Raw genomic sequence first — 238543 nt, forward strand, 5'->3', positions numbered from 1 at the left:
ATCATCTGAGATCGTCAGGGAAGATGTTGATTTTTGAGGCACATTATAACCCATTCACAACAGTTAATACATGTAAATCTCTTTACATACTGTGCAAGAGTCTTTAGCTTTGATGTTGTTGCAGGGTTCAATTGAACATACACATTTATTTCTCATCCTCTTTTCTTGAGATACAACAAGAAAATACAGGGAATGTGTGCACAGCCTTAGAAGACACACAAAAAAAAAAAAAACTGAACTAAATGGATCCTAAAGGTTAAAGTCACTATTTATTGTGACTCCTGACCCCATGACAAGAAGGAGTACAATCAATTAGAAACATCTGACGTGTTGAATGAAACCTGGTATAGAACATCAGAAAATGAATGCAGTAAATCTTATATTGTCTGAACAAAAGGTTTAAAGACATGTTCAGAGAGGTCACACTAAATACTACCACTTTGGTTTGATGAATAGCTGTTTTTTTTCCCTGAAACTTTTGTTTAAATGTACATACTTCCCATATATTCAGATTCTATCTTAATACAGATGCTAAAAAAATGCATATGTGTGGTCATTATAACTTTACTAAACCAACAAACCTAATGTTGGCCAAGGACTTTTGCACTTTAAATATATGTATTATGTGTGCAATTATTATAGGCAAGTGAATATTTTGACCATATCATCATATTTTCCAACTCAAAACTACGTAAATTCAATTTATTACTGGAATTAGTCATTCTCAGGTGACATATATTTGTATAATAGGAGAGACTCTGGTCTAAAATGTGAGCACCCTATATTAAGGTGTGCAGAATTATTAGGCAGCTTCTTTACTTCAGGTAAAATTAATCAAAAAAGGGATTTAATTAACAGTGAAAAGTCAAAAATTGTAAAATAAAATAAAATAAAATAAATAAAATGTCCTTCAGACAGATGAAACACTCTTGAAACAGCTAAACTATTGAAGCATGACCACAAGATTATCACATTTCATAGCAAATAGTCAACAGGGTCACAAAATATGCAATGAGAAGAAAATACATAAATTAAAAGCAAAAGATTTAAAATAAGTAGAATCAAGAGGGAAACTACCAGGAATACACTGACCTGCAAAAGCACTATGTTCCTGAACAAAAACCAACCTGCAGTGTCCAGTATAAGTAGAGGATGTTCAGTACTTAGAGACAGAGTCAAGGTGAGAAAGACACATGAGCTGAAACATCAGGACTGGGCCAAAAACTATCTGAAGACGTACTTTTCTTTATAGGTTTTATGGACTGATGAAGTCAGAGTAACTGTTGATGGACCAGACAGTTGGACTCACAACTGCATCAGTAACACCACAGAACTCCACTTCAACTCACACACCAAGGAAGAGGTGGGGTTCTGGTATGGGCTGTTATTATTAAAGATGAGCTAGTTGGACTTTTTTGGCTTGAAGATGTACTCAAAATCAACCCCCAAACCCACTTCCAGTTTTTAGAAGGCACATTCTTCAAGCAGTGGTAAAGGAAAAAGTCTTTTTCATGGTTTTTATGCACAACAATGCATCATTGCATGCATTGAAGTCCTCCATTGTGTGTCTAGTCAGTAAAGTCCTTAAAGATGGGAGAATAATGATGTGGCTGGCTTCCTCACCTGACCTAAACCATATTGAGAACTCGTCCTCCATTCTAAAACAGGACAATTACGGTGAAGAGGAACAGTCCACCATTCTGAACAGTGTCTGAGAGGATGGTGAAAGCTGATTGTCAACAAATGAAGAAACTGACAGACTCTGTGAATGGAAGGCTTATTACTGTTTACTGAAAAGGTTGACTATATTGGTCACAGATTTATTTAAGTTGTCAGGATTTTTTTTTTTTTTTTTTTTGCAAATTTTGAGTTGTTATTCTCATTTTAACAAATGAAAATAAACAAGTGAGATGGGACATTTTATATTTTTCATTTAGTTGCACAATAATTCTGGACACTAATAGTTGCCAAATAATTGTGTGCACATAGATATTCTCTTGAGAAAGCCAAAACCTTACTTTTTTTCTTCTTTATGATCATTTTGAATTGGCCCGAGATCACTGTGTTTGTTCAATAATACAATTAATTCTGAAAAACACAACTTTCCAAATAAATGTGCACACAGTGTATTGCTCAGAGCATTAAAGCTGTGTTATTTGTGTATCATTTGGGATATACATTTTATTGAACCTTAAATTAGATGAGTATGTTTTGTTTTCTGTCAAATCTATTTAAAATCAACGTCTACCTTGAGCCCAAAATAGCGCAAAAATTAACCTCGCTCAGTGATTTTCCTCATTGCCAATCACTGAGCAGGACTACTACTTAAATAGTATAAACAGTGTGTCAGAGCCTCTGAAGGATTAAGTATAGTGTTACTGAACTGGAAAAACCCCCACACTGTGAAAACATCTGACACGTTATGTTGATACGTTTTGAAAAGATAAACCAAAGTCATATGGACCACACTTGGTCTAACGACAGTCAAATTTCTAAAGAAATTTAATTGAATTCTTGCAACATGAGGACATTTTTCTGTCATCACCATATTTTTCCTCCCCATTGCTATTTGTTTTTTTATGGAGCTCAGCACATTTGCAGAAAGTGCATAGATGTCACAACGGAGACACTGACAACCAATCCAGGTCTGTTAAATCAGGTCACAGTTATAAATTATGTGTTCAGCTACATAACAATCTCCAGCTGAAGGTTATTTCATATACAGTAGATGATGAAATTATGAATCATGGGAGCTTTCATTCAAAGATAAATAATCCGAGCCAAGGTTTGGATTGTTGTGTCACTGACGCACATTTAGTCTGTTATTTATTGGAGACACAGACTATTTAATATGACTGAGAAAGAGACTGGATTAAGACCAATTAATGCAGGGACACATATACAAACCCAACAAAAAAGACACAACATGTAATACTGTTTCATCCACGGGTTATATTTACCTTTTCTGCACCATGTCAGCATTTTCCTCCTCTCCTTGATGCAGCTCTAGTTTCAACAACTTGCCACCCTCCTCTTCAATAACACACATGCTCCAATTCTTGTTTCCTTTAATCCACCATCCATCGCAGGATTGCAGCCCCCTCCTTTTTTCCCCCCTCTTCCTCTCTCTGTCCTGCCCCCTCCTTTTCCTTACTCTCTTTGCATGTCTTCCCCTTCCTTCCACAGTTGTCCTCACATATTAGGTTGCCCCGTCCTAAGAAGCAGAATTAGCCTCTGGAATCTTGTGCACTTGTTTCTTTCACTCTCAGGAAGGTGGAGATGACATGAAGGGACATCAGACCGAAAAGAAGAAGACACAAAAATATCTGAAAAGGACTGACAGGAGAGGATTTTAGAGTAGCAGAAAAGATGAAAACGCTGAACATCAAAACCTCCGCTATTTGATGCAGCTGCACTGTGGGCATGTGGCTGCCTGCGCCGAACACTTCCATCTCCACTTCCCAGCTGACTAGTCCGATGTCTGCACTCACGACACTGAGTGCTACTTTATTTATCTCTCCTCAGTAACGTGAGAATACTTTTATTTATTCCACTCAAAGGGGACAACACCTCTATATCCCTTTATGCTGGCTGACACACTGACCACTGGACTCTTTACCCGACACAGGATCACTTCAGCCTCGTGAAGAGCAGAGGTGACCGATGTGGTGCTCAGGTAAGACTATAAGTGGGAACTGGGCTATGCAAAAACCACCCACAACTCCAAGCATTCCTTCTTTGATCATCTTAAAATGAGCTGAGAAGCGGATAAGCCAGGATCCCCTCATTATTGCAATACTCTGAGCAGAAATAAAGAGCAAGTGACAGTTGTACCGGAGCCTCTGAAGGGTTTTGTCTTTGATGAATCTCAGTGCAGTTTCCAGCAAACGTCAGCACTCCATGTCAGACCAGACTTTGCACTCAGACCCGGTCTGACCTCTGACCTTTCCCATACATTTGTCAGTATAATGGGGGAGGGATGATGAAAGAGAGCCTTGGCTCAGATATACAGATGGTGCTGTCTGTACAATATGCTATAAGAAATGTAGTATAAATGTGATGTTTGTTGGCTGCTTATTAAAACGGACAAACTCAAGAATTATGTACAGTTTCCATAGCAGATCCTGTTCTCTGAACAAACCTAAACTGTTGCATGGTTTCAAGATTTTACATCTTTTCTTTGCATAGATAACAACAGCACTACCATGTGACCATAAAATATAAGTCTGTTTATCATGATGAACTTAAGTACAACTCAAGTCAACTGTAAATCAAATGAAAATCACATTAAATCCACTTGCACCAGCTATGATGAAAAGAAAAAAAATTTGGCAGATGTTAAAATCATAACACAAAACATGTCTACTACAGCAGCGATTCAAGGGATTTGACTGTATTGTTGAAAATGTGCTTTTCATTTCACTTTATTTCATGTCATTTCATTTTAGGCAAAGTAGTGTTTAGTTAGATGCACTTGGGCCACTTTTTGTTTGGTAACAAACACTTCTGTTTTTCTTTTTGATAATTTTTTGATGTTGTACAGGCAAAAGAAACAGAAAAAAGGGCAAGTTTGACCTCATAATTTTACAACTTTACTTGTTTGTGTACAATGTTCCTCCATCGTTCTATGTTGCAACATATATTTGGCCAATGTGTGTGTTTATTTATGTACTGCACAAGCCAGTCATTCCCAGTGTCCATTCTAGATGTACCTCCTTTAACCTTTGAGGTGCACTAAACAGCTGCTCGGTGCCAGGACAGTTTCCTTCAGAGATTTATGGTCAAACACAGCAGGCTGCTTCTCATTTAGTGTGTTTAGACCGTAGCTTCAGCCTATGACTGCACAACACAGAGCAGAACCTGTAAAACTAAGAAAAACACTTAATTGTAGTGTTGTTGAAATATCCCACATGCATATGTTAAAATAAACTTATGTAAGTAGGACAGAAAATATGGAAAAGTTGCAAAAGAAAAGTTTGGTGTCTGATTAGTTGCTATAGCGTCTTTACTTTGCACATTTGCATATTTTAGCCTGTCAAGTGTCCGACTATGTTAATGCTGGGGGCTGTTTCACTGGAGTTAAACATCAAATGAAGACTTCATCAAACATTGGCATGACTCCTCCAGATGAACCACTAACGATCACAGCTAAAATTAGAGTTTAACAAGCCTGTCGACACAGTTATGGCCTCCTGGGGTAGTATGAGAGAATGATAGGATGTCGGAGGTCAACTCCACATCATCAAACACACGCGTGCACACACATAAACCGACACTTTGAACCACCTGCACCATGTGGTAGCTGCATTTATTTCTTTTTCCATATTTTATTCAAACATGAACTTTGGGAATGTTTCTGTATGCAGAATAAAAACAGTAAAGCAAGAGTGTAGAAAATACTTCATATTTTTGTGTAACAAAAAAATTATGCTTTCCCTTGTTTGCTTTGTATCAATTTTGTATCTGCAAAGCAAATTTACACTGCTGGTCATTAAACAAACGGCTTCATATTTGTTTTGTAGAGTGTTGGTACCAAGATCAGCCAGTCAGCCAACATGTTAAAAATTGACTCTGTATAGACTAATGCTTTAATCAGAACATGAATTTGAGGTTCAATAGAGTGATACTTTGCTTTGCCCAAAAAATAAACAGACCTTTTTTTGTCAGTTGAAAATTTGTGTGATGGTATGTGATTTTGACTGCACCATATAACTGTAAACCAACCAGGCCGATAGGGTGGCACAGTGTTGCAGTAGTTAGCACTATCACCTCACAGGAAGAAGTGCATGGTGCTTGTACTCTGGCTTCCTCCCGATAACTAATTTGTTAATTGGTCAATTTGAAATCACACATAGGTGTGAATGAGAGGGTGAATGGTTGTTGGTCTGTGTATGTCAGCCCTGCAGTGAACTAATGACACGACCATAGTGTCTGCCTTGCCTTCACCTATACCTAACCTGTGACCCTTATGAGTACAAAGCAGTTCAGAAAATAGATGGCTGAAAACTTGGCAAATAGCATGCAATTATCAGGACAGAAATAAACCTAAAAAGAAAGAGAAGTGACTTGTTTTACCACCATAATGCAACACAATTATGTACAGGTCTACATTTTTTTTCTTAGACATAAATATCAATAACACTGTCATTTATCCATGAATAAAGCAATCTACTGTTTGTCATCATCTAGTGCAAGTTTGATAAGCTTGACAAAAGTGGCATCTCTTAACAGTTTATGTATGAATTTTATATCAGTTTAACTGTAAAATAAATAGAAATTGCAACACAACCAGTAAAACTGTTCTGGTTGCCCTTCTGAACTTTACTGTAAAACTGGGACATGATGCAATAAACTTTAACACTGCTACTGGTTTTATGTGTGAACATAACTTGAAATTAGCTTCTGCATTTATTTCTGTCTGTCAGGAGTGCAGCTCTCATTTGTTTGTCTGTCTGTCAGCAGGAATATACAAAATCTACCACGCTATTTGTCATAAAACATGGTGGAGGGGTTGGGTATGGGCCAAGGTCATCTCCAGAGTGGAGGCTGTAATTGTTTTGTTTTTTTCTTTAATACCACAGACCCCAAAGCTTACATTTAAACTAAACTAAACCAACCAATTGAAAAAAATCAGGCAAACACAGGTCATAAATTGAGGTTTGTTTGTGGTTGAAATAATACTGTGTAAAGAGAAGTGTGGACAATTGACTTTGGTGGAGGTCCACGCGCTCTGAGTACGCTTTTAGTTAAGTATACTGTATCATCTTTTAACCTTAACACAGCTGTTTCTCTCTGAGAACCAGCGAAGTGTTTCCACAAGTGAACAAATTAAAGTCTTAGCATTACCTCTCCCAAGAGAACTCACACACAAACACATACATACACACACACACACACACACACACACACACACACACACACATACATATATATATACACACATGGGCAGTATGTGTGTTATCTGACTCCACTGGTTCAGTTTCAGTTTCTCATGGTGACATCCATTAAAGTCATGCTGTGTCTGCCCCTGCTAACCTTAGACAGCCACATTAGCACCTGGCCCATTGGTCACAACAATACATCTACCTGCATTATTCAACCAGCTCCACTAATGAGGAAACCTGATCACACACATGCAAAACCTGGCCTGAGTTCACACAAGAACAAACACACACACACGCACGCACACACACACACACACACACACACACACACACACACAGGTTCACACATAGAATAATTTGATTTAGACAATGTCTATTTTTGCTTTGTTATAATAATAACTATTCACACACCACTTTTTAAAGATGTTGAAATGCTTTGACAGGCAAAGAAAACAACAGAAAATCAGACGGTAATACAACAGAAAGCCAAACAGCCAGGCCCGACAAAACCAAGAAAAAGTAAAAGCATAATTAAGACAAATAGCTAACAAGATGCCACAAAGCATGAAATGTTAAATGAGAAATAAAACAAAAAAAGAAGAGAGTTGTTGTCAGTTAAAACGACATTGCTCTGAATCAGAAGTGGATTTCGCTTTACTGCCTGAAGTCAAGAGGTCGTGATGTGAAAGTGCTGCCTGATCTTGTGGGAATGATTGTTTTGAATACAAATTGGCCCTGCGTTCCACTTCACATTATCCCTGGTAAATGTAGTTACTGAGACGCCGGCGGTAAGCTAAGTATTTAAGCTCATTCAGCACTCTCTGCCTCTGCCTGTCAAACAGCTGTCAGCATCCTCCTTCATCCTGCTGTTTCACCACATCTTTCACATTTCCTCACCTTACACTTTTATCCTCAGTCAGCCTGCGTTAACCTCAATCTCTCCTCCCCTCCCTCTGAATCTCTCAGGCTGTCAGTTTTCATTGCACCTCTCTGTCTTTCTTTTAGTTATGTTCACACAGTTGGAATGGCAACTACGGTTTGAACTCAGTCAGCATTTTTTAGTGAACACCCTGCGGAAGAGGTGAACCAGAGCACATACCTAAAGGCTGAGGATATTCTGGGGACAATTCATTTTTCAATGTGAGGCAAAGAATACAATGAAACAATGACAGTGACAGGAGAGGGAAAAATGTCAATATAGAGCAGAGAAAGGGACTGAGAGAAGGAGAGCGCTGCATCGACAGGAGCATTATCACTCCTCCTGATTCAAACACCCCAAGAAAAACGTTCAGAAGCAGCTGTTCTGATTGGTCCAGCCCCCAGCCAATCAGAGCAGAGGAATGCAAGGTGCCTTTAGGTTATACCCAACCCCAAAATATGTGAGAGAGAGAGAGAGAAGGAGAAGAGAACGAGTGAGAGGGGTATGCTGTGGTGCAGAGGTTCCTCCTGTGAGGCTCCATCTCTGCTATATTCTCTGGTGTTTCCTGTGCTGGAGTGAATATCTAACAGTGAATAAATTACAGGCTTCCTCGCAGCAGATTGAGTGCATGTTGTGTTGCAGTCAGTGCTGCTGTGCTTCTCCTCTGCCAACCACTGGCTGCAGCCTCAGAGCAGAACAGGAGCTGTGTGTCGAGGTCTGAAGGAGAAGCCGCTCATGTGGACAAGGGGAAAGGAGCAGCAGCAGATATTTACAGCATAGAGGTGCAACATGAAGGTTGAATGCTGGATGTCTTGTCCTCATTTATGCTGACTTTTGAGCCAGAGAGGTCAGTGTGTAAGGTTTGAGTCACCCCAGCAGCTGATCAACGAAGAGAGGAGTTGAGCAGGACAATACGGTGGGAAAGACAAGTTGACAGTGGAAGGATTCAGGATGATCCTGGGTAAGACAATAGCTGCAAGTTTTTTCTTTATTCCCATAATAACATATTTCATTTTACTCTTTTCATATCCATTTCTATCACAAACTTTGACGTCTGTAACTTACCTGAATCTTAAAGGACCTGTTTACTTTATCATTCATTCAGAAGGAGTTTAGAGTGTTCTCTTTATGGGAAATGTCCAGAATTGCGTGAATGAGGCTTTTTTTGGGCCTGATAATGATGCCACTTGACTGTTATTTAGTTGTACATTTGCAAAAACCACTTTGATCAGTATTAGACTTTTCTTTCTTCTTTTAAAAAAAAAACAAAAAACAATCTAATGTAAGAAAAGACTGAGTCCAGGACAAAGAACAAAAAAAAAAAAAAAACATCAAAGACAGCAGTAGTATTAAGGTGTTTTTGCCACTCATTTTAATACATTTTTATCATTATATATTCACATACTGATTTTATTTAGTTGTTTATTTTTATCCAGTGACTTCACTGAGTCTGTTTCTTAAATTTGATTAACTACAGTGACCTTGTGTGACAAATGTTAACTAAATATTTGACTACTTTATTTTTGCTTGCCCACTCTTAGCCCCACTCAAGTCTTCCTGTGATCTGCGCATAGGCTTGAGCCTGTGATAATCCCTCCCCCTGAGTATACTGGTCACTAAACACACTGACACATGATCACAACATCATGGGGTGATGGGGTTTTATATACTATATTTGTTTCACTAAGATAGAGATCCAGAAACCAAAATAGTTCGCATGATGGTGATGACAGTGTTGACAAGAAAAGTGGAGGAATAGTGTCGTGTCCATCACAGACACATTTCTTCTATTTCTCTCCTTCCATCACCATTTAAATACTTAATTTTTTTCTTTTAATGAAAGAAAAATCTTAAACATCAACACAATTAGCAGTGGGGTATGAAAAAAATGAAATGGTGTCAAAGCTGTCTCATCTCAGTCAAACCAGAGCAGCTAGAACATAGTTTAGTAACTCTTGTGTGATTTTTCTGATAAATATTTCAGACCTGGAGGTTTGAGGTCTTTATTTATTTAAAAATAGGCTAAGACTTCCTCTAGTCTGACGCAAAGGCTTCACTCAGCAATATGAAAAGTGGCTTGCATCACCATTCACCTCTGTGAAGTAACCCATAAATTTATGCGTGTGTGTGTGTATATACAGTCAAAACACACAAACAGAAAACCCCTGTACTCATCAATGTCCTCTGAAAGAATCACAGGTGCATGTTTTTCCAGATAAACAACATGACCTTTGAATTGCGGCGGTGCAGTGAAGGATGAAAATTTATTGACATTTAAAGCAGAGAAATCTGCTTGTATGTTTGACAAAATGTCCCACTTCTCAAATGACCAGTGAGCCTTACAATCTACTACATACAGTCAAAGGCCACACAAATCCCATTAAAAATGTATATTTTTTTCCACACATAATTCACAAGAAGATCCATCGTCTGTGTGGACCCCCCCCCCCATATCTGCCAAATATCCTGCTGATATGATGGGATGTTTTGTACCACACACCCATTTACTATTGGATGTCTGCATGGTCACTTTCATATCCCATAATGTCTCTTAAAATCCATTTTAGGCACCAGAGAGCTATTAAATGCCAACTTTCTTTCACAGTGACTGAGATCAAACATTAAAGCTTCAGTAGGCAATGCTTTTTGGCACCATTGTGTGTCTATCAGATATATTGTAATTGAAGTAGTCTGACAGGAAACTGACTTCTGCACCGTTTTTAGGCTTTAGAAAATTTGGCCCAAGCTTTTGGGCAGTTGCAGCAGGGCAGGTACAAAAGATGATTGACAGCCGGTATAGCCAATTGCTGGCAGACACAGCTGCACTGTGCATGCTCTGTTGCTCTCAACACGTCAGATCCACTATCTGTTATGTTTTGGCTTCATTTTGCCAAAGTATCCATCCTCATATTTAGTCTATACTTAGATCAAAGCAGAGGGAGATGTATATTTTCAGTTCTGGTTCTTTTTTTCCAGATTTATGCCTGCTGAAGCTATCAAATAACTATGATCAGTATTTTGGATGTTGTATTTCTTTGGATCGTATGAATGTTTACATTTGATGGAGATACTGTACCTACAGTGAGGACCTATAGAGAGCTATCTTTGAACTCCGTGGTTCCCTCAGTTTAAAGGGGCTATATTTAATACTTGTACTTGATCTTTTTTAAATTATAAAAGTGCTTAGAATGAAGAGTTCTGACATTATATCAGAGATATCAGTGTATTGAATAGCAGAGCTATACCAGTGTGTTACTGTAAATGATGTGGCCACTAGAGGGAGTAGTGAGTCACTTTCTCAATGGTTTTCACCATTGGACACAACTGTAAATTAAAAGAATGGAGTTTGACGTTGAAATGATAACTTTTCTTCCACACAAATTTAATTATGAGGCTTATGAACGTACTAAAGTAACTGTATGATGTTATTATCTTTGATTAGTTCACCATTTGTTGATCCACGGTTCAGACTAAACTGTGACAGTTCTGACCATGTTTAGACGATTCCAAACAGATCTTTAGTGCAGCTACTGACAATACAGACTGTACAGAAAAACTGAGGTCAATCTTTTATGTAACAGATTTGGCACTGAACACCTATGATAAACCCAACTTCATATAAATGTAAAATTAAAGTATAAAAATAGAGTATATATTTAAATTACAATTAGAGAGCACTGGAATCTAAAGCACAAAGCAATGATGTCTGTCATTTACTGGTTTTAAAGATGCCAAAAGGCAAAGGGCCACATAGGCTAAACATAAATATCTTTGTTGTTTATTGTTATGTTGTTTACTGTCCTGAAGTTATGCAGACCACAGCTGAGCCGCCACCCTGACTCTTACCCTGTATAACCTTAGCGTGTTGCTTTAAGCATTCGCTATAGCATAAAACCACAAACTGCCCTTCAGACTTCAATCAACTCCAAAAATACAGCCTATAATTTCTATTTCTGCAGAAAATAGCAACGTGCTATATCTGGTTCTGCTGCATATATTTTCTCATTTCATTCTATGCAGATTTGTTCATGTCTGTCGAAGATCAAGCTACATTCTGCCTTTGTGTGTCTCTATTTTGTAAAATGGTAAGGAGATGCACCTGGCGGATGCTGTTATTGTGTTTGTATGTGTTCAGTCTTTGGCACATGTGCTTTTGTGTGTTTTCGTATTTGCTTGTGTACTTTACATGCTCGGGTTTCTGTATATGCTGTAGTGTGTTCTACCAGCTCGCAGCAGGTGTGTAAATGGTTTGACAAACAGAATAATAACGCCGGGCTGGGCTGCCGGTCATGTTGACATGGTGGATAGTGGGTCCTAATGGCTCTCACTTTGTCTGGCTGTTGTAGTGCACTCTGTTTGCTTCCACCTGTGTTACATCATGACCGCAGTGTAGTGAAAGACTAAGTTGGCAGCCAGGTTCAGGATGTTCCTTCACCTCCCAAAAGAGATGAAACCTGAGAGGAGAAGCAGAAGAGACAGATATTCAGAGGTCTTTTTGAGAAAGAAGACCCTCCAGGATCCAGCATGTTAACATCCACACAACTGCACAGAACAGAGGACACAGATGGAAAATGATTTTAATGAAACAGTTTTTTGTCTCATAAATATACTGCTGACTGTCATTCTTCACTGTCTGCTGTATTCTATGTGGCTTAAGGGGAAACTGAAGTGGTCGTTTTATTCATTATGGCTAATGTTTGTGACTGTTATAGAGATTCTTGAAAGCATTTAAAAGCTTTATTGAACAGAAACAATCTGAGACATTTAAAGCTGCAGTAAACAAAATCAAGGCGGGGAAAAAAAACAGTACAACTTGAAAACACACTTCCTCTTCCTGCAGCTTTCTCGTATCAGCAAATAAAGATGGATGATGTGACACTGGTTCATACCACTGTAAAACTGAAACCACAATATGATGGTTAAAGGAGTTAGACGTAGTTTTGATATTCCACATTATCAACAGCAAGAGAAATCACACACCAAAACACCCAACAGCACCAACCCCAAACCGCCAACAAAATAATGCTTCTTGTGCACAGGCTGTACCACTCGCAGAATAAATTGTGATGCTAATTGTTTACAGTCATCTATATTATGGTATGTATTATGGGGATGCGTTATACTGGTTTGTTATGATGAAGAGGGAGCTGAGATGGAAAGAAAAGCTCTCAGTGTATCAGTTAATCTATCTTCCTACCCTCACCTGTTGTGATGAGCTGTGGGTAGAGGCCAAAAGAATCAGATCACGGGTACAAGTGGTGGAAATGAGTTTCCTCCGCAGAGTGGCTGGGTTCTATCTTAGAGATAGGGTGAGGAGTTCGGACATGCGAGAGGAACTCAGAATAGAGCCACTACTCCTCCACATCGATGGCTGAGATGTTTTTGGCTTTGGTGTGTTGGGTCTTGATGCCTCCTGGACGCCTCCCTGTTTTTTTTTAATATATCCAACTGAGAGGAGACCCTGTGGCAGACCTAGAACATGCTGGAAGGATTATAGCTGGGGAGAGGGAAGCATGGGCTTCTCTGCTTTAACTACTGCTGCCCCCATGACCCAGATCCAGATCAGCAAGAAGAAGATGAATTTATTTTGGTATCGTTATGTTTTCTTCTTCAAAAACTCATCTTATTGTGCTGTGTAGTTTACATTAGAGTTCTGTTAGCTTAGCTGTTTTTTAGACAGAAAACAGATAGATCACCTTTGTTTCCAGTATGGTTTTAGTTTATATTGTCAATAGTTGCATTAGTGATCTGTTTGGAATCACTCAAACAAGGCTAGAGCTGTCACAGCTTAGTCTGAACCATGGATCAACAAATGGGAGCAAACATAAAACATAATGTGACTTTGTCATATTTGCACAAAGGCTGCATGTTACAGACAAGTCTGACAGAATTTTGGCACTGTTTCTTTGAGCTTTAAAGCCAAGTAAAGACCAGTGGCCAAAATCTCTCAAAATCCCTAAAATATTCCAAAGGTAATTGAGAATATTTGCCCACTGGCACCAACAAATATTGTCTACTGACCCTTTAAGTGGATGCACATTTCGAGCATATTTCAATAAATTTTCCATTGCCAAAACATTTTATGCTGGAAATCATCTGAAGCTTGTCTCATATGATTCCCTCATATGGTAAAAGGTGCTGGGCTCTGACTCCAAACATTTTGACATAAACTCCTGTCATGTGGTGCTTGAAACACATCAAATGTGCCACAGTGGACCCGACTTCACATCTCAGGATTCTTCTGTGCTTAAAACAAGACATGACAAGCAGACAGCCCATGAAGAGAGAAGCAAAATAACCTAAAATTGTTCATGCGCATGTGACATTTTGCATGCGACAGCCAAAGGTTAATTCTTACACGCAGCAGTCCTGCCTGGATTTTGACAACATTAGCATGAGAATTTTGAGAGATCTGCGAAGTATTGTGTGGAATACCAATGTCGTCTTGAGTTCACAGATGGCATTTCTTCTTTGGTTCTTGTACATTAACCTGCAGGTTAACATGGCTCTTTACCTCCTCTGGTCACCTTGGACTCACCTCAAAGCATGCGGCTCCCTCCCCCTTCTCCAATACCCTCCTTCTTTCCACCTCATCCCCCCTCGCATCCAAACCCTTTTCTTCACTCCATCAACTCGATCCACTGCCATTATTTCATACCAAACCTGCCTTTGCTTGTCATCTCCAGTTGCCAATCAAGCATTCTTTTCCTTATTATCAGACACTAAAGAAAAACAGACTGAATTTTCCAATAAGAAGTCGCTTCCAGGGAAGTCCAAACAAAGCCAATGTAGCTTTATTACAGTCATAATGATTTTAATTTTTGTTGGATCAATGTAAAATCCATTGAGCAAAAATAAAACTTAATTGAAAATACTGCATGAAATCAGAGAGAGGAGCTGCAGAAGTACTGGCTGATCTCAAAAGCACTGCATGAAAACAGACACACACATTTCCAGTGAAAGAGGACTTCTGAGACTTCTCTGGGAGGCTGCATTTAAGTCTGGCCACTGGGGCGCAGAGCATCTATCATTAAAACAAAGTGCAGGCTGAAATCAACTGTGCTCTCCTTCACCAGTACTGTGCGCTCTCTCGTTGTCCAGATCTCACACAGACCAACATAACATTAATCAGGACTGAGCCCTTATAGAGCATCATTCACTCACACCACAAAGGTTGTGTGTGCATTGTTGTCTGTCCTCGGCTTAGGTTGAAATAGCTGCCTTTGACTTGGGGGTAAGCTGAGCTGCAGTAAATTGGATTTCATGCACAGTCCTTCACAGTGGCAGTATGCGACACTAAGACAGAGCCATCTTCCCTCCGCAATCACGACAAAGTTTTCACTGTTTCTTTACAGGTTACAACCACAAATACAATTTCATTATATTTATTTCATGGATTAAAGCTGATGTAACACAGGAGCCAAAGTATTTGCAGAGAAATGTTAAAATGTTAACGGTGAATAAGTATGGCAGCAAACAGCTCAGCATTCCTGTCAGAGAATCACAAACAGGAGCAGTCGTAAATCACTTTAACAGATGATGATGATGATCGTCAACATTCTAATGGTATCATCTGCCTCCAAATATTCTTGTTACTCTCCACAAACCTGCAGTAAGGACACACAAGAACACCATCGACCCACACTTTTTTTCTTGGAGTTAAGAGACTTGTTTCCACCATAGAGTTGTCCCTCTTTGCTGCAGTGGCAGCAGGAGGGGGGGGTGGGGGGGTTAGTCAGGGGAGGCTGGCTAATCCACAACAGAGGCTCATTTCAGAGTCATCTGTGCACAGCAGCCCATTTAGATGCAGATGTGAGGCGGCTGGCATCGTGTGCTGAGCCAGTCCTCTGAGTATGGAACTGAGGAGCTTGAATCTAAAGGTGGCTCCATTTCTGTCCTTTTTTGGTGAGAGCCTGCAGTGCTTCTACCTCTAATCAGACTTCATTCTGGCAGACAGCATGTCACAAACCCCCCCGCCTATTGTCCCCTTTCTCCTGGTCCCATCATGGAGCACAAAGATGGAGGCGGGCAGGCAGGGAATACTGAGAGGCTCCTGTGACGTCACTGACATTGACATTACCTCTGTGATCATTAAACCTAAATTGGCTAAATGAATTGCCAATTTGGGAGGCCTTAGTCACAGCATATTGGTGTGTGCATGCCTGCAAGTGCACCTCAGGTTTGTGAAACCTGGTGTGGCGATAAGATTCTGTCTCTGGTTGTCTGTTGTTGTTGTGTTTTTCTTGTTTTCTTTTTTTCTGTGTCTTGTGCATCTCTTCATTTCTGTCCAGCTACCTCTCTTTCACAATCTGCACAAAAATTCAATAAGCTATTACACAGGCATTGATCTTTTTCTCGCCTAAACATTTGCATTAGAAAAAAAGGGCAGTAAGATGAGGGGGTTGGGTGAGACACATCGCTGTCTGTTCATTTTAGCGGCAAGAAGGAGCAATAGCTAGCGAGACCTGGATTTATAGAGTTTGGCAGCACTTTAACACTTTAACGCTCCTCAGAATGTGTCCAATCAATGCTCTCCCTCCTGCGTGGCTGCTGTTGAGGAGTCGTGGCTTTCACTTATCTGATGTCATTGTAAATCTCGCAGGAGGAGGGTAGGTCAAAGAAGGCTGGTGCTACTTTCACATTGCTTCAAGCTGCAAAATATGACAGTGAAAACATACCGTGCTAACTATGAAAACGTCACTCTATTGTGATCGTCTGCACTGTAAATGCAGATTTATAAGTAATTGCACACATGCTTTGACCTTTAGAACGTAATGTGGCGTAAAATGAGCTGCAGATTTACCAGAAGCGTGTCTGGAATACGCTCCACTACCCAAAGAGGAAACACAATGATGACACCTCTCCTATGTAACGGCTCTCTGTCACTCTTTACACTATTATTCAGGTGTTCTGTTGCATCCAAACCACTTTACAACTTGCGATTTTTTAAAATAATTTTTGATGCAACAACAAGATTGCAGATAAATCTGTGTGTTATGGTTGACCTTGAATATAAAAGATGATAACTGTGGTTAATCTGGTGAACAGCGGACTGAGCAAAAACATGTATCCTGTTTAGTGAAAACCTCATCTTCTAAAACGATTAAAATCACATAAGCTACATAATTTAAAGAACCAAATCTTTGTGCTGAAAAATACATACATTCAAAATTAGCGGTCAAGTGATTATTGGTTCATTATCATATCCATTATTCAGCATGATTTTCCAATAACCAATTAGGATGAATTTTAAAATGTGCCACTTTGGTTGCAGGAGCCACTCTATCTGTGATCACCCTCAGGTATTGAGTGATGTCCCCCCGACAGCACTATCATCAGGTTATGCCCTGAGTAAGAGCCTAAAATGAGAAAATTACATATATTTATTTTCTGATACTTATTATTCGTAATGCCATCAGTTCATGGAAAACAGAAAATATTGCTAAAATGTTATTGAATTGAAATTTCTTTATGTGATGTGACAGTCATCTAAAAAGAGGCTTTGTGATGAAGTTACTAAAAAGAATTCCATGACTACATTTTCATTTTCCCACAGATACAATCAATTCTGAATATCAGTTAACAGTCTCTTTCATTGCTGATCACATGATATTAGTCCCTAAAACCCTTAACCTGTAATGAGCATCCAAATACATATTTGTGCACATTGAAAAGAGATTTGCATAAAATCCACAGCTGAAGTTTCCCTTTCAAACATACAGTAATATTAACTCAGTGTCTGAAAATGTTCAGTACAACCTCCTTTCCCTAATGTTTAAAAAAAACAACTATAGCCTATAGAGTTGTGTTTTTTTTAATGTATGTCTACAGAAAAAGATATAATATGATTGTTATGTCGACTACTATTTAGATTTTTAAACTCAGGATTATAAATTTTTCATTCATAGAAACGTAAATAGAAACTTTTCTTTGCATTTATTCTCTCTGCCATGGCATCTGGTGTTATGGGTTCACTCATTCCTTCATGTTTAGCTTTTGACCTAAGGTGTGTTATTACCGATGGTTTTTCATTCTGCACAAATCTTTCTGTGGTTGGTTTACAGAGGTGATTATGACCGCCATGTGAGCTGTGGGATTCATGGCATGTCTGAAGGACATTTTAACCGTGACCTCCAGTTTTATATCTTATTTCACTTCCACCTTCCAGACTCCCTCCCTGCTATGCAGCATATGAGAAAGCAGCTGCACGCAAATGACAATAGCTGCAGCTGAGCTTCAGCTGCCACATCTTCCCAAGGATTGTAACAGTCTGAGGAGGAATGCCAGAAGGAAAGGAAAGACTTTCCCCTCCATCTATTTCTGATCCTGACAGCACATCCTTTATGTCTCCCCTGCTGTCAGTGAAAGGAGCCTCCTCTGCTGCTACTAAAATAGCTTTTCTTTGCTGGTTTTGACAAGTGACCAGTTTTCTTTTCAAATGAAACAACATTGTTGAATAGTCATCGCAGAGCAAAAGCTATAATAAAAGGATGACAATTACATATAATCTCAAGTGAAAAGATTATAGAAATTCTCTCTGCATAGGGCCTGAAGCGCCCTGCTGGTTTTACATTGAAGAGAAGAATAAGTAGGCTACAGGAAGTAGAAGTGAAATAGAGAAAGCAAAGCAGATAGAGGATGAGGAGAAGCAGGAACAAAACAGATAGAAGGAGTGGTACTGGGGTGAGGAGAGGAAGTACAGATGGGGGATACAGAGGCAGGCAGACAGAATAAGAAACCATGAAATGGGGACAGAAAACGGCGCTCGGTTAGAGAGAGACAGAGGAGAAACGGAGAAAAGGCGGATATCTGCGGCACCCCAGCTGCGAGGCTTAAGGAGCTTAGCCCTCCTGCCCATCACAGAAGACTCCTCAAGAGCAGGCATTCACCGCTGCTGAGCTACTGGGGAGGGAGACGCAGGCAGGAGATGCAGGAGAGAGGAGAAGAGTGGGAGGAGAAGGAGGCTCAACACCAGAAAATGATGCGGAAGATGAGGGATGAGATTTAGAGGAGGAACCAGATTGGATTTATTTAAGCAGGAAAGATATAAATATAAGGTCAGGTTCAGTTAAAACTTATTTTAGTGAAAGCACTTTTTCTTATACGATGCTCAGCTTTAGGGAAAGTTTGTTTATCTTTTCCTGTGTGTAGCTTCCTTTCCTGTGGTTCCCATTCATTAAAAGTGCAGATACAGACGTCATAAGTGAATCATGAGGTTAGAATTGTAAGAGCTCTGCATATTCTCACTTCTACCACCTCATGTAAGATGCATCTGTTTATAATGTATTTCAAGCTGCTGTTGGCCAATTTTTGAAAGCACTTACTTAAAAAAGGGAGGTTAGATTTATCTGATGACTTGTGTTGACTGATGAAAAACAAGCCATTTGTAGTAATATATAAAAATGAGGAAATGAAACATTAAGATATACTGAGAATTGTACATTGGAATAACTAACAACTGAGTCATAATCAAATCGAATCAAATATTTTTTACTTTACATTAATACATCTGCAACATTCATACTCACAGTAAGATTCAATACATGACATCTACACAACACACATCAGCCTATACATCCACTCAAAGCTCATCTAACACACATCATACTGCCAGTAATTTTAATAATCTCAATAACTATGCAAAGAAATCATATTTATGCACAAATAAATATTCAAGATTAATAAAAGGCAAGTCTCCCAACAATTTCAATGCAAATTTAGAATCACTCACATTGCAGGTATATTGTTTTCTTGATTCTTTAAGCTATACTTAAATCATCCAGAAGTATCCGGTTCTGGCTGTCGGAGGGCCCTGAATACTTCCCATACCTTAATACTGACTAACATAGTAGGTTATATGTGGTCAACAAACCCTAACTGTGCAGTCATTTTCACATTATTTAAAAAAACACAAACCTAAGTTAATCAAATCCAGACGTACTGTGTTGCCTAGTCCTACTCTCTCACATCATTAGTGTTTTAATTTCTAATTTGTGTGTCTTGTACAGGAAGTGTAAACCGAGCAGGGCCGGTCCCTGCCTTCCTCAGGAGCCCGCCTGTCATCCCACCCCCACTGGACATGAAGCCCTTCCTCCAGTTCCCGTTGGAGTCTCCCCATCCAGCCGGCATCAGCCTCTTCCACAACTTTAACACAGTGAGTGCTCACAGATGTACCTGTCTCCACACCGTCACAGTGCTCCCACAGCGTTTGGGGTTTGATATCATCTTGTTTCACTTAACTGCGGACAGTGTTGGTATTCAGCTGTGGTTTGGGAGTGTCGCCTCCTGGGCAAAGACAAGTGATAAAGTGCTGAGAATTTATATGGTATAATCTAAAATGATAAGGTGACAGCTGTTTACTTTTTATTCAGCAGAGTGAGTTTCAGCATAATTGAGAAAATGCCCAGGCGAGTGTTTTACCGCAATAAAATGACTTACAGCTAATCAATTGTATAAGAGGCAGAGGCTGTGTTCTCTACAGTCAGCATTTTCAGTGCCTCCTTCTCATTTCAAGATTGGGTTTCATGTGAAGGTCAGCGTGGCGACAAACACGGATGCACATGCGCCACGGACACACACACACACACACACACACACACACACACACACACACACACACACACACAAACATTACCATTCAACTCATCTGCATGAGCTCAGGCAAAATGACCCTTGTGCAAGTTTATGAGTCATCCTGCTTCATCAAGGGCCTTGTGCGAGGCCACTAATGCCAGGGCACCACAATCCAAATCACTTTTTGTCTGCACAATAAAACCTAAACAACTCTGGATCACAGTTGGGACTAGAAAGCTGTGGCTTGACATGAGTCTGCTGGGGTAGTTTTGGCAGACATAGAAAAAGACAGATTAAATAATTGTTTTATAAAGGCTACTGCATTATACACAGTGAGAGTCATTTTTACTACATTTAAATATTTAATAAAAATATTGTGAGGGATTATCATTCAAGATTTGCACAGTTTTACAGACAACTGAATTTTTCTTCTTTTTTGTGGCTTTTAGGAGATTTATGCTATGCTAAATTAATGAAATAATAAGTGAATTCAACTTAAGATTTGTACGCACAAAATCTTAAGTTAGAGACCACAAATACATAACACCAAAAGGACATTTTACAAACTGGCATCAGCAGGAATTGGCACTGTTGCATTTTCTAAAACCAGGATGGGAAGACTGCCTTCAAGTGAACATAATAGCTAAAAGATAGAAATTACTCCCATAATTAGTTCGATGGTCAGTTCAGCCAAAGATAGTTAATTATCAGACATGCACATTCTGGGTTCAGCATTAAAACATTTGGGGGAGGGTTGATGAGCTCAGGCAGTGAAATGGATATCAGCTTTTTCTTGTTCCAACCTATAGTTATTACTGTCAAAATTAATCAATAACTATAGCTGTTAAAAATCCACTATTAACACAGGTTTTGCAATGTTTAAAAATTATCTGTCACAGAGATTAAATGTGCAAAATCTTACCTAAATAAATAAGATGAATTGAAAAACAAATGACAAAAGTGCCGGTTAGCTGATGTTTTCAATGGTTTATGTACATTTACACAATAGATTTATTTAGATTTTGATTTATCTTCCACTAGAAAGAACCTGAAAAGTGAATGTATTGTCATTTGCAGACATTTTATTGAAGTAGATCTGGGTCTCTGAGACAAACATTCCTTTTAGTAAAACCTATTCTCTTATTCATTCTCAGAATTTCATATTTTGAAGCCAACCAGCATTTTGACTTAATTTTTTTTTTTACTAGTGATTCAAACTTGGTAAGGTTTTGCAATTTTTACTGGACAGAATTTTACTTGTAGACCCAAAAAAAGTCCCAAGCAATAATAAACATGCTCCACAGAACATAATCCACCCTCAGCCTGCTGGTTTTAAAGGTTGTATAGGGACTGAACAGACCAACAACAGTTACAGTACACAGTATATTCCAATTTGTTTCAGCATTACAGACTTATTTAAATAATTCAGCCATTCAGATCTGTCTCATTTGGTTTACAAATGACTTCCAGACACTAGAATTGTCAGGGGAGTGTTGTACTGCAGGTCTTACCTACTTGAACTGAGACATATGCTGCACAGTGAAACATTGTGTGGGCAGAAGGAGAGAATGAGCTCCTGTTGATTTGTGACACACCAGGGGAAAATAATTTCTTTGTGAGGCAGAAGTTTAATGCACATGTTATTAGTCTCTGTGTCAGTCACGCTGTACAGAAAGAAGCAAATACTTTAAAGTTTGAATTTTTCCATTATGTTAAGATGTTTTGATAGTATTTATGGATGGCAATAGTCATTTATTATTTGGTAATCATGCCCCAGAGAGTAATGTTATTCTTTTCATTGCCTCCTGCAAAGAGAAAACAACGTGTGAAGTGGATGATTATATTCATTGAGAACATGTCTGGGATGTCTGTATCAAATATCATTTCCATACTACCAGCAGGTGCACTTGTTGGCAATTCGAAGTGTTTTTCATATTAGTTAAAATATATAAATATATAAATATATTGTTATAATATTGATATCTGTGTAATTTGATATACACCGACCTGTACAGCTGTGTCTTACTTTTTCATGACACAGGAAGAGGATGTCCTCATATTGAATCCTGGTAGATCTGCACAACTACAACCACACAAACAAAAATGAGAAAGAAATGAGAAAGAAATACTAAAATCTGTGTTACAAAGGTGAGCACTTGTCGTTATTTTAATGTCTCAAGACTACTTTGTGAAAGCTATCAGCTGGACATTGGTATGGGTCAACATTTGCTGATATAAGACTTCTTTTCACCAATGGTAGTGGAAGAAATGTAACTTGTTATATTAACCCTTAAAAGAACTAAAGCTCAGAGTAAATTCAGAGGTCATTATATCAAAACAGAGGAAAAACTCACTTCTTTCAGATGAATATATTATTACCTAAAACCATGCATCTATAACTCCTGACATTTGTCGAACTACATGGGTTACACTGGGGAATATGAGCCAGTGGTGTCAGGTCGCAGTGTTCTCCTCCTTTTGGTTCAGCTGAGTGGATTTCTTAGCTGTGATGGGGAAGAATAGTGACATTTTAGGTGAGTTTGGTCATTTTTACCTTTAGTTTCAACAGTACTGAAGAATAAATAATGCATGTGCGTGGCTATGTGACAGACTAGCCTTATCTGTTGCTAAACCTCAATGCTCCGGGACGTCAGATTTGTGAGCTGTAATTTTGAAACTCTGATATGTGTGACATGGCCATCAGCTTTTTAGTTTTATAGAAACAAGTGGATAGAGAACAATGAGGAATGAAACCTAGAGATAACATCCTCCTCATAGACTAACACAGTAATAATAAATGATATCAAGTCATTTCTGCTACTTAATGAATGCTAACATGTACAGTTGTGTTTGATAATGTAATGTTAAAGTCGTGAAATATATAAACACACACTAATTACAGCTTCCTGACCTAATTAGCATGCTAGCTGACAGACCATATAATTCAATATGAATTAATGCTAACATCAGCTAATGCAGCTAAGTCACACTGATTATTGCAATTAAGTACTGGTAAATTTCATGACAAAATATTGTGATGGTCTTGTTAGTGTAATTCCTTTAACACAACTTTGGCAGAGCTCCCTGTCAGGCTGAAAAATACATTTAATTCAATAAACAAAAGCTCTGAATGTCTGACTCAGCAGCCAGACAACATGGCAGTAGCACACACCTGTCAATCACGGCAAACACTCCTTTAATTGCGTATAACTTTTTGATGTCAGATAATCTGAACGGTTGGGTTGTATGAAAATTCCCCCCTTTACAGTCATCACGAAGAGGGAAATAAATGATCACACAGAAAAAAACTGTTTGTGGTACCATTCCAGTTTTAGCTTTCCGGCCGACAGGCCATAAGCTATTGTTGTCATGCGGCGTCTGTCATCCGTTACAAAAATTTCAATCGTCTTCTTCTCCGAAACTACAATTCCGATTAACTTCAATCTTAGTATACAGCTTCTTTATGATGATGTCAACAAAAGTTAGTGAAATTATTTCAATCCGGATCTGAATCTGGATTTGGTGCGACTTTGAAAAATTTTCCCATTATAAGAGATAGGAAGTGGATTGATCCAATAAATCCCTTAGTATCAATGATATCAAGTTAGAATTTGAATTTTTTACAGTTCTGATTGGAATATGACCAAAACATGGCCTATTTCTGTAATATAATAAATACACATAACTGGATGATAATAAATGGCATCTGGATACATTTCGCAAAGCTTTTAATTTGGCCGGTAAGCTACAGGGCCATTGGTCCTATTTTTTCAGTTCCAGTTTGGTCATTTACTGCAGATTTGTACACTTTTGCATTTGGTTTCACTTTTCAGTGCTTGAAGTTGCATAAAATGGTCATTTTGTTAATTGTAGATCTTCTCATGTGGATCCACATCCAATTCCAGCCTCTGCCCTCTTTTATGGATCCACTCCAATATTTAGGGAGCTCATTGATGGCCCATGCCCGACCCTGCTATCAAGTTTCATGAAAACTGTTGCAGTAGTTTTTGTGTAATCCTGCTGACAGAAAGACCACATAACAACATAGATGAGGATCATCTGGCTGAAATGAGACTGAATATTTAAGACAGGAGCTGCAAAAATATTTAAGTCAGTGTACATTACTGGTACAACTGTGAAGTGTCCCATGGTGGGATTCCATCCAAATATATGGCAAATTTTAACAGAATTTATAGAAAATCAGCTGAAGGAAACCTAAGTGTGCACAGTTCCTATTCACTACTCTTTGTTCAATATTAAAAGTAGATTCTTCATTATCATCATCATGGTTTAAGACATTTTATACTATAACATACAACCTAAGCTACCGATTTAGGAGCTGATAGATGTGAGAGGTAAGAAGACGCTGGGTTTAGCTTCTGTCCCCTGAACTGATCCACTGAGCTGGATCATATAACGTTTCAAATTCTTCTACTAACTTCTCAGACTTTGCAACAGGTCAACAAACCTTTTTCTCACCAACATTTGTCTCCATTTCTTTCTTTATGGTGCTGTTTTGTTGCTGTTTCCATGAAATTAGTCATTTATGGTTTTTTTTTTAAATTTTAATTATTTATTTATTGGTTTATTTAACTGGGACATTGTGCATTCATTCACATTGCTGTAAATGCACCAGAGTTAGTATAATGGCTATTTTTCATCTGCAGTCCCTTAATAGATGTTGAATTGTCACCCTAAAAGGTAGCACAAGGTTATAAAAATACAATTTAAAATACCCAAACACAGACAAGTATAATACAAGTTTTGCAATACAAAATTAATAACACATCAGACAAAGTATGTAAAAAAAAAAATATTAAAATACACTTAGAACTTAGACATATTAAAAAATACAACAGAGACAGGACTAAAAAAAATTCTAATGTAGGCAGCTCCAATTATTAATGTACCAGTTTTTTATTTTGAACTCATTATACGATGTCAGTTCTCTGATTGCCACAGGAATAGAGTTCCACTCATGTGCAGCTGTAACTGCAAATGAGGCCTGACCAAATGTACTTTTTCTCAGTGGAGCTATGCAGTCCCCTCTGGCTGCACCTTTTGTAAAATTGTAGAAGGCTGTTCTTATGTTTACAAACTGTCTGAGTGGAGCAGAAAACAAGTAATTAAAAATTTTCAGTGAATGTTGTCTCCTCAGCATATGCCACATTTTGACATCTTTTCAAATCTAATTTCACTCAAGTTTTTTTTTATATGTGTAATGTGAAAATGGGTGTAAAAACAACTGAATGGAAATCACCTATTGTTTAGGTTTGAATGAAGAACCAGAAAAGTCTAATATGTTAATGAAGTTATGAGTCAAAGGAAAAATGTGCAAAACCCAGAGAAAACAGTGGGTGGTTAAAGAGAGACACACAGTGATAGGGAATCATGTTGGTCTGTGATAGCCAACAATTAAAGGTAAACCTAGGGTGAGGGTTTCTTGTTTTTATCTACTTGACTGTACGCACAAAGCCTACATACACGCATATATACACCAAAGCTGTCAAGCCTTCGCCCACATGCAGACAAATGTACTACTGTAAACAAACAAATCTAAAGACATCACAGGTCTCCTCATGGAAAACACAAAAAAGGAGAGAGGCGAGTTAGCGACAGGAGAAAAAAAAAATCAGGCTAAAGTCTATAAATATTCCTAACAATGCATTCAAACAGGGTTTAAGTTTTCAGACCAATTAAACTATTTCCCCTGGTGACTGGAGCTTGAGAGTGTAAACAGCCTCTCATTTGGCAGCATACACTCAGTCTAAGAGAGATGAGAGGCTGAGTAAAACCGCAGTGTACTTTTGGCTTCCTAATGAGGGCAACACCCAGCGCTGTGGTTATTGAACCCTGCCAATGGGTCACGGAGCTCACACGAGTCCATTGAGTCATCCACAAAAGAATGAGTGATTGTATGGCTATGGATATTTCTGTCATTCCCTGTGATTTTTTTTCCCATAACTATTTTACTTCAAAATGTATTGTTTCTCCATTAAATTTAGTCCTTTACTGGTTCAATTTTGTTGCTAAATTTAATATTGTTGCTGTCTGGGGGAAACTTTCTATCTGTAAAACCAAGTTAGGAGGTTTGGTAAATACTTCTCAGTGGTTGAAACCCAGAGGCTGAACGATAAATAATAATGACATGAGGTTTCCGTCTGACAGTGACAATAATGTTTTGTCGTATTTATTCTTCATTTTTATCCTTATACTTGCCAGTAGAATAAAGTCAATGTTGGCAGCGTAGTAATGACAGTAATTAATACTGTGCAATCAAAAATTAAACCATGTTTAATTAATATATTTACCAAGTGTTTAAACAGTTTGAGTTCTATCTCAAATTTGTGGGTTGTATTTCATCTAATCATCATTTTCCAAGTTATTATGTACAAATGAGCCATGGTTCCATCTAAGTTAGTGGTATGTTGTCCAAGAAAAATTAAACGGAAAAAGTCACATATTTTGTAGTCCACAAGCTCAGGTTTTTGGTGATACCAAAGCTGTAATTAGGCCTTTCAACCCCAGCATGAATTAAAGCATTTGAACAGCACCCAAGAATTCAGGCACAGACAGCAGCACCAGCTGCTGCTGAGAAAACACACACCCTCCTGTCCACATCAATCACTACTCGCTCTTCAATTCCTTTTTTTTTCTTCTGGCTTTCTCTTCCCCAGGCATCTCCCCTGTCATTCACCTGCACTTTTTCTCTGACACGTTTCTCTGTCATCCACCAGGACTTTAAGTTCCCATTTAAATGCACTGCAGTTCAGGGAAACATTGTGCTCCTCCTGTGTTTCTGAATCTTTGATGTGACCTCTGGATTCTGTCTCTGCAGATGGATCCTGTCCAGAAAGCTGTGATGACACACACCTTTGGGCCACCCATAGTGAAGACAAAGCGGCCAATCATCTCCTGCAATGTTTGTCAAATACGCTTCAACTCAGAGGTACAAAAAGCAGAAAGAAACAGATTTATATTTTTTTTTTTAAATACAAAATTATTCCAATTAATTAACAAAGGCAAAAATATATTTGTCCTTGTTGTCAATGAGTGAACAGAAACGTAATTTAGGAAAACTTTACTAAACTTGCACTTAGAAAAAAAATGTACATTTTGATCTAAAACAAAGTTGGCTGATGAATGATGTCTAGTTGCAGCAGCTGAGAACAGTATTTTGGCTCCTGTTTTTGCCTGGAGAAAAATAATAATTTACAATACGACTGTCCAGCATAATTTTTGTCACTGGATTAGAAAACACAGGTGATAGCTTTAGGCCCATTACAGTTATTACATAACATATTCCATTCCCTTATCACAATTATTTAAGCTGATGGAGATAATTGTCTCCATTCAGCTGTATTAAAACAGCTGGATAGAATGTACAGACGTGTCATATTTCCATCATTATTTCCACATAATTTACACCCATTTCAGATTTGACTGAAACTCATCTAATAACATCTTTATCTCATATTTTAGTAATATATTTAGTGTACATCGATTATTATTACGGTCTAATCTAGTCTGTGCAATTTCTGTTTACAAAGCATAAATTCAATGCAATTTCTAGTTCCATGTTCCAGTGTTCATTGCCAGTTCGTGCTTGTTCTTTTTTCTTTCATATAGTGTATGAGTATAATTAAATTATTGCCAGGCTTATATCATATTAGTGGTATGAAATGAGCTGAAAAAGACAATTAACCCATCCTAAGAGTAGCCTTGTACTAAAACAAGAAAAGTTTCCTCTTGAGGAGAATGACATGAAGCAGGAGGATAAACAACATAAGCTTGTCCATTTTCTGCATTTCAGTCTTGACAGACGATACAGTACCAACATGAGACAAAGGGACTGAAATAAAAGAGGACACAAGTTAAGAAACACTAGAAGAATGAGCTGCGTGTCCCCGTTTAAGAGGCTGTTCTGTTAAGTCAAAATGAAAAACAAATAACTCATAATGTGGACGCTGAAAACAAGCTACTGGATGGCATGATGGATGTGTTTGGTTTGATGGTCTGAGACGATCTCATTGTGAAATTAAAAAATATATTTAGAGCAAACAAACAACTCATAATCAGCAGCATCTCTGTACATTTACTGTATCAACAAAAAATATGCACGACCTTGCAAATATTCCCCCAGGAAGGCAGCTCACATTCAATTCTTCCACTGTTTAATGAGCCAAATTTGTTTTACAGTGCAATTAAATATCCAGGCGGTGTTACCTCATCAATACTGTATGGATGGAGAAAACCCAGTGTTTATGTTCTACACTGTAACCTCTAACCTAAATATTACGACATGCAGAAATCAAACAAAAAGTCTGGCTAAAAATATAAATACATTTCAACGATGAAGCGCTAAATATTTGTACTCTAAATGCAGTGATGTGTAAAGGACACAGGCAGGGAGTCATCTGAAACTTGTGCAACGCTGCCCTGTTCTCTCTGTGAGGGGCCACTTAATTATATCCACCCTGATATTTCCTCTGCTCAGACCTGCATGTTCTCACATGGTCGACATGAGTGGGGCTTTTATTTACTACGGTGTGTTCACATTTCCATACTGCATGTGTCTACACTGAATGAAAATGTGTGTTTATGTGCACGACTTATGACAAACAGTGAGCAGTGACTTATTTAAGAGCTGGAAGTTTCACTGATTTTCATTTTTGTTAAGTTGTTCAATTAGGTTTTTGTTCTCAGTTAAATTTCAGTTCATTTTACTCTGCAAGTATAATAAATGTTTTAGGTTAATTTTGAGGAACGGACCAGTTATAATTTAGTTTTCATGTAGTTATACTGCAAGTATATTGAGGAAACCCAGATTTAGATGTTGAAAATCAAACAATAGGATGAAAGAAAGCATAGCATAAAATATGATTTACATGTCCTTGTGGAATCCATATAATTTCCATATGCCCATTTTATTTTTACTCATAATAAACCATTAACATTGTGTGGCCCATAAAAGAGCTTGATAATTAAAAAACAAATGACAATGTGTAAGATTAAGGATGTGTAACAGGATATAAAGTTTTTAATTATTTTTATGTTAATGTATAATGTTTGAAAATGAGAGCTGTTGTGTTTTCATTGATGTAAAATGAGCATTTACATTCATGAAGCTCTAGAACAGGCTTCTTCTTCATCTTTTGTTTGATAGCAGGTGGCATCCAGTGTTATGGTACATTACCATAATAACTCATGTAATATAATCCCACATGTGGACCACAATTAAACATATGAGCTCTATGTACAGGCATCAACAGTGTGGTTAGATTTTAGAATATTCTTTCTAGTTTGGGTATTTTGTCCTTGTGCAGTAGTAATGTTTAATTAACCTTTGTGTAAAATGTTTTGATTGTAGCAAAAAAGAAGAAATATGCCTATTGCCTCTATTTTATATAGTTGTATACTGCATGATATTGTGGCAGTTTTACCTTTATATGTTCACAGTGTAGACTGTTTACATTTTGCAACCTTTAAAATGCTTTATTGTGCTTCATTTTTTTTCTTTTGGCAGTGAAAAACATTACTTTCCAGACTCCAGGACAGACAAACCAAACACTCACACACCGAACATTTATGTCTAATATGAAAACAAACCTGACTAGACCTCCAAGGCCATTTCATAGTTTTTGTGTTATTTTTGTGTTTTTGAAACTGATTTATTTAATTTTAATTCATTTTATTTAACTAAATTGTCTTCTGGTTGTTTTAATTGGAGTCTTTTTTGTTAACTTTAATAACCCTGGCAGTGAGATGTCTCACACCCAGCCACCTGTTTGCCCTGCCTGCTGTTTCACTTGTGAGCCGTGGAGTGCATCTGCTCTGCTGCAGCTCTACAGCACTTTCCACAGTAACCTGAGAGACTGGGAGCTCAAAGCACGGTGGACATTCTTTAATAATGAAGGAACACTCTGCTTACAGTACTGCACTTGGCTTACTCCTGCTGTCTGCGCTGCACACAGGTTTACAGGCAGACAAACACTCATTATTTTTCATCAAGTCTTCTTCAGGTCATTAGCTACCAGAGTGTTTATTAAAACCACTTGTTTTGAAGAGTGTTAAATGGAAATCCTAATCTGTGGCGGCATGCACAAAGTGGAGTAGACAGACTGATTGATGGTGGCCTTGCACAAGCAGGTGCTTCTCGCTGCTGCAACAATATAGCTCCACATGTTGTAATTGTAACGATGCAATTCATTTTAGACCAAAGAGGACAGATTAGCCTTCCACTGTTCAGCCCCTCTGCTGCAAGGCTGACGTCACACCATGCTGCATTAGCCATCGTCACCACTGCAGTACCATACTGGACACCTCTCTCTCTCTGCATCTCCACAGGACCAGTCTGAAACCATGGTTCATTTACTGCTCCTGTCTAAGCTTGAAAACTTAGTTTGCCCACCATGTTTTCCTCCAGTTTTCATGTTTCTGCGTCTCCCTCTGTGGGGTATACTGTATCATCTGTTTCTTCTTCTCCTCTCCACCTCTCCAGCTTCTTCCCACCCCCTCTTCCTGTCGCTGCTGCCTTCACTCTGTACAGCAGATTTGGCTGCTAGACCAGCTCTCTCTGCTTTCTGTGCCTTTGTCGCTTTATAGATAAAACATCAAAGCACATCCTGCTTAGAGAGAAAAAGGATTTCAGGGACATTCACTTGCTCTCATTTTCTCTCTCTTAAATCCCATCTCTGCTCCTTCATTCATCTTAATCTGCCTTTCCATAGGTCCTTTCGCAGCCTCTTACACTACAAATCACCTTCCATGCCTTGTATTCTTTAGGTTTTTTTTAATAAATATTTACTTTTTCTCTCAGCTCCAATGATGTGTTGCCTAAATCCCCTTTATATCCTTTTGTCTCTTCCGCTGTACTTTCTTACCTCCACTTTCGAGGATGTCAAGTTGTTTCTGCTTGGATTGATAGCAGACCTTCATTGATTTTTTTAGGGGCTGACACTGAAGGTCACCGGAAAAGCAAAAGTATCACAGCTCAAGCTGTCTGAAAACAATTTGGAGTTGCAGAGAGGGGGAAGCAGTGCAACAGAAGGAGCATTGAGTGTTTCTCTCTTCTGTGCTCTCTGCTGTCAGTTGTTCGAGGACTTGTAGGGATTCAGCTCCTTGTCTAATTGCAGGGCTTTGGGGAGCAGCAGCCAGAGGAGTTGTGTTACACTGGCAGAGCTATATCTGCCTTTCTGTCATCACCAATCAGGATGAGGGTTATATGTGTAACTATCATTGGCAGTTAATACCTGCGGCTTAAAGAGGCATCCCACACGTCCCAGTGGTCTCTTTGGCTCTGGGAAGCATCCCACCCTGCTGTGCCCCTAACATGTACCTGTCTCGCGTCTTACGCAGGTCTCTCAGCCTGGATATTGACTCAAAGAAACCCATTTAATCCCTGCAGGTCGATGCTTGTGCATACACATGCACATACAGTCACACACACTGTCTTGTATTACTGCACAGGAACTATATTTGTGCCTCAACACCTCACTTGGTGCTTTTGATTTCATTTGATATGAGCATGCACATGTGTATCTGGAACAGTTTCCTGGTCCTGTATCTTTTCTGCCAGATCCTCCTGGTACAGAAAGTAGAGTGGATTTCTGTAATAACGTACGGCTGTGCAGATAGAGATGTTAGATGTGGTGTAGCATGACAGACTGGACAGGAGTCCAGAGATTTTAATTGATGAGAATCTTGGTCTAATGCTAATCATATCTTAGTCCCTGTGGACCAACAGACACATCATCGTTCACACCTGTGTCCATCATGTGTCTCCACAGAGTCCATCTCACCACTTGTGTTCAGATTGTATTACTGCCTACGACAGTTCTGTAGAAGTTCAGAAGGTACAGTTATTATGTCTGTCACCAGACACACGCCAGATTTATTTCACACACACTCGAAACAACATGTTCCAAGAACAGATATATATGCAGGTTATTCCAGATGTCAAGATCATACATCAGGTCTCCATTTTTGAGGTTCTGGTGTAGTAACTGAACTAAACACCACAACCTGCAGTGATGGTGTATTTTCCAGTTACAGCCTTACTAGGGCAGTAACTGATGAAATTTTAGTTGACGATTTGATTGTCGGGCCTGTTCTCATTCTGAAGCCATCATATACTGACACTTGAGACCTCAGCATCTGTTTTCAGTACCAGGTAGAAGTCAGTGTTCTTATACATCAGACAGTGATGACATATGGCAGGTGACAGGTAGCCAAAGAGGCAAAAACTTAAGTGGGAGGTTGTTGTGATGGTTATAATGGAACAACAAAGTTTCTTTCCTAACCCTAACTTGACCCTTTTTATAACCTTTTTGAAGTAGTTTTTGAGCCATAATGAAACCAAACCGTAAGCGTGGCATTTGTAGACAAATATTATTTTAGATGAGCTCATGCATGAAAACTGACACTTTATGGGTACACTTTGTGTCGAAATGTGACGCCCTGGCCAAGTGTCAGTATGAGACAAATTTGGATTGAGAATGTGTAGAACTGTCATACCCATCCAAAGCCATTGGACTTCTTCACAGCATGGCCCAACCTTCATTTCATCACCTTCCTATCTTCTCCATCTTTTTTCTACTCACACTGTATGCATGGAGCAGTTTTCCCCCTACTTCTTCCTGACCTGTACAGTGGTTTATCACTAGTCACTTATTTACATAGCATACATCATTTTTATTTTTTTAATCATTCTGTCTTTTGAGAATATTTCTCTTTTGCTCCATCCTAGTACATTTTAGTGTGTCTGTTTGGTTCAGCTATATACTGGTTTTAATGTATTTTTGAAAGTTCTTTTAGCCTTATGTTATCAGGCAAGATATTGAGAATAGTTTTTTCAATTACACTGTCAGCCTGGCATGTGCCATAAAATACTGGTAGGAGAAATGAAGTGTAATAAGTAATAATAATAAGTGTGTTGGTGATTGTTTATACTTGTTTCTATTATGGTCCACTTGTGATCTGATCATACAAAGAATAATTTGTGTATAAACAGGGGTTTTGTCTAATTGTCTGTAACTACAACAGTTCTCATAGCCACACAGTGGTAAACCTCTCATATATGTTAACATCACAACTAGACTTGAAATGGCATTCTGATTTCACTTTCAACACCATTCAATCCATTTTTGTCACTTCAAAGTGACAAAACTGATATAACTAAAATTATGGTAAAGTGCAACCCAAATGGTGAACCTGCTCTCACAGCAGCTTCCATACCTCTTCATATTCAGAGTCTAATGGATCCTCTTAAGCAGGATCTTACACTCATGACATGGATGCAGAGTCTTGTTGATTGGCTCTACTTTCTCTCCCCAATACTGAGCATCAACTGTCACTTGTCACTAAACAGCATGTTTTAGATAATCCCACCACTCAATAATGATCATCAGCTCAGCAGGCCAGTGAAGTGATTACACTGGTACTGAAGGAAGGGGAGAATATTCTGAAGGCTAATCTTCTCTGACAGGCTCATCAGTACATCAGACCCACAAACCGTCAGCTGAGTACTGCATGCTGTACTGCACCAAAAAACAGGAAGCTGGAAGTGTAGTGCATACTATTTACTGGGATTTAGGTATATATGGGGCTTGTAAATGACACATTTACCCCTGATTGACAAGAAAAAAGGGATATAAAATAACTAGCATGTGAACAAAATTCAATATTTTACTTAAAAAATGAAAAAAAAAAAATATTCTTGATATCCAGTGTAAAGCTTTCATATGTTTTATGTTTTTTGTAGAGCCAGGCTGAGGCCCATTACAAGGGGAACCGCCATGCTCGGCGAGTGAAGGGAATCGAGACAACCAAGACTGCTCGTCTCCAAGATGGAGACAAACAGCCCCCTCCCACGACTGCATCACCCTCCCCACCCGGCCCGTCGCCATCCAGCCCAGAGCCTGATCCTAATAAGCAGGGTGAGCATCACCTGTGACATATGATATTACACACTTGTTGTGTGAGGTGATGGGACAGAAATTATGTAGAGAGAGATAGTGCCCTGGTGTCACCTGAGGAATGCAACGCCAGCTTCATGGATTGAGTAATTTCAACTGTAGAAGTTATGTTCTTGACTTATACAATGATTAAAATACTCTTTTTATCCTTCAAGATATCCATCTACATTCCTAACTTTAATTTCTCATGGCTTAAACAGACACTGGTCCATCTTACATCCAGGAATGTCTTAGTAGAAACAGAGGTGAACACCTACCTTCTGAAACAATATGTTCATTTTGACAAGATGATATGACTATTTATGTTCTTTTTTTTGGCATTTAATGTTTAAATTATTTTACCATGTTGCCTTAGTTTCTCAAAATCTGAATTTGTCCATCTCTAAAGCATTTTTTGTATGCATTTCCTCCAGTGTTCTATTATTTGTCTTTATTATACAATTATTACAATAGAATTGTAGAATTGGATTAGATTTGATTAGATTAGGTTAGATTAAATTACACGTTATTGATCCCACAACAGGGAAATGAAATCCTCAAGGCAGCAACAGAATAAAGTGCAAGAAAAAAGTGTACATGCATAAAGGTGCAAAAAACAAGACAAATACAACAAAGCAAACAATAGAAGATAAAAAATAATAATAGTAATAAAAAAATACATAGACTATATACATATTTACAACTGAGAGGAAATTGCAAAAGTCAGACAGTACAGATGGGACACAAACAGGACAGGGTTACACTGTAGTGTTGTATAGTCTGACAGCAGTTTTTATGTTGCTGTTTAAAATGATTATCATCTAAAAGAGTTAAAGTAAAAGTAATACTGTTAAGTTCAGAAATTGTCATCTCCAATTGTGTATGTGATTAATTATCTCGAGTTTACTTCTGTTAGTAGATTAAATAGCCTAATATGCAACTTATTTTTCACATTCAGCATTTTTTTTTTTTTTTTTTTTTTTTTTTACTATTCAGTAAGTTTCATTGAGGTTTTATTGAGGACTGGTTAAATACTGAGAAAAGGCAGGAGTGGTATAAATGTAGGTCCAGTGTTTCCTTAGCCTCGTTTAGCTCACAGGTCACACTATAGGCAGAGCAGATCTGCTGGCAGGTCCAGATGGTCTGTCACAGCTGTGTGTTCGACCTCACCGGGGCAGAAGCTCAAGCACCAGAGCTGGAAAAGCAGCATCATTACTGCCACACTTTCATATCATCATCATCATCATCATCATCATCATCATCATCATCTCTGTTGCTTGTGTCACAAATTATTCACTAACCTGAAAACTTTGCGCTGGTTACAGATGACACCCAATCCTCTCCCAGCTCTAATGAGTCACCTCTGACTCCCACCCGCCTTCCGACACCCACACTGAGCTCAGCGGATGCAGAATGTCCCCTCCTGCCCTCGGTCAGCACACCTCTGCCCTCCTCCCCCTCGCCCTCCGTGGCCCTCAGTACCCCCTCTGCAGATCCAGCGGCGGCTGGGCTACCTGACACCCCATCCCCGGCACCTAGTCCGTCTTCCGGAGAGTCAGAGGAGGAGAAAGCCAAGAAGCTTCTCTACTGCTCCCTGTGCAAAGTAGCAGTTAATTCCCTCTCACAACTGGAGGCCCATAACAAAGGTACAGTTACATCAGAGTCATGTTATTTTTATTTATTTCAGCCAATATCACACATCACAAATTTGCCTCAAGGGGATTTAGAATTTATACAATTTTGGACACTCTTTGCCCTTCAAACCATGGGGTAAAAAAACTCAGAGTTATATATATATATTCAGAAGTACATAAAGCCACAGAGGATGAAATCAGTTGCGCCTTTACAAGCAGCTTTATACAGAGAAGAAGCATCTGACGCATTGCTCTGGTGAGGGAATTCTGCATTTATACTGCATCTCACATGCATTACTGCCACTCAGTGGTGTCTGCATTGGTTTGTCCATGCATCTTTCATTTCTTAAATACATAATTGAACTGTGTTTCAGCATAAATTTCTGACAGTCATTTTATCTTCATTACAAATAAGATAAATACACTGTTGTTATTTTCACAGACACGATCCCCAAATCACCTCTTAATTCCTCAGTAAACCTGACGCATAGCTCTTGAGAGCGATTCCTAAAGTGCATTACTGCCACTTAGTGGTCAGATCTGCAGGTTAATAAAAACTGCCTAGGATGAGTGGGTTGACTCACTCATAACACGTTCTCCCACTAATATGAGATAAGCAACCGTAACCTAGCCTAATCTGAAGTACCCCTCCCCTCAAAAACATGTATATTTGTAATGTTCAGTCACTGTCATCTGTGCAGAATAAGGTCTGTGCAGAGGTTCACACTCAAACTCTGCCTTCACCAGAAATATGAACTTTAACAGGCAAATGGACCAACTAAATTTGTGAAATGGCTAAAATGTAGGAGCCTGTCCTGTCCTACTGTGCAACTTAAGTGTGGTGTGGAAACCTGAAACCACTGGTGCACAAAGTGGATTTTTAGAGGTGTAGAGGGATTAAATATTTTTGTGTCAACTTGATAAACTTTAGAAATTAACAATACTGTATTTGCAGAATTAGAGTCCCCAATTTTCAATGTGGGTGAAAGAGAACACAGGAGTTTAACCACATTTAAGGTCACTGAAGTTTCTAAAGTCAAATTATTACTATTCACTGCTGAGCATTTTATTTATTCTTATAATGTGGCTGAGGATGGTCTTACCTCATTTTGTAGTTTTAGATTTAGTTAGCCCTATAGGATAGGATAGGGATAGGATAGGATAGGATAGGATAGATACTTTATTGATCCTTTACAAGAAAGGACATTGCTTCGTTACAACAACAGCAAGACGTAACAGGCTGCCGCATCACCGGCGCCATAAATCTTGACAGAAGAAGATGATAATGCAAAGCACAAGTATAAGACATCATACACTTTACACACAATACATGTGGACACATGCTGGAATTTTTTCATGGATTTTAAGGGAATTGGGGGACAGTGTGAATAATTAGTATACTTAGTAAGTCTACATCTGTATGTATACAGAATCCATGATCCTACAGTGCAGCAGTTTAACAGTGGTGCACAGTGGTGCATTCAAAGCTGCAGTTCAACATTTCTTCTTAATGTTTGAGATGGAAACATTCCCAGCTTTTTAGATCCAAAAACAGTAACATGCCTTCTACTAATTACCTCCGCCAAGGAGGTTATGTTTTTGCCAGGGTCTGTTTGTCTGTCTGTCTGTCTGTTGGTCTGTCTGTTAGTGTGCAACATAACTCAAAAAGTTATGGACAGATTTTGATGAAATTTTCAGGGTTTGTTGGAAATGGGATAAGGAAGAAATGATTAAATTTTGGTGGTGATCGGGGGTGGGGGGGCCCACGGGGGGGGGCCACTGATCAGCCTTGGCGGAGGTCTGCGCTCTCCGAGTGCTTCTAGTCTCCTCATGAAACTACGCCTTTCCTTTTGACATCCTTAGGTACCAAACACAAAACGATTCTGGAGGCTCGGAGTGGACTGGGACCTATTAAAGCGTACCCACGTCTGGGTCCTAAACCCAGTCCGGACCAGGGAGGGGAGCTGACCTCTGACCCTAACACTCAGGAACGCACCTTCCACTGTGAGATCTGCAACGTCAGAGTCAACTCAGAGCTGCAGCTTAAACAGGTGAGAAACACACAAAAACACCTGGGGTTAATTTATTTCATGTGAAACCCAGTGTGTGCTCATTTTTATTTTATGTTTCAGCATATATCGAGCCGGAGGCATCGGGATGGAGTTGCAGGGAAACCCAATCCTCTTCTCAGTCGGCACAAGAAGCGCACAGACTTTATGGTAGAGCTTCAGATTATCTCATATAGTCAATATTCTCTATAGGTGCTCATAAAGCTTTTACTTCTGTTTTTCTTAATGCAGTGTTGGCAAGGTTGCTTTTGACATGTAATTAAAAGTTATTTTAATATGTCATAGATTGTAATTCATTGTATTGGGTTCCCTTTTTTACTGTACTAACTAATCTTTTAAACTGGGTCCTGTGTTAGTGTTAGTACAGCAGAGTATTAGGGAAACAAAGAAGGGAAATTAAATCCAATATTTTAAGAATAAAGTTGTAATAGTTGAGAAAAAATGATGACATTAGGAGAATGAAATCATTACAGTATATTACACGAATAAAATAAAATTTTTGAGAATAACAGTCATAATATTGTGACAGAAGTCAGAGTATTGTGACTATGAACTTGTAATATTTTTTAACAAAAAACTTAATATGAGAATGTGAGCATAGGTTAGACAAACATATACTTAGTGTAGAGCATAGATAAAGTATATTGTAGACCAGACAGAGAATATATTAAGATGTAACCCCACTGTAATCAAGGATTACCTCTTCTCAGAAACTGTAATGAAGCACATTTGAGTTCATTTTGCAAGTTAATTACCAGAGAAACCAACTAATTACTGTTAATGTGTCAGATTTTCTCACAATGTTTCTTGATTTTCTCAAAGGAACTTCCAAAAACACTTGGAGCTGGACTGCTACCAAACCCTCTGGCCATGGCAGCAGCCATGGCGGCGGCGGCCTCCTCTAATCAGCTGGCACTACGTCCTCCTGGCCCAACCTCCCACCCTCACGCCCATCACCACCTCCTACAGGGAACACCCCTCAGCCTCCTGAGGCCCGCCCCGGGGCCCATCCGCACCACGCACGGCCCGATTCTCTTCACCCCGTACTAATGGTGAAAGAATGAGGATGAATCATGAAGAAGCACACTGTGAAGCGGAGGCCTGCAACCACGTTCCATCAAGAGCCAAAACCACAGACTGGTGTGACTCCAGCTGTTGTTTCACTACAATAAAATGCGCATTTACAACTCTTTATGGTTCATATGGTAGCTGCAGACCAGGGCTGTTATAACAGGGAGAACTGGAGATAATGGAAGAAACTCTGAAGAGACTGTATATGTTTCCATCCTTCTCAGTTTCCCTTCATCACTTCAGTATCTGCCAATCAACAGATGGACTCTGCAGATACTTTGAAGAGTAAAAACAAATCTCTATCCAGCATGGACATCTTTCAGCATCCTTCAAGTGACTAAATATCTTCCTCTAACACATGATCCACTGTATCTGAATCAAAACCCTACCTCTCTTGTGTTTTTTTCATCTCTGCAAGGACTCATTACATATCCAAAGCACCACCGTTATCAAAACATGCCTGCTGGGTTAGATAAAGTAGTTGCCTCTGATGTTAGCTGGTATCATACTGTAGCTGTCACACTATAGTGGACTGTACCACTGTAACGTTTTGTTTTTTGTGGCCTATAAAGAGAATAACGTACTGACCACTGCAGTACTGTTTCTGACATTTCTCTGTACTGTATGTTTAGATTTACATAGGTGGCCAACACGGTCTATATTTACCTCTGTGGGTCAGAAACGGGAACTGAAAGAGGAACAGCAAATGACAGAAATTACATTATGTCTTAACACTTTGACAAAGAGGAAGCTGTAACAAAAGTAATTATGTGTGGAGTGGTATGAAGCCATCAGTGTTTACCTGCAAGGTCGGTGTAAAAAACAGCAAAACGCTGGGCAAAATAAGAAAATAGTGATGGAAGTTTCTTAGTAGTTTTCTAAGTGAAAGTCCTGATGTAATCGTCTGTAGTTGAATTCCCCCCCCCCCCCCAGTGATTCCCAAGATTTGCCCCTGAAAACAACCATGTGAATCTGTGTGTAGAAGAGTGTCTGAAAAAGCACATAGATACAAGTTATGTGGTGAGAAGTCTTCATGTAATTGACTTAAAATACACTCAAAGACTTATTGTTTTGTTTTTTTTGTCTGCACCTTATTGCACAAGACTAAGAGCTTTCAGTGTCTTAATGGAATAACAATAATAACAGTATCACCACTGTGAGCGCAGCAGGAAGATGACTGATTTCTGAGTTTAACAGCAGGTATTTGCATTACGTGCACATTTAATTAAACACGATCCCATACCAGGAGTGTGAACAGTGGGACGACAGACACCAGCATTACTGTATGTTACAGAAGGAAAAGGACCACACACACACAGATGAGTAACTGTATGCAAAATAAACTTAACATTTTTTGTAGTTAGACATTAGATGAGTATGTTCTACCTACATGAAGTATCCTGATAAGACTGTCGTGACGATTTGTGAAAAACATTAGAGGGAAGCTTTAGGAAATGGAAACCGTAGCAATACTTTGAGCACTCCTGCTAACTTTTCTTGTAAACTGCAATAAAGAGAAAATGTCTACAAATATATTCACTGTTATCTAGAAGAAATGTATTCAAACATTACTGTACATGTAGATTATGAAAAATGAGAAATGATAAATGTTGGGGCTTCCTAATTGTTAAATTATAACAAGATTATATATATAAACCATTAAACTAAGTCTCTGGTTGTAAGCCATGTTTGGAAATTGATGAATTCTTTGACTTTTTTTTTTTTTTCATTTTCTTTTTCAGATGTAACAATATATGACATTAACAATAAATCACAAAGGTATTTGGTTGTAAAAGTGGTGCAGTACTGTGATGATGTGATTACACAATGTTAGTGATATGACTCACAAAAAGAATGGATCTACTTTAACATAACCACACCTGGACTTCAGAAATATTTGAGAACAGATGTTGATTTTTGTCGATTTATGTTCATGCTGGGTTTTACTGATGCATTTACAAGTTCTATCCTTCCATTATTTTATATGAATTTCTGTCTATATTTTAGTTACTGGATGACACGGTGGTGAAGTGGATAGCGCTGTCGCCTCACAGCAAGAAGGTCTTGAGTTTGATTCTAACCAGGGACCTTTCTGTAGGGAGTTTACATGTTCTCCTTGTGTTTGTTTGGGTTCTCTCCAGCTTCGTCCCACCATCCAAAGACATGCACTGATAGGTTAATTGGTCAATTGGTTAACTGGCCTATAAAATAATTGCCCATAGGTGTGAATGTGAGAGTGATTGGTTGTTCGTCTCTATATGTCAGCCCTGTGATGAACTGGCGACTCATCCAAGGTATACCACAGGTAGCTGGGATAGGCTCCAGCACCCCCCGCGACCCTGAAGAGGATAAAGTGGGTTCAGAAGATTAATGAATGAGTTTCAGTTATTAACATTGACTTATTTTTCAACCTTAAATAACCCTATCTTTCCTACATATTATCAATACAAGGATTCCTTCTTCTTTAAAAGTTTTTTGATGCTGACACACAATATCGTCATCGTTTCCTATTGAAGAAATCACTGTACATCCTTTTTCAAGTAGTGACAGTAGAGGTTATTGCAGAACAAAGTAAGGTCACTGACTCAACCAACAATCCAACAATTTTGTTGAGTCACAGGTCGACTGGAGATCATTTCAGAAGGGGTGAGTTTGTCCTTCCTTCTTTGATTTCGATCTCATGTACATTTTTTGTACTCCTAAATATCTCAAATGTATACCTTTATGTTTATCTTATTTGCAGTTACTCCATCAATGAGCAGGAGCTTCTCAAATAACAAAAAATAAATAATGAAAAACAACATAATTGACATAACTGATATCTTGTACATCTCCAAGTGTTATATGCATCTTCTTAAACTGTGTATTAATTTTTATTTTGCTCTTATATCCAGTATTTAAATTTTCTTCTTGGTGTCCTTCATTGCCCTTCATCATCCTCATTGTATCTAACAGTGTTACTCCTGTTTGCAAAGAGGATGTTGAGCCAGAAACAACCCCCTGACAATTATTATTAAAGAATTACAAAGCTAAAAGTCTAGAGAAAATAAGAAGAACCAATAAACTTTTCATTAAGGTGTTGCATCAATTAACTGCAAAGATTTATTTGAATATTGAGTTGTATTTTTCAGTACTGACATTATGTTGCTGGTTATGCTACTACATTAAAAAAAATAAAAAATAGAACGAAAGAAAGAAAGAGAAAAAAAAACATTAAGACCTTTCAACATAAAGCTAACCTGACCACAAACATTGCCTTGTTTCCTTTCTACAAGTGTGTCACATACAGCGGCGAAGTGTAGCTGCACTTCAATGTTTGCACTCTAACATACTGATTTTAACAGGTTCACTGTGTTTCTGAACCTTTGACAAGTATTTGGCAAAATATTTGAATGAAAAAAGTCAGTTTAAAGTCTTACGGAATAGTGAGTAAATAATATTTGGCTGATCTGTGGTAACATTGAATCCAGGGCTCGTGACTGCGACCGAATTACGGTCGCATGCGCCTGAGAATTTCGGTAGTGCGACTGTTTTTGAGATTACGATCGCACAGTGCGCCAATATTAAAATGAGCGAAAATTAATACGTGTGCCTAGAATAATGGCTGCAGAAGTAACTCGTCAGCTGAAAATAAACAAGCTCCACGCCCCGCTGACTGAAGCGGAAAATCTAGTCCCCGCCCCCTCGCGTGCGCATCTCTGCGGATGGTCCAACACTGCATGACTTCGATGCACTGCCAGCGGTCAGGAAGTACCTACACTCTGGCACCAGGTCAAGGAGGCCTGACTTCAGGCGTCGTAGTGCAGACCACAGTGACTAAGGGGCACCAGGTCAAGGAGACCTGACTTCAGGCGTGGTGTAGACCACAGTGACTAAGGGCCTTTAGGCCATGAAATAAAAAAGTTGGTTGTTGCAAATAATGGTTGTGATTCGTCTTTCTTCTCCAAGAACCAACTAAAGTATATACCACACATTGACAATTGTTTTGCACCTGTGTCAATGTAAGCTTTTTCTTTCATACTCTATTCAAATACTTTATTCTAGGTTGTTAACATTGCTTAAATACATATAGGAATATTACTTGGTATGGCCAAGAGTTTTGCTTGTTCTCCAAATTTTTTATATAATAGTGGTACGCCTAGATTTTAGCCTGTGCTCCTAACTTTTTAGGGTTAGGAGCACAGTGCTCCTAGGTCAAAAAGTTAATTTTGAGCCCTGGAATCCCAATTTAATTGTTTAAACAGTTAAATTTCATGATAAAAATTTTTTCCAGCAAAGTAATTATTTGAAATATTTTGTCTTTGGACTGTAAGTAATAATATGAGCAACAATAAAAAAAAAAAAAAAAAGTAATAGTTATAGATTATATATAACACAATATTCTGTTTTGGCTGTAAAACATGTGTTTCAAATGATTCCATTACAAAAAAACATAAAAAAGACTATAGTATTTTCTGTTGGAAATATGTGTGGCACAGTGGCGATTTCTCATAGACTGCAAGGGAAGCCCGGCTTCCCCTAAAATTACTCAAATTAAATGGTTAAATATGTTCGGTTGTGTTGACATTTCATTGACTCCAAATGTGTTAGAACACGTTCATCTCACAGACGAGTTCGTTCAGAATCAGCTTTGTCACAAATCAGTGGACTTGATGTTGTTCACTTCTCACACTTTCCTGTTGCGCTGTTTTCTCATACGATCTCTGCTCAGTGCATTTGCCCGTAGACGCTCAGCATCAATGGACTTCAATGGGACTGAGTGGAGCAGGTTTTTTTTCATTGCCTCAAAACGGGACGGTAATTGGATAAATGCCACGATGTTGTCCTGCCCCCGGATGCCAGGTGTCTCTGGGGGTGAATGGAGCTGTGGGCGGAGCTCGGCCGGGCTGGATGCCAGGTTTCTAGGCGCTGATAGGAGGATCAGTTGAAAAGCTGAATCCCGTTTGATTGACAGCTATTTTGAGATCTACTCCTTCACTGGACAGAGTTCTGTTTAAAACCGTCGTGCATTCTGCTGTGAAATCAGAGAGAAACCACTACGACATTACTTGCCACCACACCATAAATTTCACACAAAAAAATCATCACCACTTATTCTACATAAGTATAATATATAATAGAACAGGACAAATGTCCTGCCCACTCAAATGAAAGTTTGTGAAGATTCAGGAGATAGGAAAAAGGGAAATGAGACTCAAGTTTCACTTTTACTACAAGCTGCACGATCGCTCAACCCCCCCCCCACCGAACCACGGACGCTGAACTGCCGAAACCCCACCACCACCACCACCCCTTCCGGACTACCGAATCCCCCCACCTAGGGCTGTGCAATTAATCAAAATTCAATTACGATTTCGATTATTACATGCAACAATTACAAAAATTATGTAATCGAGAAAAAACGATTATTAATTTTGAGTTGTTTAATTCACGTGCACACAAGCTCCCATGAGCTGCTCTGCCCCGCCCCCCTCTAAGCTACAGCTGCCAGCTAGCCGGCAGGTCCACCCCAAGAGGAAAGCTGTACCCAGCGGTCTGGAAAAATAGCAGGAGAATCGCAGCAGAAGTGCTTGGTAAACAAAAAAGGCAAGTCAAATTCAATTGTATGGAATCACTTTGGGTTTGATGAAGAGCAAAAACCCATTACGTGCAAAAAGTGTTTCGTAGTTAGTGTCCGCACCGACCGGTAACACAGCAAACCTTTTTAACCATCTAAAGTTTAACCACCACGACCTTTATCATAATCTTATGAAAAACTAAAACACAAAAAAAACTCCGTCTACAGCTTCGTCCGCAATGCAATCTTCAGTCTCCGAATCTCTTTACGCTGCAACTCCCATATTAACCTAACTGAAACCTCACAGCACGCCACTGAATTTACTATGTTTCATACTACACTGAACATACTTGAATTTATAATTTGCACTTTACGTGAGTTTTTTTTTTTATTGCTACAGTTCTATGGCAAGTCTAGAGCAGTTTAATTCCAGTGCACTATTTGTTTACAAAAGGAAACATACTTGAATTTACAGTATACTTATTTGCATTCAAAGATTTTTTTTGTTTCGTACAAAAGTGAACATACTTTGTTTTAATGGTTAAAAGCTTTATTTATATTTAAAGAGTATATCTTACATTGTTTTGCAAGAAAAAAATAAACAACTTTAAGGTTAACAAATAATCGCTTTTAATAATCGTGATTTCAATTATTGCTAAAATAATCGTGATTTTTTTTTTTCTATAATCGAGCAGCCCTACCCCCACCGCACACACACACACACCGAACCACAGATGCCTAACTACCAAACACCCCCCCCCCCCCCCCCCCCCGACTGAACCACGGATGCCAGACCACTGAACCCCCCCAACCAAACCACAGACGCTGGACCATTGAACCACCGCCACCCCCACCCCACCCCCCCAATGAACCACGGACGTCAAATTACCGAACCCCCCACTTCAGATTACACACCACTAAATGAAGAGGTCACTTCCACAGAAAACACTGAACTTCAAGGAACTACCACGGTAAGAAACAAGTCCTACACCCGTACCTGGTCTGTTCACCAGTCCCAGATCGGTAGTCTCTTCACCAGGGCCAGGAAAAGAGAGTGCTCCTTGGCCCCAGGAGAAGGGACCAGGTGAAGAGGCCGCGACCCCTGCTCTCAGTGGCTCTTACCGGTGGTCAGACTAAGGCAGAGCCAGCATCGGTCTTCAAATCCTTCTCTGCTTTCAGTTGTCTCCATGTTTCTACATCATCTCCTGTACATCTCCTTGTTTTGTTTCTCACTTTGTTACGATGTATTTGGGAATAATAAGAGGCCTTTTAGGTTTATTAACGTCAGACATTTATGATCAGAAATGTTCCAGCTGCAGCTCAGTGGAACTGGCAACCTGGATGCTGAAAGGTTTCTGACTCTGTGATTGGCAGACAGGTGATGGGCGGAGCCTCAGACCAAAACACACAATGTCAACATAAACATCATTTTGGGGCTGACACTGAGCTTTTCAAATGCATTTCAATGCATTTCAAATGCTTTTCAAATTCTGGCTGGACAACTACTGTCAGTGATATCAGTATTTGAAATGAATATGATTCCTTAATGTCTGGTGACAGTCAAGGCCATTTTACAATTACTTAGAACATAATTCCTACATACTGTACCTTTAAGTTTTGTGTGCTTCATTTCTGCTTTATTACTTGCTGTATTATTATTTTTGCTGTGATTATTTTATTTGCTTTGCATGTAATGCATATTTGCTGTGCATGGCTTATGTTTTTGATTTGCATGTTGCCATTTGTTTTGCTGTGTTTTGCATTCTGTTTTGTTTGAATTGAAGCATGAATTGCTCTTCTGTTCCTTTCGCCATTTCAGAGACGATCTCCTGTTTTAATGTGGATTAATGTTTGCTATTGATTTTACCTACAGGCCTTTAGTGTTTTAACGAATTGTGAAAAGGAAAATAAACTTTAATTGCGTAACTGTTTAATCTGGTCTCACGTCTCGCTTTATGTCCATACCAAGCGCGGCCTCGTTTTCAATTGGTTTGGTCCTGGAGCCATCGCTCCAGGTGGCATTGTCAAATTAGTGCCATCTTAACTGTAGCGGCTATTTGTCATCAAAATTAAATCAACTTAAAGGTGACTGTAACATAACTCAAATAACCACTAGATGCACCATGGGTTTGTGGTTTACACGGTTAAAACACAATGTCCATATCATAGATGTAGTTCAAATGGTTTATTTCCAAGATTTCGCAGGCAAACAACAACTAAGGCCTTTTGTGATGTCTGGTAAAAAGCCCATAGGCCCACCCAGGTGCATGCTGGTCTATCTTTGTGCTCCCTATTTATACCCAGGTGCCCACGGTCTAAACCAATAAGAAAACACAAAACAAAAAGGTGCTAAATACCAAAGAATGAAAACAATAACCATAAAAATAAAAAAAAATATTTTCTAAATATTAAACAAACAAAAAATAAACAATTAGCAAAAAATACTAAGTTAGTAAACAAAAAAAGGTAAATTAACTTTAAATAAAAAACGAAACTGACAAATAGCTCCTACATTAACTTTAAGTCAAACACCAAAATCTACCCTCATGCCACATATGCAACATCACTCTTCCTGAATTTAGACATGAGGTGGAAAAACCCTGCTTCACGCCATTTCACTGTGCCGAAGACGCTTACGCAACATTAGGGACAGATATAATGAACTGCCTGCAGGAAGCCTGTCATTCTGCACATCAGACCACTGTCATACAACACAACAGACCAGCAGCATCTGTCAGCTCCAAGGTGAGAAACTGTCACTTATTTGTTCTCTGTTCTGTTTAATTAGAACAAATGTTTGCCTGATTTAAATGAAAAGTGATTTCCTACATTTTATAGGAGTTTAAGGGACAAAAACTGTAAATCTATTCAGAAATGTAAGAACTAATCATTCTTCTCCTGATTAGTTGTTACAGTTATGTTATTTTAGGGTTATTTTTAAAAGCCATTTTTTTCTTATTGTGGAAAAAAAAATCTTGTACGTAGAGCCTTTGGTCAATTATAGCTTTTTCAAAGAACTATAAAGCAGTGTATAAAATGTTTCTGTTTCACAGAGAAGGGTGTAGATACCCTTCAGTTTCTTTTTCACTTGTGGCATTGTGAACACCATGGACAGGAAAGGGTTGAATTTCTGTTTGAATTTATTTCCTGTGATGACATTTTAACTGTTTGACCCACATTGTCATTTGTGCTAGTTTACAAAATGCTGCTGAACCACACCAACCAAACAGAGGAGGACCTGTTCTCGTGCTACAGCCCCTCGGTGGTAGGATACCGGTACTTTGCTGTGGTGTGGGGGTGTCTGGTGACCATCATTGGCACTGTGGGGAACCTGATGACTGTTCTAGCCTTCATCTCAGACACACGACTGAGGACTCGTTTCAATCTGCTGATCGTAAACCTGGCTGTGGCTGATCTCCTGTACTGCACCATCCTTCAGCCCATCTCAGTCGACTCCTACCTGCACCTCCGATGGCGCAGTGGTACACTGTGGTGCAGCACCTTTGGCTTTCTCCTCTTCCTCTCCAACTCAGTCTCCATCATCACCCTGTGCCTGCTGGCGGCAGGCCGATACCTGCTGGTGGCAAAGAGGGCCGTGTTCGACCGGGTCTTCTCTGATCGTGGCATCGTTTTACTCCTGATCTCAGCATGGGTGATAGGTCTGACCAGCTTTGGCCCACTTTGGCCTGTTTTTGTATTTGTGCCACAGGTGTGCACATGTAGCTTCCATCGCACCAGAGGCCGCCCCTACAGCACCATCCTGCTCTTCTTCTACTTTTTTGTTGGACTGGGCTGCGTTGGCGTGTTCTACCTCCTCATTTACAGACGTGTTAGGATCGCATCTCAGGCTCTGCTCCGCTACAGGCTCAGCCGCCGGTCGTCCAGGAAGAAACCAGCTTTGACTCATGGCACAGATGACAGCGGCGTGGAGAGTGGTATGGTCAACACATGCAGCTGTGACATGAGCAGCCAAGTGGGACAGGCTCAAAACAAAGATGAGATCTCCTGTGATAATTCTTCACAGTCAAATCAGGGTGTCTCCAAGTCCATAAATTCATCAACAACCAACAAGCCTCACCCTGACGTTGTCTCTTCAACTCCTACATCTGCACCATCTTCATCCCCCTCTGCAGCTCCAGGAGACACTAGCGAGTTCAAACGTGTCACACGCATGTGTTTCACTGTTTTCCTGTGTTTTGTTTTCTGCTTCATGCCCTTTATTTTCATCAACATAGCTGACAAACAGAACCGTGCCCCACAGGTTCTGCACATGTTCTGTGCAAATCTCACCTGGCTCAACAGCTGCATTAACCCTGTGCTCTACGCTGTAATGAATCGACAGTTTCGACAGGCCTACCATGTGCTGCTCACCAAGGCCGCCACGCCCTTCACCTGCTGGCGGCCACGCTGAGCTCCAAACTTCCTGCTACAGAAATTCACCAGCCATTTCTTCCTATAAACAATGTATGACAATAAAGGACGCAGTACAGCCTTCATTCAGCTACTGTCAACCACTCCGATGGTTTTCTGTGTAAGGACATTGGCCAGAGAAAGACAAGGGAATAAAATAGAATATGTGGCAAAAAAAAATGTTAAGGTATCAATAAAAGTCAGATCTTTTCAGGTGAAGGCTGATTTTAGGCCACAAGTGAAAGTGAAATAAACCAGATGTTTGTCACTTTAAATCACTCACAAAAGATGCAACAAGATGAAAGTAATGCAAGAGACTGTTATTTGCAAAAATCTGAATATTTCACAAAATGTTCAACATGAAAATATACAAGAGTAAATTTAAGTACAAAAAAACACTGAAATATTTGGAAGTGTTTTAAGAAAAATGCACACCACAGCCAATATAATGATTACGATCCAAAAAATATCTTAGTAACAGTAATTCTCATTTTATTGCACAGCCTTAAAATAAAGGTAGAGGTTGATGTTCAGTCTGGTGATAAAAAATGGTCATATTTATTTAGATGATAATATATGTGTATTACATTTCACTTTTAGTGCATTAAACTGCTTCTTTTACACAATGATACATTGCAATATTTATAAGATGTTTTTGTATGTTTAGTTATATATGTTTGTTAAAATTGTGTGTTTTGTTTAATAACTTCATGTGCAATTGTACTGCAATATGTCAATAATATGTATGTATGTACAGAACAAGTAAATAGATTAGTAAATAAATAGCAGATTCTCTTTTATATATCCTGTTTTACTCTCAAATATTTCTACCTGTCTTTCTACCATTGTTTTTGTATTTTGTTGCTGTAAACACTGCAATTTCCCCACGGTTTCCCCATCTTATCTTATCTTTTCTTGTCTTATCTTATAAAAATCTGTTTTCTGGCATTTTTCCACAGTTGTATGACTAACAGCACACTGGTTGTGACCAGTACATTTAGTTTCAATGGTTTCTGTTTCGACATACGACAATCACGTGTTACATAACCAGCTGAGGAGACTTCCGATTAACACAACAGGCCTATTTAAGTAATATAGGAAGTTATGATGATGACTCAGTAAAATATGTGATCAGTAACTGTAAATGCTAAAAACAAAAAAAGTACATTTATGAGTAATGGTAATGTGGGTTTTATTGAGGTATACAGATGTTACTATGTGTTTAAGGAGTGGCAAGATAATGAGTATGAACAAAACTGTTCCAACACAAATTTATACCAATTCATAATTTAACACAAAACACCAGAAAAAAGACACTGGCTGTTTTATGTCCAAAACCCTGATATGTGTTATAACTCTGATGTACATCACCACAGACATGTAATTTAGTGACTGCTCATAATGGCAGAGTATTATGAAGATACTCTGAAGCTGTGGTTGTGTTGTCCTACAGTTTAGACTATAGTGGTGTCAAACATACGGCCCATGGGCCAAAACTGGCCTGCCAGAGTGTCCAATCTGACCTGTAGGATGAATTTGTTGAATATCAATATTATACTGTAGGGCTGCAACTTTAATCGATTAATCTGTAGATTATTTTAATAACTAATCGACTCATCTGATAAACACAAAAGACTCAATTCTCAAAGATAGGTATCTAACCCTAGCCCGCTAGCTAGACTTTTTCTAGCTAGCTTTGTTTATAGACTATCAAATTAGTTATTAGTTATATTATTATAAGTAACGTTAGTCTGATGGCCTGGACATGAAAGATTTTTCAATTTCAATTTCAAAACGGAGATGGATGAAAATGTTATAATTACGACAATAGTGTCTAGCTAGTGGGCTACAGTAATCAAAACATGTAAGCTATTTTAAGCTAGGTTTACATTCTGTTTTTGTTTGTTTGTTTTTTGGTTTACATTATGTTCACAGCAGCCCCGTTGGTTGCCGTGGCCACCATAAACATAATGTAAACCTAGCTTTCAAAATCTGACCTTGCATCCGAACCCTCAGCCACGCTGCTCTGTGTTTCCCTGTTCCACTACACAGCCTGTGGGCATGCAGCATTACCAACCTGCTCAAGACCCAACGAATCGAATGCTGAATTCGTTGCCAGCTCTTTTAAAAATGGATTTGGATCGATTTAATAGATTCATTGTTGCAGCACTATTACACTGAGATCTTAACAATCAGAGGTGTCAAAATCATTTTAGCTCAGGGGTCACATATAACCAGAGCCGTCGGGATGAGGTAGGCAAGGTAGGCAGCTGCCTAGGGCCCCCTCGCTGAAGAGGGCCCCTGATGGCCGCATGGTCACTTATCTGTACAACTTATTAAAAACCATCCATTGTAAACAAACCACCACAGTGAGGCAGCGCTAACCCTCTCCTGTACCGTTTTGTGACTGGGGCCCCCCCAGACTAGAGGGATTCCCCCTATGCAATGACAAACACTATGAGGGTCATGTAGAAGTGACCTCCGCCGTCGCGCACCCCCCATCACACCCCCCACTTGCTGTCAGTGGAGGAACTAACGATCTGTCCACACTGAGCACGGCGGCGGCCATTTTAAAAGAACAGCAATGATGAAGAGCTCCTACCCTTCAGGGTTTGCAAAAAGACAAAAAAAGAAAGAAGAAGAGGAAAAACGCCAACGACACAACGGTAAGTATTAAGTAAACCACTGTTTTCTCCAAATAGGCAACAACTGTGTGATATGTTTGAAAGTGTGCAAACAAAAGCCCTCACATCAGTGACCAAACACACAGATAGATGTTAGCATGAGAGGGAGAGGATTCAGTTCAAGAACTAATCATATACACACAACACAACTGTGTTCTGTTGGAAGAATTTAAGGAGAGAAGAAACACAACTTCTCCATCACCCTTTTCTACTGTTGTATAGTGTTCCAAAATTTCTTTGGAGCTAAATAATTTGGATGTGGAGGACCGAAGTACGACAGCATTAAAGGTCCTGTATTATGCTATTTTTCAGTCACGTCATATAGGTCTCAGAAGCCCAAAAACATAGTATTTAAGTTTGTTCGCCCCAAAATCATCCTTTTTTCAGAGTTTCAGCGGTCGAAAAAGTCACTCTCACCAGCCCTCCTCAGAACAGGCTGTTTCTGGGCCTGCTTCCGGGTATGCAAATGAACGCATCTGTCCACGCCCACTCCCCCTCCCCCTCCCCTCTCTGGGAGAGGACGCGGCTTCCGCTAGCGGTACTACGCGCTAATGTTGACTGTGAAGCCATGGCTCTCTCGTCTACAATACACATGTCTCAGACAGAACGTCTTTCCAAACACTGGCTTTCTTTGCCTTGAGGCGTGATTGAGCCCCGACGGAAAACGGCGGTGTTGTGTCGGGTTCATGGACCTGACACGGAAAGACGCCTGCCGCCACTAATGCAGGCAGCTACAAACAAGCTTGATGCTAACTATACTGATGCCAACCACAAAAGGCCCGTGTTCAAAGTAGTTCTGTTGAATGTCTCTCGATATTGTCAGCTCTTGCATGTTAACGGGGACGCAAACGTTAGCAGCAGTAACCGAGCTATGTTAGCTGCCATGCTAACGTTAGACGTACACATCAACAAACACAAGCTTATCCGTAATGTAGGGTTATGCAGTAAAGATACAAAAAAAAATGATAAGAACTTACATCTCCCACACTTGTACTTGGGTCACGAAGCGATGTTACTGTGTCCTTCTTGATTCGGAGTCTTTGTGCTAAGCCGGAGCTGTATGGGCCCATGTTCGAAAAACACTCGTCCGTGAAATGCCGGGCACACACATACAAGCGTTTGGGAATGTTGTTTGGTACATGACCATCAAAGATAGAATCCAGCCACTTTTTTCGGAGAGGCTCGGAAGTGGGGAGCAAAAATAAACTATCGTGTTGGTGTGTGCCGCCAACAACACCACAACTTGCGTGTCTCGCCTTCCCCTTGTTTGTTGTCCAAGAAGTACTTTGCCAGGGTGGGGGCACAGTCAGGGGGAGGAGTTAAATCCGCTTATGTCGTCATAAGCGGACCCAACTCAAACTCGGCCGTTTGAGCAGGCATTTTCACTAAATGTGGTGCAGCAAGGCAGGGAGGAAACAGACAGTTTTCAAATTCGAACCTCATAATGAGGCTACTGCAACACACGCTACTGTAAGAAAACTTTCACAAAGTGAGATTTGCATAATACGGGACCTTTAAAAGTATTTAGTCATGAAAAGCCAAAGCTAAGCCTACTGAAGTGTTTTCACTTACTCTGGACGGTTGTCTGCCCCTGCTGCGGTCACCCACACAACTTTATTCCAAACAAAATCGTCTGGTCCTATGAATCCCATCCAGTTCAATGGACATTTTCGGTTAGCTAGCAATTTCCGCTGGTGATCTCTCCATCCCATTAGGAGAAAAATGTCCCTTTTCCATTGCGTTTGTCCGTCTCATCAGTACGTCTGTTCCTTGTGTGTCAGCTGGTTTAGGCACAGAAGAGGACTAGAGTAGGCCTGCAGCAAAAGTTTGTATTTTCAGTCCAACATTTGTTCGAGTCCCTCACATCAGCTCTGTGCCCTCACTGCGGAACTTAGTTTTTTCTTCACGTTTAAGGAGGCACACGTAAACAATACATGAGGCGTTCAGGAACAATTAGAATAATTAGGAAATTACAACACTTTTCAAAATCGTCAAATATTCAGAATATTCAAATACAAAAAAATAAAAATAAAAAAAAAATGAATGGCGGTGTCTGTGAACCATGTCTGTGAACCATGTAATCACAATCCTACATTTTAAACTCTGTAACTATCTATATTTACACACTTGCCCATCAACACATCACAATACTTTGCCCCATGTACTCAGGTAGTTTTGCCGATGAGGTCTGATGTTACATTTTGGTGCATTATGGGAAGTGAAGTTCTTCTCCTGCAAAGTTACGATCAAATCCTCCGCACTTTAATCATATACTTCTAGAATAAGGACAAAAGTAAGCCTACTCACCAAATGCCTTTTTTTTTTCTTTTTTAGGTGCTTTGCTTAAATTTCTGTCAGCGCCAATTGGTAGTGACAATTTGTGTCATTCCCATCAACAATGCTTAATTGAAGACACTGTGTCCTTTACTACACTCTAGTGGATACTCTGTGTTGCGTAATACAGAGTAATTCATGACTCATTAAATGCACCAGAAAACAGGAAATCGCATCTGGATTTTATTTTTCTTCTTTGGTGATTTGACCACCACATCTTTGCATATTAGGGGCCTCACTTTACCTTCTTGCCTAGGGCCCCCAGATATCTTGAAACAGCCCTGCATATAACCAAATCAAAGTGTAATTTTTTAAAATATTTTTTTTATTTCTGTTACTAACTGTTGGGTGCCATTGTAGATCCACTATGATCTGTCAGTTGTAATGCACATGCTCATGTGAACTGGGGCATAATACTGTTATAATTAGCCTTTTTTTTTTTTTTTTTTTTTTTTTTTTTTTAGAAATTCCAGGTTGTTCGTGGTTGTTCAGGTTACTCACATTTTTTTAAAGGACTATTTGCAGATGTAAACATTTTCATTTTTCACTCTAAACCACAGAGAAAAGTTTGGAGTAGACATTATTTATAGGTTTTTGTGCCGTTACTTTACTGGTCCAGCCCACTTAAAATCATATTAGGCGGTATTAGGCCCCTGAAACAAAATGAGTTTGATGCCCCTGGTTTAGACTGACCACTGAAGTTCTGATGTCCCCATGTTCTGCTTTTACAGACATTTCCCTTCATTCTCAGTGACTGCAGTTGTAACTAGTAAAAAACTACTGTGAGTACTCTTTTCTCATCATGAAAATAATACTGTGATGACTTTTGCCTAGAAACATGCTGAAATGTATAGTGAAAAGTAGCAAATGTACTTGTCATCATTTTAGTTTAGTTAGGCTTGATTATTTTTGAACAGGTAGTAATTCCCACTCCTCAACAACATATCCAAGCATTCTGGCTCTTCTGTGAACTCCACTAATTCCATTAATTTATCTGGTGATGTCTTGAGTCCTTCTGTTTTGCTTTTCCTTCATCAAGTATGTGAAGACTTCATTACCATCTGTCAGCACATTTACATTAAAATTACTGTACCAATTTGCATGAAACTGATGGAAAGCTAAGGCGTGGTCAGAGAAGAGGCAAATTTTTATTTATTTATTTATTTTTTTACAGCAAGCCATGACAAAGGTATGAGATATATGCCTCTAACAAGTGCTCAAGTAGCCTCCTACTGCAACTGAAAAAAGTGAGCAGCTGAACCAAAAACTTTCAAGTACAATTTTTCATAAATGTTTTTATTTATTTATTTTTTTATTTCAAACAGGATACACAAGGTCAAAACATTTATTAAAAGAATAAATTATGTGCAGTTTTTACTTTTTCCCTACCCATTATATCTGTTCTTGGACATAGCATTCAAAAAATCCAGTGCCTTAAATGAAAATACAATTAACAACTATGATTATTCTTGATTAATGATTATAATTAATAGAAACAGAATGTCACATATTGCCATGTAGCATAGCACATTTACTCTCAATGGCTATTAATATTTCACATTATTAAAGCACTTAAACCAGAGTTGCTATGAAGGCTAAGCTAAAAGTTTATGGTATAAAGAATACTATATACAATTCTGGAAAAGAAATTAGATCACTCTGGATTCTGAGATCTGAACCCCAGAGAACCCGTTGGAGTATGAAGAAGAGGAGGACAGACGCCAAGGAGCCATGAATCAAATGTGAGATGCTTATATTTTTGTACTGGGAGTGACGTGAAATTCCAAATAGTAATAAGAAAGACTCATCTGGAACATGCCACGACATATGAAGCACAATTGATGATCAAAGTTACTCAACCAAAATTCCTCTATGAACTACTCATAAGTTCAAACATTAATACTTTGCTGTTCAAACATGAATGAACACAAAATGTATGTTGTTCAAATGTAATATGTGGAAATATTGCAAATCAGTTAATAATGGTCAACTATTTTCTTTCAGAGCTGTAAAGAACTGTAAGTGGAGCTGACATGGAATTGTTAAAAATAATAATAATGGTAAGTAAAAGTGGTTGCTTATTGAAACGCACTTCCACAAGGCTGTGGGAGCAGGCAATTAAATTCTGGAAGATTGAAATCAGGCAGTGGTGGCGCATCCTCCATGTCACAGAAGAGGTTGGGGTTGTTGAGATACATTTGTAAGTCGTCCATATGATTTTCAACACCTCCAGATAGCATGGGATCAGGAAAAGGTTCCAGAGGCAAATCCACCACAGGAGGACTGTCGTTTTGTTCTAAAGCACAAATGAGATGAGACAAAGATTTAGTTTATGATGCAACAAGCATCTGCTACAGCTTTGGCTGGGAAAATGAAATGAAAAAAGTGATGTTCCTTTAACAGTGGCAGATTTAATGGGACACACTTAACAACTGGGTGCAGTGCTGAAATTTTACTGGAATTCATCACAATAAACCAGTTTTATTTTTTTCTATGTTGTGCTAATGACATTATGCAACATCTTATTGTTGAATTCACTTGGCTCACCATTCACACTAAACAATTCAGTTAGGAAAAACATAAATAAATAAATATTTGAATTACGCCTCAACAAATAACCACAACAAAAAATACTTCTTTGCCCAATTTTCTGCCCATTTTTGCCTTAAATTAATTAATGAAACATCTTCATGTTTTGAACTTTTTTGTGAACAAAGTTCTCTGAGATGGTGTGAATGATTCATAGAGAAATTATTCAGCAGGTAAATCAATTCAATCAAGTGTATTACCTTCACTGTTAATTTAATAAAATCAAACAATAGCACATTGATCTCCATGCTGTACAGCTGGATATAAAGTCAAAATAATTCACCAAAAGTATTTCATTACAAGCCAATTATAATAACAGCCTTGAAACCAAAGTTCAAAACTACTAGCATTCATGTTAGTAGATAAATCAAACCAAGTAAACACATACTGAAGCATCAGAAGAGAATGACAGATGACATAAATGTGTTAGTTCAACCCAATCACCTGGACACCAATTCAATACACCAGTGTGCCCGTACATGCAGTAGAAGCAGCCAACACTGACAACAGATATTAATAAGAAGAGGGGGAATTTCATAGCTGTGACCTGACATCTACTGGATATAGAAAGCATTTCCCCTATTGGTTTAATAAACCACAAGGCCTCAACGGGAACGGCAAGACAGAGCTCTACGATGAGGGGGTAGCCATTTGTTTGACGAGGTTTTGGACGGGACAGCAGGGAGAGCCATGACTCACCAGCTGCCTCTCCACATGGGCCATTGATTGGCTCCAGGCCTTCACCCTGTGCCACGTCAGACATGGGTGACTTAGCCTCCAGTGTTTTCCTACATGACCAACAACAAACAGCCATTACAACCAGTCGCTTGTACATTAGAGTCGGACATGCATTACTCCTTCCATGTGGTAAGCACATCTACTTTGCTGTTAGGTTGTTGCTTTTGTAAAAACACACATCTCAAATACAAAGGAGGTGGAACAATCATGGGATGTGTTTCTCTGGAATAAAAAGCAACATCTTTAAAACCAGCCTGAAGAAACTTAAGAATAAACTTACTCTTTTGAAACAAACATCCACTTGGTTTTGAAGTATTTGATGTAAGGGCTGTCCTCTGAAAGAGAATGAGTTAAAAAAAGTCACATTTATTGCCAAAACCAACACATTATTTTGGCCACACAAACGCATTTGTTCTAAAACTTGTAACTCTTAGTCCATTTGTATCCCATATGCATCCACTCTATTCCAGTGTTTTAATATCCTCAAAACTGAGACGTTTAGAAATGCTGTAGACCCTTTTTTTTTTGTTTGTAAACTGAGGCTGTGTTGTAATGTGGATGGATAAAAATGAAGACTTGGAGACAATGACACATATCTGCCTTCATTGCCTGATCGAGTTAGGACATATCCTTCCCTGGTTCTTCGGGTTTGGACATTGGACAAACAGCTGTTAATTCAACAGGGACACTGAGCTACAGAATTAAAGTATTTGTCCAAGCAGATTCATCAGCACTCTGACCATGTTATATGTGTTTTCAGGCGTCTTAGAATCTCTGGAAACTATTTCTAAAACTAGGACAATATGTTTGTGTGAATGGAGATTGTTTTCATTTTAAAACAGTGTTTTAAGAATATAGAGGTACAGGTGTAGCTTCTGAACAAAGCAGAGCTAAATTTGAAGAAATATAAAATTGTATGTTCATTTTGTTCAATTTCCACAAACAATTTAGTGTGGGTGTCCTTACCTCCTCCCTTTTCTGTGTAGTACTTCCCAAAAGCTTCATCTTTGGGAATATTGGGATACAGGTAAAGGAGCGGGTTTTCTGGGACATTGTCAGTTTCTAAGATCTGGAAATTCCTGATGATTTCATGGAAGGGAACCTGACTGAGGTCATCTTTGGTGAAGGGCTGGACTGTCTTCACCTCAGGTTCACCTACAACAGACAAATCACAATCATACACAGGAACAAGTGAATCTATATCATAATAGTAGAAGGTCTCAGAGTGTCTGTGTGTGTGTGTGTGTGTGTGTGTGTGTGTATCTGCATGGTTGTGAGAAATTGAGATGTTTTTAATTGGCCAATTTGGTACCTACAGTTGAGGAATAGTCCCATCTCCACATTAAATATCTCAGCAAGTTGATAAGACCAATATTTTGGGAGATATAAGTAATTTTGGAATATAATCACATTGCTATGCCCATGACGATTGATGGGATGCTCAGTACCACACTGCATGATGCAAAAGGAAGTTCTCACCAGCATAAAAATAACCACATCTCGAACCCATGGTTCCCCACGGGTCAACACACTAGTACAAACATATTTACAGAAATGTAAAAATGTCTACTCTGGAAGAATTTCAGAACATTATGCATCATCATCAAGTAATAAAAATTATGAAAGCATCTCACCTGTTATGGTAGTTTCCACCCAGGAGAAGGTGATACCGCCAATGACACTCTCACTGAAGCGTAACAAGAATGTACCTCTCTGTTTTTTCTTCAGGAGAGCCTTCTCTTTGCCTTTAGTCACAAAACCCATGATGAGGCTACAAAATACATAAAACGTCTTGGTAAAGAACTGTTTTGTAGAACAGGAGTTCTTCAAACATAGATTCAGAATCATGCATACCCATCCCTCCACAGGTCTTCGAGATAAGATTTTACCATCACCACGATGCCGTCAAACCACACCCAGAAAGTGAAAGGAGTATTTTCCTGTAGGAGAAGGATGCAAAGGGTTGCCAACAAGCATCTGTATTCATAAACAATTAACAAACAAGACTGGACATACTGTTTACATGAATAAAAGCCAGCTGTCTCACCTTGCTAAATTTTGACCAAGCTACTTTAAAGGTGTTGTAGTTCTGCTGCTTGCCTGGTGGGGTAAAAATTACATCATGCATCATTCACTGACTTGATTTTCAATCACTGAAATCACAGTTTTTATGCATACAAATCTAACACTTCTTCCACAGAAGAGAAAATAAACAGGAAAGGACATGAATTTAACAGTGGTGGTAAAGTGACAGTAAATGAATGCACCCCATTTTAAAGACAGCGAAACCACCAAAATTAAGTAAAGGAATTCACTGAGGGACATGATTTACCAAAGAGCCTGTGTCCAATCATATCCAGCTGATCTTTATTCAGCCCAAGTTTGGTCGCAGAAAGAAGCTGCCAACTCAACATCTCTCCAAATTGGAGCCAAGTTGCTGTAGGAGAGCCGGCGAAGAACCTGATGTCCTGTAGAAACACATACATTGACAAATAAACACATTAGAGTTGCACAATAAATCTAACTGCAGTGACAATGTGTACATTTATTTAAGCAAAAAGCAGGTAGTCATATTATGGACAATGAGCAGAAACATGTACTGTATAAGGTATGCAAAGTTTATTGTTTTGATGTGTTTGTATGTTTTTATCTGAGTTTGTATGTTTCATTTAAAACATGTATAACTGTGTCCAAATCACTTTAGTTGTGTCTATTGGGAGCTAGATAATGTTTGCTATAGACTTCCAAATCTGCATTTGCCTTAGCCCTAACATAATCTATATTGGACAGACTGATCCTTCATCATTGGAAAACCAAAACATAAAGAATGTGCTAAGAATGCAACTGAAAGGATTATCTTTAATTATTTATTCGCATATTCACTTCTACTTTTTATCCAGCCATAGTTAGATTTGGTGCTGATGAGCTTCATTGATAAAATTAAGATAATGTTGTCTTGTTTACTCTGTGTTGCTAATGTTTGGTGTTTGCAATCAAAACTTAAAAAAAAAAAAAAAAAACTTTAATAAAAACAAAGTTGAACTAAAGAAGCCAACTGAGCTGAATCAAATTTAACTGATAGAATTTTCTGCATCAGAATTTTAAATAAACATAAAAATTTCATTGTAATGTGTTTAATTCATTACTGTTCTGTACTTAGTGCAGCTGTTCACTCTCACCGCTGAAGGGGAAATATACATTAATAGTTAACAGTAATATGTTCTCCATCAAGGTTTCAGTTCAACTCAAACAGCTGATGCATCACCTCAGACTCAATTTACCAACCAGTGGCTGGTTTTCAAATGTGGGGCATTATAGGCTGTGTTTGTCTCAGTATTTATGGCTGTACATCAGTTGTTCCTCTGGTATTCTCCTGTCTCAATACATTGTACTTTCTCTGCAACTTGACCTCTTGTTTTTTTATGTTTTCACTGTTTTATCAACACTAGAAATACTGAATTGAGTGACTTACTATAACTGTCTTCATTTATATATTAAGGTATTACAAAGTACATCCTACTAAACAAAATCCTAAAAAACAGGCAGTTACAACAAACACATGGAGAGTCATTGCTATGAAAATAATACACCATTTAATCTGTAGATACTGGTGTAAACTGGCACATCTTCAGGACCAGTCCGGCCAGAGCTTTGCAAGAAGATGCATGCTTTTAGATTGTCTCGTCATGAATATTTGGTTTGAACTGGGATTTATGCATACACACATACACAATGTGCCGTTGTTTTTACCTCCGCCAAGGAGGTTATGTTTTTGCCAGGGTTTGTTTGTTTGTTTGTCTGTCTGTTTGTTTGTTTGTCTGTCCGTTAGTGTGCAACATAACTCAAAAAGTTATGGACAGATTTGGATGAAATTTTCAGGGTTTGTTGGCAATGGGATAAGGAAGAAATGATTAAATTTTGGTGGTGATCGGGGGTGGGGGGGCCCACGGGGAGGGGGCACTGATCAGCCTTGGCGGAGGTCTGCGCTCTCCGAGTGCTTCTAGTTTGAAAATGTTTTAAATGAAAATAGATTTTGATTTTTTATCAAATCAAGAAGCTTCTTAAACAAATGTCTTATAGTCACTGAGGTATTAAGAGTTACTAACTGTGATAACCTACAGATAGTTAAACATATGTAAATGTATTGTAACATGCATTTTATGGTAGACTGCAGGTATTTCAACCACCATTATTATTTGTAGGTTAATTCATAAATAAATTACTAATATATCCCTCAATTAAGTGGCTGCATGAAAAAGGAAGCTACACTCAACAATCATTCCACTTATAAAATGCCACATAATTTAGACTTTAATGTGAAAGATGGAACATTATTATTTGACATGCAAAATGATTCCAATCATCTGCTTTTTCCTTCATAACTAAGAAAATTACAATAACAACTCACAGTGTGACTGTAGAAGCCAATAACGTAATCATGACCCATAATGTAATAATGACCCATATTGGCCTATTACATTCTAAAAATGGCAAATGTATTACACTATGGGTCGTTGTTACGTTTTGGGTTGTTATTACGTTCTTGGCTTCTACAGTGACTTTTTTTTTTACCAAGCTTGCCCTCCACACACCTGTCTCTTATGTCTTCTAATAGCTGAACAGTATAAGTCAACAACTAAATGCAGTGATATGATAATTCACCTTTGTGTCCTGACTGAGCATGTTGAACCAGAGTATGGAGGCCCAAGCACTCTGCTGTTGGCTGGAGTTGGAGATAATGACCACAGGGAGGGAGGATGCCTTGGTTGGATGCCAGAGAAAAATAACATTAGGACCTAAATTTCAGGTCAGGGCTCAATCATATGATGCTCATTCTTTATACACTGAGTCCATGAAAATAAAAACAGAAAAAGAGAAGAAACTCTACCAGCATATCCACCGACATGCCTTTCAGCTCAAACACAGTGTCAAAGTAGATGATGTGCAGCTCCTCTGTGACGCTCAGAGAGATCTATTAAACACCACAATGCACAAACATACATGCAGATCAATATTCGGTTCTTTACTCTTTGTGATTCTTTATTTATTGTGGTAAACTGTTAGTAGGGAGGCCTAATTATTGCTGAAAATGATAACTCACATCACTGACACCTTTTCCACCACCTCCACACTTCTGCTCTTTCAGAGTCTACAATGAATTAAAAGGGCAGAATAAGTCTAACACAGTAGTGCTAATATTAAATAGTCATAATGGTTCTGGTTAATGAATTAAATTAGATGTCATATGTGTACAACATATAACATCTAGCAATCTTATATATAATAAATGCAATCATTTAATTTCTTATTTGTATTACATTAGACAATTATTATTTTTGTCATTCAAGATGTATTCTTCCATATCAATACCACCCACCAGGTGTCTAAAGTCTGCAACCATGCCTCCACTCTGGCTCTCAGCCATGTTTAAAGCCTTGCTTTTGGTCCCAAAGACATTAAAACGACGATATCTACAAAGATTTAAATTTTAGTAGAAATAAAAACACAAAAATTTGACAGCTTAGTTTACTTTTTCTGAAAATACTACTTCATATGGAAGCTAAAATTAGAGAAAATGTACAAACCCCTTGATCTGAGGTGCTTCCCTGTTTTAAGAGGGATGGAAAAAAAAAAACATAATGTCACAAAGTGTATCTACATGTGTACTGATTTAAGTCAAGAAAACTAACAAATCTTACCTGTCCATAGATACATTCACTTTCATGGAGTGATTCAACTCAGGAAACTTGACAAGAAGTCTGAAAACATAGCATAAGTGTAAATTACATTAAACTTTACTTGCAGTTACAAAGGAAAATTTGTTCTGTTTTTTGTAGGTTAAGCTACACTGCTCCTTTTCAGTGAAGCTTGCTTCTTTTTGGTTTACATTCTCTTTCTAACTGTTTAACCTTATAATTCAAATGTGTGAAAAGTGTAATTAAAGCATTGATCTTCTATAATTACAAACATGTGCTACAACTAGAGTGAAAATAAGCAGTGGTGACACACTAACCTGGTTTTGACAGAGAACTGGATGTTAGTGCGGAGTACCAGAGGTCCTTTCCCCTGTGGCATGGACGGCTGAGTCTCTACCACAAAAGAGCTTTAAGACACATTAACAATGATGTGGGTATGTTTCATAAAGAAAACGTAGAGGAGCAAAAGCACATAGCGTACTTCTTTTACTGACAAACCTCTTGAGCAAGTTTTTCAACAGAGCATCTGCTCTCTTCTGTAGGCCTGGTTTCTGTGCCTTCAGTGGGTCATTTTCATAAGACACTTTCCCTACCAGCTCCTCCAGTTTACTGAGAAACTCACGCACCTGGAACAGACACACTGCCACACAGGTGAACCTAAAAAACAAGTAAGCAAAAAATTCAAAAGGGTGCTAAAAAACAGAGTTGCAGAGGATACCAGTTTTGACCATGCTACCTTTTCATACATGCTCTATGGTTTGTCACAGAGGAAACATCATTAACTGTAATAATTTGTAATCAGTTTTATCTTTATATATGGTCTAAGCTTAAGACAGAGAGGTGAGAGCGGCAGGTGGGATGCCTTTTTAATTCTGGTTGTTTTCCCCAGATTTCCTCCCACTCAAGCTTTAATCAAATAAAAGTTTTCATGTATGTACTGGTATGTTATAAAGTGAAACATGCAGAGATGAAAATACCATTTCTCCAGCTGATCCAGGCAAACATTGTCTGGAGCGCCGATGCAGGATTTCTGCTGCCTCCTCTGCCATTCCACAAGCTCCTTCTTCACTAATATATCGATCAGGTCATCAGCCTTATCCAGAAGTTTGTTTATATCTGACAATGTGCTCTACAACGGTGATGGCACAGCATGGGGAAAAACATTGGAAGAATTAGGAAAAGAAATTGATCAAGGAGAGGAAAAAGTTGTTAAGCAACATTCATAATATTGTACCTTTCTGCATTCATTCAGACGGTTGACAAGATGTTGAAGAAGCTGTACTTGGTTTTTTTTGACTGCTTCATCTGCCACTGCTGTATGAGTTTCCACAGTGGAATCACATTTTCCATACAAAAGAGAGCAAAACAGTTATGATTCAAGCCACTTTATTACTCATCTTCAGACCTTATCGAAGCATACAAATACACCCAAACATGTTAAATACACTTTACCTTCCATCTTGTGCGTCTGGTATTTAAAATCAAACTCATCTTGCTGTTCTTCCAGACATATCATCGTATGCTCTAAGCACTGTAAAGACATAAGAGCAAGAAAAAGAAATCAATGGGTGTATTTCAATACTTTTGTTTTGCAAAGCATAAAATGATAATATAGAGGAAACCATATATCTACCTGCACTTCATTCCTGAGGCCAGCCATCCTACGCTCCAGGTCCTGTTGGCTGGTTGTCTCCATGGCTTCCTGCTCCACACGCAAAAGCTGAACCTGAGACAAAAAAAAATGAGTAGCATGAGCTATATACAGTATTTCAGAAATGAGAAATTTATTCTTATAAAGCAAAGTTATGTTTGCCACACTAAGTCACACTAATGTGGTTTGTGTCAAGTACAGTTATTGAGCATGATGCTCTTTATAAATAAATTTCCATCAATATTAAAAATTACAGTTTCTAACATAAAATCATATACTGTACAAAGTAATAAAGATCAATTTTCTTTCAGTCAATTCATGAGATAATCATTTCAACTTTATACACAACTCACTGATATTTGGTACCTGCCCATTGAGTCATGTGGACAATGACATACAGAAACCCTAAAAATCAAAATATCTGCCGTTCAAAGTGGCAGATGTCAAGTGCAACTTGATGGTAGTATATGCTGGGTGTGATATAATGGGTGGTATGGAGGAGAATCCCTGCTTCTGGTGAATTTTTTTTATCACTACTGAGGGGTATAAAAAAATAATCCTACTTCACCCATTTATCATAAAAAGTACCTTATAGAGAAGTATTTTTAATTGAAGTGCTAAAACAACTAAATAATCTGTAACACAAAGAATATATAAAATCAGAAATGGATTTTCACTCTCAGGATACAGGGAAACTACCAGACTGACTCAAATGAGGCAAAACGAGTGTGTCTTATTCTGAGGCTGTGGCTCAAGGCTGCAGGCAACCGAAACAGTTTCAGCTAAATTGAGAGAAGATCCACAGGGGCAACTATTAACACAAACTGGACAATTCAGTAACTACTCAGGCAAAGGACTGTGTCAACCAGATATTTTTTATCATCGACAATTGTTTTGACAGTATTAGACATGTCAGAATGGTGTAGGAGGATGAAATGAGGGTGATCTGTGGTAACTAAGTAATTTGAGTAAAACACTGTCAATAATGCATCTGTTAACCTGGTCCTGACAACACAATGAAGAGCTACAGACTATGACATGACAGGTAGAGCAGCCTTATACATGGTACTAGATTTTAGCATACCTGTGTGCTTCCAGTTCATAATCATTCTCTAAATGAAACTGCTTACAGACATTAATCCATACAACTGTAAATCATGTTTTGTTTTGTTTTTTTCGTAAATGTTCAACATTCAAAAACACCCCCACCTCATTTTTTTCACAAACCACATCCTGAGTGTATGTGTTTCTACATGACACTCTCTATGAGTAGGTAACTTATGAACGTGTTTCCCCAACCTGCTCATCTAATTCAGCACTCTGTAAGATTTCCTTTTCTTTTTCCAGGAACCACAGGATGGTGCTTGCCAAGACGCATGGTTCATCCTGGTACCTCTGCAAACACAGAAAGATCAAAGGAATATCAGAGTCAAAATTAAACACTCATAATAAGCACCGGTAGGATAACAGAAACTCTATAAGGAAACAAAATGTTCGGCTTTCTAAGCAGAACACCTTGTACTTAACAAAGGGCATCATGCAAATTGTTATTAGACAATGAAAAATACAAATGAGGCTGTATTTAAAAAGGACAATGCAAAAGAAAACAGTGCATTTGCTTTACAAAATAGAACCATAAACCCCACCTGAAAGTTATGTTTGTAACGTCTAATATTATGCTGCATTAAGAATGACTCCTCTTGGACGAAGCGGCTGTGTTGGATGTCCAGATTCTCCAACAACACCTGGAACAGCACCATAGCGAAGTCAGGGTCTCTGGCTGCCCGTTGCCTGAACAACAAACAAGATACAAGCATTAAACAGATTGGATCATTATTTTAATCCCTGCATAACTTCTGACTTGCACCAAAAATGTAAACATTATTAAACAATTGCCATAGTAGACTGAGTTGCCTTACCATTCCTGTTTCTCTATCCAGTGTGACAGGTAGTGTCTCACGTCCATAGGTAAAGCATCCCTGTCGTAAAGCTCGTGTAACTGCTGTGAGTACGAGTGCAGCTGCATCAGTCTCTCCCACTGAGCCATCCTAAATCAGCCAGGAATACACAAACATTACACAAACAACAAACCACATTCAATGGGTGTGTACAATATGAGTGAGACTCAAGCAAAAGAACTGCATGTGTGAAGGGTGGGTAAACACTGTCATTTACAGGGACCAAAGTGCAAACTCTACGCAAATTATGCACAGGTGACATAGCACTGCATCTTATGCATAATAACATAACAAATAAACCAACAAAAGAGCAATTATTCTGTTAATACCACATAACATTACAGAGTTGTGTTCAATCGTTTTACAAGACCGTCACTTAGCCCAAATACAGCTCAATACTTCACTAATTCAAGTTTACTTACCCGATTTAATATGTTCCTGTCAGTTACGATCCACTACGAAATGATTCAGTGAGTAACAATTTAAGCTGAACGCATAGCTAGGTGTATTGTCTCTTAAGTATAAGCTAGGTCTACCTGTAGTTAAATGTCGACAACAAGTAATGTTTCTCTGATAATAGGAAGGCATGTACATGTTATTTCCTTTTCTGCATTCTCTTTCATTGGATATTTACTTGACCGTCCCGAGTAGTTCTTAATTTGCCGTTCAGGCGCCATTTTGGCTCTAACGTACGGCTGCTAAAGGAGAAGAGGAGCCGAAATGTCAGCTCCACAGGGACCAGTTTCCATACGAGCACAGAGGAAGCAAATGATTGGTGGATTTAGGCAATACATTCTACGAGCCATTGGTACAGCTTTACGTCAATCAGCAGCGAGGGGTGTGGCGAGCAAAATAGAAACTTACGGCCCTGTTGTTGGCCTGGACTTTTCCAAGAAATGACGCTGTGAAAGTGATGATATGAGAAAGGAAAGGAAGTATAGTTTTTATGATGTGCTTCCGAGGAATGAAACTCAAAGCGTCTCTTGTCGAATTAAACTTTAAACACGCATATTATTATTATTATTATTATTATTATTATTATTATTATTATGTTTATGCATTTGGCAGACGCTTTTTTCCAAAGCGACTTACAGGGGGAAACCAATTAAATCACTCAATCAATCAAATTTTATTTATATAATGCCAGATCACAAAAAAAGTTATCTCATGACACTTTATATATAGAGTTGGTCAAAAACCAGACTCTAAGCCAATTTACAGAAACCCAACAGAATCCTCCAGGAGCAAACACTTGTGACTGGTGACAGTGGTGAGGAAAAACTTCCCTTTAACAGCAGAAACCTCGAGCAGACCCAGACTCCTGGAGGATGGCCGTCTGCCTTGACCAGTTGGGGTTAAAGAGAGAGGGTAAAGAAAGAGAAAAAGAGAGAGCAATAGAGATAGAGACTGGGGGAGAAGGGGAGAGTAGGGGGAGACACATGGAGGCAGTTGAGGATAAGTGAGTGGTGATGATGAGGGCAGGGAAGAGGCCGGACCACCGCAGCAGGTCCAGAAATAATCCTGGAAGAATCTGTGATAATCCTGGGAAAAACCCTATTAGAATATTTAAGATGGAATGTTTGAAAGTGTTAGGATAGGAGGTGCTCTCGGAAGAGCTGGGTCTTCAGGAGCTTCTTGAAGATAGGCAGGGATGCCTCTGTTCTTGTAGCACTTGGTAGGGCGTTCCACCAACGTGGAACAACCCATGAAAAGAGCCTGGATTGTCTTGTGCAAGGTCTGGGGACCACCAGACTACGTTCCCCAGATGAGCGGAGTGGTCGTGGGGCAACATAAGCTTTTATCAGTGCACCTAAGTAGACAGGAGCAGACCCACTGAGAATTTTGTAGGCTAGGATTAAAGATTTGAATTTGATGCGGGCAGCTATGGGTAGCCAGTGTAACTCAATGAGTAAGGGGGTGACATGTGCCCTTTTAGGCTGATTGAAGATTATTATTATTATTATTATTATTATTATTATTATTATTATTATTATTATTTATCGTACTTTTATAGTAGTAGTAGTAATAGTATATATTTACATAGTTTGTTGGTTGTATAAAAACAATTGAGATATTCACGTATGGTATGAATTATAAGGAGGGTTGTGTATAATTATAAATTATAGAAGACTACATTGTTTTTAAACTCTTCAACTCCAAGATTTCAAATATAATTGATACCACTGCTCCCACTAAAGTGAAGGTTATCTCCAGTAAGAAAAGATCACCATGGACAATAGACCAGTCAGGAGTAAAAAGAGAGAGTGTTGTAAAGCTGAGTGAAGGTGGAGAAAGACAAACCTGCAGGTACTTTAGATCATCTACAAGGAAAGAATTCATAATTAACTTCATAATTTAAAACTGAAGAATATACGGCAGTCTTTCTTTTCTGACATTCATTCATATATTATCTGAACCTGCTTCCTTCTCACTAGGATTGTGGGGGTCACTGGACCCTATCCCAGCTACTTATGGGTGAAGGTGGGGTACACCCTGGACATGTTGCCAGTTGGCAGGGCTGACATATAGAGACAAACAACCAATCACTGTCACATTCACACCTATGGGCAATTTACATTAACCAATGAACCTATCACTGCATGTGTTTGGGTGGTGGGAGGAAGCCAGAGTACCCAGAGAGAACCCATGCTGACATGGGGAGAACATGCAAATTCCACACAGAAAGGTCCCACCTCCATCGACTGGTGTTGGAATCAAACCAAAGACCTTCTTGCTGTAAGGCACAAGTGCTATCCACTGCCCCATAGTGTCACCCTCTTTTCTGACAGTCAGTCAGTATATCAACTTTGAATCCAGGTTTTGTGCTGTGTCCATTTAAAACTAATTCAGACACCCTGACACAGTTTCACCCAATAAACCACAACAACCTGGAGCATATCATACAAAAACTGAATTGCTCATCCTGCTGTCTAGATATTTTGGTAAATGGACTTACATAGCACATTTTCTACACCGCCATGGTGCCCAAAGCGCTTTTCCTCACCCATTCACACACACACTCATACACCAGTAGGCGGCTGCTGCCTGGCTCTACTGGGAGCAATTTAAGCTTCAGTGTCTTGCCCAAGGACACTTTGACATGTGGACAGTTGGAGCCAGGATTAGAACCAACCCTTTGGTCATTGGACGACCCACTCTACCAACTGAACCACAGCCGCCTCAGTTGTGTGTTTTGGTAACAACTTTTTTCAAAACAATTTCAGATGTTATGGTATCTGATTTGATCCAAATCTTAAACTCATCTCTTTTATCAGGCATGTTCCCTCAGGCATTAAAAACAGCTGTCATCAAACCTCTCCTGAAAAAGAACAATTTGGATAAAACCTTAATCCAAAATTACAGGCCTATATCAAATCTGCCATTTTTAAGCAAAGTTGTTGAAAAAGCGGTCTTTGAACAGTTAAAAAACTTTTTAACCCTAAACAATTGCTTTGATATTTTCCAGCCAGGTTTCAGAGCTCACCACAGCACTGAGACCACTCTGGTCAAAGTATTTAATGACATCTGCTTAAACTCAGACTGTGGCAGAACCTTTGTCCTCATATTGTTGGGTCTCAGTGCTGCATTTGACACTGCTGGCCATAGTATATAACTAGACCGACTGGAAAACTGGGTGGGACTCTGCCACATTACTAGATTGGTTTGCTTCTTATCTGAAAGATATGGACTACTTTGTGTCAATAGGTAATTTTAAATCTAAACAGAGAAAAAAAGCATGTGGAGTTCCCCAGGGCTCCATCCTGGGACCTCTTTGATTTAATATCTACATGCTTCCACTGGCTCAAATGATAAGACACAAAAATAACAAAATAAGCTATCATCACTATGCACAGCTTTATATCTCAGTGTCATCAGGTGACCATGGTCCCATACAGGTCCTGGGTAAATGTATAGAGCATATAAATGAATAGATGTGCCATAATATCCTTCAGCTAAACATGGACAAAACAGAAGCAGTTATTTTTGGACCAAAAGAAGAGCAATGAAAAGTCAGCACAGAGCTTCACTCTACTTACAACTAAAAACCAGTAATCAGGCCACAAATCTGGGTGTAGTCATGGACTCAGACCTGAACTTTCAAAACCACATTAAGACCATAACAAAGACAGCTTAATACCATCTGAAGAATATCTCTAGGATTAAAGGACTTCTGTTTCAACAGGACCTAGAAAAACTGGTTCATACATTTATTGTCAGTCGATTAGATGACTGTAACAGTGTCTTTACAAGTCTGACTAAGAAGTCCATCAAACAACTGCAGCTGATCCAAAATGCTGCTGCTCAAGTCCTCACTAGAACCAAAAAAGTTGACCACATTACACCAGTTCTGAGGTCTTTACACTGGCTTCCTGTCTCTCAGCGGACAGACTTTAAAATACTTTCATTAGTTTATAAAGCTCTGAATGGTTCAGGGCCCAAATCCATCAGTGACCTCCTTTTACCTTCTGAACCATCCAGGCCACTCAGGTCCTCTGGCACAGGTTTGCTCTCTGTCCCCAGAGTCAGAACCAAACAGGGAGAAGCAACTTTTAGTTTTTATGCTCCACACATCTGGAACAAACTACCAGAAAACTGCAGGTCTACTGAAACTCTCAGTTCTTTTAAATCAAGGTTAAAGACTCATTTGTTTACAGCTGCCTTTGATTAGAGTTTTTTGTTTGTTTGTTTGTTTGTTTGTTTTTCAATTCTAATATTTGTAATGCAACTCACAATTTTAACTGTTTTGATCGATTTAACATTAAATTCTTAATTTTAATCAAGACTGTTTATAACTTTTGTTTTAACTGTCTTTTATTGTTGTTTTAATTTCTTCCTTTATTTTTTTATTTTTTTATTTTTTCTCAGTCTTTTTTGGACTTTCCTTTTGTTTAATGTTTAATTGTCCTAATATTAGTCTGTGATTTTAATGTATTACATGTGTTTTTATCCCTTTGTAAAGCACTTTGAATTGCCTTGTGTATGATTGGTGCAATACAAATAAATTTGCCTTGCCTTACCTTTATGTTGGTTTCTATTAGCACAAGGTAGATTATGACGCAGAGTTATTAATACAATTATTGCATTGATTGATATACATGCTGCATTAATATAAATTAATATAGTTTGTGTGTTGTATTGTAATGAGAGTATAATAAGATTTCATTCATTCATTCATTTTTACCACAGAGCCAAATACTATTACACAGTGGTCAAATATTCAAATTTTGCTTAATGTATGAGTTACTAATTCTAAATTCAATTTTTGCATGTCTAATGTCAGATAAATCTCCTTTATTTGCACAACATATATTACAGGCTAAGGGGATTATCCTTATTTTATTTTACTACCAGAGGCAAAATAATCACAGAAATCCTAAAGTTTTCAGTATTCTATCTTGATTATTCTACCTTGTGAATTTATGTGAATTTAACCCTTTCATGCATGACATATGAGAACCTTTAGGCAAGATTTTTTTTCTTGAGTGTTTTTATTCCCCCTTAGGCATGAAAAAAACAATGTGATTGATTTTTTTTTTCATGGAGTTACAAAAATGTCCATGCATTTAATTTTTGAAGTAAAGAGACATGTGTTTAAAACCCAATATCAGAAAGTACGGAAGAGAATTAGGGCCTCTGGAAAAAAAAAACAAAACAATAAACTAGGGTCCAGTATGTATTTCTTATTATTATTATTATTATGAGAAAAAAAAGTCAGAATTCTGAAATTAAAGTCAGAATTCTGAGGAAAAAAAGTAAGAATTTGGAGAAAAAAGTTAGAATTCTGATATTAAAGTCAGAATTCTGAGAAAAAAAAAAAAACAACCCAAAAACAAAACAGAATTCTGAGTTTTAAGTCAGAATTCTGAAAAAAAAAGTAAGAATTCTGAGATTAAAGTCAGAATTCTGGAGAAAAAAAAAAAAAAAAAAGTCTGAATTCAGAGTTTAAAATCAGAATTCTGACTTTTTTCTCAGAATATTTATTAAATAATATATATTACACCTTTTTGATTTTCCAGTGGCCCTAATCCTCTTCCGTAAGAAAGTGATATGAAAACAATAAAATATAAAAACATTTTTAATGCTGCTAATCTGATGTTTTCTCACATTTTAATATATTCTTATGCTAGTTATTACTCATTTCATGGAGATAATATGCAAAAAAAAAAACTTTGTGTCTAACAAAAACAAATGGTTTACACTCAAACATGTTAGTGCAGATCAGGTTTATCAAGAACAGTAAAGTTACAGTAATGGTATGAATCACAGTGTATGGGATGGTGCATGAGCATCTACTCTGTTGGCTGATGGAACTAAAACAACAAAACCTAGACAAGAGAACAGCTGGAGAATAACTGTCCACTGGAGTGACCGCTATGCATGAAAGGGTTAATATTTAGGTAAAGGCACCATAGTCCTTGTCTCGTTTTCTTTTTTGTCTGGTCATTTCCCACTCTGACCACTTGGTGTCATAACTAACATAGACATGAGACAGCTACCCCTGGGATAGATTAACATAGAAGGGGAAATGAAGAAAGTGAGTTGTGGGCCAAAAAAGACCACTGCCACCAAATTTTTACCCTCTGTATTGATATTTATTGGTTAGCAAATATAAGTGATGTGAACTGGCACAAACACTTGACTATAATTATCTTCTACAAGTCATAGAATGAGGAAGTAATGCTGCTGCAAACATAGATCTCCTTCCAATTTACAATGGACTAAATCTATGGTGTTTTGTGGTGCCTTGTTGTAGTGGTGGTGCATTGCCCAGTTGACATCAAATGCTATGTAAAAACTGATCCATTTATAGAAATTACTATATTTGGAATAACTTCCTAAATATGTTTATATGCTTCTATTTGTGTATTTTTTTTTATTTTTTTTTTGATCTGTGGGAGGACAAGTACATATAAACAGAGAGAAAATACCACAGAAAGCATAGGTATCATTAGTCATATTACCCACACCTCTGTTCTATTTTCATTATGATGAGTCAGTGTCAGTTATGATTGCGGTGGTTTTATTTCCGTCTGGTCAAACACAGTGTACCTTAACTCTAGTTTGGCTACATATTTAGTTCAGTTGTCAAACTGGTTTACTGTACTTGGTTTATTGGTGTCGTGAGAAATCAAAGATTGAGCTAAAAGAGTAGAACAAATACAAATGATGAAGCATTTCCAGAAAGATACATTACATAAAGGTGACTTTATTCAATGACATGGCTTAGTTCAGTTGAACATGATATAGGTTTGATCTACAATACAAAGACAGTATGTCAGTTATGCTAAAATACCCCACTTATGACCAAAGTACACACAGGTTTAATCCACATCATTACATTTTTTTTAAAAGAAAAACTATAAAGAAAAACAAGCTTTACATCTCAGTCTGTTGTCCCTGCAGTTATGTGGCAGTGGGCTTTGATGAGGATCAATGAAAAGGAGAAAAGGTATTGGGTGGAAGAGGGTTTAAAGTTTCCTGAGACCAGATATTTTATGTGTTGGTGCTTAATATAAGTGTTTTATCCACTAAGACAAAAAGATATTTTTTCTAAAAGTAAAGTTATCTATTGCAGTGTATTTACAATTAATGTGTTATTTTCGCATTTTCTTCTTTTAGGCTTGATTGTCACTCCTAAAAAAAATCTATTTTACTTTTTTTTTTTTGCCTGTCCCTGTCCTTCATATCTCTGATTAATGCAGTAATAGAAAAATGTGTATTCTCATCATCTTCCATATCTTAGATGATATGAAGCCTGGTAAAAATAATTAGTTATTCTGCAATCTTGTCATTTAAGAAAAGCTGATGATCAGTCTTATTTTAAAAATATATACTGTATAAACCAAATGTATTGATGTTTATTGCCATAGACTGACACATTGCTCCATCAGTCTACTGAATGGTGACAACACCGTCGTCCCAGCTGAACTGGTTCACCAGCACATCTTCTTCCTCTTTCATGGAGTTGAGTAAATACTTCACACCAGCTTTCACGCCAGTCTTCACCCCTGCACCCACAGCATAGCCCGCCACCCCAGCAGTCCCCCCTGTGACTACCATAAGAGCATCTGTTCCTAGATCAACAGCGCTGAGGATGGCTCTCTCCTTGGCAGTTGTGGAGCAGTTCACAGATGCGTAATACACGGCGGTGCCCAGGTTGTAGAGGGTGCTGACAGCAGGGATCCACTCCATCACCTTGTACACGCGCTCCTCTCTTCTGTTGATACAGCTCCTGTGAGGGCTTCGTTTCATCCGACGCCCTGATGCAAAGGGGGTTGAAACGTACTCCTCTGTGCTGCACTGAAGGATCCAACATTCAGTTTCAGAGGATTCCGAAGGGAGGATTCTGCTCCCTTTTTTCAACACAGCCTGGTACCTCCCCGGGTTGAGAAGCCCACTGTCGGACACACCCGCACACAGCAGCCCCAGCCTCTCACAGATGCCCACAGCCTCCTCCAGAACACCTGTGGCTCCTTCCACAGCTGGTCCCACCAGTGCAGTTCCATTCATCCTGGTCCAGCCTTCACAACGTTCTTCCTGTTCTCCCACCCCTGCCAACCGCTGGATGTTAAACATCACAGCCTCGATGTGGTGTCCTGCATCTTCCCTCACTGATGCAGGTGCTGCTGTAGCTGCTGCCTTTGTCATCCTCATTTCTATCAGACTCTCCACCTCCACCAGAAGCTCATCAGTGTCGGTTACTCCCATCAGGCCATAGAGCTTCTGCACCAGGATCTGCGCCTCCTTTGGACATCCTGCCACCACCAACACAGGCACCAAAGACAGACCCAGCAGCTCCTGGGGGAAGATGGAGGGCAGCGGATCGTCCACTGTGCTCGCAGACAGCAGCTCCTCACAGCTGATGTTCCCCTGGATGTGGAGGTGATCTTGATTCTGCCCCTGAAGCTTTTCCTTTAGAACTGATACTATATGTTGAGCAGACTGGACTCTGTCATCTTCTCCAGTCACTGATAAAGGACCAGGCTTTTCTGCAGATGGGACACTAAACTGTGGTTTGGATCCCAGGATGAACTGATGATCCTTTTGGGCTGTCTTCTCTCCCTCTTCATGGATGTCAGATTTTGGAAGCTGTTTGTTTCTCGGTGCCAGTGAAGGTGGAACACGACACAGAGCTTGTTCATTCAGCAGGAGTTGGATCACAATCAGCCACTTCAGTTTGGAGGACATCACTCCACTCTTTTGTAAAGCCACTACACAAAACACGGACAAGAACGACACAGCCAATGAGTGTTTTTTCTACAAGCAGGCTGTTTTTACAATTGTGGGGGGGGGGGTTGATTAATGTGCTCTATTAAAATGTTTTTTGTGTGTATGATGTGACTGTCACATACAGATTAATTTACAGCAAGTTACTGTAAGACTGAGGCTTTTTGCTGCGACCCACATAAATGATCTGGTTTTGTGCTTCTGGTCATAACCTTTACCATAACATGCTGATCATGACCTCCCTGGCTTGCTTATTTTTTTTTTTTTACACCTTTTGTGACTTTTAGTTCAATATGCACAGAAATCTAAATGCATGACATGTTTTCTAATCTTAAGCATTATGAAAATTTTGAAATGTGGATGTGTTTCACTGTGGTTTTAGTTTAGATAAGACTGACCAAATAAATGAAACAACATTTTGAAAAGAATGTATTTTACCCATTACTAGACACACAAAAATCATCGTACATCCCAACATGGTTTCACACTCTGCTGCAACATTAATGCATGTCCCCTTTTTTCTGCGCTGAAAAGAACCAAAAATAGAACTCTTGTCCCACCCACAACTTGATAATTTCACTGCGTCTTTTTTGAGAAGTGGAGAAATTTGTTAAACACTTACCTCTAATACAATTAGATGCTCTGTCCAGAGTGTAGCGTTACGAGCAAGATGGCTTCAGCATGTAGGATGCGTTTGTTTTTCCTTTTTTTCCCCCCCTTTTTCCTTAAAACATGCCTAGCGGTCTTCTTTCTCTTTGCCTCCAATGAGAATCCCTTTCTTTACACATGACATCCCACAGCCCTCCCTCTGTCTCATCTGTCTTTCAGCTCTCTCTTCTTTCTGGAGTTGGCCTCATTGCTCAACAGGGAGCTCAGGGCTTGAATATTGATTCACATGGGGGTGAAGTCCATGTGGTCTGAAGCAGTTTTGTTTGTCTGCCCTGGTATCCTCACGTCCCCTGCACAATTTCTCTGCTTTCCTTCTCTGTGCTGTCATCCCCAGGTTTTGTTTTTGACCCAAATAACTTGAAAGAAATCTTCCCTCATGCCGTGAGCAGATTTATCTCTGACACAGGCAAGAAGTGAAGTGAGGAAAACAAGCGTCTATTTGAGGTACAGAGAAAGTAAATGTGTGGATGTGAAATACACTGAAAATTACACTACTATGTGTATGTTTTTATGACTGCCACTGACTTTCTTTTTGTTTTTTGCCTTTTAAAAGACACTGTGCTCTTGAAAACCAGGTGGATATTTATGTAAATTGTGTCATGTATTTGCTACTTTGGAAATAAAGCATCCTGAAAAACCTTTGCTTATAGGACATCAGTGTCATCATGTAGAGAATCCAAACAGAACTGGCTTCTCTGTCTTAATTTAGTTGTAAGTTTTTGTGCAGTTTACTGGTGAAGCAAGACACACAGTGATTCAGACAGGATCTAAATATTTACATATATACACATGGTCAAGATGAAGAGATATATAACCAAGAGGAAATTAAATAAAAAGGAGACCAAATATACACTTTCATTATAGATCTAATCTTATGTCTACAACTGAATAACTACACAAGAAATTATCAGGATGCTGCATTCAAATGAAGTGCAAATACATGGGCTACTCTGAGTCTCACACTGTGTATTCTCTGTCCTTTCTGTTTGCACTGTGACAAATATTCAGTACAAAAGGCTGCTCTTCTACCACACCTCCCTCACTCTCACTTCCTTTCACCCTCACGTTTCTTTCTCTGTGTGACACCCATGCTGTGTCTGCTCTTACACAGAAAATGGCTTAATTGTGAGAAACTTCTTCAGACGTTTTTTTCTGCCCAAGCCAAGAGGATGATAATTATTCAGGAAAGAAGCAGCCAAAACTATCACTCAAGATAAAAACAGAAGGATGAGGATGTTTTTATTGTTTGTTTGTTTGTTTGTTTGTTTGTTTCTCAGATATTAGTTTTTGATCTGGCTTTGTCTTCATTTTAAGTGCAGCCCATTAAATACATACATGCTTTTGTAGAAATAAAACCTGGACACTGCTGTCATGTAATTGTGTGAATTTGGTTACTTATGCTTAAGAATATAGCCGATAGTAACTTTTTCGGAAATTATGGCAACATACTGACATATAATATAACTGAATACACAAAAGTTTAAATGTTTTGTTTTGGTTTTTTTTATTAAAGTTCAGTATTCAGAATATTTTGACATTTACAAAGTATTTCATGAAATTGAATTTATATTATGTGCATATTAGAATTTTTGATCTACCAAAGCTCTTTGTATAAAAAATAAACAAGAAAAAGAAGAAAGAATTTCTTAAATAAAACAGTATTGTATCATTTTGTTGTAATGCTTTATATGTTTACACTTGACTCATTGTTCATTAGACAAAAAGTATAAATAGCTGATCAAAAATGAATATAATGTATGGATCCCACTTTTTTTTTTCCATTAAATTATCGTTCAACTTTATACTTACTCATCAAATATTGTTTTTAAAAACAAACAAAAAAATAGTGAAAATCTTTTCAATGACTTTTAATAACTAACTGTAAGTGTTATTTAAAGTAACTGAGTTGTCATTTTCATTAAAATATATTTGTTATTACATAATTCAATATTTTTTTGTAATGAAACTGTTTAAAATGAAATGTATAAATTCTATAGGCTCCTTTTTGTTTATAGTAAAAAATAAATAAATAAATAAAGATCAACTTTCCCATTTCAGTCTTTCTTCCTTCTTTTTCTTTACTGTAAGATGTACTGAGACGGAATAAAAACACTCATGTAAGGCTCGTCATCATTGCACTGGTTCTGCTGCAGCGCCCCCTGCTGGAGACAGAGAAGTCGAACCAAAGGAAGCGCATTCCTGCTTTGGATGAAGAAGCAGAACCTAAAGGTGCTAATAACTGTGATGTGCGGATGTGTGAGTCACAATGTGTGATGGTTAGCAGGCACTTCTGTAGGGAATTGATTAGAGCTGACACGAGTTAATGGACTAGAAAACCCCCCGAGTCCAATCAAAAACCATCAGAATGTACCAGTGTGTGCAGACTGTTCTCTGTCGCACTTTGATTTGTCATCAGGTTTTCGTCTCCACAGGATAAATGTACTTGATATGAGGCATGAGAATCCCAGAGCAATTATCATATCTGAATCTGCTGTATATTTAAGAAAATATAAGTTTTTACCTTCATACATAGAACATAGCAAAAAAGTTTCATTTTACTAAGTAGTTACATGTACATCCAAAAGCAGTTTAGACATGACTTTTCTGAGTGTGTGTGCTGTTTTTAATTTTCTGTAGTAGTAGTAGTAGTAGTAGTAGTAGAAATAGTAGTCGTGGTGATAGTAATATTTGATATTTATTATGAAATATTGTCATTCCATTTTTTGTGCATCAGACAGACATAAACAGGTACCTTTTTTCTTTTAATTGTTAAGAAAAAAACAACATAACTAAATTCTTGACAGTTTTAACATGTCATACCCTGGATGTGTTTCAAAGGGTATTATTTTTGCTGAAACAGTTTGGACATTGATGAAACATGTGGGTTTGGAAAATGGAACAATACCTGGCAGAGTTTAATGGATAAACAGTGATTCATAAAATAATATATCACACATGCATAGGGTGTCCAAAAACTTTTTTGCACCACCATACACTCACTGGTCTCAGTGGTACCTAATATAGTGGCCAGTGAGTGAATATGCTGCTGCTGTATCTGGTTCCAGATTTAATGTGTAGTGTGTTATATGTTATGATAATTTTAAGGCCCTAGATTACTTCTGCTCTGACTTTTTCTTGAATATGATGCTGCCTGAATGTGAGGAATGGATGTATATTTACAAATAAAACAAAGTTGACAAGGCGAAACCTGAATTATGTCGTATTCTCACTGTCTGCAATGCAATATAAATCAAAGTACATTTTAATATTGCTGCATTCTTTTTAAATTTGCATTTTCCATTCTGTTCGAACTATTCTGTTTGAACTTCATCTTATACATTATCTTATTCAGCAAATAATAAAATCATTAAATAGTTTAAAACAAAGATGTTTCTCATTTAGATTCAGATCATTGTATTTATTTAAATGTATTGTTTGGTTATTATCATTTTATTTATTTTGTCTCGAAAAAAGACTCACCAATACACCAGTAGAACACATAATATCTGAGAACAAAAAAAAAGATCGTAAAGAGCTGTTGTTGAGGTGTTAATGAAGTGACACATCTACTGGACTGAAGTGAGAAAGCCTTTGCATTGAGACATTAACCACATAAACATTCAAGCTACAAGCTACACAATCACGATGACTTCTTCCCCTATAATTTCATCAGATGTTTTTAACTGAATCAAACTCATTTTCAGTGAAATTGTTTCCTACTAAAAGTCTAATTATCAGGTCACTGAGGCTGTTTGACATTAATTTAAAAAAGTTTTTTCTGTGAGTCAGGGGTGATTTAATACCTGTAGTGAGTAGATAAAGTGACTTACTAACTACACTGAAAGTCAGTCATTTCAGCCCGACAGCCCTATTTGATTTTTCCCTGATTTAGTTCCTTTTTTTTAACCAATGTTTGAAAAGAAAATAATACTCTGATGGTAAAAAAAGTTGTTGTTGCTGTTAAAAATATCTAGCATTTGGTTTTGATGCATTGCATTCATTTATCATGAGCTGTTTTTACTATTTACTGTGGAAAAGATTCATTCTAACATTATTAAAGCAAATATATAAATATATAATACAGTAGATCAACTAACCCACTACATTTTTAACAAATGTTCATTTTGTTTAAGCCTGCTTTTATGTAAATGTAATTAGGCTGTATTAAATACACTGTTAACTATAAAGTTGGAATAAAATACCTTTACCTTTTATCATGAACTGATTGTGAGGATGTGGTTTATTGGTAGATAAAGTGGAACTGGGACTCAGTGTGTAATCACTGAAGCTGGTCTAAGGTGATTACTGATGTGTATAAACAAGAATAAAAAGAGGAATGTGTCTGAAAACAAAATTACTCCAACTTTAAAGAAACCAGTGGGCAGACTTTAAACATATTGTTACATTGCATATTCGTGATGTTCTGAACATTTTTCCATGTTTTTCATTTTTGTACAAACCTGCAATGACCTGTTTGCTTTTTTCATTCATTTATAATTTACTATAATTTGTTCATTATTTATTATTTAATCCCATCATCTCCACTGAGTCTGCATCATTTTCCATGTAGGTATGGTTCTACACTTCCTAAACCATTTTCTTATTTGCGGGATAGAATTTTTCCATCGTGACCCCATTAAGTCCAGGCAAGTGGATGAAATCCGTCAGTAGTTAGAGCGTGGAAGGAAGATGGTTTCCGCTTTTCATCTGATGAGGAAAGAACCACAATAAAATGATCATTGACTGAAAGAGTGTGGGAGTTTTTTTGGCTTTTTGTTCTGACACAGGATCCAGACAGGACAGTAATATCCGCTCATAGGGTGTGCAGAGTGTACGCTGTTTACACACACACACACACACACACACACACACACACACACACACACACACACACACACACACATGCACACACACACACACACACACACATGCACACACACACACACACGGTTTCTCTTGGGACACACACACGCCCTGCTGGGATTAGTGAACTAATGAAGTGGGGTACAATTGTGGACAGAGGTAGACAAGCTAATGTGTTCAGGTGCAGCTGTTATCCCTGTGAGATTCCGTACTGCTTAACTGGATCAGTTACTTTCATTTTGTGATCATTTTTAACCATAAGTGTTCAGCCTTTAGTGTATGTCTGTGTGTGGAGGTGGGATGTGATTTCAAGTGGCGGGTGGAGCTCTAATTGAATTACAGATGAGCATGAAGACTATAATAATTGAGCACCATCAGCAGTTGAGCGACAGACTTGGTTTGAGTTGGACCAGAGCTCCAGAAGTTAAAGTGTAGAGCTAATATTACACCTGACAGGTAAGACTTTCACTTGATGTTACATTATTTATTAGAAAAAGTTGATTTATAATAATGTGGTCAGACTTATCTCCTGACCAAACACTCCTCTACCTATTTATTCATAAGGACTACAACATAATGTAAATTCTTAATTAAGAAATTGTGAAGTTGAGTTAATTTATTTCCTATAAATGAGACTACTACTTGAATAAATGGTACATTCAATTCGTAAACCAGATTAAAGGTGGTTTTAACAGATATTAAGGCAATTTAAACAGTGATCTCATCATTTGCTGATAAAATTGTAACCAGTTTCAGTACAAAATTTTATTTTGCATAGACTTTCATGTGAAAAAAGAAAATAAAGGGATATTACTTTGCTAATTTTTAAGGCTTTTTAAAATGCTTTCATTGAGCTATATTTGACTATCTTAATTTAACAATATTTTGGTAAGTAAAAAGTTGTCAAAGTAAAATGAACCGAATATACTGAAATAACTGTAAATTAGATTTTACCCAGAGATTCAGTAAAGGTGTTAAATTCTGTGAAATATTAGTAAATCTCATAAAACAACAACTTTCTGATTAACTTAAAAAAAAAAAAAAACAACATTGAATTTGTTTTGGATCTTTAAATATATTCAGTATCATGTTTTGCTTTGTTAGTAACATAAATAATCATATTTTTAGGGTTTATACATGTATCATTTTTTAAATAACAATTCTAAAATAAGAAGCTCCGTCATGATGGTGAAGGAAGTATTTAATAGCTCTGTCATTCATAAAAGACAAATAGTAGTAGTGACTGTAGTATTAGTAGTAGATGGTTTTAATTTCTGGTTTATTACATGTGTAATGAACCACTAAATCTCTTCATAAAATTGCAAATTTTTTCTTTTCTGCTATTTTTTATAAGTATTTGTGGAATTTCAGTTTATTCTTATTCAATACTTATTTTATTGATGACAGTTTATGGTAGCTCAACATTTAATTGAAATCAGTCATTTAAAGAACTGTATAAATAATATATCACCAAGTTGTGTTTTGTTAAATCTGCATCACAAGTCACATGATGCTAAAATAAAAAAAATAAATAAAAAAAAGAGAGATGTAATTATAGCTCATAAAACGTCAACTAGAGACAAATGCTGATAAAATGTCAGTGATTGCAGTAATCTGTCACTCTGATTGACTTTAATCACAGGAAAACAAAGTTCATGTCAAACACTGGCTGATTAATAAACTCAAATAAAGTAAATTGTAGCTTTGAAACATTTAATGTGTATTTAATGGGTTTCAGCTAATTGCAGTTTATATGTGGTTTGACACTGTATAGAGGACTATTTGACATTTTTACATAGGCCTGAATGTGAAATCATTGACATTTCTTCTTCTTTTTTTTTTTTGAACAGTCAGGGAATCTTTAGTCTGAAAGCTCCACCTGTGATGTAGACAACATATGAATGGAAATAACTAGAAGAAAGTGACTCATAATAAAAGGAAACAATCACAATATTTCAGTCCCGTTTTTTGAGCTTTTGTCTCTCCAGTCTTTCTATTATTCACTGACAGTCGTACTCTTTAATAAAAGTATACATCATTCATGGTGTTTTTATTCATTACAAAAGCTCTTCTAATATAAACATGGAAAAATGTTGCTGTAAGACAAAATCTGGTTGCAGATGTAATGCCTGATTTATTTACATAGTTTAAGAACTTCTTCACAGTTTGACATTTTATGAGTGCCTTGTGTCTATTTGTACTGATGTATGCATATATATGTACAGTACTGTGCAAATACTGAGGGGCATCTTTAATGTTGTTCTATTTGCAGGCTTCTTTAGGTTAAACACACTATTTAGTGTGACTTGTCACCATGACAAGAAGCAGAACAAAGTTAGAAACATCTGACACATGTTGAATGAAACCTAGTAAAACATCTGAAAATGAATGCAATAAATCTCATATTGACACTAAATACTTCATTTTTGGTTTATGTACAAATATAAGAGGTATTAGAAGACAAAAAAGAAAATAATTACAACAATAACTATAAAAACAGCAGTAAAAATAGACAATTGTGCATTAGAAATACAAGTAATAATAAATAATAGCGGTAATAATAAAAGTGATGATAATAATAAAAGTAGTTATAACAAAGCGATCAATAATATAGACTATAGAGTAACTATAGGATTACAATGTTGTTTAAGAAATGAGAAGTTACTCACTGAATAACTTGTTACAGTTGAAACATGTTAATCACTGCAGTAAATCCAGTTGAAAACTCTTATCCATTTACTGTTTTTGGACGGGCGGTGTATATCCCCTTGTCGACCACTTCCACAAATTCACCTCAGTATTCCGTTGTATTTGTAATGATTCAGTCTGTATTATGATACCTGGTCACCAATGATCCCTAATATTTATAGATCAATTTCAAATCCCTGTTTCAGTTACAGTGTTATTCATTTACTGACATTCTATTGATATTTGGATCATTTGTATTTGGTTTGGATTGTTGACTGGAGGAAGTGATCAACAGCAGCATCACTTAAAATAATGTACATACCTGAGACTGGAAAATTTGTTTAATTGCCATTCAGATATGCCTAAAGTCACTCATTTGCATAGTAGCTACTGTATGTGCTATATTCAAATGAACAATCTCCACTAAATTTAGCATCTGCTTGAAAGTGACAACACTAATCATTTTTTTAAAATATAATTGTAAAAAACAATTTGGGCAATAAGGGGTTATTAATTAGAGCCTTAAAAGTCACACCTCATGCTACAAAGATCACAGTTTGTCACTGATTTGATCTTTTTCCTCACACTTCTGTATATTGATAACAAGGTTTTTCCTACATTGTAATGTATGTTTGTTCATGACTTATGCACTCAAGTGGAGGTTACCATTCATTAAAAAAAAAGAAATGAGAGAATCTCATACTTGTTTTGCCACCTATTATTATTAGTGCAACTAAAAGAAATAAAGACCCAAAGAGGTTAAAAAGAACCTATTTAAGATGTCTACTGGGAACAAAATGCTAATGGTGGATCTGGGAAAAGTCATTCAGTTACTTCTAATGCTGATGATTAATCTCGCCTTAATTTGACAAAAGCTTTTTACGGAACTCCCTGGATTATCTGGTGTAAAACAGTGAGATTTCTGTGTTTCAGCCAAAGCTAAAAACCAACACCTGACATGTGCTATTTGTGTGCCTCCTGCTTCAATAAATAACAAGAAAACACATGTGAATTTACATTTTAATCAAGTGTGACAGTAAGTCTGACATTTACAGGCATTAGACTGAATATGCTGGGTCATTAAGACCCTCATCACAAAATTTAAATGTGTGACCCTCAAATACTGCAGTAATGGAACATTAACATACAAAAAGGCAGACAAGAAACTACTTCTCTCTACTGTTTTCTATTTCAGAGTTATGGAGAGAACTTCAAACTGCAGTACTTTTGCTTTGGTGGCCGTTCTCATTGTTCTTTTCACATTTCCTGTGATGTCTTGGTGTCAAGATGACGTCTATGAAACACCAGCAGAGGTACAAGTAAAGATAGATGTGTTTTTTAAACTGAAGTTAATTACACTGGGCTTGCACTTTATGTGGTCTTTCAGGGTGATTTTTACTTTATGTGGTCTTTCAGGGAGAGCCAGACAGTTGTATTGATGAAGATGTAGCATGGAAGAGATTTGATGACATTGACAATGACAGCTTTGTGAGTCTCATGGGAAAGAGAGGCGCTGCTCAGCCAAACAGTAAGACTTTCCACCATTCCTCCTGTCTCTGTTTGCTGCTCCTTGCTAAAACCATGCATGGTATTTTTCTGTAATAATACTGCCTTTAATTGCATTTTTGTCTTATGCAGGACACATTGATCACATCTCGGCTGGTCTTTTTGGACGCACAACAGGTGAGCGATTCCAGCGGCCGAACCCAAATCTGAACAACTATGTTCTCTCATATTTTAAAGAGAAAATAAACTTAGTTTGATACGTGATAAGTTTGACCAACATTTGAAGGTGAACATAATCATTATTTATTGACTTTTGTTTAATCAGGAAAAAAATAGTTGAGATTAAAAATCTGTTTTGCAAGAGTGTCCTGGACAACAGCAGCATCAGAAGTGACAGAAAATAGAAATTTCATCCTTACACCCAAACTAAAAACTTACATAAAACAGCAATACTCAGTGCAAAAACCACCAATCAATCAATCAATCAATCAATCAATCAATCAATCAATCAATCAATCAATCAATCAGATTTTATTTATATGGCACCAAATCATAAGAAAAGTTATCTCATGACACTGCCATACTAAAAACTAAAATACAAAAAACATACATATAGAGCATCACCAATAATCTAAAAGGTATGAAAAGCATACAACAATGTTCATTAAAAGCATCTTAAAGCAGAACCCAATTCAGTCGATTTGAAATACATACACATCCGTATTTATCTTTTTAAAAAATTATTTCAAGTTACTTTTACTGTATTCAAAGAGACCAGTTCCTTGATTTTTAGCTCCCTCTGTAGGTTGTTTCACTTTAGTACTGTTAAAAATAAGGTTGTAAATGCCTTTGTCATAAAAAATAATTTTAAGTCTTGCAGTTTTTATATCACAATTCAAGCTCACCTTATATGTTCACACTGCAGGCAGAAGTAGCCCAAATCTGATCCTTTCCCTCGTATATGACTCAGATCTCTTTTGTTAACAACAGTGTGAAAATCACAAAACACATAGAATTGTGATCTTTTTCACTACAACCTTAGTCTAAAGTTTCAGATTAGAATTCAAGTGTTCCTAAGATTGAAATTCATCACTACTCTATACTAGAATGAGTCACTTAAACATGATAAAGTAGTTCAAGTGAGCTTAACATTAAAAATGAACAGCAGTAAAATACACCACAGAAATGCAGTAATAAAATCAACTAAAAAAACATCATATACAATAGTAAAACAATTAAGTATATTTAACAGACAGTGATTACTTGACAGTAAATACTTAAATCTATGTAACCCAATTTTTATTAAAAAAAAAAAAAAAAAAAAAAGCCTGATCTGAGCAGTAATCTAAGCACCCAGCTGACAGTGTGAATGGAAAGATCAAGTGACTGCTGCACTTTTCAACTATTTAGAGGAAAATGGAGCCTGAGTGTGAAGCGCAGGTTTCACAATAAGGTTTTTGGACTCGAAGGCTTTGTGCAACCTGCAGCCTCAATTATGATTTCCTGGTCAGATCCAATATTTTTTTGTGTGGTTGTTTGGTTGTTCACATTATTACCCTGCCCCCTGAAGGGGAGGCAAGGAGCATTGTTTTTGGTTTGGTTGGGTTTGGTTTGGTTTAGTTTGGTTATTTTTGTTTTTTTGTTTTTTTTTTGTTTGTTTGTTTGTTTGTTTGTTAACCCTCTAGCAGCAAAACTATTGGTTGAATTCATACCAGATTGGGTTTATAGATTGTCAGTGACCAAGAATAGATGTGATTACATTTTGAGAAAATTAGGTCAAAGTTCAAATTTTTTTCTGAATTTTTAAAATCTCTTTTTTTTCCCCCATTTTCTTAAAAAGGGCAAAATTTCACATGTCTGTAGCAGCAAAACTATTGGTTGAATTCATACCAAATTGGGTTTAAAGATTGCCAGTGACCCAGAACAGATGTGGTTACATTTTGAGAAAATTAGGTCAAAGTTAAAATTTTTTATGATTTTTTTTTTTTATGTTTTTTTTCTCCTATTTCCTTATAATGGGCAAAATTTCTAATGTCTATAAAAACATCAATTTTGTTTCAATTTACTTCAAACTTGGCACATATATAGAGGCAATTGATATGCAGACATCACCACACGCATAGGCATGATGACATCAGCCAAAATGAGCTACACTACATGCGAGGGGTAGGGTTTGTTGTGCCTGGCACCATTTGTTTTTTATATGTTGCCAATATCAGATTCCAGTGTGAAATGGTCACAGGCCTGAACTGAACCACATGCACAAAAACAGTAGAGCTTTAAGTGTTCGGGTCATTCAGTATTATTACACAGAGTGAGAATACTCCACTACAATTTGTGCATTTGAAGCCTTACTTTTAAGCTAAAACATGTAAATATGACCAGTACTCATTGTGTAGTAAAATGGCCCTAGTCAGTGTTTTACTCTATGTGAATGATTTGAATTCATTTTACATGTGAGTGATTCTCTGCAGTGTTGATTCAGATTCTCTTTTTAACCCTTTCATGCATGAATTATGAGAACCTTAGTCAAGATTTTTTACCTGGGTGTTTTTATTCCTCTTTAGGCATGAAAAAAACAATGCGATTGAATGTCTTTTAATGAACCTATTTTTTGTGGAGGTACAAAAATGTCCACTGAGCTGGACACCATGTGTTTAACTTTTGAAGCAAAGAAACATGTATTTAAATTGCAATATCAGAAAGTGATACACCGTGTCAAAACTATGAAATTAAAACATTTTTCATGCAGCTAATTTGATGTTTTCTCATATTTTAACATACTCTAGCACGAGTTATTACTCACTTAATGGAGATCATATAAAAACCATTTGTTCCTTGAGCCAGTATCAACATTTCCTGAAAATTTCATCAAAATCCTTCCATAACTTTTTGAGTTATCTTGCAAACAGACAGACAAACAGACAAAAAAAAATCTGTGCCCCCCGATTACCACCAAAATGTAATCACTTATTCTTTGTGGCAATATGAACATTTCCTGAAAATTTCATCCCCCCCCGCCCCGATCACTACCTAAATTGTTCCTTGTGCCAGTATCAACATTTCCTGAAAATTTCCTGTAAATCCATCCATTACTTTTTTAGTTATCTTGCTAACAGACAGACAAACAGACAAATAAACAGACAAACCCTGACGAAAACATAACTTCCGCTGTTCCTTGGCCAACGTAACAATTAGCAGTTCATTTACACACAAACATGCTTGAATTGCAGTGAATGGGATGGTGTTGTGTATGCTGATATGGAACTAAAATAACAAAACCCAGGAATACACAAGAGAACAGCTGTAGAATAGGTGTCCACTGTAGTGACCACTACGCATGAAAGGGTTAAAGTGATGCAAAGGTTAAATTAGCTCTGATGTTGCTGTTCATACTGAGGTCACACTGAAAAAGATCAGATATGTATGTCACTGATTCAGGACCAAATCTGGAAATGATACACATCAGAAATGAAAAGAACACAGTCCATGTCATGAAAACAAAAACATCAACAGTTGCATAGGCATTAATGCAGCTGTAATATGTAACATCATATATAATAGTAAAACACATACAGGGACCATTTTTCTACACAATGATAATATATTCTTATCTAATGGAACCTGTTATCTCTGGAATCTAATATCTTTTAAAATGAGAACAGAGACAACAGCTCTAACCTATTTATAAGAAGCAGAAGGGATGGTCACTGTGAAGAATGTGAAGCATCACCATAGATGACTCCAACATATGCTGATGGTGGATCTGATCTAATTTAAGAAATCTGAGATGAAGCAGAAAGGTATAAATGATAACAAATGAAGCTTGGTAACTGATGAGACCCAAGACTTAACACTGTGGATTATCTAATTCATAAATCAGTTTTAGAATTTGGTATTAATTTGTAAATAATCCTGAATATATACTGGTTATTTGTTTATTCACATTTATTACATAGTTAAGTGGTAGTGAAATGGTAAAAGCAGTCCATTTGGTTGTTTTAAAAATAATACAGCAGGAGAAAGATGTGAACTTACGTCATCTTTGTAAAAAAAACAGGAAAGACCCAGAGAAGACAAATCATCAGCCAGCAGATGCCAAGGTGAGAACAATCAGCATCTTTCACTATAACAATTCATAACTTTATGCAAACTCTTTGAAACAGAAGCAAATGTTTTTTTTCCATTCAGGTTCCAACGCTTTATGTAGCAGGGATCATCATCAGACTGTAAAATGTTCATAAAGCTGAAAAATTCTCATTATTATTGTATCAACAATGAGGACTGTGTGTGTATTATTTAATCAAATAAGTGAAAAAGTGGTATTATCAATGCATGAAGGTTTTTCTACTGTCACTGGAAATTCCATGTTATGTCATGTGCAACAAAAAAATGAGACGCACATACAATAAAATATGCATTTATTTATAGTGATTAAAGTAGCATTCATTGAAAAGAATCCTCCACACTGATTATGTGTGCTCACACACTCACCAACTCATTTACACACCGAGCGCATTGAGTCAGTTTGGACGTCAATACGAACATAAATACATTTCATTTAATATAAATACAGTACTGTACACCTTTCCCTTTAAAACAGTTTCAATGCTGACAGGAGAAGATTGTCGACGACTGGATGTTGTATCACCAACAGGAATCAGAAACCAGACGCGTTATCAACAGCAAACTGTTTGTGTCCCCGAAAAACTTTCAGTGAGGGTAAAATGGTAAGAAATAGTCCAGTTCTTTTCTACTGAAATATTGAAAACATCAGTAAAGTTGAAACCAACATTATCAATCTAAAGGAAATTGTAATGTAAAACATGCTGATTTGGTTCAAACTGGTCTGTTCTGCTTTTAACACAAAATAAGACTGTGCTCACGTACACAAGGAGAACGAGTGTAAACACTGACAAAAGGCATTTTTGATAGGCATTTGTTACCGCTTACATGTTCATCTTCAAGGAGAATAAAAAATATTTAAGTGGTTAAAACGAGAAACAGCCATTAGTTACACTCAAAAGTGCATTAATCATTCACTTAAGACATTAAAAAATGTGACAAATTGTCTCACTTTGAATCTACATGGAATTATGTCCAATTCCTGAAGCTGTTTTTCCATATTTGGTGTTTTGAAACACTCTGACAGGCATGAGCAATTTGTTTTGTTTGGTTACAAGTCAGTGAATGTTACAAATGCTTAAGTTTAAACATACAATACCAAGTAATTACAGGTTTTACCCACCCAGAATTTAAAAAAAAAAAAAAAAAAAAAAAAAAAAAAATCACATTGTTGAAACAATATTGTTCAAAGAAAAAATTTCCCAGTCATTAAATTACTGTCATGAACAAGTCATCCATTGGCTTGTTCAAAGGCAATCAAGATGCAAGAACTGGAAAGATGCACTAAAATTAAACTCCATTTGAAAGCATCGCTCTCATCTTGATAACGTCACAGTGCAAAGTCATGTGTGCAGCTGATGGCTCGTACAATCTCAATTCGCAAGGCACAAGCTAATGAGTCCACTGAAGTCCAAAACAGGAACTGGAGGTCTGTGTACATAGCGGGGTGTGAGGCTGCTTTTTTTTTTTTTTTTTTTTTTTAAATTCATTAGAGGGAGATCAATAGTAAGAGTTTACTTCATCATGCAGCTCGAGGTATGTCCACCAACCAAATATATTAACCTAAAAACCAGAGAAAATCAACACAAGACAAGAAAAAACATCCCTTATGTTCAACTCAATGCTGACTACACAAAGTATGAAAGCACCCAGATTCACTGCACGCTGTAAGCATTTGTCATGTACTAATTTGGATTTTCTAAGTCGCTCTAGTAAGTACTTGAAAGCAGCATGTAAATATTTAAGACACCATAACACTTAAAATGGGCTGTAAGCAGATTTAAGTACAGTTCTTTAAATGCCTGTGAGAATAATTACAGTACCGTATTTATGCTCACAAGAGGCGAAGGCTCGTTCATCCATGTCATTATACCTGCTTATAGTTACACCATAAACAAGACTCAGTGTTTATTTAGTGCTCAAGAAGGATATAGAGCTTTAAGGTGTTATCCCATAGCAGTTACAGCTCCAGCGTTACTGGATTAGCCAATATTAAAATGTCCTCACACAAAAATAACTAAACCATTTTTTTGCTATGACAATTGAAGAGGCCTGAAGAATGTTTTTTTTTCCTTTATAAATGGTAACCTATATTTTACTGTGACGTAACATGAAATTACCTATTCTTTTACTGTGTATCTAAAACCCATAAAATAAATATGCGCTGAAGCATAACGCATGACAGTTCAGATTCAGTTTCCTCAAATGAAGCCGATTTTTCCATAGCCATTGTAAAAACCATTTGTGTTGTCATCATGCCATTCATCAAATTGTAAAGTGAAATTACCTGTACTTACAGCCTGAAACAGGTTTAGCAGAAACTGGACAAAACATACATGCGTTACATTTCAATGCAAGTGTTCACCTGACCTCTACTTGTTTGACTACCTGTGATCCATAGGAATCCAGCTGCAGTGAATAATGGTTGCATTCAGACTTTATAAACACTTGACAGATGTTTAATCACTTTAAGACGCACAGTTGGGTCTTATCAATCTTCAAGGCACATAACTCTACAACTTCAGCCATTCAAGACTTGTCTTTTTTTAAAACAAAAAAGGTCGTACTGAGTTTGGTTGGGGTTACTGTAATAAAGAAAACACTGTAAAAAAACAAAACAATAATAATAATAATAACGGTGACAAAGCGTGAATGTTGGCTTGTAAAAATATAGGCTGACATGGATTAGGATGGAAAAGGAATCAAGTCTTAACCATAAGATATTTATAACCTGAAAAACAAGGTTACTCCTGACCCCTTGCAGTCACAGTTCACGTTACTAGCACTTAGGGCTGGGTGATCTAGACAAAAGGTCAAATAGAGGGTTTGACCTAGGTTTCTAATGGGCTTAGGTGCTGTGGTTGCAGATCAGGTTTGTGGGGTTCAAGCTTTACGGGAACAACTCCAACTTATTAGATTTTAGAAAAGCTTTTTAGTTTTGATGATGTCCAGTTTGATTTAACATTAATTTTGCACTAGTGCCACGAACAGTTCAGATGCTGCACCTAAGACTAATGATGGTTCTGAGATCTTTGACCTAAAAATCTGATTAACAATTTTCTCACATTTTTTCTCCAAACTTTTCTTTTCTCTGATTTCTGGAGAATTAGGCTATGAGTGGTGTCTTTCTGTTGTCAACAAATTAGCTCACTGATGCACTTGTCCACATTTTCCTAGATTTATTCACATTTACAGAGCTGCATTAAATACTACGGTGGCTTTAATGTCCGATCACAGCTAAGTCAACTCCAAACATATCTAAACTTGGTGCACATTAGAGTTCAGAAGCTGGACCAGCAGCTCAGTGTTTCAGTGATGCTCCACTGTCTGAAGGTGTCATTTCACTAGAAAAACAATACGTTACACAAACTGCAGAATAAATTGGACTGAAACCAACTATTTTAGAGCAGACAAAAGCTACAAAATCACTGTAAAAAAAGGGGCATAAATAAACTAGATAACCCACCACACAAGCAACCTGTAGTACAATTCTGTTACACTGATACTTGAGCCATTAAATGTGTTTAGTAAATTAGACAGAGCTGTTATTACTTATTTAACACAATCTGTATAATCCCTGTGAAAGGCAGATCATATGACAAATTCAAATTAATCAGGAACTTAAGCTATTTTTACTTTTCGCCTTTTTTTTTAAACCTTGTACATATTTGGTGTGGTTACTTCTAGTTATGCTTTCACACTGCATCCTGCTGCCTTTCCCTGTACTTGATATCAGTTGTTTTAAAGGTGGCTGCATGTACACAGTTCACGTGTTGCTAATGGTAATCTAATCATCTTGGTGATAATATCTTCCATCTTAGGTTGTTTGTACTTTGCTTAAACATGTCAATAGCCTTGTATATTTTCCTGTAATTGGTCCAAATCATCCAAGAAGTGTTTTCACAATGTAAATGAATCCAACCATGATTGAATTTAACAAAGACCACTTTTTATTCTGTGTTGATCAGAGTGGCTATATGGTTACTCTGTGGTCTGGGACCCTTCACACCTGCCCCAAAATCGTGAGATCACCCAGCCCTACTAACAGTCCGTAAGCTCAAAATTCCTTAGGCAATGTGCATGTATTTGGGTATATTTAGTGGACTTTTCTACTTTTGTAGAGATATGAGCCAAGATTATCAGGATGAAAAAGCAAACAAGCAGAACAAACATCTCTCCCCTCCCTGAAAACACACCCACACAGTCCTACAGTTACTTTCCTGCTGCAGCAGGAGGACCTTTGCCATCGGCAGGAGGGGGGTCTGCTTCCTGTCTCTTGTCAGTCCTAGACATATCATCTGCCTCCCCCGGTGCCTTCTCTTGAGAAGCAGGATCATCTTTATCTCCCGCTGCGTCCCTGGACTGTTCACTCTTGTAACCCAGTGGAGCAGGAGACTGGTAGCGGTACTTGTAGCCGAAGGCACGTAGGTGGTAGGTGTAGTACTCCAGTAAATACATGTGTGAAGCGTCTACGTAGTGGAAGGACACCGACAGGTCCGAGCAGCAGTTTGGACCCTGAGAAAAAAAAAAAAAAAAAAAAAAAAAAACGGGATGTGTTACTGTACATGGATATCAAAGTTTCATATCTTATCTGTAATTTCTGCATTACAATGTGAGGAATAGCTATCAGTGCGGTTTTTCAGGACTGATACAGATTACTGGTAATCGAACAGATCAATAACTGACAGAGTATTTAATTGTTATGTTTGCAGTTAAAATTACATACTTTGTACCAAATTTTAGGATAACTGACAGAAATGAAACAGTTAAGTTTGTTGAAATGCCTGTAAAATGTCAAATAAAAATATCCAATTTAATTCATATTGACTGTTTTCACATTGATTTTGAAGGTCAAAAAATAGTAACAGAGTTTTCACTTGGTTTCCAGGGACTTAGATTCTGTGGCTGCAATCGGGGAGGTAGTGTGTTGATGGATTATTTTGATTGCACCTAAAAACAGCACATTTTCATATATCTGAGTCGCATTATTACAAAATTAACTGAGGAAACATGCAGGTTAGAGATTTGAACATTATGCTAATTAGTAAGAAAAAATGTGTAGCGAATATGATCATGGGTAACTGCCCTCTCCTCAAGTAACCCTTCAAATTTTTCTCATTGAAAAATTTTTATAAAAATGATAACTGCAAAGGAACACTGATTAAACAACAGTGAAGAGATCTGATTAAGCGTGACAATAAATGACAGAATGTGGTAGAGAACTGTGGCCAAGGTAAAAATAGGACCAATGGCCCTGTATCTCACCAGCATGTTCTATCAAGAATCAATAACAACTTGAATTTGCAAGGTTGTCAGGTTCTGCTGCTATGGTAGAATCCTGTGGTCTTGATGCAGATCAATCTCCCAATAGAAGTGGGTGGTATTTCCACTGGGGGATAACTCAATACATTAAATTAAAGTCCATACATGACTTCCTATCAGTGCTCAATAGTAAATATATTGATATCTCTAACCATTTCCATGTTACAAGCCATCAAAATATGGCCCATTACAAGTAAAGGCAAATTTTTATTTAAAAAAATTCAAAAATCAAAATTTCTCAAAACTGAATAAACTTTGTCCCAAGGAAGTTACATATAACATATGAAATGAATCTGACCAGTAGTTTTGTCAGAAAAGATATGGCCGGTGAGCTAAAAACCTGGATTAGGATTAGTAAATGAATGGATTGTCTTCTTTTATTATACTATTGCAACAGCACATCATCAGTAGGGTAAAATTAACCTGTCTCACGATGGTCTAATTGCATGTGAACATAAAAATACTGATAACAATAACTGCAAAAATGTTAACATCAGGTCTGAAAATTTTCCTATTCCTAATCACAAATATAATGGACCCCCCCCCCCCCCCCCCCAAAAAATAAATAAATAAATAAATAAATAAAAAAGCAACTGAACTTGCCTCTGAGATCGGGTAGTAGCAGTAACTCCAATACCAGAAACTCTTGGGAAACTTTGCTGTGAGATGTTGCTCTGGGACAAAAGGGTGAAACGTCTCCCTCTGCATTGTGTCTCTGGAGTCTCCCGCCAGCACACCGACTTTCTCCATGCACTGCCCCATAGCCAGGTCCTCTACAGAGGTAGTGTGAGTGCACAGTTTGTTTTTAAACCCTTCTACAAATCGCCGTAGAGCCTCTTTGCTCAGAACATAGCCAGCACCTCCACTCATGTATCCCTGCTTGGTGTAGGGTTTAAATCTTCGGCCAAAGTAAATTGGCTCTTCCGGAGTGTGATTGGCGAGAACCCATCTCAGGTTGTCTACGATTACGTAGGTGTCGTCATCCGCCTTGAGGAACCAGTCGGCCTCATGGGCATGATGCTCATAAGCATAATGAAAAGCCCGAATTGTTTTCCAGTACAGCTGGTCCCGGCCCTCTTTGGTACCCAAGCCCACTGTGGGAAAGTCTGGGTCATCCACAGAGCTCATGAAGACCACAACGTTACAGTGGCGACTCCATGTGGATTTCACGTGCCGAGCCTTCTTCTCCAGGTTGCTAGGACCAGTCATAACCCAGCAAAGAATACGCACTTTTTTGTAAAGTTCATCAGCCATGCGACTATCCTCACCTGTCAAAACAAAATCAACATTAAAATGTTTGCATTCTGTTAATAATAAACTCTGCTAATACCCACTTCATGCTAGTTTACAAACAAATAAAACAAAAGGGCAGTGATAAAAATGTATGAATTGAGAAATGGGACGCTCTGAAACGCTATCTAGAGCTTGAAAGTAGAGGCCCAAACAATGAGTAAAATATACATTGACACATCTAGGTTTGAACAGCATTTTTAACCCACATGGCAGCAAAAAAGTCAAAGTAAGAATTTCTTTAAAACTAAACATAAAATCCACTCCTTACCTGAAAACCATTTAAAACCTTCAATCACTAAATGTCACACTGTCATTAATCAACTAAACTATCAGTTAAATAAGATACATTGGACATAAATAATAAATGTTAATAACAGCAAGGGGATTTGACATGAATTTAAAGAAACTGTCCCTGGCCACTTTGGGTAATTAAAACATTTTAGCAAGAACTGCAGGTACAGACTATGACATTTTTATAGTGTTTATAATCATCATCCCACACCAGAGGGCCCCTTCAAGCTCTTCTAAAGCTTGTATATTTAGTTTGACCCCTATATGTGTTTGAAGGAAGGGTTTAATTGCAATACGTTGACTCTTCTGTTTCTACATTAGCATGACTGCCAACAAACAAAGCCTCAGTTAAGGTGTGTAAATGTTTCATCGATGAAAAATAAGTTAAGTCTAACTCCACCCACTGCATGATTCAGGAAATTGGAAAGAGACTGAGATTGCGTGATGACTGGGTGAATGTGCAGGTGTGGATGTGTGACAGGAGTATATCAGTTTTATCACCTGAGAAAGATGTACCAAATAACCTGTTTGTGTGTTTTGATTGTTTTCTTATCTCAACTACAACCCTGAAGGCTATTAAACCTACCAGACGTCCCAGAAAAAAAAGCAATTCTGCAGCCTGTGTGGTTGCGTTTCAATACACTTTGAATTGAAAATGACAGAAAATATTAACCAGTCAAGGAAGTGATTTTACAAGCCTTTGTGTAAGCCTGGTGGATCTGAATATAGCAATAAAGAGGATTCAAGTTGACCTGTCAGAAAATGAAAGACGTTTGGCAAAGTCTGACTGACGGACAGTTGAAATAAACACTGGTGATTCAAGGTGTTGACACTGATTTTTTTTTTTTTTACTAATACAAATACAGCTTTCTTGACATAGGCTTGTACTGAATGTCTCTCAAGTGCTTCCCATTTTATTACGATACAGACATGTTCAATATTATTTCAGTGTCTATGTGAGTGAAATAAAGTGTTGTCTTGCTTATACACAGCAATGTAAGAATGATGAAAATATGTGTAATTATCTCAACAAGAGACAGAGATACAGCAACAGATAAGATCAGATCTGTGTGTGCTCAATTTAAGCCATTAAAGTGAGAACATGTTACAGTTAAAATAACCACCAGTGAGAACAGAATGCTTGTTCTGGTCTCAGAGAGAAGCACATTGGATTTTGTCTTTAATTGTGATCTGGGAAGAGTCTAAAACAGTCTGCATTAATTTGTGGTTATGACTACTTCCCTTAACTAGAACTGTGGAAAAAAAAACAATTTTGACACAAGATTATACAACAATGGGTTCAGCAAAGATAAAGAAATTATCTATAAATAAACTCCGCAAATTGCAAAAAATCTAATTTTAATCACAATCAGCTGAAAGAGAACGAGCAGCTTGTACTGTTGCAAAACTATCAGCTACGTTTTCAAATCAGACCGCAGACCTCTATGCTGAGAAGGACAAATACACTGTGGAAGTATGTGGACAAGAATTACAAGTACATGGACACTTTATCTTGATATATCAGGCATGTGGTTTGACTCCAGAAAATAAACAGTGGTGCTAAAAGTGATATTAGATTAGAAGGATGATTTAAATGTGATGAAACTAGTAATAATATAAACAAAATCTAAAAAAAAAAAAAAAAAAAAGGAAATATCTCTTCATTTCCTGTTTTAAAATATGGATGGGCCTTCCTTGTAGTACAACTCCACATCATGAAATTTGTCTGTAAAAACTCTAATGAAAGGTGTTCAGTCCACCTGTCCTTCGCTCAGACTGACACCATTTCATCACTCCATTCAGACACACCAGACTAACACAAAGGCAGTGAGTGAGTTTCCCTTGTACAACCACCACCTGTTAATGTGGATAATGACGTTTTAGGTGTTCCTTTCTCTGGGCGTAAAACCAGTACAAACTCAAACATGTCTTTATGGAGCTTTGAATGCTACTATTGCACAAATGTCCCTGAACCAGTTCTGTCACACATCTACACATGCTCATTATGCCAGTCGTCACAATATTCTCAGCCCGTTTTTGACTTTGGAGCAATTTGCATACCTTATGCTTCACTTAGGGGTGAGCGAGGCATTTACACACACTATAAATGAAACTTTATTAGTGTTCATGTATTAAACACTGTAATGACCCTCTGATGGGCATATAGAAGATAACTAACTTCATTATTATTATTATTATTATATTATATTATTATCTCATAACCTCATTAAATAAAATGATTAAGGAGGCAAGATCCAGCTACTTCCACAAACTTATAGCCACAAACAAGAAAAACCCCAAAGTAATCTTTGACACAATCCAGTCCATTGTGTCCCCTGCTGTCCCTGCTGCCCCTGTGCTCTGTAAAGCTGACAGCAATGACTTCCTAAACTTCTTCACAGACAAGATCAGGGATATTAAACACAATATCCCACCACCCTCTGGCCGTCTGACCCTATCTGATCCCCCTCTGCAAACCTGGTCCTCTTTCGACCCTGTGACACTGGAGGACATCTCAGCACTTTTATCCAAAACGAAACCCTCCTCCAACTCTGCAGACATCCTCCCCCATAAGCTCCTTGTCGGTGTCTTTGACACTATTGGACCATGGGTCACAAAGTTTTTTAACCTGTCGCTCACAACTGGTTTGTTTCCCAGCTCCTTCAAACAGGCCATCATAGAACCTAAACTAAAGAAAACCACACTGGACCCCACAGACTTCAAAAGCTACAGGCCCATTTCAAAGCTCCCCCTATTGGCCAAAATCCTTGAGAAAGCAGTGTCTAAACAACTTACAGCTTTTCTGGAGACACACCAGATCTATGACACTTTTCAGTCTGGGTTTAGACAATGCCACTCAACAGAAACCGCACTATTAAAAGTGTCTAGTGACATCCTGATGGCGGCTGACTCCGGGAAATCCATGGTCTTGGTCCTGCTAGATCTCTCCTCGGCCTTTGACACAGTGGACCATACCATAATGATTGAGAGACTGAGGGACCTGGTAGGGATGTCAGGTCATGTGCTAGACTGGTTCTCCTCTTACCTGACCGGCAGAAGCTTCACTGTGTCAATAAACAACTTCCAATCTGACTCAGCGGATCTACTGTGTGGTGTGCCCCAAGGCTCTGTCCTGGCACCAGTCCTATTCTTACTCTATGTCCTCCCACTTGGCCACATTATCCGACAGTACAGTGATGTCTCCTATCATCTATTCGCGGATGACATCCAGATATACTGCTCCTTTAACTCCTCTGAGCCCCACAAACTGAGTTCCTTAATCAACTGCTTGTCAGAGCTGAAGCAGTGGCTAAATGATAACAGCCTCCAGCTGAACTCCAGCAAAACTGAGACCCTCATCATTGCCCCGGATAGTGCAATCCCAGGGATCAAACATCACCTTGGAGACCTGAGTTCCTCGGTAAAGACAAAACTGAGGAATCTGGGTGTCATCTTTGACCAGGACATGTCTTTAGAATTCTACTCCAAACACCTAGTCAAAAACTGTTTCTTCCACCTACGCAACATCTCCAAACTCAGATCTATGGTGTCCACAAATGAGCTCGAGATGATCGTTCACGCTTTCGTATCTTCTCACTTAGACTACTGCAACAGCCTGTTTACATGCTTAAACAAGAAGGAGCTGGCCCGTCTACAGTTTGTCCAGAACTCTGCTGCCAGGCTCCTGACCCGCACAAACAGGAGAACCCACATCACTCCCATCCTTAAATCTCTCCACTGGCTCCCTGTTCTATATCGTCTTCATTTCAAAATTCTTGTGCTAACTTTCCGGGCCCTACATGGCCAGGCCCCTGCATACATTGCTTCCCTGATCCAGCCCTACAGCTCGACTCGTAGCTTGAGGTCTTCAGGACAGCACCTGCTGATGGTTCCACGGACCTGTTTTAGCACACGCGGTGACAGGTCTTTTAAAGCTGTGGCACCACGTCTATGGAATGACCTGCCTCTACACCTACGGTCCATGGACTCTGTAGAGAGCTTTAAGAAACACCTCAAAACCCTCCTGTTCAAAAAGGCTTTTTAGTCTCCCACCTGACCCAGGACCACCACAAACTGATTACACTCTATGTATTCATCATAACGTACTCCATGTGTCATCCCCCCCCCCCCAGTCTCTCTATATCTCTATCGCTCTCTCTTTTCTCCTCCTTTACTCTCTCTCTCTCTCTTTAACCCCAACTGGTCAAGGCAGACAGCCATCCTTCAGGAGTCTGGGTCTGCTCGAGGTTTCTGCCCGTTAAAGGGAAGTTTTTCCTCGCCACTGTCACCAATCACAAGTGTTTGCTCCTGAAGGATTCTGTTGGGTCTCTGTAAACTTAATTTGATTCTGATTTGAATTGATAAAGCACTTTGTGACTCTGTCTGTGAAAAGTGCTCTATAAATAAAATTTACTTTACTTACTTACTTACTTATTGGATTTACCTCACTCAATTTCTAAATGAACTTACTGTCACTGGACTTAAACCTAAATATAACAAATATCGTTTCAGGGGATTCACCTACCTCAAAATAAAATCATGAAAGACACACATAGTTTATATTTGGAAGCATAAAGAACAAAAAAAGAGATATTCAGCATCAACTGACACTGATTCAGAACCAAAGTGATGGAACAGTGTATATCAGTAAAGAGAGTCAATTTATGGAACAATTTCCACAAAGATACAAATCAAATAGAATCTCTTAAATAATCCATTAAATTCAATACACTAAGGAATAATTGAACAGGAAATGAATTTGGTGGTTGAGAAGTGTTTAATGTAATGTCTTGAATGATGTTAATTTGTAAAGTTATTATAACAACAGGCCTAATTGATGGCAGATACTGTATTGCATTATGAGTCTGATTTCACAATTCTGCATGAAATTATTATTGTAAACATACAGGTAATTTGTTAAATAGGGGCATAAAATATAAAATTGTTCTTCTTTCTGCTCCTTTTTATTCATAATGTGGGAATTCTGCTGAAATGTACTTACTTTTATCTGTCTTTTTTTATATTTACGAATGAAATAAATAAACGAAACTCAATAGGGTTCACTAGGGTGCAGGAAAGTAAGTATCCAGATCAAACTCACTTCCTTTTGTGTTCATGTGAGTTAGAAGCGCACTTGTACCTTTGTGGTGAGGGTGTTTGAGGTTGAAAAGAGCAGACCTCTCCTTCTTCCAGACCTTCCTCTCCTCTTCTAGCTGGTGCTGGTAGTCATGAAGTTTATCGAAGCCTCCGGAGCGTTGAGCGGATAGACTCCTGTCGAACCACACCGGCCGCAGGAACACGTACAAAGTGAAAGTCCCCACTACGAAGCCCGCGTAGAAGGAAAATCTGGATCCGAGTGCCTTCATTTCTGGACCAGGTGTTCCACTGTCAGTTATTCAACTCGGCAGAGGCTAGAAAGAGGAAATTAAACAGATCACGGACACGGTTTCCACCACAGAGGCCCTGGTGTAAACTTCAGGTCCCACGGCTGCGTCGGAGACTGAAAAACTGAGAAGTGACACCTGAAAAGTGACACTCCCCTTTTACCATGGTTTACTCACCAGTTTAATCACAGACAGCATAGTAGCTCTGTTGTCCGACAGTGACTTAACCAAATACACGACATGTCAACTTTAGATAAAGAGAGCGGAGACAATTTTGACCACGACGTCGCGTTATTTTCTAACTTAGCCCAGCTAACGCCACCCAGCCAACGGCTAACGGTTACCCAGCGAACAAGACAACACCGACCACTTAGCCACACCTTTAATGAACTAACCTCAGATGTTAAATAAACTTATATGATACGCGGATTTTCATGTTTGGCTCCTGGCCTAACTCCGTGTTTGGACAGCTGGCGGAGCTAGCTGGCTATCTGATCCGTTATCTGATGCATCCAGCTAACATTAACTTGAGTGCTAAGTTAGCCGTTCTGTCCGTGAACGCAGCTAACGAGACGGTACACATCTGACGGACACTGCTGCGTGAAATGGTGGTTATAATCCAACAGACGAAAGGAAACAGCAGACACACTAAGAAAGCCCATGTAACATATGACACCGCTGCATTCACTAACTTATGACTGCTGTGCTTTCCGTCAGAAAACGAGTTTTTCCGGTCAGAGTGTTTCAAAAGAAAAGCTCCGGTCGGTGTCGCCAATACGGACCTGGAAACCTCACTATTATTAGTAAAACTGTGGATTTCAGACACTTTGTATGCTTTAGTACTCTGGTCCAGGCTGTTCTGCTTAATGTCATACCTGCGGCTGTTTAACATGAATTACTGCATGACACATCTCATTTAATGTTTGTCCTAGAGCTTTCAAAGGGTGCAATGTTGACCTGAATATAGTAGTCCCTTTTGCATCAACATTCCCTGGAACTTTTTTTTTTTAACCTTGTTTGCATTTCTACCACACCTCAAAGTTGCTGAGAATTTATTCAAATCAGGCTTAGTCGTTTTGAGTTACCAACTCAAAGTCCAACTAATTTTCTTTTCATTCAGATTCAGAATACTTTATTCATGCCAGACAAAAATGAGTGGTCACAGTTGCTACAATATAAGAAAAAAAGGGAATAAATTATTAATATTCCAAGTAGCTATACACACACACACACACACACACACACACACACACACACACACACACACACACACAACATAGCTCTAAATATACACATATAATTAGCTCTCTACATAAATGTACCTATAGACATTAAAAAAGTGTTAAGTGTTTTGAGCATATTCATAAATACAATCAGCAAGGTCCAGACTTTTATATTTTGAGTGACAGATAATTGCAACGTACATGAGGGGTGACTGAAAAGTTTTGAGCCTAACATGGAAAGGATTAAGATATGAAGACCAAATTTGGTCCATGAAATCTTTCACATATCTTAATCCTATCCACTAAATTTCTTGGTCATAGCAGTTTTTTTCCCTGTTCTACAGGTCCCTGAACTTTCTGTATCAAGAGTTTCCTGAAAAATGGACAAACTTGAGTATGGGGCTGATTTGTGACTATGGATGAGACTTGGGTCCATCACTATCAGCCTGAGACCAAGGAGCAGTCAAAATAATGGAAACATCCCATGTCACCAGCCCCAAAGAAGGCAAAGGTCGTACACGTACTTGATGACAGCCTGATACTCAAGTTTGTCCATTTTTCAGGAAACACTTGATATAGAAAGTTCAGGGACCTGTAAAACAGGGAAAAAGATTGCTATGACCAAGAAATTTAGTGGATAGGATTAAGATATGTGAAAGATTTCATGGACCAAATTTGGTCATCATATCTTAATCCTTTCCATGTTAGGCTCAAAACTTTTCAGTCACTCCTCATACAAGCAGGACTGTGCCAAATACATTCAAAATATCAAAAGAAAGTATTCACCAAATGAATATTGTTGTCTGTCCACTTCTTGGAGCTTCTTTTCCTTTACTCCATTTTACAAATGATCAAAACACAAATCAAGAGAAGTTTGTAGAAATTAAATAAACAAGTTTGCGGATGCCACTGACTTAAAGGGGTCATATTTTGCTAAATCTGCTTTTATTAGTTTTTGGTACATTTATTTGTGCATTTGGACCCGAATAGTTCAAAAAGTTTGAATTTGAACCTTCCAGGTGCTGTAAAGCTATCTTTATATTCATTTTGGCAAAAATTGAGTGGATTTTTATAACCTGTTTTAATTCCTGCTTAATTTGTTACATCTATAACTAGTTACGTCATGACATTTGCACATATAAGGTCAAGACTTCCGAAAAACATTTCTCAGAGTACGACATAACTGTTTGTCAACAGCAGCGGTTGTAGTCCATACAGAAAATATGTCCAAACTTCGAGCCAGTTACCTAAAATGTTCAGTTATTGGTTGTATTAATGAACACAAGTAGCTGAACGGGACAGAGCAGTACAGCCAACACCCTGGAGGGGGTGGAGTCTGAAGTGGCTCATTTGCATTTAAAGGGTCAGCGCTAAAAAGGACCTTTCTGGTGTCATTACTCATAAATAGGGTTGAAAATGGACCTGTAGAGTTTAATTAATGAAGAATTCAGACCCAAGTATAGCATTTATAGTTTATGTAGACCACAGGGAAACGTTTTAAAATGCATAATTCTATTAAAAAAAAAAAAAAAAAGCTAAATATCACTCCTTTAAACATTGTGGGTGAACAGAAGTGTGGAACTCTGTGTGTTTCACCAATCATTGTTCTTCAGCACACAGCTCAAGCCCCTCAAGGATTCAGGGGAATCTGAAAAGTCTTACCCCCCTACTAGGAACTTTTTTTAGGGAAAGTTTTTTTTACCCGGGAAATTTAGGTGAAAACAGGCCAAGGTTTTTCAAAATCCCAAGTAAAGTTAGAGTACCTGTGCTGGAAAAGGGGCTATTTTAAATAATAGTAATGATGCACTGAAGCTGTGTCACATAATAACCCTGTTACAGAAACCTATTTAGCATGGCAGACGAAGAGGAAAAACAGTCACATGACTCAGAGGAAGAATCATCAAGAAAGTAGACCAAAGTCCTCTCTTCTGTTTTTCCAATCTTTTCAGCTTTAAGTGTGTCATTCCAGTCAACTCAACCCTATTTGTCATATTATCTGAATATGACAAATTAATTCAAAGTTGTTTTTTTTTTTTTTAATTTACTAATAAGTCTGTCCTTGATGTTAGGAGTAACATTACATTACATTCCAAAGCTAGCATTTATTCCTGAAAAAAGCTAACATGAGCATTCATTTTCAACCGTTACTGTAGTTAAAAAATAACAAGATGATCTGATTCAGTCTGTGGTCTTTAAATGGGCACAAACCAAACACAGACAGGGAACAGGTGAAGCCAGCTCAACCTGCTGCACTGCTCTGTCCATTTGTTTTGAAAGTCTGAGCATGGAAGCTTGTGCAATACAAACATTGTTGGTCAGGTCTCCCTCGAAAAAGAGATTTCACCTCACTTCCTGGTTAAATAAAGGTTAAATTGTTGCACAGAACTGATCAGTGGGAGCTTTTATTTCTTCATTTAGCAAGAGCTCTAAAATTATATACAAATTAATTAAAACATTAACAAGAAAATTACAGCCCATGGATGTCTTTTTTTTTTTTTTTTTACTGAAATTAATAATTACTCAAATACAAAAGGTCATCAGTTGTATGTGAGGGGATAGTTTTAACACTTTTTAAAGATGCATTGGCTGTTTAAGCTAGTATATTAATATCATATATTTGACCTGAGAAGCTACAGTTTCATCCGATTTAGGATTACACCTTGTTGAACTATTAAACAAAGTACAGTCTCAGGCAGAAAATACATCTTTTTACCTGAATATCTGTTGGTTTCATTACAGAGTCTGCCTGTGTCTATTTACAGCCTTGACAATCACCATGTGGATCAGGGACAGTGACTATACACTGAAATAATCATATGACTCCTATCTTGCTCCTAATTAGCAGGATTAAAGAAATTACAATTCTCCTCATGTTAAAACTATACCCAGTCTCCCCCAGACCTAAAACTTTTTATTTGCAGTCTGCGTTACAGTAACGTATTCCAGTTTCAAAGTACAAACTTATACCATGACTTCTGGAAAAGATCACATGAAAGTTATTGCTTGACAATCTGAAGGTCATGTGCATTTGTTTTACAGCGTATGAGGGGTTTGCCTAATCAGACAACACAGCTGAGTAAATCTAGAGTAAAGTCACACCCAGTTAACATTTTACGCAGATTTGTGATAAAGCTGAAAGAGGCAATGATTGGGCCAAGCAGTGGTTAGTTAATTATGTTAATGAAATGCTAAAATGAGACAGGAAGAACAATATGAAGATTTAGCAGTTTTTCTGTAATGTAAGAGATTGGAGATGTGGGCCGTAAATCACAGACCACATCCATGAAATCAGGACTCAAATGCTGACTCTTGTGTTCTTAAAGAAGTTAATTTACCATCTGAATCTTTGAAGGATATGCATTTTTAGAGTATGAATCCAATGAAACAGACATGCAGATGCACTGAGAGATTAAACTGAGTAAAGAAATTTGACTAAAGGGCTGTTAAAATAGAAATTTGATTGTAGCACCTCCAGTGGGTGCAGGATTTGGGGCCTGAATGATGAGTGGGAGTTTGGGAGCATGTCAAAATTTAATTTCTAATGTTTTTTCACTTTCAGCAGATAAAAATACAGAGAACAAAAACATATTCCTTACATCCTCACTGCTTGGACCTTAATTATTGTTTATGTAATAAGTATGCGTTCAGTTCCTTTTAATGTAGAAAAGCACACAACCATGAAACGTGAATCTACTACAACATAAATAATCAAGTCAATGACATCCAGACAACTTTTATGGTAATGTTTATTTCTTTAAAAAAAAAAAGCTCAATGGCCTAAATGTGTATGGCAGTTCAAATAGGTCTAATATTTTTCAGATCACAAAGCCAGTTCATTACTCCTTAAAACCTTGCACTTTTAAAAATGAGGTAACAGACTAATGGTATATTTTATCAACCTAAATAGTGTTAACATCTATTGGTAATGTTTGCAGCAGAGGAGTGTAAATGTTAAAGTGTAATGCCAAAAAAAAAAAACCACACTGTAGGGCATACCTGTGAATGAACTGTTTACACAGAGTCCAATAAACAATGCTGGACTGGTAGTATGAAGCTGATGATCAGGAAGCATAAGGTGACGCAGCTTCCAATGGGAGTTGAAATAAAATGTAGGCAGCTAACTTACTTATCTCACTTTGTGTTACACAGCTTTAATCAGGTAAAACTACCTATGGGTAAATGCCTTCAATTCTTTTGACACAAAGATCCAGTTGACTGTTGAAAGACACTGATAGTGCCTCAAGCATTTCTGTGTGATTGTGTCTTGGGAGAGAATAACCCCAACAGGTTATACATGACAGTCTATCAGTCTGGCATGAGGCCTTGAGCATATGAAAGCAAAAATGACTGAACATATTCATTCAGGTTACACAAAATGTGTGCCAGTGTACAACAAATTATTTAAAAAATATACGCAAACATTATGTGCATGTTGAGATCCAAGGAGCCACAGTTATTCACAAACTATACAAGTTAAGCCCTTGTAAGTACATCTCTGACGGATCCTTAGCAAACAATGCGTAAATTAATTATTTTGGTATATTGAATGTCTGATTGACATGTTGCTTTTTTTTTGCTTTTCTTTACTAAATTAATTAAAGCTAAGTTCTTGCCAAAAAAATAAAGTACAGAACATTAAAATGCCTTCCTACTCTTGTTTCGATGTTTTTCCTTCAAGTCACTTTTTGTCAACAGGAGTGACAAGCCAAGAGAAAAACACCATTTTAGTGAAAAAACAATGTATGAACTCTGAGTTTACATTTTTAGAAAAAGGTTCCATAAAGTGCCACAGCATGTGTACAAACACCTTTGTAATCTACAGTCATGTTCACTAACCACTGAATCACAAAAAGTAGAACTCAAATGTGAGGCCTTATGCATTAGTCCTTTGTTTTTGCCCCCCCCCAATATACAGTATATAAAACAACCTTTGCAAACACTCACTCAATTTGTTGAGGCATGCACAATTCGCCAGCTTCACAGAATAAAGGACTTTATCAATGACAACATATGGGACAAATCAAAGGACTAAACCAGCTGTGGATACAATGTGCTGTGGACAACTTCAAAACTAGATGTAAATATTCAGTAAAACTCACTGAAATATTTCTAAAAAGGTACATATTGTACATCCCTTGGCTTTTCTAGCCTATCAAAACTGAATCCCATCAAAAGGGGAAAATGCATAACTGCACAAGTACAGCTGACATGTTGCGATTTTAACGTGCAACATATAAATCGTGCTGACTGAAGACACATATTGCCTATTCAAGACACACAGACACATTTCCCAAATGTGCAAACAGATGATTTGATACCAAATACCAGGTTTAATAGCAATAATTGAATCATATGGGCTCTTCTCAAAAATTGCAGCTGCACCTTAGAGTTCCCCCTCCTTGTTGGTCTCCACAGGAGTTCACTAAACCATGAGCTCATATGTCCACGTCATCTGAGTCAGAGGTGCTGGATGACTGTGATTCCTCCTGGGACTCTCCCCACACAAACCTGTAATTGTTCTCCAATTCCTGCTGCCTCTTTTGCTCCTTGTAAACTTCTTCTGTGCCTCCAGTCTGAGGACAAAAAAAAAAAAAAAAACAACTCAGAGTCTCTAATTTGAATTTACAAATCAGAGACTTAAATGTACACGGAAGGCTGCTGCTGATAACACACATCCTATTTTCTATTTTAGACAAAAGGCAATTACTCAGCTTTTTACACCCATAAGCACATACACAGAAAATATATGAAAACACGACATGTGACATACAGCACTGGGCAAAAGTCTCAGGCCACCTTTAACTTTGTTGTTTTTGCAGGGTTGAAAAGAGCATACATACAGGTATTCATTTATCATTCTCTTTTCCTCAGACTCATTCTACCTCTTTGGTTTATAGAGAGTGTTTTTTCCCTGAAACTTTTGTTTTTAATGTTGCACATACTTTTCATATATTAAAACTGGATTTAAATACAGGGACTGAGAAATGCTTAGATGTGGTCATTAGAACTTTACTAAACCATCCATCCATCCATCCATCGAACCCACTTTATCCTCACTAGAGTCGCAGGGGGTGCTGGAGCCTATCCCAGCTTCCTATGGGTGAAGGCGGGGAACTTTACTTAACTAACAAACCTAATGCTGAGCTCAGGCTTTAACATAATGTATGTCACAGTGGAAACAAGGGTGTAGTGGGTAAATGAGTTGGTATATTCTGCTTTTACCTGGGAAATGTGAGTCCCCAAATTTTCTTTCCAAACTGGGTTAAAATTAACACCTCTAATTACCCATCTCTACTGGACACAACTCTACAGTTGAACTCCATGGCTCGATGCAGAAGCAACACTGTAGTTCCCATTGCCATACTGTGGCTTTACTTTTTCATAGCAGCAAGAAACAATGTCAGGTGATCTATCTTTATATATTTTGTCTCTTGATTTGGACAGACAGGAGAAAGCTGCAGAGGGAGCATGTGTTTTTTATATTTTTTTTCCAATTAAAAAAAAATAACACGCTCAGTATACCACCTACACGGTAGAAGGCTTTTTTTGACAGCCTGGAGGTGTAAATAGAGTTTGGTACAGACATGTGTACAAAACACCTCTGCCCTTACCTACAGGTGAGTGGGTGAGTGAATAGCCATACAGACTACTTTTTTTTTTTTTTTTTTTTATAGCTAAGGCAGTAGTCTAACTGAATCCTGGTTAGGTTAAATAGACAGCATTTGCTATATTAAAAGGCACATCTGCTGTTTTATTTCACATAGGTATGTTTGTCTTTTTTATGATGTTAGTAGAGCATGTCTGGAAAGCGTAGTCCAACAGCGTCATAAAGCACTGAGGTTACACCCTCTGACAGAAAAACTCATTTGTCACCAGAGTTTCTCATATTTTAAAGGTTAACATCAAACATTATTAGCATTTAATATCAGCCACAGAGGAGGGAGTTTTTGAAGGAATACCCAAATGTGAAAATGTGATTATTTAGCTCAGTATTTGATCTAATATGATATAGATTGTGTGAACACTTAAATCTGATACTTTACAATGCATCAGAAATCAGAATTAAGAAAATTGTGGTGAGGTTTGTACATAAAGTAATTTATATTACAGAAATTCCTAATCCGCCAAATATTCTAATATGTATTTGCTCGCAACTTAAATCTGAAACAATATACTGGAGCCTATTTGGTGACTAAAGTGCAATGATGATGATTTACTCCAGAGGAAGTTTTGCTTAAGAGCGCATTGTTTAACAAATAAACAGAAGAGGAGGGTAAAGCAAAAGCATCGCCTTAACAGTGCAAACACACATGGATACAAACAAACTCAACAACAACTAGACTTACCAGGAGATTTATGAGGAGCTCCCTGAAGGACTTTGTATCTTCTTCTGTCAGCCACTGATCACCTGCCTCCTCTGCATTTTTTCGTGTTAATATCTTAACCTCAATTTTACCTGAAAGAACAGGAGAAAAACAGGACAAAGAGGGCTTTGCCAGTTAAAGACATGAAAAAACATTCAAGCAAGAACTAGTAATAATGAAGAATGGTACAGATAGAAGAATGAATGAAAGGAAGGACACGCATGGATGACGCTGTTTCTGATGTCAGATACTTTCTTTGCCTCCAAGACGTTTAATATGACAGTACTAAAATGGGACCGTACGGGCTTCCTAGTCTAACATGAAGCTTCAAATTTGGCATCCACAGCAAAACATACTTGTATTCCAGTCTTTTGTATTTACACACTTTCTGAAAATTTAAGTCTATTAAGATGCATTTAAAACATGTATTGACATATTTAAAAGAAAGTTAAAAATCTCTGTCTGCTCAGGTCTTGATCATAAAATGTTTGCCATGTTTCTACCTGTGTCTTTGCCTTTACTTGCTTCTGTAGAGTAAACCAGTATGTAAAAGTTTCTGGACAACGATGAGAAGAGAAATACAGAACTTTATGCTCAAGATCACAGATGGAAAAAGAGGAAGGCCGTGAGTGTTTTCGGGCACTACCCTTCGTACCTTCGGCCTTCAGTCCTGCTTTCTCTAGCTGTTCTTTAACCACGTCCTTTATGTGCTGCCACTGGGGATCTCCTTCGCCCATCTCCTGAACTTTGACCTCCCCATCAGGGCTGCTGCCCGTCTTATACTTAGTAATTTTGATCTTAACATGGTCGTCAGCTGCTTGGTCTGGGGTGTCGAGACAAAAGAGGAACAAACAACACATAGTTCACCTCAATACCATTAGCAGGGCCACAGGATGGAGGAGGTAAGAGCCAAGAATGTTTAATTAAAAAAATGCTCTGTCTGATTTACATCTGAGTAGTAAAAGCCTTTAATCAATCTGATCCATTTCCATTTGAATTCTGTTATTGATTATATTGTAACCCACAGACTTATCAATGGCAGCGGAAAGATCACTAACGAATGAAATGTATGCTTCTGAAAAATGAACAAAGCACATGTGTGGATCTGTTGAGGGATGGAGGATGTGACATCAAATATCTGCTGTGCATATGGATGAAATATGAAGAGAATGAAGGCACACACACAGAGTGTACAGATGTACATGGAGGCTGCACTGCCTGGTTACCTGGCTGTTTGGGAGCCAGGCTGGGGCTTCCTCTGGTTGGGTCACTGCCTCTTTGAACAGAAGCTGTTGGCTGTTCTGGATCCTGAACTTCTTTTTCCTCAAAACGGTCAAGCAGCTTGTCCAGCGTCGTCTCCAGTGCCTGTGTTGCTTGAGTGCGATCAAACTCCCCTTTAAGACCCTCTGTTTCCAATTCCTGCTGAGCCTGCAGTGACAAAGCAAACAAAGATGACGTGTATCTGCACTGATCTTTATGTTAAAAACATAAGTCTATAAAGTTTGAGACTGGAGCTGTCCTTAAATTTAGTCAGTCTGGATTTTTATTTTTTTACAGTTACCACAGGACGGTCGCTCCTTCATTTATTTAAACATATTTGTGGGAATGCTACTAAACAAAAAAATTCCCTCAAAAACTGAAGGCATCTTATTCTACAGTGCTTCAGAGAATGGCTGCACAAACTGGTTTTTGGTTTAGTTATCCTCACAGAGAATCTTATCATTTAAAAATGTCAACATTAAACAGAGAAAACCTGCAATAGTTGATCTCCATTTGACTGCATTCATATTTAAAGCTTTTTTTTCTCATTGTCCTTATAAAAGTATAAAAACGTAAGTATAAAATTTAAAGATATTTACATAGTGATTGCACATATACATGATGTGATATGGGGGGGGGGCATCACTGTGTACTGTTATACAGTCTGATGGCTATGGGGAGGATTACTATTGCCAAGTGGTTTTCTTTTATTTATTCAACCCAGGGGTGTATGTGCGTGTGTGCGTGTGTGTGTGTGTGTATGGATTTTGGTGTGGTTTTCAAATTGACATCAACAGGTAAATAAAAGTAATAGTAATAAAAAGTCTGAAACCTCATTTATGATGTTGTCAAACTCCTTCTGCATCTCCTCCTTTATCTCCTCAATCTTATCAGATGGCACTGTGAGGTCAGCTATTTCATTCTCAAACTCCTGTAAAAGACGTTCATTTTCATCTGTCTCTTCCTCGTCATGCTTCTCTGTTACCCTGATGCTTGTTTGTTTCTCTTGGTTTTGTGCTTTCTAAAAGAAGAAAAAATACACGAAATGAAAATATATGTCTCAAAAACAAACAATAAACCACATGAGAAGTTCAAGAAAGCATTGAAGTGGTCTTGTAAAGCACTGACCTTTCTGTTGCTCTCTTTGAGGTGCTGAACAAATTTCATCAGGTCTGCTGGGTCAGTGATGATTTTAAAGTTGAATTTTTCAACTGAAAGACAATAATTGGAAAGGCACTTCAAAATCTAAACATTTATCAGTAGGAAAGGAGAGTATTAAAAAATACCAAAGTACTCAATTTATACATTTGGTCCATTTTTAGAGGCCATAAACATTAGCTGCACTGAAATCCCAATGTATTTTAAATAGAGAAACAAGCCAACTGTGGTTCTGTTAGTCTTGTACCAAGCTTTCTAATGCAGAAAGCAGGCTGTGAAACAGTCATGAATGATTATAAATAGCACTGGTCTTTCCTTGTGTGTAAGTGAGTGAGAGAGAACAGTGCTTATCATACTTTACCTTCATCAGCGTCATCCATGACTTCATTGTCTGTAATGGAGTTATAGTCATTATCTTCTGCCTGTTGAGGAAAAAAAATCTAATTAGATGGTAAATGTTGATGTGTACCTAATTCTGATTATCAGAAAACACATAATCTATGCTTAAAACAAAACCATAACTTTTCGCTTTCAATACAATACACTAGAATGGCAGCAGGAGCCCAGGTTTTTAATTATCTGTGTTTAAAACTAAGGCACCTCATAGAAGCTTGTTAGTTGTTCTTTCATTCACTGTCATTAGCTTGAAAGATCTCCAAGGATTCAGCATCTCTGAGTTCTCTACCTGATCCTCCTGAGAAGCTGTTGTTCTTGAACTTCCTGGCTTTGTAACTCCATCCCAGAAATCTGAATCTTCTACTTCTTCAGACTCAGAATCCTCAGATATATCAGTAGTATCTGTTTTAACATACACAATTAACACCAATGAAAGTCAACAAGTTATTATCTATTTAAAATAAAACTCCAAATGAAAATTTAAGTGACATGAGAAATGATCATATTTTATCAAAGACTATCCTGTAATGAAAAAAATGCACCTTCTCTGTCTAACTGGTCTGAGTCATCAGTGGGTGCAGGTGATGACTCGTCTGCTGTTACTTCCGTCGCTCCATCTGTCCCTTCATTACCAGCCAACATCTCATCTAGACTCCTCAGCTCCTCTGAGATCTGCTCCACTTTACGCTTTGTGTCCGCTGGGATCCGGCCAAGGAAGGTAGGAGGAGGCAGAGAAAGAAAAATATAACAATGAGTTTAAAGAAGAAGTGAAAGAATGCTCATTGCAAACTATTTCTTAGGAAACTAAAATAAGGTGATGAAGTCAATGTTATTGAATTTCACACATAAAATTGCTTATTCTGCAATAGATGTTTGTCCTTCTCTTCTTTTAAATCTTATGTCACCATTTTTTTGTAGCTTTATGGGATAAAGTCATCTTCTATCTAGTCTAACAATTATATAAACAACCTATTGTGAGGTTTCCCAGGGCACAGTGACCCATGGGTGCAAATTCAAGAGCAGGCAGTTGCTGAAAATGATAAGAAGTAGACTGTCCTTAGGGTACAATGCCGCTATATATATATATATATATATATATATATATATATATATATATATATATATATATATATATATGTCAATGACTTAGTACTTGCTGTATTGCATACAAAATTTGAACAGCTGGTGCAACAAGAAGCTGAAATGTGCCATTAGTCTACTGGTGTACATATTAGGATGACTCTCAAGCCTCTTTTCACACATGCTCTACTGCCCTGAAATTATCTGGACATTACCCAAAGAGACTGCGCAATTTAGACTGAACAACTAAATAAACTTCACCCAGTCAGCTCCCTAGTAAAAAATGTATGAATCACTGTCCAGAGACATTACAGCTATAGTATTACATAAAATTGCATAAATAAAGACATACCTTTTCCATTACCACTAATGTTAAGTTATGTGTATTTGCATAAAAGCAGCTCCACATGCAAATATAGATTAGATTAGATTTTACTAGACTTTAAAGGGACAATGTCATTAGTTTTAGGGTAAACATTTAATTTTTTGGAATGAAATGGGCATGTACTTTAAGTTTTATGGAATGTGATTTTCAATACATACTATGACATATTATGACCAATCCATGCTATTACAGATATTTGAACCCTTCTTTAAAAACAAACAAACAAAATGTCGGTTCAAGTTTTTTGAAGCACGTTCTTGTTATGTACATTTCACAAGAACAGCAATACATGTGACCATCACCGAAATGCCTCTGCCCTGACCATGACCTATTGCAGGTGATGCAACTGTATTTAAAAAAATTACTATCCTGTTGTAACTGCAAGACTTAAGCAAATGTAAAGATATGCGTCAGTCTTTGTTGTATATCTTGGTTATGTTCATTATACAAAGCAACAATGTACGAGTTGGGTTGTGATGCCATCATTTGTCAAACTCTAAATTTTCATACCTACACAGATTAATACAAATAGGAGTTGTTAAAAATCGTCAATATGGAAGGCTTTTTGAAAAATCAGTGTTTTAAAAGCTGTTTATATGTAATTGAGAGGCCAAATGTAGATAAAATGTTAGTTTTGCAGAATTTATTTGTGTGGAGAGGGCACTAAGTCAATTTATTGTGGCTCTCTTACATGACATGTGATTTAGTGATGACTGAATCTTCCTTGTGGATCATGTGATTCAGTGTATAAATGGTGTACAACATGTAAAAAAAAAGGCACTGTTCTGCTTCCTGAGGTCAGAATAAAGAACGTATTCAGGAAAACAAACTCGCACATCTCTGAAATTACTCAACAAATGTGCTCTTTTCCAACATTAAGCCCTGCTCTACTAACATATCTAAACAACAGAATAATGTTTGATATTACCAAAACACTGTGCACAGTGACCTTCATTTTTGTTAACTCACAGACTTGAGCTTTGACATAATCCATGTACTGCTGAGCACTTAGTGCTGGTTGGCACACAATGCCTTGAGGTTTGGCTGTAGATGGTGGTTTCAGGAATGGATGCTGGCAAGTGCGGCTGGTGTGTATCGTCAGCACATAGCGACATGACTGAGGCTCATCGACTCGCGCAATGTAGTCCCCCGAGCCTTCCTCACACACAAACTGAAAACATCACAGTTAAATCAGCCAGAACGTCCTTCTGATGCAATAAATCATGTTTCACTGACTAAATACTGTGCATCCATCTAAAGTAGCAAAACAGAATTTAAGAGTCAAAACAAAACAGAAGCTGACTCTCAGGTGCATAGAAATGTTAACAGAAATGTCCCACACTGTTGAAATGTCTCACCCGGACTTCAGTTTCTCTAGGATTACCGTTGAGATCACACTTGGAGCCATTAACATAAGTCTGACTGTGGTAACGTTTCAGCCTGTGTTGCTTAGAGGCCTGTGGAAAAGAATCAGAAAAGATTATTTAAGTGCTTTGGAACAATGAGCCTTTGTAATTTAATCCATGACTTGGCTTTGGTGCTTTTCATGTATGTGTGCTTGAATTAATTCAGAAATAGTCATGACCAGTAGACATGACATGACCATAAATCATCCAAAAACACATGCTTTCACCATCCATTTCTAAATTAATCCATTACTAAATTTTTGCCCTACACTCAACTGACTTCTAGCTAAATTTAACAAGTTACACACAAGCCTGCACTATAAAAAGTAAATATTCAAGATGTTAAAAGGCTTGATAATGGTAAATTAGCATAATCTATTTAGAATAAAATATAAAAACACTGAACAGACCTATTTGATAAGTTTGTATCTTCATTTTTGTAAAATACAGCCAGAATTTTCTCAATTTACAACACCAATAACCAATATCTCTATAAAATATCAGGTAGCATTTGACCGTATTCTAAATTACTTTTCAGTCAGGTCTCATGTCAGATCTTGTGAGACTACTTTTAATTTTTTAAGTCTATAGTTACTGACAATTGCTAGGTTAAATATTTAGCAACATCCACTACTGACAAAAGATCATATGTCTGGTGTAGACAGTGTTAGTTTAATGACAGTGACACACAGTGTGACTACAGTCTTGATTTTGCTACAAAATCCATTCTAGTGCATCATCCTGATCTGTAATGGATGTTAGGGACTAACTTTGAAAAAAAGGGAAGATGACAAAATAGAAATCCTTCTATTGTATAGGCTTACTTATTGTATTATTAACACCCAAAGGCGTGATTATAGTCCATTTTTTCATTTGTTTGAAAAGGAAAGCACTATTTTAAAGCCAAATTTGTAATGTCTTTCTTTTAACAGGAATATTTTTGTAAGTAACAGCTTTTTTTCTTCCAGTGACAAAAAAATAACTTGTTTAACAAAACTGTTAGATTATCTGAGCAAAATATCTTGATACAATTGTATTCCATTCACATTTTTTAACATAAACAGAAAATCATATGGTGTAATTTCTGTATGATTCACACCATAAGACCAGGGCTAATTAATTCCCATTGCCACATACAATTACACTTTTTCAACTTCCATGCAACTTTATGCTAATTCCCTTTTATCATTTTTTTTTTTTAAATTACTACTGAAATGCGAGACTATTATGGTCAATACAAAGAAATAAAATTACAAATGTGAGGCAATTTTACCTTCGCTGTTTCATTGCTCCAATCAAATTCAGACTCATAATAACCAAGAAAGAGAACATCCCCTTTGATTTCTGTGTCTGAGGAGAAAAGTATTCATTATCATCATTGCAATTGTCATGAAAAATAAACAAATAAAACACAAAGATAAGCTCTTACCTTCTAAGTGATACTGTCTGATGTGCTGATGGTGACAGAACTCATATGTCCACCAATCCTTTGTCTACAAAAGGCAAAGGGAACAGAGATCTAAATGTGCAGCCCTGCTCTGATTACAGAACCAGATAGACACAGTGTGTCTGGATTCAGGTATGCCAGACTGCCGTTCACAGATTGTAACACAGCTTAAATGCATTACCACTCATCATCTGATTTAACTGGCAAACTAACTGCCCATAAACAACAGGCCTGTGTCAGCTGACTGGGACCAAGCATAACCCTGTTTAATATAGACTATTTCCTCTCTATTCCTGATGTACATGGAAATTAAATGTTATGTAATTTAGTTTGTTTCGGAATGATGTATATTTTTGTGTTATGTTAATTCCCAATTACAGTACAATTACAATACATACATTTTCTTTTATGACTCTATCTACACCTGTATGAGTGGTGAATATCAAAACTATTTATTTTACGCAGCTCTACTTCAAATGATCCCATACTGTATGAGTAAATAAACCATTACCTGAGGTAGAACCAACTGTTGCCCTTTAACTAAATCTTGTCAGTGAGATGCCTTTTTATCAAAACAATTACAGCATCCAGAAACTATAAAATGTATTTGATCTGTAGCTGAGAACTAACCTTCACTAAACATGGTGCACTGTGCATTGGAGTCAGGAGGTCTGGGATGTCTGGCCCAGTGTATCCTTGTGAATCAGGCTCTGAAGCCAGATCTTGATGAAAGCGGACCGCCTGGGCTGGAAGTCGACACTCATACAGCTGCTTATACTTGCTGGAAACCATCATAACCTCCTCAGTCTTGGTCTAAAGGAAAATAGCAGCCATGAAAACTACATAATCCTTGATATAGCAGCTTTGTAAATTACACAGTTAAGAGTGATGGAAAGTATATTTATTCCAGAGACCTATTTAAGCACACATTTAAAGTATGTTTCTATTTCTGAGTATTTCCATTTTATGTTACTTTGTATATCTACTCCACCAGTACTTTCTACTCACAATATATTTCTGACACCTTCAGTTGTCAACAAGTTACTTTAAAGATGCGGGCAATACACAATCTTGTTTTAAAATGTAACATATTATTAAGATTAAATAAATGCCTCCATCTTTTCAATGTTGTACAAAAAGCATTGTCTAGTCAGGCACACATTTCAGATGCCTAAGAGTTATTAACAGCCACAACAAATAGTTATTTTACCCTCTAAATTTCTGACATTAATTACAATAAATGTAAAAAAAAAAAATTATCTGTTATCTCACCACAAATCCCAGATTAGAGAAATGGTCTAAAACTGAAAATAGACTTGTGTATTGGAGCTTTGAGATTTGTGGTTGTTCTTTCAACTCCCACTAATCATGTGGTTCTCAGATTTATCCAATGTCCATATGTAAGCAACCATGTATAAAGTACTGAAAACTAACACCTCAAACAGCAACAGCATGCAGCTGTAACAGTATTGCTAATCTAACGTTATATATAATAATATATCAGTCAGAAGAACCTAACTTGCACTTTTGCATCACTGGGCTTCATGGTGCGGCCAAAGGCTATTTATGTACCTCCACATGCAACGCTTTTAATGCAGTATTTTACATGGATATCTGAGTACTTGCTCTCCTGTTGGTTTTGGTTTCTGATATAGATCTTATGGTTATTCAATTGCAGTCTTTTTCTTTTATTTAAGCTAGTAGCATAGAAGAAACTAAGGTTGTGTTTTGACAGCTGTCAGCAGCTGCGTAGTCAATTGCTAATAACTCTAGCATTGATGTTTCTTTGTACTTAAGAAAAAAAAATGTAATTATCATCCCATATTTTATTTTGTGGCGCAACAATAAAGTTTGCAACTCAAAGAGGTTATTCATATTAAAATAAGACATGTAGGGCTAGCTAACGGTAGCTTTCGTTACTGTCTAGTTATCGTTAGCTAGCAGGCTAATATTTAGCTTTCCTAACAATCCTCACGCACCTGCCCCAAGATGACGGGATCGGGGAGAATTTGAATCCCATATTTCATCTCATTCAGCTCTTCCAAATTCAAGAAGGCTGGCACACAGAGGGGACATATCAACAAGAAAACATACAACCTCTTCAACCATCGTATCAAGGAAGCAGCCATGACTGACACTCTGCTCATTCCCCCATTTGTCAGACAGCAACAAAACACAGAAATCCTGACATGGTGGCAACCGATTGGTTGATATGAGACGCGCAGCTTCACCATTGGCTAATTTTGGTGTCACTCAGTGGGTTTACAGCCATGGGGTGTGTTCGTTTACAATGCCGACACATAGTGAGCGGACGGAGCGCGTACCTTTGTGATGTGTTTATTTCAATAAAACAACATACATGACAGCTGTCAGCGTTGACATGATTTAAAAGAAACTCACTCGTTGAACGGAGACCAGCTTCGTGAATAAAGCGTGTTACAAGCCAATTTGTCCACATAACGGTCATTATTCACACTTGGCAGGCTTGTGCAGGGTTTTTCTATTTAAAGGGTCTACATTTTAGCGAAATAGAAGTTATTTTTAAACGCATTAACATATAGTCCAGTTAACAGCCTTTGTGTTATTGTACTGGAACATAAATAATGCGTTATGACTAAAAATGGACCCTTTATTTTACATGTTGCAGTATGAAGCATATTTACCTCAAACATGCTGCACACACATGTAGGTACAGCCAAAATCCATTAAAAAAAAAAAAAAAAAAAAAAAAAAAAAAAAAAAACATACGGGCCTTTGCACATACGCCCACCCACCCATCTTACACGAATTTTCTGCAAATAATATGTTAATGCTGGATTTAAATATAAAAAAAAATGAGAAGATGCATGTATTTGGTGTCTGTGCTCCGGTTCGTAGAGGAGCAGTCTTGTGTGTGAAATCGGAGCGGTGTGATGCTGATTGACCGCTGCTGCTGCTGCTGCTGCTGCTGAGGTGCGGTGCTGCTGCTGCTGCTGCTGCAGGGGAGCGTCCGTCCACAGCCTGCAGTGCTGCGATGTACGGCCGCTTCATTTGTCTCACGGTGCCTGTGCTTCTCACATCTAATCCTATTTGGAAGAGCGAGCAAATTCATTAAGAAGGACGAGCGACCTCCATAAAACAGGCGGAGGAGAAGAAGCGGCTTACAGTGTTGGAACTGAGGTGAGCTCCCTCTTTCTGGTTTCTCTGTGGTAATAATAGTAATTATAGGCCCACCGTCCGGTATACAGCAAAAACATGTTGGTTTCAACTTCGTTAGGGCACAGCGATTGGTCTAAAAAATAAAATGGGACAAAAATGCGGTTTGAGTCAGATTTGCAGATAAATGCTTGAAAACATAGTCTTTAAACAGAGGGATTTGTGTTTTACATATTTGCAAAACCAGAGTGCAATATAGCGGTGCATCAGGCTGTGTGTGCATGTGTTTTTTTTTTCCTGCAGTCTTATTCACGACAAGGTAGGCTAATGGGCCTGTGTAAGGGGTCGTGTTAAAATGCAGACAGGGATGTATTTTCACTGCATGGTCGCTAGATTTTTGGGCAGACGACTGCATTTCTTCACATTATTCCTACGTGCAGAGGCTTGCACTGAAGATAAAACCTTAACTGCAGTAATTTAATAGTCTGGAAAATGAATGGATCCAAATGAAGCGGCCAATCTGTCACGCGCACTTTGGGAGGGACTCGCCGCTCTGTGGACAGCACCGTGTCTTATTTCCCACAGACAGATTGTAGGTTAATTAGGACAGCACTGCGATGCACATTTTAAGACTTGGCTACATCACTTTTCAACTCTCCTCATCGGCCCAGTTGTGTGTCCACGCGTGACAACAACATCACAGCTCGGCATGTTTGGAGATGCAGACAGTATGTCCATATGCAGGAGTGTAGACCTGCTGAGAAACTGTAAGGGCGGATTCAAAAGGTCAACAAAACACGAGGAAACTGTCACAGATCTTTCTAAGTAGGGTTTCCCACTGACTATTTTGGACAATAAGGATTCTACTTTTTCCTTTTTTTTCTTGTATTATCATCAAATCAATTTATTCACCTCACATCATTCCTTTACATTCCTCTTCCTCCTTTTATGGCTTTTATTATATGAAAAATGTCGGCCTGGCCTGTGCTGTAACTCAACTAATAGTACAAATACATTAATAATAATACAGCTATTTATCATAAATACACCGCTATCCTTTTATAAAAGTCAGTTTAATGATTAAAAATTAAACATGATTATAACAGGAGTAGTTGCATGCATTTTTCTGTTTTTACTATTTATGTTATATTCATTTCTAAATTTCATCCCTTTAGATGTTGGCTGATAGCGGATTTTTAAAGGAAGATGAAATGAAGGCAATAACTGATTAAACAGGGAATAAGTTTCTCACCAATACACTGGAAAGGTATGATGTAATGAGCTCTTTCACTTTATTAGAAATCAGATATCTGTTGAACAGAGCATCCAAGTGAAAATGATAAATACTAAAATAAATAAATCTCACTAATCTAACGCAACGTAAAACTCAAAATAGTTCATCACTAAATGTTGGGGAAAGTAGCAGAGGAAGGTTTTTTTTTCATTAATACAGTAGACTCCAATGTAATGTTATGTAGGGAAGAGAGTATTTACCTCATACTCTGAAGATGTGTGGTTTCAGAGAGAATTCTTACACTTTCCTTGAAAACACTATAGTGCCTCTGGTTATAAACTGCCTCTCTAATGTGCACACTTGCCCATATTACAAATTAAACAGGAAGAAGTGCATTCAAAGGGAGCACTTAGAGCCAGCCTTTCTTAACAGAAATGCTTAAGTACACAGACTGGTGGATCAGCTGATTGGTTGCTCAGATCCTCCCTGGCTTTCCACATATTGATTTATTCAGATTACCACAATTACTCTAAATTGGTCAACCCCAGACCATACAGGATTTCCCCTGGGGGCTGTAAGATGACAGCAGCAGCTGCCGATGCACCATATGCACATGGCAGTAAGGCTGCATGATGCAAGAAAAAATTAATATGGCAACATCTTTTTTCTGTACAATAAACTGTATGACAGTATGAAATAATACAGAGATTTGCCCTGATTAATCAGTCCATTAAGATTTCATAAACTTATCCAAAATTGTTGGTTGTCTTGAGAAAAAATATTTGTGTATCCAAGAACCCCTTATGTCAGACTTTCAAATGCATTGTGGAAATTAGAGATGGAATGATTACATGGACATTTACTACAAGTAGTTTCAGAATCTGGCTCTGATAGTGGCTGTTAATACGGGCTGGAATGATTTATTATGAGGGAAAATAATCATACAAATAACAAAATTTGCCTAGACTTAGACTTTTTACAGTTTCTTGTTCATGTCCAGATTTGTCAGATAGCTACTGTTTTGAGAAAATTCAACTGTTATTCAGTTTCTCATAAAGTTAAAGATAATTTTCTCATGGGGACGATAGGCAATCAATTGGTAATCGGCTTTCATTATTGTATCAATCTGTAAAAATCCTCTTGATGACTGGGTTTTGTTGAGATGCAAGATTTCCTTCAGTATCAAGGTTCATTTGTTTCATTTCACATTGCATATCCTGTGATGTAGCTGTTATTCAGAAATCTCACCATGTTGATGATAAAACAGTACATGGTGCAGTTCTACATGGTAGCATCTTCATCCATGTTTGGAACTTTCCCTCCATATTATGTATGATTTTATCCCATAAATTGCATGCCCATACCTCTGATTTCCTTTTCTTTACAGATGGGGAAGGTGCTCACTCGTCTCTGTTTACTATCTGGTTTCTGGAGATGCAGGTGTCTACAGAGGATGTCCTTTCACTGACTGGGTAGAAGCAGGTGAGTAAACTTTGGAGCAAGTATTGTCAGAAATAATGCAAATATGGCAAGAAATTTGCAGATGTACATGTTTTTGATGCTAGATGCAGTATTTAAATAGGCCTCAGACAAATGGAAGCAATTTTTAGCTTTCATTTGGGGTTAATTAGAGAATAATGTAGTTGTAGGCAATAGCACATCAATCAGGCTAAAAATACGTACACAGCAACGGATATGTTTGTGTACTCAGTCCAAGCACAGGCCAATATGCTCAAGTCCCCCTTAATGAAGTGGACTTATTCTTTTTTAATGACAAAAAATGAAAAAGTTAAACAAATACAAATTTCATCTACTATTATTTATGTTTTTCATCAAACTCACCCAGCACACAGGACATAATTTGAGGAATAACCATCATTCAAAACATGGATAACATTTAACAGATGGTGGTGCTGTAGTCGTACAAAGAATCTGAAGAAAAGCCAGAACAAGGTCGGCTTTCACTGTGAAAACACCCAAAGGTCCACCCACACCATGTGTACACACCCCATCGGCTGTATGGCCCCCACAAAGAAACACTGGAAGTTACTGATCATCACAAGTGAAAAGTAGCGGAGAAGATTTATGTTCATTAAATGTCTGAAAATGGAGATATGTGCTTATAGTAAATGCAGAAGATGTGAGTCGCAGAGAGGATAAAATAGGGAAAGTGGAGCGGTGGACTTCAGAAAGGTATGGATGGAAAGGAAATTCCAGATGTTTTACTTCAGTCTTTTGTTTATCCCTTTAGAAGTCTTACTGCAGATGTCTTGTATTGATATGACCACACTTTAGATACAAGAACATTTTATCAAACACAGATACAATCTGCAGTGCACTGCTTCATTTAATTAGTGCTTTTATAGCCGTTTCACTTAGTGTATCCACTTTAAACATCTGCAGATTGTTATATCGCACAGGAAATAGACAGATGATTCCAAGGACGGTGTTTGTGAGTTTTTCTGTCTTGAGAACAAACACATTTAGGTTTATGTTAAAAGTGCTGGTGGTCCTGATGTGATATAGATGTTAAAAAGATTGCTGACAAAATATATACAGTCCATTTTGTGCTAAAAAATGTCTCAAAGTTTCAAGGCTCAGGTAAATGTGTTAATGGTCAAGTAATGACTCAAGTATCTCACAGCTACATTTTTTGATGCAATACATTTACTTTCTGTTTAAGTAAGACAAAGGCTGAGTTAGTTCCTATAACTGTAACCTCATGTTGCAACAATGCCAAAAATATGAGCCACCATATTTTGTTAGATTCATGTGATTTCAGGTCATTAAGGCAGTCATCCTCCACTCCCTGGCTGCACCTAAAATTCTGTCCTTGAAAGATTGGAACAGAATTTACACAAAAATAGATTTTGGAGTTTGCCACTTATCTCATGAAATAGACAATTATTTTACAGAAAAAGCAGAAAAGAGGTGATATTAGACTTCTTCTAATTATCTTTCATTATACTGACCATTATGTCTTGTTTGAGGAGAAAACTGAAGTCGTTTTCTGTGTCAGGTTTCAGGATGCGCTCCTTGAGAAAGACGGTGTTGCTGGCCATCCTGGTGTCCGTGGTGCTTGTTCTGGCTCTGCTCCATTCCTGGCCTACCCGGGCCTACACCACCGTGGACGTATGGCAGCGACTGGGACCTTTAGTGGAGAGGAATCTGGAGGAGAGACTCCCAGAGGCAGACCAACGATTAGGCAGTATCCCATTTCATGTGAGGGAAAGTGTAGCAAGGTAAGAGTTTACATTAATTTTCAGTGACCAGTTAATGAATTCATATCAACAGACTCCATCTATGTTCACACTGACAGACTTACCGCTCAACTCAGATTTATTGCTCTGACTGGATTTGGATTTTTTTTTTTCATGTGTCCTGTTTTGTCACTGTGTTGAAGTGAACACATGCTCAAAAATAGTGTTTGGATTGTTCATTCAGTAAAACAGTTCTGGGAATACATGATTACAAGACAAAGTTCTGCAGTTGAAACCAGTGTGTGTCCAGCAAAATCCATCAGGGATGTACTGTCTTTACTGCTGCATTAATGTGTATGTTGTATTTTATTGCTGTAGGTCAATAAGGTTAAAGTCATTTTAAGTACTTCATAGTATTTGTGTGACTCTATTACAGAGTTGTGATGAATCTCAGTCTAGTTAGATGTCAATGTCACATGAATTCTCAACTGACTGTACAGGCTGAGATCACACCACAAATAAGCAGATCTGTATCTGATTCAAAAACACATATTCAAGTGGACCAGATCTTACTTGAAAAAACAGAATCCATGTGATGTGTGATGTTTACACTTTTATGACAAAAACGGACCAGAGTCAGATATATGCAAATCAGATCAGATTTATGTGACTCCATCCTGCAGTGTGAACATAGACTAGAGGTAAAAACGGTGTGTGATTTGCTGTTATTAATGTGTTTCCAATGCTCTGTCCAGTTTGTTGGCACGTAATGGATGTGTCTGTGAGGGTGAGAGTGGAGGCGTAAACCTGCCCTTCGCCCAACTCTTATTCCCACGGGTGTCAGCTCACCCATTGCACACTGCCTTTAAGGCCTCTGAGCTGGAGGAAATGAAGAGGAGACGCGCCAAGGAGTACAAGAGTTTCCAGAAGAGGTAACCAAAAATATGGACATGTGTAATATTGTAGCTGAGAGATGATGATTGAACAGACTGTAAAACTGAGATGGTAAATTCAGCTCTGGAGGATTTCCGATCAGTGATCACTTTCATAAAAGCATCAGCCTACAGTGTTAGACCTGCCTCAGTTTGGTTACATTAAAGGGGTCATATTTTGGTACATTTATTTGTGTATTTGGACCCTAACAGTACAAAAAGTTTGAATTTGAACCCTCCAGGTGCTGCAAAGCTATCTTTATATTCATTTTGGCAAGAATCGAGTGGATTTCTACAACCCATTTTAATTCCTGCTTAATTTGTTACATCTATAACTAGTTACGTCACGACATTTGCACATATAAGGTCAAGACTTCTGATGAACATTTCTTCGAGTACACCATAATTGTTTGTCAGCAGCAGCGGTTGTAGTCCATACTAAAAATATGTCCAAACTTCAAGCCGATTACCTTAAATGTTCAGTTGCTGGTTGAAATGGACAGAGCAGTGCAGCCAACAACCTGGAGGGGGTGGGCCGTGAAGTGGCTCATGTGCATTTAAAGGGCCAGTGCTCAAAACGACCTTTCTGGTGTCATTACTCAGAAACAGGGTTGAAGATGGAGTTGTGGAGTTGAATTAATGAATAATTCAGAGCCAAGTATAGCATTTACAGTTTGTGTAGACCACAAGAAAATGTTTTAAAATCCTAATTCCTTTTTAAAAGAAAAAGCAAAATATCACTCCTTTAATGCGAGTCAGACAGTTTCAGAGGAATCATATCTTACTTATTGATTATTGATTTATAAAGCCTGAAATTTTACAAGATGTCATAATTTTTATTTCCTTTGCAATTTAAAATGTCGTGGAGGAAGAAATTAAATGAGAACAGCAAGTAAGAGCATGACTGAGGAGTTACAATGGCTAAGCTCAGCTCCATTATGTAGCATCAGTTTTTCCAGGTACCTTTTTTCAATATTGCACCTGAATTTTTCCACGTAAAATCTTGTAGGAGTCCAGTTACCTCCTGAAAGTAAATGTTTTCTGCTGGAATGAACTGAGCCGAGTGGTTTCAACCTAAGCCTGTTTTTAATCTTAATTTAACAAGAATTCAAAGCAAATTAGCTCAACTTTATACCTCAAGAAGGTAAAGGCTTTGTGTAACAATACATTTAGACAGTTGGACTGTTCATAAAATCTAAGCCATAGTCAAGATCTAGCTTTTAGAAATTGGTCCCAGGATGTTTCTGTGTCCAAATACTACATATTTTAGAGGCCAGTAACAACAGCTGTGGTATTAAAGACACCTATATGAAACTTTAAAGCAAAACAGTGCATTAGGCCATTGTCACTGAATGTATTTTGTATGCACATCCTGTCTAATGTGTCATGTTTTCCCACTCAGGTCACAGTCTCCTGCAGATGTACTCATCATCGCAGAAGCAAATAACCCTTTACAGTATCCGACACAGGGGGTGGAGGTACGACCCCTGAAAACAATCATCATCCCAGGTAGGACTTCACTTCGACTGGGACTCAGTTAAGCAGTTAAATAAGTCTGTAGTGTTGTCCAACAGATAAAAGTGGGTTAAAGAGTGCAAGTTGTAGCATTGAAGATTTTTTTTTTTTTTTTTATAATTTAAATTTTTATTAGAGTTTTCACTTGGTACACGACAATTATACAATGTTGCTTAAAGGTGCGGGAGACTTTCGTGACCAGTTTTTCACCAGATCTGTAAAACCTCAGTCATATCCTCAGTATCACGAATCTGTAAGTCTTTCTGTGATTACTCACCTGAATCTCTTGCATTACGTTGAACAATTTCAAAGTGCCATCCACCACAAACAAATCACATATTTCCAAACAGACTCGGGAGGTAACTCGGGCATCTTCGGAATTTTGTCGCGACATGCATTGTGGGAAGCGAAGGCTCGCGCAGTCACCTGACAGCAGCAGCAGCAGTGCGACCTTATGATATTATATGACTGAAACAAACATGACGCGAAAATGGCTGAAACGCGGAAACAGCTGGAGGGATATGCATAGAGGGAAGGGAGCTCCTGCCATTTCTGCGTCGTGCCTTTAGTAACTGCCGATGTCAGGCGGTGGTGCGAACCTGCGTTTCCCACAATGCACGTCGCGACAAAATTCCAAAGATGCCTGAGTTACCTCCCAGCTTTGTTTGTAAACACATGGTTTGTTTATGGTGGATGACACTTCAAAATTGTTCACCGTAATGTAAGAGATTCAGGTGAGTGATCACAGAAAAACTTACAGATTCGTGATACTTTAGGCTATGACTGAGGTTTTACAGATTTGATGAAAAATAGGTCACGAAAGTCTCCCGCACCTTTAATGTAAGCAAAGAGGGCTTCTATACATGAAAGTATCAAAAATGCTACAGAGTGTGAAAGTTCCCAAGAAGAAAAAATAAAATAAAATAAAATAAAATAAAAAAGATAAATAAATAGATAAATACTCGAGGGAAGTAGTTCAGCTGTCATCCTGCTGACTGTCAGTCATAGTTATGTAAGACCAGAATGTTTCCCAAACTGGTGCTGTGGTTCCATCCCTATTGTTAAACTTATGAAGCCCACATTCATTTGAAGCAGTCTTTATCATCATGTTGACCCATTCTTTAAACTGTGGAGCTTTAGGGGTTTTCCAGTGTTTAAGAATAATCCTAACTGCCACTGAGACCCCAACCATGATAACAGAAAATTTTCTGTTTGATACATTAGCTATCTGTCCTTTTTCACCTAGTAAACACAGTCTTGGACACTCTGTCCAAAGCATTGAAGATCTTGAAATTTATCATACATTGACTCACACTTTAGCAAAGATGATCAAAAACGATGTCATAATGTGTATTAAGTTGAAGGTTTCATAATATGTATGTGACATAATGAACAATTATATGTATCCTCTTTCTGCACAGCACACATTTATTAAAGTTTGTCAACATTCATCCACAGGTTTGGCCTTACATGACATTCCCAGAGACCATTACTCAGTAAGTATGCAGCATGTTTGTCTTTATTTGTACATACTGAAAATATCAGTCATCTGCTCATTTCACCTTCTCTCTGCAGGTAAACGTCACTGCCACTCTGGGAACGCTGAATGTGGCAGCAGAGGTAGACGGGGTCAAAGTCAAAGGTGATGGCGAGATGCACATGACGCTGTCAAGTAGTCTCCTGCCCAACCTGAACCGACAGCTGCAGTTTGTGACGTACACAAACACACTGTTTCACCCCAGCACGGCGGACACAGGTGAGGACTCTGGAAATCTGCCCTGCAGGGTTTTATTCTTAACTCTGAAGTTAGTGTTTTCAGAGCCGTCTTTGTGTTAGTGTTAATGCACTCAGATCCGTTTGTCAATATGTAGAAATAACTGTGATGTGTGTTTAACGGAACTGAATGTGTAGGTAGAATACAGCTACAAAAGCCTAAATGCTACTGATCATGAAGACAGTTGAATAAAACAAGTCATAGTTAAAAGGAGAAACCCAATGGTCAACAGAAAAGGCGGGATTACAGACCAAATTTACCTTTGTGCCAACAATTTTTCAGCCATGACCCAGTCAGTTTCAGTTTATCTTTATATTAACTAAGAACTTATTCTGAGCAGTAATTTCTTCTACTTTGAGAATCTTTTATTGTATTATGTATACTGTTGCCTATAAAGTAATTGTGAAAACTGTTCTGTTCATGTAGTTGTTCTCGGTCCAGGTAATTATAAATACAAGATGTAATAAAAAATACTAATAGTAATAAAAAAAACTCATAACTCAAATATGAAATAAGAAACTCTACTAACTATACATAAAGACACAGTATCAACTTATATACATAAATATAGTACATTTTTTGTGCAATTGTGGATAACAAGGGAATAAAAAGACAAATGTGTCTGAAAACAAAATTATTCCAACTTTCTAGGTAACAGTGAATTATTGTCTTATTGTCTGTGTTATTACTGTCTTGTAGTATTTTTTCCTTGAATGAGGCAAATCAATCACATAACAAGTAATTTAACAAGAGATAGATATTTACAGGACATCGAATACCTTCATATATACATACAACAATACAGTGAACTAGAAAGAAATGAGAAAGAAATGAAAGTGAAAACAGCAACATAAAAGCTCTTCTGTATTATTATGTATTCACCCCCCCCCATACCCTTGTGTATCTGCAGTGAGTGATGAACCTGAAGCTTAATTGCCAAATTCTCAGTGTTTCTTTGTACAATAAAACATTCAAATATGCGTCATCTGACTGAACTACAGGGAATTATTGAAAAGGATCATATTGTCAGGGCTGATGTGAGCTCTTCTGCGTTTCCGTGCCCTATTATCTTTCAGCCTCATTCCCATCTTTCGGTAAGCAAAACTCCCATCTGCCTAAAGGAACAAGCCATTACTGTTCTCTTCCAGACAAATGCTTTTCTTGGTCTCAGTTGCTGTTAAGTAAAGGAAATGTTTGGAAATGCAGTGAGATTGCAAGAGAGGAGGAGAGACATAGAGATGGTTCTCAGTCTGTTATCAAAGTCTGTTATCACAGCTCGTGTATGTCATTGATTGTGCTTGTTTCTTTTTGTTTCCTTTTTCAGTCCATTACAGTTTGGTCTTAGGCTGTTCGCTCCAGTGCTGATATGTTCGTATCTTTGAAGCAGTTGCAGATATTCTCAGTATCTAAAGTGTAAATGTTCAGCCACAGCTGGATAAAGGTAAAAAAAAAAAAAAAAAAAATCAAAGTTATTAAAAATAGTTTATGTTGTGTCTTGCAGTGCAGTTTGAGACAGAGAGGCATCAAGCCACATTCATTATCAAGATCCGTCATGGTGTAACACCCAAACTGTACAACACAGGATCCAAAGGAGGTAATACACAGAAAACACTTCAGAATCACAGTCAAATTACACTGGTGGAAAAATTTTTTGGACACTCCATGCATTTGTAATATATTGCATTAAGAATCACTTTTAAGTCATTAAACTCTACCAAGTATTGTTCCATTCAAGGTCAAAATTGGATGTATCAGCAAGATAATGAAACACACCTAGGGCATAACATGTTGAAACTGTCAAGAATCAAAATTTTTTTTTTCTTGTTAACAATAAGCAAAAAAAAAAAAAAAAAAAAAAAAATTGTATTTGTTTGTCTCTGTCTGATGCAGCAACGCCTTTAGAAATACAAGAAAGATTTTTCTGCAAATATTTCATGATAATATTTGAGATGGGGAAAAATTTTAAGGGTGTCTGAAAGCTTTTTTCCACTATTGTATGTCTTTATTATTGCTTATAAAGACCAGAAATGGCTGAAAATCAACTCTCTTACTTCTGATAATTGTTTTCCACAGACTACAATGTCAGTGCCCTTGTTACCATAGCTACGAAGACTTTCCTGCGTTATGATAAGCTTCAAGATCTTATCGACAGTGTGAGGAGATATTATCCTACTGTCACCATAGTAATTGCTGATGACAGTGAAAATCCTAAAACCATCTCTGGGCCTTACATTGAACATTACATCATGCCTTTTGGAAAGGTAAGAGCAGGAGGTAGTCTGTTCGTTTCATGTCGTTGCTGTTGAGTGTTTCTGAAACTGAAGTTCAGTGTCATGTCTGTAGGGCTGGTTTGCTGGACGAAACCTGGCTGTTTCCCAGGTGACAACAAAGTATGTGCTGTGGGTGGACGACGACTTCATCTTCACAGCAAACACTAAACTGGAGAAGCTTGTGGATGTTTTAGAGAGGACCACATTGGATCTGGTGGGGACAGATGAGTAAAGTGTGTGATTTGTTTATTTTGTGACATGTCTGTGAGTGATGTCAGTGTGTGTTTGTGTGTTCAGGTGGGCGGTGCAGTGCGGGAAGCCACGGGTTACACTGCCACCTATAGACAGACCATTTCCATTGAGCCAGGTGAGGAGGATGGCGACTGTCTACACATGAGAAGAGGTTTTCATCATGTCATCCAGGGTTTCCCCAACTGTGTGGTCACAGACGGCGTCATTAACTTCTTTCTTGCTCGAACCGACAAAGTGCAGCAGGTCGGCTTTGACCCACGACTGGCCAGGGTAGCTCACCTGGGTAAGTAATAATAATAATAATAATAATAATAACTTTATTTGGATAGCACCTTTAAAAACAAAGTTTACAAAGTGCTTTGACAGAGGGCACAACAGCAAGATACACGAAGCAGTAAAAACACTAAAACAGAAGCAACACAATTAGAGAGATGTATGAACAAATTAACAATCAAACAGGATCAAATTTAAAAATTAAAATTAAAAATTAAAAGTTAAAAAGGGACAGACATCACATAAAAGCAAGTCTATAAAAATGTGTTTTCAGAAGTGATTTAAAAGATGTCACTGATTCCATAAACCTTACTTAAGTACTGGGCAAATATTTTTCTACATTTTTAATTGCAGTTGTAAATAATCTTTGAAACCTGGAGGTTACCACTTGTTAGGCCCCTTACGGGTTTTTGGTAACCATCCATCACAATTTTTCACCAACAGGTATTTATCAGTATGTATTTTACTATGTTAAAATTAAATAAATAAATAAAATACAGAGAAATACTAGTCTCACAAACCCAAGCTGTAGATAGGTCTGACACAGCCCTTTGTCATCCACATGAGGAACTATGTCATGGATTAAAATGTCTAAATCCCGGGCTCACCTGATAGAGCACATCCTACACATTCCAAGGCTGTATCGCAGTTTCAGTCCAGGTTCTTTACTGCATTTCATTCCCAGTCTTTCCTGTCTCTCTACAATACCTTCAACAGACATAAAAAGCCCAGAAAATCTATCTTTATAAAATTACTAAATCCTTTCAAAAGAAAACAGCATGTAAAAAGACTTTTGTTTTCATCAAAACGTAGCATTTTCAGTGTGTACTTGGAGTCTGGAGGTTGTTTTTCTTTCACATTGTAATTAGGATTTTCAAAGCACTAACACATAGATAGAGTGAGGAAGGACAAGTATAGTCCTTCATCTGCATCCCAGAAATAGTCAACCTCATTCCAACAGACTACTGTCAGCAAACACAACAAGAGAAACAACTCAGGCAGAGACACGCTTTGTAACGTAACAAGGCTAAATATTTTAACAGCATGGACCAGTGATTATTTTACAAAGCTGGTAGAAAAAACATGAATACAGAGACGCCTGAAGGCAGCTTGTCAAGGTGACTGTTGTGGAATGTTGTTTGTACATTCATTTTCTGTCTCACTTATTTTTAGGATTTTTTTGTATTTCAAAAGATGCAAAACAACAACAATAAAATATCAGAATCATGTTTATCATCAAACTCTCTGGCCCTTAAATAGTCAACATAAGTAAAAAAAAAAAATGTGAAGAATTAATATGTGCCACATTCAATTTTGATTAAAAAAAATACGTGGAAGTTTGTAACTTTATAGAATAATCTCAATTAGCATACTATAAATACTATAGATATCAATGAAACAGAAAATACTATTTAAAATTGTTAAGAAGTGGTGTGGTCACTGCCAGTGTTCTTCAGGTACATTAAACCACAGGCTTTTTATCCACCTGAGAACATGTTCCTGTTTCGTTTGTATATTTGCATTGTGGAAACATCATGTGTCCATCTGCAAAGTTGAAAAACGCATGCAAAACACAAATCATGCAAATCTTAAAAAAAACATGAAACGTTACCTTCACAGTCATTTGTAACTTTATCCTGCAGTCTTACCTGTGTAAACAAAACTCAAAATGCAGGAGGCAAATCTAACAAGATACTTACAAAGCAGATCTGTTTGCTCACCAGCCTGTGCTTTAAGCATTTTGAAGATGTTCATCTATTTTTTTGACTTTGCGATAGTATCACACACTAAGAACATTCTTGCAAATATAATTGTGCTGTGAAATTTTCTTATCAGCAAATGCCAGTATCTGTTAAAGAGCTGTGATTATCTTTTAAGTGTGGATTGCATTTAACTTAATTAAACTGAGCTTTATTAAATTAGAGCAGGGGTGTCAAACATGCAGCCCCTGGGACAAAACTGACCCACCAAGGGTTTCAATCTATTTGTATTTTACTTTGCTTACATTTTTTAAATTATTTGTTCCAAAAAGTACGATAAAGACATTAACAATCAAGGGGGTCAAATCCATTTTTAGTTCAGAGGCCACATGTGATATCAAGTAGATCAGACCAGTAAAATAATAGCATAATAACCTATAAATAATGGCAACTCCAAATTTGTACTTTTAAAAATACTATGCCAGTTACCAAATGTTTTGCGCCGTTGTAGATCCACTGTGATCTGTGTAAATGCACATGTATAAATGATAAGTCAAGGCATAATATTGGTAAAATTGTATTTATTTTATGAAGTAAATTTCAGGTTGTTCAGGTCATTCACATTTTTTGTGAAAGGATAATTTGTAAATGTAAACATTTTAATTCAATTTTACTTTTTGCACCAAAACAAAGAGAACATTTTGTAGGTCATAATTTGTAGATTATTATTCTATTATTTTACTGGTCCAACCTGTTTGAGGTCAAATTGTGCTACATGTGGCCCTGACCTAAAATGACTTTGACACCCATGAATCAGAGGTTTGAACTGTTCAGCTGAAGTCTTTTCTCTGTTTTTCAGAGTTTTTCATCGACGGACTTGGATCCCTCCATGTCGGCTCTTGTGACGACGTCATAGTCAATCATGCAACCAAAATCAAACTCCCCTGGGTCAGCCAATCAGAGAGCGACAAGACTTATGCCAAATTCCGCTACCCACCAGCCTCCTCAGACGCCACACACACCAAAAACGGCCTCTTGTACTTCAAGAACCGGTTTCAGTGTTTGACTCATAATTAATTCCTCCACTCCTTTGTTCCTCATGTTTTATCTCCTCTGCTCTTCCTGAGTTGCCAAAGAAGTTCTGCTCCCTCTTGTCCTGTCAGATTGGATCTCAAACACCTTGGTTTGCCTTTCCTTCAGAACAGGTGTCAAGCTTCACTGTAGAGAAAATGTCCTTGTGCCATTAGAGCATGTTTATTCTATTGGTGTGCCGCTCTGTGGTGACCTAACATGTCCTCGTACGCAGTAAATAATATCCAGATGTCAGAAAGTTCAGATTCTCTTGATGTGAAAACAGTGGAGTATAGAAAATGAACTGTAGTAACAAATATGTTGTGTTTACAGAGACCCCAGTTACAGATCTTATGTTATATATTAACTTTATAAAGGAAATACACTTCAAGTTTGTTAAATAATATATGGCGATCATCACAGAGAGCACAGGCTTTGGTAAAAACCCAACAGGTAGCGTCAACAGCAGAGTCTGAGTCATTGCTTTTTCATATGTATGTCCTCCTTCAATTTGCACTATCCACAAAGTCAAGATGTCAGCGACAGAAGCCTGAGCCGAGGACAGGGGGACACTTCTTACAAACTGACAATCTTGGCGACACAGAGCATAGGTATCCGTTATACCAATGCCACATGAAGAACGTATATAAGACTTTTCTTGTTTGATACCTACGCTCCGTGTGGAGGTTTTGCTGCTGGCTTTGGGATGTTTCAGTGTTCTTGAGTTTGCCAGATCTTGTTTTTTTTGTTTAATTTGTGAGTGAGAATAACACCAGAGGAGGACAAGCTTTCAGTCCCATCTGTCTGGAGTCGGACTTGGTGTTACCTCGTCTTGGAGCCACTGTTTTTCTTTTTCTTTTGTTTCCTTTAACATCTTTGTCTTCTGCTGCCTGTCACCCTTCACTTTCTTCAGCAAGCATCTGTAAAAGGGGAGCGTTTCAGCCCAGTGCACGCCGATGAGTGAAGTACCCGCATTGTCAAATGCTGCCTAAAAGAAAAGTTGGATGAACCAAAGTGCATGTTTATATTTACTTCATCATAGAAGAGAAGAAAAAACAAGCACCCTTAAGTGTCAGAGGTGGAGTTGGATGATGTAGTGACATATGAAGACACGGTATTAGTCTGAGCATGAATGGAGGACATGAGTGATGCCCAGTGAGACGGAGGTGGAAACTGAACCTCAAAGATGGAGGACCCTGTTTTTCTACAGAAGGCTTCTCCTTTGAGACTGTAGTAGAAGACTGTGATACACATGCCTGCTGTGAGGATGCGGCTCTTTTTTATACCATGGCCTTTAGATGGCGCCCTTGTACCACACTATTGTTTCCTAATGAGTCAAATTAAATTAGTTTTTATTAACAGTTTGTTATTAGCAAAGAGGTGCCAGATATTTATTGACTTTTCTTTTTTTTTATCTTGAGAGGAATATTTTAAAACAATAACTATTTTGTGTGATGTATTTGTGAGTTTTGGGGTTTTTCTTTTTGTTCGACATCAGGAGACACAGTCAAACTAAACTAAAATGGCTTTTGTGCTGTGTGTTTAAAAAGATTCACATTAGGATTACAGGTCTATAGCTGAGCTGAGAGCCTTTTTTTTTTAACAGTGATATTTATTGTGTTAACACAGAAATGTATCTTGCCTGCTTCACCCAAAAATCTCTTGTGTGAATCTTCTGTTAACAGGAGATTTGACTTGAGCATTTTTTTTTTTTTTAATTTGAAATACTAACATATTGAAATGTCCGTCAAGCCCTTTTTCATTCACAGAACATGTGTCATTTGCATAACGTGGGGGTGGCGGGGTGAATAAAGATAGTCACAGGGTCAGCTGTGACTAAATTTATGTTGAAGTCTGTTTTTTGTCTGAGTCATGGGTTCAGACTGTTATCATTCACACTGGTGTACAGTGTCATGGTCATTGTCAAGGATGTGTTCATTCATTGTATTTTCAGCACCAAGGAAGACAAACGTTACTGGTTGCAAAAAACTGAACGCTGTTTTCATTTCTCGCTTCACACTGTAAATAGCAGTCAGCTCAGAAACAATCGCCCTTTGTAATAATGAATGAGGCCTGAGTGGACTAATGCTGTGGAAAAACAACTGTTGACCACAAATGTATATGACTATTGTACGGAGACGGTGACTGAAAACCTCTCAGCTCTCTAGGTGCTCTCTATCGACGGAAGGTGTTAACAGGATACACAAGACAGAGCATGATTCACATTATCTTGACACACACACACACACACACACACACACACACACACACACTGACCAGTAGTAATGGTAGTAGAAGTCAGTATCCACCTAAGCACTGCTTCAGAGGAAAAAATACTAAACCAAAAAAAAAAATTTGCATTTCTAGAATTTAAAGATATTTTTAGGTGTACTTTATACACAGTGTGAGCCACTTCTGTGTCTTTGAGATAAGGGTTGTAACATGTTGGAGACGCTACACTGCAGACCTTAATCACTACAAAACTGTGCAAACGTTTTTCGGCCACTATTAGGTTTGTTTTTTAGTAAAGATATAATGGCCTCACAAATTCATTTCCCAGTCTCTGTGTTAAGATACAACCAGGATATACGGAAAATATGTATAGCATTAAAAACAAAAGTTTCAGGAAATAAAAACATCTACAGACTAAAGTATCCAGTATTTAGTGTGACCTCCCTTTGCACTTCACATATTTCTTTTGTTCTCAATTTACTGCATTAATTTTAATTTTTTATTTTTTTTTCTCTTTTTACACAGGAACAGGCTTTTCTTAGAGTTTGGACTACTTTTTTTTTTTATGAAATACTGATTTTAGAAGCCATTTAGTTGTGATTTTTTTGTGTGTTTTTACATATTTCCTGTATTTCCTTATTATGTCTGAAGAAAAGAGACTAAGAAATACATATGCATACTATTTGCAACCCTTGAACAACAACAAAAACTAAAAGTAGACTATTGCGCGGTACTATATATAGAACCACAGTGCAGATGAGGACGTAGACAAAATGTTCCATCTGTGTTTACAATGAAACAGATGGAAAGTGAAGAAAATGCCAAGAGGTTCACTGTTAAAATCCCGATGTAACATTAACAAATGGCCTGTTTCAGTGCTTTTGTTGAAATTCAGCTGAAATGTAGGAAACAAATACTCCATTTAAGCCACTATACGACTGTAAATTTACTGAAATAAATTTAAAGTGATTAAATTTAATGTATTTTTCAAGAATCTGCAAAATCTCACAAGAAAAAGAAGGGGAAAAAAAGACAAGTGATGAAGATACATAGAGAACAACAAAGATGCTGCTTCAAGGAAAAGAAAGGCCATTATAATCAGTCTATGTGTCATAATGTGGTAACGTAGAAGCTAAAAGGCCTCCAAAAATGGTAACCCTGCTCAAAAACAGACATTTTCCATTACACTATAGAAAACACATCATCAATCCTGTTTTGTAAGTTAATTGATAGAAAGTCAGTGGTACTTGCTTTAACCAAAACTGATTTTCACATTATTACAATCCACTTTCTATAAACCATTTCTTGCATCCACTTCCAAATGTTACCGTTTTCCTGAAAAAAATGATGATGACCAACATTTGAACAGTATTTCTCTTTAATTCCGTGTGTGTTTCAGGACGCCACAAGTCACAGAGTTTGCACTAATATGACAGAAGCCACATGAGATTATTTACATTCAAGATGACAGTGACACATGAGCACCTCTGTTTTATCTCAGTTCCCTTTTTCCTCTTTCTGCTTGATTACAACAACTGGAGCTTTGTGTGAGTGTGCGAATGTGTTTTGCTTAGATAACACTGTAACAATGGCCGGGTTAAAATAGCCCACCAAAGGGAAAACACAGCTATTTGCTAACCTGCAGGGTACGCACTGACATACAGTACTCTGGAAGCTGGATCTTTAAAGGACTGCAGAAACGAGATGTTCTCGAGGGGAAAACAGTGGAATTGGTCCCTTATGAAAAATATCATGAGTTACAAAAATACCCATAAAGAAATTTCCAAAGGTGCAAGATAGAAAGTCATATACATGCAATAAGAAGTACAGTCTATGTGCTGATTCAAAACCTGCTTTAAAATCTCACTGTTGTCACAAAGCATGTAAACACACACAATTAAACCAATATGATTAACAAAATCCAAATTAGCCATGTGCACCACAGTGGCATACAAAGGAAACTTAGGACAATATGTGGTGAAAACACTGAAATATAGAGGCCTTGACTCAGTAGAGGCACTCCGACTGCACAAACTGAGTTCATGTGTCAACGCGGGTTATTATTGTTCGCTCTCCGTGAGCTGATCCAGGTTGTTTGGTTGATGCACTGAAACTGTCCCACCCTCGTGAAATATAGTTGTCTGGAAACCGGAGGCTACACCCTGAGAAGAAAGAAAAATCCAATTAAAATCATTTTTGTCATTGTTTCTTTAGATGTACAAACTTCAAACAGAACGAAGAACATTTATTTTTCCAAATGTAATAAGGCTAATAATTTTGGGACAAAGGAGGAATGTGCAATAGCGTATTTTACGACTTACAAACCTCTAATATGTACTGCATTGTATTGGTTAAATTTCTTATGAATTTATTTGTTTATGTGTGTGAACTCATAAGTTTTTCTTTTTTTGTTTTTTAAATTCAGAGCTAATTTTCAGCATTAAACATCCAAATATCAACACAGGTATTTCACTCTAGGTGGGTTAAATATAAAAGAAATGTTCCAGTACTACTTTGTGAATTAGAAAAGCACATTTAAAAAATAAACAAACAAGCAAACAAATAAAAAAACATGACTGGGACCCTCCTGTAATTAAAACATGAAAAAAATAAAGCAACAAATCATTCCATTTCGTAATGATTTATTTTATACCATCTTATGATGATAAATGATGAATGAGTTGCAAAAACATACATTTTTGGGCTTCAACAATAAAGCTGACATTTTTCTCTTTTACTTTTCCAAAGAAAATATGACGGCTAGGCTACATAGTAAAAAATGTTAATATTACTTATAATTTACCTAAATGTCTTGATGAGATACACTTAAGATTAAACATGTTTCACAAATACACAGATCAGTCATAACATTATGACCTCTGACTGGTAATGTGGTATTAATTTTTATTATCTCATTCCTATGGGACCTGTCAGTGGGTGGGATATATTAGTGAGTAAGTGAACATTTAGTCCTTGAAGCTGACGTGTTAGAAAAAGCAAAAATTTACAAGTGTAGGGATCTAAGCAACTTGGACAAAGGAGAAATTGTGGTGGTCAAATCCCTGGTCAGAAAATCAAAGGGTTCATTCCCAGTGTAAAGTGGTTAGTACAGACCAAAAATATCTAAAGAAGAACAACCGGATCTCTGTAGATCCCTGAGGTCCTGGAAGTAGAGAGGTGGATCTCCATGGATAGAATTTATTTGTCTAACACCTCCCACAGTTGATCAACTGTCCTGAGATTGGGATGTCCTTCCGTTGTCCATTTTTAGTCGGTACTAACCACCGCAGACCACGAACAAACAACAAGACCTGCTGTTGTGGAGATGTTCTGACCCAGTCATCACCGTTACAATATGGACCTGGTCAAAGTCACTCACTTCCTCACATTGTTCATTTTGGTGCTTCCATCACATCAGCTTCAAGGACTTCATGTTCATTGCTGCCTAATATATCCAACCTAGTGAAAGGTGTCCTTACAGTGAAATAATCAACATTATTACCACTTCTCCTGTCAGTGATGATTATGTTATGGCTGATCTGTTTACGATACCCTGGTAAAGAGTTAAGATGAAGACATTTTTTTCCTGTCATATTCCCCCTGTTTTATTGTTTATAGTTTTGGGAACATTTATTATTGATTATTTAAAGTAGCCTTGTTCTTGATGAGCTATTTTTTTTATACACATCTACATCATCACCTAGTTTTTGCTTTTGACTACTAATGTTTTTTCTTCATGATTCAAAAATAGATTTCTTTATTAGATATACACACTGTACAATGTGCAATATTAGCATTAGTAACAATAGTAATAATTTTAAAAATTGCATCTCCATGGTGTCGATGTGTATTGTTTGTTGAAAACTAAATTATTTTGCATAAGAAGCACTGCTGACTGGCAAAAACAATGCAAGGCAAGTTCTCAATATTTTCTTAAAATACGCTGCATTTGGTGTCCAGAGGAGGTTTTTGGTCAAACATGAATTAATTTAATTTATCACCCAGTCCTACAGACACAAACCAATGTTAAACAAGTGTTAATGACAGGAGAGGAGTGCTTCAACGTGAACAACCTGTACTCGTTCTCACTAAAGCAGGATGGAAACATAAAGGCGTAGAACAAGAGGAGGCGAGTGGTCGTGTGGAATCAAGCCAGATCAGCTCGTCTAATAAGAGATCAGACCATTTCCTCCTGATGGTGGAAGTCTGAACGAATAAGATAAAACAGCAGGTCACAGGGTTTTCTACAAAATGGATGACTAAATGACACTGGACACAGATTAAGCTGAGCAGATTTGTAAATCCACGCCGAAACAACAACAGGATATTTGACAAAGGCAAGCACAGGGCCATTTCCCCTCATCACATGTGATCATGTCAACGCTCTGCTTCAGATAAAGGCTCCACCGGCGTGATCTGCACAATTTAGAATCAGGTACACTATGCTGCTGTTCATGATAGATAATTAAAAGGCAAGATAGAGAGTGAACAATTATCACAGACCATTTAATCATTTAAAATGCTCTTTGTAAGTTATTTAAAACTAAAAATCTTCAAGTTGAGTAAAAGGAAAGAACAAGAAAAGGATTTTTTGACTTTAACTCACAATATTTAATTTCTGTCTCTGGTCTCTAAACCAAAAAAAAAAAAAACATGTGATATGAGATGTTAGACGGGACTCATTGTCATGTATTAAAGTCTTATATTGGGGGGGCTTAATATCAAATACCACATTAGCCCTGATTTTCTGATGCGACAAGATGTTCTAAGCACTCCTGTGTAATTTTTTTGAAATTTTTGTGCAAAAACACCCCCCACCTCGAAAATTACTTTAACTCTGAAAATTGCGACTTTCACAGCTTTTCCACTCTTTTGTCCAGTGCAATGTATAAATATGTTCATGATGGGCCATTTAATGATCTTGTAAGTGCCATATTGTATCGTAAGAGTACTTTGTACTATGAAAAGTCTAATGTCAAGGTCGTGTTGTAGGTTAAAGGTCACCAAAAAGCCTATTTTTTTTCAAAAATTCATACCATTCTGCCATTTTATCAAATATGTCCTCAGTTCTCTTCCCTCTGGTTTCCTGGTGGGATCCCCCAAGGCCTTTGGCTCTTTCAAAGCCACATTACTGACAAAATATTGCAGCATGTACATTCCATTTGAATTTGCCACCATTAGTGTGGGGGGAAACACTAGCACACATTTTGGCGGGAATCACTAACACTTCATTCATTCATTCATTTCTGAATCCACATTATCCTCACTAGGTCACTTGGAGCCTATCCCAGCTCCTTACGGGCGACACCGGGGCGGGGTACACCCTGGACATTTCGCCAGTTCATCTCAGGGTTGACATTTAGAGACAAAAAAATCATTCTCACACCTATGGGCAATTTAGATTAACCAATTAACCTTTTAGTGCATGTCTTTGGATGGTGGGAGGAGCCAGAGTACCCGGACAGAACCTACGCAGACACGGGGAAAACATGCAAACTCCACACAGAAAGGTCCCACCCCCGTCGACTGGTGTTGGAATCGAACCCAGGACCTTCTTGCTGTGCAGCACAAGTGCTATCCACTGCACCACCGTGTCGCCCACAATGGGAAATATTCATGTAAATTGCAAAGTCATGTGAAACTACCGTTTGTTCTTTTTGACATGTCTATATGGATAATACATTGAGTAAATAGTTCTGTTTAATGTGTCTCATTGAATGGAAGTTGTTTGTGGTCAGTAGATGTGTTCTGAGGAGAGAACCTGAGCCCAACATTTGGAAGAACCCACATTAACAACTTACTTCCATGAAATATGCATTTTTGACCATTTGGGTGACCTTTGACCTATAATTTGACCTTGACACTACACCTTTTGTAGTATACATTTTCAGGGTTGAAAAAGTAATTTTTGGGGTGGGGGGGGGTTGGGCTTGATTTGAAATTTTTTCACATTTTTGTATTCCCAAGACATGGGAGCATTAGAAAATCGGGGCTAAAGTTGAATCTGAAAATTTTCCTGAAACCCCCCCCCCACACACACTTATATACAATACAAACATTACATTTGGTCACATATTTTCATGTTATGTCATTTAACTGTGATGAAACAGCTGCAGTTAAAAATTCATTAAAGGGATGTTCACAGGTGAAAAAATAAAATGGACCAATACACTGAATTGAATGACATATTTCTCTGAATTAAAACACTGTTGAAAATATCTGATATTGTCTATTGTAAATACACAGTACCATAGGTAACATAGGCCCAGTCATTTATAGGGTTTAATGAGGAAATGTTATGGCCTTAAAGTGGGAATATATTTGTTTTCAGATACATTCCTCTTTTTATTCCTATTCATACACATTAGTAATCACCTTTGACCAGATTCAATGATTACATACTCCAGTCCAATCCCAGTTACACTTTATCAAGAATAAATCACACTGTTACACTCAATTCATAAGAAGAAAAAATATTTTAGCATCATTTTATAGGCAGCAGTATTATAAAATTTCTGCATTTATGGTGTTGAACTTGTATGTGATGCTCATAGCAAAATTATATTCAAGCAGTATATCTGTCTGGAATAGAGAACAACTATAAACCACATTCCTATTTCATTCCAAATTATATTCATGTCACATTATCCTGTCTCTATCTATCTCTGTCCTTGTATGCAAAAAATGTCACTGAAACAAATATCAAAACTAGAAAAAGTAATAAGAGCAAATTTATCTTCTGTTGACTGTGATGCCGCTGCTACATCAACTCTCCATGTGTTCTAATGAACAATCTGAGGCATGGGATTTTGTGTAATATTTTTGTGATGTTTTCTGAATTCTCACATTTTGGTAAACTGATGATTGGTCATGTGACCTTTGTGTATTTATCAGAGCTGAAGAAGAGACAGATAAAACACTACCCTCAGGCTCTCAGGTTGCCCCTGACTGTCTGGGCCAGAGATGCTACTCCCTGCCCTCCGGCTCTCAGGTGGACCTTGACTGTCCAGGCCAGAGCGGGGGCCCCCTGCCCTCCCCTTCCGGCTCTCAGGTTGCCCCCGACCGTCCAGGCCAGTGCAGGAAGTCCCTACCCTCTGGTTCTCAGGTTGCCCCTGACTGTCTGGGCCAGAGCAGGAGTTCCCTGCCCTCCGGATAAAAGTCACAGTTAGGTCATTCCAATGTTGGTTTGAGGATTTTCATATTTTCATGTCTATTCTCCAGAGATGGGAATAAATCACAAATAGGCATATCACATTTCTCTAACACAAGCAACAAACAAGTTTTTTTTTTTATCTCAACCTTTAAGTGTCAAACAAGTCATAAGTTTCTGTGGTGAAAATCCAGTCACGTTGAATCCCTGCTTAAAGCCAAGCAACACAAGTCATTGGTCTGTCCTACATGAAAAATCAAGCCCAGATGAACAATAATGGTAAGTGGCATTTCATCATCTACTGCATTCATCATTCCTTCTTTGTCTCTTATCTCAGTTGGAGACTTTAGGACACACTGCATTAAAAATTCCCAGATCATGTGTAAAAACATTAAATGTGACATCCCGACATCTTTCTGAGCAGGATAGTCATCTGAAACAAGTCAAAGTCAAGTTGAGTCTTTCATCAGTGTTAGTCGAGTGAACCTTATGTTATAAAAATATTAACTTGAGTCTGATTTAAGTCAAGTTATATGACTTAATTCCCCTGTCTTTGCAATTCCGTATGTAGTGGAAAACTGACGTACCTGGACGCTGTTATGGCTGCAGGACACCAGTCCATTGGACGTCCCGTGATTGTGTTTCACCTCTTGACACAAAGTGAGCTGCTGCAATGAGCAAACCGGAAGCTGAGCCGCTCCAGGAGTCAAAGCACAAGGATTCGAAATCTTCACACACAAAAAAAACAGTGTTCATGATGTAAAAATAAAAGATGAGTAGAGTATATCAGGGTTCAAACTCTTTCCCTGAAATAATTTTCCAGGACTTTTCCAGGACATTTTCAGCCACTACAGAGACAAATAATCACATCATACACTAATACATCCCCCTGTTCTTTTCTACAGTTGTAACTTGCATTTACCCAGATTGTTTCTTTATTTATTACTCAGATATTTGATGTGCAGTCTATGGCTATAATTTATCTATGAAAAATAATGATGACAAATGTATCATAGAATAATTCAAACACACCCACAGATCACAGCGTAGCACTAGCCTGACAAACTGGAGTTACAATGCTCAACTGGGCTTTTTCCAACTCCACTTTCTCTTCTCTCTTGCTTTCTCTTCGACATGTCCTCTAAAAATATTTGTATATTTTCAATAAATCACTGAAAAACAATTTCCTTTGTTTCATCCCAGTTTAGGCACACAAGGTCACAAGCAGGGGGAGGATAAATAATTTTCCAGGATAACTTAAATGTTTCCAGGATGTTTGACCTTTTTTCTCAATTTCCATATGTTTTCCATGACTGGAAAATTGGTCAGTCATTTTCCAGGTTTTCCAGGATGCGTGGGAACCCTGTATATGTATGAGGGAGCGTTGCCGGTCACTCACCGCTTTCGAGGCCAGGCTGTGGGGGGGCGGATGCAGGGAGGGCAGGGAGGTGTTGTATGTGAGCAGACAGGGCTGCTGACGTCGGTCCATAGACGCAGAAGAGTGAGGTCGGAGGTCAGATGCTGATGCAGTTTGAGGCTTCATGTTCCTGCCCAGACTGTTGGAGTGGCCTTCCCTGCGTTGGTATTCTATTGGGGACTGGAGCGCTACAATGGACAAGAAGAGATGTCACATCACATCACATCACTCATGCACACACACACAGACACACTCCACCTAACTCCTGAATCTATGACTTAAATCTGGTACCATTAAGGAAGTTCCTCTGAGTCTCTAAAATCTGAACCACGTCATCACGCCATGCCAGCTGTCGATCTGGAGATGACGCCTGCATGATGAAGCGCGTCACACTGCCATCAGTCCCACGGGAGGTCAGGACCAGACAACATGGATCTTCCTCGGAGCGCTCCTCCACACCTAAACAGCTGACCTACAGAGCACACAGTACACATGTTGAACACTAAGAACACAACCACAGAGGCGTTAAGTTAAGTGTTTCTCATACCTTGATGCTGTTTTTAAAAGTGTATCCTGGCAGAGAGAAACCTTTTTTTTTATCAATTGGCTCACTGAAGATGACCAGCTGCTCAAACAGGAAGACCCGCCTCTCCTTGGCTCTGGACAGGATGCCGCTTTCCTGCTCCTCGCTGACGAAGAAGGTATCCTGCTGGAGCAGCTTCCCCTGAGCTGTGATTTTCCCCTGAAATGACACATTAGTCACAAACTCTGCACGTTGCACTAGATGTTCATTACTCTTCTTAACACCAAGAAGATAAAAATGTAAGAAAATTTTATATCTCACCTCAAAACCTTGAAGCCTGCCCACATTCATCATATCATTGCAGCGTTTTGGCACAAAGCACATTACTTCCACTGCCCTCTAACAATAACAAACATATAACAGATGTTTTGTGAGAGATTTTGTTGCAGAGAGATAAAAGTGCAAAAAAGACAGTTGTTATCTAGAATTAAATTTTACCCGCAGCTCCTCGACATCCCTTCCGGCTTTGCTGTAGTACTTCAGGAAATCCTGAGGTAGAAAATGACATAGATTTATCATGTTTTGTAAATACATAAATGTACAACCAATTTACAGCTCTTGATTCGGGCATCACTTTAATAATTGATCATGTTCACTGTTTTCATGTTACAATGTAAACTTTTAGCATAAAATCTATAATAACATGTAGCAGTGCTGTGTATGTGAACACACACCTTCAGCAGTAGTTGATATTTCATGATCCTCTGAACAGGTTTGATGAGCAGGTCATTGAGCTGCAGCCTGTGACCCAGCTGCTGCCTGAGATCCTGTAAAGTAACAGAAACAAAAAAGAAATGTATCCTACAGCTTTGACAATAAACAAAAAGAATTGAATTAAGTATAGTATTATGTGAAATGATTACTATGAACAATTTGGAAAAAAAAAAAGCTTAAAATATGACTGTACAGACAAGGCCTCACCTCAAAGTAAGTCTCAATGTACTCTGACACAATGTGCTCTGACTTGGGTTTGTTCTGACAGTAAACAACATACATGTGAAGACGCCGCTCCTGGAAAATGTGACAAAGACAGAAACAGTAGAAGAGCTGTAATGATCATTATGCAAAGTCACAATGAAACACACTTCTGAGATGCTTCAAGGTTTAGTTTCCTGTGAGTTTTGGTATATTTCAAAGCTTGTTGAATAAGTTCAGGTGCTTTTTCCCTCATTAAATAGTTCCAGTGAATGAGAGTGAATAGTTTAATTTGCCATTTGCTAATTAGGAACACTATGCTTCACTAACTGAAGAGAAGGTAGGTGTGAAAAGCTGAGAAGCAAAACATATCCAAGTTTTATTGCATTACAACACAAAATCACTGATGTCAGTGTGATTTTTATAGTTGTTCTTTATTTGAACTCATCTGTCGAGATCTGCTTTCAATTTCTCATTAAACGTTTAATATAGTGCACTGGGCTCTTTATAAAGTTCTGAGATCTGTAATTTTAGCTTATTTCACACATGGCATGATCTCTGTGGAGCATATTCAGCCCTGATTGTTGGCTCTGAGAGCTCTTTAGTCGAATCACAGTGATTACAAGAGCTTGCTTTCTGCAGCTGCACCTGCAACTCACTGATCTTAAAGATGAGGACACATCTGGGCGGCAGGGGGTTAAGGGGGCTTCCACACAGCCAGAGATCTGTGAGAAGGCTTGAGTGTTCAGCGAAACCCAAAACACCCGGAGAGACAAAAACAGAAACTTCTCATTTACACTTAGACTCACATGTTTGATGAAGAGTTGGGCCAGGCTGTCTGGATCACCCACACATTTCTCCAACTCTCCCAGGAAATAACTGTGTGACACCAAGCAGAAAAGGTCAGGCACAAACAGTCATCGAACCAAACACACACAGATTCACAGGAAACTCGCAGGAAAACAAACATCCACGGGGGATGTGACGCACACGGAGCATGTGAAACACAAGAAGCTCAGAAAAATAAGTGCACACTGTAAGGAAGTGTTCAAATTCAGAGGAACTGAGAGACAAAAAACAACACTCACTCCTTGTGCCAATCGTAGATCTGATGAATGTTTCCAAACACAATCCTGTCCTTCCCTTTCAAGTCCTCTGGAACACCCTGACTGGCCATGGTGGTCATGTAGCCCTGCAAACACACAAAACACACACCACTCATCACATCACAGGTCACTAATTTACATATGGGAAGAAAACCTATCTATTCCGCTTAAGGACTAAAGCAGTGTCTGTCGATATGCCTCAAAGTTATACATACAGAAAATTAATTATGCTAGTTTGCTTAACTCTTCATATACTTTTGATATAATACAATTACTGTATTGATGATTTGCTTAATTTTATTCTATTCAGTGGCTTACATGCTGTTAATCTTATTCTAATTTCTTTGTGATTTTCTGACAAAGTATATAGTTTTGTTTTTATTTTCTTCTTGTGTTCCTTTAACTTACATAAAGCTCATTGCATTGCATTTATTTATGAAATGCTCTATATAAATAAACTTGCCTTACCTTATGTTGTATCAATTACTGCATTTAATCCCTGTTTTCCTGTTATAATGAAGTTCTCAGAGCAAAAAAAAAAAAAAGAAAGTTCTGACACAACTTCATTCTCCCCAAAGATTCAACGAGACAGAAAAAACTAACAGCAGGTTTAGGAACTCAAGCAGCGGTTGTAACCATGAACATCTTTATTAAAACTAGAAAACACGTTCATCAGGGTCATCATAACTGCACTGAAATTAGTGTATATCATTTCTTCTTTGTTGAGCCTTTGAGCTGCATTTCCTTTATGAATGGTGCAACAAAAATTACGTTCATTCTCATTCTCATTCTCCTTCTTCTTTTTATTATTATTATTATTATTATTATTATTATTATTATTATTATCTGTTTGTATATTGAGGCTCTTGCAAACCTGGAGAGGAGACACACCTGAACTATGAGTCCAAGATCTTCCACATAAAACCGTTCTGTCTCTACCAGCTCCGCCAGCACATATCTGAGAGAAAACAGCACAAGTAGAAATAAGAATTATATGTTTCCAAAAACAGAATTAAAAATATAACAGATGTAGTATATAAGGCTGTGTGGGACTACAGACCATTCATATATTATGTGGAAAAGTACAAAAATAAGACCATCTCGGCAAAAACATTTACACAACTTTTAAAATCATGACGTGTTTTGGGAACATTGTGACTGTTGTGATGAAATAAGATCTTTATTTGACTGAGGTTTACAAGTAAAAAAGTTATTAGGAACTGGCTTAATAAAAACAGACCAGAGACAGATCAGTGGCTGGAAACTGTTGCAGATATTTTTGCCAGGCAGAAGGTGACTTACATGCTAAGAAACAGGAAACTTTCGACAGAAACTGGAAAAAAAATTATATTTATATAAGTGACACTATAAACTACACCAGGGGTGTTCAACTCATTTTAGTTCAAGGGTGACATACAGCCCAATTTGACTTCAAGTGGGTTGGACCAGTGAAATAATAGCATAATAACCTATAAATAATAATTCCAAATGTGTCTCTTTATTGTAGCGCAAAAATAAAATTACTTTATGAAAATCTTTACATTGACAAACTATCTTTTCACCAAAAATAAGTGCAATTCTAACAATATCATGCCTCATCTTTATCATTTTTGCATGTACTTTACAACTTACACATCACAGTGAGTCTACAAAGACACAAAGCATTTAGTAACAGGCATCTGGAACTGAAAAATATAGTATTTAACTTTATGATCAAAAGAACTTGTCAGGACTCAGTGACACCTTGACTGTTAATGTCTTCTGTGTAATTTTTGCACTTTGTAAATTCATCCCATGGGCCGGTTTTGGCCCACGGGCCATATGTTTGACACTGCTCTACTACACTGTACCATACAGCATGAAGTCCAGACAGTTTTTTATGTTGTCTGATTGTATTTGTTTGTTCGTACATTTTTGTGAATATTCAATAAAATATTAAGCGGAAAAAAAATGTAGTTGATGTAATGCTGGTTATCTGGACCTACAAGCTTTTCTCCAAGGCAATGTTTCTGCCCTCCTCGCTGTCGACTGTAGCCGACCACTGGCTCACTGAGTCATCACCTTGGAGAGTGTTGACACTGGAGTTGTGACTCTAAAACACACAAAGACAATGGAGTTATTGTCAAGAATTGCTGTACACGTTATGTAAGAGCAGACAGTGGAACACTGAAGTGCAGAGTGATGTCTGACCACTGGGCAACAACCACACAAACTGACATCGACTGCAGCCAGAACACATCTGTGGAAAAAGGAGGAGATGACAGATGCTAGAAACTTATGGCTGCATCCTGGGGAACACATTAGTGTGGCAAAACCGCTGATCCCTGGAAAATGGTGCCATCCCAAATATCAAGTAACCTGAGAGTAATAAGCATTTAGGATATTTTTTCTTGCTGCTGATGTAATGGCTGTGCAGGGAAAGATGGGAAACTGTAATCAAGCATGACAGGGTGAAGGTGAATAATGACAAGCAGAATTTGAACAACTTGTCAAGTCATATAGCAGAGGTCAGGAGAACCCAAAAAGGCTTGGAGAGCTGTTATATAACAAGTATCACTGCTCACCTAAAAGCAGTTTAATCTAATGTGAATTTGACTGTAATCCTCTTGACTTACTGTAGTCGCGCCACATTGTGTTCCCTACCTCGCAGCAGCAGATGATAATCCGCCTGTTGAGTCAGTTTGTGGGTCAAATATGCACTTTCTGTTTATTTTACCTTTTTTTTCTCACAGGGTCAGCCTTTTTGTGCTCTGATCCCACCATGTCTCACCCAACAGTACACATCTACACTATGAAAACCACCTGAGGATGATCATCAAAAGTAGGTTAAAGAAATAGTCAAACATCCTTTGTAAATGTTTGATTTCCTGTTGTGAGTGTTAACATTTATGGATATGAGACGTTATTTAGGTAAATAGACATGTTTTTATTCTCTGTCCTATCTAGTAAAATATTCTTCTAATGTTTCAAATTCTAGGATACCAGCCCTTGAGGATCTGAGTTTGACACCTGTGGTGTAGAGGAATTCAAGCAGGTTAATAAATTCTAAATAAAGTAATACATTAATGTATAATTATATTATGAATTATGTATAATTATAATTATGTTATCATGCTGTGTATTATCATTCACTGTTTCACTATCATTCATCTTCTATCTTATACTTACCTCTTTTTTTTTTTTTTTTTGGTAAACACAGGTCTCAAACAAAATCTGTTTTGTCGTGATCTATAAGGTTGAAAATGTCAGAATGTTCAGAGGAAATGTGGCTTGTGAAAATGGGTCCAGTATTTACTTGTCTGACTTTGGGGTGAAAGAATTGGTTGTAATTTGTGGTCACGTTCACTTTTCCAATTGGATTGAAAATATGATAGAACAGCAGGAGAAACTCATGAGACGCTGAGACAGAAATCACTCCTCAGTGGAACATCTGTGACCTTTACTGAACGTCTCTGGTTAAACCGGGCACTGCAACAGTCAAACTTCTATCAAAATGGTTTCCAGCTGCTACACAATGATTTGACTAATCTAATACATTACCGAAAAGAATATCTGCACATAGGGTTTGGGGCCGCGTGGAATTTTTTTATTTTGGCCCCCACCATTTCAATGCCACAAACCATAAAAGCAGAACACAGTGCAGAAGTGAATCATTATTCAGGTTAAAATAGATTTTGAGATTTTGTGTAAAATTTATGAGAAACGTGCAATAATTGTAATGAAAACAGTATTTTTCTATTGATATACAAATACAAATAAAATAAAGTTTTACTTTTTGGATGGAAGTATATTCATGAGAATCAGCAAGGAGCTCTGGCACCTGGACCTAACCATATGATGAAATAAGGGGGGCGGGGGTCAGAGTCTGACTGGAATTTTTTTGTTTTTGCCAAAACCATAACTAATGCAAAGAACAAATATGATTATGAGTGCTTCGTGAAGCCAACATTCATTTATGGTGATTAGGTTAATAATTTTAATTTTAAAAAATTAACTAAAGTTCTACTATTTTCTAGTCGGTTATGACCTTTAGAATAGTCATCACTCTCCTTCACGGCACCGGTGTATGCACATGTAACCTTTCATCGGCTCCCTGATAAAACCTGCTGAGTGGCATTTTTGGTTGGGAATAAAAACCTGCTATCTCCCCTATTATAGCTTCAAATTTCATTCTCCTGTGAAAGTTGTTTATATTCCATCATAAGTACCAACATTAAAGGAACGACATTTTTTTGTCATATTTCAGTTTCCTGTTATATAAACATTTTTTTGTTTCTCCTGTAAAATTTGCCAAAGTCACATAGCAGGTTTTATCAGGAAGCCGACGCTTTGTAACAACCAATACTTTCATTACAATGACTAACTACTAGCTGTGAGTGATTACGGTTACATTTCTTCAGTTTTTTTATATATACCGCTGTAACATCTTATTATTTTTCTGTCCTACGCCTGGCAGTATTCACACATTCAGTACATTATGTTCAGACATGAAACTGGTTTTGATCTTCCACTTCTAACTCTCTGCTAGAAATCAATAAACCATATTTCTAAAAGTGACAAGCTATTCCTTTAATGTGTTAAGCGTCTACTATTAACCCTAACCTGGACAGGACAAGCATTAAGTATCACTGCCAGTGTAAATATAAAACCGTAGGACTCTCATGAAATAAAATTGTCCCAAAGGATCATTAGACAGTGAAAGCAAAGAGGGAGTCATTTATCAAACAGAACAATGCACTTGACAGGTGAATGGATGTTATCTGTCCATTAGTTTCCTCTTATCTCTTATGTAAAGCTTACGAAACTTGGCTCTGTCATCCTTGGAGGAGGACTGTCAAACATGTCACTTTGCCTGCAGGCATTCTCTTCTAATTTTGGTGTACACTCCTCACCCCATCCCTGACCCTGTTTCAGCCTGTTACGGACAGCCTGGCTGGTTGATTACTTCCAGATGCCGTCTACAAAAAGCCCATAGGATTGATTCCACACCATGGGACCTCGCTGAGCACTAGATACAGTGTAGAGTTACCAGCGAGAAGAGGTTTGTGTGAGTGTACGCAGGAAACACGAGGCCATGATGTGATGGGTGTCAAATCATTTGTGCATGTAAGAGAATTTCATGTGTTTCATACACCTGCAACAGGCTTCAGAGGGAATTATTCATATTTATTCATAAATATTAAAAACGTGTGGCCATAGGTTGAGATTCTTCAACAGAGAGACCATTAGCTCATACATATTGTTCAATAACTTTCTCAGACAAATAATGTGGATCTGATGGCCAAAAAAGGCTCTTGTGTAACTGAAACATTTGTTATACACATGTTAAGATATTAAAATCACCTTCGTCTCACTAAGAAACTTTTAATTTTTGTTAGTAACAGTAATTCCCTGAAAAACATTGGTGTACTTTTTCACAATTGCTTAATATTTCCATTTTGCTCTCTTTTACATTTCATCTCTGAGGTAAATATTATACTTTTTACGGTACAATATTTGTAGTTTCTTTTCAGATAACTCCTTCTTGTTCTCTCCAGATGCATTGATGTTGAATGTTTGTGATAAACTGAAAGATGAAGTGTTCATTTAAGGTTTGAGGACATTCCCCTCATTCTTAATCTAAACAAATTCCTTAAATATCCTCTTGGATTATCTGAAAAATACATTGTCACATAAAGGGAAATGGGGCAGTTTTTCTGAGATGATGAAAAGTCAACTTTTCAGAAATACATAGTTTTTACAGGGCACTGATGTTACAAACCTGTCAGTCTTATAGAATGTGATGCACTGCTGTAGAGTAATTTACCATCATTTCATAAAGTAGTTAAAATGAGCTCAACCTCAACATGTACGACCATAAAATTCAATATACACATTAATGTAGCAGTAACACTCCCTTGCTTCAGCAGTGTTTAAAATGCACCTTTTTTTTTTACAGTAAAATAGGCCTGTGTCTGTAGACTTCTTTCACTGTTCACAAGTCACATCAGTTGTAGTAGTTACTGCTCAACTACTAAGCACACCTACTTTTGCAGTATTAACACCTCTTTACATTTTCACAAGAGGTCCAAGTGTGATCTTTTCAAATATATGAGTCTCAGATTGTTTCTTTTTTTTGTGACAGTGTGAACTGTGTAAATCACATGGAATCTGATCTTTTCAACTCTGATCCAGGCCACTTCCATATGTGGTCCTGACCTTAATCAGTGCAGCCTCGGTATGAACATGATGAGAACTTGTGTGAATCACTTTAAGTGGAGTCACTTACAGGTTATAAAGTGGTTCCAGTGTAACATACTGTATCAATGCAACACAATGAATACTCAAACTGTATATTTTGGATGTAAAAGTAAGGAAGTTAATGTACAACTTTACTTGTAGTGGAGTATTGTCACTGTTTGTATTAATACTTTTACTGTAGAGAATTATCTGTTTAATGTTTAGTTCAATGCAGGACTGGAACCACCTCACACTGCAATCTGAAATTGGTGTCATTTACAAATAAATGAAGAACCAAACACAAAAATCAGACCAATAAATCGGAACTGAGTATGACAAATGGCGGTTAAAACATAGCCTTGGGTTCTATGCTCAGTTCAGCATAATTTTCCTATAATTAATTTACTGACAATATGAATGGTCATAAAAATAATAAGAGTAAATTCACAGGTTATTACATTAGAACGGAGAAAACCAACAAAACAAAATGTGACTTTATCAACTAAATATATTTAAATATAGGTGTGTACAACCACTGTCATTTATCAAAGTACATGGGATTTATCAGTGAACCAATGGTGTTTCCATGTTCACTATAGAATCTCTGAACATTCAAATAGGTCATATCTGAAGCCCCTGAAAAGCTGAGAAACTGCATTTTACATGATTTATTTAAATATGCTGATAGGATTAGTGGTTCTCGAGTTATGAAACACTTTAGATCCGTAGATACTTTTGGTCACTGGGGTGTGTTTAGGTCTTTGAGGGTTAACAGAGCACAGTGTAACTTCTAGTACGATGTTCAGTACATGGAAATGGAACTTGACTATCGGGTTTGTTTTCAGAAGAATTAAACTGTAACCATAACTTCAGGCTGTATTCCAACTCAAGCAAATGTATGTCTGACATTTAAGTGAATTATGAATAGAGATATATAACATGTGCAGAGGAGTAGACAAGAGGAGACACTACTAATAAGAGCAGAAGAGAATAGACTAAAAAATAAAATAGAGATATTACCAGGTTCGGTGTGTCTCGTTCTTGCAGGAGCTCAGATACGTAGCTCGGACAGGACCTCTGAGTGGGAGAGGAAGCCGCGGGACTCAACCGACCGTCTTTCCACATCTGTACACAACAAAACCACTACAAATGAACCCTTTCATGTGTGATATTACTGCAGTGGACAGTTATTCAGTCTTTAGTTAAAGCCCATTATTTGCAGTAATGACTCTAACTTTAATATCTATTACACTCACTTTACTGTAAAGGCTGCTGTGATACTTGAATTTCCCCACTGTGGGATAAATAAAGTCTTATCTTATCCAGACATATTGTTTAACATATCCTAAACATGCAATCACAAACAAATTATCTATTGAGCTACAGTTTAAGGAAAAGTTTGTTCACAGTTTCTTTTTGTCTTTTTGTCTCAGTGACTGAAGTTTCCCACAATATAATCACTGATTCATGACATTCAACACAGTGGACAGCTACATTTTACAGTGAAATTATATGTTTTCTTACAGCAGTGATATGTTCTCATTGTGGAAAGAGCTGTATGGATGCATTTATGCTTCAAAAATTATTACCATTACATGTTAAACTGCTAATGCATGGAATCTACTACAATGAATGGTATAGCAGGAGAAGAAATCTGATTGGATATGTTTTATGTCAAAAATAACCCTAGTTTGTGAACAATCCATGCATGAAAGGGTGAAATAAACAACAAAGGCGTTTTCTCAGAGGAAATACATGCATGTGCTGAGGTGAAAGTCTGACCATGTCTCCTGATGGGAGGGTGGTGTAGCTGTCCTGCTGTTCCAGGGCTCTGGGCTCAGATTTGCCGTGGGAAAGGAGTGAAGGCGGGTGTCCCTCGCTTGACCTGCTCATCTGCTTCTCCATCATTCCCGCTCCTCCTCGGCCATCAGTGCTCAGTTTGCGTATGGGATTGGTGAGCCACTTCTTCAGGGCGCTGACAGGATGCCGCGAACCTCCAGTCGAGGAGTGTGAGCAGGGGCTGGATCCACCTGAGGCCTGGTGGGGCGCAGATGGGGTGATGCTGCCCTCACTGCCCACCACGGTGCGCGACTCAGCTGCAGAAAAGGGAAGACTGGGTTAAAGTACAGCTAATTGTGGGGTATATCCTCTCAGGTCAGATGTTGCAGACAGATTTCTACACAAAAATGTTGTTCAATTTCCTGTGCTAAGCCCGAGTTGTAATTTTAGGAGCTGCAGCTTCTGTACCATCAGTCACTAAATGTACAGTAAGAACAGCTCTACAATTCTGTCCTTTGTTTCACGTTGGCAAAAACAGCATTTAAAGGGGATAAAGTAGAGTGAGTGATGTATTTTTCCAGTCCACTGTGGATTGTATGTCCTAAAAGTCAGTCACAACTAAGCTCATCATATCTGCCCTCATTCAACTGAGTCTGGACCAACGCTGGAGCTGACACCCTTTTAAGCCACAGCTGGATTTGGTTTCCAACTTCAAGTCTCCTGAGTGGAAACTGGTACCTAAACCTCAACCACATTGTTTTAATCAAGTACCCAGTGCTAACATTTCACCCTGTTCTGCTGATCGTAGCAAAGTGCAATCTTTCAGGAGCCCCATTTCACCGTTTTGGACTATTCCCAGAAGCCACTATTCCCTGTCAGCACATTTACATAAGCTGTAATCATAATAACAAGCTTTCAAGAAGCCAGTGAAATCTGGGTCAGGCATTTGCTAAAACTGGCTGATACAGCCATTAAACAAGACACCACATTGACAGTGAATACTGAATGATGTGTTTTTCTTTCTGTTCAATCCAGCTCTCCTTTTATTACATCCTAAGGCACATGGGAAAATTGTGTGAAGTAAAATCAACACTGATAAAGTGGGCTGACTGACACCAAACCATCCATTCTCCTCTGAAACAATTTGACATTTAATGTAGGCTGGAATTAATTATCCCACTAATTAAAGTAATTCATTGTCTGGTATTTCATTGTCATGCAGTGAAACACTCAAGTCATTTCTGTAACAGGGAAATGAGAAGAATTAACTCAAATAGGTACAAGCATCTTGAGCATGTTATCAACCTGAGCAGGGCTGGCCATCTGTTCTTGTTTTCTATCTGTGATGCAGCTTTCGATGTCAAGGCCACAAGCATTTTCCCATCTGTTGAAATGACATAAGTGCACCTATCTGCAGCTGAGACGCAGGTTTTTTTCTAGAAATGCATCACCATTTCCTTTGAAATGACCCATAATGCTGAGTTGAACTGACCCTTAATGCTGAGTAACAGTCTTTATGACAAAGCTAAAATCAGCACAGGACTGAGCGCCTCAGCTTGTCATGTTTTGAGACGCTTATGTAATGTGTCATTTTCCCACGAAGCAACAGCTGGACCACCATCCGGACGGCAGGGAGTGTCAGCGGTGCGTGCAAGCATGCACGCTGTGAAAGCATCACTGTGTGCAAGAATTATAGACATCCAGCCGTTGCAGAACTTTTTCATCTCATCTAAATTTTCAGTCAATGAATATAGTGAACAATAGCGAATAGTGAGTGATGTTTACAAGATTGTACTTTCATCTTACAAATTTTATGTGAATATTTCAACCACAAACTTAAGGTGTTATGTGCATCTTATTGTCTATGGAGATGGTATCGTGTGTGATACAAATCCTCTACAAATGGATGTATGGATTATATTTGGGTGTTTTATTACACAAATGCTATTGGTTCAGAAAACCAACCTTTTTGGTCACATGACAGGAAACAGGAGTGTACAGGATGAAACATCAGTGAGATTACGCTCTGTCAGAAACAGTATTCAGAGTATTCACTCACTTACATAATTAAATTACAAAATGTAAATGATATAAGATTTAATTAATTTACAGTTACTAAAAAACATTGGTGGTTATGTGTGTTACATCTGGACATTAACATTTGTTCTGTTGCAGCTCTGGCAGATTTCCAGACAACATGGACATAAAAATTGGGACATCCTGCATCTACATGTATGTTACTGGAGCTCTGCCAGGAGGCAATACATGTAACACGGTTATGCAACTAAAGAATACAATAAATGAAACTATTATCAGTAGCCATAAGAGGAAAAAAATGTGCCATGAAATTATACTCACTAATCAAAGTGGTGGTGATTGTATTGTATCTATTTAACAAATTTTAGTGAAACACCAACAACAGCTCCATTCCTTCATCAGTGTATGCTTAAATGATGTGTGTTGTTTTAGGATTGTTCTGTTCCTATTTGCATCAGCTCTTGTTGCCACTGAAATTCACTGTTCACTTTTGACCATTTGTAATAAAAAATAATCATGAGAAATACATTACATCACTTTGATGAAGTAATTAAAATGTTTACATCACTGTTTAAATATTATTTGTTATCATATTTTTACCAGTGTTGGTAATTCACATTTCCAAAGGAACCAGATGGTGCCAAAAACCCTTTTAGTAATTTTAGTCCATCTATAAAGTCCATCTATCAGAACAGTCATTTATTACTTTCAGTTGAGTATTTTGTTTGAGTTTGAAGTACTGTTGCTCTAAGTCGTCTCCCATGAATGAAAGACTTAAGGAAAGGTCAGGATTTATAAAACTAGCTGTCACAATTTAGTAATTATGATTTTCTCATAGTGTAAAATACTTCTACAATATTAAATAATATGATAGTTTACAGGTGCAAAGATCATCTAAATCCTGTAATAACGATCCTGTCCTTTCATAGCAGAAGCGGTAGTAGCAGTATTTATGCTTATCTGACTCTTACAGCTCATCAGTCACACATTCACAACAAAGTGAGTGGTGGAGCTGCTTTACTTTACATCCTGGTTGCAGTGTGTCTGTGACAGATATCTGGGAGACACTACATCAAGCGCGTCTTCCCCAGTTTGACCCATAAATGGACATGGTCAGCAACAACAGGAGTAATTGAGATGCTGCTTGAAACCACCGAACCATGACTAAAGTTTTGTTCGTATTTCATGGCAGATCTTCATTTGCAGGAGCTGATTACTGTGTCTGCTTCATATTTTCTGCATTTGGATGGACGGTATCATCATAGTTGCAATTAAATCCTGTCATATTAGGCTTAAATGACCTGCTCTGCTGGAATAAAGCTGAGATAAATACAGCCTGGTCAACAGCAGTGTGAAAACTACAACTACAATCTTACGCCCTCTGCCCTCTCTCACACATCTAAACATGGATCATGTGTAGTTTAGAAATCCAGGAATCAAACAGGAGATTGACAGGATTGAAAACACAGACATGCACACAGGTATAAATAAGTCATCTTCTTTGATCAACATTAAAATGATAAATCACATGACTAAATGTTACATGTTTGGATGCAGTCTGATCAGATTAAATGGGCCTGAGGATTATGAGCTCTTAATTCAGGTAGTTTTAATAAATGCTGGAACATGTTTTTAAAAAAAAATTTAAAAAGTATATATCATCTGTATGTGTGAACAGCTTTAGTAGTAGTGTTATCCCTGTTCTTTCATCACTTTTGCTGTGTGGTTTTACAGCTCAGCCCAGCACGATATGAATGTCTGACATAACAGGAAAACTGCTTCAACACAGACATTTTAAGGATACTTGATTTACAACCAAAATAAACCTATTCATCACTTCATTTCACGTTGTCTGACCGAGTTATAGTTTCTACATCACAGCTAACTGGATTTATACTCCTTCCCCCACCAGCATTTCCTCTTCCCACACTGATGTGGACTCTCACCTCAACTCTGTGGGCAGTCTTGTAGATTTAAGATGCCACTCTGAAAACCATGGATTATTTACAGCAAGAAAATAATCATTAAACTACCAAACATATCCAATTACTTTTCAGGCCAATGTCTTTTTCTACCACATAAACCTTCCCGAACCTGCAAAACAACAAGTAAGAGGTAGCTAGAACTCAAAATTTCACAAAATATGAAGCCCCTTCTATTCAGTCAAGCTTTAATCCAGATTTAACAGAACTTCAAGTGTTTTACAATCTGCATTTACACAGCTATAGTCATTTATTGGTTTTTAACACATGACATCTTTATGAAAAGGTCAGGGATGTATTTCGTATTTAATGTTTTAATGCACTTTCACCTACTAAAAGCCAAAAAGGACACTGAGGTCTTGGTGTCCTGTAGCAAACCTGAACTAAGTCTAATTTCATGCTTTCATGCAAATCAGGTTGAAATGAAGGACATCTCCTGCAGTCCCTTTAAAATATTTCAAGAAAACCTATAACCATACAAATACGAAGGTGTAAAATGGTTCAGACGATATGTAAACTGCTATATTTAAAGGTGTTCTGTTGGACCAAATAGTTTTATTCTTGTTAGTCATCATGTTTACTTCTTCACATACTGGCAGAGATGACCTCACACTCACTAGCTGGCTAATGGACGATTAGTCATGGCAGTTATTGAGCCAGAGTGATATATGTGTAATGAGACAGAGTTGGCAGGACCTTCAAGTACATTTCCAAGTTAGTTTCCCAAACACACTTTATCTGAAGGCGTCTCTTTGTCTTTATAAATAGCTGCCAAATGAAACGAAACACTGAATGAGGCTCAACGCAGATAATTAAAGATAGCAGGACAGGAAGCATAAAATGGAGGTAGATGATGAAGCAAAACTGGAAGCAAAAAAGAGATGCATAGAAAATGAAGAATCTGTACTGTCCTGACAGTGACATCTCCCAAAAAGTGCCCAATGTGTATTTTTAGATTAGCATCACAGCAGTGCTGATCTAATGTCACGCAATGTGCATTCCCAAGAAAACAGTCAGAGATCTTCCATTAAACCTTGTGAACAAAGGTAAGGAATCTGAACGCAAGGCTGTTTTCATTTTCACATTTCACACATCTATTTGCAGTTATTCTGTCAGTGACGTGCAGCGCAGAGGAGCTGTTCTGTAATCACTCCCCAAGCAACTGGAGCAACAGAGGATTTAAGGGTCGGGGCAGTAATGGGACATGTGGTGTGTGTGTGTGTGTGTGTGTGTGTGTGTATGGAGCTACTTTTGCTCTTTAGCTTTGTTACAGTACTGCAGATGTATAGGTAGAAAATCACTTTTGTCTCACACAAAGGTCAAAAAGTCTCATGTATGGTGTGTATGGGGGGTCTCTAGCTTTTTGAGGAAAAGAATGTAACTGACTCACTGACTCTTGAGATGATTCAATGAAATGCATCATATGCAGACACTCTGCAGAGATCCAGATGTGACTGCATCACTGATGTTTTTAATGTAAAACAGCAGCTGCATGTGCTGTATCTGTACCACATCTTTCCAAAAATAGACTACACATTTACTGTAAATGAAATGTAGAGCAAATGTGTGACTGGAACAAGGTTTGTTATGTTTCAATCCATCAGTGCTGCCACTGTTGAACATTGTAAAAGAATTGTGAAAGTTTGTTTGGTATTTTATAATCATAAGTCATGTTTAAAAGAAGACTCAGTTGCATCCTCTTCTACAAAACAAGACCCTTTACAAGCAACAGCACTCGATATTTCCACTTCACCAGCAACTTGACAGTAGGGAAAACACAAGTGCTTTTCTTCTGATGTCTTTTTCTGAATTATGCAATGAACCATTATTAAAAAAAATGTAAATGGTAAAGATAAATGTGTTTTTGCAGTCAAAAGTTGGTGATCTATTGTAAAACATTGTATAAATATGTCTAAATCTATGCATGAACATTTTAAAGAAGGCAGTCAGACAATGTTTGCTCGATGTATGAGAAGCTGATGATACAAAACAAACATCTTAATACTGTTTGTATTGTACTGTATCAACTTTCTTTTCCAGTCAAAGAGCAGCGACAGTAAGAGTGTGACTACATACCTCTGACTGGGACAAAGCAGCATCCACATTTGCCAAGCAGTTTTCTGAACAGGTGCTGACACCCACACTGTCGCTGGTGGTGACCCCCTTTCATGCTGACCCACTCCTGCTGCTAGACTCAAGACTATCAGAAGCAGCCATAGTGCTGGACAGACACACACTGAAACACACACGTATGCACACTCTACTCCTGTGGTAATCCCCAGAGGAGGTGGGAGGAAAAACATACAGAAAGCTCCACACTCATATTCCCAATGTGAGTAAAACTCCTGCAATGAAAGCTCAAAAGCTGTTTCTATCCCATGGTTTGGATTTAAACAGCAGGTAAAGCCAAGGCATCCACGTCCACTCACCAGGCGCTCTATGTGGTCAGATAGTGGGCAAAGATTATGAGAGGGACTGGAAGTGAGTGAGGGAGTGATAGCGAAGCAGGGGGAGGAGAGGAGGGGCTGGATGAGGGAGGGGATGTCCGCTGACAGGCTGCACCACTGTGCCAGCATCTGCTTCCCAGTCCCACCTCCCCTTGTGGGTCTCCCCTCCCCTTCTGTTCTCGCTGCTATCACCTCCCTCATCAGCTTCCCTTCAGTGTTTGCTTTGTTAATGTGGCACCTTTTGGCACCATCATCACATCAGCACAGAGCAAATATGAAAAAAACAGAAAGAGCTGTTTTCCATTTGATCATTTTATCAGTGTGTATTTAGTGTTTTGGCAGTGTACTACAGCTTCCACCCCCATTTCAAAGACATGCACTGATAAGTTAATTGGTCAACCTAAAAAAAATTGTCCATTGGTGTGAATGTGAGAGTGATTGTTCGGCTGTATGCAGTATGTCAGCCCTGTGATGAACTGGCGACTCATCTAATGAATGAATGAATGAATGAATGAATGAATTTAGTGTTTCTTCTGTGTTTATGTAGCAGCGGAACACACCCAGAGAGGACATTACAAAAACTGCTAATACATATAATCAACATGTGTCCAGAGTGTGAGATTTACAGGAGGTCTAATGGCAGAAAATTGGATAAAAGGTTCACACCGACGAAAAAATAAATAAATAAATAAATAAATACATACATACATACATACATACATACATACACACATACATACATACATAAATAATAAGTAAATCAAAATAAAAAAGCACAGCTGTGGTTGGCTGAGATCCAACTCAGATACCAAAAGGGTACCTGAACAGTGCCACGGTGGAGGCATAATCACATAAAAATGATAATTATTGCAGTTTTATTTCTCAGAATGACTGTTTTTCTTGTCCATTGACAACGGTGGCATCAAATGTTGAAACTGCCCTACTTAATATTTGTTAGCACGATTTGACAAGAGTTCCATAATTAACTTTCAGCTTACTGTAATTGAAGAGTAAACAAGAATTCCATCTCCCTCTCTAGACCCTGCCCTAAGGCTGAAGAAAATATCCTCATTTCAGCCTCTCACAGGTGTTTTCAGACATGTATGGAGTTAAATATGTGACTGACAGCTGTTGTAGCTGATAAATTTGGAATATTTTTACCACTTCTCATGAAATGATTGTGATTTATTCTTTATAAATAAAGTGTAACTGGGACTCAGTATGTAATCATTGCACTTAATCAAGGGTGATTACTGATGTGTATAAATATTAATATTAATAAAAAGAGGAATGTGTCTGAAAACAACATTATTCCAATTTTATGGGCAGCAGTGTATTTAGTCAGATAATACTCTACTGCTCTACTCCATGGCTCGACAGTTATCTGTTGTCTTCTGATTTGGACTGACATGAGCAAGTTACAGGAGAGTGTGTGTTTTTATGAAGTTTAAAGATCGGACAAAACAAACACTAGCTCAACTAAGGATTTCTCTGCTTTTTGAGGACACTGAGTGTGAAGGTGGACTGCCTTGGGTTGGTTGCAATCTACAACTTCAACACTACATATCACTAAATCCAATACATTCAAGCTGTAAAATAACCAATTACTGACCTAATCTTAGTCCAGATATTAACACTGTAACCTCAACTTCAGAAAAATAAAGTTGAAAATAGCACCGCACCTGTTGCACAGGAAACACAATCTTTAGAAGCCATTTGTAAACAATAGACCAAACTAAAACGTTAACATGTGAAGACTTAATTAAGCTTAATTACCTCCGCCAAGGAGGTTATGTTTTTGCCAGGGTTTGTTTGTTTGTTTGTCTGTTTGTTTGTTTGTCTGTCCGTTAGTGTGCAACATAACTCAAAAAGTTATGGACAGATTTGGATGAAATTTTCAGGTTTGTTGGAAATGGGATGAGGAAGAAATGATTAAATTTTGGTGGTGATCGGGGGTGGGGGGGCCCACGGGGGGGGGCATTGATCGTTAGTGTGCAACATAACTCAAAAAGTTATGGACAGATTTGGATGAAATTTTCAGGTTTGTTGGAAATGGGATAAGGAAGAAATGATTAAATTTTGGTGGTGATCGGGGGTGGGGGGGCCCACGGGGGGGGCCACTGATCAGCCTTGGCGGAGGTCTGCGCTCTCCGAGTGCTTCTAGTTTACATTGATTTAAGCACTGTGTGTATTATCGGGATACTTACAAACACACAGCAGCTGCAGCTATGCAAAGACACAACAAGCACACTAACAGCAATTAACTTTTCATGAGAGGACATTTAAATTAACCAGAAATTTTGCTTAACCTCCTTAATGTTGACTGAAAAAACTGTGCTTCTTCATCATTATTGCACATGGACATGCACAAGAAAACATCCAAAATGACTAAAACAGAGCTACCATAATGAATTGATTATTTGACTAATTTTAAACAGCAAATAAACTGATAACTCATGGATTTGTGCAATTCTTCACAAAAACAAAAGTCTAAATGATCTTGACCATGTGCCACAGACCTAACACAATGAATGTGAAAAACACTTCTCCAGTCATTGCTCAACACCTGTAACAATAACTACAACTGCACATGTCTGTAATTGTTACAGAGGTTTAGCGCTGTTGTATATATTGAATAGTGTGATGTATTTTTTATTACATTTTGTGTAAAAAACTACTTCACTTTGTGTCTTGCATGTGACTCTGTCTCGTCGTCATTGCATATGTGAAGGGATTCTCAATTGACCTACCTGGTTAAATACAAATAGGTGAGCGAGTGAGTGAATGAATGAATGAATAAATAAATAAATAAATAAACTAGAAGAGCACTCAGAGAGCGCAGACCTCTGCCAAGGCAGATCAGTGCCCCCCCCCCCATTACCACCAAATTTTAATCATTTGTTCCTTGTGTCGCTATCAACATTTCCTGAAATTTTCATCCAAATCCGTCCATAACTTTTTGAGTTATCTTGCACATGGACAGACAGACAGACAAACCAACGCCGGCTAAAACATAACCTCCTTGGCGGAGGTAATGAAACCTGACTATTCAGATGATTTCTTGGATACATGGATTGTCAATTTACACCACGTGGCCAATCAGATGGATCCATTCTCAGATTATCTGCGGTCAGTTCGATGGCATTGCCAGGTTAGTTTGTTTATTTAGTAATCATCGAGTCATCGTTCTAATATTGAGCTGTCATCCCTCCCACAGTGAAACCATACCTCTACCCCCTCATAAGTTTTAAAGTCACAAATAGGATAACAAATGTGAGAAACCCACTGTGAAGCTGAATCCAAAACCATAATAAAAGTACTTGCTGTTACTCACACTGTCAGATTTACATCCTTATCTATCACATAATGTATTTTTCTAATTGATAAAACACACTGCTCTGAAAACAAGACAATTGCTTTCTACTTTGTCACCACAGATACTAAAGCATCTCTACTGCTGTGGAAAAACCAACATGTGGAAATATCCTCCATTGGCAAACTGAGCTCACATGATGGATGCAGGCAGATTTAATCTCAAAGCCAAGATTAAGTATTCATGACTAGATGATCTTCTAAGCACAGCTGTCCAGGCTCATGGTATAATTCAAGGAGGTTTATGCGCTAGCTCATATGAATCCAAAACACAAAGTCAAAGAAGAAAACAAAAGAGAATCGCTGTGTAAAACTGTATCTGACACGCATGTTATGTACACATGAACAGATAAACACACACATCAATGGTCGACCAACACAACGTTGGCATCTCAATCCACCAGGACAGATTACAGCTATAAAAATATCAAAATGCTCTGCTCTCTTGAACATCAAGTTAAGCTTTTAAAAACTCAGCTGAAATGATGATCCCAGCGAGCTGAAAAGCCTCTCTCTCTCTCTCTCTCTCTCTCTTTCCACAGTGTAGGATTACAGTATGTGCATGTGACCGTGCACATCTTTTTGTATTTAGCGTTGCTGTGAATACTTTACATCTGACATTGATTCACATTGTTTTGAGTGCAAAGACAAGCACCTTCATCCAAAACTCTGGCTTGAAAGCTGCTGTTTTACAGCGTCTGCAGCTATTGTTTTTAGTTTGTCGGCTTCATATTATGGGTAACAATGAGAACTACATTAAACTCCAGTATAAACACAGTAAACTCCCCATGTTACCTCCATGTCCTGCAGCTACACTGGATTTTCTGGCCAACTTGAACTTCATCCCAATGTCCTGGTCCTTCTCATCAGACAACAGTTTATCCCCGATTGGATCTGAAATCTTACAGAAAAGAAACACATGAAATTACATGGATGGGAAGGTGACATTCTTAATACTCAACAAAAAAAAGATTGATATTTGTTTATGTTTAAATTCAAGTTAAATTAGGGCCAAGGCCAAAGAGTCATTTAATAACTGTCACAATAAATGCCAAATAATATTTTTTTTACCCCTGGTTAATAGATCCTTTTTGGTCCTTATTTGTGGTTTCCAATTATTTGTATGAGACAAAAATGACATATACGATCCAACAAAATGAAAATAACATAAAAGAAATAAAAAGACACAAACACACTTTGTTATGTCTTGTACCTGTAGTGTGATTTTATGATCTAATGCTTTGTTTGCTCAATATTTTACTTTGACTGACTGGCTCTCAACAAAATAAAGAAAATATGCAGAATCCAAGTTCTTAATCAGTGAAATTAAAATATCTTAAAAGACACAGAAAAAAACAGGAGATTTAAGAAGTCTAGTAGTAGAACATTCACCACCAAAAAAAAGTAAAACTGAGTAAAACAAAAAAAAAACAAAACATTGAAATATTTTCAAGGGTTTTAGCTGAGAATGTAAAAAAAAAATAAAAAATCCCTAAAAAAAAAAAAGTTAGCAAAATCATGAAATATATGTAGCATTAATAAAATGACTTATGATTTAACTGAGGTTAAATCAGTTTTCTTTATAATAATAACTTACTTGAAAACCACAAATTTGCCTGGGGGGGGTATCACAAATGTTTGTTCAGTATCCAACACTCTCTGTCCTCAGACACTCCACCATCCTCCACCCCAAACCAAAAAACTTTTATGAAAAAAAAAAAAGATTTAAAAAAAGATTTAGAAAAGAAGCTACAGAGAAGGTTTCTCCTGTTAAGACACAGATATACAATCTTCTATACAACAAGACAAAAATGATTTCCAGTATCTCTAGTTTCGATGACAGGATAAATAGAGGATGATAAGCTACTTCAGGGTTTCTAGCTCATTCCAGTTCAGTTCATCTTCTCTCCACCCTTCTTTCTTTTCTATTTTTTCTCCAGCTTAAGTGTCGTTTATCTTATCTGTGGAATTTCTTTGGGAGGACAAAACTGATCAGGACACCACAACACCAAATATATAGAAGAGAATAATACAGCAGAGGACACTGGAGAAGAGATCTGCTGCTTATTTATTTAATTTGCATTTGAATCATTTATCCACTGTGTTAAAATTGGATAAACATAATAATGACAACTCCAAAATTATCTCTTTGTTTTGGTGTGAAAAAAGAAACTATACGATGAAAGTGTTTACATTTATAAACTGTCCTTTTACATAAAAAAGTGAAAAATCTAAACAACTGTAAAGAACCTGAAATTTCTTAAGAAAAGTAAGTAGAATTTCAACACTATTATTCCTGTTACTACATGTTTTGTGCCTTTGTAGATGCACTGCAATCTGTAAGATGTAAAAATAAGATGACACTATAACTGCTCTTTTACTTTTTGCACAAAAACAAGAAAGCAGAAAGGAATCATAGGTTATCACCCTATTGTTTTACTGGTCCAGCCCGCCTCAGATCAAATTGGGCTGTATGTGGTCCCTGAACTAAAAAGAGCTGACACCCCTGCTTCAGACTGTTTCAGCCTTTGTGAGTGCACACAGTGATTAAAAGAGATCTGGTTAATATTTGCAAGTATTCAACCCATAAAGACCCAGTGCTACTTCTGTGGCAGCTCCAAAATATTTTTTCTCTATTTTTAACTTTTCTTAAGTGAATCATCACTATTTGTTATGACATTATCCACTGTACTCTGCATTTTTCAGTGAACATCAGGTATTTTCCTGTATTTAATATACTGGTCATGCAGATGCTCATAAAAGCTCAGATTAAAGTTGAGGGTTATTACATCAAAAACTGAGAAAACTGAAGAAAAAGTGACTTTTTCAGCAAAATATATCATTAACTGAACATAAACCAAATGTGTCCATCCACTGTTATTGCTCCAACTCCACGGGTTTTACTGGTGAATCAATGTTGTAAAAGATGACAATGTTTCCATGTTCACTACGGAGCCTCTGAACGTCCAAACAGGTCATATCTGATGACCATGAAAGGATGACAAACTGCATTTAACACAAATTATTTACATGTATTGATAGGATTAGTGGATCAGACATTATTAAACATTTTAGATCAGTAGATAGTTTTGGTCATCCGTGGCTGTTTGGGTCTTTATGGGTTAAGTTGGTCATTTTAGTTTACCTGTGGTGTGCTGTGTTGGCCTGGTGGAGAAAAGGTCCTCATTTTATCATTCACATGTCCGAGAAAATGTTCAGTCCTCGTGTGCTTTTTGGACAAAGTCTTCATTTTCCTTGCTGTGCCTGCTCCCCCGTGAGTTTGTCCTGATGTGTTTTTTACTTCACCCTAAACTCTTTGAAATCTGTCACATTCCTGTCTCCCTCATTAGGAATACGTGCTGTGTCTTGTTTCAGTCAATCAATCAATCAGTCAATCAATGAAGTTCAATCAACACTCAGAGTGGGTAAGTTAAAAGGCTGAGTACCATCCTGTCTGACTCCCAAAAGAAGGAGAACTAAAGTTTGCTTTTCACAAGACCTTTTTGTGCCAATCTCTCCTCTGGGCAGATTACGACAGCTGTTCAATTGCACTGGGACCCCTCCTCAGGGCCTTTTGGTTAAGAGGGGGGTCAATACATCCAGACAGGTCCAGTCATGTCCCACTGTTCCAAAGGCTCATTACAGTCTGGACATTCCCAAAACACCTAGAGCTACACTTTTAAACTTTCAAAGGAGCTCTGGAAAAAGTTGTGAAAATGTGCTCTTTCTTTTTTTTTTTTTTTTTTTTTTTTTTTTTTTTTTTTACCACAGACTTCAAATGATACAGCACACAAGTATGTATGGACTTTCCTACCTTTATTTTTATGAGCAATAAACTTTAATTCTGGTTTCTATTTGTATACATGACTGCACTGAAATCCTGCAACGGTGGCAAAAAGTGACATCCTCTAAAAATAGTTTGCACTTTCCAATTCATGAGAGTAATCATGTGTTAGAGGTTATTTAGTTTTACTTTATCATTGGTAAATTACAAAGGCTGGGGTCTGAGACTGCAGCTTATGAACAGTGTGAGAGACTACCATCCTGTGGTTAAGCCGAGAAATACTATCACCAGGCCTCGTTTGCCATTCTGTACGATTGTCATTTCTGATAGTCTGTGCTGGTGAGTCTCAACAATTAATTAGATTACACTAGTTTAAACAGATTAGTTAACATTTAATACAAATACAATTAGATCAGTGACTTATGTGTGACCTGAGAACAAAACATTGTGTGGTTCTGGAGATGTAAAAAAAAAAAAAAGTATATTGATTGGTGCTAAAATGTAACTGTCCTCCAGTTTTTCTCTTCTGTACTCTCTGCTATAGTATATCTGTCATGTTTTACACCATTCTGTGTCAGTCAGATGAAATTCTTTCTATTTAAAAAAAAAAAAAACAGACAATACAAATACTAAAAATACTTTGGGGCACTGTCTTCATCTCAACAGTAAAACACAGTCGTGTTGGCAACAGGTACTGTAGTTGGCTGTGTTGGTGTTGAAAGTTGAAAAGACCTAAAGCACTAACTAATCCTCTTCATAAAGCTGTTTTAAGTGGGATGAGCTAAGCACAGTATATGTCTGTAAAGACTCCTCCTCTCAGTTTTATGTCATCATGCCAATTTGTGCATATTTACAGGCTCTGAAGGAAACTGTGACCTCTCAAATGTGCTGAAAACGCAGTGGGAGTGTTGGAGGAAGTTAAAAGTCACAGACGTGTGACTTACACCCACCAGCACGTGGACGCATTCATATTGACAACAAATTGACTACATTAGGGGTAAGTTTAGAGCCTTTACACCCATGTGCATGTGTTTTAGTTAGTTTGACTATAGTTATGTTGATGCACACACATTATTTCCTAATGGCAACATGATGGTTGCAGTTCTGCCTCTGTGTTTTACTTCTCCATTTTAGTTTCAAGAAATTATCGTGGGCTTTTAAAACAGTCTGTGGTGCATTGGAAGTACTGTACAAGACACACTTCCTATCATGAATACTTCAAAGGTGATTTGTGTCTTTAGTTTTAACCGTATTAATATCATGGAAGAGCACTGTCCATGTCCTATGGTAGATAAGGAGTATTTATACACTATGAGCCTGTTTAGGTTCAAATGACCATTTTAATTAACATTTGGCATCTTAGCACAATCAAAATATTCTAGAGGAAAAACGAAACAGAACTGATGAGTGCATTGACATTAGAAAATAGTAATAGAGTCAAAACACGGGTTGACATGGTGCACGTGTGTCAGAGGTTATTCTTAGGTGGGTTGTTCCTCATTTAGCCCTCCTGCATGTTCTGCAGGGCTTTTAGATGCTGATCCAGTTACTCAACAAGAAAAGGCCTACTGAGCTCATACAACCCCACCCACTCCACAACACACAGGTAACAGACTCATAATCCCCGACTGACAGGCTCACGGTAACGTTTGTCAGTCTGTCAATAACCAAACCTTTCAGGAGCTGTGGTGAATCTGGATGTTGAGTTTGAAAACAATGACTTGCTTGGTTTTATTAGGAAAAAAAGATTAATTTCTCTACACTGGACTGCAGCTTTGATACTACAGATTCATATTTCTCATTTTGATTTTTGCGTAGATGTAGCCTCGGGATAAAGACCTCACCTGTTCTGCTGTCGGGTCTTTTTGAGCTGGAAGATGGCTACTGCAGCAGATGACCCCCACCTGGGCTCCGGTCCTGATGATGATGAAACATCACTGTCAGGGAGCGACTCTGATTCAGACAGCATCCTCTCCGATGACTCCGTGCTCCCAAACTACATACCAAAAAGAGCAAATGGGGGTCAAGTCAAAACACTTTATGAAGCGTGTGCTCGTAATGAACTTGTGTCTTTACAAAAAGTTATGGAGAGAGGAGTCACAAGAGAGGAGGTCATGGAGGTGGATATCAACGGTTGGGTAAGATGCTCAAACAGAAACCTTCAATCAAAGCTAAGAAATGGTGAGATGTTTCATGTATCTGTAGACACTGATCCTTATTGGTGATTTCCCCCAACAGAATGGCCTGATGCTGGCTTGCTGCAAAGGTTTTGTGGATATTGTTTATGGGCTTCACAACTGTCCCTTTATAGACATCAACCACCAGGACAATGAAGGCAACACAGCACTTATGATAGCATCTCAAGCAGGTCAGTCACACCTTCATACTGAAAACAAAACGTGCACAAAGATATTACTTAATTGAATTTCTTTTTTCTAGAAATTGTAAATATAAAAACTATATCTTTCTATCTGAGCTACCCTTCATTTAGTCAAATGTATTGATTTTTAGCAATAAAACCAATAAATCTAATTTTTTTGCTTAAACTACTGCTCTGATATGCTAACGATGTAATTTCTGAATCCTGTCCTTATCTCCAGGTCACGTCAACACAGTCTTGTACCTCCTAAACTACTTTCCTGGGATAGACACTGAAATCAGGGATTGTCGAGGTTTCACAGCCCTCATCAAAGCTGCCATGACTGGTCGCAATGATGTTGTAGCTGCCCTCATCATGGCTGGTAAGGACACAGTTCTGATCTCTGTTAAGTTTTTTACTTTTACAACTAATTTCCTGTTACATGAGTCTTAAAAAGCACTTTAATTAGACATTCATTTAATGTATTTGACTGAATATGTATATTTTTGTGGAATGTTACATATCTGAATCTTGCCAGCATCCAATCAGTGTATCTATAATGTTTTTTTTCCCAACTAGTGTATATGGTCTTTGACGTGGTTCTCCTCATATAGGAGCTATGATATAACTGGATCTTTTTTGAAACATGACATTAGCTCATTAACTAGTTCCCTTATAATTATAGCACTGTTAATGACAGCATTTGACCCCAGAGTTTATCTTTCCTTATTTGAAGAGAGCTAACTCTGTTGGCAAGGTAGTGTGCTTGTGACGCCAGACCTGTTTAAGGGATCATTCTGAGGACATTAGTGCATCTTAACGCACCCTGCAGTAATCTGTGATTTACTAGTCCTGCAGGCTGGTTGTAGATTAGCCAGTTGCACTACTATTATTAGGCTGAACAGTGTTTAAAATTAGAGCATGCTCACTACATTTTCTTCTACATTAGTGAAACACCGAAATAAATAACTGTATTTTACATTTATTGTAACTTGCGCAGTGTTTGACCATCCAGTAAAGTCTGCCCAGACCTAGAATGTTGTGAATGGATGCTTAGAACACAAAAAATAATAGGAACATCCTAGTATTGTAAAGCATTTACAACCACAGGACAGATATAATTTAGCATCTAGTCCTGTGGCTGTAAACTTTTAGAATATAAAACACTCATGGAATGACATGAACTCTGTAAAATGACAATAAACATCGTTTTTATGGTCTGTTTAGTTTACACTGCAGCTAAAAATATTCTGTTGTTTTACTTCATTTTATGAAAAAAACTATTTCATTATTATAATTGTTTGCCTCTAGATTTTGTCCAATATTCTGCTGTTTGTCAAGTTTTTGTCATATTCTGACAATAAAGAATTTCACAAGGCAAATTAACATCTGGTTTCTAACTCAAGAGCAAAAACTGAAAAATGTGATTAAAAAAAAAAAAAAAAAATTGACATTTATCATAATTAGAGCCTTGACAGTGAACCAATGAATGCTGACTATTAAATTAAATGACAATTCGTCCATCAAAAATAACTATTAGTTGCAGAACCAATCATACTATTCATCAGTATCAACTAATATGAACATTTTCCTTGTGATTTTTTTTAGCCATATCACCCAGCTGTTTATTCTACTCTGCACCTGAAGTGTGAACTCTTCTGACTCTACACTGGGCCCCTTAAGCCCTCAGTGTTTGATACTGATTAAAACTAACACAACAGGAACCATGTGGTCTGTGAATTTATACATTTTCTTCTCTAATGAATGGAGTGTTGCACTTCTCATTAGACCTTGTCAGAATCTTATGCAAATCACATTATTTAAAATGTGGATTATTAATAAATTCTGGTATTTAACAGATGCAATGTTGAAAATCTCCTAAATATAGTTAGATGGTTTAATAACTATTATTGCACAAAACTGACCAAATTGTACTGTTCACTGTGGCCCCTCTGGTTAGGTTTATAATTTGGAGAAATATGCATAGGACAATGCACAGGCATAATCAGTCATTGATAATAACATTCAGAATGAACTTGTATTTACCTGTAAACTGTAATGGGGCCTTTGCTAACATTACTATTAAAACCTGTGCTTTTCCTGCACCAAGTCAAAATGACTGTGGGTTTGCAGATTCCCCCAAAAAATACAACAAAATAAAACAGAAGTTGAATATCTTGCTCATTTGTAAATTTAAATGTTTTCCAGGGGCTGATATACATGCAACAGATACCACAAAAGGAAAATGTGCGAAGGACTGGGCACTGAAGACAGGCCGCTACGACACCTTGTTCCGAATTCGACGGCTTATGTTGCGGCCAAAAGCTGAGCAGTTCTGTGAGAGTTTTGTCCCTGAGTGGCCAGAGCTCAAAGAGAAAGTGGCCAAGGCCATAGCTGAGAAAAGCGCCAGGGAAAAAATTACCCAGCGGATCAAAAACACCTTTGGATTCAGATTTCCGCGTGACCCTGAAGATAATGGAGTCCTGGACCACATGGTACGCATAACCACCAGTGTTCACAGTCCTCTGATTTCAACTGGGTGCCGCCCGCTCTGCCCGACAAGTCCCCCTGCTGTTGGGAAGAGGAGATATGCAGTGCCAGAGCTGGTGAAGAAGCACCCCGAGCAGGACTTAGAGGAAACATCAGTGTGCCACAGCATCAGCTCTGTGTCTCACATCAGTCCTTCCATCCCGTCCTCAGAGTCCATCGCCACACAGTGCTGTGCCAACACTGAGAGGCGGGGCAGCATCCTCTCATTGGCCTCAACCAAGGTTACCTCTACTTTTATTCCTCGCAGTATGGCCAGAAGAAACAGTGTATTCCCCTCAGGCTGCATCCCCCAAATCAGTATCAGTAGGCCCACAGAGGCAACACCGAAAAAAGACAAGAAGAGGAAGAAAGATAAGACCTTCCTGGAACCACCAAAGTGGAAGTACAAGGAGATCAGGGAAGAGAAAAAGAGGGAGAAAGAGAAAGAAAAAGAGAAGGGGAAAGACAAAGAGAAAAAGGAGAAAAAGGAGAAAAAGAAAGAAAAAGACCGTAAAAAAGCTAAAAGTAAGGGTTAAAAAGCAGCTCCTCGGAGTCAACCAAAGAGATCATCCCTTCATTAGAGCAACATGTATTAAACTCAGGGTTTGATACTTGAAACATCATATCTTGCAAATCGACAATCTGAAGAGATATGGCAGAATATGAGAAAAGATGGGAAAATACCCATGACTGAATGACAGAGGAGGACGACAACAACATGGAGCTGAAGTTTATTTTTCTATAATATGCTCAAAATGTATAATATGCAGAAACTAAAAAGCAAGAACATACAATGCTATGATCATGTTAATTATTGTGTAGCCTAATAATTTAATGCAACAGGTGCTGCAGTATTTGTATCTACCTCATCATTCATTTAAAGGTACACAGTCTCATAGTGTATATATATATATCCATTACTTGTACATGATGTAAATATAGAAACACATAGATGTAATATTTGTAGTATGATTATTATCTGTCTGGGTTCTAGTAAATGATCATTTGTAAACAGCGAGTATCAGCTGTTTTGTATGTACTGTATGTTTCATAGCTGCTATACTTCAATATGGAGCATTTGGTTTATTTCTAACTTTCAATGCCATCTTCTGATATTGCCAATAACATATTCATATGATCTACTTTTATTAACTCTGTGAGTGCTTGGATTTGCAGTCATTTGAGTGAGATTAGGCTAAATGTAAGGCAGTGAATGGAGTCGGTTAATTTTAATAAATCTAATAAACTTTAAAACTGCAGTAATGAGTTCATCACTAACATTATTAATGGGTCAAATGACTTTTAGGATGACTGGTTTCCCATTAAATGCACTGCGCATTTTTATCCCCATGTCCCATGTCCTGCATATTGAGATAATATCCCACATTGTCATTTTTTATATGAATGTATGAGTGTGAGCAGACAATGACAAATCTGTGAGACTTTAGCTTTCTATTATTCTTTATGCATTTACTCATGGTTACTGCTGGGTAAGCTGGCCAATGTAATCCATAAAAACACTTTTCCTTACTCCATAAATTTTTGTTACAATCAAACTATACCAAATTTTCCATGTTTTCTCTAACTTTCTGGAGGGCTAAGGCTGCGTTGTTATGGTTTCTTTTTACTATTTCACAAAAACTCAGCATTGTTACATTAGTTAAGACGGAAGTTTTATTGCAATGTAGAGACAATTACCTTGGAGAAATCATTATACTAGTCCACAGCCCATTTTAAATCAATATTAACGGAAGAGGAATGTTTGGATAGAACCTTTAATACATTTGTTAAATCCCTCAGATGCTGAACCACCTGTAGCCGGCATAATCTATTGTTTGTGGCATTTAAGACTACTTCTCAGCATAATATGTTCCACATTGTCTCACACAAACAATATTTTTTGGCCCCCCCTTCTGGTTTCTTGGGATCTGGTCGCCCTAATTACTATGCATAAGGTGAAGGCGTTCTAATTTTGTGGTCTGCATCTTTTCTGTTTCAGCTCACCCTCAGCCCTCACAAACAGGACTCAAAATAAACACTAGAAGTGCTCAACAATTGCATGAAGTGTAAATAGACTAAAAATAGAGTATGCTGACACACTGGCACAACCTACCAGGGTTAGAATAGGTTGCCTGTGTGTCAGAGGTTTTCATCTTATTCTGCAGCCCCTGAAAGAAACCAAAAATTAAATTATGGGACTTCAACATCTGGGCTTAAGGCAACCAAGAATAAAAATTGGGACAGGCATAAAGACAAAATTGCATGTAAGCTGCAATGATTAATTATTGAGTTGATCAGTATTAACCCTTTCATGCATGAATTATAAGAGCCTTAATCAAGATTTTGTTTTTTCCTGAGTGTTTTTATTCCTCTGGGCATTAAAAATACAAAGCGACTGAAATTTTTATTATGAACCTATTATTCATGGAGTTGCAAAAAGGTCTACTCAGCTGGACACTGTGCATTTAATTCTGAAGCAAAGAAATGTATTTACTGATATATTGAATGAAAACTATGAAATAAAAACATTTTAAGGCGGCAAATCTGATGTTTTCTCACATTTTAACATACTCTAACACTAGTCATTACTCACTTTATGGAGATAATATACAAAAAAAAAAAAAAAACTTTTTCTTTTAAAAAAAACTGTTAAGTACAATCTAATAACAATAACAAGAAATTGATTTACACTCTAACATGTTAGTGCAGATCAGGTTTATCTAGAACAGCAAATTTACAGTAACAGTATGAATTGCAGAGTATGGGATGGTGAATAAGTATCCACTGTGTTGGCTGATATGAAACTTAAGCAACAAAATCCATGAATGTACAAGAGAACAGCTGTAGAATAGCTGTCCACTGTAGTGACCACTATGTATGAAAGGGTTAATATCAATCATCAACTACAATGACTTTTGCTCTGACATCCCAGGTTTACATGCAGCTCAATTTACAGAAAATCAGTGGAAGAAAATGTGAACTTCACTGCTCCTATCCTTCAATGTTCCTCCAGTTTGTTTCATAATCACACAATGCACAATAAATTTACTGGAACGTGAGGTCAGGTTGAACTTTGCCAGTGAAATGTTATTTTAGACAATTACATACTATCTGAGCTGTTGTCTGAGAAGAAAAAGAATGAGAAAAGATGAGCTGAGATGTGTTTGTTTTTCGTATAGATAGACTTGTCACCAGTTTTTCCTGTGCCAGGGTGTGCTGCTGCCAGCTGGTGGTGGTGTTAGTAAACTGTGTGCACTGACTGTCTTAGTTAGCTGTCATCATCACGCTTCGCCACATCTAACGTTAGCTAACTAAACGTGTTAATGCGATGCACCGGGAACTTATTGATCATGGCTAACCTACGGATTTATTTGGTGGCGGTTGTCCAGACTGTCCTCTACAGCAGAGCCTGTGACGGTGAGTAACTTATTGTTTGTTTTGTTCATGTGCTCAGCTCCGCTTCCATACCATCATCGAGACTGTCGACTGCTAAGTTAGCTGCTAGCTGACGTTAGCTAGGTTAGCTAGCCCGGAGCGGACGACAAACAGAATTGAACCGTAGACAGGAAACCGGGTCAGCTTTGATTTATTCAGACCTGGGTGTTATTAGGAAATGTTTCTAGTGGACGGTATGAACCACACTCTGACCGTCTGTCTATCTGTGTGTCTGTCTGTTGTTAAGCTAGTCAGGCTAGTCGTGTTATTATGTGTGCGAAGGTAGCATGGACTGTAATGTGATGTTCACCTTCACAGTAAAACATGTTTTAATGCACTTGTTTTTTACACGACGGCTGACTTAGCTGTATATTTTCGCCTATTTTTATTTTCAAGGCATGTCAGGTTCATAGTATTAAATCCAGAGATGCCTGACTGGTCGTTAATGTTAGGAACTGAAGCCATAAACACATATTATTAGTGCTCAAGTATGTTAAAAAAAACAAAAACAAAAAAACATTAGCTTTCGTTTTCATGTATGCGCTAAATGGGAATGACAATCCTCACAATGTAGCTATAAATACGGATAATACGTAGTTCCTCTAGATTAATAAAGTGTCGCGGTATGAGGGTAATGTTCAGTGTTCGTACTAATGAGTAAATTAGACCCTAGTTATTCAGAATTTGAAGCCAGTTGATTTTAATATAACCAACAGTTATCGATGCAAAGGTTAAATTACTAAATACTAAATCATTAAAATGTAGCTCTACCTAAAAGCAAGTGTAGATTCTTTCAAAATCTAGTACACTGACACAAGTTGTTAAACCAGATGTGAATGTTTGAGTCACATTTAATGAATTGATATAGACGGGAAAAACAGGTTATCATATTTGTGTATTGATGCAGAAATCTCATAAGTACAATAAAAAGGCAGTCATATGAATTAATTATTACTGTTCCACTGCATAATAAATGACAGAGTTCTATTGTGTCATCATTTTATATACAGTTCTGGAAACAATTTTTAGAGTCTTGTGATTTTTTTGTGTAAATTCCCTTCAACATGATCCTCTAATATTCTGTTATTGAACATTAATATCTTCTTTCTAGACTCCTGTTACTGATTTATACATTACATGCTGTTTAGAAAATTAGTTCTTTTTGTCATTGATTTACAGATTATTTTGGCTTCATTGAATTTGCACAAATTCCTACATAATTTAGTGAAAAAATCATGTTGCGGTCATTGTAGACAGTATTGTGATTATAGTAGCCTATGTTTACTTGGCTATCAGGGAAATACACAGAAGATTTTGGAATGTGCATTTTTTTTACAACTCAATTTAAGTTTAAGTTACTTAAACTTTTAACTTCCATCGTTCTGCTCAGTTTCACTCAGATCTATATAATCACCATACACACACTTTAATTTACAGCCTCTTGTGTGCATATAATTTCACAGGTAGATTTGATTAATTGCCTCGACAAAGAGAACACTTGTGTCTTCTGCCAGATATTTGTCAAGGAAAAATCTAATTCTTACAATGTTTATAACAGATGTTGACTTTTCACTCCTTTGACATTGTTAAACTGTTCTGTCTCATTTTTCTGTCTCTGCCATTTGTCATCTATTATAGGAACCCATCTAATGCAAAATAAACCTTTTATCACACAACTCACTGGCTCTGCATTGTGCACATAGTTCTGCTGATTTTATTATCTTCAAAAATACTTTCTTAGGCTGATGTGTCACTCTGGTTACACAGGAAGTTGTAGCAACTACAGGAGGGAAATTGACATTTACTATCTATTTTATTAAATATTTTTGTGTTTTCAAGGCGACTGTTCTGAAACATTTACTGTCCTTCATGGAAATATGAAGGGTTAGGTAATAGGAAATTCTCTGTATGTCATTCTAATTTCTTGTTTAGACAGCATCTCTTCCTCATTTCCTCTTTGACTGCTTTGTTTCTCGTATTTGAATGCCAACATCTGTCATGTAGGTGTTGGCTTTGTCTGAGTCAGTGCCACAAAAAATATGTTGTAACACGTCAATGCTATATTTCATCTGTTTGTCATAGATGACACAGAAACTTTGCTTTATCTGTGTGTGTTTTCTTACAAACAACAAAGCAGTACCAAGTCCAGGATGGTCCATTTTTTTTTAAATAAGAAAACCACTGTGGGCTTTATCAGATTTACTGGAATGTCACATCACGCCTGTGTCTTAATAAAGTTATTCTGTTTCAAAGAGGAAGTCTCACTGTGTTGATAGTTTAATAACAGTCACAACCGGTCATTTAATCCATACTCCTACACAGCCCGTCTACTGGCCTCACATAAACTCTCCACCCATCCCTGTAAAGCCACCACAACACCACCCACATCTAATGCTTCATTGATTTCCTGACAAAACCAAACCATCTTCAGTCTCTTCCTTTACCCCTCTATTTGTATTTTTGAAAGACATCACCCATGTGAAAGTTGACAGTTTTAATACTTGTGTTCCAATATTTTACTCACTAAAAAGTGTCCCCTCACATGCTACAAACCCGCAATACAAGGTAGTACTACAGAGATTATTTTTCTTAATATTTCTTGGTTAAATTCACTGGGAAGCCCCATAATTATTGCAAGTCTAAACATAAGTTTTGTGTATTGCTATTTTTTTACTGCCCTCTACAGCACAGGAGGTGTACAGGTGAAAAAACAATCCTGTGCTGCTCATGCATTAAACATTTTAAGTGCCGCCAGACCAAATTTCAGTTTTCTGATTTGTTTTTCTTGGCACTGTTGTCTTTGCAGCTCTTTGGTGTAACTGCACAATTGCCCAGTGTGAGAAGACGGGTTCTCAGTGCGAGACCGACGGAGCCTGTGTTGCTTCCACTTCACTGATTGACGGCCAAGAGCAGCACATCCGAACATGCATCACACAGGACAAACTTGTCCCCCCTGGACAGCCGTTCTACTGCCTCAGTGCAGAGGGCCTGCTCAACATCCACTGCTGCTACACAGACTACTGCAACAGCATCGACCTCAAAGTACCATCTGGTGAGAACTGTGCAGTGTCACTGATGAAGTAGTCATGCAGAGAGTAGAGATGTACCAGTATGTAGCCTGAATAATATTGTTATCTGTCAATATTGGCCTTATTTACTGTCATTGGCAAATAAGATCATGTTTACAGGAGGCCGTGGCCGATGTTTAGTTTTTTGTACGTAAAAGGTTGTAACATACATATCTGTGATTGAAGGAGTGATCATTCTAAGACATAGTGACAAAGGAATTAAAGACTCCAAAACCTTTCAGGTTTTTTTTTTCCGATAAAGCTGTCTTTGTTTAATTTGCACAAAAGGAAGAACAAGTATGAACAGAAACATGATTGTTATTCACATCAGCTATCGCAAAAATCATTATCTTCAGTTGGTATTGGGCCAGAGTTTTACAACTGGGGCATCATTATTGGAGAGTCATATTGATATTTTTATCGAAAGTGGGAAGGTCAAGTTAAAAATTAAGAGTTGTCAAGGCTTTTCACTTACAGTATGAATCACATCTAATTAAATTAGTTGAAAAACATTTTGCTGTCTGGCAATGTAACTACATTCATATTTGCAATATGATTTAAGTAGTTAAACAATTTTTTGTTAGCTATTGAACCTACACACAATTGTAGGACATAAAAAATCGTGAATTTTGTATTCATTTTATTTATATGTATTTGCCATTGTGTCTGACTAAAATACAGATCCATTATTAAAAAGGTTCAATCTATTCATGCTTTCTTAATTTTTTAATTGAAAATTAACCTTGAATAACATTCAACCAAATGGCACTTTTGCTAGCATCTGGCTTTTTTGTGTATTGTATTTAATATCTGTATTTAGCATCAGGATATCTTTGTTGTATTTTGAAGTACTTAAAGGTGCTGGAGACTTTCGTGACCAATTTTTCATCAGATCTGTAAAACCTCAGTCATAGCCTAAGTATCATGAATCTGTAAGTTTATCTGTGATTACTCACCTGAATCTCTTGCATTACAGTGAACAATTTTGAAGTGCCATCCACCATAAACAAACCATGTGTTTACATCCAGAGCTGGGAGGTAACTCGGGCATCTTCAGAATTTTGGTGCGACGTTCATTGTGGGAAATGGAGGCTTGCGCCGCTGCCTGACAGCGGCAGCGCAACCATATGATATTATATGGATGAAACAAACGCGCGGAAATGGCTGGAGGAATATGCATAGAGGGGAAGGGACCTCCTGATGTTTCCGCTTCGTGTCTCTAGCAGCTGCCGCTACCAGACAGCGGAGCGAAACAGCGTTTCCCACAATGCACGTGGCGACAAAATTCTGAAGATGCCCTTGTTACCTCCCAGCTCTGTTTGTAAACACATGGTTTGTTTATGGTGGATGGCACTTCGAAATTGTCCACCATAATGCAAGAGATTCAGGTGAGTAATCACAGAAAGACATACAGATTCGTGATACTTAGGCTATGACTGAGGTTTTACAGATCTGATGAAAAATTGGTCACGAAAGTCTCCTGCACATTTAAGTGCTTGTTGTCTGGACATTTATGCTTGTAAAGTAGTTTCCCCAACACAGGAAATGAATATATCAGAGTAATTTATGCTCGTGAGTCCAATCATAATGTTGGTAATAACCAGTTTGTCCAAACTGAGGGTGGAGTTAAAGCAAACACAAAGCAGTGTTAGATCATATGAGCATGAGTGAGAGACAATAAGTACACCATTTACAGTATTAAATTACTGTTAATGTAATTTTCACACTTCTCCTTGTTGATTATTCCAACGAAAGCTTTTAGAGTGGAAAATCAAGAATGGTTTTGTGAAGTAAGTGTTATAATCAGTTCAAACTGTTGCAAAATCAGATGGTGACTTCATTTTTTTAATTGACTGTGTAACCAGAAGCTATAAACTGTCATCTTAGCCAAATGAAGCAGCTCTTATTGGAGTAGTCAGTCTACTATGTGCCCTGCTGCACAAATCATTTCACATTTGTTTCTTTCTAGTGACAACTCAGTCAGAACTAGGAGGAGGCTACGGTCCAGGGGGGACCTGGGGGCTGGTGGAACTGGTAGCTGTGATTGCTGGGCCACTGTTTCTGCTCTGCCTGCTGCTGCTAGTGGGTGTGTTCATGTTCCAGTACCACCAGAGGGCCTACAGCCACAGACAGAGACTGGAGGTGGAGGATCCCTCCTGTGACCACCTCTACTTGGCTAAAGACAGGACCCTGCAGGACCTCATTTACGATCTGTCTACATCTGGTTCAGGATCTGGTCAGTGGCACCATGACAGTGCAGCTGCAGATTGACACGTGTTGTGTCTTATGTCATTTTTAGATCAAATGAGTAAAAAGTCTCCTGATAACTGTTCTCTTGTCTTGTCTGATCAGGGTTGCCGCTGTTTGTCCAGCGGACCGTGGCCAGAACCATTGTCCTTCAAGAGATAATTGGCAAGGGGCGCTTCGGAGAAGTGTGGCGGGGAAGATGGAGGGGCGGTGATGTGGCAGTGAAGATCTTTTCATCCAGAGAAGAGCGCTCCTGGTTCCGTGAGGCTGAAATCTATCAAACCATCATGCTCCGCCACGAGAACATTTTGGGCTTTATAGCTGCTGACAACAAAGGTATATACTTTTAACCCTAAACCTTATGTCTTCTCCTTGTGAAAGAATTTAATCTTAGTTGCATTTAAGTGAAAAATCAACTGCACATCCCTCCATTACACCTCTCTAGAGCCAGTGTTTGCTTTGTGTGTTCTGTCTCTGTATCACCGTTTTATTTGCTCTATTTTTCTACTGTTTAACCTTCTGGCATTTTGAAGTATGTTGATCAACTCTTCTTTGTCTCGCATATGTTCATTTGTCTTTTGCTCAGATAACGGCACATGGACCCAGCTGTGGCTTGTGTCAGACTACCATGAGCATGGCTCTCTGTTTGACTACCTGAACCGCTACTCTGTTACTACTGAAGGAATGATCAAACTGGCGCTGTCAGCTGCCAGTGGCCTTGCACATCTACACATGGAAATTCTTGGAACACAAGGTAATCTTTTTTAATAAAGGCACATTTGTATTTATTCCTCAGTTTCGGTAGTTGAACCACAGTGGAGTATATCCACAGTAATAAATACTTAATAAATACTATTTAAATACTTCAAGGCCTGAGTAAATGTCACCAGCACTAGCTCCAAAAACAGATTTCTGATTGTGTAATTTTGAAAAATCCTTATCAATTATAGTACACTGAAAATAACATTTTCATCTTCATCATAAATTAAAAAGTTAAGTTCGAATTAAACCTTCTGAGCACTTATTGTGTTTGTTGTGTAACATCTCTTCCCCCACCCACAGCCTGACCCAAAGCTCTTATGTTGAGTCATCACATGGAAATGCAACACTGTGTAGAATTAGAATAAATGTCGTGAAAAGCTATAATATTGCAACTCATAAAATATCTGTATGATATCTTCGGTTACTTATTTTCAGTTTGTATAAAATGAAGACATCAGAGTATTCAATACAAGAGAGTAAATGATTAGTTAATCTTATCCTCTTTGTGTTATTGTCAATAATTCCATCCCAACTGGGTCCAAAGCAATTATCATATCACTTTAACTTTCATCAGTGTCAGTTTTCTCTTTCTCTTTTTTCTGTTGTTAAACTCTTTATCTTACACACCTGTCCACTCTGGGAGGATGAGTCACTCATCACCCTGCTCCTTATTCCCAACAGGCTGTCAGATTAGTTTGACTCTGGCAATGTAACTGAAGATAAGAGTCAATTCTATGTAACACTACACTTATTGGTATTTATATACACTTGATGATCAACATTATCAAAAAAAAAGGTTGTATGACTTGAGAATGACAGTTTAGACTCCAAAACAGAGGTCTGCAGTCGTGGTGTTTGATTAACTGTTGGTATAAATTAATGAATAAATACACAGAAACTGTTTGCCACGGTGTTACTCTGAGTAAACCAGTTGATTTAAAGTGGTGATGGTGCACAGGATTATTTTCCATCCATCAATGGAATGTGATGATTAGAGCCTACTCTGGATGATGTATTGCCTGTCAGGTGTAGAGGCCAGTGAAATTTTCATGTGGTGATTGATTAAGTTTATAAATGTGAATTACGAATTAAGCTTTTTTGCAACAGTAAACAGTCACATTCATTTTAGCCAAGTGAATGGGCTCTATGCACAGCCCCACTACTTCCTGAACTCAAGACAGCTCCTTTATTTCCTGTCTTTCATTATTGAACACACAGATTAATCCAGGTATGCCTGACCACAGTAGTCACAACAAGAAGTAGCATCATATTAAAGCTGATGCATCAAGCAGCTTTTATTCTTATAAAATAGGGAAGTCACATCTGTTTATTACTGGCCATCTTACAAGTAGTTGTAATACTTTATCTGCTTCTTTTCTTCATTATCTGTCATGAAAAATTAAAAGTTCAGTTGATTATTTCATTGACCTTTTAAATCAGCCTTCCTAATGCATCACTGTCTCACGTCAGTAACACGCAAACTCTTTGTACTTTGTCTCGTCAGGAAAGCCAGGTATAGCCCACCGGGATCTGAAGTCCAAGAACATCCTTGTGAAGAAGAACTGCACTTGTGCCATCGCTGACCTGGGTTTGGCTGTCCGTCACGACTCTGCAACGGATACCATTGACATCGCCCCCAACCAAAGGGTTGGCACAAAGAGGTCTGTGTGTGAAAGTACTTGCAGACTGTGATCTAGCTTTTACCTTCTTCCCTCACAGATATCTTCTGACAATTTCTCAGAACATCCGTCACTACAATGTGCTATTGTTTGTCTGCCTCTCAGGTACATGGCTCCAGAGGTTCTGGACGAGAGCATCAACATGAGACACTTCGACTCATTCAAATGCGCTGATATCTATGCTTTGGGGCTGGTCTACTGGGAGATTGCACGCCGTTGTAACAGTGGAGGTTAGACTCTCCTGTGTTTTTCACGTGTTACTTGACCTGTGTTGTTTGTTTTTTCTTAATCTCTGCGATCGCAGTGCTGGTCTCACCTCCACACTGCCCTGTGCTATCAGGTATCCATGAGGAGTACCAGCTACCCTACTATGACCTGGTCCCTTCTGACCCGTCTATAGAGGAGATGAGGAAGGTGGTGTGTGACCAAAAGCTACGACCCAATATCCCAAACTGGTGGCAGAGCTACGAGGTACGAAAATGCAAAGTGCTGTTTAAGATACTGCAAAAGACTACCAGTTTATTACATTTAGTTCTCCGTTTATTTTTATAGTTTTAGGGTTGAAATCAGTGCTGCAGCATTGGTCAAAGGAGTCTTAAGTACCCATAGTACACAAACTACTGGTAGTGACAGTTATGAAAAGAAGTGAAGTGCAGTGAGATGGTGTCATTAAAAAACCACCAGTCATCAGTCAAACAAAAATATGTGAAAATACTGTCTGTTTGATCTGTTAGTTTTATACAGCTGAATGCAGATGCTGATGATGATGTTAAATACAGTTGTATATTTTTTTTTCTTTTTTGGAAAGATGTAGAGTCTCTGTATAGTATTGAAAAAAATACAATATTAACAGCAACATTAATGCATAGTTACTTTTTATTTCATAAACTGAACAATAAAAACTACATAGCGCTAACCACTGTAATTGTGGTAAGCTCAAAGAGAATTAGGATAAGGACATTATTTAATAACTCGTCTGTCTACAAAATACATTTGGCTAAAACTTCTATACACATTGAGTCCGTTGCATCTCTCTTTAATGTAACGGTGCCCACACTTATTGTCCCTGGCAAACAAATAATGTAGCTGTCCTGGAAACCTCAACATGGTTGAGATATCTGATATTTGTAATCTTATCATAGAAATATGGTTAATTTTTTTTCCAGCAAGACACTGAATATCTTGATTACGTGTTTTTTGATGGAAAAAATATTGCTTCGTATTATAAAGATGATTAGCAGTCACAGCATGAAAGCTTAAGTGTGGGTAAGGAGACTGTTTGTTAAAAATGTGTACACCTGTAAATAAGCCCAAGCTGTAACATTTCTGTGTCTTCATTGTGTCATGACCAGATCTCAGTCCTCTTTTTCTTCTCGTGCTGTTCCAGGCTTTGCGGGTTATGGGTAAAATCATGAGGGAGTGTTGGTATGCAAATGGGGCGGCCCGCTTAACAGCCCTGCGCATTAAAAAGACCCTGTCCCAGCTCAGCATCCAAGAGGACATAAAAGTCTGAGCTACATCAGCCAAGCACTGAGAAAGAGCACTGAAGAAGACCCGGCTTCAGACTGTTCATACAAAGGCGTTAGGCCTTCTTCAGAGCACAGAACGCACAAAGTAAGATAGAGGAGAGAGTGGCACGTTGTAAAATATTATTCCATAAACACTCCTGCCACTTTCAAAGCCACTTGGTTTCTGACAAACCCTACCTCGCTTACCCAGCCAAACTACCAAGAGCACCTTTTCTGTCTTGTCCTCCTCAGCTACTGCTGCCCTACCTGAACCTTTTTCCTCTCTACACTCCATACTAACAAAGATCCTTGGATTTCCTCTGTACTTGTATGCAATCAATAACAGGATATATAATGAACCAGTTAACATGTTAAATATCAGTTGCTGATATTCTATCAAAGTCTCTTTAAACACAGTTGCTTAATAGTTAATGAACAGAAACTATTGTCTTTGTAACAGTAAGGGTTGTTTTAAGTTATTTTTACCTATTCTGCTATTTAAATGATCCGATCTTGTTAATATTCAGTATGGGTGTTTGTAAGGCTATCGTGTAGATTTCTCTGTGCACGTCAGTAGCACACAGGCGCTTCTTAGAAACTCTTCAAAGCAAATAATCCATCTGGTTCTGCTACAGCAGTGTGGTTTAGTTGTATGCTAATAACCATGTAAGCATGTACAAAGCAGTAGAGACAGCCGGTGTAAATTCAGCCTGTCAGCTTTTAAAGAGGAGTGTTGAGACGTTCAAGTATTAGGGCACCTTTCCACACGTGATTTAGACTTTGGAACATTGCCTGGAGTTCACCCCATAAGCTGTTGTAAACCTCAGGTCTTCTGTATTATTAACCATTGAACACATTTTTTTTGTTTCACTGGTTAAAAACAGCTTTGCAAGACATTTGGGAATAATTTACCAGTATGCATTTTGCTTGAAGTGAATGGTGCAATGTCACAGCTGCCAGTGTTGTCATACTGCACCAACACTTTGGCCGACATACTGACTAGATTCAGTTTGTCACAAAACACAAGCAGCTTGTTGCTACTGTTAAATTGTTAGAAAGTTTTCTGATCTCAAAGCAGCCGGTGACTAACATACCTGCCATGGGACTGAACATTGCTCCGGTCCAGATAAGCTGGTACAAATGACATTCAGATAAAACTTCATCTTTTCCAGCAGCCAATACTACTTACACTGTATCTGAAATACGAGGCAGATTATTGATACAGAAGTAATGTTTTTAATCTTTTAAATGTACACTAACTCAAGGAATCTGAATGATAAACTGTTTTGTGTTTATTTTTATATTGCCACAGCATGTCCTTTGTCCATCTTCTTTTCCCTTAAGGGCACACCCTCCCTTGCCAAGTATAACTACTGCATATGAACAGCTTTTTAATGTGGTATTTATGTATATATACACGTTTATTTTCAGTTACTTTAAAATATTGGTGATGTTTTAGGTGGTTGAACCTTTTATACCTATTTTCCGTTTTGGTGCAAACAAAATCAAAGACTTATGTTAACAGAATTCTGTGTTGTTATACTTTCCGACCTTTGAGGAAACATTTCTGCATGTGTCAGACACGATGCTTGTCAACGTTCCCCATTTAGCATTCTATTACTGCAGAGCAGTATCTGATTTCTTTTAATCAATGGTTCCCCATGCAGATCCTCTTGTTCACCATAGTATACCTCCTCAGTGTTCAGTATATGTATGCTCTCCTTTACACTAACACTGTCATAAATCACTTTATGCATTTTTAATTTTCAGGAAATTGGTGCACTTTCGTCTTTTAGTCATGCAAATTCCACAGGTACTGTTTGTGTGTCTCTGTGAGTCTTAAGTGTGTTATTTATGTCTATGCTGTGAGTCCCTATGAGAGCCGGACAGGCCACATGTGCACTACTACTGACCTCACAGCATTAAAACCAAATTATTCTCAGAATCGTCTCTGCCAGCGGCCTCCTATATTTATTTCAGATCACACCACTAAAATGCAAATGTTTACACAATTCAGTTGCAGGACACTCCATCAGACTGGAAGTTTTAAAAAACAATCAGACTTTTCTTTTTTATCTCTGGGACAAAAAAAAGTGGAATATGATACTACTGAAATGTCAATGTGCTGTCCCATTCATGTGTTTCAGATACACTGGTTATTTTACATGTCTTATTTCTTATTTTGCAGTGTTTTTAATATGTATCACAGATTGTAAAACAGACCCAGACTAAGCAGACAAGACTTGTTTTAGTTGTTTTTCACTGGAGAAACCGGGGACCTATCCTGTTTGGAATGTCAATTTATACACTGAAGATTTATCAAAGTGTATGTACCTTTACAATGTGAGAAATACACTGAATTTAAGGTTTTAAATACCCAGGTCAAAGTATTTATGTGAAAGAATATTATTAAGAATTGAAGACATGCATTAGCACTGTAGGTTGTGACAAAGACCAGACTGCATCTGTGTAAAAGTCCCTTCAGGTCTTTAATCATGTAACTTATAATATAGAGTAATAAATACTGTTTTTTCCTATGTGGTGTTTATTTCATTTTTTCTAACCTGAAAATTATATAAAGGAGACACATGAGGTTACAGTTATCTTAAAGAAAACTAGAATGTTAACCATACAAACCAAAGTATATTTTACTGTTTTTTTATGATGCATCTTGTCATTGCCTATTTCATTTTGTTGATGATATTATTAGTATTTTAGATAAGTCTCAGTTGTGGGTTACCAAAGTTCATATACTAATGTTTCAGCCTCTGACCTTTTTACGTCAGGAAATGACCAACTTTAACTCACACTTGCTTTGTTCTGTGAAGGTGAATGAGTTCCAAGTTTGGTTTGTTCATGCTGGCTCGCTGGCATGGTTTATCTGGGACACACTAATGTTATTAGGATCACCTGTCTTCACACTGTGGTGAGTCCAATGTATCTGCTGTGAAACAGATGTACTGCATTGATGTGAATCACTGTTGAAAACCCAACAAGGTCAATAGGAGGCATCACATAAGAACCAATGTTAATATTTATGCTAGCCAGTATTGGCAGAGGATTTAGGGATTAAAAACATGATAAAGAGAAAAAAATTGGCTTTTCATGGTCCATCCACAGGGTTCCCCACACATTTTTAAACACAAAATTTCAAAACTTTGCCTTACATTTTTAAGGACAGTACAGTGAAAAAGTCTTAAGCCAGCTTTAGCTTTGTTGTTTTTTAGAGTTGAAATGAACATGCACATTTATTTCTCATTCTCTTTTCTTCAAATACAACAAAAGAATACAGGAAATATGTGCACAGCCTCTAAAAGTCACACAAAAATTAGAACTAAATGGGTTCTAAAGGTTAAAGTTACTGACCCCATGACAAGAAGCAACACAAACAGAAACATCTGGCACGTGTTGAATGAAAACTGGTACAAAAAATCAGAAAATTAATCAAACTCATATTGTTTGAACAAAAGGGTTAAAGACATGTTAAGTGCAAAGGAAGGTCACACTAAATATGACCACTTTGGTTTATTGAAGCTGTAGGTTTTACTGCTGTAGATACTTTGCATGTATCCAGATTGGATCTAAATACAGAGACTGAGAAATGCATGTGTGGTCATTAGAACTTTACTAAAACATCAAACCTAATGTTGGACGAGAACTTCTACACAGTACTGTTTATAATATTCATCACCATTCACAACTTTTAAGGTTAACATGAAAAGAAGTGGATATAGTTTAATTTCTTTTCATTGGTAATAAGGTTTTTTACTGAGGATTATGATTTAGGTCAAAAATTATAAACTGTTTTTAGTATAAATAAATAAATACACATTTTAAAAAATAATAGCAAAAAGTATCTAATCCTCCACAATTTAAAACAAAAACCTGGATGTTGACTAAGAATTTCCCTTCAGTGTCTAAATCTGAGAATTTCACTACAGACAAAATTCAGTAATTGAAGTATCAGCTTTTTTTTGGGGAGAAAAACCCACACTACGATTAACTACACAGCTCTAACAGGAAAGTGTCAATTATTTCACTTAAGTTTTTGAGTTTTCTGAGTGTACATGGTTTTGATTTCACATTTTATTATAAATATTACTCTTATTTTGAGCCTTAACTTTACTTTAAAATATGGCAAGTACTTGTAGCTCAGGTTATGTTCTACCTATATGAACATATAGTTGACATTTCTCTTGAGTTGTCTCAAAAACAGTTAACTTTGTAAAGAGTTTGAACCTTTTAAAGTTTTCCACAGCTCTTCTAAAACTTAATGACTGTCCATAATCCTTCATCTTTTACAGGCTGTTCAGGATTTTCATGACAGTAGGAAAACAGTAGCCAAAGGAAACACTACTTTCGTTGGTTTAAAAAAAAAAAAAAAAAACGCTGATGAGGCAAGAGTACATCTGTATTAATTCATCATAGATTTTAATTACAGCTATGGACACAGATCTGAAAGATTGTGTGTTAAATTAAATACGCGCACATTTATTATGACTACCATTTAAAATTTACTTGCAAACAACCTTTATTGCTCTTCTTTTAAATTACAATTTCAAAGCAGATTAGTACAAAAACTGTGCTTTTACATACAGTTGTACACATTCAGTTTCATACATACCAAAACAGAAAGTGTGACATGTTCCTGGAAACAGCCATTCAAGACTCCAATCCAGTTACAAATGGAAAAGAGTGAAAATGCTGGTATTATGTGATTTAATAATAACTCTTAGACATAATAAACTGAAACGTAATGAATAAAACTAACATCTGACTTTGAATGACATCAACATAAAACAGGTAAAATATTAACAGTACTGTTACAAATTAATAAAAGCACTGAAATTATTTAATTTGACCATTTCAAGTGACTGAAGACTTTTCTAGAAAAATCTGATTCTTTAATAAACAAGCAACGATAAAATCCCTTCACCACTAATAACGCTAGAGCTGAGGATGTGGAAAATGAAATAAGCAGAAAGTCAAACGTATATTACATTTGAACAGAACAGAGACATGACCGAACATTTAAGCAATGAATGTTGTAAAAGAATAGCACAACGGATGGTCTCTGACAACAGACTCATCGATACTGTTCGAGACCCTAGTGAGGTTTTCTTGGAGCCTAAAGTGCTCTATTGCGCCTGCTACTTTCCCCAGCTACACAAAGGTTTACAGCCTGAGCCCTTGAAATTTTCACACACTGGCAAGAAAGATGAATAAATTAGTGAAAACCTGTGTCCCTTAAAAAAAAACTGGCTTAAAATACTGACTTTTGTTTATCTTGGAGGAGCAGGTCATGAAACAGAAACCTGCAGAAGGCAAATAAAAAAAATCAGATGATGGTCATGGTTTTTATTTTTGACCAAGTGCAGTTTTAGTCTCTAGTGTTTTAAGGATCATTTCTGGTCATTTTATGTTCTAGTCAAACATTAGTAGTATGTAGCTCCTTACTGTATGCATGCACAGTGTGTATGACACATACATTCAGATAAAAACTTCAGTGACCGTATACCCATCAACAGAGCTTCCAAACTGGAAGAGTATATCTGATCAGTGTAAAAGAGATATACAGACGAATCCTTCAAATGCTTTTAAATTATCGGTGGGAAAGAAAAAGAAAGTTTGCACTGACACTGTCATCCTACTTGCATTCATTAAAAAAAAGGGCTCAGGCAATAATGCACCAAATGATACACAGTCTATTCTTACATAGGCTGGTTTGTTTCTAGGTTCTCCCAAACAAAAGGACAGTTGTAATTATTTAGACTAATTTTTCATTTTCTGGAATATCTCTGTGATTATCAATAGTGTCCATCAGTTGTGTACATCATCATGACAGACACAGAAGTGGGAATGATAAGTTGATTTTACATTTGGTTAACAGGAAATACTACATATCCCTGTACAATGACAATTATATATAGCTGGGCTGATAAAACTTAGTGAACGTGAGATTTTAGAAGAAGTCATTGTGTGAATATAGTAGTTCTGGATATTAGTGATACTTCATTATATATTGTAATAACATCACACACGTCTGATCTCTTCTTCCCATTGTTCTGGCCTCTTCATAAAACTGTGAAGCCTGTTTACACTCACGCAGTGCCTGTGGACAAAAAATATGTCTTAACCTTGAGCATAATTAGAAAAATACAACACAGCTTTTTTAGTACTCACATGGACAGCATGTAATTTCTGCTACACTCATGTTAATGATGTAGCAGCAAATAAGTAATAATAATAATAACTGTTATATTGAAAATGAAGAACACAACATTTGTACAGTCACAGAAAAATTACTAGACCAATAAAAGTCATCAAAAACAATGATTATGCAATCAAGTACTAACTCCTGTGTGTGTCATGTGACTAAAACAGACAGAAAAGAAAACATGGAATGCCTAAAAGCACTGTTTTTGGCAGTACAATGCCATAGCTTTTGATGTAAGAACTGAAGTGATTTTGGTTATTATCAAGAAAACCATGGAAAATGGCTAGATATCAGCTCTTAAATTAAACTCTTATGAGCCATTTTTGTTGTTATCATTATATTTGTCCAAACAAATGTACCTTTAGTTGTACCAGGCATTAAAATGAACAAGAAATGGAAAAAAACAAGGGTGGTCTAATAATTTTTTCCATGACTGTAGCTTATGTTTGAAATTTCTCTCCACTCTGTGAATGAGGAGTGTGGTCAGGTGAGCATGACACTGCATTGACAGAGTGACTGACAGTAGCAGGACAAAAAGACCACAGAAAAAATTTAAATAAAATATTTTCCGAAACTGTCACAGTGATTCTCTAAGGGCATGTTTTAGAGGAAATACACAGCCAAAAGGAGAGAGAGGAGCCACATTCTTTTTGGTTTGTTCAGTTCTGTTATTGGCTGAAGATAAAATCGAAAATACAGGCCTACATCACCACAAAATGACAAAGGGTCAAAAGTGATGAATGAGTAGGATTATTTTTGGGTAAGTCAATAGGGTGTTACACTGGTAAAGGCGATATGATGCAGGTAACTAAATGTTGCAGCCATTTGATATAATGTACTTACAAAAGTGAAGAAAAGACATAACACAAGACACATAAATGTTACATGTTGTAGTTTTATATATCTAATATGCTGCAGCTTCTGTAAAAAAATGCAGACAGCGAGAAAATGCACTAACCTTCTTCTCTATCAGTGAGCACTAGTGCCTGGAGGATATCTGAAAGGGAAACAATTCCCTTCACCACATCCTGCTCATCCACCACCACCAGCCTGTGAACCTGAAGAACAGAGTGAGACCCATCAGTGACCCTAATCTATGCAAGAGTACATGAACACAGCCAAATGTATGTACAACTGAGGATAACACTGTTGCGTTTGATGTATTCCTACATTTACAGTTAAAAATGATCACAGAAATACAGTATTTTTGGTATGTGCTGATCCAGTTTGTCTTGGCGTTGCTCTGAGACTGACCGCAAACATGGCATCAAAGACCAAGAAACTTTTAAATTATGATCATATACAATCTTGGCTGAAATGTTTTGTCGACACTAAAGCAATAGCAGTCACATGTTAATAATTGCCACATTAGTTAGTGAGAGTGGCTTGCAGATTATCTGCAGTGTGGATATTTTTTTGTGGCTCACTGATCCAAAAAACAAAAAAGCAGAAAGTAATACATGCAACATTTGTGTTTTGAGGGCGTCTTCAGCACAGCAAACCCCTATATAAAATATCAATGCAAAAGTATCACATAAAGTCATGTGATGAACTTGTGTATTTCAGCTAAAACAATAGACTTTACTTCACGTCTTTAAAAAGTGTGTGCAACTTTCCTCAGATGGCACAAAACATTGGTGCGACTGGGATTGGCATTCTGTTATTTTTATTCAGGTTTAAGATTTTCTACAAAGTAGAATTTAACTTTTTCTTCTGTATTTGGTGCTTAGGTTTGACGCAGCTGACATTTAAAGATGCTACTAAACTTAATATTTTGTTTGAGTTTTGTTCCTGGTCCTGTACTTTGCTCTGGACAAAATAATTTCAGTGCACTTACAATAGTTTAATCTGTTTTTCCTGTTCACTGGATCTGCACGTCTGTATTTCTATGCTTTCCCCACAGTGGTCAGTAATCCCCACAGCCACACACCCACATCAATCATGATGCAAGTCTGCTTCTGGTGTGATTTAACAACTACAGTGTTGCTCAGTGTCCACTTTGATGAGCATCTCACCTCAGCTTCCACCAGTCTGTTGATGATCGCCTCCAGTGTCTCATGCCTATTGCAGGTTAAGACTCCTTCAAAGTACTGAGAGCGATGTTGCAAAGCTTTGGTCACTGTTATGTCCAGGTTATTGTATGTCTTCTCTGCAGCAAGATTCTGCAAAAACACAGGATTTCAGGTAAAAAAAAAAATTATTTGTTTTATTACTGTATGTAAAATTATAGAAATAAACTCTATTGAACTTCCACTACACACTATTTGTGACTTACTATAACATCAAATTTGGAGTAAATGTCCACCACTCGACCTGGAAGAGAAAAGCAACACATTATCAAACAAAACTTATAGACACACACAGTCAACAAGGAGGTCACTTCACCCTGCCCACATACCTTTGTCGTCAACTACGGGGAGGGCTGACACTCGTTGCTCCACAAATATACCCAATGCTGTGTACAGCGGTGTATCTGCACGTACCACCGCTATGTTCTGGAATGTTCCGATGTTTAGTTCCTCTAAGGTTTCTCTCAAGAACTTGGGTTTTGGCATCTCTGAAATCTGTGTAAATTTGTACAATTTTTTTTACTTACAATTAAATGTCCTTGTGTAATATGTATAAGATATACTGTTTCATTAATCATACATAATGGTAATTTACTATATTTGCACAGTATTACTATTTTAAAAAATTAACCCTGGAAAATCAAAATCTGACAGATACAGATGTAAGTAGTAGGGGAGGAAGCTAAAGATACCCACAAAGAGCTTGAGGAACTTGAGAATCCGCTTGTGTGTGAGAATATAGAGTGTGTTCCCTGTAAGAGGGTCGATTACAGGCAGTCTGTGGATCTTGTTCTTCAGCAGCGATGATACTGCATCATACAAACTGAGACACAGAGAAATAAATCAATTTAGCATGTAACTTCACATACAACTCCAGTCAGTGTATCATGAAAACATTTAATGTCAGACAAGAAGTGCCCAATGCCCATCAGTGTTATCTATGCACCAAAAGAGTTGGAACATAAATACCAGAAAATATATTTCATTTACTCATTAGACTGAGACTCTATATCAACAGTGATTACCACTCTCAGTATTTCCTGGGTGCTGCATCAAGCTAAAGTATCAGATATATTACACTGTGCATTCAGAAAAGACCAATAACAACATACATTTTTAAGTTAAAAACCTCACCTTGCATTGGGTGATATGCTAACCAAGGGTTTGAAAGAGTCTTGAAGATACACCTCTGTTGAAAACAGAAAACAAATACAATTGTTCACTATATTCAATACAAAAGTAATGTTCAAGGAGCAAACTACAGATTGAGTAAACACTCTTACCTCGCCATGTTTCAATTTTGTGTTCTTCTAACTCATATATTTGAACCTGGAAGATAAAATAGAGAGCAGACATCTTTAACAACTAAATAAGAACTTAAGACAAGTTATTACAAAAATGTGGCAAATACACACCCTTGACAATAGATCATTGTGAACTAGGTTTAAAGTTTGTTTACAACTAATGCAATACTTAATCTTAAAGCATTGGAAATAAAACTTTTGGTCATCATCTTACCAGAGGAGATTTGTAGTAGCGATGAAGTATGTTAATGAAATCAGTGATGGTTAACATACCTGTGGAGCAACATTAGGAATATAATATCAGCATTTGATTGATTTACAAAGAATGAACACAGAACCAAAAGACAGTTATTCTTACCAACGAAACACTGCTTCTTACTGTCCCAAAGAGGTGCTGCTCTTACCCCATTGGAAACAAGTGCAAAAAAGGCCTTTTTGACCTATTCAAAAACAACAACACACACCAAACGTGTCAGTTTAAATCTGCAAATTAACTCTAGATTGTACTGTTTAAATTGTGCAAAGGTTATTAATAACCTGAAGCGAAGTATCAAACACAACCAATTTAGAGCTGGTAGGTACAAGGTCGTAACAGCGGTGTGACTTCATAAATCTTGTGTATACATTGTGCTCTGAATCTGAAGGAATGACAAAAAACACCATTGAGGATGTCACTCCAATGTGATCAAACAACGCTGCCTCTAAATTTAGTGATACGCAATTTAAACATTCCTTACCCTCTGTGACTGGGTCTTTTTTGCCCTCCAGGTCCTCAATAGTGGCTGGAATCTTTACGATAAAAACAATGGTTTGTCAGTGTACCGGTAACTGAATCAAAACTATAAATCTCTGTTGTTACACACACAAAAATCTGTATAAACCAGCTAAATATTCTGACTGAAAAAGCAATCCAAACAGTGTTTTGGTCAGCAACACTTAACAAGTTACCTACTAGGTTATTCACCTGTGATAGTTTTAGAAAGAGGATAAAAAATACATGTGTGACTCTTCTCCTAAGAGCTCAGAATTGGTTAATAACGGACCTATTCTCAAACTTCCCGTCACCCAAAGAAGCCATGCTCAGACATACTACATAAATTAGATACAAAAACACATTTAATTGTTTCTCGCCTATTAGTTTCTGAAATGTATTACATTTATGAATGTTACTTATTACGCTTTTACGTTTACTCTAAACACACAGCTCAATTTGCAGTTAATAGTCAGGCGTTTTACTGTCAAACGTTTAACAACTAGTATACGTTAAGCCCTGCGTTTTAACGTGTAGCAATAAGTCATATGTTAGACGTACAGAACAGTGTTATATTGTGCAGGTTTGGAAATACAAATGCACTTTATAATTGGTGTTGAACTGATGTAAAATGTATGACTCGTCGCTTTGTATAACCAAAAACAAAATGTTAGCATTAGCATTAGCTAGCAGCCTGTTGACATTAGCCAGTCGAGGTGACTTTAATTTCAGGTTGGACGTTTGCGTCAGTTTCCCTGTTGGGACATTGTTTGCCAACGTCTCTGCCAGCCCGGAAACCGGTTATGTACAAGCGAAGCCCACTCTTCACATCTTCAAAATACTTGCTTCACAACGTTAAAAAAGCATTAATCTTGCTAGTTAGCTACTAGCGTTAGCGTGATGTTGGCTGTGTTAAGTGTGTGGTTTGGTAGAAAGCTAGCAATTTATATGAGCTAAAGTGTGATTTAAAAACTCCAGGATAACTCACACACTCCATGGTCTGTTAGACTTTAGCCGGGGTTTCTTTCTTTGTAGCAGGCAGGTTCTTGCAAAACAGACTCTAATCTTCCGCTGTGAATGACTGGAATACGAATACTGTAATACATGTAGTACTACCGCACCTCGATTTGACCTGTTGTAAATCGTAATCACTCTAATAGGACGCCTTCTGTGCAAAATGGATTGACGTAGTGTTGCCATGTACACACACTCCACATACTGTAAGGACTTCTCCAGGCTGTGAACAAGTGAACACTAATATATCCCTCAAGGCTTGACAACATGTACAACATGGATAAACTCACCTGTAAAAGGTTTAGTCATTAACTGACTTGTGATTTTAACTCTTTTTTTTTTTTTTTTTTTTAAATTGCAAAGGACGAAACAAATGATAAAATGATATGGAATGGAAAAGCAACAGTAATGAATAATTAAAATAAAATACCCTCAAGAGGTTAAAAAAAAGTTTCAAATGCTTGGGCTAAACGTAAAAAGTCATATTAGACAGTTAACAGGCAGTGAGATTAGATTAGACTAGATTAGATTAGATTAGATTAGATTAGATTAGATAAAATAGAACTTTATTTATGGTCTGAAATATGTGCCACCAGAAACTGAATTTGAATCATGAAAACTGAATCTGAATTCTATAATTTGAAACTGAATGTATTAATATTGAATTTAAACCCAATAAACTTGAAACTGAATGTAAGATTATGAAATTGAATTCAGTTTCTCTGAAACTACATTTTGTCTGAAAATTCAGCTCTAAATATTCTCATATTCAGTTCTCACAATTCAAATTCCGTTCTCAAAATTCAGTTTCATTTTACTATGACACATATCCAGGTAGTTGAGGAAGAGCAGTCAAGTGCGGATACACAGGACTCCTCTTCGGCCAGTCAGCACATACGTTTTTGAGAAGGTAACAAAATAGATGTTAAGGAAACAGTGAAAGAAGTGCTTGGTGGCCCAGAAGTATCACAGCAATATAAAAGCCGCAACACAACACAATAAGCCACAACACTACATGATTAGTCACAACACAATTAACCACAACACAATAAGTCATAACGGAAGTTATCCCACGACGGAAACGGGTGGTGACAGGAGTGGACTCTGTGATTAACTAAGTAAATCATTCATAAGTTTTAAATGATTGCTGTCGCTAATGAACAGTGTTGATCCTTACCTCTGTAATTCTGTATTTTGCCATCTAGCCTCGGGCTATTATTATAATTTTACAGTTAATTGTTAGCAATGTACTTAGCAGCATTAGCGAGCACCGCTGTGGAGCGAACCCAATGACAGTAGGGCTTACAGGCTCATACCAGATGTGGATGATATCATCATAATATGCTCTGATGTAACTAACGTTACTTGTCTCAAACTGTGCAAATAAAGAAAACTGAATGTACGCTTACAGTATTCTTCAGTTTCATTTTCTCCTTGCTGTAACTACAGCCTACCAGCCAGCTGTTATCTGATTAAGCCTATGCTTCATTTATCCTACAGATAAATATGTACTGTTGGACATGAACTTGTATGTGCATCCACTTTCTGTGGTTTGTGTGGCAAGAATATCAAATTCTTAAATTAAGTTGAAAAGTATGGCACAAGTGAAGGGAATGTTTTACCTATATATAAGGATTAGCAATGCTGTTGTATAATCTTCATGACATTTGATTGTGTATTTGATTTATTTGATCCGGGAAATACAGGAAAAAGTGTGCTGTCCACATTCCGAGAATTCCAGGCATTAAAAAAGAAGGAAAGACAATCATTTTTCAAGAAGAAAAAAGAACCTCTGAATAAAAAACATGTGATGGTAACTTCTTTTTGCTGATGTAGACTGACCATTGTGAGGGTGGTCCAGTCTGTCATGTACTTGTGCTGTGTCAGTGATCCTGTTTACAGCATATTTCTATGTTTCTATGTAGACCCTAACCCTGAGAGAGGACTGGTGCTACCACTTGCAGTGCACCCAGGGGTGGATGCTGAGCAACTGTGTAAAGCTGCTGAACAAAAAATGAGGGACTTTAACCAAAATTTACAAGCTAGTCCCTACTGTCTTCTTTAACCTGATGGCACAAAGATAGTTAATATTCCTGGGACAGACACGCCCTTCACTCTCCAAGCACACAGGATGCACTCAGGAAAGCACATCGAAGGATTAAAGTATATGTACAGTTAAAGATTTCTATTGTAAGTCATTCTGCATTTAATTACCAAACAAGAACATCATGCTCTCTTAAACTGATAAGTAACTAAAGTATATTCTTTTTTGTCTGTTATATTTTACTGCTCAGGACATCCAGAACATGTACAGTATCTTAAATATACATACAATTATCTATTGGTTTAAACTCTATAACAGACCTCTGAATAACTTAATTATATTGGTAAAGTATAAATATATTGGTAAAGTGTTTGTCTTTGTTACATGTTTTAATTCTTAATTTTTTTTTTGTTTCTTGCATGAAACAATTATGAGGCCAAAAACTTATGCACCTATGATGACAAAAAAAAAAAAAGAAAAACACCACCACATCAAATGAGTAACAGATTTATTTATATACAAAACTGTTTACAGCAAGATTTCTGAATTAACATTGATCTACACAAGAATTTTGGTGTTCAGGTGCAAAACACCAGCTCTGCCTGTGGGATCAAGTAAACAGAAGGGGGGAAAAAAAAAAAAAAAACTTTAAGAGCACCTTGAGTGATGAAGGAAAGCAGATAAGGAAGTCTGAAGAACTGTAAGGCACAAGACACAGCATCACCAGCTTCTATTCAACCATCATCAATCATCCATCAATCAACTACTTATCCAGCAAAGCACTTAATAATAAAAAAAGGTACAGTTACCCACTAGAGGTAGAATGGGAATTATAAGGGAAAATTCAGGCTATCATCTGTTTGTAAGGCTATAGGCACTAAGAAAAACAAGTGAAAAAGGATCTTATGTATCTGACAGTGACAATTCAAGTCCACAATGAGAGTTTAATGGGCTGCATGTCTACAAGAACCAACCAATCAAAACCAAAAATTCACATATTATTAATCTACTAAAGTGGCCTGAAGGCAATTAATTTGGCATTTTAAATGTTAAAATGCAATTTAATGAATTGTAACATAGTTACTATGCACTAGTGATTGCAGTCTCTACTAATAGTATTGAAGGGGGTGAAAACCAGTGTCATTCAAGATATACCAAGAATTTTCAAACCAATTAAGAGTCTATTTATGTTGTATATAAAGGGCATAATTAGTAAATACAAAATATATATTCCAATCTATACTGAATTTGTCTAAAGGATTTGTCTATAACAGCTTTATACAATCAATGAGGAGAAAATGAACTGCGGAAGTGATGTGAGAACACTAATCTGCTTAGCTAAGGAAGCAGCACAAAGAAAATGTGCTAATGCATTAAATACACATATGGTCCATTTTCTCCCTCATGGAATAACGGCTCAGGAACTCATAAGTAAGTTACCTGAAGAGTTGATATAAAATGACAGTGAAAATACCTGTGAGCCAACAGTGAAATTTCTCATATGAAATCTCAATCTAGTGTTAAATACAATTCACCATTTGTGAGAAACAGATTGATGTCATTTTAACTCCACATTTGAATCAATGTGGACTATGACTTTTCATCACTGTCAAAAAAATGACCCGCTGAAATAATACACCAGTCCTCAATGTATATTAGCTATAAGCCCCTGATATCTTCAACTTTAGGATTTACATCTGGTTACTAACATAATAATGAAAGATTTAATACAATTCATTTGGACAAATGTGTTTTTCAAACTATTTTTTGAGCATTTGGTATAAAACCAAAATGATGAATATGTTTTGTCATAGTTGACATTAATATTTCAAGAAAATGTTAATCAGAGGTGTGACTCTTAAACAAAGATGATTCCCTGTCTTAGAAACTTTTCCATATAGTTATACTTAATGACATAGTTTATCAACTGCCTGGGAAGAGGCCTTTCTATGTAAATAAATCTGCTATCAGAGTGGAGCAGAAAGTTTCCACTGCAGCATCTGGGTGTCCGTCGGGTCACGATTGGCATGCTGGTGACACTGTGCCTACTGTCTCCAGCAAATGAGCTTACTGATGTCCTGGATATGCATTTACATCACAGCACACTTCTTCTCCTCTTGGGGTGCATTTCCATCTGCTTTTTCCATCTCCAAAATAATTCGTTTGAAAACCTCCACGGCAGTCTGCATTAAAAGCACAACGTCGGCAAAGCATGAGTGGTTTGTCAGAACTGAATGTGTAATACTTGGAATATGGTACCAAAGCCATGCAAAGGGATATTCATCCTTACCTCATTCTCCTTGGCTGAGGACTCGATAAAAGCAGCACCCCAGGAATCAGCAAGTTTCTTTCCCTCGTCTGGCTTGATAACCCTGAGAAAAAAAGATAACACAGGAATGTGCTTAATTGAAAAATAAACTCATTTTCTATTTCAGTAAATCTACTGTACACACTATGCCCAAGGATTTTTAATGACCGTTTGAGATAAAAACAGTTCAGCATGTTGGTTAGTTTACTATATGATATTTCAGTTATTATATAATTTAAGAATAAAAAGTAATTTTTTAAAATAGTACAAACAGATGACATTTATATTCAAAGACTAACCATCATCTTACCTTTCCATGTGAAGGTCTTTTTTATTCCCAACAAGGACAGTAGGAACCCTAATAAATAAAACAAATTCTACTGTAAAACTAATCAACTTGAAAAATTTGATTTTTGCATGGGTATTACTTAAAGCATTTAAGAAAACTTACTGGATCTTCCCAACCATGTCTAGCAGCTTATCATGTAGAGCCTTCACAACTTCAAAACTGGGCAGAGACAGATCACAATACTTTTAGGTATAATAATCATATATGGAACATTAGTCATTAGTACGCAATATATATTCTGTGAGAGAGGCCAAGACGCACTACAACTGACTGGCATTAATAATTACCAATGTTTGATTAAATCATTATGCAAGAAAATGTCTGTCGAAAAGAAGCCACTCTTGCATTCAAGTTACAATAAAACCCACAAGCCTTGGAGCTCTTCAGTGTTAATCCAATACTAACGGTGTAATGTGGTTATGATTCTTAACTCATTATAATATACCTGGTGAAGTAAACCTCATCTAAATCACCATGCTACTATCAATTGTTAGACATGATATTTTTATGAAGAATGTTTCCAGACAGTTTGACCGCTTTATGTAATCACATCAAACTCCAGCAGTCTGGTCCACAGAGTGATCCAAGGAGGGTTCATACCTACAGATTTGGTTCAGATCAAATTGGAAAGCTTGGACCATATGAGGTTGGTGTGAAAGTGCTCTAAGACTTCAGAATGTTTGTGTCATTAATAGAGATGCAAAACATAATGTCCCACTCACCTTTTTATGGAGGTCACTGAATAGACAAGGACATATCCATGGATATCCATTGAGTGGGATTGTGGAAAAATTGAGTACTCATCCTATATAGAAAGGAGATGCATTATAATCATTTATCCACATTACATTATAGAATTTTACCAAATTGCAACACCAAATAAAGTTGGACATGCATAAAAAAATGACTTTCTAAAACCTGACTTCTTGTCAAAATACCAGCAAAAACCTAGGTTCTTAGAAGGCCCCACAAAAAGAGCCAACAAGGCACCAGCATTAGCAATGCCTCTGGACTAAAACTGAAACCGTTTTGATGGAAAAGAGACAACTATATGATCTGAGACATCACGTTTTCATAAAGAAAAAAAAAACAAGGTGTTACATCAGTGGAAGGACAAAGTTAGACAAACAACTTACTTGTCCAGCTGTATCAACCAATTGAAGATTGAAGTCTTGACCATTCACACAGACCATTTTGTTAAAGGCTGTGAACAGAAATATTTTATTGCATTAACCTAAATCTATTGTATTTTTCTTGTATCTGTTATATCTGCCAACCATCTACTAAAAGGACACTTACTGTTTTCGATGGTGGGGTCATAGGAGTCCACAAATTGTCCTTCCACAAACTGTATTGTAAGAGATGACTTTCCTATTAAGGGCAAACATAAAAAGCAGTATTACTACTATTCTGGTGCTGAAATTAAATGGTAGTTTTAACTTAAAGCCTGTTAATAAAGCACTTCACAAAACAGTTTCAACAGTAACACTACATGTCATTACTGATCACCAATATTTCAGCCAAATCAATCCACTGTTAGATTTAGTAACATGAATGAAATTTCAGCTGTAATACACGGTGAAAGTGTTTGTTTTATCTATAACTTGAGTAGGGTTATTTAGGTTATTTGTCACTTTTAGGAGCTAAAATTGGTATCATATATGATTCTGCTAGAGGAACAGGTGCAAGGAAAGACAAAGTGATATATATACAAATTTTCTCATTAGGCCCTTTCCACAGCAGCAACTTTGAGCATTACCCTGAACTTTCAAAAGCCCTGGGGCATTTGCACCGAAAATTACCCGTGTAAATAACTTTTCCCCAGCCCCGAACTTTCCCCGAAGAAGTTCCTGGTAGGGAGGTAGTACTTTTCAGATTACCAGGAACTTTTAGGGGTGGGGCTGTGTGCTGGAGAACGCTGAGTGGTGGACTACACTCACAGCGTTTCCGCATTCCGTTCACTGGCCACTATTTAATTCATTCTTTATTTAATTTCCACAAGCTCTGTATTGTGATAATTCGGAAAATGGACCAAAAGAGAAGCTACGATAAGTGGACAGACGAAAAGGTCCAGGCTCTTTTGAGCATTTTTATGGAGGAGGAAATTCAGATGGACTTTGAATCACCGACATGAAACGAGCAAGGTTCGATTAAGAGCTGTAGGAGCCAAATGTAAGACACAAGCCTAAAGAAATATGAGAAAAGAAGAAGAAACTTATGCAGGATTAAAAGAAACTAATGGACCACAATGGTCGCAGCGGATCCAAACAAACCAATGGTATGAATATGACAGAAATATTCACAGTTTAGTTGGTTCCATGCTGTAACAGTAGTCAGCGGCACATCAGCTGTTTAGTCAAAAGTCCGGTTAACCTAATCCAACTGGTCAACAGTCTGATGCTAAACCTAAATCAGACAACTGGATGTATTCATGTTGTCGCCATGAGTGGAACACTGATTTATTCTTTATGTACTGTGATTTCCACCTGAAATGGACCGGACGGACTCGCCTCTTTTTCCAAACCTGTGGCTCGTTTGTGCCCTGGTCCATCGTCTCCTGCTGTTTACAGTGGCCCAAGTAAGACATGTCACATCACAGTAGTAGGAATCTGTCATCATGTGTTCTGTTATTCATTTTAGCATTTTTATTACTTTCATGTAGGACAGCGAAAAAGGGACTGGGATCATGGAGTTCCAGACCAGCTGTCATGGACTAGCTGGTCCACATACTGGTCCAGGAGCCCAAACCTTTCACACGTTTATTTCCCTTTTAATCTCAAGGCACCTTTTTTTTTGCACCTTTTGTTTTGTTTCAATTTTTAATAAAAAAAAAAAAAAATCTAACCTAATACTGTTTATTCATTTGCAAGGCATCAAAATATGAGTATAAGTACTTTTATAAGTAATATGCAGTCGAATTAAATGCAGGCATTTGAGTAAATCTGTATGACTTTAGGGTTGAACCAGGACTATATCTATAAAACAACACAAATGAAAAAGAACCATCCATCACACTTAAAATTAGATGTGATTTAGTTTAAGGAATGAGAAGTTGAAAATACATGTTCTACCATTTTTAAATAGAAATTAAGGATATGTAAGGATGGTTAACTTCATTTAAAATGTATTCCAGATGGATTAAGCGATTCAACAACCAGAAAAATGTTAAACCCAAACTCTCCACTTAAAGTACTGTGCCATTTTATTGTGCTAGAGCTTAGTTTGTGAATGTACATGAACTGTACTGCAGTTTCTTTTACTGCTCCCTCATACATCAACCTGATTTGAATAAATTACCCTGAACTTTGGGGTGAGGTGGAAACGCAATTACCAGGAATTCTTTTACCCAAATAAGTTCCTGGTAATAAAGTTCCTGGGTTTTTGGTGGAAAAGGGCCTATTTTGAGTAATTTACATCAAGACCTCTACTTTTCATTTCCCTAGAAACTTCATAATTAATCTTTATATTAATGAGGCACACTTTGATTTTGGTGCTACCACAGGGTTTTTCTTATCACTCCAAGGCATATGTGCAGCACCCAGGTCATGTCGATCACCAGCTACACCAAAATAAAATCAATGTGGAGCTCATTATATCCCACATCACTCGAAGCTTGTAACTATATGTATGTGAAATATGTGTAGGACTTCTAGTCTTACAATTTGAATATACGTTTTGTCTACAAGTAGGCTACTGAGTTTTTGCTGTTTTACTTAAATGACATCTGGATTCCAACATTGTCCCTACGTTCTGGAGACCCTTACGTACACAAGTGAGATCTCTGGGAGTTGACATGAAAAAAATCTTACACTGTTAACGGAAGTCTAAAAATTCCACATTTTTGGATCGTTATTGTTAATACCATGTCCATGTACAAAAGCAACAGCAGATAGTGTCTGTTGCATCTAAGCTCCATAATGGTAGGAAAAAGCCTGAATCAAAACCAAGCTGCTTAAAAAAACTGGTAAAAGAGAGAGTGATTGGATAAATGCTTTCTAACAACTTTAACATTCTCAAACAGAGAACACCTCACGCAAAACCCTTTGAAAACAAAGAAAAAATGTATCAGAACACATCTTATTTAATGACTATGATAGGCGTCTAGATACAGTCTGTGATCAAAAGTTTGTAGTAATGCAGCACAGCTATAATTTAACAACAATCACTGATGAGTCGACGACTTCTGTGTAACACCATAAAGCTTATTTATCAGTACGTAAATGATAAAAAGTCAAGTTTGGTTAGATCACTGTGCTTAGGCTATATGTTGAAAACACAACTTTCGTTTAGTATGGGACTCACATAACACTTTCCACTGAGCCGTACCGACTGAGTTAACTTTATTTTCGCAGGACATGTTGGAGGTTGTAACATATGGTTGAAGCTGTACACAAAAATGTTATTAATTTCAGCGTAATTTAGAGACGAATTACTCGACAAAATGTTACACAAAGAACGAACAAAGGTATGTTGCCGTTAGTGGTGTCAGCCTTATTCACTCACAAGGAAAACAAAGCCAGGACGTTAGCCTGTTAGCAGCTAGCCAACTACTGTTAGCCGAGCACGAGCCGTGTGCTTTACTCACCTACAGACCTGTATCCTATCACAGCAATTTTTCGATGCTTTGGTTGAGGCATTGTAGTGACTGACGACGTTCAATACGTTTAGAAATTCTAGTACGCCACCTAGTTTTAGTATCAAAACAAACTTTTATCACCACATTCGTCTCGTGTCACGTGACAACAACAAACTTTTCGGAGTCGCCGCTCGAGCTCTCCGCTGGGCCTCGAGTTGGAACTTCAGAGTTTCACCACACCAAGTACACTCTGTACTTATCCTTAAAACACGTCTCCTTCCGTGTGTGATATCCGAGCCGACGTCGATCGATAGTTGATACGAATATATATTTGTCGTTTAAACTGAAGATTTAAACAAAAAGCGTGTTCTACGCGCTTACGAACCGCAAGTCAAACTGACGGAAATTGTCATTGTGTAAGCGCACCGTCGTAAAACACCCGATACGTCAGAGCAAACACAAACGTGCATTCAGGCCAATTTGTACAGTAGAGGTCAGTCTTTTTCACCCTCCTGCGACGTTTCCAGAGTGACCTTCAGGTGACAATCCACGGCCAAAATCTATAGCATTTCATATGAACCACTTCCCTGATTGAGACTTCATTTAAATATCAACAACTGTATTTGGTGGCAACAGTTTGTTCAGATCCCTACAATGTGGGACATATTACCAATACTACGAAGTACATTTAAACTTAAGTGTTGCCATAATGACGATCTAGCTCAGAAAATAGACACACAAAGCAGAGTAACTTGGCTACATTTTAATTCTTCAACATGAGCCCACATTTTATTTGAACACAACATTCCAAACTCCAACGTCTGGAGAATAAAGCAAAGTAGGAAATAACTAAAGTTTAAGTTTTTAAAAAATTGATTTATATTTGTGTCAAAGACTTCCAGTTGCATCTATAAGCTGTGGTATGTAATTGTATGAATTACTACTTATAATTGGCAGAGTATGTATCCACTATAACTTTACCTTAAGTTACAATAAGTTTATTTTTGCATCACATAATTATAGATCACACTGATCAATGAGGAACAGAGCACTAAAATTCACATTTTCTTGCACAGATTTTCTGAAATTGAATTTATGATACATTTGCATGTAAATCTGAAAAGTATCATGGTGACCCTTCAAAATCAAAATGCTGGACATTATCTCAATATATCCCACACAAAGCTAGACACCCGCCAAAGTGGAACAGCACCAAACAAACCCAAATATAAAGTCAACTGAATGTAGTTTATGTATAAAAATGGTAAGAATGACAATACTACACAGATGGTGTGAGTAGGAGAGGGTGATTATTCTCCAAAGTGCTATGCTCAGACAAAAGAACAACTAGCAAAGAAGTGCCATTTCAGTGTGACAGGTCAGGAAGACAACCAGGCTGCATATCTGTTGTAATACATATCTTCATCTTCCACTTGTACTGATGTTTGTGTCATTTGTTTGTTGTCCATCAAATTTAACTGGTTTCCCTCAGTGACAGTCCCTATTCTCATATTCACTTGAAATGTATCCACCCCGACCCACTACATTCAGATTTATGTGTTCATTGTTTTCTGGTTTCACTGCTCCTCTTGGTTTTCATCATCCACAATACCAGTAAACACTAATTGTTGTTTTTGTTTAAGAATTGATATTTAATGTATCTCTTCTTTGCCGTGCTATGGTTTGTTATTTTTAAGTTAATTTTTGTTAGGTTGTTTTTTGTTTTTTCTTGTTTTTGCTTTTGTAGTTGATGTTGCTCAACTTGATGCATAAGACATGTACATGTTTTTGTCTCCCCTACAAAACATTAGGCTCTCAGATCCTACAGTATATTTTTCATGGTTTAAGTATAATCATGGCACATTTCCATTATTTAATTTAATGTAAGGTTACAGACTTATCTTTTAAGATACTATTCACTCCAGTTTTAACAGAAGATCTTCATAAGCTAAACTTGTTCTTTGTCAGGGGTAATCAGTCCAGTTAATTGGGCTTTTCAGTGAAAAGATAGCATTGAAGTGATTCTTTGAAATAACATTGGAAATTAAAAAGAAGCAGTGTATAATTATGTACAGTTAAATTTCTGAATGAAGGATAACAGTCTTGGTACACTGAATACAATGATTTTACTACTTTAATTAATATTTTTTGCTAATTTGATGTCTATAATCTTGAGATCAGATATTGGCTTTAGTAAAGAGACAAATTCCATAATACCCTGTATCTATAGCTAAAGAAAGAAAGAAAAAAGCGACTACGTCCGGAAACTGGACGTGTGATAGGTTTAATTTTTATGCTGCTGTAGCTCAAATCCACTGTAATGAAATTGTACTCGAGTAGTTCAACAAATAAAACTTGAAATTAATGGAGGCACCATCTGTAAGAATAGACTTCACACTGTAAAGAAAGAAAGAAAGAAAGAAAGAAAGAAAGAAAGAAAGAAAGGCGGTGCATTGGAAGAAAAAAAAAAAAAAAAAAAAAAAAAAAAAAATGAATGCAAATTTCTGGCTTTTTAAGGGCGCTGTTGTTGATGAGGAACAACATTTTTGGTCTAACCGGAAATTGTTTAGAGCTGGAGGTAAACGCTACCGGGAGATGCTGCCGTCAAAAACAGGCAGATGAAAATTTAGAATAACCTCATTGAAACAGCTTTGGCAAGGTTAGGAAAAGCACATGCCACTGGGAGAATCAGACATCTTACTACAAGTACTACAATAGTTGCATGTGTGGGTTAAGGCAGATAAAAGTCAGTTCCTTTCTTTATGGAGAACAAGCTACCTTCCTAGCTACCTTTAGCTACTAGCTGCCTAGCAATAGCATTTTGGGAGGCGGTGGGTACCATAGCAACCGTTTCGGAAACATTGGCGGTGGAGGCTTGCTTGCTAAGATAGTTGAGGCTAACGGCGGTTTGTTATGCTAGCGTTCAACAAGACGTCGGAGAAACTTGAAATTCCAGTGAAGCTTCAATCGGCCTCTTAACGTCACATGTCAATGTTGTTGAACGTTACCTTTTTGTCCATATCGATAGCAGATAGCTGTAACTTTGTTTGTGCTATTTAGTAAGCTGTCAAGGATGGTAAAGTGCTGTAACGTTACCAGTGTTGACTTTAGCTAACGGTTATTTCCATCACATGCAGGAGGCTAACGTTAGCCAGCAAGGCCGATCCGTAAACTTGATCTGCTAAACGCTACCGTTATGTAAACGTTGGCATCGTTTCTTTTAAGACTTCATAGTCTTTTATCAGAGGAAGTTATTTTAACCGTGTTGTCATGAGTGAACCTGGTCATTTAGTCACCTGATCTGTGTCTGCTAAGGTTAGAGTTGGTGCTAACTTGCTAGTTAATGATTCTCTGTCAACCTCTATTTATTCATTGTCAACACATTAAATGTTAGCAAAAGACACTTAAATATGTATTCACCATAAGGTAACAATTACTCAAACATTGCTGCAAATATTGACAAATTAGCTAACAATCACGCTAGATTTGAATATTATCTTATTCCCGTACCCCCAAAAGTTTTACCTGTATTCCATGAGTGAAACTGGTTTTAAGCGAACCATGTTTTATATTGCATTTGTATTTAACCCAAATAAGGTCAAAATGGGCCTCTACCCGTAATTAGTGTTTTATTGTTATTGTGTGCTGTCGACAGGTGATCGTGCTGAAATATTTATAAAAAAAAAAAAAAAAAAGTGCGTGTGTTCATATATGTCAACAAGCTGATTGAAATGTTCCTTTACATTACAGTATTCATCTTAAACTAGTATGGATGGGGATGACTGCAATGGCCGGTCTTACTTGTCAGGTAGGAAAGTGTTCACTTACTTTCAAAGACTGACATAGTGTTAAACTTATGTTTTTATTTATTTTTATTCTATTTTTTCTTGGTTGCAGGAAGTGGAGACTCCTCAATGGAAAGAGATTTTTCAGGGGCCCTTGGAGGCCCAACAGTGAGCACCCCAAATAGCAAGGAAGCCTCTCCTACCCGCTCCCTCAGTGGTAAATTTTAAAATTAATGTGGATCACACAAAACTGACTAATATGTAAATGGTCATGAACAATAAAATTAGCATTTTGGTTACGTACACAATTGCAAATGTTAAAACAAACAAAATGAGTCTTTTTGTGCTAAATTGGTCCATACAAATTTAACCTAGAATGGAAAGTTGAGCAAAGATAAATAACACCTGTTGACTGTTTGAACTTTTTCTTTGTACATTTGGATTACTGCATTGTCCATTTGCAGTCCTACACAAGATGGCAAAGCTTGTATTTCTGTGCCTACATGAAATGTTAATCTGTAGAAAATCTAAATCAGTTTCCCAAAGAAACTAAGTCATAATCTGAATCTTTTCTTATTAGGATTAAGGAGAACTTTGTTCTTTTTTCTAACTCACGAAATGCAGAAATAACACGACATAATGTAATAAAAGGAAAATTACGCATCACAGATTATGAGAGAAATCACAATAGATAGGCCTTTTTGTTTGTACATAAAAATCATAAAAGTGCTCTAGCATTTTCATAATATTAACATATATAGTAGTGTTAATGGCTGGTAAAACATCATCTTATCAGAAAACAGTAGAGGTGATGTGTTTACTGATGGAGCATTACTTAAATCAAATATAATTAGAAAGTTTACATATAATCCCATATTGAAACCCTCATTTGAAACTCTTCCTCACTGATTTTGTAACACATTTGTTGTCAGATTATATCACTCAAGGCCACACAAGGCACCTCTTTATGTTTGCTCTCCTGGCTGTATAGCCAACTCCATTAAAGTGGAGCTGTACAGTGATGAAGACCCGGGTCGCAGTACTGAGGATGAAAGAGGTGAGCGAGTAGAGGAAGGAGGTCCAGAGCAGGGATCTGAGGCTGTTGGATGCTACAGGGAGCTTCCCAATCCTGAAACCATGCCAACAGGAGCCACCAGACTGCCAAATGGAAAGCTCAAGTGTGACGTCTGTGGAATGATCTGCATTGGGCCTAATGTTCTCATGGTGCACAAACGCAGTCATACAGGTGACTGATTAGTAAAGTGTAGAGAAATCCTCTCTATACGGACACACATCCTGGATTTTGGCTTGTTATTGGAATAGGACTTTTGTGTAAAATACACATGAACCAAGAATACATACATTCCTATAATGATTTCTGAAAATACTTAACTAAATAATCTACATTCAGCCCCTGAAGTACAATTTTCTGCAGACCTTGTGCTAAACATCTGATAGTGGTTATTAATCAGAACATGAAGCATGTATTAATCAGGACATATTCTCAATATTCAAGGCAGTAAGATGCCTGTTGAGCAATGTCGTTGAAGTGTGTTCCTATTTTGTTTGTTCCATACACAGTGATGGAGGTGTGTCCTGGTGTCTCAGGTCATATTTTGGTGTTACACTAATTGACACTTGATACTAGTGTGCCAGCAGTCATACCAATGCAGCAACAAGGGCGTTGAGGAAGAGACGTGCTCGCCATGCATGAACATGGCATGGATGCACAATAAATACTTAAAAATTATTGTGCATGTGATTGGAAAAATACTCAAATTGTTTTTATAAGTTAATTCACAGGAAGCTTTTATTTACAGTATTAAAACTACTGTTATAAATAACATTTACAAAAGAAATAATGAATCAACAGTTAAATGGATGCTTTAGATTGAAGGAAATCACCAGACACTGAAGGTACTGTTAAGGAAGTTTGCTTGACATGTTTAATATATTCACAGGTGAACGACCATTCCAGTGTAATCAGTGTGGCGCCTCATTCACTCAGAAGGGTAATCTTCTTCGCCACATCAAGTTGCACTCAGGGGAGAAGCCCTTTAAATGTCCCTTCTGTAGTTATGCCTGCCGAAGACGAGACGCACTTACTGGCCACCTTCGAACTCATGCTGGTAGGAGACCTTGAACACTGATTTTGTTGTTTTTTAAAATGTGCATTAATTGAGCCAGGTTGTAAGATCTGTGATGATGTCAATCACTCCCTCCAGTGTCATCTCCAACTGTGGGGAAGCCGTATAAATGCAGTTACTGTGGACGTAGCTATAAGCAGCAGAGCACCCTGGAGGAGCACCGTGAGCGCTGCCATAGCTACTTACAGAGCCTCGAGTCACAACAAGCAACCAATGCTCAGAGTCAAGGTATGTTTATTGTAACATTTGTGAAGAATAAATGTCAGAGACAGACATCTTTTATCATAGTACGGTACTGTAAATTATCATTTCCAAAGGGATCATAGCGTCATCACAAGTGGAGATGTAGTATACCCTCATTGATAATAGAGATATTTAGGCTTTCCCTATCCTAGGTATTCCCTAATGTGTTTCAGATTTTGATTAAAAATAAAACATAAATGCTGTCCTTTGACACAAGTATATAACTCTCGTGATGTGTGCCCTGTGCAGGAGAGGAGATGAGAGAGCTAGAGTTTATACCAGACTCTCTACTGCAACCCTCCTCAGATAAGATGGCATTTATTGATCGGCTCGCCAACAGCATCACCAAACGCAAAAGATCCACACCACAAAAATTTGTAGGTGAGCATTTGGTCTTAATGTGGACAGGTTGAGGAAACTGAAAGCAGCATCACCAATTAAACAACACTGCATACAATATTTTTTGTCACAGTAATTCAATGAGCAGCTTTCCTTGTTCTACCTATTCAAAGTGTTATGATTTGCCATAGCTGCAAACTAAATATAAAAGTGAATCATAAATGTATTTGTAGTTTCCCTTTTGGATTTTTTTTCTGGCAGTTGCAATAATGAATATCTGATAATTAATGGTGTCCAAAGGACTGTTGATCAGTCATCAACCTTTTTATGTAAAAGGCCACCATTAAATCAGGTGAAGTAGTTTTACTCCAACTTGTATAGCCTGCATTTCTTTTCATCATACTATTTCTTAGAGAAGAAGATTTGCTCACCCTCAGCCAACAAGTATAAGGTAATATATTTTATGACCATAGTTGTATACTTGACAATACTACCTATGTATTTGTTGGAAGTACAAGATACTTGTTCATTGTTTTTTGTTTTTTTTTTAGTTCCAATTGAAGCACTGGCCTCTCTAGTATTTTAGAAAAAAAAAAAAAGATAATTAGGCAGCTTGGGCAAAGAGTAAACATGATGCTCCTTTCAAACACAAGCCTTCATTTTATTTTGTGCCTAAAAACCTTCACATCGACCATCAGCTTTGATAGTATAGTATGATAAAATATTTTTTTTCCTGTCACAGGACAGAAGCACATTCGCCTCAACCTTGCAGATGCACCTTATGAGCTCAGTACTGGTTTAGACAAAGATGGCGAGATGCACCCTGGGGACCTTGAAGCCCCACACTTTGCTGGTCTGGGAGGAGAATATACCAGTGTAGCAGGTAATGGAGGAGGGATATCAGACACACTGAGGCCTCTTCACCTTCCCTCCACTCACCCTTCATGCTTAACTGAACTCAGACCAGTCCACAGCTCTGCTCACACCCCTGTTGCTCTCGGCCCGAGGCTGGATTGCACAGGGATGGGAGCTGGAGCTGTTGGGGGACGTGAAGCTGCAGAAGGTCATGAAGACCTTCCAGCTGGTCGGTGTCATGCACCTTCGCCTAGCAATGGTTGCCAGGACTCGACGGACACAGAAAGTATGCCAGATGAGCCGTGCAACAGCACTGCTCCAACTGTACCTGTGCACAGTAACAATAACAATAGCCATCATCTCCTCCACTCCAACAACAACCCAGCGCCTCCTCCCATTGCACATCACAGGAGTCGAGACCGACATAGCCCAAGCCACGCCAAAGACAGGGAGGTGGAGAGAGAGGATGGAGGCCACCCAGCACCGCCACCTGCTGCACATGCTCCGACTCCAAGCTCACCCACAGCACCCTCCTCTACCTCCAGGGAGGCTCTTCGTGTGGTGGATGGGGAGGGGCGAGCTGTGCGTTCTTTCCGCTGTGAGCATTGCCGGGTGCTTTTCCTGGACCACGTCATGTTTACCATCCACATGGGCTGTCACGGTTTTCGCCAGCCTTTTGAGTGTAACATCTGTGGCCACCGCAGCCAGGACCGTTATGAATTTTCTTCACACATCGTTCGCGGAGAGCACATCATTGACTGAGGATAGAGGTGGAGGACTCATTTCACCTCCAGTTACTTTGACACTGAGATGAGGACCTGGCTGGGTTTGGTCTGCACAGGAGTTAGTGGTACTGGTATGGTTAGTTTGTACCGGTGTAAAAGAAGAGCTATTATTTATGTTCCTAAAATTATTATCGTCATACAATACTTTTGAAAGCACTTTGAAAAATGAGACGATTTGAAAATGCACTTTAAGTTAAATATATCCACATAGATGATGAGCCAATGCACTTTTTCATCCCTAAATGTGCCTTGCTCTAAAATACAGAATTTGCACCTGATGAACAAGTATTTTAGACAGTTCTGACTGTTGTCCATTACCCCAAATGCTTACTGTCTTGTGCACTTTACACCATGATGAAAAAAACAAACATGCAGAGGATGTAATGGGATATGTAAATATTTTACTGCCTTCTAAAAGCACCTTTACAAATTAATTATTCCCTTGACAAATACTAAATTTCTCAAAGTTACTCTGTCATGTGGGTTATTGTGTGCAATGGATGGCTTTTTATCAAGCTTAGGGGAATCCAGACCAAACTCAGAAGCCAGGTCCAAGTCAAGCAGGTGTGTTTAAGTTTTCCATGAATTAGAAATGCACTTTTTGTTTTCAATGGGGATGGGTTGACAGATCTGATTGAGTTTATCTATGTGAGAATGTTAGTGATCCTTCATCATTTTCTTTCTTTCTTTTTTGTCTTTAGTGGAAGTTGGTTGAATAAGTAAAAATGAAGGCCTTTATTTGTGTGAATGCTGTGTGGAGCAGCGTATGAAATGTTTTTCCTTTTCTATGATGGCTTTTGTTGCACTGATAACCTGCCAGAATATTATGATTATTATATTAAAATATTTTGTAGAATACATTAATGATCTGCACATTTCTCTCAGAGTTTGGGAAAAGGTGATGTTTCTCTCACTAGAAAGAGGTGTGAGTATCACTGCCACAATTTTAGAGATTACTGAAGAGAGTTGGGTCTTTTGTAAGTCCTTTCATAATGACACTGAAGTGCAAACCATCGACTATCTATTTATTCTCTATTTTAACATGGTTTTGATGTTCTGATGTCATTGTATTGTACGTTTAACTCCCCATTCTCACCTTGTTGACCGAAGGGCATGAGCTACTTGTTGTCAGGTCTTAAAACAGCAGATCTTGATTGGGAGATTTACATTATACAATACGGTTCTGTGGTTGACTTGTAATTTTGCTAAATAATTATTTTCCTACTCAACCAAAATGTCAGATTGATATTTATAAACTTCTGTGCAAAGAAATAATTCAGCTAATTTATCAAAGACTAAATGTGTATGGTATTTAACCCAATGCTGCTAGGATATTAATGAGTGCAGTGTTGAGTGGCAGGTGTCGGCAGTCTTGAAATTTGTGTTATTCAGATATTCGGGTTGTCTTGAATTATTCTTGGTGATACTGTGGAGAAATGTTGTGGCTCAAACAATAGTCAACCTCTGATCCTCATTTAAATATTGAAAGAAGGACAAACTAATTATTTTAGACGCTCTTTGTTAATATTTGACTTGACACACTTTAAGCACATAAGACAATGAGACACACTGTCTAGTCGGCTAACCCATTGTTAAGTCTCATTTATAGACATGGGCAGAAAACCGAGCACTACATTTATGATGATTAAATCATTTTGTAGACATCCTCTGTTTACAGCCTCTTAAAGATGTTTTAGATGAATTGAAATACATGAAGCCTGAAAAATACAAGTCAGAGTGATCAGCTGACTTGACCCCTGTATATGTGTGGTGCTCATGAACACAATTTTTCCTTTTTTTGTCAGATTTGGTATATTTTAGTGAATATTTCTAAGCTATTTCATGAAATGTTAGATTCTTTTGGTTCTGGTGAATGCTGCTTTTCGTAGGTCCTGTCAGGACAAATGGAAACACCATGAATTCTATCAAATGTTGCTATTTATGGACATTTTAGTAATGTGAAAGCTCCCCTGTCCACATAAGCAGACTAAATGTGTGAGAAACTTCAATTATTGTTCCCTACAAAGAGGAATAAACAAGTATCTTATTCCAAGATAGATCACAGTAACTGTGGTTCTAAAAGCACCGAATTATCCCCTTAACTGAGCCAAAGAACCATTGTTTCTTAAGTGGTAAAATAAGAAACTAAAGTAATTTTATATATGTATTTGTTTATAAAATGTGGATATAAGGAAGCAAAATGTATCTATTTTCATGGTCCCGTCAGTTAAATCTTGTAGGTGGTGAAAAAAATTGCCTTGTTTTTACATATTTTACAAAAGATTAAGATGAGCATTTGAGATTTCCAACTTGAAAATAAATGTCATTTAACCTGTATAAAGCATTTACACTTGTTAAGTGAAGCTTTGTTTTTGGCTTTGAGTACTGCAGTGTTCTTTTACCACTATAGAAACAAATGTAAACATGCTAAAAATTTCTCTTCAAAAGACATCATTGAATATTTAAGTAATTTCACTCAATTTCCAAATGATCTTGCCTTAATATAAGACTGTTAGGTCACATTGAGACAGTTTTACTACAGCTTAATTGAAAAGCATTTACAATGTGACTTGAAAGGTTTTTCTTAGGTTTGTGGAAGGCTTAGGTGCTGATGACTTTTTGTTTTATCACTAAAAAATGATGCAGCTCAAAGAAACATACCTGATTTTTAACATCTCAACAAACAATTCCAGTTTCACATATAGCTAATCCTAATTTTGTTTGGATATTTCCAAGAGAAAAAAACTCATCTGGCCCATACGGTATCTTTTCTCTCCAGAGCAGTTGTAATCCAGTTTTTTTTGTTTTGTTTCTTGAGCTTAGGTTCTGTACCTCAACCTGATAGTAGAAAATCCCTGGACTTTGATAGAAACTGTCCAACACCAAAGTTGTCATTAGAAATAAAGAAAAGTGTGTTTTTAGTTTGCATGAGCAGAACATTTGAAACAGCTGTATCTTACACTTTGTTTGACAACCTAAATGTGTAAAAAGGCCCCGGTGTGACTTGCGTAGTAATTGTTTTTGTGCCTTCGGCCTGACTTTTGTCTCAGACGTTGCTTTCTCCTCATTTCAAAGTATCACAAGTAAGGCTTGTTAATTCAATGGCACGACTACATGTTACAGAACATACAAAGACTTCACTTGCAACTGTTTTTGAAAATATTCACCCATGACGTAGTGTTTTTAGAGACACTTATTCAATAACACCGTCCACAGAGCCATCCTAACTTCAAGGACTTTGGTAATGCTGACTGCTAAAAGCCAAAGAAATAACTACAGGAGACATCAAATGAAACTTTAAGACCTAAACCCTCAGCCTGTTGACCTTGTGTAACAAATAAACAAAAAAAAAAGCTCTGCAATTATTGTACATTTGAGTACACATCCGGCATCGACAGAACTAATCTGAAGGGTCAGGCCTGTTTGTCCTCCACACATTTGAGGTCTTGGTTTAGATTTTTCTACATGTGCTTCGAAACTTGATGCATGAACTTCATTAAATAGTGACTTTCTTCAACCTTCAGCCACCTTTCTATTTGAGTCTTAACCAAATGAAAACTGTCAGCTCTAATTCATGGCAGTTCTTTCTCTCTAGCTTTGTGGAATTTTGTGTTTAGATGTTTTCCTCGTTGCAGTTTGTCCCTTTGGGTTTTACCATCTGTTAACCCCTCCAGTCTTTATGCCTGTAAAGGGTCGGATATCGCTTTAAATTACTGCAGAGCCTTTTCAAATGTATCATATGTAATTATGCATTTGTGTAATTTGATCTGAAACTACTGTAAGTTTTGTACTGTAATAAAGTCTATTCCAAATTAAATGTTTCTCTGGCTACACAGCACACAATTATTAACAAGGTGCCTTCAGATATCTCACTTGGTTTGTAGGACCTTGGAGATCTATTTTTTTTTTTTTTTTTAACAATTTTTCTGGAAATTTTTATCAAAGCACTAGTTAAGTATAAATAGTAATACTGTGTATGTGCTCCTGCACAGATTTAGGCCGTATGATTGAATTAGGAGTTATGTTATCCACATTTTCCCAGTAACTCCAAGTATAAAGTAGCTTTTGTCTTAAATCTTAACAGGGACTTCAAACAGAATGGTTTAACTCAAAAATGTTTTACAAGTCAAATTCGCTGTTAAAAGGTAGACAGTCATTTGGGGATGAAAGTTTCAAGTCTAAAATTTAATGCAATGAAATGCTCGTTTGGATGTTAGTGATATTCACCAAAGCATAGATGTCCATTTAGAGCAGCTTTTTTTTTAAACAAAACCTAAACCCTATTTGATGACTTTCAGGGGCTAATATTAATGAAAGACATTTTAGACCTTTTCAAACCTGATAAAGAATGACCTTCACTCATTCAAAGTTTTCTCAAAGACAGTTTATTCTTGTTTACACCATCCTCAAATTCTGCTTTACACAGGCTTTGGAGCTGCTCTTGGTGCACCGGCCTGTAAAACAAAACAGTCTCAGATTAGACATACTGAAAGTGACCACTGTGCATCTAAACCAAACCGATAGTTCTAGCCACACTAAGTGTGAAAAATTAACTTCAACGTTAGAACAACTCTGAATATATGAACAGGTGTAACTATTAGTAATTGCAGCAGTGAAGTGCTCAAGTCAAAGCTCAAATTTTATGTATTACAATAAACAGATTAAGTTAACAGTGAACATAGTGATGCACAAGATACTCACAGTGGGCCTGAATCTGGGTGGTGGGGTGCGGTCCTTCCTGGCCTCACAGGAGCGGTTCCTCACCACTTTACTGTGAATGGCACAGCTGACACAGTAGTGCAGCTTCACGTAGAGTTTGGGCAGAGGGTACACTGCAGAGGAGAAACATTGGACAGAAGAAAAAATGAGGACTTGCAAAGGGGCTCAAATTCCAAAGCAGAAACCTGATTATATGACATGAATAAACAACCAAACTCACCCTCATAGGTACAGGCCTCTGTGATGTCTCTCACAGCAGCCGCCTCCACTATGTTTCTGATGACAAACTTCTTGATGGCCTTGTCCTTGGGAACACAACGGGCACAGTTGGTGCAGCGGATGGGCTGCACATGCCCACGGCCCTTCTTGGCACGACCGTTATTCCTCCTCTTCTTGGTCTGGAAAACAAATACCAGTTACAGCTGCAATACAGTGCGTGAACATTGAGCTTCCACTGTTTAGCAAAGCAATCTCAGGAACTAACCAAAAGATTTATATTCTAAACATTGGTAGGGTGTGTATACACGACCTGTCAACATTAGTATCAACATGCATAATAATTAACTACGAGCTGAACAATGGGTTAATGACGTGAAGTTGAATTCACCTCTTAATTCACGTGTTTAACCAGTTTATCCAGATTTTACGCGTTAGATGACATTAACTTCAAATGAAATGCTACCGCTGCCAGAGGAGGTCAGAACTTGTTAAAACACCATTAGAACGTACGGAGGAAACTACTGTTAATAGATTCTGGAGATGGATTACAGTCACTTCCGGTAAATTTAAGAGTATAATTCTGTTTCCAGTGCTTCGTGTTCTTGTGAATTACACAAACGCGTGTCATGGCAGCCGCGTTTAAACCGGGCGCGAGAGGAAAAAACAACCCCTACATCACCTTATCTTCGCTTTTTAAGGACTATAGTAACAACTGTAAGGCTTACAATCCACGCTCCATTTTACTCCAAATGACTCCATTTTCTTTCTTTTTATCCGTCGCTGGCTCACGGGAACACATGCACAAACCGACTAGCCATGCTAACCGCTAGCTTTAGGCCCAAACTCATTTTTAATCACTACAATTGACATTTAATAACTATTTCGTGTATTACGAATTTGCTATCTAATTAACACATCTAATGGGGGCTAACAGTAGGTGCCTTTCTACTTAAAAAGTCAATATTTTATGTTTTTGTGAAACGAGCAGCGCCGTAACACACTCACCATGTTGCACGGGAAGCTGGAAAGAGGACCGGAAGAGGTTGTACCGCAAGAAGTAGTGCAATTCCGCTCCGCCCTCGAAACCGTTTCAATGAAAAATAAAAGAATCTCGATGTCATGTTTTGCTGTGATAAGATTATGTATTATTGATCAATATTCCTGTAAAATAATTACAAAAATGCACAAAGTTTGCTCCAAATTTCTTATTAAATGTTTTGGTTTTTTATGGCGGAAGGATATTTAATAGACTCGATTTGTATCATAGTGTTGCCCGAGTGAGCGGAGTTTCATTTACGTTAATAGTTTGAATGTAAAATGTACTTCGTCGGGAAAAACTTTGTATAAAAACAAGCGCAACTTTGTTCATCATCAAATTAGGTAGGTGGGGTGTATAGTTCATTATTCATTAAGCACTGCAGCAAACGAACACTGAGCCCTCCAGGCTGATGCCCTGAAAGCAAGAAAATGGGAAAGAGTAAGGATCTGAGCGACATGGTCAAGGATCAGATTGTGATGTTTCGACTGCTGGGTCACAGTATCTCCAAAACTGCAGGTCTTGTTGGGTGTTCCCGGTCTTCAGTGGTTGGTACCTTCCAAAGGTGGTCTAAGGATGGGCAGGCTGTGAACCGGCGACAGGGTCACGGGCGCCCACGGCTCATTGATGTGCGTGGGGAGCGAAGGATAGCCCGTGTGGTCCAGTCCCACAGAGGAGCTACTGTAGCACAAATCACTGAAAAACTTAATGCTGGTTCTGAGAGGAAGGTGTCAGAACACACAGTGCACCGTGTACTGCTGCGTATGGGGCTGCGCAGGCGCAGATTAGTCAAAGTACCCATCCTGACCCCTGTGCACCGGCAGAAACGCCTACAATGGGCAGAAGAGCACCAGAGCTGGACCACAGACCAATGGAAGAAGGTAGCCTGGTCTGGAGGGTCACGTTTTGTTTTCCATCATGTGGATGGCCAGGTGCATGTGCGGCGTTCACCTAAAATAGAGCCTGCAGGTGAAGGCAGTGTCATGCTCTGGGCAGTGTTCTGCTGGGAAACCTTAGGTCCTGCCATACATGTGGATGACAATTTAACACCTTCTACTTACTTAAACATTGTTGCTGACCAAGTGCACCCTTTCATGGAGACAGTTTGTCCTAGTGGCTGTGGTCTCTTTCAGCAGAATAATGCCCCATGTGTAAAAATGGTTCAGGATTGGTTTGAGGAACACAGCAATGAGTTCAATCTGTTGACTTGGCCTCCAAATTCTACAGATATCAGTCCAATGGAGCGACTCTGGGATGTACTAGACAAACAAGTGCAATCCATGGAGGTCCCACCTGAGAACTTAGAGGAATTAAAGGACCTGCTGCTAACGTTGTGGTGCCAGATACCACAGAACACCTTCAGAGACCTGGTGGAGGACATGCCTCAACGGGTCACAGCTGTTCTGGAGGCAAAGGGGGGATCTATTCCATATTAGACAGCTGATCATAATGTTATGGCTGATCGGTGTATCAATAATACATTTCTCTCTGTATCTATTTTTCATTTACATGGTCTTCAACTTAAAGCTAACATTTCAACACCATATTATGTATGTTTATTGGAATATTTAGTTTAAATGATTATTATTTGCACTACAGCTGATTATTTTCAATGAATATGTCTCCTTCATTCATTTATTTTCAACATGAAATTCAATTTGCAGGATTTATACTAGAGGATATGGCCAAAAATTTTATTATGATAGAAATGCTGTGATCCCTGCTCATTACAGTAAATGTAAAGTCAGTATAACGTCAAAATTTAAAAGCTGATTTTTCCCCTGAGTGAACCATGGTGGAATCAGATGGTTCTTTCAGGTTTTAAAATATGCATAAAATGCAAAACAAGATGAAAACAGTGTTGAAAACAGTTGAGTTTTTTTGTTTGTTTGTTTGTTTGTTTTTTCAGAAATCCACTGGACATTCCCAAACTATTGCAATACAATATAAAAATAAAATGAGAAAAAAAGATAGGTCAGATTTAATTTTTGTAAGTCAAAATATAGCTCAAATGAGTGAACAAATAAGACATTCAAAAACACCAGTAAAAACCTTAAGCAACTTCATTTAAATTGCATGTTTCCCATTTACCTTTTATTTACCAGGAGGCAGAGAAACCAGTATGAAATCATACACTGTTGATGCAGAGTTCAAGTCATACAGGTGCTTGTGTATGTGTTGTTTTTCATCTAAATATGGTCATCTGTCCTAATCCACATCCTTTGTGATATTCGGTGGCTTAGCATCAAAGAGATAAAAGTCATCATTACAGAAAAATAGATAAGAGATTTCATTTGAAACAGCAGTGTTGATTACTGTATGAATGTAATGAGGCTTTTAAGAATATAGAAATATGGGCTTCATAGAAAATGTTAAGATCTTCATGGACACGTTTGCTTACAAATCCCTCTCATGTTTGGGGGGCTTGTGCCCAGTGGATTCAGTGAGAAAATAAGCTCAAATCTGCCATCAGACTGTTTGCACACACATGAAAATATTAAACAGATGTAAATCATTGTAAATATAAATATCAGTGAAAATGGAAGAAAATGTGTGTACCTTACTGTTATGGGGAGATACATCCAAAAAAGCTATTTTTATACAAAACTGCCTCATAAAATGTCTTTCTTTTGTAGCTATGTTTTTTGGTTAGAATAGCAATTGGAGATGCTATTAAAACACTTAAATACAAAAGAACCAAAGAAAATTACCCAGAAAATGAATAAGTTACTGTGTGCAGACAGCAAAGCCTTGTGCGTGATGTACCAAGATTAGAGTGTCCTTGCACTTCAGTGTGATGTTCTGGAGCTATTTAAGAGAACTCTTTGTCCCTTTGCTTCTGCTCTCTCAGTTAAATAGAACAATGATGCCTTGTCATAATGATGTAACGTGCTGTAGAGAAATTGTGCTTTAATGGCTAAAGACTCATGTTGAAAATACTTGATGCACACAGACAAAATACATTTAAAAATTTATTTAAATAGTTCTGAGTGTCTTGTTTATTTCTTCTTGCTCTTCTTGTCCTTTGCCTTCTTTTTGCTTGGCTTCTGGGCACTGGCCTTATTGTAAAGGTAGAGTCCCACCAGACCAAGTAGAGTGGGCACCAGAGCCAAACACACCAGTGGGAAAACATCGTTGACCATTTTCTGCCAAGGCGTCTGCTGCATCAGAGAAATCACCTCCACCTCGAACTCAAGCACAGCATCGCCTACAACAAATGAGACGTGTCAGTATTTACAAATTCATATGATATATCTGTACAGGCATGATGTAAATGAAGAGACGACAAATTAAAGAAAAAAACAACAACTGAGCATTAAGGAAGGTTTTAATCTACCGAGAGCAACAGGTTAAGTTTATATTAAAAAAAACGTTATTGGAAAAGATATCGACTGATTTGATGTTCTCAAAGGAGGTAGAGTTGGTATTGCTGCCCATCAAGGTGTTCAGATAAGGGAGACTTGGTAGCTCTAATGGTTTCTATAAAACATGACTGCGTTACTTTCATATATGGAAGCATCATCAGTTGTTGTTTGTGGGATTGGAGACATTACAGCAATCATTTGAAAAATTCATATAAAAATGGATGACTGTGGTGAGGCAAAGGGAAAATGCTCCTCTAAGTTCCCTATTTTTCACCTCCTCGACTACTGCTCAATTACAACCCAGAAACTGACGTTGGTGCGCCATCTTGAAGGACTTCTCAGTTGTCTAAAATGCACAGGGAGGGCCAAGGTTCCAACACTAAGGAGTTTTCAAGGAATTAGACCCATGACGTGTGAAAAAGTAACACAAGTATGGATTACACAAACCACGGCAGGAGCGTGACTTTAAAAATTTAAGTTTTCTTCAACCTAAAGTTCTGTTAGAGATTTAAAATGATTAAATATGTGTGTTTTTTTTTTTTTTTTTTTAAAGTATGACATCCCTACATTGTCTAATGTCACCTGCCAAGCTGTGAGTTGCATTAAATGTCAATCATAAGTTGACATGACCCATCTGTCAGAGATCAAAAACATTGTTGTGCATTTTAACAAAACACAGAAGATGAAGCTGTTCACGTATTATATTTAACCTACGTCGTTTAAAATGACTCAACTCTGGAGGAAAAGTCAAGGAGTCGAGGACCTGAGGAGTTATAACTTGAAAACTAAGAAGAGGCAGAAGGAGGAGGTGATGGACATGGGAACGATTCCATGAATCGTGTTGTTTTGTTTTTATTTTTGATTTGGTTATTTTTGAAGTTTCCTTCATGCTAAAATAAGACATACATTTAACCCATAAAGACCCAAACATCCATCACTGACTAAAAGCATTGACTGATCGAAACTGTTTACTACTTGTTGATCCACTAATCCTATCAAGACATGTAAATAATTGGTGTAAAATGCAGTTTGTCATCTGTTCATGGTCATCAGATATGACCCATTTGAACGTTCCCATGGAGTTTGATCAATGATAGTGGATGGAAATGCTTGGTTTATGTTCAGTTAATGACATATTATACTGAAAAAGTCACTTTTTTTCAGTTTTGCCTGTTTTTGATATGATTCCCCTCAACTTTAATCTGAGTTTTTATGAACATCTACAAGATCAGTAAATTAAATGTATAAAAATACCTGATTTATACTGATAAAATGCAAAATACAGAGGATAATATTATAATAAATAGTAATAAATCCTTTAAGAAAGGTTCAATATAGAGAGAAAATTTCATTTGGGAACTGACATAAAAGTAGCACTGGGTTAAAAGAGTAGGCATTACAACCTGTGGCTTTAGCCTGCCCCTTTTTCAGATTATGTTGCATAGCAATAATTCAGTGTGTTTACTGTGATTAATACAGTTTCCATTTTCACTTAGTATATGTCTATGAGTTGTCTGTAATTGTTCAAAATAAATTCTTAATTCCTAAAATTCAATGTTTCCTGGCTCATCTAATGGTTCAATATATAAGATTTGCTTGTGTGCTCATCTTAACTTTGTTCTAGTATCTGTGTAGTGCTGGAGACTTGTTTTCTAAGATCACCTTGTATTAAACACTATTGCTGCTGTGGATGAACAGAGGAGAGGTGATGAAGAACTTAGCAGAATTTTCATGAAAAACCAACCCAAGTCCTCATGTTTATCCTGAAAAGGAGTTAACTAACATCAATAAACCAGCTCCCAGCACAAAACAGACTCCAACACAAACATCACATATATGCACAAGAATCCACACTGCAACTCAAAAAAGGAATATGCCTGTACAGTTTTAAGCTAATATATAATAGTAATGAACTAATAATTCTATTGACCAGGCCTTGTAATTTATTCCTCTGTGCCACAAAGATCTTTGATTTTCTAGAAATCAAGAAAAATCAGTTAATCACTGAATGACATTTTGAGGTCAACTAAAACTACCCTGTTAAAATAAGTACTCATAAGTACCTGAAAACAGTCATCGGTGTCTGTCTGTTTTAGAAAACTATTAATCTTTCACACAGAGGTTTAATGGTGAATTTTACAGTTCTATATAAAATCTAGTGCTGTCAAACCATAAAAAATTTTAATCAGATTAATCACAGGGTTGCTGTGGATTCATTTTGATTAATCACAATTAAATATCATTCATTTTTAATCTATATTAATCGTGTTTCATTTTGCATGAGCAAACAGACTCAAGACAGAAGGGAATATATAAGCACTTAATGTGTTTGTCGCAAGCTGGGTGATGCGTTAGCCAAAGCACTAGCAGAATCCCAGACTAACATATGCTTCACATTAATGTGGTATTTTAAGATGGAAGTGCTTCTGTGAAAAGAAAACTCCTTCCTGCAGAGTGTGCATAATACTTTATGTCGGTCGACTGTTCTGTCTTGGTTCTTTTTGTACACATATTTCCATCCATGGAATAATCTGTGTCAACGCTTTAATTTTGACAGCCTTAATAAAAACATCTTGCCTGTGAAAATGCATTATGTACGAATGAAATCTTTCAATTCATTAGAAACTGAATCACTGAAACTGATGAACTACAACAAAGTAATAAATCAGATGATGTGGAAGAGAACATCAAAAAGTCTGGGTGAGGTTTTTTATCTGTTTTGCTCTTATTTTCCCTCTAAGTCTAATTCTACTGTAGTAATAATCAGCCGCTATCGGTACCAATCTCTACTGATAGAAATAGTTAAAACATCTTATTGGTGCCAGTTACTCAAACTTTGTTCAGTGCTATGGTACATCAGAAAGTCACATTTACGTTTCAGTGAGAAGTATTGAGCAGAACTGAATGTACAAATGTCATATTTAATGGCATTTAAACATAAAGAATAACTCTTAATAACACTGTGACTCTGCTGTGGAGACAGGGGCATATTCGTGATGATATTCTTGTGTTGATTTATGTTCATTACCTGGAATCGTAGGTGGGTAACCTTTTTTTCCATATGCAAGATGAGAGGGAATAGTGGCTTTGATTTTTTGCCTAAATGAGAGATAAAGAAACATCAAATTAACTTCCAGAAGAGGCATTTGTTACACTGTGCTGCAAAAACTACCGGTATTTTTACTTGATTAATGGTTGCATGAAGCTGCTAAAAATCTGTTGATAATTCCCAGTAGGTGTGTACTTTTCACTTACCCTTCACACACGCCAACCAAGCTTTGCTCCAGACCTGATAAGTATATCATAGAGGAAGTGAATCAGCAAAGCAAGGACATTTTATGGCATACAGCTACCACTCATGTCCTCAGAATAACCTCCACAACCTTAACCTATTGTGTAACCTGCCCAAATTCAGTCACTCAGTGTTTATTCACCTGCAATGACCGTCCTCTTTCCCAGCTCCACAACAAGGGGGTCTCGAGACAGTGATGAGTCAATCACTTTCCCGTCCATCAGTTTACCCTGGTCAGAAAAACACACAACAATGGACATGAAATCATCTTTTCTTATTCAGACACTGCATGTAAAGATAAAGGGAAGTAGTATCTATAGCCTACTGGAGTTATAGCAGATACTGACTCTCACTGACTAAAAGATTAAAACTATTAATTAGATAAAATGATTGTGACAATTAAGACTCCAAAAACTGAGATTATTTAATGACATTTAAAACTGAATTCAATACATTTTAAGGATCTTTAAATGCCCCTTTAATGCTTTTTATTCTACTAGGATATTTGTGCTAATTTTTCTAAATGTACCAAGGTGAATTTGATCTGTGTTTTTAACCTTTTATTAAGACGTAAATGTTATGGCTCTTTTATAACATGTTATATACTATTATTGCAAATGTAGATATTTTTAAATGCAGGTTCAAAACATTTCTCATATTCTAGCGACTGACCTATGGTTATGTCTAGTACATCGAAATGTATTTGTGTGGAGACTCAGTGATTTAACAATTATCGATTTGTCAATTAATTTAATAGTTGACAACTCTTATGATTACACAGGTACACCTTTTTTATTACCTGCTGCAGAGATTACAGGGTTAAATATTACACACTTTAATAAGATGAATTGGAAAACAAATGACAAAAGTGCTGGTTAGCTGATGTTTGCAATGTATATGATAAAGTGTTATTACATATTATGTACATTTATACAATAGATTTATCAATCTTCCACTAGAAAGAACCTGAAAAGTGAATGAATTGTAATGTTCAGACAGTGTTTTGAAGTAGATCTGGTAGCTCTCAGACAAACATTCCTTTTGAGTAATATCCAATCTCTCATTAATTCTCAGAAATTCACATTTTTGACCCAAGACTGTATCTTGGAAACTACAGCCAACTGGAATTTTTACCAAATTTTTCTTTATTAGTGACTCAAACTTGGTAAAATTTCACTACAAACTCACTACTTTTATTCTGGAGGCATTTTAATTGTAGACCAGTGTAATCAATCATCAGATTGAGTCTTTCATTTTTTTCATTATTATTATTATTATTATTATTATTATTATTTCCTTCTGTAACAATAAACGCATTAAGGCAATCTTGGGCTTTGGAAAAAAAAAATTTCACATTTTATAGATGTACACTGTCATGCTGCTACTCTATCAACAGTTTTACATTACACATATGTATTGGAATGTTTCAGTTGTTTTTTAAAATACTGTGTCTCTTTTTTGTTTGTTACATTGTGCCTTTTTTAACCCATACAAACCCAAACATCCCTCACTGACCAAAAACATCAACTGATCTAAAATGTTTAATACCTGTTGATCCACTAATCCTATCAATACAGGTAAATAGTTGGTGTAAAATACAGTTTGTCATCTTTTCATGGTCATCAGATATGACCCATTTGGACGATCAGAAGCTCTGTAGTGAAAGTGGAAACACAGTCATCTTCTACAACATTAATTCACCAGTAAAACCCATGGAGTTTTAATAAATGACAGTGCATGGAGTCACTTGATTTCTGTTCCGTTAATGACATATTTTACTGAAAAAGTCACTTTTTCTGCAATTTTCTCTGTGTTTGATATAATAACTCTCAATTGTAATCTGAACTTTTATGAAAATCTACATGATTAGGGAATTTAATATTGGAAAGTAGATAATTTATATTGATAAAATCCAAAACACAGATGATATTATTATAAACAAATGGTGATAAATCACTTAAGAAAAGTTAGATATAGAGAAAATGTCATTTGGGAACTGACATACAAGTAGCATCGAGTCTTTATGGGTTAAAGCCAGAGTCCCCAACTGAAATGTTGTTATGTGCAGGCTATGCATAATGATAATAAAGAATTCATATGTCTCATGTCAAATAATCAACACTGACAGAAAATAAAACTGATCATTAGTTGTCGTCCTACCTTTGTGAAAGTATTCTTCTTTAATAAATTAGCTTGCTTGTATTTTTATATTAGCATAGTCACTGTACATACCTTGAATTTTAACCCTTTCATGCATAGTAGTCACTACAGTGGACAGTTATTCTACAGCTGTTCTCTTTTATATTCATGGGTTTTGCTGTTTTAGTTCCATATCAGCCAACACAGTGGACACTTATGCACCATCCCATACACAGTCATTCATACCATTACTGTAACTTTCCTGTTCTTGATAAACCTGATCTGCAGTAACATATTTGAGTGTAAATCAATGGCTAATTGTTATTAGACTGTAATTAAGCTTGTTCTTTTTGTTTTTTTTTTTTGCATACTATCTGAGTGAGTAGTAACTGGTATTACAGTATGTTAAAATGTGAGAAAAAAAATCAGATTATATCATAGTTTTCACACAGTATGTCAATAAATGCATGTTTCTTTGCTTCAAAAATTAAACGCATGGTGTCCAGCTGAGTGGACATTTTTGTAACTCCATGAAAAATAGGTTCATAAAAAACATTTTTCATGCCTAAAGAGGAATAAAAACACTCAGGAAAAAAATCTTGATTAAGGTTCTGATAATTCATGCATGAAAGGGTTAAAGTAAAATAAACCCATATCAGAGAGTGTTCAAAATGTATGGAGAACCAGTGCAGATGGTGAAAAGGCCTTGAATTCAGAAAGTCACATTAGTTTCAACTTGTGGCTGTGGCTCAGGTGGTAGAGTGGGTCTTCCAATAACCGAAGGGTTGGTGGTTCGAATCCTGCTCTGTCCTAGTCAATCTGTTGTGTCCTTGGGCAAGACACTTCACCCTCCTTGCCTCCAATGCCACCCACACTGGTGTATGAATGTTTGGTGGTGGTCGGAGGGGCCGTAGGCGCAAATTGGCAGCTATGCTTCTGTCAGCCTGTCCCAGGGCAGCTGTGGCTACAAATGTAGTTTACCACCACCAGAGTGTGAGAGTGTGAATGTGAGAGCAAATGAATAATGGATCAATACTGTAAAGCGCTTTGGGTGTCTAGAAAAGCGCTATATAAATCCAATCCATTATTATTATTAAACTTATTTAATACTTTGAGGTGCAGTATTCTATAGATTAAACACAAAATACATCTTCTCATTTGATCTGTTTCCATTAATACAGTATGACTGTGTACTTTAACAACCTCAGGAAGTGCACATTTTGTTGCAAAGCCTGACAGCTTAAATCAACATCAAAGAGTGAGTTCTTAAATTCCTGAAAAGCAGCATGTGTGAGGACTGAAAGACCACGAGTCTCCAGTGTGTGCATGGATGAACTGGTGCCCCACTGACAGGGCTGTTATTGCTGACGTGTTGCACCGCCCAGTCGCTCCACAGCCACGGCAGAGGAGCCCGTTCTTCCCGCATGAAGCCAAATAACCCACACGGACACATATAAAACCACAATCTGAGCCATGTTCAGTCACGACGACATCCGAATGAGCCTGTGACCGTGGAGTGTGCAGTAATCCTGTCTGTGCACACAGCCCCAGTCCACATGGTTCATGCAGACGGTGCCACATAGACAACAACTGCATTCGTCATCAGCTGGGCCGGTTTCACTATGAATAGTAGTAAAATGCATATGCCTGCTGTTTGATCACAAACAAAAGGATCTCTGCGGAAAACGTCTGTTTCTTACCGTGTAGTGGATTTGCAGCGTGTCTCCCATGCTGGAAAGTACAGAGCAAGTTTCAGGTTTAACCTTTGGGTGCGAGATCAGAGGAGTTACAGTTAACATAGTTGCATTCATCTGAACTCCTGACTGTATTCTGTGGGGCTGTTATTGTCACATCTACTCACCAAGGTTTCCACCTGCAGCTCTTCCACTGCATTTTCCTCTCCCCACGCGAGCCCACAGGTGAGAGCCGCGAGCAGGAACACAAAAACGCTGGTGTTCATTGTGAAGTTCTGGGGGAAAAAAAGCTGCCAACCAACAACTTCCGTGTAGGCTTCAACAACACAGCAGCTGGAAAGGACAGAGTGGAGCCGCACAGTCCGCCCGTCGACCCCGGCGCCCAAAATGGCTCAGCTCCGGAGAACGCTGATGTGTTAAAATACAGGACAGATAAGGACTAGCGGTCCGTGGACGTTGTCCCCACACCTGGGTCTCCCTGAAGAGCCCGCCTCAAACATTTCCCCACAGCATCCCATCAAGCTGCCGTGGGTGGGAGGATGAAGCAATACCCCGCATAGGCGACAGGGGGTGCTGTTGTGCAGGTTCAAATCTGATCTCTTATAACAGGGGTGTCAAACTCATGACAGTTCAGGGGCCACATTCAGCCTAATATGAAATCAAGTGGGCCGGAACCAGTAAAATAATGTAAATAATAGGATAAGAACTTATGAATAATATCAACTCCAAAGTTTTCTCTGTGTTTTTTTGAGTGAAAAAAGTAAAATTTCGTTATGAAAATGTTTACTTGACTTGATATAACATGAACAAATATGAACAATTCTTAAGAAAAACAAGAGTAATTTTAACAATATTGCACCTCAATTTATCATTTATACATATGCATTATAACTTACAGATCACAGTAGATCTACAAATACACAAAACATTTAATAACAGGCAGAATGTTATTAAAATACTACATGCTTCTCTTAAGACATTTAAGGTTGTTCATAGTTTTTGTGAAAGGCTAGTCTGTAAATGTAAACATTTTTGTGTAATTTTACTTTTTTGACATTTAAACAAAAAGAAAAATTTGCTTTTTTTCATTATTTATAAGTTATTATGATAGTATTTTACTGGTCTGACCCACTTGAGATTGAACATCCTTGATTGATATCGTCAGTGAAATTTTTGCATTTCACAAATTCATCCCGCGGGCCAGATTGGTCTCTTTGGTGGGCTGGATTTGGCCCCTGGGCTGCATGTTTGACACCTGTGTCTTATGAGACTCAGATATGATTTTGAAAAAATGAACAAGTGGTGCCAGGCACAACAAACCCCGCCCCCTCGCACATATTTCACCCATTATAAGTAAATGGGAAGATTTTAAAAATTCATAAGAAATTTGAACTTTGACCTACTGTTCCCAAAATGTAATGACATCTATTCTGGGTCACTGGCAACCTATAACCCAAATTTGTTATGAATTCAGCACATAGTTTTTTGCTGCTAGTGTTAACAAACAAACCAAACAAAAACAATACCCCTTGCCTCCCCTTTGGGGGGGGCGGGGTAATAATATGGAATCTCACCTTTCATGTCGGACTTGATCCACCTCTTTATGAGGCCCTAAATCAGTTAAGGTCTGACTGTGTTATGTCTCAATTTAATCCACACATTTTTTTTTTTTTACATCATTATACATTGACATCACTCTACTTCGTTTTTGCTGTATCTTAATTTCTCTTTATCCTTATTATCATCCGCTCACAAATTCCCTGCCTGAACCTGTACACATTGACTGACATGTTTACTTCAGTATGTCACTGTGCTGCACGTGACATCTTGCTCCTTTGCTATGTGGATCAGTTCAGAATAGAATAGAATAGAATAGAATAGAATAGAATTTGTAACAGTCATGTGCAATGAAATTACAGTACTCAGACCAATATAGTGTGTGATGAATAAACAAAAGTAAAAGAAAAAAAAAAAATCACAGTAAAAAGAGCAGGAATAAATAGTCGCAAAAACTACAGTAAACTGTAAAAAACTAAATCTATAGTATAAAATCTAAAGTATAAAATAAAGAAGGTACAGTATAAACGCAACAGGAGACCACACTGCAAATGCATGTGTCCAGTTGATGTGGATAGTCAAACAAAACTAATGAGTTTGCAGAAATAAATCTGAATTCACCCTGAAGGCTTGCAGTGTGATTTAAGCTAGTTAGAGAATGGTGCATAAAATTTCTAGAATTAAGTTGCAAGTTATGCCTATATTGACATACATAGTCGCACACAAACAGTATTTTGAAACATATGCTTCAGTAACAGGGTTGAAGGTTAACAAAGACCACTGTACATTTGATGTTAATGCAAAATTGTTTCAAAAAGCAGTAAATAGGACCTTATGTATGGCTGAAATATGTGCCACCAGAAACTGAATTTGAATCATGAAAACTGAATCTGACTTGTATAATTTGAAATTGAATTTATTAGTTTTGAATTTAAGTCCAATAAACTCGAAACTGAATGTAAGATCATGAAAGTGAATTCAGTTTCTCTGAAACTACATTTTATCTTCACTGAAAATTCAGCTCTATATAATTTCACATTCAGTTCTCACAATTCAAATTCAGTTCTCAAAATTCCATTTCAATTTACTGTGACAGACATCCGGGTCGTTGAGGAAGAGCAATCGAGTGCAGATACACAGGACTCCTCTTCAGCCAATCAGCACATACGTTTTTGAGCATGCAACATAGTAGTTGTCAAGGACACGTTACTTGTTTCAAGTTGTGCAAATAGAGAAAAACTGAATGTACGCTTACAGTATTCTTCAGTTTCATTTTCTCCTTGCTGTAACTACAGCCTACCAGCCAGCTGTTATCTGATTAAGCCTATGCTTCATTTGTCCTACAGATAAAAATGTACTGTCCGTTTTGTGGACATGAACTTGTATGTGCATCCACTTTTGGTGGTTTGTGGTTTTACTTTATTTGCACAGCTTGAGAAAAGTAAAATTAGTTACATCAGAGCATACAATGATATCATTCACATCTGGTATGAGCCTGTAAGCCCTAGTTGAAGCCCTACTTTCACTGGATTCGCTCCATAGCAGTGCTCACTAATGTTAAATTTGTTACTAACTATTAACTGTATAATTATAATAATAGCCCGAGGCTAGATGGCAAATTATAGAAATACAACAGCAAATATCAATATTGTTCATTAACGACAGCAATCACTTAAACCTTATGCACAACGACCTATTTAATCACCGAGTCCACTCCTGTCACCACCCGTTTCTGTTGTGGGATAACTTCCGTTATAGCTTATTGTGGTGTGTTGCGGTTAATTGTGCTGTGACTAACTGTATAGTGTTGTGGCTTATTGTGTTGTGTTGTGTATTATTGTGTTGTGGTGCGGCTTTTATATTGCTGTGACACTTCTGGGCCACCAAGCACTTCTTACTCCATTTCCTTGACAACTACTATGTTACATGCTCAAAAACGTAGCTGCTGATTGGCTGAAGAGGAGGCCTGTGTATCTGTGCTCGATTGCTCTTCCTTAACTACCTGGATGTGTGTCACAGTACATTGAAACTGAATTATGAGAACGGAATGTGAAAATATATAGAGTTGAATTTTCAGTGAGGATAAAATGTAGTTTCAGAGAAACTGAATTCAATTTCATTATCTTACATTCAGTTTCAAGTTTATTGGACTTAAGTTCGAAACTAATAAATTCAATTTCAAATTATACAATTCAGATTCAGTTTTCATGATTCAAATTCAGTTTCAGCCCATACATATCTGGGTGACATGTAGGTGACATAATTGAATTCACCTGTTCCATATTGACTGGGCGTTTAAACCTGGACTTTCCCTTTGTTCCCTGCCAGATTGTCATGTCTTCCCTGTTTGCTCCTGGATTTTTCTGTGTTTGATTTGGACTGTTCTGTGGCTGCTGATTCCTCCTTCTCCCTACTGGTACCTTTGCCTGTTGTCGTTTGGACCACTGGTTTTGACCCGGCTGCTGTTGGACTGCACTCAGTGTATTGGACTTGGAATTGCCATCTGGTATCTGCTCTCTGTCTGTCCCTTATTGGATTGGTTACCCCCTGGACTGTCTGCCCATGTACCAAACCCTGTTTTTATTTCTGGAGTTTTGTGAACTATACCCGTTTGTCAGGTTGTCTTTTCTTGCTATTGGGTCACTGCCTGCAACGTTACAGTTATCACTGAATCTGATGAACAGCTTGTCTCGTGTTTTGGCCTCTTTTTCTTTTGTTCAGTGGTGGAGGAGGTACTTGTTCATGTTCTACTCTACATGTCCTTGAGTCAAATATGAATTCAGTGTAGAGAAATGTACTTTTGGAATGTGTGTTTTGATTACTTTTATTTATGGTTACCTAGGCATCATTTTATCCACTGCCTTAACTCTCTCCATTCTCCTCTAAATCCAATTCAGTCACTTCTAACTTTATTAAGAATCCCATTAATTACTTGCACACATAATACACAAAAAGATTGAGTACTCATTTTTCAGAGTTTTTTTTTTTTTTTTAACTAGGTAACCAATAGCAGAAGAATCTAGTCATAAAACATTGTTCACTGTCCATATTAAACAATAATGTACACACTCTTTACAGATTTTCTTTCTAAAATTGGAGATGTTCTAAACAACAGCCAATGATGGCATGGTTTTCCTCACCTATGACTCACCCTCATCACACATTTTAGTTATACAGAAACACAAGCCCTCAGTCGGATGTAACAAGGTCACAAAATGCCAACAACCCTGATAGCTGTCATCACAAAAACAAAAAATAGACCTTCATTAGCACAAGGGATATTCCACAATTTTGGATAATCTGCCAGCAAGTAAAATTAGATCTCCAGGAACCTGACAGGTGTCTATAGGCCTCCCCCACTGAATACATCAATACTGTTTTAACATCCATCTCTTCCACAAATTACAACCAACTGTCTGACAGCCCAGCAGGATATCATGGAAGTAACACCAGCACAGATTGCTGTATTTGGTCACATGCTCATATATTAGATAATAAAGGACAGTGTTTCATGCACATAATTTGGTATTAAGTTCCCTCTGGGTACTCCAGCTTCCTCCCACCATCCAAAGACATGCACTAATAGGTTAATTGGTTAATCTAAATTGCCCATAGGTGTGAATGTGAGAGTGATTGGTTGTTTGTCTTGTTTCAAAATACTGTTTGTGTGTGACTATGTCAGCCCTGTGATGAAATGGGTACTTGTCCAGGGTGTACCATGCCATCACCCATAGGTAACTGGGATAGAATCCAGCATCCCCTGTGACCCTAGCGAGGATAAAGCAGGTTCAGAAGATGAATGAATGAATGCATTTGGTAAACTAATTTATGTAACACTAACTAAAACTAAACAAAAAAAAACAAAGATGTTTCACATAACATGGGTACTGACTTACAAATACAACTAGCTACCTCAAAGTAATTACAAATTCTTTGTATGAAAGAGTTGGAAGATCTGGA

The 238543-nt window shown here is 37.6% G+C and overlaps 15 protein-coding genes across 25 annotated transcripts; 6 read left to right on the forward strand and 9 right to left on the reverse strand.

The window, feature by feature from the left end:
• The first annotated feature begins 3152 nt into the window (after positions 1-3152).
• LOC115419304 (zinc finger protein 385A-like) lies at positions 3153-40448 on the forward strand. Of its 2 annotated transcripts, none has more exons than XM_030134003.1 (8): positions 3153-3676; positions 19812-19957; positions 27215-27325; positions 34139-34313; positions 35657-35977; positions 37829-38016; positions 38098-38184; positions 38857-40448. In XM_030134003.1, the coding sequence occupies exons 1-8, from the start codon at positions 3664-3666 to the stop codon at positions 39082-39084; spliced, it is 1269 nt and encodes a 422-aa protein (XP_029989863.1). In that variant the 5' UTR covers positions 3153-3663; the 3' UTR covers positions 39085-40448. The 2 variants fall into 2 exon arrangements, with proteins under 2 accessions (XP_029989863.1, XP_029989864.1); XM_030134004.1 differs by lacking the exon at positions 3153-3676 and adding an exon at positions 8292-8764.
• A 6898-nt stretch (positions 40449-47346) lies between these two features.
• Positions 47347-49881, forward strand: gpr84 (G protein-coupled receptor 84). Its single transcript, XM_030134007.1, has 2 exons — positions 47347-47407; positions 47857-49881. The coding sequence occupies exon 2, from the start codon at positions 47865-47867 to the stop codon at positions 49071-49073; it is 1209 nt and encodes a 402-aa protein (XP_029989867.1). The 5' UTR covers positions 47347-47407; positions 47857-47864; the 3' UTR covers positions 49074-49881.
• Positions 49882-55358: 5477 nt separating this feature from the next.
• stat2 (signal transducer and activator of transcription 2) lies at positions 55359-67381 on the reverse strand. Of its 2 annotated transcripts, XM_030133962.1 has the most exons (24): positions 67145-67381; positions 66684-66812; positions 66411-66555; positions 66064-66159; positions 64747-64839; positions 64566-64644; positions 64348-64427; positions 64091-64242; positions 63612-63770; positions 63431-63520; positions 63117-63176; positions 63003-63023; positions 62795-62888; positions 62519-62566; positions 62306-62389; positions 62080-62178; positions 59750-59885; positions 59465-59517; positions 59272-59357; positions 59052-59188; positions 58384-58572; positions 57698-57752; positions 57379-57467; positions 55359-56386 (listed from the first exon to the last, which is right to left on the reverse strand). In XM_030133962.1, the coding sequence occupies exons 2-24, from the start codon at positions 66809-66811 to the stop codon at positions 56169-56171; spliced, it is 2391 nt and encodes a 796-aa protein (XP_029989822.1). In that variant the 5' UTR covers position 66812; positions 67145-67381; the 3' UTR covers positions 55359-56168. The 2 variants fall into 2 exon arrangements, with proteins under 2 accessions (XP_029989822.1, XP_029989823.1); XM_030133963.1 differs by lacking the exon at positions 57379-57467 and having other exon boundaries at positions 56194-56386.
• Positions 67382-73909: 6528 nt separating this feature from the next.
• apof (apolipoprotein F) lies at positions 73910-76871 on the reverse strand. The gene is made up of 2 exons (XM_030134002.1): positions 76573-76871; positions 73910-75934 (listed from the first exon to the last, which is right to left on the reverse strand). Exon 2 carries the CDS (start codon positions 75909-75911, stop codon positions 74616-74618), a length of 1296 nt encoding a protein of 431 aa, XP_029989862.1. The 5' UTR covers positions 75912-75934; positions 76573-76871; the 3' UTR covers positions 73910-74615.
• Positions 76872-91260: 14389 nt separating this feature from the next.
• On the reverse strand, positions 91261-102822 carry c1galt1lb (core 1 synthase, glycoprotein-N-acetylgalactosamine 3-beta-galactosyltransferase 1, like b). Its single transcript, XM_030134008.1, has 4 exons — positions 102269-102822; positions 101848-102118; positions 95727-96391; positions 91261-94316 (listed from the first exon to the last, which is right to left on the reverse strand). The coding sequence occupies exons 2-4, from the start codon at positions 102071-102073 to the stop codon at positions 94014-94016; spliced, it is 1194 nt and encodes a 397-aa protein (XP_029989868.1). The 5' UTR covers positions 102074-102118; positions 102269-102822; the 3' UTR covers positions 91261-94013.
• A 4220-nt stretch (positions 102823-107042) lies between these two features.
• Positions 107043-119991, reverse strand: os9 (OS9 endoplasmic reticulum lectin). Of its 2 annotated transcripts, XM_030133964.1 has the most exons (15): positions 119790-119991; positions 118441-118623; positions 117793-117856; positions 117637-117713; positions 116316-116414; positions 115927-116128; positions 114035-114190; positions 113782-113894; positions 113458-113518; positions 113067-113149; positions 112771-112959; positions 111905-112106; positions 111334-111501; positions 110661-110770; positions 107043-108887 (listed from the first exon to the last, which is right to left on the reverse strand). In XM_030133964.1, the coding sequence occupies exons 1-15, from the start codon at positions 119955-119957 to the stop codon at positions 108750-108752; spliced, it is 2013 nt and encodes a 670-aa protein (XP_029989824.1). In that variant the 5' UTR covers positions 119958-119991; the 3' UTR covers positions 107043-108749. The 2 variants fall into 2 exon arrangements, with proteins under 2 accessions (XP_029989824.1, XP_029989825.1); XM_030133965.1 differs by lacking the exon at positions 111334-111501.
• An 864-nt stretch (positions 119992-120855) lies between these two features.
• On the forward strand, positions 120856-137015 carry b4galnt1b (beta-1,4-N-acetyl-galactosaminyl transferase 1b). Of its 2 annotated transcripts, XM_030133985.1 has the most exons (12): positions 120856-120969; positions 123567-123661; positions 125199-125421; positions 126135-126311; positions 127714-127820; positions 129285-129322; positions 129402-129582; positions 131102-131194; positions 131674-131861; positions 131944-132084; positions 132168-132405; positions 134955-137015. In XM_030133985.1, the coding sequence occupies exons 3-12, from the start codon at positions 125207-125209 to the stop codon at positions 135170-135172; spliced, it is 1596 nt and encodes a 531-aa protein (XP_029989845.1). In that variant the 5' UTR covers positions 120856-120969; positions 123567-123661; positions 125199-125206; the 3' UTR covers positions 135173-137015. The 2 variants fall into 2 exon arrangements, with proteins under 2 accessions (XP_029989845.1, XP_029989846.1); XM_030133986.1 differs by lacking the exons at positions 120856-120969; positions 123567-123661 and adding an exon at positions 124126-124372.
• A 1215-nt stretch (positions 137016-138230) lies between these two features.
• Positions 138231-163102, reverse strand: arhgef25b (Rho guanine nucleotide exchange factor (GEF) 25b). Its single transcript, XM_030133970.1, has 16 exons — positions 162663-163102; positions 156571-156884; positions 155809-155913; positions 150555-150661; positions 149461-149527; positions 148552-148655; positions 148273-148342; positions 147470-147559; positions 147223-147315; positions 146987-147037; positions 146810-146887; positions 146513-146707; positions 146257-146437; positions 145948-146153; positions 145136-145276; positions 138231-139560 (listed from the first exon to the last, which is right to left on the reverse strand). The coding sequence occupies exons 1-16, from the start codon at positions 162754-162756 to the stop codon at positions 139459-139461; spliced, it is 1998 nt and encodes a 665-aa protein (XP_029989830.1). The 5' UTR covers positions 162757-163102; the 3' UTR covers positions 138231-139458.
• Positions 163103-171053: 7951 nt separating this feature from the next.
• Positions 171054-176336, forward strand: ankrd33ab (ankyrin repeat domain 33Ab). Of its 3 annotated transcripts, XM_030133998.1 has the most exons (6): positions 171102-171186; positions 171715-171795; positions 172008-172327; positions 172428-172557; positions 172790-172930; positions 174757-176336. In XM_030133998.1, the coding sequence occupies exons 3-6, from the start codon at positions 172067-172069 to the stop codon at positions 175611-175613; spliced, it is 1389 nt and encodes a 462-aa protein (XP_029989858.1). In that variant the 5' UTR covers positions 171102-171186; positions 171715-171795; positions 172008-172066; the 3' UTR covers positions 175614-176336. The 3 variants fall into 3 exon arrangements, with proteins under 3 accessions (XP_029989857.1, XP_029989858.1, XP_029989856.1); XM_030133997.1 differs by lacking the exon at positions 171715-171795 and having other exon boundaries at positions 171054-171186; XM_030133996.1 differs by lacking the exons at positions 171102-171186; positions 171715-171795 and having other exon boundaries at positions 171853-172327.
• A 1981-nt stretch (positions 176337-178317) lies between these two features.
• Positions 178318-190313, forward strand: LOC115419295 (activin receptor type-1B-like). Its single transcript, XM_030133987.1, has 9 exons — positions 178318-178494; positions 181319-181564; positions 183550-183816; positions 183933-184163; positions 184414-184581; positions 186094-186250; positions 186374-186498; positions 186609-186739; positions 187656-190313. The coding sequence occupies exons 1-9, from the start codon at positions 178401-178403 to the stop codon at positions 187779-187781; spliced, it is 1545 nt and encodes a 514-aa protein (XP_029989847.1). The 5' UTR covers positions 178318-178400; the 3' UTR covers positions 187782-190313.
• A 1933-nt stretch (positions 190314-192246) lies between these two features.
• On the reverse strand, positions 192247-199228 carry prkag1 (protein kinase, AMP-activated, gamma 1 non-catalytic subunit). Its single transcript, XM_030134023.1, has 13 exons — positions 199106-199228; positions 198104-198155; positions 197904-198004; positions 197725-197806; positions 197581-197639; positions 197346-197391; positions 197197-197251; positions 196759-196885; positions 196392-196557; positions 196269-196306; positions 196009-196155; positions 194952-195051; positions 192247-193888 (listed from the first exon to the last, which is right to left on the reverse strand). Exons 1-13 carry the CDS (start codon positions 199112-199114, stop codon positions 193878-193880), a joined length of 993 nt encoding a protein of 330 aa, XP_029989883.1. The 5' UTR covers positions 199115-199228; the 3' UTR covers positions 192247-193877.
• A 2438-nt stretch (positions 199229-201666) lies between these two features.
• Positions 201667-208839, reverse strand: rhebl1 (Ras homolog, mTORC1 binding like 1). Its single transcript, XM_030134028.1, has 8 exons — positions 208418-208839; positions 205132-205203; positions 204969-205036; positions 204555-204637; positions 203935-203991; positions 203794-203841; positions 203466-203547; positions 201667-203358 (listed from the first exon to the last, which is right to left on the reverse strand). The coding sequence occupies exons 1-8, from the start codon at positions 208467-208469 to the stop codon at positions 203266-203268; spliced, it is 555 nt and encodes a 184-aa protein (XP_029989888.1). The 5' UTR covers positions 208470-208839; the 3' UTR covers positions 201667-203265.
• A 2133-nt stretch (positions 208840-210972) lies between these two features.
• Positions 210973-220379, forward strand: LOC115419291 (zinc finger protein Eos). 5 transcript variants are annotated; one of them, XM_030133975.1, is made up of 8 exons: positions 210973-211067; positions 212159-212216; positions 212306-212410; positions 213176-213439; positions 214155-214322; positions 214419-214568; positions 214833-214964; positions 215665-220379. In XM_030133975.1, exons 2-8 carry the CDS (start codon positions 212177-212179, stop codon positions 216537-216539), a joined length of 1734 nt encoding a protein of 577 aa, XP_029989835.1. In that variant the 5' UTR covers positions 210973-211067; positions 212159-212176; the 3' UTR covers positions 216540-220379. The 5 variants fall into 5 exon arrangements, with proteins under 5 accessions (XP_029989835.1, XP_029989838.1, XP_029989839.1 ...); XM_030133978.1 differs by having other exon boundaries at positions 213185-213439; XM_030133976.1 differs by lacking the exon at positions 210973-211067 and adding an exon at positions 211268-211723.
• A 552-nt stretch (positions 220380-220931) lies between these two features.
• Positions 220932-222613, reverse strand: LOC115419326 (40S ribosomal protein S26). The gene is made up of 4 exons (XM_030134037.1): positions 222506-222613; positions 221502-221679; positions 221264-221394; positions 220932-221016 (listed from the first exon to the last, which is right to left on the reverse strand). Exons 1-4 carry the CDS (start codon positions 222506-222508, stop codon positions 220981-220983), a joined length of 348 nt encoding a protein of 115 aa, XP_029989897.1. The 5' UTR covers positions 222509-222613; the 3' UTR covers positions 220932-220980.
• Positions 222614-225495: 2882 nt separating this feature from the next.
• fkbp11 (FKBP prolyl isomerase 11) lies at positions 225496-233575 on the reverse strand. Its single transcript, XM_030134027.1, has 6 exons — positions 233194-233575; positions 233033-233095; positions 229336-229423; positions 229157-229190; positions 228930-229000; positions 225496-225744 (listed from the first exon to the last, which is right to left on the reverse strand). The coding sequence occupies exons 1-6, from the start codon at positions 233290-233292 to the stop codon at positions 225536-225538; spliced, it is 564 nt and encodes a 187-aa protein (XP_029989887.1). The 5' UTR covers positions 233293-233575; the 3' UTR covers positions 225496-225535.
• Between the last annotated feature and the right edge of the window lie 4968 nt (positions 233576-238543).

Source organism: Sphaeramia orbicularis, chromosome 5 (assembly GCF_902148855.1).
Source record: "Sphaeramia orbicularis chromosome 5, fSphaOr1.1, whole genome shotgun sequence".
NCBI classification, from domain to species: domain Eukaryota; kingdom Metazoa; phylum Chordata; class Actinopteri; order Kurtiformes; family Apogonidae; genus Sphaeramia; species Sphaeramia orbicularis.

Bases quoted from the DNA above. Each gene is read 5' to 3' on its own strand.
- apof (XM_030134002.1), bottom strand. From the start codon at position 75,911: ATGTCCTCCAAACTGAAGTGGCTGATTGTGATCCAACTCCTGCTGAAT.
- LOC115419304 (XM_030134003.1), top strand. The intron at 19,958-27,214 runs GTGAGTGCTCAC...CTGTCTCTGCAG, and splicing joins TCTTCCACAACTTTAACACA to ATGGATCCTGTCCAGAAAGC. The intron at 27,326-34,138 runs GTACAAAAAGCA...TGTTTTTTGTAG, and splicing joins AAATACGCTTCAACTCAGAG to AGCCAGGCTGAGGCCCATTA.
- prkag1 (XM_030134023.1), bottom strand. The intron at 197,392-197,580 runs GTAAGATGATGA...TTTATCTTCCAG, and splicing joins GCTACTACAAATCTCCTCTG to GTTCAAATATATGAGTTAGA. The intron at 196,886-197,196 runs GTGAGGTTTTTA...TCTGTGTCTCAG, and splicing joins AGCATATCACCCAATGCAAG to TTTGTATGATGCAGTATCAT.
- stat2 (XM_030133962.1), bottom strand. From the start codon at position 66,811: ATGGCTCAGTGGGAGAGACTGATGCAGCTGCACTCGTACTCACAGCAG. The intron at 62,390-62,518 runs GTGAGTTATCAT...GGTGTTTAATAG, and splicing joins GTGGAAAAGGTGTCAGTGAT to ATCTCTCTGAGCGTCACAGA. The intron at 62,179-62,305 runs GTAGAGTTTCTT...CATCCAACCAAG, and splicing joins GCATGTCGGTGGATATGCTG to GCATCCTCCCTCCCTGTGGT.
- fkbp11 (XM_030134027.1), bottom strand. From the start codon at position 233,292: ATGAACACCAGCGTTTTTGTGTTCCTGCTCGCGGCTCTCACCTGTGGG. The intron at 229,001-229,156 runs GTAAGTGAAAAG...TCTCTCATTTAG, and splicing joins TTGGTTGGCGTGTGTGAAGG to GCAAAAAATCAAAGCCACTA. The intron at 225,745-228,929 runs GTAATGAACATA...CATTTGTTGTAG, and splicing joins TTACCCACCTACGATTCCAG to GCGATGCTGTGCTTGAGTTC.
- LOC115419326 (XM_030134037.1), bottom strand. The intron at 221,395-221,501 runs GTGAGTTTGGTT...TCTCCTCTGCAG, and splicing joins AGAGGCCTGTACCTATGAGG to TGTACCCTCTGCCCAAACTC. The intron at 221,017-221,263 runs GTGAGTATCTTG...TTTGTTTTACAG, and splicing joins CACCCAGATTCAGGCCCACT to GCCGGTGCACCAAGAGCAGC.
- LOC115419291 (XM_030133975.1), top strand. From the start codon at position 212,177: ATGGATGGGGATGACTGCAATGGCCGGTCTTACTTGTCAG. The intron at 214,323-214,418 runs GTAGGAGACCTT...CACTCCCTCCAG, and splicing joins CCACCTTCGAACTCATGCTG to TGTCATCTCCAACTGTGGGG. The intron at 214,569-214,832 runs GTATGTTTATTG...TGCCCTGTGCAG, and splicing joins AACCAATGCTCAGAGTCAAG to GAGAGGAGATGAGAGAGCTA.
- LOC115419295 (XM_030133987.1), top strand. From the start codon at position 178,401: ATGCGATGCACCGGGAACTTATTGATCATGGCTAACCTACGGATTTAT. The intron at 181,565-183,549 runs GTGAGAACTGTG...GTTTCTTTCTAG, and splicing joins CGACCTCAAAGTACCATCTG to TGACAACTCAGTCAGAACTA. The intron at 186,251-186,373 runs GTCTGTGTGTGA...TCTGCCTCTCAG, and splicing joins CAAAGGGTTGGCACAAAGAG to GTACATGGCTCCAGAGGTTC.
- arhgef25b (XM_030133970.1), bottom strand. From the start codon at position 162,756: ATGAAAGGGGGTCACCACCAGCGACAGTGTGGGTGTCAGCACCTGTTC. The intron at 147,316-147,469 runs GTGAGGCCTTGT...GTTACTTTACAG, and splicing joins ACATTGAGACTTACTTTGAG to GATCTCAGGCAGCAGCTGGG. The intron at 145,277-145,947 runs GTGAGTGACCGG...TTGTGTGTGAAG, and splicing joins ACAGCCTGGCCTCGAAAGCG to ATTTCGAATCCTTGTGCTTT.
- b4galnt1b (XM_030133985.1), top strand. From the start codon at position 125,207: ATGCGCTCCTTGAGAAAGACGGTGTTGCTGGCCATCCTGGTGTCCGTG. The intron at 129,323-129,401 runs GTAAGTATGCAG...TTCTCTCTGCAG, and splicing joins TTCCCAGAGACCATTACTCA to GTAAACGTCACTGCCACTCT. The intron at 129,583-131,101 runs GTGAGGACTCTG...TGTGTCTTGCAG, and splicing joins CCCCAGCACGGCGGACACAG to TGCAGTTTGAGACAGAGAGG.
- gpr84 (XM_030134007.1), top strand. From the start codon at position 47,865: ATGCTGCTGAACCACACCAACCAAACAGAGGAGGACCTGTTCTCGTGC.
- ankrd33ab (XM_030133997.1), top strand. From the start codon at position 172,067: ATGGCTACTGCAGCAGATGACCCCCACCTGGGCTCCGGTCCTGATGAT. The intron at 172,328-172,427 runs GTAAGATGCTCA...TTCCCCCAACAG, and splicing joins AGGTGGATATCAACGGTTGG to AATGGCCTGATGCTGGCTTG. The intron at 172,931-174,756 runs GTAAGGACACAG...AATGTTTTCCAG, and splicing joins AGCTGCCCTCATCATGGCTG to GGGCTGATATACATGCAACA.
- os9 (XM_030133964.1), bottom strand. From the start codon at position 119,957: ATGAGCAGAGTGTCAGTCATGGCTGCTTCCTTGATACGATGGTTGAAG. The intron at 117,714-117,792 runs GTAAGAGCTTAT...TTTTCTCCTCAG, and splicing joins CAGACAGTATCACTTAGAAG to ACACAGAAATCAAAGGGGAT. The intron at 116,415-117,636 runs GTAAAATTGCCT...TCTTTTCCACAG, and splicing joins GGAGCAATGAAACAGCGAAG to GCCTCTAAGCAACACAGGCT.
- rhebl1 (XM_030134028.1), bottom strand. From the start codon at position 208,469: ATGCCTCAACCAAAGCATCGAAAAATTGCTGTGATAGGATACAGGTCT. The intron at 203,992-204,554 runs GTGAGTGGGACA...GTCTCTGCCCAG, and splicing joins TCAGTGACCTCCATAAAAAG to TTTTGAAGTTGTGAAGGCTC. The intron at 203,359-203,465 runs GTAAGGATGAAT...CTTTTAATGCAG, and splicing joins CCTCAGCCAAGGAGAATGAG to ACTGCCGTGGAGGTTTTCAA.
- c1galt1lb (XM_030134008.1), bottom strand. From the start codon at position 102,073: ATGAAGGCACTCGGATCCAGATTTTCCTTCTACGCGGGCTTCGTAGTG. The intron at 96,392-101,847 runs GTACAAGTGCGC...TTGTTTTGACAG, and splicing joins CAAACACCCTCACCACAAAG to GTGAGGATAGTCGCATGGCT. The intron at 94,317-95,726 runs GCAAGTTCAGTT...TTTTTTTCTCAG, and splicing joins GCTACTACCCGATCTCAGAG to GGTCCAAACTGCTGCTCGGA.